Source organism: Phoxinus phoxinus, assembly GCF_949152265.1.
Source record: "Phoxinus phoxinus genome assembly, chromosome: 6".
Taxonomy (NCBI): Eukaryota; Metazoa; Chordata; class Actinopteri; order Cypriniformes; family Leuciscidae; genus Phoxinus; species Phoxinus phoxinus.
In genome coordinates, this window is record NC_136881.1 from 36,184,678 (window position 1) to 36,428,203 (window position 243,526).

At 38.0% G+C, this 243,526-nt stretch overlaps 7 protein-coding genes and 2 long non-coding RNA genes across 30 annotated transcripts; 6 read left to right on the forward strand and 3 right to left on the reverse strand.

Moving 5' to 3' along the window:
• Positions 1 to 7,582: 7,582 nt before the first annotated feature.
• On the forward strand, positions 7,583 to 11,603 carry LOC307000536 (HMG domain-containing protein 3-like; the record flags this gene model as incomplete). Its single annotated transcript, XM_079616178.1, has 14 exons — positions 7,583 to 7,619; positions 7,698 to 7,802; positions 7,927 to 8,117; positions 8,206 to 8,347; positions 8,497 to 8,930; positions 9,529 to 9,588; positions 9,669 to 9,788; positions 9,868 to 9,915; positions 10,007 to 10,084; positions 10,175 to 10,252; positions 10,400 to 10,497; positions 10,776 to 10,836; positions 11,056 to 11,100; positions 11,529 to 11,603. The coding sequence occupies 14 exons, from the start codon at positions 7,583 to 7,585 to the stop codon at positions 11,601 to 11,603; spliced, it is 1,572 nt and encodes a 523-aa protein (XP_079472304.1).
• Positions 11,604 to 11,857: 254 nt separating this feature from the next.
• Positions 11,858 to 12,559, forward strand: LOC307000730. Its single transcript, XR_013798076.1, has 3 exons — positions 11,858 to 12,034; positions 12,137 to 12,225; positions 12,307 to 12,559. It is a non-coding gene; the product is annotated as an uncharacterized lncRNA (long non-coding RNA).
• A 24,575-nt stretch (positions 12,560 to 37,134) lies between these two features.
• Positions 37,135 to 68,830, forward strand: LOC307000537 (putative E3 ubiquitin-protein ligase HERC2). The gene is made up of 48 exons (XM_079616179.1): positions 37,135 to 37,456; positions 37,700 to 37,814; positions 37,899 to 37,975; positions 38,074 to 38,295; positions 38,433 to 38,524; positions 38,622 to 38,752; positions 38,882 to 39,009; positions 39,114 to 39,184; positions 39,272 to 39,381; positions 39,572 to 39,631; positions 39,709 to 39,829; positions 39,916 to 40,105; positions 40,191 to 40,354; positions 40,446 to 40,520; positions 42,003 to 42,089; positions 42,171 to 42,254; positions 42,333 to 42,437; positions 42,570 to 42,710; positions 42,977 to 43,143; positions 43,292 to 43,355; positions 44,996 to 45,066; positions 45,242 to 45,425; positions 45,526 to 45,628; positions 45,818 to 46,025; positions 48,347 to 48,582; positions 48,833 to 48,947; positions 49,032 to 49,108; positions 49,229 to 49,450; positions 49,574 to 49,665; positions 49,759 to 49,889; positions 50,026 to 50,153; positions 50,259 to 50,329; positions 50,402 to 50,511; positions 50,717 to 50,776; positions 50,854 to 50,974; positions 51,058 to 51,247; positions 51,333 to 51,496; positions 51,597 to 51,671; positions 52,181 to 52,276; positions 52,364 to 52,447; positions 52,538 to 52,639; positions 52,771 to 52,911; positions 66,336 to 66,502; positions 66,660 to 66,720; positions 67,328 to 67,398; positions 67,554 to 67,737; positions 67,834 to 67,936; positions 68,120 to 68,830. The coding sequence occupies exons 1-48, from the start codon at positions 37,264 to 37,266 to the stop codon at positions 68,329 to 68,331; spliced, it is 5,976 nt and encodes a 1,991-aa protein (XP_079472305.1). The 5' UTR covers positions 37,135 to 37,263; the 3' UTR covers positions 68,332 to 68,830.
• Positions 68,831 to 69,376: 546 nt separating this feature from the next.
• On the forward strand, positions 69,377 to 95,177 carry herc3 (HECT and RLD domain containing E3 ubiquitin protein ligase 3). Its single transcript, XM_079616995.1, has 25 exons — positions 69,377 to 69,516; positions 70,954 to 71,279; positions 73,465 to 73,624; positions 76,220 to 76,296; positions 76,386 to 76,607; positions 77,935 to 78,026; positions 78,321 to 78,451; positions 79,653 to 79,807; positions 79,994 to 80,067; positions 80,482 to 80,606; positions 81,733 to 81,792; positions 83,283 to 83,394; positions 84,267 to 84,456; positions 84,555 to 84,718; positions 84,915 to 85,028; positions 85,458 to 85,481; positions 85,563 to 85,652; positions 86,245 to 86,415; positions 86,544 to 86,687; positions 88,763 to 88,929; positions 91,477 to 91,540; positions 91,958 to 92,040; positions 93,016 to 93,199; positions 93,281 to 93,383; positions 93,622 to 95,177. Exons 2-25 carry the CDS (start codon positions 71,054 to 71,056, stop codon positions 93,828 to 93,830), a joined length of 3,141 nt encoding a protein of 1,046 aa, XP_079473121.1. The 5' UTR covers positions 69,377 to 69,516; positions 70,954 to 71,053; the 3' UTR covers positions 93,831 to 95,177.
• Positions 95,178 to 95,231: 54 nt separating this feature from the next.
• Positions 95,232 to 152,408, reverse strand: fam13a (family with sequence similarity 13 member A; the record flags this gene model as incomplete). 9 transcript variants are annotated; one of them, XM_079616988.1, is made up of 28 exons in its annotated part: positions 95,232 to 96,519; positions 96,643 to 96,744; positions 97,542 to 97,735; positions 98,191 to 98,274; positions 100,288 to 100,383; positions 100,480 to 100,563; positions 100,659 to 100,864; positions 101,763 to 101,844; positions 102,066 to 102,207; positions 102,292 to 102,508; positions 103,922 to 103,987; positions 107,582 to 107,684; positions 111,779 to 111,818; positions 112,279 to 112,352; positions 114,945 to 115,101; positions 116,479 to 116,634; positions 116,806 to 116,847; positions 119,812 to 119,853; positions 124,139 to 124,362; positions 125,707 to 125,799; positions 128,423 to 128,515; positions 130,620 to 130,706; positions 131,785 to 131,932; positions 135,337 to 135,514; positions 138,784 to 138,993; positions 147,833 to 148,031; positions 151,000 to 151,049; positions 152,267 to 152,408. In XM_079616988.1, 27 exons carry the CDS (start codon positions 151,024 to 151,026, stop codon positions 96,396 to 96,398), a joined length of 3,270 nt encoding a protein of 1,089 aa, XP_079473114.1. In that variant the 3' UTR covers positions 95,232 to 96,395. The 9 variants fall into 9 exon arrangements, with proteins under 9 accessions (XP_079473114.1, XP_079473113.1, XP_079473120.1 ...); XM_079616987.1 differs by lacking the exon at positions 152,267 to 152,408 and having other exon boundaries at positions 151,000 to 151,309; XM_079616994.1 differs by lacking the exons at positions 103,922 to 103,987; positions 152,267 to 152,408 and having other exon boundaries at positions 151,000 to 151,309.
• On the forward strand, positions 146,927 to 151,141 carry LOC307000960. The gene is made up of 4 exons (XR_013798142.1): positions 146,927 to 147,002; positions 147,846 to 148,183; positions 150,812 to 150,906; positions 151,004 to 151,141. It is a non-coding gene; the product is annotated as an uncharacterized lncRNA (long non-coding RNA).
• A 1,048-nt stretch (positions 152,409 to 153,456) lies between the features above and the next one.
• On the reverse strand, positions 153,457 to 175,692 carry LOC307000991 (ovochymase; the record flags this gene model as incomplete). 2 transcript variants are annotated; one of them, XM_079617054.1, is made up of 20 exons in its annotated part: positions 153,457 to 154,290; positions 154,393 to 154,617; positions 154,889 to 155,029; positions 155,156 to 155,374; positions 155,474 to 155,657; positions 156,409 to 156,572; positions 158,197 to 158,474; positions 158,852 to 158,949; positions 159,335 to 159,444; positions 160,168 to 160,353; positions 160,556 to 160,792; positions 163,779 to 163,919; positions 167,169 to 167,390; positions 168,112 to 168,318; positions 168,425 to 168,551; positions 171,340 to 171,437; positions 171,763 to 171,903; positions 172,384 to 172,477; positions 174,501 to 174,637; positions 175,566 to 175,692. In XM_079617054.1, 20 exons carry the CDS (start codon positions 175,690 to 175,692, stop codon positions 154,154 to 154,156), a joined length of 3,273 nt encoding a protein of 1,090 aa, XP_079473180.1. In that variant the 3' UTR covers positions 153,457 to 154,153. The 2 variants fall into 2 exon arrangements, with proteins under 2 accessions (XP_079473180.1, XP_079473181.1); XM_079617055.1 differs by lacking the exons at positions 163,779 to 163,919; positions 175,566 to 175,692 and having other exon boundaries at positions 153,906 to 154,290; positions 174,501 to 174,701.
• Positions 174,446 to 232,664, forward strand: otx2a (orthodenticle homeobox 2a). Of its 12 annotated transcripts, none has more exons than XM_079617069.1 (8): positions 174,531 to 174,722; positions 193,589 to 193,659; positions 205,826 to 205,935; positions 223,242 to 223,471; positions 227,938 to 227,978; positions 229,653 to 229,770; positions 229,971 to 230,122; positions 231,561 to 232,664. In XM_079617069.1, exons 6-8 carry the CDS (start codon positions 229,674 to 229,676, stop codon positions 232,281 to 232,283), a joined length of 972 nt encoding a protein of 323 aa, XP_079473195.1. In that variant the 5' UTR covers positions 174,531 to 174,722; positions 193,589 to 193,659; positions 205,826 to 205,935; positions 223,242 to 223,471; positions 227,938 to 227,978; positions 229,653 to 229,673; the 3' UTR covers positions 232,284 to 232,664. The 12 variants fall into 12 exon arrangements, with proteins under 12 accessions (XP_079473191.1, XP_079473188.1, XP_079473196.1 ...); XM_079617067.1 differs by lacking the exons at positions 174,531 to 174,722; positions 223,242 to 223,471 and adding exons at positions 193,217 to 193,328; positions 213,961 to 214,056 and having other exon boundaries at positions 231,561 to 232,660; XM_079617062.1 differs by lacking the exons at positions 223,242 to 223,471; positions 227,938 to 227,978 and adding an exon at positions 213,961 to 214,056 and having other exon boundaries at positions 174,492 to 174,722; positions 231,561 to 232,660.
• Positions 186,420 to 193,718, reverse strand: gprin3b (GPRIN family member 3b). Of its 2 annotated transcripts, none has more exons than XM_079617058.1 (2): positions 193,591 to 193,718; positions 186,420 to 188,608 (listed from the first exon to the last, which is right to left on the reverse strand). In XM_079617058.1, the coding sequence occupies exon 2, from the start codon at positions 188,513 to 188,515 to the stop codon at positions 186,524 to 186,526; it is 1,992 nt and encodes a 663-aa protein (XP_079473184.1). In that variant the 5' UTR covers positions 188,516 to 188,608; positions 193,591 to 193,718; the 3' UTR covers positions 186,420 to 186,523. The 2 variants fall into 2 exon arrangements, with proteins under 2 accessions (XP_079473184.1, XP_079473183.1); XM_079617057.1 differs by lacking the exon at positions 193,591 to 193,718 and adding an exon at positions 191,207 to 191,323.
• Positions 232,665 to 243,526: the final 10,862 nt, after the last annotated feature.

Consider the following 243,526-nt stretch of genomic DNA (forward strand, 5'->3'; position numbering starts at 1 on the left):
AGCCGTCGAGATCCGTTCCCCCTGTATTTTTTTACACAAAGAGGATCTTCTAATATCTATCAAAGTGCTGCTAAATCTTAGGCCCCCATAGCCTAGTGGTCAATTCACTGATATATAGAGCTGGTGATTTGTAGGTGACACAAGTTCAAATTCCGGCTCGTGGCCTTTTTTTAATCCCATATTTTCCTATCATAATAAAAGTGAAAAACTCCTAAATATATTTCTTTAGACTGGTCCCAGGTAAGTTCCATCCTCACACAAAATAAAATAAGCATTTTTAGGCTACTACATCAACACCTCTCATAATGGGAGTGGGGGAATGGATTCCGACATATGTTTTTTTTTACAGGGGGAACAGAATCCGACAGCAAAAAAACAGCCGTCGAGATCCGTTCCCCCTGTATTTTTTTACACAAGGAGGATCTTCTAATATCTATCAAAGTGCTGTCATTTCATAGGCCCCCATAGCCTAGTGGTCAATTCACTGACATATAGAGCTGGTGATTTTTAGGTGAAACAAGTTCAAGTCCTGGCTCGTGGACTTTTTTTTAATCCCATATTTTCCTATCATAATAAAAGTAAAAAGTTCCTAAATATATTTCTATAGACTGGTGCCAGGTAAGCTCCATACCCACACAAAATAAAATATGTATTTTTAAACGCCACTACATCAAAACCTTTCATAATGGGAGTGGGGGAACGGATTCCGACAGATTTTGTTTTTTTACAGGGGGAACAGAATCCGACGGCAAAATAACAGCCGTCGAGATCCGTTCCCCCTGTATTTTTTACACAAGGAGGATCTTCTAATATCTATCAAAGTGCTGTAAATCCTTAGGCCCCCATAGCCAAGTGGTCAATTCACTGACATACAGAACTGGTGATTTGTAGTTGAAACAAGTTCAAATCCTGGCTCGTGGACTTTTTTTTAATCCCATATTTTCCTATCATAATAAAAGTAAAAAATTCCTAAATATATTTCTATAGACTGGTGCCAGGTAAGCTCCATACCCACACAAAATAAAATATGTATTTTTAAACTCCACTACATCAAAACCTTTCATAATGGGAGTGGGGGAACGGATTCCGACAGATGTTTTTTTTACAGGGGGAACAGAATCCGACGGCAAAATAACAGCCGTCGAGATCCGTTCCCCCTGTATTTTTTACACAAGGAGGATCTTCCAATATCTATCAAAGTGCTGCTAAATATTAGGCCCCCATAGCCTAGTGGTCAATTCACTGACATATAGAGCTGGTGATTTGTATGTGACACAAGTTCAAGTCCTGGCTGGTGGACTTTTTTTAATCCCATATTTTCCTATCATAATAAAAGTAAAAAACTCCTAAATATATTTCTTTAGACTGGTCCCAGGTAAGCTCCATCCCCACACAAAATAAAATAAGCATTTTTTAGGCCACTACATTAACACCTCTCATAATGGCAGTGGGGGAACGGATTCCGACAGATCTTTTTTTTTTACAGGAGGAACAGAATCCGACGGCAAAAAAACAGCCGTCGAGATCCGTTCCCCCTGTATTTTTTTTACACAAGGAGGATCTTCTAATATCTATCAAAGTGCTGCAAATTCATAGGCCCCCATTGCCTAGTGGTCAATTCACTGACATATAGAGCTGGTGATTTTTAGGTGAAACAAGTTCAAGTCCTGGCTCGTGGACTTTTTTTTAATCCCATATTTTCCTATCATAATAAAAGTAAAAAATTCCTAAATATATTTCTATAGACTGGTGCCAGGTAAGCTCCATACCCACACAAAATAAAATATGTATTTTTAAACGCCACTACATCAAAACCTTTCATAATGGGAGTGGGGGAACGGATTCCGACAGATCTTTTTTTTACAGGGGGAACAGAATCCGACGGCAAAAAAACAGCCGTCGAGATCCGTTCCCCCTGTATTTTATTACACAAAGAGGATCTTCTAATATCTATCAAAGTGCTGCTAAGTCTTAGGCCCCCATAGCCTAGTGGTCAATTCACTGACATACAGAACTGGTGATTTGTAGGTGAAACAAGTTCAAGTCCTGGCTCGTGAACTTTTTTTAATCCCATATTTTCCTATCATAATAAAAGTAAAAAACTCCTAAATATATTTTTATAGACTGGTCCCAGGTAAGCTCCATCCCCACACAAAATAAAATAAGCATTTTTTAGGCCACTACATTAACACCTCTCATAATGGCAGTGGGGGAACGGATTCCGACATATGTTTTTTTTACAGGGGGAACAGAATCCGACGGCAAAAAGCAGCCGTCGAGATCCGTTCCCCCTGTATTTTTTTACACTAGGAGGATCTTCTAATATCTATCAAAGTGCTGCTAATTCTTAGGCCCCTATAGCCTAGTGGTCAATTCACTGACATATAGAGCTGGTGATTTGTATGTGACACAATTTCAAGTCCTGGCTCGTGGACTTTTTTTAATCCCATATTTTCCTATCATAATAAAAGTAAAAAACTCCTAAATATATTTCTATAGACTGGTGCCAGGTAAGCTCCATACCCACACAAAATAAAATATGTATTTTTAAACGTCACTACATCAAAACCTCTCATAATGGGAGTGGGGGAACGGATTCCGACAGATGTTTTTTTTACAGGGGGAACAGAATTCGACGGCAAAAAAACAGCCGTCAAGATCCGTTCCCCCTGTATTTTTTACACAAGGAGGATCTTCCAATATCTATCAAAGTGTTGCTAATTTTTAGGCCCCCATAGCCTAGTGGTCAATTCACTGACATATAGTGCTGGTGATTTGTAGGTGACACAGGTTCAAGTCCTGGCTCGTGGAGTTTTTTTAATCCCATATTTTCCTATCATAATAAAAGTAAAAAACTCCTAAATATATTTTTATAGACTGTTCCCAGGTATGCTCCATCCCCACACAAAATAAAATAAGCATTTTTTAGGCCACTACATTAACACCTCTCATAATGGGAGTGGGGGAACGGATTCCGACAGATCTTTTTTTTTACAGGGGGAACAGAATCCGACGGCAAAAAAACAGCCGTCAAGATCCGTTCCCCCTGTATTTTTTTACACAAGGAGGATCTTCTAATATCTATCAAAGTGCTGCAAATTCATAGGCCCCCATAGCCTAGTGGTCAATTCACTGACATATAGAGCTGGTAATTTTTAGGTGAAACAAGTTCAAGTCCTGGCTCGTGGACTTTTTTTAATCCCATATTTTCCTATCATAATAAAAGTAAAAAACTCCTAAATATATTTTTATAGACTGGTGCCAGGTAAGCTCCATACCCACACAAAATAAAATATGTATTTTTAAACGCCACTACATCAAAACCTTTCATAATGGGAGTGGGGGAACGGATTCCGACAGATTTTTTTTTACAGGGGGAACAGAATCCGACGGCAAAAAAACAGCCGTCGAGATCCGTTCAACCTGTATTTTATTACACAAAGAGGATCTTCTAATATCTATCAAAGTGCTGCTAAATCTTAGGCCCCCATAGCCTAGTGGTCAATTCACTGACATATAAAGCTGGTGATTTGTATGTGACACAAGTTCAAGTCCTTGCTCGTGGACTTTTTTTAATCCCATATTTTCCTATCATAATAAAAGTAAAAAACTCCTAAATATATTTCTTTAGACTGGTCCCAGGTAAGCTCCATCCCCACACAAAATAAAATAAGCATTTTTTAGGCCACTACATTAACACCTCTCATAATGGCAGTGGGGGAACGGATTCCGACAGATCTTTTTTTTTACAGGGGGATCAGAATCCGACGGCAAAAAAACAGCCGTCGAGATCCGTTCCCCCTGTATTTTTTTACACAAAGAGGATCTTCTAATATCTATCAAAGTGCTGCTAAATCTTAGGCCCCCATAGCCTAGTGGTCAATTCACTGATATATAGAGCTGGTGATTTGTAGGTGACACAAGTTCAAGTTCTGGCTCGTGGCCTTTTTTTAATCCCATATTTTCCTATCATAATAAAAGTGAAAAACTCCTAAATATATTTCTTTAGACTGGTCCCAGGTAAGTTCCATCCTCACACAAAATAAAATAAGCATTTTTAGGCTACTACATCAACACCTCTCATAATGGGAGTGGGGGAATGGATTCCGACATATGTTTTTTTTTACAGGGGGAACAGAATCCGACGGCAAAAAAACAGCCGTCGAGATCCGTTCCCCCTGCATTTTTTACACAAGGAGGATCTTCTAATATCTATCAAAGTGCTGCTAATTCTGAGTAGTATGAAGCTGCAGACTCGGAGCCTGCTGCATCTACAGTCCTGCACCCAGAGTCCCGCATTCTCAGTCCCCTCGTTTTTCGAGACAGCGCCACCTATAAAATAGGATCGGATAAACACATGGATAAACCACTGATCTATATAATGACATGTCATCATGGGATAAACACGTGAAGAACCGAAACGTGAGTATCGTCAATTTTATTCAATGATTTCTTTTTTAATCAAACTACTTTATAGCTCATCGATACACCAACATATGAACAGTCTATTTAATATTTGTAATGGTAGTTTTTAACAAAATTTGAGCCGTTAATGTATGTTTTTTCGCCTTTTTCCCCCGAAAATATTTTGATAGCTAACGTTAGCCTTTAACCATGGACTTTTTGTAGACAAGCCATTGTAAAAAATTTGATTAAAATTAGTTGAGATTAAAGTAGACCAATTAAATACATTATTTGTGTTAATATCAAAGAATGTCATCATTAATTATTTAATCAGATTTACCTTTTTTTAATTATCGGAACTTTTCTCCTAAAACTATTGAATTAATTAATGCCGGAGTAATTATTTTACTTTATATAATTTATGTAGACTACTTAAATTAGTTCTTATAAAACGTAAGTATTAAAATGGATCAATATTAATTTTACTGTGATATGAAGTTGTTGCCAGCCATTTACAACTCATAGGCTACAGTTGCCTAATAATCAAATTTGCTATGCCTTGTATTAACCAGTCTATGGTATTAACATGTGAGCTAGAATGTGTCATTTGGCCTTTTTTGAGGGTTCCTTGTTTTAATTTGTATTGACTGAAATTTGACTGTATGGGCTCTATGGGGGGGTCTTAAATTTTGAATTTGAGTTTGAGTTTTTTGAAGATGGATATAACAATTCAAACAGGGAATTCACTTCCAGAAATACTGAAATGTATTAAATGCTGCAGTGATTTTCACTGCCCATTCTGTGCCCCTAAATATTTCAATCCAACAAAGTTGTCCAAAGTTCAGAATCATGTTAAGGGACACTTCAACAGAGCAGTGCAACATGAAGGTAACATTAGCAAACATCTTGTTTTTTGCTTTTTGAAAGATCATAAGACTGAGTGTGACAGTGCAATTGTATGCTGTTGTATTCCAGGTTACACCATACATCGATGCGGTCACCCCTGCCGAACCCAGCAACACTACCATTGCTTGTATTGCCAGTCCACAATTTTAAGGAAGCCAGATTTTATCACACATTTAGGATCCTGCAAATACAAGCATGTTAAGAGAGCAAGTGCCACTGATGCCTGTAACAGCACACCCACTGCTGTGGCAACTGGTGTTGCACAAGCTACTGCCATTGCTGCGCCATCCACCACAGCCATCGCTGCCATGTCTGTGCCATCTATCATTGTGCCACCAACTGTTATGCCGCCCTTTGCTGCCATCTCTGTGCCGCCCAGCACTGTGGCTCCCATCTCTGTGCCTCCCACTGCTACCCCATCCACCACAGCCATCGCTGCCACCTCTGTGCCATCTATCATTGTGCCACCAACTGTTATGCCGCCCTTTGCTGCCATCTCTGTGCCGCCCAGCACTGTGGCTCCCATCTCTGTGCCTCCCACTAATGTCCCATCCACCACAGCCATCGCTGCCACCTCTGTGCCATCTATCATTGTGCCACCAACTGTTATGCCGCCCTTTGCTGCCATCTCTGTGCCGCCCAGCACTGTGGCTCCCATCTCTGTGCCTCCCACTGCTGCCCCATCTACCACAGCCATCGCTGCCACCTCTGTGCCAACCACCTCTGCCATTGTCAGGCCAGTCACAAAAACTGGCATCCGTGTGGGTCCAAAAGTATTTCAGAAATGCCCCAAATGTAATTTGACATTTTACAAAAAAAAATTAAAAAGGCACATTGAACGAAGACACACAACAAAAATGATGGACATTTCATCCTCATCCCATCTCAAAAGTGAATGCATAGATCCCCAGAATGGACTGTATGCAGTCCACAAAAGTATTCATGGGGCTTCTACTCCACTCCACGTTCAAATTAAAATATGGGGGGAACAACATCATGTTTCTTGTGAATTTAGTGAGTGCCAAGCTAATATGGAGTTGGCATGGAGAAGTGGACTACAGTCATACCAGTGTGTACACCTCCGGTCAGTTTCATACTGCAAAACCTTTTTAACCTCGCCCTCACTCAGAGAAGATAGTCTTAAAGAAATGGTGAAAAGCAAGTGGTTTGGGAAGGACAAAATTAAACTGTGTGTTGATCGTCAAACCCTAGCCAAAGAAAATAATGCACCACTTTCAGTTCTGTCAAAGATTGGAGCCCCTCCATCTAAAAAATTTATATCGGTTCATGAGCCAACTATTTCATATTACAGCAGACTAGGCAGAGTCATGGTCTCTTATGATACAAAAAAAAATGCATGGCACTGTCCTTGTGCAAAAAACACAGAGATCATGCATGCATAAATACATTGCAAAATGGCACCTATTCCAAACCAATGCAGAACTCTTTCGGAAGGTCCGGAGCACTGAAAGGAGCGGTGAGGAGTTTCAGGTGACAGCAATGGAGGAAATTGATGGAACTCATGAGGGTGAAAACACCTACCCACCAAAGGATGCTCCAGCAATACAAGGCATGGTACAATACATCTTAATGAACAAAAAGATACCTTCTACTATTCCCAACCATTTGAGACTTTCTTCAGTGGATAAGGAATTTCCACGACACCTAATTCCTGAGGAGACATTGTGCTACCACTGTCCAAACCGCATGGTCCTCAGTGACCCGATCTGCATTACTCAAAAGGCTAAAATTCTTACAACCACAGGAATTGTCCAAGGTGGATTATTATTTATTTTTATGGTTGTGATTTTGTACTTCTGATAATGTTGTTTTGAACTGAGCCACTCTTTTTTTTACACCTTTTGTGTCTGCAGATATTTCTACATACTACAAATACTGTCCTCAGTGTGGAGCACTGTACCGGTACCAAGAGTGGAGTGAAGGTCTACATAATTTCAATGACCATGTCCTTCTTGATCTACCTCTCTGCCTCACTATTAGAAACCTGTTGCAGGTGATGCGTATATTTTTTCTTTATTCTTTAAAGTTGTTTTTATTATTTTAATGAATAGCAGTAATTAAGAGTGCCGTTTCTATATCGTAGGTCCACACTGCAGTCAGCAGAATAGTTGAGTATTTGGAGTTAACTACAGGTGTCCAGTTCCCCTCAGCCGATACAGTTTTGCATGGTTATCTTCATTTTGAAGCTCTAACAGACCATGAATATTAGTATTCTTGTGTGACCTGTGGTGACCATCCGCCTGTGGTCATAATGGACCTGCACAAGAAGGCATCTTTTCATCTGTCAGGTAAAAAAAAACCTTTTAGTTTATGGATTGCACAAAGGTAGACCATGGTTTATTAACATTTTTCTTCATTTCCTTTAGTGAGTGACCTTGCACAACCTCCAGAAGATTTTAATGGAGATGTGGATTCAGAACAGTTTTGGAAGGCACTGACAGAGGAAAGAATTGCCCGTGGATTTGTTTCAAGTAAGAAAGCAAATCCACCAGCAATTATTAAATGTTACACCTATGTAGATTTGTATTTAGTAAGATAAGACAAAAGGTAAAATGCTGATTTCTACGATATACTGACATGTTTTGTTTACCAAAGGTCAAAAAAACAATCCATTCAGTGTTCCTCCAAGTTTTCACTTTTGGGCACCCTGGATAGGGAGAAATACACGGCGCTCAGACTGTGTTCTTAACACAGAATTTGACAAGATCCGTCCAGCAAAAGCAGCAGAGGTCTCTGAGATAACTGTGTCAGAGGATCGTCTGAGAGATGAGCTCTGCAAACAGAAGGTAAAATCTCTATTCAATGTTGTCATCATTTTATGTTGTTGTCCTATCAAGGGTTAAGGGATTCACTGACACACATTTTCTTTAATAGGTGCAGGTGATTAGAAATTTATGCAGAGAGTGTGGTTTGGATGCCACTGGATCTCGAACTGACCTCCTTTTAAGACTTTCGCAAGAAATGAAGTCACGAGAGGCATATGACAAAGTTTTTGAGAAAATTTGGGCTGCCTCAGGTAAACCTCAATATTGCAAATGAGAACAGTAATAGCAGTAACTCTAAAATATACAATGTGACATTGATAACATGATTAGGTCTTGCATGAGTATACAAAGCATTACAGTTTCTAAAAATCTGCTTTTCTTTTGTGTATTTGCATTTTAGGTGGTTGGGCTGTGATTATGTGTCCGTGTGGCATTGTCTACAGTTTGAAATGCAACATCCGAGCAGAGAGCCCGCGTGATTTTGCGGACATGCTTCTTTCATGGAAGCATATGCCGAACATTGTCATCTACGACTTTGCACGTGGACTCTCAACCCACACTAACCTAAGACAACCACAAACAATACCCTTCACACCATTTGAAGGGAGGTTAATGGACCCAACAGCAGAAAACATTGCGAAAGCCAAAGCTGGAAACGTAAAGGTGTCACTACCCTGGCTGACATGCAAAAAGGAAAATCCTGACCCTGATGGCCACCCTATAACTGGTTCAGCAGAACATTATGTTCTGTATGACCGGTTCCATGAGGACAACACAAAGGACGCTCGAGATTCACTGCGGAAGCTTCGCCTGGTCCCGCAACTGGCTGGAAAAGTTAACAGCCAAGTCGTGGAACAGTTATTTGCAAAACTAAAAAAAAACAACTACTTCCTAAACATGGCTTTGCCGTCGACTCATGTGTTTCTCATGCGAAACATAATTCACCATTACAATATTCGCAAAAATGAAGAACGACTTAAGCACATGAAAAAGGAGTTTCAGAAAACATTCTAATGAATGTCCACAGCCAGGCTGTTTTGGGTAATTTTTCACTGTACTTGTGCACTTTTGTTATGAATGTAACACTTTATTACTCATTGGACTGATCTGTTCATTTATGTTTTTGTAGAACATATAACATCTGAGGAATCCATGGATGTGTCAGTAGGTAAGTACATTGTTGTGTCCAGTCCCCTTCCTCAGGTGGAGCTACACAAAGTTTATGATTTCTAAGCTTGATTGTTTTTTTTTTACCTTACTTTCAGTAGCAGTGCCAGACACCATTTTAAAACCCTCAGAAACACCAGCAACCATTGCCATCCCTGCAGTGAGTGAGACTGCATCACCAGCCATTACAGCAACCATTGCCATCCCTGCAGTGAGTGAGACAGCATCACCAGAAGCCGCTGCTTTGGGACCAACAAACCTGTAGGAATACTTTTCACCAGTAAAGCCATGGGAAAGGGACTGGCATCCAGTGCAAGAAAAACTGGTAAAATTATTGTTGAAATTTAATGTGCATGCATTTGCAGTCGAGCACTATTGTTTGACTATTTAACATTTTTTTTATAGCTTGATTACGTGCTGGATGTCAAACGGCCTGGAGCTGAAATTATTGTCAAGGAGGGGAAATTGTGTCTCATTAGAGAGGAGTTTTGGAGCTTGGGTTTGCTGAGGGATATGGATTCCCACGTAAGCAGTCTGCATTTGGAAAGCTATATTTGTATTTAAACATTCACTAATGAGTGACTAATTTATTTTTTTATTGCAGATTGGAAACGCCTGCATGCAGCTTATTATTGAAATGGCTCGGAATATTGTATGTATATAAAATATTACAATGTAAACTGTCAAAGAGTATACATGTGTCTGAATCAACCTACATTTTTGCTTGCTTTCTTTTTCCATAGGGCAAAGATATATGCATAGAGAACTTTTATGTTGTTCCTACTTGGAAGGAAACCACAAACATTGTTACAGCATTACCAGTGAGTGTATATAGTGAGTGGGAGGTAAAAACTATAAAAAGGCAATAATTCTTATTTCAAAAATTTCATAATTTCTGAAATCAATTTTAGGAGGATGCAGATATGAAAGACTTGATAGTCTTTCCAGCATGGACAAAAGCTAATGGCCCTGACCACTACATTGTCTGTGTAAGGAATTATTTCTTACTAGATATTGAATGTCTCATAGATATGTTGATTACAGCGTAATTGTTGTGTTTCTAAAACTAAACTTATCATCAATGCTTCTTCCAAGAACTTTAAAATGAAATCTTGTTACACCTTAACACATTATAGATTATGAGGCCACTTCGAAGGGAGATAGTCTTTTTAGACTCTCAGTATGCAGAGCACGAATCCGGCTTTGGAGATGAGGAATACAGAGCAATTTTTAGGTCCAGCTATGAATTTAGACATGCAGTTTCAGGCTCTAATTTTGGCTATGTTCCTTTAGCCATTTCTAGCTTTTGTTCTACTATACAATTAGCTTTGTTCAAAGTTTAAAGGCCATGTTCTATTGCCTTCACTCAAATTTTTGGCTATGTTCTCCTAGCCATTTCTTGCATGTTTTGGCTACGTTCATTTAGCCTTTTTTGCATGGTGTGTCTGTTCTCAGGTTACAAATGAGCTGTCATTTAAATTTGATCAATCATATTCATGTTTTTTTCTACAGACAAATTGCCAACCAAATTGATCCAGGGATCTGGACAGAAATGACTGGAAAGGATTTTTCGGTGATAATTCTACTGCTCAGATTATTATTTTGCATCCGTACCTTTTATCTATTATTAATTTCTAAACTCACTTTTTCTCATTTTCTCAATCATAGGCTTTGCCACGTCAGACAAGAGGGAATGACTGTGGTGTTTTTGTGCTGATGGTAGGGTCTTTAATGTGTTTATAAGTAAGGTCTAGTGAACAGTGTTAAAAACAGCTTGTCTCCTGTATTTCAGTACACCCTCTCAATGGTCTGTGACATCGAGTTCGATTTCCAAGAGGTAAGTTACAAAAAGGAAATTTATGTTTATTTTATTTACTTTAAGTTTATTTGGTAAAACAGTATGACCTTTAACTGGGCATTTCTTTCAGGTTGACATGCCCATGATTAGAAAATGGTGGTGCCTTATGCTAATGGAACGATTTCAAATTGACGGGTATGTCAAAAAGTATTGTACATTTTGGTAAAACATTATTCAGAGTTACATTTGTCATATTACTTTTGAATATTTTTTCAATACATTTTATTTAGCATGAGTAACTAAACACCCTTAATAACTCTCTTAAGCAACAATTTCTTTTCTTTTCTTTTTTTTATTATTCCTATAATTTTTTATTTATTATTGTTTGCAAGCTATGGGCACAGGTTTGCCTTCTGGACAGACGAGGCAAAATGCTTATTGGAGGCAAAAACTCAACCTCTGTATAGGCTAAAAAGAAGCAGAAGCACCACACAAGATGTCCCACAGCACGTCCAAGCAGTCCAAGATCGGACAAGAACTGAAGAAGCACTGGTGGACTGCATTGTGTCTTCAAAGGGGACAGAGCAGCATTTAGTGAATGAAATGGTCATTTTTCACCATTTAAATATTAGCATTCCTAAATGACTCACCCAGGGCTGTGATCATTGTCAACTTCAACATTGTCAATTGATTGTCCAATATGCTCTTTAGCTATATTTTTAATGGTTATGCCAATTATTCATTGATGGCTTGTGTATATATAAAACAACACTTTTTGTTTGCCCCGCAGGATGTTCTCAATGGGAAACCATCAAAGTGGTTCCCCCTAAAGCCACGTGTGCCAGTTTACATGGACAGTGAGCAGCAGTGTGCCGTTCTTTTTGAACACCTCAAAGCTCTGCTACACAATTGTAAAACTCAACTGAACTTCACAAATGAAGTGGAGTTCATTTGTAGTTTTCTTTTTCCTGAGGTAGGCCCACACATGTGTCAATTGGATTGTTTCTATTATTGCCATATATGAAATGTTTTATACATTAATTAATTCATTTTATTTATTTATTTATATGGACAGGCCATCATTCATGGCCTATGTGAGCTGCAGGCATTATCCTGGCAGGAGGCTGAGGAGGTGTTCCTTCGTGGCCCTACTTATCACCCTGGGTATGCTTGTAATTTGCATTCGCAAATTTTTTTTTATTATTACACAATATTTTTGACAATGGCATTCATCTTTTATTTTAGTGAAGTTGAGGAATTTGACCGGGTGATTGCAAAAAGAATGCGAAAAGAAGCAACATTTGCCTACCAGAAAGTAATTATTTTACCTTATGCATTTACATTACATTTTACATTTATTCATTTAGCAGACGCTTTTATCCAAAGCGACTTATAAATGAGGAGGTTTTTTGAATGCAATTGAAGACAAAAATAAAGTCACTAACACAATTCTTTCTTCCTTTTTTCTTTGCTTTGTCCTGTTTACAGCAAGATGACAGTGATTAAGGTGATCTTTAAAGCTGCAGTCCGTCGTTTTTCCTCTTTGTCGCCATCTCTGTTAGAAATCTGCAATTGCAGTTATTCGCGGAATTATTAACTGTGCGTGGGTGGTAAATCGGCATGAAACAGCGCGGATGAACACAATGTATTGAGGAGAACATGTCGCTGCCGCGTCGCTGTGGATACTGTACTGTCATCAGCAATGTCAGAGTATACTTTTTGAAAGTGTCAACATTAGAATTTTCATCTGAAAATGTCATCTGAACAAGTAAGTAACATTCACTTTTGTTCTGACCAAATTCGGGGGGTGGGGGGAAGCATTGCAGTAGCTATATCATGCTGATTAAATCTAACGATTGCTTATATCACGTCAAAACGTGACAAATATATTTTTTCTGTAGCCACTCTGAAGTCCGAAGTCTTTAGGTTTTACAACTGGTGAATCTCCAGTTGTCACTGGTGATTGTCGCTTTAAACTTTCGGGATCCGCCATACCAAGTGCTAAGCTAAATCTCCACCTCCATCATCCACACACGCTAGCCGGGGCTCCTTCTCTATGTGTACAGAAGTGACGTAATGACGCAAAGACATGCTCGAAATTCCCGCGGAAATCCACCAGTACCACTGGAATTAAAATCATTATTACAAGCTTACCGTTTTGAATCGAGGTAAGGCAAGCAGATCGTTTTGAACACTGGCTGGTTACGTTTTTTTTTCAAAAATGTCTTTTTTTATATTTTTAAACCCAAAAAAGTGCCGGACTGCAGCTTTAAATAAAGTACAGATTGTTTATTGGTGTTTTGTCTATTATTTGAGTTTTGCTTCACATTCAAAATATAAAAAAACAGGTTTTGTAATGTTAGCATGGTATAATGTTAATTAGACCATTATATGTTGAACTAAAAGAAAAAATGGAATTTGAAACATTGTACAAAAACAAACTAAAACATTGTAGCAATATAATATCACATAATATTTTTCAGATGATAGTTCAATCTGTATTTGTGTCCGTTACATCAGTAATTTCCTTTCAATTACACCCACGCTCAAAAAATAAATACTGGGTAATTAGTTAGTTTGAGAACACAATGATTATTATTTTTTTTTGGTACATGCATTAAGCAGGGAACGAAAATATTTATTTGGATAACTTTAAATAAAAAGAGACTTTTTGGAATGCGTAATCTTGCATTCCAATGTTTTCAATGGCATTTGGATAAGGGTGTTATACGATCTTCCGAACAGCAGGTGGCGCTGTCTCGAAAAACGAGGGGACTGAGAATGCGGGACTCTGGGTGCGGGACTGTAGATGCAGCAGGCTCCGAGTCTGCAGCTTGATAATGTTGCTAATTCTTAGGCCCCCATAGCCAAGTGGTCAATTCACTGACATATAGAGGTGGTGATTTGTAGGTGACACAAGTTCAAGTCCTGGCTCGTGGACTTTTTTTAATCCCATATTTTCCTATCATAATAAAAGTAAAAAACTCCTAAATATATTTTTATAGACTGGTCCCAGGTAAGCTCCATCCCCACACAAAATAAAATAAGCATTTTTTAGGCATCAACACCTCTCATAATGGCAGTGGGGGAACGGATTCCGACATATGTTTTTTTTACAGGGGGAACAGAATCCGACGGCAAAAAAACAGCCGTCGAGATCCGTTCCCCCTGTATTTTTTTACACTAGGAGGATCTTCTAATATATATCAAAGTGTTGGTAATTCTTAGGCCCCCATAGCCTAGTGGTCAATTCACTGACATATAGAGGTGGTGATTTGTAGGTGACACAAGTTCAAGTCCTGGCTCGTGGACTTTTTTTAATCCCATATTTTCCTATCATAATAAAAGTGAAAAACTCCTAAATATATTTCTTTAGACTGGTCCCAGGTAAGTTCCATCCTCACACAAAATAAAATAAGCATTTTTAGGCTACTACATCAACACCTCTCATAATGGCAGTGGGGGAATGGATTCCGACATATGTTTTTTTTTACAGGGGGAACAGAATCCGACGGCAAAATAACAGCCGTTGAGATCCGTTCCCCCTGTATTTTTTACACAAGGAGGATCTTCTAATATCTATCAAAGTGCTGTAAATTCTTAGGCCCCCATAGCCAAGTGGTCAATTCACTGACATACAGAACTGGTGATTTGTAGGTGACACAAGTTCAAGTCCTGGCTCGTGGACTTTTTTTAATCCCATATTTTCCTATCATAATAAAAGTAAAAAACTCCTAAATATATTTCTATAGACTGGTGCCAGGTAAGCTCCATACCCACACAAAATAAAATATGTATTTTTAAACGCCACTACATCAAAACCTTTCATAATGGGAGTGGGGGAACGGATTCCGACAGATTTTTTTTTACAGGGGGAACAGAATCCGACGGCAAAATAACAGCCGTTGAGATCCGTTCCCCCTGTATTTTTTTACACAAAGAGGATCTTCTAATATCTATCAAAGTGCTGCTAAATCTTAGGCCCCCATAGCCTAGTGGTCAATTCACTGATATATAGAGCTGGTGATTTGTAGGTGACACAAGTTCAAGTTCTGGCTCGTGGCCTTTTTTTAATCCCATATTTTCCTATCATAATAAAAGTGAAAAACTCCTAAATATATTTCTTTAGACTGGTCCCAGGTAAGTTCCATCCTCACACAAAATAAAATAAGCATTTTTAGGCTACTACATCAACACCTCTCATAATGGGAGTGGGGGAATGGATTCCGACATATGTTTTTTTTTACAGGGGGAACAGAATCCGACGGCAAAAAAACAGCCGTCGAGATCCGTTCCCCCTGTATTTTTTTACACAAGGAGGATCTTCTAATATCTATCAAAGTGCTGCGAATTCATATGCCCCCATAGCCTAGTGGTCAATTCACTGACATATAGAGCTGATAATTTTTAGGTGAAACAAGTTCAAGTCCTGGCTCGTGGACTTTTTTTAATCCCATATTTTCCTATCATAATAAAAGTAAAAGTAACCAGGTAAGCTCCATACCCACACAAAATAAAATATGTATTTTTAAACGCCACTACATCAAAACCTTTCATAATGGGAGTGGGGGAACGGATTCCGACAGATTTTTTTTTACAGGGGGAACAGAATCCGACGGCAAAAAAACAGCCGTCGAGATCCGTTCCCCCTGTATTTTATTACACAAAGAGGATCTTCTAATATCTATCAAAGTGCTGCTAAATCTTAGGCCCCCATAGCCTAGTGGTCAATTCACTGACATATAGAGCTGGTGATTTGTAGGTGACACAAGTTCAAGTTCCGGCTCGTGGCCTTTTTTTAATCCCATATTTTCCTATCATAATAAAAGTGAAAAACTCCTAAATATATTTCTTTAGACTGGTCCCAGGTAAGTTCCATCCTCACACAAAATAAAATAAGCATTTTTAGGCTACTATATCAACACCTCTCATAATGGGAGTGGGGGAATGGATTCCGACATATGTTTTTTTTTACAGGGGGAACAGAATCCGACGGCAAAAAAACAGCCGTCGAGATCCGTTCCCCCTGTATTTTTTACACAAGGAGGATCTTCCAATATCTATCAAAGTGTTGCTAATTCTTAGGCCCCCATAGCCTAGTGGTCAATTCACTGACATGTAGAGCTGGTGATTAGTAGGTGACACAAGTTCAAGTCCTGGCTCGTGGCCTTTTTTTAATCCCATATTTTCCTATCATAATAAAAGTAAAAAACTCCTAAATATATTTTTATAGACTGGTCCCAGGTAAGCTCCATCCCCACACAAAATAAAATAAGCATTTTTTAGGCATCAACACCTCTCATAATGGCAGTGGGGGAACGGATTCCGACAGATGTTTTTTTTTACAGGGGGAACAGAATCCGACGGCAAAAAAACAGCTGTCGAGATCCGTTCCCCCTGTATTTTTTACACTAGGAGGATCTTCTAATATCTATCAAAGTATTGCTAATCCTTAGGCACCCATAGCCTAGTGGTCAATTCACTGACATATAGAGCTGGTGATTTGTAGGTGACACAAGTTCAAGTCCTAGCTCGTGGCCTTTTTTTAATCCCATATTTTCCTATCATAATAAAAGTGAAAAACTCCTAAATATATTTATTTAGACTGGTCCCAGGTAAGCTCCATCCTCACACAAAATAAAATAAGCATTTTTAGGCTACTACATCAACACCTCTCATAATGGGAGTGGGGGAATGGATTCCGACATATGTTTTTTTTTACAGGGGGAACAGAATCCGACGGCAAAAAAACAGCCGTCGAGATCCGTTCCCCCTGTATTTTTTTACACAAGGAGGATCTTTTAATATCTATCAAAGTGCCGCGAATTCATAGGCCCCCATAGCCTAGTGGTCAATTCACTGACATATAGAGCTGGTAATTTTTAGGTGAAACAAGTTCAAGTCCTGGCTCGTGGACTTTTTTTAATCCCATATTTTCCTATCATAATAAAAGTAAAAAACTCCTAAATATATTTCTATAGACTGGTGCCAGGTAAGCTCCATACCCACACAAAATAAAATATGTATTTTTAAACGCCACTACATCAAAACCTTTCATAATGGGAGTGGGGGAACGGATTCCGACAGATTTTTTTTTTACAGGGGGAACAGAATCCGACGGCAAAAAAACAGCCGTAGAGATCCGTTCCCCCTGTATTTTTTTTACACAAAGAGGATCTTCTAATATCTATCAAAGTGCTGCTAAATCTTAGGCCCCCATAGCCTAGTGGTCAATTCACTGATATATAGAGCTGGTGATTTGTAGGTGACACAAGTTCAAGTTCCGGCTCGTGGCCATTTTTAATCCCATATTTTCCTATCATAATAAAAGTGAAAAACTCCTAAATATATTTCTATAGACTGGTGCCAGGTAAGCTCCATACCCACACAAAATAAAATATGTATTTTTAAACGCCACTACATCAAAACCTTTCATAATGGGAGTGGGGGAACGGATTCCGACAGATCTTTTTTTTACAGGGGGAACAGAATCCGACGGCAAAAAAACAGCCGTAGAGATCCGTTCCCCCTGTATTTTTTTTACACAAAGAGGATCTTCTAATATCTATCAAAGTGCTGCTAAATCTTAGGCCCCCATAGCCTAGTGGTCAATTCACTGATATATAGAGCTGGTGATTTGTATGTGACACAAGTTCAAGTTCCGGCTCGTGGCCTTTTTTTAATCCCATATTTTCCTATCATAATAAAAGTGAAAAACTCCTAAATATATTTATTTAGACTGGTCCCAGGTAAGTTCCATCCTCACACAAAATAAAATAAGCATTTTTAGGCTACTACATCAACACCTCTCATAATGGGAGTGGGGGAATGGATTCCGACATATGTTTTTTTTACAGGGGGAACAGAATCCGACGGCAAAAAAACAGCCATCGAGATCCGTTCCCCCTGTATTTTTTTACACAAGGAGGATCTTCTAATATCTGTCAAAGTGCTGCGAATTCATAGGCCCCCATAGCCTAGTGGTCAATTCACTGACATATAGAGCTGGTAATTTTTAGGTGAAACAAGTTCAAATCCTGGCTCGTGGACTTTTTTTAATCCCATATTTTCCTATCATAATAAAAGTAAAAAACTCCTAAATATATTTCTATAGACTGGTGCCAGGTAAGCTCCATACCCACACAAAATAAAATATGTATTTTTAAACGCCACTACATCAAAACCTTTCATAATGGGAGTGGGGGAACGGATTCCGACAGATTTTTTTTTACAGGGGGAACAGAATCCGACGGCAAAAAAACAGCCGTCGAGATCCGTTCCCCCTGTATTTTATTACACAAAGAGGATCTTCTAATATCTATCAAAGTGCTGCTAAATCTTAGGCCCCCATAGCCTAGTGGTCAATTCACTGACATATAGAGCTGGTGATTTGTAGGTGACAAGTTCAAGTTCCGGCTCGTGGCCTTTTTTTAATCCCATATTTTCCTATCATAATAAAAGTGAAAAACTCCTAAATATATTTCTTTAGACTGGTCCCAGGTAAGTTCCATCCTCACACAAAATAAAATAAGCATTTTTAGGCTACTACATCAACACCTCTCATAATGGGAGTGGGGGAATGGATTCCGACATATGTTTTTTTTTACAGGGGGAACAGAATCCGACGGCAAAAAAACAGCCGTCGAGATCCGTTCCCCCTGTATTTTTTTACACATAGAGGATCTTCTAATATCTATCAAAGTGCTGTGAATTCATAGGCCCCCATAGCCTAGTGGTCAATTCACTGACATATAGAGCTGGTAATTTTTAGGTGAAACAAGTTCAAGTCCTGGCTCGTGGACTTTTTTTAATCCCATATTTTCCTATCATAATAAAAGTAAAAAACTCCTAAATATATTTCTATAGTCTGGTGCCAGGTAAGCTCCATACCCACACAAAATAAAATATGTATTTTTAAACGCCACTACATCAAAACCTTTCATAATGGGAGTGGGGGAACGGATTCCGACAGATTTTTTTTTACAGGGGGAACAGAATCCGACGGCAAAAAAACAGCCGTCGAGATCCGTTCCCCCTGTATTTTATTACACAAAGAGGATCTTCTAATATCTATCAAAGTGCTGCTAAATGTTAGGCCCCCATAGCCTAGTGGTCAATTCACTGACATATAGAGCTGGTGATTTGTATGTGACACAAGTTCACGTCCTGGCTCGTGGACTTTTTTTAATCCCATATTTTCCTATCATAATAAAAGTAAAAAACTCCTAAATATATTTCTTTAGACTGGTCCAAGGTAAGCTCCATCCCCACACAAAATAAAATAAGCATTTTTTAGGCCACTACATTAACACCTCTCATAATGGCAGTGGGGGAACGGATTCCGACAGATCTTTTTTTTTACAGGGGGAACAGAATCCGACGGCAAAAAAACAGCCGTCGAGATCCGTTCCCCCTGTATTTTTTTACACAAGGAGGATCTTCTAATATCTATCAAAGTGCTGCCATTTCATAGGCCCCCATAGCCTAGTGGTCAATTCACTGACATATAGAGCTGGTGATTTTTAGGTGAAACAAGTTCAAGTCCTGGCTCGTGGACTTTTTTTTAATCCCATATTTTCCTATCATAATAAAAGTAAAAAATTCCTAAATATATTTCTATAGACTGGTGCCAGGTAAGCTCCATACCCACACAAAATAAAATTTGTATTTTTAAACGCCACTACATCAAAACCTTTCATAATGGGAGTGGGGGAACGGATTCCGACAGATTTTTTTTTACAGGGGGAACAGAATCCGACGGCAAAAAAACAGCCGTCGAGAGCCGTTCCCCCTGTAATAAACAGCAAAAACTCCATAAAAATGATCCCTTAAACTGATGCATTTATTTAAACAGCTTTCCTGTAGCTCAAACAGTAGAGCATTGGTACTTGGAATGCTAAGGTCATAGGTTCGATTCCCAGGGAAAGCGGAAACTGATAAGAATACAAAATGTGTACAATGAAATTCAATCTACGTCACTCTGGATTAAAAATCTGCCAAATTCTGAAATGTAAACGATGACAGTTAACCACAAAACACTATCAACCTTTATTCAAGCCACTACATCAACACCTCTAATAATGGGAACGGATTCCGTTTTTTTGCCGTCAGATTCTTTTCGCCCTGTATTTCTTAAACAATGAGGATCTTCTAATATCTATCAAAGTGCTGTAAATTTTTAGGCTCCCACAGCCTAGTGGTCAGTGCACTGACTTCAAGAGCGGATGATTTTTAGGTGACACAAGTTCAAGTCCTGGCTCGTGGACTTTTTTTAATCCAATATTTTCCTATCATAATAAAAGGCAAAAACTCCTAAATATATTTTTATAGACTGGTCCCAGGTAAGCTCCATCCCCACACAAAATAAAATAAGCATATTTTAGGCCGCTACATTAACACCTCTCATAATGGCAGTGGGGGAACGGATTCCGATAGATGTTTTTTTTACAGGGGGAACAGAATCCGACGGCAAAAAGCAGCCGTCGAGATCCGTTCCCCCTGTATTTTTTACACAAGGAGGATCTTCCAAAATCTATCAAAGTGCTGCTAATTCTTAGGCCCCCATAGCCTAGTGGTCAATTCACTGACATGTAGAGCTGGTGATTAGTAGGTGACACAAGTTCAAGTCCTGGCTCGTGGCCTTTTTTTAATCCCATATTTTCCTATCATAATAAAAGTGAAAAACTCCTAAATATATTTCTTTAGACTGGTCCCAGGTAAGTTCCATCCTCACACAAAATAAAATAAGCATTTTTAGGCTACTACATCAACACCTCTCATAATGGGAGTGGGGGAATGGATTCCGACATATGTTTTTTTTTACAGGGGGAACAGAATCCGACGGCAAAAAAACAGCCGTCGAGATCCGTTCCCCCTGTATTTTTTTACACAAGGAGGATCTTCTAATATCTGTCAAAGTGCTGCAAATTCATAGGCCCCCATAGCCTAGTGGTCAATTCACTGACATATAGAGCTGGTGATTTTTAGGTGAAACAAGTTCAAGTCCTGGCTTGTGAACTTTTTTTAATCCCATATTTTCCTATCATAATAAAAGTAAAAAACTCCTAAATATATTTTTATAGACTGGTCCCAGGTAAGCTCCATCCCCACACAAAATAAAATAAGCATTTTTTAGGCATCAACACCTCTCATAATGGCAGTGGGGGAACGGATTCCGACGGCAAAAAAACAGCTGTCGAGATCCGTTCCCCCTGTATTTTTTACACTAGGAGGATCTTCTAATATCTATCAAAGTATTGCTAATCCTTAGGCACCCATAGCCTAGTGGTCAATTCACTCACATATAGAGCTGGTGATTTGTAGGTGACACAAGTTCAAGTCCTAGCTCGTGGCCTTTTTTTAAACCCATATTTTCCTATCATAATAAAAGTGAAAAACTCCTAAATATATTTATTTAGACTGGTCCCAGGTAAGTTCCATCCTCACACAAAATAAAATAAGCATTTTTAGGCTACTACATCAACACCTCTCATAATGGGAGTGGAGGAATGGATTCCGACATATGTTTTTTTTTACAGGGGGAACAGAATCCGACGGCAAAAAAACAGCCGTCGAGATCCGTTCCCCCTGTATTTTTTTACACAAGGAGGATCTTCTAATATCTATCAAAGTGCTGCAAATTCATAGGCCCTCATAGCCTAGTGGTCAATTCACTGACATATAGAGCTGGTAATTTTTAGGTGAAACAAGTTCAAGTCCTGGCTCGTGGACTTTTTTTAATCCCATATTTTCCTATCATAATAAAAGTAAAAAACTCCTAAATATATTTCTATAGACTGGTGCCAGGTAAGCTCCATACCCACACAAAATAAAATATGTATTTTTAAACGCCACTACATCAAAACCTTTCATAATGGGAGTGGGGGAACGGATTCCGACAGATCTTTTTTTTACAGGGGGAACAGAATCCGACGGCAAAAAAACAGCCGTCGAGATCCGTTCCCCCTGTATTTTTTTACACAAAGAGGATCTTCTAATATCTATCAAAGTGCTGCTAAGTCTTAGGCCCCCATAGCCTAGTGGTCAATTCACTGACATATAGAGCTGGTGATTTGTATGTGACACAAGTTCAAGTCCTAGCTCGTGGACTTTTTTTAATCCCATATTTTCCTATCATAATAAAAGTAAAAAACTCCTAAATATATTTCTTTAGACTGGTCCCAGGTAAGCTCCATCCCCACACAAAATAAAATAAGCATTTTTTAGGCCACTACATTAACACCTCTCATAATGGCAGTGGGGGAACGGATTCCGACAGATCTTTTTTTTTACAGGGGGAACAGAATCCGACGGCAAAAAAACAGCCGTCGAGATCCGTTCCCCCTGTATTTTTTTACACAAGGAGGATCTTCTAATATCTATCAAAGTGCTGCCATTTCATAGGCACCCATAGCCTAGTGGTCAATTCACTGACATATAGAGCTGGTGATTTTTAGGTGAAACAACTTCAAGTCCTGGCTCGTGGACTTTTTTTTAATCCCATATTTTCCTATCATAATAAAAGTAAAAAATTCCTAAATATATTTCTATAGACTGGTGCCAGGTAAGCTCCATACCCACACAAAATAAAAGATGTATTTTTAAACGCCACTACATCAAAACCTTTCCTAATGGGAGTGGGGGAACGGATTCCGACAGATTTTTTTTTACAGGGGGAACAGAATCCGACGGCAAAAAAACAGCCGTCGAGATCCGTTCCCCCTGTATAAAACAGCAAAAACTACATAAAAATGATCCCTTAAACTGATGCATTTATTTAAACAGCTTTCCTGTAGCTCAAACAGTAGAGCATTGGTACTTGCAATGCTAAGGTCATAGGTTCGATTCCCAGGGAAAGCAGAAACTGATAAGAATACAAAATGTGTACAATGAAATTCAATCTACGTCACTCTGGATTAAAAATCTGCCAAATGCTGAAATGTAAACGATGACAGTTAACCTCAAACCACAAACAAAACACTATCAACCTTTATTCAAGCCACTACATCAACACCTCTAATAATGGGAACGGATTCCGTTTTTTTGCCGTCAGATTCTTTTCGCCCTGTATTTCTTAAACAATGAGGATCTTCTAATATCTATCAAAGTGCTGTAAATTTTTAGGCTCCCACAGCCTAGTGGTCAGTGCACTGACTTCAAGAGCGGATGATTTTTAGGTGACACAAGTTCAAGTCCCGGCTTGTGGACTTTTTTTGATCCCATATTTTCCTATCACAATAAAAGGCAAAAACTCTAAAATATATTTATTTAGACTGGTGCCAGGTAAGCTCCATCCTCACACAAAATAAAATAAGCATTTTTTAGGCCACTACATTAACACCTCTCATAATGGCAGTGGGGGAACGTATTCCGACAGATTTTTTTTTTTTACAGGGGGAACAGAATCCGACGGCAAAAAAACAGCTGTCGAGATCCGTTCCCCCTGTAATTTTTTACACAAGGAGGATCTTCTAATATCTATCAAAGTATTGCTAATGCTTAGGCCCCCATAGCCAAGTGGTCAATTCACTGACATATAGAGCTGGTGATTTGTAGGTGACACAAGTTCAAGTCCTGGCTCGTGAACTTTTTTTAATCCCATATTTTCCTATCATAATAAAAGTAAAAAACTCCTAAATATATTTTTATAGACTGGTCCCAGGTAAGCTCCATCCCCACACAAAATAAAATAAGCATTTTTTAGGCCACTACATTAACACCTCTCATAATGGCAGTGGGGGAACGGAATCCGACAGATCTTTTTTTTTACAGGGGGAACAGAATCCGACGGCAAAAAACAGCCGTCGAGATCCGTTCCCCCTGTATTTTTTTAATCAAGGAGGATCTTCTAATATCTATCAAAGTGCTGCCATTTCATAGGCCCCCATAGCCTAGTGGTCAATTCACTGACATATAGAGCTGGTGATTTTTAGGTGAAACAAGTTCAAGTCCTGGCTCGTGGACTTTTTTTTTATCCCATATTTTCCTATCATAATAAAAGTAAAAAATTCCTAAATATATTTCTATAGACTGGTGCCAGGTAAGCTCCATACCCACACAAAATAAAATATGTATTTTTAAACGCCACTACATCAAAACCTTTCATAATGGGAGTGGGGGAACGGATTCCGACAGAGTTTTTTTTATAGGGGGAACAGAATCCGACGGCAAAAAAACAGCCGTCGAGATCCGTTCCCCCTGTATTTTTTTACACAAAGAGGATCTTCTAATATCTATCAAAGTGCTGCTAAATCTTAGGCCCCCATAGCCTAGTGGTCAATTCACTGATATATAGAGCTGGTGATTTGTATGTGACACAAGTTCAAGTTCCGGCTCGTGGCCTTTTTTTAATCCCATATTTTCCTATCATAATAAAAGTGAAAAACTCCTAAATATATTTATTTAGACTGGTCCCAGGTAAGTTCCATCCTCACACAAAATAAAATAAGCATTTTTAGGCTACTACATCAACACCTCTCATAATGGGAGTGGGGGAATGGATTCCGACATATGTTTTTTTTACAGGGGGAACAGAATCCGACGGCAAAAAAACAGCCATCGAGATCCGTTCCCCCTGTATTTTTTTACACAAGGAGGATCTTCTAATATCTGTCAAAGTGCTGCGAATTCATAGGCCCCCATAGCCTAGTGGTCAATTCACTGACATATAGAGCTGGTAATTTTTAGGTGAAACAAGTTCAAATCCTGGCTCGTGGACTTTTTTTAATCCCATATTTTCCTATCATAATAAAAGTAAAAAACTCCTAAATATATTTCTATAGACTGGTGCCAGGTAAGCTCCATACCCACACAAAATAAAATATGTATTTTTAAACGCCACTACATCAAAACCTTTCATAATGGGAGTGGGGGAACGGATTCCGACAGATTTTTTTTTACAGGGGGAACAGAATCCGACGGCAAAAAAACAGCCGTCGAGATCCGTTCCCCCTGTATTTTATTACACAAAGAGGATCTTCTAATATCTATCAAAGTGCTGCTAAATCTTAGGCCCCCATAGCCTAGTGGTCAATTCACTGACATATAGAGCTGGTGATTTGTAGGTGACAAGTTCAAGTTCCGGCTCGTGGCCTTTTTTTAATCCCATATTTTCCTATCATAATAAAAGTGAAAAACTCCTAAATATATTTCTTTAGACTGGTCCCAGGTAAGTTCCATCCTCACACAAAATAAAATAAGCATTTTTAGGCTACTACATCAACACCTCTCATAATGGGAGTGGGGGAATGGATTCCGACATATGTTTTTTTTTACAGGGGGAACAGAATCCGACGGCAAAAAAACAGCCGTCGAGATCCGTTCCCCCTGTATTTTTTTACACATAGAGGATCTTCTAATATCTATCAAAGTGCTGTGAATTCATAGGCCCCCATAGCCTAGTGGTCAATTCACTGACATATAGAGCTGGTAATTTTTAGGTGAAACAAGTTCAAGTCCTGGCTCGTGGACTTTTTTTAATCCCATATTTTCCTATCATAATAAAAGTAAAAAACTCCTAAATATATTTCTATAGTCTGGTGCCAGGTAAGCTCCATACCCACACAAAATAAAATATGTATTTTTAAACGCCACTACATCAAAACCTTTCATAATGGGAGTGGGGGAACGGATTCCGACAGATTTTTTTTTACAGGGGGAACAGAATCCGACGGCAAAAAAACAGCCGTCGAGATCCGTTCCCCCTGTATTTTATTACACAAAGAGGATCTTCTAATATCTATCAAAGTGCTGCTAAATGTTAGGCCCCCATAGCCTAGTGGTCAATTCACTGACATATAGAGCTGGTGATTTGTATGTGACACAAGTTCACGTCCTGGCTCGTGGACTTTTTTTAATCCCATATTTTCCTATCATAATAAAAGTAAAAAACTCCTAAATATATTTCTTTAGACTGGTCCAAGGTAAGCTCCATCCCCACACAAAATAAAATAAGCATTTTTTAGGCCACTACATTAACACCTCTCATAATGGCAGTGGGGGAACGGATTCCGACAGATCTTTTTTTTTACAGGGGGAACAGAATCCGACGGCAAAAAAACAGCCGTCGAGATCCGTTCCCCCTGTATTTTTTTACACAAGGAGGATCTTCTAATATCTATCAAAGTGCTGCCATTTCATAGGCCCCCATAGCCTAGTGGTCAATTCACTGACATATAGAGCTGGTGATTTTTAGGTGAAACAAGTTCAAGTCCTGGCTCGTGGACTTTTTTTTAATCCCATATTTTCCTATCATAATAAAAGTAAAAAATTCCTAAATATATTTCTATAGACTGGTGCCAGGTAAGCTCCATACCCACACAAAATAAAATTTGTATTTTTAAACGCCACTACATCAAAACCTTTCATAATGGGAGTGGGGGAACGGATTCCGACAGATTTTTTTTTACAGGGGGAACAGAATCCGACGGCAAAAAAACAGCCGTCGAGAGCCGTTCCCCCTGTAATAAACAGCAAAAACTCCATAAAAATGATCCCTTAAACTGATGCATTTATTTAAACAGCTTTCCTGTAGCTCAAACAGTAGAGCATTGGTACTTGGAATGCTAAGGTCATAGGTTCGATTCCCAGGGAAAGCGGAAACTGATAAGAATACAAAATGTGTACAATGAAATTCAATCTACGTCACTCTGGATTAAAAATCTGCCAAATTCTGAAATGTAAACGATGACAGTTAACCACAAAACACTATCAACCTTTATTCAAGCCACTACATCAACACCTCTAATAATGGGAACGGATTCCGTTTTTTTGCCGTCAGATTCTTTTCGCCCTGTATTTCTTAAACAATGAGGATCTTCTAATATCTATCAAAGTGCTGTAAATTTTTAGGCTCCCACAGCCTAGTGGTCAGTGCACTGACTTCAAGAGCGGATGATTTTTAGGTGACACAAGTTCAAGTCCTGGCTCGTGGACTTTTTTTAATCCAATATTTTCCTATCATAATAAAAGGCAAAAACTCCTAAATATATTTTTATAGACTGGTCCCAGGTAAGCTCCATCCCCACACAAAATAAAATAAGCATATTTTAGGCCGCTACATTAACACCTCTCATAATGGCAGTGGGGGAACGGATTCCGATAGATGTTTTTTTTACAGGGGGAACAGAATCCGACGGCAAAAAGCAGCCGTCGAGATCCGTTCCCCCTGTATTTTTTACACAAGGAGGATCTTCCAAAATCTATCAAAGTGCTGCTAATTCTTAGGCCCCCATAGCCTAGTGGTCAATTCACTGACATGTAGAGCTGGTGATTAGTAGGTGACACAAGTTCAAGTCCTGGCTCGTGGCCTTTTTTTAATCCCATATTTTCCTATCATAATAAAAGTGAAAAACTCCTAAATATATTTCTTTAGACTGGTCCCAGGTAAGTTCCATCCTCACACAAAATAAAATAAGCATTTTTAGGCTACTACATCAACACCTCTCATAATGGGAGTGGGGGAATGGATTCCGACATATGTTTTTTTTTACAGGGGGAACAGAATCCGACGGCAAAAAAACAGCCGTCGAGATCCGTTCCCCCTGTATTTTTTTACACAAGGAGGATCTTCTAATATCTGTCAAAGTGCTGCAAATTCATAGGCCCCCATAGCCTAGTGGTCAATTCACTGACATATAGAGCTGGTGATTTTTAGGTGAAACAAGTTCAAGTCCTGGCTTGTGAACTTTTTTTAATCCCATATTTTCCTATCATAATAAAAGTAAAAAACTCCTAAATATATTTTTATAGACTGGTCCCAGGTAAGCTCCATCCCCACACAAAATAAAATAAGCATTTTTTAGGCATCAACACCTCTCATAATGGCAGTGGGGGAACGGATTCCGACGGCAAAAAAACAGCTGTCGAGATCCGTTCCCCCTGTATTTTTTACACTAGGAGGATCTTCTAATATCTATCAAAGTATTGCTAATCCTTAGGCACCCATAGCCTAGTGGTCAATTCACTCACATATAGAGCTGGTGATTTGTAGGTGACACAAGTTCAAGTCCTAGCTCGTGGCCTTTTTTTAAACCCATATTTTCCTATCATAATAAAAGTGAAAAACTCCTAAATATATTTATTTAGACTGGTCCCAGGTAAGTTCCATCCTCACACAAAATAAAATAAGCATTTTTAGGCTACTACATCAACACCTCTCATAATGGGAGTGGAGGAATGGATTCCGACATATGTTTTTTTTTACAGGGGGAACAGAATCCGACGGCAAAAAAACAGCCGTCGAGATCCGTTCCCCCTGTATTTTTTTACACAAGGAGGATCTTCTAATATCTATCAAAGTGCTGCAAATTCATAGGCCCTCATAGCCTAGTGGTCAATTCACTGACATATAGAGCTGGTAATTTTTAGGTGAAACAAGTTCAAGTCCTGGCTCGTGGACTTTTTTTAATCCCATATTTTCCTATCATAATAAAAGTAAAAAACTCCTAAATATATTTCTATAGACTGGTGCCAGGTAAGCTCCATACCCACACAAAATAAAATATGTATTTTTAAACGCCACTACATCAAAACCTTTCATAATGGGAGTGGGGGAACGGATTCCGACAGATCTTTTTTTTACAGGGGGAACAGAATCCGACGGCAAAAAAACAGCCGTCGAGATCCGTTCCCCCTGTATTTTTTTACACAAAGAGGATCTTCTAATATCTATCAAAGTGCTGCTAAGTCTTAGGCCCCCATAGCCTAGTGGTCAATTCACTGACATATAGAGCTGGTGATTTGTATGTGACACAAGTTCAAGTCCTAGCTCGTGGACTTTTTTTAATCCCATATTTTCCTATCATAATAAAAGTAAAAAACTCCTAAATATATTTCTTTAGACTGGTCCCAGGTAAGCTCCATCCCCACACAAAATAAAATAAGCATTTTTTAGGCCACTACATTAACACCTCTCATAATGGCAGTGGGGGAACGGATTCCGACAGATCTTTTTTTTTACAGGGGGAACAGAATCCGACGGCAAAAAAACAGCCGTCGAGATCCGTTCCCCCTGTATTTTTTTACACAAGGAGGATCTTCTAATATCTATCAAAGTGCTGCCATTTCATAGGCACCCATAGCCTAGTGGTCAATTCACTGACATATAGAGCTGGTGATTTTTAGGTGAAACAACTTCAAGTCCTGGCTCGTGGACTTTTTTTTAATCCCATATTTTCCTATCATAATAAAAGTAAAAAATTCCTAAATATATTTCTATAGACTGGTGCCAGGTAAGCTCCATACCCACACAAAATAAAAGATGTATTTTTAAACGCCACTACATCAAAACCTTTCCTAATGGGAGTGGGGGAACGGATTCCGACAGATTTTTTTTTACAGGGGGAACAGAATCCGACGGCAAAAAAACAGCCGTCGAGATCCGTTCCCCCTGTATAAAACAGCAAAAACTACATAAAAATGATCCCTTAAACTGATGCATTTATTTAAACAGCTTTCCTGTAGCTCAAACAGTAGAGCATTGGTACTTGCAATGCTAAGGTCATAGGTTCGATTCCCAGGGAAAGCAGAAACTGATAAGAATACAAAATGTGTACAATGAAATTCAATCTACGTCACTCTGGATTAAAAATCTGCCAAATGCTGAAATGTAAACGATGACAGTTAACCTCAAACCACAAACAAAACACTATCAACCTTTATTCAAGCCACTACATCAACACCTCTAATAATGGGAACGGATTCCGTTTTTTTGCCGTCAGATTCTTTTCGCCCTGTATTTCTTAAACAATGAGGATCTTCTAATATCTATCAAAGTGCTGTAAATTTTTAGGCTCCCACAGCCTAGTGGTCAGTGCACTGACTTCAAGAGCGGATGATTTTTAGGTGACACAAGTTCAAGTCCCGGCTTGTGGACTTTTTTTGATCCCATATTTTCCTATCACAATAAAAGGCAAAAACTCTAAAATATATTTATTTAGACTGGTGCCAGGTAAGCTCCATCCTCACACAAAATAAAATAAGCATTTTTTAGGCCACTACATTAACACCTCTCATAATGGCAGTGGGGGAACGTATTCCGACAGATTTTTTTTTTTTACAGGGGGAACAGAATCCGACGGCAAAAAAACAGCTGTCGAGATCCGTTCCCCCTGTAATTTTTTACACAAGGAGGATCTTCTAATATCTATCAAAGTATTGCTAATGCTTAGGCCCCCATAGCCAAGTGGTCAATTCACTGACATATAGAGCTGGTGATTTGTAGGTGACACAAGTTCAAGTCCTGGCTCGTGAACTTTTTTTAATCCCATATTTTCCTATCATAATAAAAGTAAAAAACTCCTAAATATATTTTTATAGACTGGTCCCAGGTAAGCTCCATCCCCACACAAAATAAAATAAGCATTTTTTAGGCCACTACATTAACACCTCTCATAATGGCAGTGGGGGAACGGAATCCGACAGATCTTTTTTTTTACAGGGGGAACAGAATCCGACGGCAAAAAACAGCCGTCGAGATCCGTTCCCCCTGTATTTTTTTAATCAAGGAGGATCTTCTAATATCTATCAAAGTGCTGCCATTTCATAGGCCCCCATAGCCTAGTGGTCAATTCACTGACATATAGAGCTGGTGATTTTTAGGTGAAACAAGTTCAAGTCCTGGCTCGTGGACTTTTTTTTTATCCCATATTTTCCTATCATAATAAAAGTAAAAAATTCCTAAATATATTTCTATAGACTGGTGCCAGGTAAGCTCCATACCCACACAAAATAAAATATGTATTTTTAAACGCCACTACATCAAAACCTTTCATAATGGGAGTGGGGGAACGGATTCCGACAGAGTTTTTTTTATAGGGGGAACAGAATCCGACGGCAAAAAAACAGCCGTCGAGATCCGTTCCCCCTGTATTTTTTTACACAAAGAGGATCTTCTAATATCTATCAAAGTGCTGCTAAATCTTAGGCCCCCATAGCCTAGTGGTCAATTCACTGATATATAGAGCTGGTGATTTGTAGGTGACACAAGTTCAAGTCCCGGCTCGTGGCCTTTTTTTAATCCCATATTTTCCTATCATAATAAAAGTGAAAAACTCCTAAATATATTTCTTTAGACTGGTCCCAGGTAAGTTCCATCCTCACACAAAATAAAATAAGCATTTTTAGGCTACTACATCAACACCTCTCATAATGGGAGTGGGGGAATGGATTCCGACATATGTTTTTTTTTACAGGGGGAACAGAATCCGACGGCAAAAAAACAGCCGTCGAGATCCGTTCCCCCTGTATTTTTTTACACAAGGAGGATCTTCTAATATCTGTCAAAGTGCTGCGAATTCATAGGCCCCCATAGCCTAGTGGTCAATTCACTGACATATAGAGCTGGTAATTTTTAGGTGAAACAAGTTCAAATCCTGGCTCGTGGACTTTTTTTAATCCCATATTTTCCTATCATAATAAAAGTAAAAAACTCCTAAATATATTTTTATAGACTGGTGCCAGGTAAGCTCCATACCCACACAAAATAAAATATGTATTTTTAAACGCCACTACATCAAAACCTTTCATAATGGGAGTGGGGGAACGGATTCCGACAGATTTTTTTTTACAGGGGAACAGAATCCGACGGCAAAAAAACAGCCGTCGAGATCCGTTCCCCCTGTATTTTTTTACACAAAGAGGATCTTCTAATATCTATCAAAGTGCTGCTAAATCTTAGGCCCCCATAGCCTAGTGGTCAATTCACTGATATATAGAGCTGGTGATTTGTAGGTGACACAAGTTCAAGTCCTGGCTCGTGGACTTTTTTGAATCCCATATTTTCCTATCATAATAAAAGTAAAAAACTCCTAAATATATTTCTATAGACTGGTGCCAGGTAAGCTCCATCCCCACACAAAATAAAATAAGCATTTTTTAGGCCACTACATCAACACCTCTCATAATGGCAGTGGGGGAACGGAATCCGACGGCAAAAAAACAGCCGTCTCATAATGGGAGTGGGGGAACGGATTCTGACAGATGTTTTTTTTACAGGGGGAACAGAATCCGACGGCAAAAAGCAGCCGTCGAGATCCGTTCCCCCTGTATTTTTTTACACTAGGAGGATCTTCTAATATCTATCAAAGTGCTGCTAATTCTAAGGCCCCCATAGCCTAGTGGTCAATTCACTGACATATAGAACTGGTGATTTTTAGGTGAAACAAGTTCAAGTCCCGGATCGTGGCCTTTTTTTAATCCCATATTTTCCTATCATAATAAAAGTAAAAAACTCCTAAATATATCTCTATAGACTGGTGCCAGGTAAGCTCCATACCCACACAAAATAAAATATGTATTTTTAAACTCCACTACATCAAAACCTTTCATAATGGGAGTGGGGGAACGGATTCCGACAGATGTTTTTTTTACAGGGGGAACAGAATCCGACGGCAAAAAAACAGCCGTCAAGATCCGTTCCCCCTGTATTTTTTACACGAGGAGGATCTTCTAATATCTATCAAAGTGTTGAAAATGATAAGGCTTCCACAGACTAGTGGTCAATGCACTGACTTTAAAAGCTGATGAATTTTAGGTGAAACAAGTTCAAGTCCCGGTTTGCTGACTTTTTCTGATTCCATATTTTCCTATCACAATAAAAGGCACAAACTCTAAATTATATTTATTTTACACTGGTGCCAGGTAAGCCCCATCCCCACACAAAAAATATATAATCAGCATTTTTTAAGCCACTACACCAACACCTCTCATAGTTGGAGTGGGGGAACGGATTCCGACAGCTGTACTTTGCTGTCGGATTCTGTTCCCCCTGTATTTCATACACAATGAGGTTCTAATATTTATTAAACTGTTGCTGATGTATTGACCCCTATAGCCTAGTTGTCAGTGCACTGGTGTTAAGAAATTTAGGGCTTTGGGTGACCCGAGTTCAAGTCCCAGTTTGTGATTTTTCTTGATCCTGTACTCTGCTATCATAATAAACAGCAAAAACTCCATAAAATGACCCCTTAAACTGATGCACTTATTTAAACAGCTTTCCTGTAGCTCAAACAGTAGAGCATTGGTACTTGCAATGCTAAGGTCATAGGTTCGATTCCCAGGGAAAGCAGAAACTGATAAGAATACAAAATGTGTACAATGAAATTCAATCTACGTCACTCTGGATTAAAAATCTGCCAAATGCTGAAATGTAAACGATGACAGTTAACCTCAAACCACAAACAAAACACTATCAACCTTTATTCAAGCCACTACATCAACACCTCTAATAATGGGAACGGATTCCGACATATGTTTTTTTGCCATCGGATTCTTTTCCCCCTGTATTTCTTACACAATGAGGATCTTCTAATATCTATCAAAGTTCTGTGAATTTTTAGGCTCCCACAGCCTAGTGGTCAGTGGTCAGTCTACAAACGAATACATACCGTTACGCCTATACTTACCAGTACCTGACCAACTCTCCACTGGTTCTTCTTCACACCAGATATTTATGTTTCTTCTATATGAATTATTTACATTTCTGTTTGGCTCCTCATCTGTCTCCCGCCTGGGAGGCTCAAAATTGTATGGCTGTGGGCCATCGTATAGGTGTGAGGGGGATTTTGCATCTCCTCAGACTCAAAACTCTCCATACTTGAATAGAACTTTGTTGGCACGTCTCCCTCATATGACGTCACAGCTCAGCTGCGTTTTAAAAATATGATCTTGACAGAAATGGCTATAAAGCTTATTGTAGGGCAGTTACAGTAATAATTTTAATGATAATTACATTTTCACTCAGACATCAAAACCTTATTTAATAAATCAAAAAAAAAATTTAACCTGGCATACACATTTAACTGCCATCAGTTTAAAGAATATATTTTGCCTTTTAACCATGATAGGAAAGTATGAAAAAAAAAAAAAAAAAAAAAAACGATGACCCGGGACCTGTCGTCAAAATCCCAAATGTATGGAAAAAAAAAAAACTTGAACTCTGGTCATCAAAGTCCCAAAAGTGTTAAATGTCAGTGCTTAGACCACTAGGCTATAGGGGACAACTAGAAAACAAAAGTTTTTGATTATTTGAACCTCACTGCTAAGAAAAATGAGAGGGGGGGAACAGAATCCGACGGCAAAAAACCAGCTGCCGGAACCAGGGGTCGGCAACTGGCGGCCCGCGGGCCAAAACTGGCCCGCCAGCAATATTTTCTGGCCCGCCGGATTATTTTGGAAGTCCGTTTTTTTTTTTTTTTTACTATAACGGTTTACAAATAGGCCCCGTGAATCAGTGATGCGCGGGATGATCCAAAATGAGTGACGAGTGCTGCGGTCATCCGCGGTTACGAGTCATCCAAAAATATTTTTAATGATATTCGGGTCGCGGTCGGTCGGGTCGTTTGAAATAAAGATGCCAATTAAACCATTGTAATTTATATAGTACTAGACATAATGTTCTATGAAATACATAGGTCTACACTTTATTGGCTGAATGCGCGAGGATGACGCACGAGCTCAGTCTGCAGATGAAAGTGGGAAATCCTTATTTACCTGAATGTTGAGCGCGTTATTAACTTTTGAATAAGAGCTGACGCGGGACAAAATGCCCGATTTCCCAAAACGTTGAACTGAGCAATGCCATTGTGCCATTTTAATAGGCTACTTTTAAACGCATATAGCTCAGTAATGCGAGTTTTATGTATTTTCTGAGAGGGGGCGGGGGGGATTTTTGTTGGGAAAATTCGGAGGAGAGACGCACACTTCGATTAGACTGGATAAACATGCAGCATCTTAATTGTTAAGAAAATGAAACGAAATAAATGAATAAATCAAGCCTTTATTACAAAACACAGCATTCAGAAAAATGCGCACCCCTAGTTCCTACGTCTATGGCCCAATATGCGGGCCAGGAAGCGGGTCGGGTACAATATTTTCTTTCTTTTGTTTGCGGTCCGAGTTGCGGGCGGGTTGAAAACGTCGGTTGGGTGCGGGTTAAATACATTGACCCGCGCATCACTGCCGTGTATCATTCGTTCAATCGTTTTTTTCCCCCCAAATTAAAATAAAAAATAAAAAAATGAAAAACGACTTGTTTTTGAGATTTGAGATTCTGAAAACGAGATCTAAATTTTTAAAGCAGGTGAACACTTTTAAGCTTCTACTTTTAAGTATTTTAAGCGGTTGCTGAATTGAACCTTGTGGGAGTGAGACGGAAAAAAACAGTCCCGCGCAGACCTCTTGTGTACCGAATAAATAATAATTTAAAAAAAGGAATAAAGTTCAAAAGTTGTACAGTCCATTGGTAATACAATGCTAAATCAGATATATGTACAATAACATGTCCAACAATCGATTTAAATAGTACATGGGGTTTAATTTATCGTTAATAAGATGTATCCGCTGCTTTTTCTCGTGTGTTTAAATGGTCCAGTGTTAGAACATTCGTCAAGTGTGTAAAAGGTTCTGGGTTCTAATCTGCATTTTTATAGTTTTTTTTTTTTTTTTTCTTCAAAACCGATTATGCTCATCAGTGGTTGTATATAAGTAGTAGGGACACGTTTGTGTGCATTATATTTTGTGATTTCACCGTAACGAATAGGCTTATTCCATAGCCTATAGCTGGCCCGCCATCTACTGGATAAAAAAAATATTGGCCCGCGGCCAAGTTACGCCACCAGAGAATATAACTGCGCTGACAGTGGACACCCCTGCCTTATGGATCTTAAAACTTTAAAAGGCTGCGTTAAAAAAACATTGCACTTTACTTTTGTTAAAATATCCCTGTATAAAACTGAGATCCATTTGATAAAATTCCCTCCAAAACCAAATTGTTTTAAAACTCCCAATAAAAACCCCTGTTCCACTCTGTCAAAAGCCTTCTCAAAATCCATGCTTATTATGTATGCGCTCTTTCCTTTTTCTTTTATGTATCCCACTATATCTCTAATGCTGCTTGTGATGTCTGCTATGTCCCTCCCCTTTACTCCGTAAGCCTGGTTAGTTTCTATTATGTTTGGCAGTAAGTTTGAAAGTAAGCTATATAGGCCTACTTGGAAGTAACCCAGCGCCAATTAAGCAAAACAAAACAAATGGGCCGCCGATGTACGAGTTTTATGGGCCGTTAAGACAAAAAATAAAAATAAAAGTATGAGATGTATAGGCCCAAAAAGCACGTAGTTCACCGGGAATCTCCCGGTAGTCCCGATGGCCAGTAAGCCTAAATGCCTGTGCACAATACTAAGTACATTTATTTCGTTTGACACCTTAATGGCTGAGATGAGAAGACTTATCTCTATACTGGGCTTTTTTAAAATCTTGTTGCTTTCTCTGTTTTCGTCCCTGTGCACCAGAGGGTTTAGACCGCTTCATTTTCGATCAACGCGCCAGCAGCTGAGCACTAGCCTGACGTAACGTAACGCAACTCCCCCCGTTTGGAAATGATCGACAATAATCATCAATTCAATCTAATAATCAGGTTGACAAGTAAACGTGTGACAGAGGGGCGCCTTGGGATGATCATGTTTCATAAACATGTTTTTGTTTCGCTTGTCATTCTAATTCTGTGATTTCTCGATTAATGGTAGGTAAAGTGCGACACTAGAGCGCGCCCGCGCCCCCAACACATTTGTCGCCCTAGGCAACCACGTTTGTGTGCATTTAGTTTTTGTGATTTTGAGATTTCTCCGAAACGAATAGAGTCTCTCCGCAACGGACTGAAGCGCGCGTCCGTGTGCACGAGCCACCCATATGTCTCCGCGCCACTGATATCAGCGGCAACGAGCACTTTGATCACTTGATTTAAAAAACAACACATTTTAGCGCTAGATTGCCTCTTATTTAAAAAGCGAACGAATTGAATGCTCTGTTAGAGTTAACTGGAGATGTTTTATTAATGTGTAGGTCTGGTAGCTGCCCGTGCCGCGGCGCGAGATGTTTCAAAAGTGGTGGGGATCACAATCGACCCTGGCAAAAAGTGTTGGGAACATGCCCCACCCGCAAATTACGCTTATGTGTGTGGAGGAATTTCACCTAGATTTTGCTTTCGTTTTCCAATCATCATCAATGAATTCGTCTCTGGCTCAAACGCGGAAGAATAACAACACACGTTACTTTCGTTTCGTGGGAACTCGCTAAATAGTCAAGAACTTGCTTAACAGTCCAGCAGTTTCACTTTCGTTTTCGATTTATATAGAGCAAGTTCTTCTGTCCACGGATGCATACGACGATGCAGGAGTCTGAAGGTTTCATCCATCAGCTGTGAACATGTTGTGCTACTGGGGAGCGCAGGTCAGAGAGGGCTTCGGTCTCGTACTGGCTAAAGTCAAACATGGCGATTATGGAATACGATCCGTGTGTCCGAAATCAGCAGTTCAGGACATGTCAGCTGGAGGGAGTTTTGTTGGATTTATCCAGGATGGGAAGGTCTCGGTCCTGAGATTGCGCGATGGAAAACGAAGTATGATAGCCTATGACAACTTTTCATTCATAAAGTTGTAATTATTATAATACTTAACAGATAAAAGTCTTGAATCTTTTATTTTCATACACTATTTGATAGTAGCCTACATGAGTTAGGGCTACTTTGCTATACCTATAATAGTATTTGTGACTTGGTAATTATAATTAATTAATATTATCAGTGTTTATGCTTACTGTCTGAACAGAAGTTAAACTGATAAAATATTTTGATTTACTCCAGAGCAACCAAAGCTGAAGAAGGACAAAATCAGATTGATTGTCTGTGGAGGAGCTGGTACGGTTCTTCTTGCTTATGGAGGAAGAGTTCTCATTATGGACCAATCTAATGTGTGCAGGTATGTTTATGTAGGCATAACAGTCTAAATTACCATGAATTATAATACCATATGTCTGACAGACAGATTGTCTTTTCTCTGAAGTCCTCTTAAAGGTCTGGAAAGCAGGCAGGTGATTCAGATCGCGTGTGGAGACCAGCATTCAATGGCACTAACCAAGGGTATTCACAACCATTTAATTTAATCTTTTGACTATATATGATTGACATGAATTGATTGGCATTTGAGTAGTTATGCAGAGCTGTTGTTGGTCTTTCAGATGGTCAGCTGTTCGTATGGGGTGATAACACTCACGGTCAGCTGGGTTTGAAGATAGGACAGCCCGACTCTCTGTCAGTTCAACATGTGAAGAGTCTGTGTGGGATCCCACTGGCTCAGATCAGCGCTGGAGGAGACCACAGCTTTGTGTTGTCTCTCTCTGGAGTCGTGTTCGGATGGGGAAAGAACTCGGCAGGACAGCTGGGCCTCGGAGACACTACAGGTCTGAATATTTCATCATCTACAAACTAAATCAGTCATATAAAAGCACATATAAATACACTACATTTGTGGAATACTGTGTCAATTTTAGTAAAGCATTGGAAGTGATGATTTTACTGGGGTTTTTTTCCACCACAGACAGACATGTCCCAACGGTTGTAAATAGTCTGAACCGAAAGAAAACTGTGTCCATCTCATGTGGAGGGGAACACACTGCCACTCTATCAAAGGTATTATTTTGTAATATGTATCTATATTATAATACCATATTTAGTAAATTAGTATAGAACAAGCTTGACAGAAAATGTAGTAAATAGTTTGTTTCAGGGCGGCACAGTGTTCACATTTGGATCAGGAGGTTTTGGCCAGCTTGGGCACAACTCATTTACAGACGAACATCATCCGCGGGTCGTTGCTGAACTTTGGGGATCTAAAGTGTCACAGGTCACATGTGGGAGGTGAACTAGACTTTTCACAAGCAATCCGTGTTTTAATGCAGTAGTGCATATTTCTTTCTAATTCCTCACATGGTTAACATGTCTAATGTTTGAGATCAGCTCAGTAATTTAATTATTTCTTGAATAAAGACGTCACACACTCGTATCAGTCGAATCATCAAATCTGATCTATTCATTTGGATGTGGGATGCAAGGGCAGCTGGGAAATGGAGAAATGATCAAGCAGTCTGTGCCTTTCCCTGTGGATCTCTCAACTGGTAATTAAATCATATTTTAGCAATAGGCTATTTCCTTAGGAATACTTTTGTTCTCATGATGTTGCTCAGAACTCTAAATTAAACTATATGTTTGTTGCACACAGTATGTGATCATGCACATATGATTAAAAAACTGATTGCTGGGGAGAATCATTCCTTTGCCTTGTTTTTCAAGGTACAGTAAGAGTTTTCATTCACTAATTGTTTAACAATTAAATGATTGCTCCACTGTGATTACTTGTGTTTTTTATGTTTATCATAGAAACTTGGGAATGAGTCTAAACCAAATCCAAGCAGAGGGATTTTGACAGTAGATGACAGAATGATTGACCGATGGGTGTCTGGAAGTGATTTATGGAAAGTAATAAAGATGTGAGTGTTTAACATTGCTTCCATTGATATACTAATGCTAAAGCCTCCTGAGTTTTTGTAAACTACAGTAGGTCCATGAAATAGTCTTTCTTTACATGTTATATAATATGTGCCAACAAGGTGATGCATTTTAGACAGGACTTAATATCAATAGACTATAAAATATAAAGTATAGTTGTGTTGTTTACAGGGACATAAACAAAGTGTTCTCCTCGGCTGCCTCTCTGAATGGAAGTTTCCTCAAAACAAGGTAAATATCCTAATCAGAATTAGGTAGTGTTAAGTTGCTTGTTTTTGTGCCTAAAATGACTTCGATTTTAATGTAAGTGTCTGTCTTTGTAGTTGTGATGAACATTATCAGACTTCTGAGGAGCATTGTGGGTTGGATTTTGATCTGGTTAAAGCATCCTTTGCAAAGTTATCAAACAATGAAAGGTTGATCTCAGAGGTAATGGTGAAATCAACATTTACAAAAATAAAAATCATTACATTTCAAACAATAAGATGCAGTTGATGGGTTTTTTTGTACCTCAGGTAGTGAAGGTAGTTCAACAGAGACTGCTGCCGTCTCTGAGTTCAAATCCAGCTGGCGTGGAAGCTCTGAGACTTTACCTTCTCCTCCCTGAGCTCATCAGAGGACTCCAGGGACAACAAAGAACTGAACTCACTAAAGCACTGGCCTCCAAAATCCTTGATCTGAATCCTGCTGCTAGCAAGGTGTTAGGTATAGCTGGAGGACATTTACATCCTTTGTGTTGTTGTCCTTGTTCTATTTGTATATTTATGTTATATGTATGTTGTATTCTCAGAGATGTACTGGTCCAAACTCCCTGATGAATGGCTCAAAAACGTGGTGTACTTATTTAGAAAAGAGTCTGCTATGTTAATTGGCAGGATTGCTGTTGACAAGTTGGACTCTGACATAGCGACACACCTGACGAAATTTGTGCGGATCCTTGAGATGGTCTATCAGGTGCCTTTTTTATACATTAGAGAAAAAAAGTAAACATTTAACCATATTATTTTGATAATGTAGTTTCAATGACAGTGTTTCTGTTGGAAAGGTCTGCCGCAGTGCCCACAGAGACATCACAAAGAGTGATTTCATCATTCATGAGGTCAATGGTCTCCTAGATGTGGTGAGAACCAAAACATTTTGAAATTCTACTGGTCAACCTACATGGGCCTTTCAATGGCTGATGATGTTACTGTATTATAGAGTACTGTACTATATCTACTGCAGGGGTGTCCAATCCCGCTCCTGGAGGGCCAATGTCCTGCAGAGTTTAACTCCAACTTGCTAGCTCCCAACATTCCAGAAGATTCTAGTAATCCTGAAGCGTTTGACAATATTGGTTAAGTTAGGTTTTATTGGGGTTGGAACTAAACTCTGAAGGGCAGTGGTCCTCCAGGAGCAGGAATGGACATGCCTGATCTACTCTCTATATATATATTTTATAACGGCAACAGTAAATATTACAGCAATCACTGGGTCTCATTCACTAATAATTGCGTGGATTATTTCGTATTTGATGCTGAACTGAATACCAGGATCGGTCGTGTCTCAACAACCTCTCTCAAAGTAAGTGAGCCTACATACCGGCGGCAGGAGCACAAGCTTTTCATTTCCGTTGCCTACGACAGATCCTTGGCCTGTCATGGCAGGATCAGGTCCCAAACACCACCGTGCTGAAGCTCACAAACAGCAGTGACATGTACTAAATGAGCAGCCGCATGCACAAGATTAGTCATTTGTATAAAACATGCCCAAATCATCTCCGTATAAGGTTCCTTTAAGGTACAACCTTTCCTTTTCAGCCTTTCTCCACTCTCGTCAAACATATGCCGCTCTCTGCAGACCTGCTCTCACCAGATCCTCGAGCAATGCCTAGTATGTCATTCTCAAAACCAGTTCAAACACAATAAAAAGTTTAAAACCTTTTATACAGACCCAGATTACAGACCTCTCATTAGTCAGCTGTACATACGTGTAAATCTACATTATTCAGAGAAACCTCGCAGCTGAAGCTATAACGCAGCTTTTCTTACTCTTCCACTGTATATGATGAAAATATTTCAGATGAAATAAAATTGTATTATTTATTAATTTTATTATATAATTTTATGTAAAATTATATAATATAATTATAGTCATGTTAAGATTAAGTATATCCTCTTGACACGATTATAAGGCCGTGGTTTCAGTTTTTCCTAAATGTTTCCGTAAATTTACAATACATTTTAGTCCGAAAGTTTTTGGTGAATCAAGATTTGTTCATGAAAACGTTCGTTTGCCGATTTCACGCACAAATTTGTGCGTACATGCTTAGTGAATGAGACCAACTGTATTTATACAAAAATGACTCGATTTCAATTTCTCAATATGCTGTATATTTGAAAACAAAACAAAAAACATTATCAATTGAAAAGACTGTTGTTAGATTTTAGAAGTGACAAAAGAGGCACTAGTACTCCTGTTATCCATAGTTATCCGCTGATAATTATAATGAATATATAATATTAATAATATAATTAATTCATTATTTATTAATATAATTAATAAGATCTGTATTGGTAATAACATATTGATCAACCATTAATTAATTCCCACTTAACATCTGCAAACCATCATTGAAGATCTGAATAACATGTCGTTTAACTTGACTGGACAAATCCAGGCATTGGTGGCACAGCAAAACTACTATAATGTGAGTACCAAAGACTGTTGCACATGGTATGTATGCACATTTCAGATCATGTAAGAAATGTTCCTATTTCATTTGTTACAGACAATCTTAAAAAATCTTATATCACTGCCATGCATCTTTAACCTGGAGGCCAAATGTAGCTATATGAAGAACAGAGTATGGCAGGTAATTTTGCCTTGATCTGAAAAAAAAAATGAGTTTAATTAATTGAATTATTTTTAATCACAGAATGAAATACTTTAGTTGCAGGGTTGTTTTCCGCTGACTCTGAGACGCACAGCTCTGCTAGAAGATTGTTTCTGTCAGCTGATGGCCAACCAGCAACATCTCAGAGGACTTTGGCTGGCGGTAAGAAAAAAGAACGATATGAAGGTTTGATTCAGTAACATAGGTTACAACAGGGTATTTTTTGTGTGCAGTTTTTATTATACTAACTGTTACGAGCTGCAGTATGAATACATTATTTTTGTTATCTAACAGGTGTTTTACACAGAGGATATGAGAAAAACAGATGTGAACAAGAGAGACTTTTTTCTCAACGTGTTTAAAGAGCTTTGTGCGCCGGAGTCTCAGATGCTCATGGACAATGACAACAAAACTTTGAGCTGGTTCCCAACAAAGGTAAGGCTTTTCATTAGGTCATGCTAAAGATGTAAATAGTGGCAACAAAGTTTAGTTAAAGGAACCGTATGTAAGAAATGTATTTCAATTAATCATAATATGGCCCTGATATGTCAGTGGACATTAAGAAATCATGTTCATTTCAAATACTTATATCACTGACAACAGTAGTCCGGCCAGGATATTGTCATTTAAAAGTGAAGTTGCAGCCCTCAACTGATGTTGATATGTCTCTTTGGCCTTAACCACTTATTACCCCACACCAGCTCCGCGTGGAGAAGGAGAAGTACTTCCTGTTTGGGATTCTGTGTGGCTTGGCCTTCAACAACAACTCTGTAGTGAATCTGCCTTTTCCTTTAGCTTTGTTCAAGAAGCTTCTCAATGTCAAACCATCTCTAGAAGACTTGAGAGAGTTCAGTCCGGTTCTTGGCAAGTGAGTGTTTTTACAATCAATGTTATTGCGATTCTCTTGGTATATTTTTGTATAATGACTGCTAAAATGTATGTCCATGTTTTATGTATGTGCTGCCATCTATCATTGAGTAACATTGTTTAATAAATCTGAAACATGATGTTCTCAGGAGTTTGCGGTACATCCTGGATTACAGCGATGATGATGTTAAGGAAATGGACACGTACTTCACGGTTAGTTTGTGTTATCATGTGCAGTAATGTCGTTTTTAAAGTCCCCCTGTAGTCAATAGAGAGCCTAAGTCCCGCCCCTCCGCTTCCGGCTCATGGGACCTTATTTCGGAAAAAATATGTATGGAAGTCAATGGCGAGAGATAACTTATCTTTTTATTCCGTCTGAACTGTCCCCTGAACTACACATATGATGTTTGTCAATTTAAAAGGTAAATATGAAAGTCAAGAAAGTCGCAGTTTGTCATAAAACAGAAGAGTAACGTTTAGTTGTATGTGAAAATCGCTCGATGAACTACATCTCTCGTCTCACACTATGTAGCCTACGTCACAAGATCCGTTGCTCGTATGTGTGTATTCTGGCTCAAAACACGAGTCAGGCATGACGGCGTAACGTTACGATTATAATGTAAGACTATAGAAAAAATGACAGACGTTAGCTTCAGTAAAGTTAGCTTCATTCATTGAGAGAAAAGGTATGACGTCGCATGTGCGCCTTCTGGGTTTGTAGTCTTTGTAATTACGTATTTTCACAGTCTTACAGCTCAACAGTTTTACATCAAACTGCGACTTTCTTGACTTTAAAATGTATCTTTTAAATTGACAAACATCATATGTGTAAATCAGGGCACAATTCAAACGAGATCAAAATATTTGTTGTCTCTCGCCATTGACTACCATACAATATTTTTCCGAAATAAGGTCCCATGGTGGTCGACCGGAAGGGGAGGGACTTAGGCTCTCTATTATTGGATCCCTTAAAACTCATCTATCACCAAAATGACACATTTAAAAGTTGTATTCTTGAAAAATGTTTCTTCATGCCTTCAGATAGCTTGAATGTAACTACACCCTTGCCTCATTTAGTATATGCTGTTCTATGAATATGCAAATTAGCCCTGCCTCCACTCACTCACAGCAGCTCAGAGATCCACTCATTGACGATCACACGTTGACCTGATTGGTTACAAGGTAGTTTGTGACGACTGCGTTTTTTAAGACTGTCTTTGGTTCACTGCAATTTTAAGGAGAAAATACTCAGCAATGGTGTTGACTGATAAATTTGCACATGGTTTGTCTTAAGGCATATAAAAAACACCACATAGACATAAACAACATTTAAAGCTTGATTTTCACCACAGGGGGACTTTAAAGACATTGGGTCTCATTCACTAATAATTGCATGGATTATTCAAATTTATATGCATAGGACGTGTGAATGCACTTAAATTTGTTCTTAATCTCATTCTAATATGAATAAATTTGGAGTATTCTAAATGAGTGACCACGTGTCTGAGGTTAAAAATTTGCATAAAATATGCCCAAACCATCTCCATATAAGGACCTTCCTCATCCTAAAGTCTAATGATTTCTAAAGACGTGCTCTCGCTCTGCAATATGATCCCAAAAAAACAGTTCAAACGCAAGACACACCTTTTAAACAGACAGCTGCATCTGTGTTTTTATACAGCTTTAGCTATTACTCACCAATTTCTTACTGAAAAAAAATCTGAAATTTTGAATTTACTTCAAAAATGAAAATGTTCTTATGCAGATATCACAGACAAATGTATCTGCACACAAGGTTAGTAAATGAGACCCATTATTAAAATATATATTTTTAATTTTTCTACATACGTAAGATCGAATGGGATGGAACAGAAGTAGAACTGGATCCAGCTGAGCCAGGAAAAAAAGTCACAAATTATAACAGGTCAGGTTTTTTCAAATGATTTTATAAAGAAATCGAATTATATTGAGATACAATGTTCTAGTGAGTGACAGTTATATGGGTATTCTTTTTGCTTATTTCTAATCTTGGCGGTAAGATAATATTTAATAATCTTAGTAGCCTAATATGTACTTTTAAAAATTTATTTCTGCAACAGAACAGAATTTGTGGACAAGTATGTGGATTATACCCTGAATAAATCAGTAGAGGAAGTGTTTGAAGAATTCAAGAGAGGCTTCTTCAATGCGTGTGACCGATTCTTGGTGGAAATGTTTGAGCCAGAGGAGCTGAGAGGAGTTCTGGTGGGCAATGAGGAATATGACTGGGACATCCTCAAAAAGGTCCACGTTAACACATATGTCAAACAGAAATGCCGTAACTACTATGCTCTTGATATTGTGAACCAGTAAATACTGACTACATATATATTTTGATCATTAGAACACAACATATGAAGGATCATTTTATGCTGAGCATCCAACCATCCTCTCATTCTGGGAGGTGTTTGATGAACTGACACCAAATGAGAAGAAGGGCTTTCTATGTAAGTTCACTTGTGTTTATACTGAATGGTGGTGTGATTGGCTAGTAATTAGTGAAAATGACATTTGTCGAAATGAGATCTAATTTAAGAAAACAAACGTAATTATTTTTTGCATCTACTCTGGCTGCTCCTATGCTTTGCCAGAACAGAATGCTTTCAAATAAATCTCTCCTGTTTTCCTCTCTGAAGTGTTCATAACAGGGTTTGAGAAAGTGCCCATTCTGGGTATGAGTGCGGTGAAGATGAGAGTGAGACCCCTGTTCAACTTTACTCAGGATCATCTACCAGAAGCTCTTACCTGCCATGCTCTGTTAAATCTTCCTGTTTATCAGAACAAGGAAACACTCAGGGCTAAAGTCATTGAAGCCATCAACCACAAGAGGGGGTTCTGGGAAGAGTGAGATCATCCGTGGACACAAGTCACAGATCTAATAACTTGATACTTGATCAAAGCATTAGCAATGTCTGAACACTGGTGGACCAAACCATTTTTAGGGGGGTATTTAATTAAAGTATTTAACGGGATATAAGGGAATACAGAAAAATAAGAAGAACTATAAAATAACTACAATGTATTGTAATCAACTTGAACTATTTGCCAAAAAAAATATTTTTCTTTTAATATATGCACACATTCACTCTTAATTATATGCCTAATATGTGGATAATAGCTGTGTTAATGTTTCTTGTCTCGTCACATTCAGTTATGAATTACATGAAACACATAAATATGTAAATGGGGGAGACATGAGATGGTGGAATTGCTGGGCTTGTAGCCCATGTTCAAAAAAACAGTTCCTGTGTGTGTGCGTGTGTGTGTGTGTGTGTGTGTGTGTGTGTGTGTGTGTGTGTGTGTGTGTGTGTGTGTGTGTGTGTGCGCGCGTGCGTGCGCGGTTTATAACAAAGTTTACATTTATGGCCGCAAAGATGTTTACAGTCCTTTGACACTAGATTGGAGAGGTTTCTTTTCCAAATGTTATGTAACGTGTTGCATTTATGAACTTAATTCAAATAAACATGTCTTAATAATAAAATGTTTGTTTGTTTGTTTATTTATTTTTACAAACCAATATTATAGCAATGAAATATTTACATCAACACAGATTTTTTTCTTCCCGGGTCAAGCTTAAATAATAACAAAGGACCAAGCTAAATGTTGGACTCATTTAAAAAATAGTTTAGTAAACTAAAAAGTCTATAAAAATCTTTAAAAATAATATCTAAGACTGGGGCAAAAGGTTTAAGAGAATATGTTGTAAAAAACAATGAAAGTTAAACTAACAGAAGTACTAACCAAATAATAAATAAATACCCTGCAAATATCTAATAATATTGTAGTATATTATGTATATCTTACATATTTTACATCTTATTTGTTGTTTTTCTATTTTGTATACATTGACTGAAGGCAGCACTTAAATCAAGTCAATCTTCTACACTGCATGTTTGTTAATAAACTATAAAAAATGTACACATCATGAACACATGTACAAAATGACAAAACTGTACTCAGTGTCGCCTTCTATTGACTGCAGCTAAATTAAAGCTGGTTGACAGGAGTCCCGTGATCACCAGTGACTCCATAATCTGAGTCGTAACTAACTTGTTTTTGTCGGAACCAATAAATTGAAACTGAAACGATTAATCAAACTGCTGCTAATGAATAGGCCTCCACAGCCTAGTGATCAGTGCACTGACATTGAGAGCTGATGATTTTTAGGTGACATAAGTCCCGACTCGTGGACTTTTTTTGATCCCATATTTTCCTATCATAATAAAAGGCAAAAACTCTGTGTTTTTGAAAAAATACTGTGACCTCTACCGAGGACGAGTTCATTTGCATGGGCTCATACAATGCCGGTATTTTATAAAATCAGCTACTATGAAATAATATAAATATACAAAACTAAGGGTCTAAACATACACAAATCTTTCATATTCAACATTAAAAGCCTTTTTAAATTCAATAATTTATTGTTTTTTAAGGCAAATTGCAACATTTATGTAGGATATGTTTTGTCCCTTATTTCAAGAAGCAGTGAGCTATCCAGTGGTAGAATTTTGCCAAGCAATTCAAAGATTCTGAGTTCTAATATAGTTTTTTCCCCTCATCAAAGCCGATTATGTTTATCAGTGGTTGTATATCAAGCAGGGACACGTCACTGCATTTAGTTTTGTGATTTCACCGGAACGAATAGAGTCTCTCCGCAACGGATTGAAGCGCGTGTCCGTGCAGTGCGCGAGCCACCAGAGAACACTGTCTCCGCGCCACTGATAGCCAGCGGCAACGAGCACTTTGATCACTTGTTGTTTAAAAAAAAAAAAAAAAAAAAAAAAATTGCGCTAGAATGATCTGTTAGAGTTAACTGGGGATGTTTGATTTATTTGTAGGTCTGGTACATCCGTGCCGCGAGATGTTTCAAAAGTGCTGGGGTCTGGGGACACAATCGACCATGGCAAAAGGTGCTGGGAACATGCCCCACCCGCAAATTACGCCTATGGGTGCTGATTTTGTATTCATTTTCCGATCATGATCAATTCTCTGACTCAAACGCGGAAGAATAACAAACATTACTTTCGTTTCGTGGGAACTAGCTATAATAGTCGAGAACTTGCTTAACAGTCCAGCAGTTTCACTCTCGTTTTCGATTTAGCCTATTTAACGAGAGCGAGTTCTTCTGTTCTTCTGGATGCAGAAGACGCTGCAGGAGTCTGAAGGTTTCATCCATCAGCTGTGAACATGTTGTGCTACTGGGGAGCGCAGGTCAGAGAGGGCTTCGGTCTCGTACAGCCTGACAAAGTCAAACATGGCGATTGTGGACTACGATCCGTGTGTCCGAAATCACCGGTTCAGGACATGTCAGCTGGAGGGAGTTTTGTTGGATTTATCCGGGATGGGCAAGTCTCGGTCCTGAGATTGCGCGGTGAAAACTGTGATCACGATGGAAAACTAAGTATACTAAATTACACCTTTTTCATCCATAAAGTTGACATAATTATATAGGCTTACCAGATAAAAGTCTTGAATCTTTTATTTTCATATAGCCTATTTATATTTGATAGTAGCCTATAGCCTACAGTTAGGCCTACTTGTATACTATTTAGACTTAGTAATGGAATTAATTATAATTATTTAATTATTCTGTTTTTATGCTTACTGTCTGAACAGAAGTTGAACTAATAAAAATATTTTATTTACTCCAGAGCAACTACAGCTGAAGAAGGACAAAATCAGATCGATTGTTTGTGGAGGAGCTGGTGCGGTTCTTCTTGCTGATGGAGGAAGAGTTATCATTATGGACAAATCTATTGTGTGCAGGTATGTTTATGTAGGCATAACAGTATAAATGACCATGAATTATAATAACATATGTCTGACAGACAGATTGTCTTTTCTCTGCAGTCCTCTTAAAGGTCTGGAAAGCAGTCAGGTGATTCAGATCGCGTGTGGAGACCAGCATTCAATGGCACTAACCAAGGGTATTCACAACCATTTCATCTAACAGCTGATGTTTTGTTTTAATCTTTTGACTATTTATGATTGACATGAATTGATTGGCATTTGAGTGTAGTTATGCAGAGCTGTTGTTGGTCTTTCAGATGGTCAGCTGTTCGTATGGGGTGATAACACTCACGGTCAGCTGGGTTTGAAGATAGGACAGACTGGCTCTCTGTCAGTTCAACACGTGAAGAGTTTGTGTGGGATCCCACTGGCTCAGATCAGCGCTGGAGGAGACCACAGCTTTGTGTTGTCTCTCTCTGGAGTCGTGTTCGGATGGGGAAAGAACTCGGCAGGACAGCTGGGCCTCGGAGACACCACAGGTCTGAATATTTCATCATGTAACTAAATCAGTCATATTATTAAAGCACATATAAATGCACTACATTTGTGCAATACTGTGTCAAAAATTAAAGAATGATGAATTTACTATTTTTCAACCACAGACAGACACGTCCCAACGGTTGTAAATAGTCTGAACCGAAAGAAAATTGTGTCCATCTCATGTGGAGGGGAACACACTGCCACTCTATCAAAGGTAGTATTTTGTAATATGTAACTATATATCATAATACCATATATAGCATACAAAAAACTGGACAGAAAATGTAGTGAATAGTTTATGTTTCAGGGCGGTACAGTGTTCACATTTGGATCAGGAGGTTTTGGTCAGCTTGGGCACAACTCATTTACAGACGAACATCATCCGCGGGTCGTTGCTGAACTTTGGGGATCTAAAGTGTCACAGGTCACATGTGGGAGGTGAACTAGACTTTTCACAAGCAATCAGTGTTTTAATGCGGTAGTGCAGATTTCTTTCTAATTCCTCACATGGTTAACATGTCTAATGTTTGAGATCAGCTCAATGATTAGCCATTTAATTATTTCTTGAATAAAGACGTCACACACTCGTATCAGTCGAATCATCAAATCTGATCTATTCATTTGGATGTGGGATGCAAGGGCAGCTGGGAAATGGAGAAATGATCAAGCAGTCTGTGCCTTTACCTGTGGATCTCTCAACTGGTAATTAAATAATCTTTTAGCAATAGGCTATTTCCTTAGGAATACTTTTGTTCTCATGTTGTTGCTAAACTAAGCTAACTGACCCTAAATTTTTGTTGCACACAGAATGTGATCATGCATATATGACTGAAAAACTGATTGCTGGGGAGAATCATTCCTTTGCCTTGTTTTTCAAGGTACAGTACACACATTTTTTAACAAATTATTGCTTCACTGTGGTTACTTATGCTTTTTTATGTATATTGTAGAAACTTGAAAATGAGTCTAAACCAAATCCAAGCAGAGGGATTTTGACATTAGATGACAGAATGATTGACCGATGGGTGTCGGGAAGTGATTCATGGAAAGTGATAAAGAAGTGAGTGTTAAACTCAGTTTTAACAACAGTGATTCCATTGAGATGCTAATGCTTAAGGCACCTGAGTTACAGTATGTCCATGAAATAGTCTTTCTTAACATCTTTCTTAACATAATTAAATCAAGAAATATGTGCCAACGAGGTGATGAATTTTAGACAGGAATTAATATCAATAGACTATAAAGTATAGTTGTGTTGTTTACAGGGACATAAACAAAGTGTTCTCCTCGGCTGCCTCTCTGAATGGAAGTTTCCTCAAAACAAGGTAAATATCCTAATCAGAATTAGGTAGTGTTAAGTTGCTTGTTTTTGTGCCTAAAATGACTTCGATTTTAATTGAAGTGTCTGTCTTTGTAGTTGTGATGAACATTATCAGACTTCTGAGGAGCATTGTGGGTTGGATTTTGATCTGGTTAAAGCATCCTTTGCAAAGTTATCAAACAATGAAAGGTTGATCTCAGAGGTAATGGTGAAATCAACATTTACAAAAATGTTTATTACATTTTAAACAATGAGATGCAGTTGATGGGTTTTTTCATACATCAGGTAGTGAAGGTAGTTCAACAGAGACTGCTGCCGTCTCTGAATTCAAATCCAGCTGGCGTGGAAGCTCTGAGACTTTACCTTCTCCTCCCTGAGCTCATCAGAGGACTCCAGGGACAACAAAGAACTGAACTCACTAAAGCACTGGCCTCCAAAATCCTTGATCTGAATCCTGCTTCTTGCAAGGTGTTAGGTAAAGCTGGAGGACCAAATTAACCTTTGTGTTGTTGTCCTTGTTCTATTTGTATATTTATGTTATATGTATGTTGTATTCTCAGAGATGTACTGGTCCAAACTCCCTGATGATATGCTCAAAAACTTAGTGGACTTATTTCAAAAAGAGTCTGCTATGTTAATTGGCTTGATTTCTGTTGTCAAATTGGACTGGGACATAGCAACACACCTGCCGAAGTTTGTGCGGATCCTTCAGATGGTCTATCAGGTGCTTTTATTAAACATTAGATCAAAATTGGATAAAAAGTAAACATTTAACCATATTATTGTGATTCAGTAGTTTCAATAACAGTGTTTCTGCTGGAAAGGTCTGCCGCAGTGCCCACAGAGACATCACAAAGAGTGATTTCATCGTTCATGAGGTCAATGGTCTCCTAGATGTGGTGAGAACCAAAACATTTAGAAAATCTACTAGTCAACCTATATGGGCCTTTCAATGGCCGATGATGTTAATGTATCATCTACTGCAGGGGTGTCCAGTCCCACTCATGCAGAGTTTAGCTCCAACTTGTCCCAACATTCCTGTCTAGAAGGTTCTAGTCACCCTGAAGACCTTGAACACCGTGTTTAATTGGGATTGGAGCTAAACTCTGAAGGACAGTGGGCCTGCAAGAGGATTGAAAACCTCTGATTTATTGTATATCTTTTTAATATATAGGTAACAGTACATATGGCAGCAATCACTGTATTTATCATACAAAAATGACTAAAATCACTCAATTTATATTTGAAAGATCAATTGACAGGATTGTTGTTAGATTTTAGAAGTGACACAAGAGGGCACTAATACTCCTGATATCCATTTCTGTATTGGTAATGATATATTGATCAAACATTAGTTACCACTATAGAAAAAAAAAACCAGATAATTTTGTTTTCCCCAAATCTACAGCTGCAAACCATCAATGAAGATGTGAATAACATGTGGCAGTGGTTTAACTTGACTGGACAAATCCAAGCATTAGTGGCACAGCAAAACTACTATAATGTGAGCTCCAAAGTCTTTTGGTCATATCTGATATGTATGCACATTTCAGATCAAGTAAGCATGATGTTCCTATTTCTTTTGTTACAGACAATCTTAAAAAATCTTATATCACTTCCATGCATCTTTAACATGGAGGCCAAATGTAGCTATATGAAGAACAGAGCATGGAAGGTAATTTTGTCTTGACCTAAACAAAAATCCTGGGAATTACTTCTGTGTCCATGTTCTTTTTAATCACAGAATGAAATGCTTTGATTGCAGGGTTGTCTTCAGCTGACTCTGAGACGCACAGCTCTGCTGGAGGATTCTTTCTCTCAGCTGAGAACAACCAGCAAGCAACATCTCAGAGGATATTGGATGGCGGTAAGGAAAACAAAAACGATATGTTTTGATTCAGTAACATAGGTTACAACAGGGTATTTTTTGTGTGCAGTTTTTATTATACTAACTGTTACGAGCTGCAGTATGAATACATTATATTGGTTATCTAACAGGTGTTTTACACAGAGGATATGAGAAAAACAGATGTGAACAAGAGAGACTTCTTTCTCAACGTGTTTAAAGAGCTTTGTGCGCCGGAGTCTCAGATGCTCATGGACAATGACAACAAAACTTTGAGCTGGTTCCCAACAAAGGTAAGGCTTTTCATTAGGTCATGCTAAAGATGTAAATAGTGGCAACAAAGTTTAGTTAAAGGAGAACTCCGGTCAATTTTAACATTGAGCTCAATTTTTTGTAAATTTGGAGTGCTGTCAATACAGAGAACAACAACAAAAATCGGTGTTGCCTACACCGTGTTATCCTACTTTTTAAATTTGCACCCTATTGACTTGAATGGGGCAAATTTTAAACCTGCTTTTATTAGGGCCCAAGCCTTGAAAAGGCGAAGGCCCTATTGTTTTCCTTCGGATTATTATTATTATTATTATTATTATTATTATTATTATTAGGGCCCGAGCACCGATGGTGCGAGGACACTATTGGAATTGCTCTGTTTATTATTATTATTATTATTATTATTATTATTATTATTATTATTATTTTCCGCATTTGATCGCATTTTTGAGGGCCTAAACATGCACGAAAACTCACGAAAATTTGCACACGCGTCAGAACTGGCGAAAATTGACATCTGATATGCGTTTCAGAATTGGGCGGGGTAAAATGGCTCGATAGCGCCACCTATAAAGGTTCAACGGAGTGCGCCTCCCGCTACGTTTCACGTATGTGTACGAAATTCGGTACATACATGTAATGACCCAATACCTACAAAAAAGTCTCTTGGAGCATAGCCTTAAACACAACAGGAAGTCAGCCATTTTTAACTTCCTCTCTGATTTTTGTGCAGTTTTTGCCATTTTCAGGCCTCGTACTTTAACGAACTCCTCCTACAGTTTTAATCTGATCATCTTCAAATTTGGTGAGTGTAATCTTAAGGCCTTTGCGACGTTAAATTGCGAAGATCTAGAGTTTTCGTCGAAGGGCGTGTCCTCGGCGGCCTGACAAATTTTGATGTTTCGCCATGAAACAGGAAGTTGCTGTAACTCAGGCAAACAATGTCCAATCTGCCCCAAACTTCACACGTTTGATAAGAGTTCTGTCCTGAACACATGACCATGCTCAAATTCAGTTACAGTCATAGCGCCACATGCTGGCAACAGGAAGTGACATGTTTAACACTGTTTTGGACTCCTAATAACATATAAAAAATTGCCAGCAAGTGCTTAACATGTTAACAACATACTAGAAACATGCTAAAACATGCTAGCAAACATTAGCTAAGTGCTAAAGCATGCTATTACTGCAATTAAATAGGAATTTGCTGTAACTCAGGCATTGAATGTCCAATCTGCCCCAAACTTCACACGTTTGATAAGCGTTCTGTCCTGAACACATGACCATGCTCAAATTCAGTTACAGTCATAGCGCCACCTGCTGGCAACAGGAAGTGACATGTTTAACACTGTTTTGGACTCCTAATAACATACAAAAAAGTGCCAGCAAGTGTTAAACATGTTAACAACATACTAGAAACATGCTAAAACATGCTAGCAAACATTAGCTAGGTGCTAAATCATGCTATTAATGCAATTAAATAGGAATTTGCTGTAACTGGCATTGGATGTTTAATCGGCCCCAAACTTCACACGGTTGAATATTCTCATGTTTAACACATTTACATGAGAATATTCAGTTATAGTAATAGCGCCACCTACTGGCAACAGCAATTGACATGTTTAACACTGTGATGCTGTATTAGCAACATATTAAATATGCCATTGAGTTATAAACATGTTAGAAACCTGTTAAAACATGCTAGCAATTCTTAGCTAAGTGCTAAAGCATGCTAATGCAATGAAAGAGGAAGTTGTTGTTACTCAAGAAGGCAATGTCCAATCTGACCCAAACTTCACACGTTTGATAAGAGTCCTGCCCTGAAAACATCTACATGACACTTTTCAGTTATAGTAATAGCGCCCCACCTACTGGCAACAGGAAGTGACATGTTTAACACTGCGATGCATTACTAGCAACATATTAAATATGCCATTGAGTTATATACATGTTAGAAACATGTTAAAACATGCTAGCAATTCTTAGCTAAGTGCTAAAGCACGCTAATGCAATGAAACGGGAAGTTGTTGTTACTGAAGAAGGCAATGTCAAATCTGCCCCAAACTTCACACGTTTGATAAGAGTCCTGCCCTGAACACATCTACATGACAATTTTAAGTTAAAGTAATAGCGCCACCTACTGTCGACAGGAAGTGACACGTTTTAAACTGTGATGCATTGCTAGCGACATATTTAATGTGCCATTGAGTTCTAAACATGCTAGAAACATGCTAAAACATGCTAGCAACACTTATCTGAGTGATAACGCATGCTATTATCCCCATAATAAAGGACATTTTTGTAACTGACTTTGACATACTCCTATATTTACCTACTTAAATGCACAATGCCCACCGTGCTCTGTCTTCCTAAATCCACCGGGTGGCGGTGGCACGGGTGCGAGGGCCCTTTCATCGCTGCTTGCAGCTTTAATTAGGGCCCAAGCCTTGAAAAGGCGAAGGCCCTATTGTTTTCCTCCGGATTATTATTATTATTATTATTATTATTATTATTATTATTATTATTATTTTTCTTACGACTATTCGGGCACTTTTGGGTCTCTTAACGTGCTCAAAAACTCTTGAAACTTTGCACAAATGTCAGAACCCGCGGCCATTAGAGCCGGACTGAAGCTGGTACCCGGGCGTGGCAGGGGGGCTCGACAGCGCCCCCTGGAACGCGGTCCGAAAACTTGGTCCATAAATCAAACACGCTTGCGTGTAATAATATGAAACTCGGTACACTTATAGATCTCATCGGTTCATATATCCTTCGTGCTCTGACTTTTTACCCCAGCCCAACAGGAAGTCGGCTATTTGGCGTAGTTTAAAAAACACATGCAATGGAATTTAAAATACTCCTCCCAGAAAATTCAACCAATCACCACGAAACTCGGTGTGCATGAAGTCAAGACATGGAGGATGAAAAATTGCCAGGGGATTTTTGATATCTCGAACGGTTTGGCCGTGGCGAGGAAACGAATTTATGGCGAATATTGGAAACAGGAAGTGTGTTATAACATCCTCATACATTAATTGATCTTGATGAAACTTCAGCAGTGTATTCGCTGTAAGAGGCCGATCACATGGATGTGACTATTGTGAGTCAAAGTTATAGCGCCACCAACTGGCAGCAGGAAGTGTGTCACTTTCAAAATGCTTTAAAATCACCCTCTTATTTTTACCCGATTTGCTTCAAACTTTATGTGTATAATGTAAACACACGGCAGATGTAGACCTGTGAAAGGATTATTGATATCTTAAATACTGTTGCCATGGCAACGCAGCAAACTTTAATATTCTTTTTTAAAGTTTTTGAGACTCTTAGCATGCTTGAAATTGCATGAAACTCGACAGACACTTTACATTTAATGCCTAGTACACTTGTGCAAAGTTTCAGAAACGGGCGTGGTAAGGGGCTCAGTAGCGCCACCTTTAGTCAAAAATGGGGTATTAGTTTTACCTACAGTAACAAAAATCGGTATTTATATTTATCTCCCCGAGCCGGACAACTTTCTAATTTACAGTCATTAGCTCCGACCAACAGGAAGTCAGATATTTTGGTTTGAATGTGATTTGATGGGAATTTTGCCAGTCTCTCTCAGTGTCTGTGTGTGTGAGAGAGGAGGGGGGGCTTTATTTTAACCCTTTCTCTGCTGTGTGGGACTTCTCGGGCACTTTTGGGGCCCTTAACGTGCTCGAAAACTCTTGAAACTTTGCACACAGGTCAGAACCTGCGGCCATCAGGGCTGGGCTGAAGCTGGTACCCGGGCGTGGCAGGGGAGCTCAACAGCGCCCCCTTGAACGTGGTCCGAAAAACTTGGTCCATATATCAAACACGTTTGCATGTAATAATATGAAACTCGGTACACATATAGATTTAATCGGGCCGAACAACTTTCGTGCTCTAAGTTTTACGCCAGTCCAACAGGAAGTCGGCTATTATGGGCTGTATGAAAATGCATGCCCCTGGAATTTGATATACTCGTCCAAGAAATATTATCCTATCGCCACCAAACTCGGTCAGCATGAAGTCAAGACATTGAGGACGCTAAATTGCGGACGGATTTTTGATATCTCGAACGGTTTGGCCGTGGCGAGGAAACGAAGTTATGGCGAGAAAAGAAAAACACAATGTGTTATAACGTCTTCATACATTTATTGATCTTGATGAAACTTCAGCAGTGTGTTTGTTGTAAGAGGGCGATCACATGGATGTGACTATTGTGAGTAAAAGTTATAGCGCCACCAACTGGCAGCAGGAAGTGTGTTACTTTCAAGATACTTTTGACTAAAGTGGGTGGGTTATTTTTACCTACAGTCACAAAACTCGGTCTGTATATTGTGCTTATCGATCCGGACAACTTTCTCATTTACAGTCATTAGCTCCGACCAACAGGAAGTCAGATATTTTGGTTTGAATGTGGTTTTGTCTCTCTCTGACAGAGTTCCCCCTGCCATTCTCTGTGTGTGTGTGTGTGTGTGTGTGTGTGTGTGTGTGTGTGGGGAGGGAGGGAGGGAGGGAGGGCACACACACAGACAGCCCCCCCCTTTTCTGTGTGTGTTTGGAGGGGAGCAGAAAGACTCACACTGATGCAAGCTCTAAAGCAGACTTCTTCTCGACAGTCAAAGCGGGGTTACGTTATTGCCCGTCGTGCACAGGAACCCGAAAGGCAACGGGGTGGCGGCTTTTTATTTATATATATATATATATATATATATATATATATATATATATATATATATATATATATATATATATATATATAATAAATATAGCTGCAAGCAGCGATGGAGGGCCCAAGCCGGTGGCAGCGCCAGCCCGGTGCCTTTAGTGTAACTAAAGGCACCAGGGTGGCGGTGCCACCGGCTTGGGCCCGTAATCGCTGCTTGCAGCTATATTTATTTATATATATATATTTATTAGGGCCCGAGCACCGATGGTGCGAGGACACTATTGGAATTGCTCTGTTTATTAGGGCCCGAGCACCGATGGTGCGAGGACACTATTGGAATTGCTCTGTTTATTATTATTAGGGCCCGAGCACCGATGGTGTGAGGACCCTCTTGGAATTGCTCTGTTTATTATTATTATTATTATTATTATTCTTCTTCTTCTTCTCCGCATTTAATCGCATTTTTGAGGGCCTAAACATGCACGAAAACTCACGAAAATTTGCACACGCGTCAGAACTGGCGAAAATTGACATCTGATATGCGTTTCAGAATTGGGCGGGGTAAAATGGCTCGATAGCGCCACCTATAAAGGTTCAACGGAGTGCGCCTCCCGCTACGTTTCACGTACGTGTACGAAATTCGGTACATACATGTAATGACCCAATACCTACAAAAAAGTCTCTTGGAGCATAGCCTTAAACACAACAGGAAGTCAGCCATTTTGAACTTCCTCTCTGATTTTTGTGCAGTTTTTGCCATTTTCAGGCCTCGTACTTTAACGAACTCCTCCTACAGTTTTAATCTGATCATCTTCAAATTTGGTGAGTGTAATCTTAAGGCCTTTGCGACATTAAATTGCGAAGATCTAGAGTTTTCGTCGAAGGGCGTGTCCTCGGCGGCCTGACAAATTTTGATGTTTCGCCATGAAACAGGAAGTTGCTGTAACTCAGGCAAACAATGTCCAATCTGCCCCAAACTTCACACGTTTGATAAGCGTTCTGGTCTGAACACATTTACATGAGAATATTCAGTTATAGTAATAGCGCCACCTATTGGCAACAGGAAGTGACATGTTTAACACTGTCATGCTGTACTAGCAACATATTAAATAAACCATTGAGTTATAAACATGTTAGAAACATGTTAAAACATGCTAGCAATTCTTAGCTAAGTGCTAAAGCATGCTAATGCAATGAAACAGGAAGTTGTTGTTACTCAAGTAGGCAATGTCCAATCTGCCCCAAACTTCACAGGTTTGATAAGAGTTCTGTCCTGAACACATTTACATGAGAATAATCAGTTAGAGTAATAGCGCCACCTGCTGGCAACAGGAAGTGACATGTTTAACACCATTTTGGACTCCTAATAACATAAAAAATTGCCAGCAAGTGCTAAACATGTTAACAACATACAGGAAACATGCTAAAACATGCTAACAAACATTAGCTGAGTGCTAAAGCATGCTATTACTGCAATTAAATAGGAATTTGCTGTAACTCAGGCATTGAATGTTCAATTTGCCCCAATTTCACACGTTTGATAAGAGTTCTGGTCTGAACACATTTACATGAGAGTATTCAGTTATAGTAATAGCGCCACCTACTGGCAACAGGAAGTGACATGTTCAACACTGTGATGTTGTACTAGCAACATATTAAATAAACCATTGAGTTATAAACATGTTAGAAACCTGTTAAAACATGCTAGCAATTCTTAGCTAAGTGCTAAAGCATGCTAATGCAATGAAACAGGAAGTTGTTGTTACTCAAGAAGGCAATGTCCAATCTGCCCCAAACTTCACACGTTTGATAAGAGTCCTGCCCTGAACACATTTACATGACACTTTTCAGTTATAGTAATAGCGCCACCTACTGGCAACAGGAAGTGACATGTTCAACACTGTGATGTTGTACTAGCAACATATTAAATAAACCATTGAGTTATAAACATGTTAGAAACATGTTAAAACATGCTAGCAATTCTTAGCTAAGTGCTAAAGCATGCTAATGCAATGAAACAGGAAGTTGTTGTTACTCAAGAAGGCAATGTCCAATCGGCCCCAAACTTCACACGTTTGATAAGAGTCCTGCCCTGAACACATCTACATGACACTTTTCAGTTATAGTAATAGCGCCACCTACTGGCAACAGGAAGTGACATGGTTAACACTGTGATGCAGTACTAGCAACATATTAAATATGCCATTGAGCAATAAACATGTTAGAAACATGTTAAAACATGCTAGCAATTCTTAGCTAAGTGCTAAAGCATGCTAATGCAATGAAAGAGGAAGTTGTTGTTACTCAAGAAGGCAATGTCCAATCTGCCCCAAACTTCACACGTTTGATAAGAGTCCTGCCCTGAACACATCTACATGACACTTTTCAGTTATAGTAATAGCGCCACCTACTGGCAACAGGTAGTGACATGTTTAACACTGCGATGCATTACTAGCAACATATTAAATATGCCATTGAGTTATATACATGTTAGAAACATGTTAAAACATGCTAGCAATTCTTAGCTAAGTGCTAAAGCACGCTAATGCAATGAAACGGGAAGTTGTTGTTACTGAAGAAGGCAATGTCAAATCTGCCCCAAACTTCACACGTTTGATAAGAGTCCTGCCCTGAACACATCTACATGACAATTTTAAGTTAAAGTAATTGCGCCACCTACTGTCGACAGGAAGTGACACGTTTTAAACTGTGATGCATTGCTAGCGACATATTTAATATGCCATTGAGTTCTAAACATGCTAGAAACATGCTAAAACATGCTAGCAACACTTATTTGAGTGATAACGCATGCTATTATCCCCATAATAAAGGACATTTTTGTAACTGACTTTGACATACTCCTATATTTACCTACTTAAATGCACAATGCCCACCGTGCTCTGTCTTCCTAAATCCACCGGGTGGCGGTTGGCACGGGTGCGAGGGCCCTTTCATCGCTGCTTGCAGCTTTAATTATTATTATTATTATTATTATTATTTTTCTTACGACTATTCGGGCACTTTTGGGTCTCTTAACGTGCTCAAAAACTCTTGAAACTTTGCACAAATGTCAGAACCCGCGGCCATTAGAGCCGGACTGAAGCTGGTACCCGGGCGTGCCAGGGGAGCTCGACAGCGCCCCCTGGAACGCGGTCCGAAAACTTGGTCCATAAATCAAACACGCTTGCGTGTAATAATATGAAACTCGGTACACTTATAGATCTCATCGGTTCATATATCCTTCGTGCTCTGACTTTTTACCCCAGCCCAACAGGAAGTCGGCTATTTGGCGTAGTTTAAAAAACACATGCAATGGAATTTAAAATACTCCTCCTAGAAAATTCAACCAATCACCACGAAACTCGGTGTGCATGAAGTCAAGACATGGAGGATGAAAAATTGCCAGGGGATTTTTGATATCTCGAACGGTTTGGCCGTGGCGAGGAAACGAATTTATGGCGAATATTGGAAACAGGAAGTGTGTTATAACATCCTCATACATTAATTGATCTGGATGAAACTTCAGCAGTGTGTTCGTTGTAAGAGGCCGATCACATGGATGTGACTATTGTGAGTCAAAGTTATAGCGCCACCAACTGGCAGCAGGAAGTGTGTCACTTTCAAAATGCTTTAAAATCACCCTCTTATTTTTACCCGATTTGCTTTAAACTTTATGTGTATAATGTAAACACACGGCAGATGTAGACCTGTGAAAGGATTATTGATATCTTAAATACTGTTGCCATGGCAACGCAGCAAACTTTAATATTCTTTTTTAAAGTTTTTGAGACTCTTAGCATGCTTGAAATTGCATGAAACTCGACAGACACTTTACATTTATTGCCTAGTACACTTGTGCAAAGTTTCAGAAACGGGCGTGGTAAGGGGCTCAGTAGCGCCACCTTTAGTCCAAAATGGGGTATTAGTTTTACCTACAGTAACAAAAATCGGTATTTATATTTATATCCCCGAGCCGGACAACTTTCTAATTTACAGTCATTAGCTCCGACCAACAGGAAGTCAGATATTTTGGTGTGAATGTGATTTGATGGGAATTTTGCCAGTCTCTCTCAGTGTCTGTGTGTGTGAGAGAGGAGGGGGGGCTTTATTTTAACCCTTTCTCCGCTGTGTGGGACTTCTCGGGCACTTTTGGGGCCCTTAACGTGCTCGAAAACTCTTGAAACTTTGCACACAGGTCAGAACCTGCGGCCATCAGGGCCGGGCTGAAGCTGGTACCCGGGCGTGGCAGGGGGGCTCAACAGCGCCCCCTTTAACAGGGTCCGAAAACTTGGTCCATATATCAAACTGAATTTTGCATGAATTAGTATGAAACTCGGTACACATATAGATCTCATCGGGCCGAACAACTTTCGTGCTCTAAGTTTTACGCCAGCCCAACAGGAAGTCGGCTATTATGGGTTGTATGAAAACGCACGCCCCTGGAATTTTATATACTCCTCCAAGAAATTTAATTTGATCTTCACCAAACTCGGTCAGCATGAAGTCAAGACATTGAGGACGCTAAATTGCGGACGGATTTTTGATATCTCGAATGGTTTGGCCGTGGCGAGGAAACGAAGTTATGGCGAGAAAAGAAAAACACAATGTGTTATAACGTCTTCATACATTTATTGATCTTGATGAAACTTCAGCAGTGTGTTTGTTGTAAGAGGGCGATCACATGGATGTGACTATTGTGAGTCAAAGTTATAGCGCCACCAACTGGCAGCAGGAAGTGTGTTACTTTCAAGATACTTTTGACTAAAGTGGGGGGGTTATTTTTACCTACAGTCACAAAACTCGGTCTGTATATTGTGCTTATCGATCCGGACAACTTTCTCTTTTACAGTCATAAGCTCCGACCAACAGGAAGTCAGATATTTTGGTTTGAATGTGGTTTTGTCTCTCTCTGACAGAGTTCCCCCTGCCATTCTCTCTCTGTGTGTGTGTGTGTGTGTGTGTGTGGGGGGGGGGGGGGGGAGGGAGGGAGGGCACACACACAGACAGCCCCCCCCCCCCTTTTCTGTGTGTGTTTGGAGGGGAGCAGAAAGACTCACACTGATACAAGCTCTAAAGCAGACTTCTTCTCGACAGTCAAAGCGGGGTTACGTTATTGCCCGTCGTGCACAGGAACCTGAAAGGCAACGGGGGTGGCGGCTTTATATATATATATATATATATATATATATATATATATATATATATATATATATATATATATATATATATATATATATATAAATATAGCTGCAAGCAGCGATGGAGGGCCCAAGCCGGTGGCAGCGCCAGCCCGGTGCCTTTAGTGTAACTAAAGGCACCAGGGTGGCGGTGCCACCGGCTTGGGCCCGTAATCGCTGCTTGCAGCTATATTTATATATATATATATATATATATATATATATATATATATTTTCTCTTATCATCCTTGATGTGTCATACAAGTGCCCAGCCATGTTGAGTGATTCCTTCAGAGTGAACACGGTGAATCTGACTGCAGTAGATGTGAAAGATATTCATAAAAATGATGTTAATTCAACAAGCGCACAGACCTGTATTTAGTTCCTGTTTTCGGTCGAAGTCCAAAGTAGTCGATTGTCGAGTTCACGCGTGTGATCATAGGTAACTAAACCTATGCGGGTGAACTCGACAATCGACTACTTTGGACTTCGACCGAAAACAGGAACTAAATACAGGTCTGTGCGCTTGTTGAAATAACATAATTTTTATTAATATCTTTCACATCTACTGCAGTCAGATTCACTCGTGTTCACTCTGAAGGAATCACTCAACATGGCTGGGCACTTGTAATGACACATCAGGATGATAAGAGAAATAAAAGCAGGTTTAAAATTTGCCCCATTCAAGTCAATAGGGTGCAAATTTGAAAAATAGGATAACACGGTGTAGGCAACACCGATTTTTGTCGTTGTTCTCTGTATTGACAGCACTCCAAATTAACAAAAAATTGAGCTCAATCTTAAAATTGACCGGAGTTCTCCTTTAAAGGCTATGTTGCAGGTAAAGTACCCAGTGAGCCAATGTATAGAAAAATAATGTAGGAACTATATTTAAATATGAACATATACTTATAAAACGCTATTTAGGCTTCTGGAGTCGTTTTTGTGAGAAAATTTTACTTCCGCGTTTGAAAACCGCCAAACCGGAAGTGACGTAGCATGAGGCAGAGCGGTCAAAGTAAACAATAGGAAAGCAATGGATCGCAATGACAGATCGGACGCTGAGGAAATTCTAGCCTAAATGTTTACTCGTATGATGGACCTCAGCCATATAATTATGTGCCTAATATGAAGCCAAGAGAGTAGACATGTCAGGATTAGACTGAACAACGGTCAGAGGAGACGCATTGAGCTGTGGTGTGAGGAGAACAGGGCAGGAGTCGGGTCTCGATGAGAGAACAGTGTTACTAGCTTATAGATTTATTCACGTTAGCCGACGATATGTATAACACTATGCTCAGATCACAATATTGTACAGATTATTATCATGTATCAGGCAAAAGTAAAGCTATTATTTAGACCCTTACCTGCGTGTGTTGTGTATGTCAGCCATTAGGAGACAGTTTCCAGAGGAAGAGGGACTTTATAAAGGTTTTGAATGGCCCCATTTGGTGACAATGAATACAAAAATAATCACACTCACAACTGTCTTACTGTATAAAAACTTTATATTTAGAAACAGCCAACACAAACATTAAAATTCGGAGTACAGATTGGAAATGAACTTAATATATTATATTTAGGCTATAATAAGTGTCGGCTGCAGACTAATAACAAACACATAAATGCATTACATTACAAGTTTATGTAGGATATGTTAATTAAATTATAAGGCACATTAAGACAGGTAGGCTACATGTAGCCTATGCATTTTGTAAAACAGAAGTAGCCTACAATAAATGATCTCTGACGGATCCGTGACCGTCATGTTTCCCGCCCGCGGCCGAAACACAATCTGACGGCGGACCGGGCGACCCGATGAAGGAGCCGGGACAGTGTGCACATATCGCCGTCATCATATAACTCCATGTCGCCGAGATTAAATAAACACAAGATTTTGACGCGTATCCGAGAGTGGAGCGGAGTGTGAGCGCGCACTGCATGGCACGGACGCGCGCGCGAACACTAATCAACAGTGAAACAATTTAAAATACTCTATCATTTCTGGTCATACAGAAAATAATAATAGCCTACATTATTCGCAAATACTTTTATTTGTGTAAATTCGCAATAACAAGAAAGCGTTGTGCTTTTGTCAAATAAAATAAAACAATCAGGCGCGCTTTCATGATCTCCGTGAACTGGAGCGCGAGAACTGAAACTAAATATGTAGGCTAAAGCTTGAAATGTCCACTTCAAAACGAACAAATTCGAATCGAAAGCTAATACATTCTGATTATGTAATCCGTATGAAAGGTGCATTTCTCTCTAAAAGCGCACCCGCTTAACAGCGGAGATGGAGATATGTTTTTAACCGACACTGATTTAGAAAACAATAGTTTATTAATAAACAATTCAAATGCCTCGTTATTTTTTCAGACACATTTATTATCATTAGTCTATAAATCACCTTTCTATAGGCTGTGGTTCCAGAGACATATGGCTCTTCTCATTCAGCACTGCGGGAATAATATCATTTCCAGGTTCTAATTTTGTCTCATAAAAATAAATCAACAACAACAAAATCCATATTAATTTGTGAATATTTTAAATGTTTAATTAAGGGGCAACAAGTAGCCTAATAAACAAAAATTCGTCAATATTAATTTTTTTGCGCAGCATTTGGTGTAGCCTAGCCTACAGTTCAAATTAAAATTTTGCCTTTTAAAAATACAACAACCGTTTTTGTTTTGTAATTACGGGTTAAAAATATTTTTGTTCTCTCTGTTTTGTAATTTAGTAAACTTTATAGATTTCAACCATATTATTCCTTCTTGAGTCTTTTTAACAAGAATTTAGATTAATGTATGAATTGAATAGTGATTGTGTGACCTATGATGAGGGAACAACCAGTGATACCCTTGGTAGTAGGCTACCATCAAATGATAGCCGATCAGGATACACATACAGTGGTAGGCAGTGGCCCACGTCGTGGTTCACCAGAATTTATAGTTTACCCACCTCTTTTTTTTACCACTACACCTCTGACCACGACGATGATTAATTGAAATACAATAACCACCGAAAACACACTGAATCACGACCGCTCCAACTGAATACCAACCTACTCTGCACTGAGCGAACGCACAACGCAGAGCCCGGCGGCAAACGACTACCTCATGTGACGCAATATGACGCGATGGTGAAAAAAAACGGTTTTTCAACACGGTCAAGGAAACGGTCACGTTTTCTACTAAATTTGTGCCCTTATGTCTTGCAAAACGATTTTAAATCCTGCATTTACTTTTCATATGGTATTTTCATACAAGGTTATATATTAATTTTGAAGAAAAAAAAAACCTGCAAGATGGCCTTTAAGTCAGGTTAAATACCTAAAGCCGGGTCTCAATCCTTGTTTTTTTTTTAAAGTTGAATTTATTTTAACTTGAGCACAGTGTTTTAAAATGCTGTCATGTGCTAGACTCTACAAAAGACATGAGCACAAGGGTCAAACATGTACATCTAGATTGTTTACATAGAAAACAATGGAAAGCAGCGCTAAGATACCTAATGTCTCTTTTGTGTTTTCTCATTTATTTACATGTTTTATTATTGTTCTCTTTGGCTTTAACCACTTATTACCCCACACCAGCTCCGCGTGGAGAAGGAGAAGTACTTCCTGTTTGGGATTCTGTGTGGCTTGGCCTTCAACAACAACTCTGTAGTGAATCTGCCTTTTCCTTTAGCTTTGTTCAAGAAGCTTCTCAATGTCAAACCATCTCTAGAAGACTTGAGAGAGTTCAGTCCGGTTCTTGGCAAGTGAGTGTTTTTACAATCAATGTTATTGTGATTCTCTTGGTTCTCTTGGTATATTTTTGTATAATGACTGCTAAAATGTATGTCCATGTTTTATGTATGTTCTGCCACCTATCATTGAGTAACATTGTTTAATAAATCTGAAACATGATGTTCTCAGGAGTTTGCGGTACATCCTGGACTACAGCGATGACGTGAAGGAAATGGGCCCATTATTCACGGTTAGTTTGTTTGATTCTTGAGTTATCATCATGTGCTGTAATTAAAGACATCAGGTCTCATTTACTAATCATTGTGTGGATTATTAAAATGTATACCCAGAGGAGAACTTCTCATGAAAAATGTTCACCTAATTCACACCACATGTGAGTTTATGCATATTTTGCATAACCATCTCATTTAAGGACTTTCTGCACTCCAAAGGATAATGATTTATTAAGATGTGCTCTCGCTCTGCAAAACAAAACAGAAACCTCAAAAAACACAATAAAACACCTTTTATACACACCCAGATTACAGACCTCTCATTAAACAGCTGTACATAAACATATCTGCATTTTTATGCAGAGGAACCTCGCAGTTCGAATTATAGCTCGCCAATTTCTTTCTCTTTTGGAAATATATTTAGGAGGAATTATCTATGAAATTTCCTTTTAACATGTTTATAATAACAATATAACAATTTTTTGTGTACGCATGGTTGAATTTATTTTCTATACTTTGAAAATGAAAATGTTTGTATGCAGATTTTGCACAAAAAAATGGTCTGCACACAAGACCCATTATTACTTGAAAAATAATACGTTTTTTTTTATCTTTCTACATAAGATCACATGGGATGGAGCAGAAGTCGAACTGGATCCAGCTGAGCCAGGAAAAGTTGTCACAAATTATAACAGGTAAGGGTTATAGTTTTATAAAGAAATAAAATTTTACTGAGATACCCTGTCACTAGAACATCGTATTATTTTTGCTTAACCTTAATCTTGGACATAGGATAATTTTCGATAATCTTTGCAAGATGCATTTTTAAAATATATAATTTCTGCAACAGAACAGAATTTGTGGACAAGTATGTGGATTATATCCTGAATAAATCAGTAAAGGAAGTGTTTGAAGAATTCAAGAGAGGCTTCTTCAATGCGTGTGACCGACACTTGGTGGAAATGTTTGAGCCAGAGGAGCTGAGAGGAGTTTTGGTGGGCAATGAGGAATATGACTGGGACATCCTCAAAAAGGTCCACGTTAACACATATGTCAAACAAAAGTCAAAACTACAATGCTCGACATTGTGAGCAAGTAAATACTGACTAAATATATATTTTGATCATTAGAACACAACATATGAAGGATCATTTTATGCTGAGCATCCAACCATCCTCTCATTCTGGGAGGTGTTTGATGAACTGACACCAAATGAGAAGAAGGGCTTTCTATGTAAGTTCACTTGTGTTTATCCTGAATGGTGCTGTGATTAATATTAGTGAAAATAACATTTGTCGAAATGAGATCTAATTTAAGAAATCAAACATAATTTTTTTGGCATCTACTCTGGCTGCTCCTATGCTTTGCCAGAACAGAATGCTTTCAAATAAATCTCTCCTGTTTTCCTCTCTGAAGTGTTCATAACAGGGTTTGAGAAAGTGCCCATTCTGGGTATGAGTGCGGTGAAGATGAGAGTGAGACCCCTGTTCAACTTTACTCAGGATCATCTACCAGAAGCCCTTACCTGCCATACTCTGTTAGATCTTCCTGTTTATCAGAACAAGGAAACACTCAGGGCTAAAGTCATTGAAGCCATCAACCACAAGAGGGGGTTCTGGGAAGAGTGAGATCGTCCGTGGACACAAGTCACAGATCTAATAACTTGATCCTTGAACAAAGCATTAGCAATGTCTGAACACTGGTGGACCAAACCATTTTTAGGGGGGTATTTAATTAAAGTATTTAAAGGGATATATGGGAATAAAGAAAAATAAGAAGAACTCTAAAATTACACACAAAATGTTTTAATCAATTTGATTTGTGTGTGTGTGTGTGTGTGTGTGTGTGTGTGTGTAGCTTGTGTGTGTGTGTGTGTGTGTGTGTGTGTGTGTGTGTGTGTGTGTGTGTGTGTGTGTGTGTGTGTGTGTGTGTGTGTGTGTGTGTGTGTGTGTGTGTGTGTGTGTGTGTTATAACAAAGTTTACATTTATATCCACAAACAGATCACGATTTCTGTTGGCAAGACATTTCTGTTTACAGTACTTTGACACCAGATTGGTTTATTTTCCAAATGCTATGTAATGTGTTGTATTTATGAACTTAATTAAAATAAACATGTCTTAATAATAAAATGTTTGTTTACATTTTTACAAACCAAGATTATAGCAATTAAATATTTTAATTTTTCCAACACAGATTTTTTTTTTCTTGCCTGGTCAGGCTTAAATAATAAAAAGGACCAAGCTAAATGTTGGACTCTATATATTTTAAAAAAAGTATAATAAACATTATTTGAAAAATGTTATGAAAAATCCAGTCATCATCCAATATGACAGTTTAAGAGAATATGTTGTAAAAAATAAATGAATGAAAAAATGTAAGTAAAACTAACAGAAGCATTTCCACAAAATAGTAAATAAATACCCTGCAAAAATCTAATAATAAATATATTGTAGTATATTATTTTATGTAGCTATATCAGTGGAATATATAGTCTAATTTCCATCTTATTTGTTGTTTTTCTATTTCGTATACATTGACTGAAAATAAAGTTAATCTTCTATAATGCATGTTTGTTGTTAAACTATATTTAAAAAAAATACACATCAGGAACACATGCTCAAAATGACAAAACTGTACTCAGTGTCGCCCTCTATTGACTCCAGCGCAATTACAGCTGGTTGACAGGAGTCACGTGATCATCAGTGACTCCGTAATCTGAGTCGTAACTTCCTTGTTTTTGTCGGAACCATTAAACTGAAACCATTTCAGTAATATACGTCAAATAAACAGGAGACGAAATGCATTTTACCAGGTAACACTATCTGCTACCTAAAAACATGTTTGTTTTTTACTTGTGTCACATAGAGAATTGCATTTGCGTGATAGAAAATGAGAGTTTGATGAGTGGCAGTGCGCTGCGATGTTAGTTTGTTCTGACATTATCCTGAATATTAGTATTTAGGTAACGTTACTGTATTTAATGCATAGACAGTCTGGTCGGATGTTTAAGCATTAATGTCTGCAGTAAATTAACTACAGCTTGTGTTGATTTGACGTTACATGAAACTGAAATATGTCAGGATTGTTCTTATAGGCCGAACTCGTATTGGACAGACTGGACTCACATATGGAAGATTCAGCAGTGTTTCTAAACCTAGTAACTTAGTGAGCGAGCTACCTACCTAGAGAGCAGTTCTAGACACTTTGGATTAAAACGTTCGAAATGCACTGTTGACGCCCATAAATCGCACCAGTAATACGCAAAAAGTCGAACGTTCGGAACGCCCAATAAATTAATAACATATTTCGGAACGCGTCTAGATGCCCTAACATTTAGATTCTAAGGTGCGGGATTTGTTAATGATGCTCAAAAAATTGTTTCGATTGTTCAAAACACGCCTATATGATTCCCCGGACATTAGATTCGAATGTTCGGAACCCTATAATGCTCCAAAAATGTATTCGAATGTTCAGAACGTACCTTTTCCATAAATGCATTTTAAACGTGCAGCTTGGATTATGACAGTGATGTTCTAGAATTCGTTTCAAACTTCCAGAACGTGCCAGTAATGCACATAAAATCGAACGTTCAGACATATCTTTTCAAATTGAATGTAAGATCAAATTTAATTTGATATTTCGAGACGGGGTTATGATGCCCCATTAAGATTTGAACGTTCGAAATTTGTTGATGATACTCAAAATTTCAATTTGAATGTTCAGAACATGCCCATGATTCAGCAGAAATTACGTTCAGTCTGACTCGGAGCCTATTTATAATGTTTTCAATTAGAATTTTTCTTTAATTTGAACGAAAATGGAACATGACAGATTTTGATTCAAACTTTTGGAACGTGCCAAGTGCAATAAAATAATTTTGGCATTCATTATTGATTTTATATCTCTAGTATTTTTTATATACATCTCTCCCAGTATGTACTTTATGCGTGTAGGTGGAGTTTAGTCAAATAACAACGGTCCCCTATTTATGTCTATAAATGCCCACTTTACATTCCAGATAGTGAAAAAAGTAAAATTGTGATGATTCGGTAGACATTGGATTTGTAAATCTATGGTTTTATTTAACTACACCAGGTTGTTTATTATCTGCATTCTAGTCTGAAGTATCTGGCCGTCCCCACTAGCTGTCATTTACAGGAATAGGGTGTGACCTCTTCCCTTCCCTTCTACTGAGTTCTCACCTATTTGCTTCCCAGTCTCTAATGCCAGACTTTTTCTTCTGTTCCAGATCCGTCATTTACAGGCGGAGGCGGCAAGGCGGTACAGCCTAGGAGGAGCTCTCCCTTATTCCGGATCCTTCCATCTGTCTCTCTCTTTATGTGTGAATCATGATGCTGTGCTGGGGAAGCAGTGTCTCGGGTCAGCTGGGCATCGGCGCGTCAGAGGCTTCTTTCTTTGAGCCGAAGAGCTGTTGCATGTTTGATGGGAGGGGTCTTAAAGAAGTGGCATGCGGCAGCCAACACTCGCTCTTCCTGTTGCATGATGGGAGCGTATACACCTGCGGCTCCAACAGCAGCGGTCAGCTGGGCCATGACAAGCGAGGATGCAGGCCAGGTAACTGACATAAACGGAATTTGAACACGCATTACAGCGTGGATCATGAAAGTGATGAATTTGAATCAAACTTTCAGAACGCGCCAGTATTGCGTAAAGATGCCGAATGTTCAGAATGCTCACGTCTCTCCAAAAGATTTATATTACATAACATGCCTATGATGCCCAAACAATTCGTTCGGAATTTGTTGATGATGCTCAAAAAGTAGATTTGAATATTCGTACCATGCCTACTGTTTCGCAGAAATTAGATTCAGACATTTATAACCTATTTATAATGCTTTGAAATGTAATTCTAATGTTCAGAAGGTACATTTTCCATGAATTAATTTTGAACATATGGCATGGAACATGGCGGTGATGCTCCAGAATTCCATTCAAACTTTTAAAAAGTTGCATGTTCGGAATACATATACAGTATGTTTTCACAAATTCAATATGATATTTCAGGACGCATTTATTATGCCCCAACAATTCATACATTCAATTTGAACATACATACAGTATGGAGCATGGCACCGGCGCTCCAGATGTGCGTATGATACCCCAACAATTAGATTTGAGCGTTCAGAATTTGATGATGATGCTCAAAAATTAGATTTGAATATTGTAAGATTTAAAACCTATTTATTATGCTTCAAAACAATAAAAAATAATATGATATTTCGGGACGTGCTTATGCCCCAACAATTAGATATGAACATTCAGATTTTGTTGATGATTCACAATTTTTTTCACAGAACACGCCTGCAATTATGTAAGCTTTCTCTTCATGCAGTGCCATAATAATTGATGTAATAAAGGTTTTACGGTCTTTGCACATCTTTGCCTTTTTTAATGAATCTACCAGTAGCACTTTGCGTTTAAATATCATTAATTTCTCATGTTCCTGCTGTTCCAGTTCTATGTCCCGTGTCTTTTAATGTGACAATGCCATGTAACCACGTCATATTTTGGGCACACACCTAAAATCGAAATTGACATTATTCTCAGAAATGAGGCATTATCCTAATGATGTGGCCTGGAGACTGGAGAGTAAAACACTGCTTGCTTGATCATGCTATGATTATGATTATTGTGTTACAGTGTATTAACAGTCAATGATGACAGCAGATCTTGTTATAAATCAGAAAATAACCAAACAATATTCTGTTTTTTAAGGTGACATTTGTTCTTTATTACTTTATTTTTGCTAATATTTACTGTGTAAAGCATAACATTCTTAATAGATTTTGAGCAATTATAATTTTTTTTGCCCCCTCCATCAGAACTGCAGCTTCAATGAAAAATGTTGTCCTACATTCTGTTTTGGAGAATGAAAGTGTTTTGGTTTAGCAGGCGTTCAGTTTCATCTTACCACATTCACATGCCAAAGGGGATTTTTTGGTTTTGGTTTTCGGTTTCCTTTAAGCCAGTGCTGTATTATTCATCTTGATGAGATGATGAAAGATTACATGTGATGTTGTTTTGATGCCACACAAACCAACATGTGATTGGTCACTTACAGTAGGTGCCTTCTTCTGGTTTCACTCTGAATATACAACACTACTGTTCAAAAGTTTGGGATCAGTAATTTAAAAAAAAATGTTTTTTTGCTCACCAAGGCTGCATTTATCAAAAATACAGTAAAAACAGTAATATTTGGATTTTTACGATTTAAAATTTCTGTTAGAATATATATTAAAATGTAATTTATTCCTGTGATCAAAGCTGAATTTTCAGCATCATTACTCCAGTCTTCAGTGTCACATGATCCTTCAGAAATCATTCTAATGCTGATTTGCTGCTCAAGAAACATTTACATTTATTATCAATGTTGAAAACAGTTGCTGCTTAATATTTTTGTGGAAACCCTTCATTTCAGGATTCTTTAATAAATAGAAAGTTCTAAAGAACAGAATTTATTTGAAATGGAAAACTTTTGTTACATTATAAATGTCACTTTTGGTCAATTTAATGCGTCCTTGCTGAATAATATATTTTTTTGGTACAGGGAAATCTACTTCTACTACTTTTAATCTGTCAAAAACAATATAGCCATCACAAACTAATGCTGCACAAAACAAATCTAGCAGAACCCGCCGCAAATCCGCAGACGGGATATGAATGATGTCTACGCAAGCATGAAGGCCGGAGTGTGTGATATTTCCATCTAATGCGTTTGTATGTGTGTGTGTTCCCATAGAGCTGGTTGGAGCTCTGGATGCTCAGAAGATATCCGGCGTGTCGTGTGGTCAGTCGCACTCTCTGGCGGTGAATGAGCAGGGGCAGGTGTTTGCCTGGGGGGCCGGAGAAGGAGGGCAGCTCGGTCTGGGTACGGCTGAAGAGGCGGTCCGTGTGCCCAGGTAAAACATCACTTTTTAATGCAGTTTTCCGAAAAATAAATTAAAAAGTTTCATAAAATGATAAATGCCAGATTAAAACACCTAATACAAAGTCCACTGTGAGTGTGAAGCGCGTGCGTTATGTCGAAATATAATTGAAATTTTCATTAATATGGTGTTCTGCAAATTAAAGGGACACTCCACATAAAAATGAAAATTCTCTCATCATTTACTCTCAGCCATCCCTGATGCATATGACTTTCATTTCTTCATTTAAACACAAACAAAGATTTTTATCTCTGTTATCCATATTGTATATACACAGAGGATGGCATGAGGGTGAGTGAATGACAAAAGAATTCAAAAGTTTGTGTGATACCATCCCTTTAATGCACATCTTGTTTTTGTCGGCGATGCATGAGAACCTTCAAAACGTGAAATGCATTGTTTCCTGTTATTTGATTCCAGTGTAAATGCATTTTAAACCACATTAACAATTACATCCTTTTTTGTGGTAGATATGCTTTTTCATATTTGACTTCCTTGCATTGTAAAGGCTGCTTTAGATTGGGTAATCTAATGAGGATTTAATTGGCTCCTAACCTCGTGAGGGGGTCTCTGCATGGGACCTTCCTCACCGCAGGGGTGTAGGCTTAATGATAGTTATAACGTGCTCTTACTGAAAGCTCTTCTGTTTTATTGTGGATTGGATGTTTGCTCTAGTATTGCTGAATAAACCACAACAGATGAAACGGCATTTCCTGACATTCATCACTTGTCATCTCAGTTGTTGGAATAACTTCACAAGTACAATACAACCAGAGCGAGTTAATAATTGAGGGTTATTTATTTGGTTTTGCATCTTGTGATGTGATGAAGACCACTGGGATTTGACTGTGGGATTCCTGGCCAGTCAGTAAATCAGGAATTTCTTTATTAAATATTTGGATGCTTTGATAATGCTTTCAGCTGCCAATAATAGTGCAGTACTCTCAGGACAATTTAACCATACGTAGCCCTTTGCTGCATAACATTCACTGGACACCCTGCTTGGACCTTTGTCCCTTTTCCATAATTCTGTATGTCTGTCTGTCCTAATAATATGCCTTTTTGAAATTTATGACAACAAAAGTGACTGAGAAATTGTAACTATCTTATTTGCACAGATGTGTAACCCTTACAACACATATAATAATACAAAATTATTGTTATATTTGAAAAATATAGATATAAATACTTTATAATTAATCAAAATAATTGAGAGTGATTGTTTTTGTTTTTATGGGGAAAAAAACATTGAGATTTTCTTCTCTTTTATGATTTAATATTCTATTGATTTAAATAATGAATGCATCAAATTACTACTACAATACTACTATTTCCCTCCACAATCCGTGTAGAAAGTATGAAAAAAAGAAAAAAATTGGTAATGCCCAAAGTAGCCTACCTCTAGAATATTAATATTTATTTATATCAATTTTGCACAGATGTGTAACTCGCTCAAAATACATATTTTTGATTATTATACAAAAATTATATAATATCACTGGGAATGATTGTGTTTAGAAGTTTTATTTGAATTTGAGTTGTAATTTAATAATTAATAATCAAAGTGTTAAATCCATTCCATAGAATTTTACAGATTTTTCCCCACAATTGGTGCAGAAACTGAAAAATAAAGAAATGACATTCCACGTGAAACTAGTCATCAATTACATGACATGTTGAATGGTTATTACTTCTCCATCATCCTCATTATAGTTAAAGCTGCAGTCCGTCGTTTTTCCTCTTTGTCGCCATCTCTGTTCGAAACCTGCAATTGCAGTTATTCGCGGAATTATTAACTGTGCGTGGGTAGTAAATCGGCATGAAACAGCGCGGATGAACACAATGTATTGAGGCTGCCGCGTCGCTGTGGATACTGTACTGTCGTCAGCAATCTCAGAGTATACTTTTTGAAAGTGTCAACATTAGAATTTTCATCGGAAAATGTCATCTGAACAAGTAAGTAGCATTCACTTTTGTTCTGACCAAATTCGGGGGGTGGGGGGAAGCATTGCAGTAGGGTACCATGCTGATCAAATCTAACGATTGCTTATATCACGTCAAAACGTGAAAAATATATTTTTTCTGTAGCCAATCTGAAGTCCGAAGTCTTTGGGTTTTACAACTGGTGAATCTCCAGTTGTCACTGGTGATTGTCGCTTTAAACTTTCGGGATCCGCCATACCAAGTGCTAAAGCTAAATCTCCTACATCATCCACACACGCTAGCCGGGACTCCTTCTCTATGTGTACAGAAGTGACGTAATGACGCAAAGACATGCTCGAAATTCCCGCGGAAATCCACCAGTACCACTGGAATTAAAATCATTATTACAAGCTTACCGTTTTGAATCGAGGTAAGGCAAGCAGATCGTTTTGAACACTGGCTGGTTACGTTTTTTTTCAAAAATGTCTTTTTTGATATTTTTAAACACAAAAAAGTGCCGGACTGCAGCTTTAATAATGTGTTAGTATAGTGAATTTGATCGATGTACAGTAGTCCAGAACTTGACTTCTTAAATAAGTTTCTGTATATTTTCTTTATTCCTCCTTTTTATTATTATTTATTTAGGTTGATTAAAAAGTTGTGCGAGCATCGAATCTCACAAGTGATGTGTGGCAACCAACACTGTATAGCACTTTCAAAAGGTAAGAGCAGAGGAATTCCATTGTTGAGTCAGTGGTTGTACTTCTGCTGTGTCCGTAAAAGAAGATTCCCGCTGTCCTTCTCTTCTCAGATGGTCAGTTGTTCGTATGGGGAGAGAACTCCAGTGGGCAGCTGGGTTTAGGGAAGGGAGAGCCGAGCACTCTGTCTCCTCAACCGCTCAAATCTCTGTGTGGGATCCCACTGGCTCACATCAGCGCTGGAGGAGACCACAGCTTTGCCCTGTCCCTCTCTGGAGCTGTGTTCGGGTGGGGGAAGAACGGCGCTGGACAACTAGGCCTCAATGATGAGCAAGGTAACACACTCACTCACTCACTCACTCACACACACACACACAAACGTCTGTTGGTTTGAAACTGACGATTCTTGAAACTTTTCAGCAAGGCACCAAACCGTAGGTTGCTCCAGGATTTGTTTGTTATTGAATATGATATATGATTAAAGAGGACCTATTATGCTTTTTTACTTTCTTCGGTGTGTAATGTTGCCGTTTGAGCATGAAAAAGGTCTGCAAAGTTACAAAGCATAAAGTCACTCCAAAGGGAGTTATTCTCTATATCAGTGCACACTGTTTCTGAACTCCCTGAAACGCCTCCATTGTAGTCTTGAGTTTTCTTCCGGGAACAAACACGATACAATATTCCTCATTTAAATAATTCCCGCCCAAGGCACACGCAAAATAGGGGTGAGGCCTGGTTGAGTTGTGTTAGTAGTGTGTTGAAACTCGCTGGAATGCTAAGGGGCTTGACATTTCCAAAACACGCTCAAAGTGGTTGACAAATTTCAACATACTGGTCCAGCCAACCAATTGACCCTTCGCAGGGAGTTTGATTGACAGGTGATCTGACCAATCATAATCCGCCATCCGCCGAATCCGCCATTTTTGTCCGACAAAGCAGTCAGGAGAGTTAGTAGATTAACATGGAGAATTTGAACTTGAAAAGCGGAGTGTACTGACGCCTTTCTGCGGTTAAAACAACATTCCTTCTTATGTTCATTCATGTTTATTTGATGCTATAAATGAACTAGAAGGAAGAGATGATCAGTTCACGAGAAGCTTTTACTGAGTCTCTGCAGCGATCTGTCAGACACATTAAAGAGCCACAAAACTGTATTTATTGTAACGGTATTTATTGTTTAAATTTCTGAAAAAAATGACCAAATTTGAAAGTTGAGACTTTGTTTCATATCAATAGTAAGCTGGTCTGTCCTGTCTGTCAGCGCGCGTTGTCAGTGTCCTCTCTGCTCCGCGTGATAACATGGTGTGGTGTGAGAGCGGCGTAGCTTGTCGGACATAGCAACAGTAACTAAAGGGGGCGGGTCTTTGCGAACGGTCAATTGAGAGCACCATTGTACCAAAGAGCACATTGCTCTTATCAGAATGAGGAGCTTCATAGAGACAGAAACTAAACAGAGTGTTACTGACAGACTGGGAAGAGAGGAGCTGCAACCATGTCAAATATCTGAAAAATAATTTTTTTAACAATCAATCATGATGAACATATATTCTAGTAAACCCTAAAAACAAAACCAAGACTTTGTAGAAGGACATAATAGGTCCTCTTCAAAAGACTGGCATAATGTTGCCTAATATAATAATATTTCTGTCTGATATGTCATAGACCGGTCTGTTCCCTGCCACATCAAGTTCCTGCGGTCACAGAAGGTGGTGTACATCAGCTGTGGAGATGAACACACCGCTGCCTTGACAAAGGTATTGACCATACAGACAAATTATAGCAGTATGCTGAAAAACACATTCTCCAATCATTTTTAAAATATATATTAAAAAAATATTTAAACATTTTTATTTAAAATAATTAAAAGTTTGAAGAAAGAGACAAATTGCTACAGTTATTTGACCAATCCATGAATCTAATCTTTAATCTTTTTTTAGTCAATGTTGATAAGAATTTCTGTTGAACTAGCTTTCTATGGAAAGTTGCTCGATATCATTTTTCATTTTCAATCTTGAGCATTGAAGCATTGCTGTCTGTGCCGTGTTCAGGAAGGGGGTCTGTTCACATTTGGAAACGGTTCAAGAGGACAGCTGGGCCACGATTCCACCAACAACGAGCCTCTTCCACGCAGAGTTCTGGAGCTCATGGGCACCGAGGTGTCTCAGATCGCTTGTGGGCGGTAAGTAATATGTACATTTCTGTGTCCTTCTGTTTCAGAGTGATGTGCTGGTTTTCTTTAAAAGTGTTCGCTTTCGTTTGTGTCATGTCCAAAAATATACTGACACTGTATGTGTAATGCACATCATTTCTGTTATATTTTTAAGTAGCTACTGTTTATTAATTACAGGGTCTTTCGAAAGTTTGGGGTCATCAAGATTTGTTTTTAAAGAAAATACTTTTATTAAGCAAGGATGCATTAAATTGACCAAAAGTGACAGTCCGTGCATTTATAATGTTATAAATTCTAAGTTCTTTTAAACTTTCTGTTCATCAAAGAATCCTAAAAAACAATATATCACGTTTTCCACAAAAATATTAAGCAGCAAAACTGTTTTTTATCATTGATAATGAAAAGAAATGTATTTTGAGCATCAAATCATCATATTAGAATGATTTCTGAAGATCATGTGACACTGAAGACTACACTAATGATGCTGAAAATTCAGCTTTGCATCACAGGAATAAATTACATTTTAAAATATATCCAAATAGAAAACAGGTATTTTAAATTGTTATAATATAAAAAAAAAAAAAAAAAAAAAAAATTGTATGTTTTTACTTTATTTTTTGATCAAATAAATGCAGCCTTGAGCATAGGAAACCATTGCAAAATCTTACAGACCCCAAAGTTTTAAACAGTAGTACATTTAAAAAAAAAAAGCACAGTTTAAAAATAAATGAATATACATTCATTTGTATTATATCATATATGTATACCATGCTGAAGTTATACACATATACACAATATATCAATATAAAAATTATTCTCACAAGGAGTTGCTTACCCTTGATGTGATATTCTAATTGCCACTGGTATAAAGGAATGTTTATACACATTTCTAAGATATTTTGGGAGCTTATCCAGGTGGAGGCCAGAGTGGGTGTGTGGAGTCAGATACAACCCTTGTGTATTGCCAGCAAATACAGTTTATCAAGCTGTGTTTGCTGGCGTCCTGTTATTTCTCCTGTCGTTCTCACTATCTTCTGCAACTTATTTTTATTCCTCACTCCTAAGTCACCATACCAGGGTGTAATATTAAACATTAAAATACTCTCAACTTGACTTTTGTTTACCACCATGCATGCAGTCATCAGGTAAGAATGAGATGGGATATTTCACAGCATACCTCTGTGTGTGTGTGTGTGTGTGTGTTTCACAGGCACCACACCCTGGCATTCGTGCCCTCCACAGGCCTGATTTACGCTTTCGGCTGCAACACTCAGGGCCAGCTGGGCACAGGTCTCAGAGGAAATGCTAAGAGCCCACTTCCTGTCAGGAACATCCAACCCCTGTGCTTTGGAAACGCATACACAAGTACGTACATATGATCACCATGCCATTGTGTCACATTCTGTATGGATGAAATAAATCCTCTAAACAAGTGATGATAAGCTAAATGTTCATTAACTGGATTGACAGGGATAGTCAGATATTAATAGGCGCCATTTTACAGGATCTGTAGTTTGGTTTGTGACCATTCGCTATGTTCTTTTTCTACAGAAGCCGAGCGCTACACCGTCAGTAAAATTCACAGTGGAGGTGATCACAGTTTCCTGTTGTTGTCTGCCAAGGAGGTAACGTTGCTGCTTTGAAACACCACAGCTGATATTGTACTGTTTTTTTGGATGCTTAACTTGACTAGAATATTCAATAAATCAGTGTATTCCTCAATATCTTCTCATAGTTTGTACCTACTCATACTGTAGGCTTTTATGTGATGTATTAGATGTTTATTTGATCAATCTTATCTGCAAGGTTGATTGGTCAGTACCTACTTTTATCCACATGGTGGCGCCGATACATCAATGTAATGGTTTTTCAGGATCAACAGAAAGACTGATGTTGCCTGCTTTGCCACCATGTGATTTTGTATTATTTTATTACTTTAGTTACTGTGTAGGACCATTTAGGAATTTGCCCAATTAACACAGAGTTATATCCTAGAAATACACGTTTCTAAGTTGTGTGTGTTGTGCGTTTGAGAACAGGGTTCATTTTTTCCTGAGGATTTCCGTATCATGAATGCCACCAAAAGCATCACTCTGATTAATTCTGAGAGTCTGGACAGCTGGAGGATGAAGCTGCATGACAACAGCGATTCAAGCATCACCAAGTGAGTGTGTGACTTCATCCAGGTTGGTTACAGTTATGATGGAGGTCTTACAGAAATGTTCTACTTTTGTAAGACAGAATTAGTTGCATTTTAAAGTATTTAATTTTCATAACACTGTATGACACATACCACCATTCAGTCAGTTAGATTGTTTTAATGTTTTTGATCAATGTCTCTTTTGCTCACCAAGGCTGCATTTATTTGATCAAAAATACAGTTAAAAAAAACATAATATTGTGAAATATTAGTACAATTTGTAAAATGGTTATTTTATTCCTGTGATGCCAAGCTGAATTTACAGCATCATTACTTGAGTCTTTAGTGTCACATGATCCTTCAGAAATCATTGTAATATTCTGATTTGCTGCTTAGTATTTTTGTGGAAACTGATTTTTGTTTTTCAGGATTCTTTGATATATATAAAAATCTTTTGTAACATTATAAATGGTTTACTGTCACTTTTGATCAATTTCATGCATCCTTGCAGAAAAGTGTCAATTTCTTTAAAAAAACAATAATAAAACAGACTTTTTAACAGTTTTGATCAGGAGGTAATGTAAGTCAAGTCACCTTTATTTATATAGCGCTTTTTACAATACAGATTGTATCAAAGCAGCTTCACAGTGATAACATGAAAATAATACAAAAAAAACAATTTCATCATCGTCCACCTTTAAGGCAGATCTATAATATTGTTGAATATTAAATGTCCCCAACTAAGCAAGCCAGAAGGCAAGGCAACAGCGGCAAGGAACCAAAACTCCATCAGGTGACAGAATGGAGAAAAAAACCTTGGGAGAACCCAGGCTCAGTCGGGGGCCAGTTCTCCTCTGGCCAATGAGTGAACAGTGTATGATTATGATTCAGGAGCATTACAGGTCAGAAGTTCAAAATGAATCAGAGTATTTGTCCAGTTCCGGTTGTAATAATGTAATAAAACAGGGTATGCCGATTTTTTGGGATTATATTGGTTACCCCCCCCCCCCAGCCATTCAAGCATTACGTCAGCAGAAAATAAATAATTTCAGAGGTGATTGAAGATATTAAATTGAAAAAAAAAGGTCACCTTTTTTTACACTGTAAATGATTTCGATGCTGATTTCAAACCTCTTCCCTCCCCTTCTAGTGACATCATTCTCCTGATGTCCTCGACTGCATGTTGGAATGCCAGCTTTTTGGACCAAAGGTGAGCAGTTAAAATGTTCCTCCCTTTCATTCCCAATCTAATTAACTGTAAATGCCATGTCAATAAGCATATTATGCGCACGGGGTGACACCATGGAGAGTGGAGCGCTTGTGTTTTTTCCATAGGTGACTTCTGCTTAATGTCAGGAGGCACATTCTTCACAGTCACCCGCAGGGCTCCCGGTTACAGCCCTGTCTTTAAAAGAGCAGTCCCTCTTTCAGAGAAAACAGGCCTCGATGGTTATCTTTTTCTGACAAGAGACTCTAGAAACCTCATTCTGCCGGATGCAGTCCTTGATGTTCATAATCTGCACTGCATTTCAAGAGATTATCTGGTTACATAAGGAACAACTGGTGTCGCTGGCGTTCAGACGGGGGTATTATGGGTTGTGAGGTCAAGTCTTCATTTTATAATGCGGTTTTGGATATTTGATTAAAACTCTGCTGTGCACATGTCCCAACTCGGGGTAGGCGGGCATTTGGAGCGACACATTGTGCCATGGACTCCATTGCACACAATAAACTCTAGATCAAGAGCTGAAGAGTTGAGGTTTCTGTAGAAATTTGCACTGCTGACTGGCCAGCTTTATTTCTACAAATTGAATTAGATCGATTTAATTGAATCAAAAATATCCACCTGAATCGTAATGAATCAGATTGACCAAATCTAATTGAATCGTAGTGAAAAAAAATCAGATTACTCAAACTTAATATGATTGGTCAAATGCAGTTGAATTTAATTGGTTTTAAATGAGTCCGATTTAATTCTAATGAATCAGATTGGTTAAAATGCAATTGAATTGAATTAGAATGAATCAGATTATTCAGATCTAGGTGAATCTAATTTAAATGAGTCCGACGGATTAAATTTAACTGAATTGAATTAGAATTAATCAGAATAAACCAGTTGAATTGAATTTAAATAACTCAGATTGACCAAATACATTATCTTATTCAAATTAATTAATCAGATTATTCCGATCTAGTTGAATCTGATTTAAATGAGTCAGATTGATTCAATTTAACTGAACTGTATGGTTAAACACATCTTGCCATCTCATTCAAACGGGACTGGTATTAAAAACCTTTCTTGGTGTGTGAACAGTCGTTTATCATAAATCAATCTTACCCTGGCATGCTTAAAATACACTGGTGTGTAGTGCAGGGATCAGCATCAGGCTGTATTTACACCCAGCATGTGATCCTGCTTTCATCCCACCAGAGCGACAGACGCAGATAAAGAGCAATGGAGAGGAAAGGCCTTAAATCTCCTCACCTCAGATCCATCTTTTGCTCATCGGTTGACCCACCCTTGCTTGGATATACTAAATCTCAATGTTATATGTTTTCAAATAGTTTGAACTAATATAGCAATGCAGACCATTTTTTTTTATAATCTTAAATTAGTCAATTAGATTTGTACAGTATTAGATTTCATGTCTTGTTGCAAACCAACATTTGGAAACTAATTTTCACCTGCTGTTTCCACAGTGAGGACGGACATTTCAAGACAAACCCCAAAGTCCCGGGCATCGACTTCAATGCTGTTCGGCTGCTTTTTGAAATGCTGATGAAACCAGCCTTCGCGAGACTTTTGGAGCAGGTGTGTGTGCTTTGTGTCGTCACCATTGTCTCATCTTTTATTTAGGTCGTAAATACACTGCGTACTTGGAAGGCAATACTCTGCTGCGCACATTATCAAGTTTCTAAAACATTTCAAGCCTTGTTTGTGTTTTAACTGGGTGAAATTTGGTATACTTTCCAGGAATCTTCTGATTATACATTACTGTTCAAATGTTTGCAGTTGGTAGCATTTATTTTAATACTCACCAAGGCTGCATTTATTTGATTAAAAATACAGTAAAAACAGAACTATTATGAAATATTTATTATTATTTTATTACAGGTGAAACTCGAAAAATTAGAATATGGTGCAAAAGTTAATTTATTTCAGTAATTCAACTTAAAAGGTGAAACTAATATAATATATAGACTCATTACATGCAAAGTGAGATATGTCAAGCCTTTATTTGTTATAATTTGATGATTATGGCTGACTTAAAATTATAACAAATAAAGGCTTGAAATATTGAATTACTGAAATAAATGAACTTTTGCACGATATTAAGATTTTTCGAGTTTCACCTGTATTATGTAATTTTATTAAAATGTAATTTATTCCTGTTTCAAAGCTGAATTTTCAGCATCATTACTATCTTCAGTTCCACATGATCCTTCAGAAATCATTCTAATATGATGATTTGATGCTCAAAAAACAAAGTTTTCAAAGTTTATCAGTTGAAAACAGTTGTGCTGCTTAATATTTTTGTGTAAACCTTTTTTTTCATGATTCTTTAATGTTCCAAAGAACATCATTTATTTGAAATAGAAATATTTTGTAAATGTCTTTACTGTCTCTTTTGATCAATATATATGTATTTGAACTATAAACCTCTCTCAAATGTGTTCTTCTAGGCCACGAAGAGCTTCGAGAGCCTCCTGATCCCCCAGCTGCCCTGCTCTCCTCCTGACGTGGAAGCCATGCGGATCTACCTGATCCTGTCTGAATGTCCCGCTCTCCAGGACTCCAAAAACTACATCTCTCTCACCATCCCTCTAGCCATGGCCATCCTCAGATTGGACGCCAACCCTAGCAAAGTGCTCGGTATGACGTCACCAACATGTTTCACTGCCTAGAAACAACGTTGATCAAAGTCCAAGATCAAAAAGGCTTTTGAAATGAATCTGTACGCTGTTTCTCAGATAACTGGTGGTCTCTGATGGATTGCGAGGTTTTCTCCAGACTAGTGGAGATGTACAAAAGCATCGTTGTGTTTCTGTTGACTGGCGGGAAGGCGCTCCTGGTGCCTGTGTTCATGGAGAGCTACACCAGTGCCGCCCTTCGACTCCTGGAGAAACTACACAAGGTACGACCCAAAATCCACACGACAGATCTCGCTTTTAATGAGTAAATGATAAACTACTTATTAATAAGCTATTCGATTGAATATTCCCCAGCTGAATTGCTGTTTTTCATGTTTTTTCAGACATACTTGCATAATTTAGCTTGCGTTGTTGAATGATAAACTACTGTTAGTGATGGATCCAAGTATTTTGCTGCAGGTCAATCTGAAAGCCCATCATGTGGAATACAACAACTTCTACATCCCTGATATCACCACCCTGGTGGACATCCAGGAAGACTACCTCAAATGGTTTCTGCGCAAAGCTGATATTGTGCGTATATTTCTGCGCATAGGCCTATTGCAGATTAACATTTATGAATTTATACATTTATATATTTGCATGTAAATTTATGTTCCATCCAAAGTTGCAAATTGTGTTCCCACCATAGTTTATAAACGTCTACTTATTGAACAAAACAATTATCCACCTGAATTGAGCGCTTACGTTTATTAGTCACATTTTTTAAATTTATTTGCATCTTGGCATGTCCATCCAGTGTTTTTTTTATGCGATAACCCAAAATTTGCATATAAATAGGTGGATGGAAGAATATAGCAAAAGTTAATGGGAACATGAATGTACACTATGTACACAAAATGTTATAGTTTCACATAGACACCTCAAATCTTGATCATCCCAAGCTGAAAAATAAAAAGTACCTCAGAATTTAACATATGTTCTTGTTTTGTCTTGTTGTAGAAAATGCGATACCCTCCAGTGCAGGTTTGTTGATTTAATAACTCAATATCAGTTTTTAGACAGTTGTGATGGTCTCAGCTTGATCACCTGAGTCTTATTTCCCAGGGTTCTGTCACGTTATGTGCCTATCCGTTCATATTGAACGCGCAAGCCAAGACAACCGTGCTGCAAACAGATGCTGAGCTGCAAATGCAGGTAAAAGAAATAACACAACTCAACACTCAACTTTTAGGATTGTTGTTGTACTGCTCAAGTTTTTGACTTGCACTACTGTTCAAAAGTTTGGGGTCGGTAAGATTTTTCAATGCTTTGAAAGAAGTCTCTTCTGCTCACTGCATTTATTTAATCAAAAATACAGTAAAAATATATTGTGAAAGTTCAATTTAAAATAACTGTTTTGTATTTTGCTATAGTTTAAATGTCAAGAAACATTTTAATTATTAGTAGTATAATTTGAAAACGGTTGATTCTTTGATGAATAAAAAGTTTACAAATAGTATTTTATTCCTATTATTTTTTCATATATTTATAAGCATTATACATTTTATCTTCAAAAATGTTAATGTTTTGACAAACAAAGCTTAAAGCTTACACATGACATCAGTTCATGTTACAGTTACAGCCTGACAAAAACATGAGTTGCCATTGGTTTCAGAGCAGATACAGAGGATGTGCTCTGCATGAATATTACTATTACCATCTCATAAAAATACACAGGGTTTATGAATCTGACTCTTATTATTATTCAGTCTCTTTGACTTCTTTTGCCTGCTTCATTACTGTACAGATGGCTGTAAGCGGCGCTAACTTGCACAACGTCTTCATGCTGTTGACTATGGAACCTTTGCTGGCAAGGAACCCTTTCCTGGTGCTTCACGTACGCAGGAACCACTTAGTCAGTGACGCTCTCCGGGAGCTCACAGTCTACAATGACGTAGACTTGAAGAAGCCGCTCAAGGTTTGTCTTTGTCATCCCATTGCACAATGCACATCGTTTTGTTTTTTTGTCTGGTCCACATTGTAGCACATTTTGACCAAGAGCCGCCTACTTAGACATAAGTTTGACTAACATATTAATCATTGCAGGTCATATTTGATGGAGAGGAAGCTGTAGATGCTGGAGGAGTCACCAAGGAGTTCTTCCTGCTCCTGCTGAAAGAGCTGATGGATCCGATCTACGGCATGTTCACCCAGTATTCAGACTCCAATCTGCTGTGGTTCTCTGATAAAGTGAGTTCAGCCTTAGTTATTACCACAGATTTCAACATTAAACTAAGATAATGAAAAGGGTTGCGTATTTTATTTTGGAGTTATTGTGATAAAATGCCCCAGATATAATTTGAATTCAAAACAGAATTTAATTGCATATGCAGGGTACTGCAAAAATCTTAATATCAGTTGAAATGTTTGAGGCTGAAGGACGAACCGCTTATGCCCTTCATAGAGTGCAACATTCAGGATTGGGAAGTTAAAAACTCCATAAATTTTCTCCATAAGGAAATTTGTTTTGATTTTACTGAAGCAATCTGTCAGATTAATTTAAAATAATAGTTTAACAGCTGAATTTGTGGTGAAAAACTGCATTACCCACGATGCAGTGCAGAAGATTCCACCAATCAAAAAGCGCTCTGCAGGGAACACCCAGTCCTATAAAGCACCGTGAATGACGTAACTGTCTAAATATGTTACAAAACACTTAAAATATATAGTTTCTATACAGAAAATCAAGTCTGTAAGAATAACAACTAGTGGTTAAAATAGGTACTGCAGTCCAATTCAAAATATCGGAGATCGTCGCTTTTCTCGCGCCTTTCCTCTCAGACTCGAGGGCGCTCACACAGGTTGCCAGTTTAGGGACACGTAGTCTCAGCCTCAGACGTCACGCCAACGTTGGCATAGACTCTTTAAGAGATGTCCAGGAGTTTTGTTTGAGGCACTTAGTGGAGACTTGTTGCACGCCGGTCTGTTGTTGTGGGGACATTTCCACGCCCCGAAACGTGACGCTGAACGAAACGAACTGTAATTGGTTGTTTGACATGTCGGTCAAACGGCCTTATGGGCGTGCCTTGGCCAAAGAAAGCTGCTATGAATTCCAGACCTTCAGCCGTCAGTCTGAAGGTCTGGCTCTGCGAGAGACTAAGGGACACGTAACAGGAACGAGTGCAATGGACTATGAAAATTGGCATTGTGCAGTATAAGACCAACAAAAAAAAAAACATTCCAGCCTGGAAACGCACATTTCAAAGTAAAATAACTGGCTGTAGAAGTGTTTTTCAAGGAAACAACTATGTGAACTTAGCATGTTTCCTCAATATATGCATACATATTATGGTATTTTTATGCTTTAGTAGAGTGAAAAAGTTACATACATACAGCACCTTTAAATTGTTATATTTCTTCATCGTTTTTGATTGTCATTCGCATTGCTTCATTGGATTGTAGTTCTTTCCCTCACTTTAAGGAATAGTTCACTTAAAAATGAAAATTCTGTCATCATTTACTCACCCTCAAGTTGTTCCAAACCTGTATGAATTTCTTTCTTCTGCTGAACACAAAAGAAGATATTTTGAAGAATGTCAGTAACCAAACAGTTGATGACTTCCATAGTATTTTTTTTCCTACTATGGAAGTCAATGGGGTCCATTAAATGTCTGGTTACTGACGTTCTGTAAAATATCTTCATTTGTGTTCAGCAGAAGAAAGACATTTTTGGGTGAACTATTCCTGTACCTTTGATGTGAAGCAAAAAAGTATTTGAAAACCATAAAAAAGACAGTTTGTAATGTTGTGATTCACCTCATAGCTGGTTGGTTTGGTTTAGGGCTTCTAATGCTTTGGCAAAGACTTTTTTTTAAAATATATGTGGAAAAAATAATGGAAAAATACTTTCAACGCCGCTGAAAAAAAGAGCGTGCACTAATGCTCTCTATACAGTAGGTGTTTCTCAAAGTGCTGCTCGATTGAGAACATCAACAGATAATCTTTTCTTTTTTTTAAATCTGGGACAGCTCAGCTGTTTTCATGCAAACATGATGATCCTGCTGGATTTCTCTATGGCATGATGACTTCAAGGGCACTTCAGCTGTGTACAAAACAAGACTTAGATGAGGAGTGCACGTGATTGTACAGAGTTTAATGAGTTTAACTTCCTTTCACTGCTGGCGAGATCTTATTTTGTTGACAAACATTCTTGGATAATTAGAGGGTTGTAAAGGAAAGATGGCTTTTAGATAAAGGAGGCTTGGTGGCATTGGTATGCAGAAGTATTTTTATGTATCACTCATGTGTGTGCGTTTGCATTGCAGTGTTTTGTGGAGCACAATTGGTTCCACTTGATTGGGATCATTTGCGGTTTGGCCATCTATAACTCTACTGTGGTGGATCTGCACTTTCCCCTGGTGCTCTACAAGAAGCTTCTGGATGTTTCGCCCACTCTGGATGACCTGAAAGAGCTTTCGCCTACAGAGGGAAGGTATAAAACATGATGCTTTTTTTGTCTTTGTCTTTAAAGTCGGCATGAAATAGAAGATGTGATATTCTTTTCTTCCCTATTGTGACACATATCCAAGTTAAACGGCTTCTTGAATTTGAAAAGATGTAGGCCGGGACTTGATTGTATTAATCGGGAATAAATTGGATGGTGGTGGATTGCTATTTGTTGATCTCATGACAGGTTGTCCCTCCCTCGCGCCAGCCAATAAACCCGTCATCAGACTAGAGATGTCGACACATGAATTAAAAAAATTAAAAATGATGTGCACAGATAAATCTTTGATCGTCAATATAATAAAACTCCAAAAAAGTCCATTTTTATTTCAGGGGTGATTTTTAGGGATTGTTTGTTCAAAAATGACATAAACGTAGTCCATAAAGACCATAGTTAAAGCCATAATTCACAGAAAGCCTTCTAATTCACTGTAGCCCTCTATATGAGGCAGGGGATTCTTTAAAATAGATACTCCAGAGGTGCCGGATCCAGTTTGTTCAAATTACGCCTGTATGTATCTAAACTTGTACCACTTAGCTCTTGTAGGCAACATGTTGTTGTTTTTCCACTAAAAGTCATCACTCGCTGATCAAATCAGTTCGGCCTCCCACAGAACACTGTATCACTGCCCTCGTTAGACCAAATCAATGGAGTTCCTGTGACCCCCGAGGCTTTACTGAGAAATCGAAGTCCTAAACGGACTGCACAGACCAGTGAAGAGGAACTGTTTTGTCTTGTTTTTTGCCCTACACTGTGTCCTTTGCCACTTGGTTACATAAACAGGTTGTTTTTTTATGTAACATTAATTAAAAGCCACCCAAAAAGCTTTTTGAACAGCTCAAGTTTGTGAGTCACCATCAGACCACTAAATGGTTGCAGAAGGAGAGACCAGCCGGCTCAGAGTTGATGGCCGGTTCAAGCCTGTAATCGCGTTTGTGGTTTGCGTCTTCAAGGCTGTTCCCCACATTTCATGAGTCATCTCACCTTATGAAAACAGCCATCAGCAGACCTTGACCTGGCAATTACAACTCCATGGCAGATGATTTTGTTGTGTGCTAATGCATTTAAAAGGATCTAGGATTAATTGGCTTTCTCTCAGTTAGATGTGTTTGACACTCCTGCCAAACTGTTGGATTTATCCGCGGACGGTTTTAATCTGATCAGCCGCTAAGGAACAAGATTTACAGCAACATGAAATTGAAGAGAATACTCAACTTATTTGATTCAAAATTGCAAGTATGCAAATATAGGCTGTTGTTATAGTTTTAAATTTTGAATTTAGGATTTATTTCTATTTTATTTTGAGTTTGTTTTCTATTTAATGTATTTGTGTTGTTTTCCACTTGATGTTACAAATTTATTTGCCGTTTGATTTAAAGTTAATTTGTTAACTGATTGCTGCATTAAAGTTCTCCTATTATGCTTTTTCGTATATGACCTTTCGTATAGTGTGTAATGCAGCTGTTTGTGAATGTAAAAGGTCTGCAAAGTTTTAAAGATCAAAGTGTAGGATAAATGGATTTATTGTCTCCCAAAAGAAATAACCGAATCTGAACTGCCTGAAACGAGTCGTCACTAATTCCAGGCTGTAACACGCGCTGTAGAGCAGAGTAGACCAATCACAACAGACCGGGTCATCTGACCAGTCAGAGCAGAGTAGACCAATCACAACAGACTGGGTCATCTGACGAATCAGAGCAGAGTAGACCAATCACAACAGACCGGGTCATCTGACCAATCAGAGCAGAGTAGACCAATCACAACAGACCGGGTCATCTGACCAATCAGAGCAGAGTAGACCAATCACAACAGACTGGGTCATCTGACGAATCAGAGCAGAGTAGACCAATCACAACAGACCGGGTCATCTGACCAATCAGAGCAGAGTAGACCAATCACAACAGACCGGGTCATCTGACGAATCAGAGCAGAGTAGACCAATCACAACAGACTGGGTCATCTGACCAATCAGAGCAGAGTAGACCAATCACAACAGACCGGGTCATCTGACCAATCAGAGCAGAGTAGACCAATCACAAGAGACTGGTGGAAACAAACCTCAGAACTCAAGAGGGTAATAAAGTTTCAATTTAAAGTTTAAACCTTTAAATGTTACTATCTATAAACGTAAAGTGTGTGTATTCATGTAGCTAGCTATAAACACGTGCTAGTCCTTGTTTAGAGACCTCAGTTGAATCTGTTTTCTGATTTCGACTGGTCGGCTATTATGTAAAAAGCAAACATCATGATTTATAAGTGGTTCATAATGTCATAGACAGAAGAGTGTCATTTGTTAAAAGTAGGAGATGATGTGCGGTCCCTGTCCCTGCTCGGGTAAGCCAGGGGTTTGCTCTTATACCCTGCAGCTGGTGAGCTCTTAGCTGCGATTACAGGAGAGAAACACAAAGGCCTGTCGATGACTCTAGAGATAAAACGAGACATTGATAATATGAAAGTTCGGCTCACGCATCTCTCATAATGACAAACGGATATTTTCAGTACATGTTTTGTCGTGTGTTCATGTGTCTGCAGGAGTCTTCAGCAGCTGCTGGACTATGAGGGGGATGTGGAGGAGACCTTCTGTTTGAACTTTGCTGTAAGTTACTGGACACCAAATGAAACGTGACCCCTCAAATGAGGCCACATCAAGTCTGATTAAATGAATGTGACTGATAACTGATTCATATTACAGAGCCATTTACAATTCACTGTTTTGGTAAATCAACAAATTCAGTTGAACCTTTCTTTGATATCACACACATGCTCGAATGTGTCGCTTTTACATGTGGGAGATGAAGAGAGTTTGCTCACTGGCCATATGTCCCATCAACATTTCCTGTCGGATGATAAACGATATTCAGCAGATGTTTTTGTGATTTATGATTTAGAATTAGGGATGGACGTTAGTAGAGATAGATCTCAGTATGTTTCAAGCTTTTGACAATATTAGGTCTGATATTGACTTTCAACTTTTCAGTAAATTAATATATAAATGTAACAACTGTGTCCACAGATTACAAGAGAGTATTATGGGATCACAGAGGTCAAGGAGCTGGTACAGGGCGGGAAGAACGTCGCTGTGGACAAGACCAACAGGTGCGATTGTTAGGAATATAGAGTCTGTGGTGTGTCTCTTTAAATGAAGGTCTGAAAGAGGTCATGTTGTTCCTGCCTGTGCTCCATCTTTCAGTGTCTGTCAGATAAAGAGAGAGAGGGTGTGTGTGTGTGTGTGTAGGTGTGTTGTCAGCGGGGACAAAATTGCACAGTTTCAGAAGCTGCAGGAACAGATGGGACTGCATCAACACAAATCCAATCCAAACCAAAAAAAAAAAAAAACATGTAAATGCACACACATTTGTGATGTATGAAGAATTGTTGCCACGATCAAGTGTGTGAGATTGTAAAAATAGAAAAAGGGTTTAAGAAAATGGCGAAAGTGTTTGTTTGGATCATGCGTCCTGCTGTCTGACGGTGAGATTAGGCAGAGGGCCAATCATCTTGAGCTCAGATCAAGGCCCGTTCCCCCCCCCACACACACACACACACACAAGCTCAGATCACAATCTTCAGCAAACCTGACGCTGCTATATGACCTGAAGAAAGATATTACAGGCCTTCAGCCCAGCTCAGATTATCAATCTAAATTCCCTCGGCCTGGTACGTGAGTGCATGTAAATATGTGTATTGGATTACATTCGGCAGATATGCTTTATTTAATTTTTTTCCTCTGATTAGATTCTCATTAGTTAGTACAAAATTTAAAATTAATATAAGCATTATCATTAAATAACAAGCATCATCTTTAGTAAAAAAAAATACTGTAATATCATAAAGACAATACAACAAATGATGCAACTACATTTAAATAATATTAATTATTTTTTAATTTTTGAACGAGTGAGGGTTTTTCTACAGTACAGTAATAATCAGAATTAAAAAATTTGCTTAATATTCTTGAAAAGTTGATGCAATGAAAATTTAAGTAAAATAAAATACAAAATGCTAGATGCAATGTTAATTACAAAAATGATATTAATAAAATTGTATTTTTTTTGTATGTTCCTCTCTCAGGAAGGAGTTTGTTCAGGCGTATCTGCAGTATGTATTCAGCGACGCCGTACAGGAGCTGTATTCGGCTTTCTCCAGCGGGTTCCTGAAGGTCTGTGGTGGCGAGATCCTCTCTCTCTTCCAGCCCTCTGAGCTCATGGCCATGGTGGTGGGCAACAACAACTACAACTGGGAGGAGATGGAGAAGGTGGGACACGACTGTTTTAAGACGCACTACAAATTCAACATTCATATTAAATGTTCATATTAAACTCGTGTTTTCTCCCAGAATGCCTCCTACAAGGGCGAGTTCTCTGCATCTCACCCAACGGTTCAGATGTTTTGGGAGGTGTTTCATGAGTTCCCCTTGGAGAAAAAAAAGCAGTTCTTATGTAAGTGAGATACCGCTGCATAACGGTTTGTGCTATTGAACTTATAATATAAAACCGCCTGAAATGTACACCAGAAATATATATTGTATCTCCATAAACTGCAGAGGCGAGATTTTGCTGAACACTTCTTGGTTTGAAAGTATATCCTGTGTGGGCGTCCCTTCACTCATGCACAATGGATCTTCTTTGTGCTGAAGTGAGCGCAGACCAAATAAGTGTTGTTTCTGTCCTCCAACAGTGTTCTTGACCGGCAGTGACCGCATCCCCATCCACGGCATGGCCAGTCTACGCATCGTCCTCCAGTCCACTGCTACGGAAGAGCACTACCTTCCTGTGGCTCACACCTGCTATAACATGCTGGACATGCCCTGCTACCAGACCAAAGAGACCCTGCGGCACCGGCTCACGCAAGCCGTGGAGCAGTACGAGGGCTTCAGTCTGGTCTGAGCGGGAACTACAGAGGTGGCTTTCTGTACGCTGACACTGCACTTTAAACCTGTGGAGAGAAGGAAACGAACGCTGCTCTCACATTTATTTAACCACAGAAGAGCACATCCTGAATCTCATACGAGTAAATCGATTATTGTCCTATTTTTACAGACTTGCTTATTTGGTTCGCTTCTCCAGATGTGCACAAGTTTCGTTTGTCTTCTAAAATTTCTATTTTTTAAATGACAAAAGTAAATTATAAGATTGGGATCGAGTAGTTGGCTGAATAAATTAAAGACTTGACTTTCTTTATATATTTTTTAAGTATAATTGTTTTCGAATCCGATAGTTTGCTCGTGTCCAGACCATGTTATTTAGCCATTTTGACTTGAAGGAAGTAAACAAATTTGCATCAAATTCACTAGTTTAAGCGTATGAAATGCCCACCAACAGCTCTCTATAGAACAGAGCTCAGGTCAGAAAGAGCCACCACAACCCTGTAGATTGGGGGCTCGTCCGGGTTCAACATGGTAGACAGTTACAGGCCCAATACATTAAAAGGTTTTAACTCGATTAACCCGTTTTGTTTCTTCAGCCTTTCAGCCCATGCTCAAACCGGACGTTAAGCATTTACGCACCTCCTGAATCCATTCTAACGGTTTTCCTTTTATGTACAGTAGCAAGTCATTAGCATAAAAACGTCTCTTATTAATAATAGGCATGCATGAGCATGCCATGCCCAGCTGCTTTTCAGAAATATTTTAATTAACATTGGGGAGGGGGGGACAGATTTCTCTTAGAACGATATGGGGGTTCATTGAGGATGTGATCCAGCAATAACTACTGGGTGATGTATGACGTGTACTAGTTATGGGATTTTAATTGTTTAAATCCAGCAAATGTGAATATTCTAACAGCCGTGTTCTTCCGGTGAGTCCATTGCCGCTTTCAATTTAATCCCTCCTGATGATTCACAGGAAGGTCATATGCTGTAAAACTTTGTTTTCTACTCACATTTTCTTTCTGATTTCGTCGGGTTGCTATTAAAAATGGATCTGAGCGATTTACCCATGGTTCCTCTGTGGTTTTCTGAGATGGGGAACACGGTGATGTGTTTGCTGTGGCCTGTGATGTTTCGCATCTTGCTGCTTGAGATGTGTTTGTTTGAACATGATGGAAGGTCATAGAAAGAAGTGTCTCTATCCAACGTATTCCTTTCTGTCGATGTATGCAAACAAGGGCTTCTTAGTGGCTACTGATGCATTATTTTAGTAAAGTATATTTACTTTTATAGCTTTCAAATGGAATATATTGTTTTATCTATTTTTTTCCAGAACAATAAAATGATTTCACCTCTGATTATCAAGCATTTTCTTGTATTTTAATTAATGACACCGAAAGCAACACCCAACACCAGTATAGTCAGAAAAAATATTTTGGTTTTATATCATATGTACAAAATACAAAGACAATCATGTACTAAAATGTACACACAGTATTCATCTTTATCCATCATTCTTGTCACGTTCAGTAAAAACAAAATTCACGCTACAATTTTCCAATCTGGAGAATAAGAGAAAGGGGGTGACGTTTGTATCTGCGTTCACCAGGCGCAAACGCTCAGTGACGCCCCACAGGTTCACTTTCTATTGCTGGCTAACAATAGAGATGTGTTTGAGGGGATTTGATCCACCCACACCACTGTTAAACAGTGAGTTTCATGTGATGAGCAGTTCGACACTTCAGACTATTTAGTATAAAAATATACACAACAAATGAACAATGAAAGCTGGTTTATAGTACCTTGGTTTGTGCGTTTCTACACCATTACAGCGAGAGATTATTTTTTCCTTTTTTGTAAAGAAAATTGAGTCAATTCTAGCTTAGTCAATGGTCTTAAAGATTACAGCTTTAAAGTTGGAGGGGAGGGAAATTAGATTAACGATGAACAATGCAAATTATGCATTTCCTCAGAAGCATTAATATTCAAAATAAAGCCATTTGCATGAATTATGGCACCAGTAAATAACTAAAAAATATATATACAGAGAGCCTTCCTTCCATTAATTGGTTACTTTCTTCAATTCATCAAATACTAAAAGTTCCTATAATGATAAACTCTCCTCATCTCTATATACATAAGACAATTTAAGACGCAATATCTCAATGTTCTTCAAAGCTTGTGCCTGATTGTGAAAACATAGTTGTTTCTATATTATAGCGATATTAATATAGAAAGAAAAAAAAACTATCTAAATACCAATACGAACACAAAATATAACAGAAACATTCTTCTGGGCTTCAAAGGGAATCGGGATCAGAGATTCACAAGTATGTGATTATGTTCTGAATCCACGGTCTCATGGCAAAATGATCAGAAGTCAAAAGCAGAACACGAGTCCTTTTCGCTGTACAGTGGAGCAAACGGCACTGGACATCTGCTATTGGTGAACCAGGCATGTCTCTGTGTCCTTCAAAGCCAAATGTGCCTGTGAAACCTGTCTTTGTACCCACTGTATTGCTTTGGATAGCAGTGGCTGGTCCTTGCTTGGCTAGTAGAGTAAGTCTTGAGTAAGCGGAGCACTAAATGAACTTGGACGAGTCTCTTTTACTGATGAGCACTTCCAACAGCCTTAGCTTGGCTTTAATATGCTTGTATTCATTATATTCCCCTGCCAAGGGTGAGCGATCTTCCTTTTGCACGTTTCTATGGGAAAAGCACAAGTAGAGCATTCAATCACTCTGTAGAGACAATTCCACCGTATGAATGTTTACAATTCTAAGAGCAAACATGTTACCTTTGTATTTGTATTGTGAAAGTTTTCTTTACCTGCCATTCTGTTTGAAGAACTCATCCTCAAATTCACGGAGGTTTTGGCGGATTCTTTTCTTTTCCTCACGGGCTTCCTGGAGTTGCTCCACAAGTTCCTGCCTGTGTGTTTGGTTAAGAGGGAGTGGAAAGTTTTAACATTCTTTCGACCCACTGCAGCGACAATTCAATAATGAATGTTTCAATAGTTGGTAAATATTACCAAACAATTCGCTTTTTTAAATGTACAAATCACTTTTAGCCATTTGTATATATTTGGCTTTGGAGCTCCATAAAATAAATGATGAATACAAGAAATGTAAAAGGTCTGTAAGGGCACTTACACACTAGAGTTTACGTCAGAAAACACGCAAATTCATTGACGTCAATGCATAGCAAGGATGTAGAGGAAAATCACTAGGCTTGCGCTACATCGCACAACCAGTAGTTGGCGACATTTTAACTACGATGCATTGACCAATGACAACAATTCCAGTTGTGATTTTGGAAATCTGCCTTATTTTATTTATTATACCTTTAGTTTACCAGGGCTGCATTTTCCAAAAGCATCATAAGTGTAAGTAGGCTGTAAAAACCATTGTCACCAATGGTCTCCACGATATACTTGGGTTTATGCAGTCCAGGGCTGTGTTTCCCAAAAGCATCATAAGCCTAAGGCCTAAGCCTATATTGTAGAACCATTGTCACCAATGGTCTCTACGATCAATTTAGCTCACACTGCTTTTGAGAAAAGCAGCCCTGGTTAGTCCCTTTCTTGTGAGAGAGAGAGACCTGGCCATTTAAGGTCTGGTACGACTCTTTCCACATCTTCAAAATGGATCCCAGAACACTCTGTCCAAGCATTATCTTGTGTGTCAGCGCCCTAAGATATACGTTTCTACTCTAAACCTAATACTCACGTGGTAGCAGCATGCAAATTGGACAATCTCATATCCATGGTGTGCTTGGAGGGTGATAGTTCATCAACAGGTGAGATGAAACCGTCTGTGTCCTCATCCAGCTGGTCGAGAAGTCCCAGCATGCTCAGCTCCGGCTTAACTGTGACGGTGAACTGTGTCCTGGTGTCGTCGTCATCCGAGCCATCCTCCTCCTCCTGGAAAAGAGCAGGTGGCGCTGGTGAGTTATCTCCGAGGGTTTACACTACCATGACTGAGCAGCATCAAGCCTAACATTGATTTGGAAGGCGAATCTCAATTGGAATCATTTAGCAATCATTGTGCATCAAGCCTCTGTTGTGACGAGTGTTAGTACAAATGAAAAGCATCAGTGCTTTAACAGTGCAGTAAATTATTTTCATTTCAGTCGGAGTATTTAGTGCACTGCCTTACATTTGAGTCACCAATTCAAGTTTTCACATCCCTGGTGCCAAAAACCCAACAGGGATGTGAGCAAACGGCTTTGGAATCAGCAGGAGTCGAATCTCACAGCACTCCCAAGTATGTGCCCATGCAAGTTACTGATTCATGATTAGGTTAATGAGGAAACTAGTGGGGGGAAGGAGGTGGGTCAGCCGAATCACTGGTTGATTGAGCAGTCACAGCTCTTCACCTTTGTGTCGCTGAAGAACAGGGCTGGTACACCCTCGATAATGGGCTGCAGCAGGGGGCCTCTGCGCTTGCTGGAAGGCGAGCCCTGTGGTGGGTGTTAATAGTGACATTACAACCCGGTACACTACCTTCACAAAAGCCCACTTCAGGGCAGGTCTCACTCCACTAATGGACCACAAGATTCACATTAAATAAACCTTGAAATCAGAAGGTGGCACTTCAAGTAATTGTTTTAGGGCATATGAAGCATATTCACCAAATTGGGAACCCACGGTTTAACTGATGCTAATAGAAAATGTAACTAGAGAACCATATCATTGACTAAAACAATGGAGAAGCTAAAGCTAAAAGACAATTCAAATGTACACATAAGTTTAAACATGTATAATCGGGCTTTAGAGTATTATATAATGGTAACATCCATTTTGTGTTACATAAGCCAGATTTTTTCAGAACATACCAATATAATATGTGCATGCCCTTAGGATGTTTTGTTGTATTTCACATGCATATCATTCTGTATTAAGGGGGGAAAACACTTCCTGTGGTGTGGGAATATGCCCAGTATGTATGTAAGAGAATTGGGAATTATAAGGAATACTGTTGCAAATATCCAGCAACAGGATATGACCTCAGTGAGCTACTCTTGAGCTCTTGCTAAAGACGGGCTTATAGGTGCTAAAAAGCCCCGGCACTGCCATTGCATCAATACAAAATCTAAATGCTTATATTGTGCTACTGCTAATGCTATTTTCTCTACTAATACCATTGAGATTTATCCATACGGTTTAGTTCATGACTAAAGCAGAAATAGCAGCTAGCTAGCCTTTAATACAACCATAGTAGCTTATGCATATCTGCTAGCGTGGCTCAGATAAGTATTAGCTTTATTCCCAAACCTAGCCTTGCTGCCAACTGCCTACGTGGTCAGCAACCAAACTCTATTGACCCTCACAAGTGGCCGATTTGGAACAGTTTACATAGGCAGCAACTTTGCACAGCTCAAATATGGCGCCCAATGTGGGGCACTCGGCCATTACTGTATTGTAATGGTTACAATACAGTATAAAAAATTAAATAAAAATCACCAATTTATTTTTATTACTATGTTTTACAACTGGATTAAATTTCTCTTGCTTAGTTAGCCATCTTGCTTCATGGCATCTGAGGCCCTGTTTACACCTGGTATTAAGATGCATTTTGGTTGATCGGATCACAAGTAGACGATGGAGACACATTCCCGTTTTCACCAGGTGTTTTCCTTCTCTTTTGTCCACCTTCAACCACTTCTGTCCTGATTTCTTCATGGGGAGGGTCTATGGGTGGGTAAATGTATGTGTTTTTTCAGATCTTTCGATCTAAAGGACAAAATAAGCTTGGGCTGTTTACATAAAAACGCTCCCGGAGACAACGGTAAAACACACAGAGAGCAGTAGCTTTTGTTTTTGCTCTGACAGTCGCAAGACCAGCCAAACCCTGTGATTGGGCGTTAGAAATCAGAAATGAAGAGAGAACATTGTGCTTGATATGTTTTCCATCTTCGAACTACGAAACTTTGGTCTCCAGCCGTCAGTCTAAATCCCATCTGGCAAGCGCGCTCCTCATAAGGTTTCCACATTAGGCCAGTAGGTGGAGAGTAGGCGGTCTTTTGTGGCTGTTTGAACACATTCGACCACATGAGCGTCTACACTACGAAAGTAGTCCAGTCGAATGTGTTTTCAACTGCCTCTGGAAGTGGTTGAAGAAAGTGAACAAGCTTGAAACATTTTTGACCCCGTTTACACCTGTATTTAGCGCCTTCCACTTGTGATCCGATCGACCAAAACGCATCTTAATACCAGGTGTAAACAAGGCCTGTGAAGGAGAAAGTAAATTTGGCCTTAGTGAGGTATCTTAGGAGGCAGAATGAAGTTGCAACAGCCAGGATTGTAGCTAGACTCTGAAGGATAGTGGCCCTCCAGGAGCAGGATTGGACACTCTTGCTGTGAATGAACTCCCAAGATGAGAGATTGCTCCAGTGAATGGAGAAACAAGAGTTGGGACAGAAGCATGCAATGGTGAGGGGAAAAGTGAAAAATGGTGGAAAAACAGAACTTACAATGACTGGAATGGCGGAAGCTCTACAGAGGATTTGTTTGACGAGTCGGTACCGGTCGTATAGTGGCTTCATGACCTGCCTCTCATTCTTGGTGATCTAGAATGAGTGACAAAAACACAGACATTAAAATCAACCTCAGCCTATGTAGATCATTTCTTCAAATGTTCTGAAGGTTAAGAACTGCACACTCACTGGTCTCCCATGGATGTTCTCATAATATAGAAGAGCTTTCTGAAGGGCCACTTTTTCTCCTCCAATCTGTTCACGGGTCATGTCCTAATGAAGAACAGAGAATGATATTTTAAAGTTACAAGCATTCTTTATAATAATAAAAGGGCAAAAGCGGAAAAATAACCCCTTAAAAGCCGCACCTTAACGTCTTCAGGTCGGCCAGCCTCATTGCGTTTCTCCTCCAGTTTGTTCATGACTGCATCCAGTGTGCTTTCCACAGGGGGTTTGGGGGCTTTGGTCTCAGGAGCTTTCTTCTCCAGCTGAGACCCAAAGCTCCTGGGAAGCGTGTTGCTACGCTGGCGGGGGATGGGCGTCAAATCCTCTTCTGACTTTAGCAACTTGTGATCTGTGATGTAGAGCCAGAACATGGAGCCACTTGTTTATAAGAACTTTGCAAGCCATGAGCAGAGCAGAGCAGAGCAGATTAGATCAGATGTTGTTTTCCTGGCAGGCCCAACCCACAAAGGTTAGTGAGAAATTACACCCGAAACATTTTGCTTGAACAAAACATCATGAAGGTTGGATTATAATGGCTTACATTTGAGCTGCACGATTCTGGATAAATTGAGAATCACGTTTTTTTTTTTTTTTTTTAAACACCACGATTCTGAACAGACAACTAAACAAAATAACATGTCATTTACTAGAGGTTCTAACAAAATGTTAATTGCTGCAGTTTATTAAAAAAAAAAATCTGAATAATTATTCTTTATTTTAATCGGTTTGAATGAATAATTCAATGACTCACTCGTAAATACTTCCCTTGTTTCATTGCTGGATGAATCCGCGCTTTTTGAACGAATCTCTTGACTGAATGATTCAATGCCAAATACATTTTTTAACAGTCACTTGTCGTCACCTGGTGGCGTAATGATGTAATCGATATAATCGTTATTTGTAGCACCATGTTACGTAAAAAAAAAGATCTGATCTATTTTGATCGCTACCATAGACATTGTTTATATCCGAACTATACACTTTTATCCCGGTACTTCTGTGATAGAATATTTGTAACACAGAAATAATGATACTGTGTGGTTGAAAATACTCTCTGGGTCAGCAGCAACATCCATGCAGATTTGAATGTTTCGCCGTGATTTTGTCAAAGGTTTAACAGACATGTTTAATAGGCAAATTGTTGCAATTAGGAATAAAATTGATTTGGTGTTTAATCGAGATTGCAATCTTTTAACGATTAATCATGCAGCTCAAGCTTACATGATACAAACCACTTTCATTCATACCTTTTAAGTCTTTGCGCATCTTGGCCAGTTCATTCATCCAGCGCAGAACCTCTGGGTTGGCAGCTTTGTCGCCGTGTGAAGGCTGTAGAGAAAACACTAAACTTAAAATTTGTAGCAAATAGAGCTAAGTACATTTTGCACCGGTTATTTTCATCATGAAAATAGTACATTGCCAATGTTTTCCAGAATAGACTGCTTCAATGATCAGAATGGGATCGATTTATCAGTGTAGACATCGTAGGGTTTTTAGTTGTCGCAACTTTTAAAAGGGACTCATCCAATCAGATATAATGTTTCGCTCACCCTGTATTTGCGCTCATCCTCGAACTTCTCCTCAAACCTCCGGATCTTCTTCTTGAGTACGTGGATCCGCTTTGAAAGCTGAGCAGAGGTCAACTCTTCCCGGTCGTCGTCGCAGGAGCCTAACGACGAACTTCTTCGCCTACTAAATGGAGAACAGCATTCCTTTCAACCCTCCGAAAAACATAGGATTTCCTCTTTCAGACCATACAAGGGTTTGTTGTTTTACCTGACAAAGGAGTGGGCATTAGGTGGCGATGGAGGAACCTCTGTGTCGTCCAGATACTGCCGACCGTCTCCATAAGCGTAGAACCGCGGCGAGACCATTGGGTCGCTGTCCTCCTCCAGGAGCTGGCGAATCGGCTTGCCACCGGCATGGGGAGATAGACGAGCTTCTTCGCGGTCCATACTCTCCCTTTGCCACGACGAGTAGGCTGGCACTGGTTCTGTCAACACACAAGCGTTAAAATTGAGGGAAATGACAAAGCAGCGTGCCTAGATTTTACAAGTCACTTAGTAAATAGCAAGCCAAACAGGGAACAAGTGGTAGATTTTGTCTTTGTTGATATACAGTCAGGGCCAAACAAAAGTTTGAGTACATATTACATTTTAACTAGGCTGATATTCTATTGACCTTGTTGCTATTTCGGGCATCCTTAGGACAATATTGTTATAGTCAAACCCACTAGAATGTGAGATATTCAGCTCAGCAGTTGTTTTTATCTTTGAGAAAGACAAGTACACTATCACCTTTGTTAAATACACAATACACGTGTGCTTTTTCATTGCAGACTATTAAATGTAACCGTGACAAAGTGTTCTGAAGATTATCATGCACTACAGATTATCAATCAAACATTGTGAGCACATGCTGTGATATCCGAATGTTTTGTTTATTTACTATGCAGATGCCGGGATCATAAAGTAAGGTCAGTAGAGCAATTTAATGATGTAGCAAGAAGAATGTGGCGATAAGCGCTGACTGCAATGTGACCTGTGGAACTGGCATGCATGATGGATCATACTTGATCTTATCTGCTGTTATAAAGTTGCTATCATATTTACAGTGTTAAAGTGAAGGTAAAACCCCTTGCACAAGGCAACGTTCATTAGGAAAAACAATAACACAATGTGTTTTGTGTCCACGTTTGGGACTGTAACTTTTTTTTAATAGATGTACCTACTAAACTCTAAAAAGAACACTAAAGTACACATCAATCATTTATGGGACTATTAAAGTGGGTTTTACATGTGTTTTGGGTAATTGCTTAGGTGTTGCTATGTGGTTTTAAGAGAGTTCAGAGTGTTTTTCGGCACAAAGCTATCGTTATCAATGTTTAACATTCACAATATTAGCAGTAATAGGGGTGTCTTAGCAGGGATGCTATTGCATCATTTCAATGCATACACACACACACTCATACACACAAACAGCTCAACATGCTTTTCAAAATGCTGTGCAACCAATCTGGTACAGCTTAAATTCCTACAGGTTCTTTGCACTTTTTTGTGTCATGTGCTTACAAGTCATGCTTGAGGAGCTAATGGGTCAGGTGGATCTCTCCCTCATGGCAGCGCATTTGGAGCCATTTTGTTGAGCCGGCATAATACATCCAAGCATGTGCTACAAGATGGCCTTTCACTGAAAGGCTCACAAAGTCTCAGTAGGCTATTGCGAACATAAATAAAGCCACGTATTATTGTGCCTGTCCTCAAAGGCTGCGGTATGTTAGATGCTAGGTAGCTACATGCCAGTTTGGGCTGTTTTATGGGATTTCCATGCAGCTTTTAAAGGTCATTGGTGAGAGATGGGGCTCAGGGATATCAAGTTGTTAACAAAAGCAGATCTCAGCCCTTACCCTCATTGCTACTTGATTTTAAAAGGCTTTTGAAATCAAGGAAAGAAGCACTAAAGAAATGAGAATCTGAAAGACAAAAGGAAAGAAAGGGTAACCAATGACGCAACTGTTATAACGACCCAAGGAAATGATGGCAGAAAAGCAGGCAGATTGTGAACATCACAGCTGACAAACATTTGGGCAAACCGCTGCCTCTTGGCACTGCAGTGGGTCACCGCAATGTGTTTTGGCACCGGCTGCAGTGGGACAAAGGTCTGGCAGCTCAATGTTACATACAGTCCTGAACACTCACTTGACCACTCCCATGAGCCGGAGCAACAGCTTGTTTTTAGTGCCACTGTATATTTACAGTCACGTGAACTCGATTACAGCAACCATATGCTTCCAAAGATGTGAACAAAACACTTTTAGCTTGTATAATCATTTACCCTTTTCATCTGCAGTTTTGTTCCGCTTAGCATAATTGCTACAATTTATCGAATATTGCCATGTATGCACAACAAAATGCACAAAGCATTACATTTGTTTTGTTACATTTGAACTTTTTCATCATGTTATCAGTGCTCAAGTTCATCATAACAAACTAGGTAAAAAGCACTATGAACTATTTAAAATAGTAGTTCATAATCAATTTTGTTAAAAAAAAAATCATGTTATCCGTGGCATAAATAACTAAATTGCTACGATTTGTTATGCATAAATAGGTAATAATGCACAACCGGACATTGACTACCCAAAAAACTTGAATTTTACAATAAATCTTGTCCCAAAAAAGTTGTTCTGCTCAGCACAACAAACATGATTGCAAGGATTTGTAGAATATAACTAGGTAAAGTACACACAACTATTCAAATTATTAATTTGTATAGCTCTTTTCAATAATAAATATTCTGAAATCTTGTGTTTTTTTCTAAATTTAGTTGCTCCATTCAGCATAAACGGCTAGGATTTGCAGAAAAAAACTAGGAAATATGCACACCAAAAATAGTGAGTTTATTTATAATAAATATTTGTTTATTTACAATAAAATTGTCCCCAAAACTAATCTTTTTCATTATGTTTTCTGCGATTTTATTGGTCAAATTAATTGCACGGATCTGTGTATAAGATGTCAAATGCCAAATTACATTTCTGAATGGCTTTAAAATTATTTAATTTAATTCCAAATTCGACTTATTTACTAGTAATACCGCTTTTCACAACACATACCAAAAAACAGAAAACCTTTGAAAACATTTCTCTCCAAACAAAAGACAGCATATGGAGGAAATATCTCACGTTGCACTCCCAGGAATGTCTCTACCTTGCAAAACCACAGGGCAAATTTTTTTTTTTTTTTTTTGGACCGTCCTAGTCTAACAGTCAACCGAGATGTGTCATTATGTAAGCAGTCATCACTAGAGGGTGCCACAGAACAAGTACATTATACAGTATAGAGATCCTGCCAAGGCTGTGACCACAATATTAAGCACTACATTAAAGTAATGGTAACTGTGAATCAACATGGCAAACCTGTCAGCAGGGCAGCTCCATATATGTGCACTAACTTCACTGCCTAGGGCGCATCTGTGCCAGGCCTCGAACGGAGAAATATAGAAATCGTACACTGCAACATTTCCAAGGTCAATGCGAAAAGGGGTGTGTTTGCGCATGTTTGTACAAGTCTACAACTGGCACGTGCTGCACGAACAGGAGAGGAAACAGGAAGGGAGACTGTTGTGAATAGCCATGACAAGTTTAAAAGGCTGAGACGTGACGTGCACATAGCAACAGCTCTCAGACTCCAGGCTTTAAACCTCCTCCTGTTTCACTTCTCAGTTGCTATGACTATACGGCCCTCCACTTGTAGAGCCGAACGTCTGCTTGTTGCTAGGCTCGCCCTCCTACACCCCAAACAAATTTAAACACCGAAGATGACAAATGCGGTTCATCGTCGTAAACTTGACTAAAACGCAGCAGCTGTGAAAATGCACCAATCCACCGTAGCTGATTAAACTCATTTTAGTGTGATGCATCTGATCAGTGAAGTTCATTTTGATTTCATAGACTTCTTGTATAAAACATGGCCTTATACAAAGTAAAATATTATTGTGAAAAAAAAAAAAAAAGAAAAAAAAAAAAAGTGCAATAATCTATCTATCTATCTATCTATCTATCTATCTATCTATCTATCTATCTATCTATCTATCTATCTATCTATCTATCTATCTAAGATTTGATAAATAAAAAGTGCTATGATCATATATAAATCTATACATTAAATTAAAAACACACAAACATACATTAAATATACATACAGTGCTATGCATAAGTTTAGACACCCATGCTAAAGTTGCCTAAAAAGAGGAATAAAAAATCATCTTTTGGAAATTTATCTTAATGCCAGTTATTTCATGGATCCAGGATACTCTGCATCCTGATAAAGTTCCCTTGGCCTTTGGAATTAAAATATCCCCACATCATCACACACCCTTCACCATACCTAGAGATTGGCATGGTTTTATTTCAGTTAGCTTAAAAGCTGGTTTAATTTGCATTGAGATATGATCTTATGGAAAGTACCCCATGCCAATCTCTAGGTGTGGTGAAGGTTATGTGATGATGTGGGGCTATTTTAATTCCAAAGGCCAAGGGAACTTTATCAGGATGCATAGTATCCTGGATCCATGAAATAACTGGCCTTTAAAAATAAAAATCTGTCGGCCTCTATGGGAATTTAACATAGGGGTGTCCAAACTTATGCACCCTGTATTTTAAGGAAGAACATTTATTTTTTTACGATACATTATTCATTCACAAAGAAAATTGGTGTCCTTAAAGGTTGGAGTTTTCCTCATTTTTTAAATTAAGGCATTAAGATAAATTTCCAAAAGATGATTTTTTATTCCTCTTTTTAGGCAACTTTAGCATGGGTGTCTAAACTTATGCATAGCACTGTATTATATATATATTTAATATATAGCATGTATATAGTCTATAATCTATAATTTATCTAATCTATAAATTAATCTATACATTACAATTATATGTAAAAAATTTTAACCAAATGAATATTTCATTTTATCTCAAATAATATGATGAATAAACAAGAAAGTGCTATAATCCATTTTCATTAATACCGGTACGCATTAAAATTGAATAAAAAATTTAATACAAATATTATCTTGACAAATATGATATATAAACAAAGCAGCACAAATATGCAATCATCAGCCTTTCGACTGTTTACAAACAGAGAATTATGGCCAAAGAGGAAGTGTGGGGAGAGAAAAAAAACATGTAACTGCAAGAACCGCAGCTGAATCCAGTGCAAACTCAAATCCCAGAAGGCATCCGAGTCAAAATTGTCAAGGGACATCGCAGGGCTTTGAAGTAGCTGTGGCTACAACCTCAGTATTTGCAACAACAATGCACAAAAAAGCATAGCTAGCACGCTCTTGCAATGCAAAATAAGCCTCTCTAGACCGAACGCATCACAGTATGCATGAGGAGGAAAACAGATTGCAGACTACTTGTAATCTTCTTCCTCTATTAAGTGACTTAATAATACCCACTGCATGAGGACGCAATGTGGGCAAGGCAGACTTGCAGCTGCCGCCCATGTGCAGAGAGAGAGACAGCAACAAAGTGAGAGACGCATAAAAATAAAAAAACACTGACCTGCCCAGTTGCTGTCGTCTGTCAGAGTAGAAAGGTCCAGTCGAGGGACATCATCGCACGGCTCTGTGCCACTAAGAGCCTCCTGGATCTTCATGGCAGGCGTCTAGCAGAGAAAAGAGCGAAGGATAAACACCAACTACAGCAGAGTGGGGGTAGTGCGCTTCTTAAGTTGAGCAATACCCTGCCTGCGCCTGCCCTCGTCTACTTACAGGCTGGGAGGAGGCAGGGGGCGGCACTGCAGGACAAACCCCTGCCTGCTGATTGGCTGTCTGCCCTGCTCAAACCCCACCCATGTTCCTTGCAGGGTAGGTGTGGCTAATTTTATGTTCTTTTCTATCTCTCTACCCCCCCCCCCCCCCCCCCTTTCTCTCGGAGCAGCTGTGTGTCCCATAGAGAGAGAGAGAGAGAGAGAGAGAGAGAGAGAGAGAGAGAGAGAGAGAGAGAGAGAGAGAGAGAAGGGGGGGGGGGAGGGGGGGTCACGCCGAGCACGCAAAGCACGCAGGCAGAAATGCTTTCCCAATCTTTTCACTTTATCATTGCCGGGACTCTTCCCCCCTTTTCGGCGATGATCAAATCACGCAGGAGGGGTCGTGAAGGGTGCAGACAAATCATGCAGCTCACACAAACACACACTTCCGCCACTGGGGCGTGGGATGGGGTCTATTTTTGGAGCAAAGGGGGACTTTTCCCTCACTGCACTGTATTAAGGATTTTTCAAAGTTGCTAATAAAACATAGATTATTATTGGAAATTCCATTTCAGATTTTCTACTTTAAAATTTCCCATTTAATTCAGTGTCTTAATTGCCATTTTGTTCAATTTACTAACAACTTCTGAGTGAAAATTGGTTCTACACCCAAAAAAAATTTATTGCCCTGCATTACCGACAGCATGACAAACAGTCCTGTTTTCTGTTATTACGGCACACAGGGCTTACTCATGCTAATGAGAAATCAACTGGATTTGAAACGCACTTGTGCCATTGCAGACGTGCTATTTTTGTCGATGTGATTTTCATTACGTGCCCATAATGGTCCTTAATTGCAACACTCCTGATTATGCGTCAATCCCAACTTGGAATGAGGACTTTGTGCTGTTTAAAGTTTTGCACATGACTCTGTAAAATGCCACTGTCAACATGCCAAGAGATGTGATGTTTATTACCACCAGAGGAGATAAGGAACAGAATGGGAAACGGACTGTCCAGACATCCTGAATGTGAAAACTCCGGCACTTCAATGCAAGGAGACAAAAAGTAAACACTTAACCTGAAATGTGCCTTGTTGCACAAAAACAACACTCATCAAAACTGACAATAAAATAAACACCAGTTGTGCAGGCCAACTGCTCATTTATAACAAGAGTGTGTTAACAGTATGAACGTAAACCTGATGCATACACAACATCTACATGCTTTTGCTTAAACCATGACGAAAACGACTTTAAGACCCGAGCGGTGGAAGTCAGTTGACTTAGATCAACAGGCTTTCGACAGATTTGGAGCCTTCACATGATGTTTGTCCCAGAAAAATCTCTCCAATCAAGGGCAATCAACAGTAAACAATTCACCTGATAATCTTGTCATCACCTGTTCACGTCGTGATTAAAGAGGGGACATCTGTAATGAGATTATATGGCTGATGAGATTGAAATATTTATATCCATAACAACTCCAATCTACACATCTCATCATATCCAGAGATGCCAAAACACTAGTAATCTGGTGTAGAAATTTAAACGGTGGCCTAAAAGCTCTGAAGCAAAGATGTTGTTGAAAAGTTACGGGGAAATTAAGCGTTTAAAATAAGAGGTGAATAAAGTTTTTAAAAAGTCCATGCATTATGAACATATTTGAAAATGCCCTGCATAAAATTTTTTTTAAAAAGTAGTACGGAGATCTTTTGTTCATAATGCATGCATTTCAAACAGTGTAATCCTTAACTGAACTTACTGAAGATGAAAAAGTGAAAGGTGTATACTCAGTAATGTTTGTTTATGTTGGTTCTCAGATGCTCATGCCACTACAGAAATGCTATATTCACAGTCAGTCCAGAATAATTCATTCCACAAGAGTCCAATAACGACTACAGAGAGTTACCGAGATTAAGTAAGGAGTATTCGGCTGGTCATGTGATCTCAAAATGACAGACCCCATAGGGCAAAACTCTTGATGGGTCAGTCTTCATCTGGCATGACTTCTAAAAATACTATTAATATCTTTACTGATTAAAACTTTTAATAAGGACAAAAGTACAGAGTGCACATTAAAAGCAGTCATTAAATGTGAAACTAAGATAAAATTATGAATTTACCATAAATAAATGATTAATTACTGAATTGACTTGCTCAATGTAGAAACCAAACAGTCAGAGTTAGCTTTAATCACTGGTTAACTGATAAAGCTGCAGTAAAGCTCTGCGTACGAGTAAAGGATTGTGCCTTTCAACACGTTCAAAGAAAAAGGTCTCTAATCAGCTGCCAGAATCAACGACATGGGAAACTCTTATACCACAATGCATTGCGTACGTGTCACAGCTGTACAGCATGATCTAACTGTTAGAGCGCATGAAGGAGCAAGATCTCACACATCACATGCAGCGACACTGATTCAACATGAATGTGACATCACAATGACAGCGAATCATTTTTGGGCTTAAAAAACAATATTCCTTGTTAAAAAAATAAAGTAGTCTTTCATTTTAAAAGGGAACATTACAGACATCTTTGAAGGACAAAGAGAAAGGAAACTGAATTGCTCGATTTCTATATTTAGTCTTATTATATAGTCTTATTTAGACTAGACTGTTTTACAGACTGAACCGTCGATACAGAAATATTTCAACACAGGATGTTTGTGACTATATCAACTCTTTCATTGACCCTCAAAGTATTTGAACGCTTGAATCACTCTTAAAAATTTATGAATGTCACTGCATCAGTTAAATAAACAAACCGGGTGACGTTCATTTGAAAGAATAATAGCACAAGCACTACTTTAGATTTCAAGGAGTTTGTTAGTTTTAATACACTTAAAAATAAAGGTTCTGAAAAGGAACGCCAGAGACGAACCAGTCCGGGTTCCTAAAAGAACCTTTCAGTGAACAGTTGTTGAAAGAACCATTTTTGTCTTAGTTTGAAAAATTTGAATCATCTCAAGGGTAACACTTTACAATAAGATTCATTAATTAACATTAGCTAACTACATTAATTAGCTTGAACTAATAATGAACTGCACGTCTACAGCATTTATTAATCTTGATTAATGTTAATTTCAACATGTACTAATACATTATTAAAATCGTGTTAACATTAGTTAATGCACTGTGAACTAACATGAACAAACAATAAATTACTGTATTTTTATTAACTAACGTTAGCAAAGTAAAGTACAGTACAAAGTACAGTAACAAATGCATTGCTCATGGTTAGTTCATGATAGTTAATACATTAACTAATGAACCTTATTGTAAAGTGTCTCAATAACCTTTTTCCAGTATAAAGAACCTTTTGTGGTATGGAAACTTAAGATTGCATGGATGTTAAAGGTTCATCATAGGTGCCAAAATTTTTTTTTATTTTTAAGAGTGTTCAAATACTATGGGGCACTTGGAGGACAACCAACGACGTGCAACATAATTGCCACAGCTTTAACCGATTGGTCTGAACATGCAAAAGCCGAGGGTTTTGGTCAATTGGCACATTGACATTAAACGGTGCCAGAGCCCAGATGGCATGACAGCAGGGTAAAGATAGGTGGTGGTTCAACAAATCCAAGATGTTCTCACAGTAACACCAACAGATACTATTGTTTTCGATGAATTCAGATGCTTTACTAATCCATTTCTCCAAAGATCTGATAATGTATATCAATGTTGACATTTACCAAACAGTCTTAACACCACCGTAACAGACGATCTAAAGACATTGTGAAACCCTAAAGATTTAGTACAGCCGTCTATTTGGTGTCCTTTCTGCAGGCGTCTTCTCACCTGAGAATAATACACTCACTCAAGTATGTTGTTCATCTACATTTTTCTTTTTAAAAAACGAGGCTGTGATTACATGAACTTGTCACAAAAAAAAGAAAAGAAAAGTGAACTGTGTAGGGTGCTCAAATGTTTCAAAAAAAAAAAGAGAAAAAAAAAGGATATACAAAGAAGAAAAGAAAAATAGATAATGGCAGGAAATAACACTCACCCGAATAAAGTTGAAACCATGTTCCTTTTGATGGTTCCCCCTAAAAAATATATTTCATTAGTGATATTGTAACAGCATTGCTATTTGCTAAAATGATAAATGAACTGCTCAATCTGTAAAGAGCAGACTGACATGATCAGGGATATTGTTCTAAGAAAATGTATTGTTTCACATGCTGGGATCCAGTGTGCAGAGTTGTAGGTGCTACACACGGTCAGAAAAACCGCACAAGATTTTACTCGTATTGTTAAATCAGAGCGTTTAGAAATCCATCATTTATGACCAGTAAATAAGCAACATTGCACTGTAAATGTGGGCTACATTGTAAAGTTTTCAGGTTTCTGATCTCAGAAACCCAAGGGGCTCAGTTATCCAAGATTAGTTTCAATAGATGGGGTTTTGGGAACAGAAGATTTCTCGTGGTGTGACCCATTTAAATGAATTCTACTGCCCAGCACACATAGAACTGCACATAATGCATTAAGAGGTGTTTAAATTACCTGATATCAGCTGATGCCATGTTATCCGTAGCATTTCTATCGTACGCCCCAGGTGGCTCTTGGCATTCCATTGGCTAGATTTAAAAGAAAACCAACACATGTATCTTAATATGTTAAGAGTAAGACAACAAAGAAAACCTAAACCAACATTAAATAAACAACAAAATAAATAAATAATGTGACAGTAAGGTGTGCTAAAAGTGTGCTAATATCCGATGCTATTACCTAGGGTGCATATACAAGTTTTTGCAGCAAATTCAGGGTTATTATTATCATGTTTAACAGTTATAAAAGTGATATGCACTGGACAGTATCCACCTAGTGTAACTTCAAACATATAAAGTAAAATGATATAATAATAGTATATAACTTCTGTGTACAACAAACATGAACTTTGTAATTTCTGTAATAAGTCCTTCATATTTAACGCATTTGGTTTAATTCTAGGTTTACTATAAGTTACAACTTGATTTTTATGTGGTGTCAGACTTTTGTCTACATTACAAACCGAACATCTAATTATATTGGTTATCTGCCAATAAAATGCCCATATTGGTCAACCACAAGTTGACCAAGAGATGTTTTTGTATAACCAAGACATTACTAAATCATCTTTAATGGTGTCTAATGCACGTCACTGTGGTGTACCGACAAATGCTTTGAACACTGTGGTCTGATCTGCTGAGGTAAATACAAAATACAAATCACACGCCTAGCATAAACATGAGTCAGTGTCTTCGTCAAAACACTATTAAGACAAAAGCGAGCCCTGCAATTTACCTCTGATTTTCCACAGAGATACATTGTGTGTTGTCTGTCTCGCATGAACGAGGACAAGAAGGATTTTAAGATAATTGGCTGTTCCTGTCACTGTTTCGTACCACACTACACTTTAATGTGTAGTGGGTTTTCTTTTTGGGACGTCATTGAGAAATGGATAGTTCACTTAAAATAAAAATACATATCATTTCAGGGATCCAGAGAGCAACCTTTTTTCCTTCCAGTGCGACTAAATTTTGCTAGAGGTCGCGTCCACCACGTTGCCCAACTGATAAGAGCTGCCATTTCTGTTGCTTCAAAGGAAACGGCTCTCCGTTTATCAGCTCAGAGCAATGATAGACAGCACAACACGAGCTCAGAACAGGTTTACTCACAAGCAGACCTCGAGCACGAGACACCGTTATTACAGAGTGCTGGGAGATCCAGTGAGAAAGCATTTGAATTCACAGAGGGCACAGAATTCTCTGTTATAAACCAGATCAAACAGCGCTGACGTGGAAACCAGGAGAAACATTGTACCATGAACAAACAAGTTATAGAAGGCTTTTCAGTCCACAAATCACCAATATTCAATCCTGACTGTAACCACGGTATTGCGGCATGTTTTTTACATTATTCATCTCAGTACAACCTTTTTAGAGTAAAATTCAAGCACTTTTCAAGAGGTTTCAAGAGCTTCACACTTTTTCAAGCACTTCCAACCTCTAAATATTATCCAATTTTAATGTTATTTTTAATGTGATGATTTGTAAAACTAAAAGTTTAAAGGTATAGGAAAACCCTTTGTGGCAAACAAGCACTTTTATTTTTTTTAAATATATAAAATTACCACTATAAACAGTAGATGATGGCACTTATTGGCTTATTAGCCATTCCCATTCCATAATACAGGTGAAACTCGAAAAATTAGAATAACGTGCAAAAGTTCATTTATTTCAGTAATTCAACTTAAAAGGTGAAACTAATATATTATATAGACTCATTACATGCAAAGTGAGATATTTTAAGCCTTTATTTGTTATAATTTGGATGATTATGGCTTACAGCTTATGAAAACCTTTTAACAATATTCTAATTTTGAATTTGGGGTTTTCATAAGCTGTAAGCCATGATCATCAAAATTATAACAAATAAAGGCTTGAAATATCTCACTTTGCATTTAATGAGTCTATATAATATATTAGTTTCACCTTTTAAGTTGAATTACTGAAATAAATGAAACTTTTGCATTATATTCAAATTTTTCGAGTTTCACCTGTATATGGAAAAAGTAGGAAGTGACAAGTTATCATAAAAAACTAAAAAAAATTGTGACTGAATTACACAGAAAGCAAGTAAAGAGTGCTTTTATAATCACTGAAGCTGCCAGTCTGTTCAGGATAATACTATAGAAAAACAATAGTACATTTACTAAAAGTAGATTTTGTTTTCCCCTATACAAATTTTGTTTTTTGCAAGTTAAGTTAATTTTATTATTATCGGCACCCATTGACTTCCATAGTAGGAAAAAAAATACTAATGAAGCCAATGGCTACGGTCAACTGTCTGGTTACCAACATTCTTCAAAGCATCGTGTTCATACAGGTTTGGAACAGCTGATGACAACATTTTTAGGTGAACTATCCCTTTAAGTGGTTGCACAGCTGTTGCCAATTGGTTTCTTTTTCTTAACATAAAAAATAAAAACTATTTCATTGTCCGTCAAGTGAAAAAGTCTTATTGCATGAACACTGTGGGACAAGTTACACTCCTCAATGGAATACTTTTGGATAGTGGTTTGTTGAAATCACTAACCCTAAGTAAGAGCAATTGTAATAGTGATGCTTGCCTTGCTTGCAGAAAGACACAGAGAAGGCCATGGAGATGAGACTAAAAATCAGACTTACAGTGGGGGCGTCCTGGTTGGCAGAGAGCTCAGTCAGTGTGGGACTGTGTTTGGGCTTCCTGTTTCTCTGAGCCTCGTGTGGCAGCAGCAGACGCCTGTCACACTCCTCTGTGACCCTCACACCCGGAGACGGGATGTTCTCTTTATCACCCTCGACCCTGAGAAAAACACCGCTCACTTTCAGACACCACAGAATTATGAGAGATGAGACTAGGACTTCCTGTGCTTGTCCTTTAATCAAGGGATCAAATCCTAAGACCACAGCAGAAATGAACCCGTGGCTGTGATACCTCAACTACTTAAAGCAGACGTGACGGTTTATTTACATCTATGCAACAGCACAACTGTTGAGCTACTAATCTAATGTTTTCAGTGTCTCTGTATATAGTTTGCTTAGAGTTCGTGTCAACAGGATTAGTTTGATCGCTCTGAGATCCAGGCATCAACAACCCAAGCTGGAATGGAAATCAGATTCATAAAAATTAGCATCTAACATGTTTGTGCTTGAATCTAATCTTAACTAAACACTTTTGTAAAGTTAAAATTAGCTATAGGCCGACTGGTTTGCTGATAATCTTAAAATAGCCAAGCATCTACTATCATCTGATATTCATATTCAGTGTCGGCTGCAGAAAGCTGAACATCCTTGTTAATGGATAAAGCACATTTAAAAATGTTTTAATTATTTTAAAAATATTTTTAGTTTTAATATTAAAATATTTGGAATCAAATTAAGTGTTAAATGTAACTGTATATAGCGTAGCGGATGCCAAAAGTCTGAGAGTATTTGGTATCAAATTTCTGAATTTGGCATTATTTCCAGGTTTCCAACATAAATAAATAAATAAAATATAAAAGACTGCATTTATTTAATCAAAAATACAGTGAAAATTATCAAAGCTGAATTGTCAGCACCATTATGTCACATGATCCTTCAGAAACCATTCCAATAGGCTGATTTATTATTAATTATCAATGTTGAAAACAGTTGTGCTGCTTAATAATTTTGTTTATTTTGTTTATTGTTGATTATTTGATGAATAGAAAGTTCAAAAGAACAGCATTTGAAACAGAAATACTTTGTAACTTTATAAATGTATTTTCCGTCATTTTCTATGAATGTAATGCATCCTTGCTGAATATAAATACTTTCTTTAAAAAAATAAAAAGTCTTACTGACCGCAAACTTTTGAACGGTAGTATAATATATTCTCTAATATATATAACTCAATGCGTTTCTCTGTTAATCAGGTTTATTCAGTTGTGAATTTATATCAGAGATATAACCTAGATCGCAATCATACCAAACAACTTGTTAATTGTTGTGGAGTGGCTGTAAAGATTGAAATCCGAGATGTGAATTGCAGCGAAACTACCAAGGTAAGTTGCCAAACATCTTGAGCAACTAAGAACCATGTAACGTTGTGACTGGATAACTGTCTACAAACTCACTACACAGGCCAGCTACCGTGCCGTTTGGCCGCAGCCACACCAGAGTCAATAAAAGCTGTATTTCAGGAGTAACCTGCTCCTACCTGAAGTTCTGCTCGTGTTCTCGTAGATGTCTCCTCCTCTCTCGGGCCGTTGAAAAGTAGGCAGTCGCATCCAAGCCCTCTGAACTCTGACCTGTGTGCATGCGTGTGTTGAAGAGGTGCTGCTCGACCGCTGAGCGAATAGTCTTCTCCAGAAAACTGGGCAGAGAGAGAGAGAGAGAGAGAGAGAGAGAGAGAGGGATGTTAATGGTCAAACGATGATTGCTTTAATTACATGAACAATGGAACTCTTCCGTCTATCTAGAAGACGGACTAATCATTGATTCATATAATTGAATTGTCATATTTTGGCATTGCATAATCACTTACTTTGTTAAGTCAGGTCTGCAGTGTCCAGGGGAGATTTGTGAGCTAAAGAAAAGAACATATTAAAGAAGGGACAAAATACTGAATTATTAAGCTTTAATAAATGTCAATGGGGCCCAAACAACATTGGACCCATTGACTTGAAAAATATATATTTTTCCAAATATTTTAATATAATTTGTATTCCACAGAAGGAAAGTCATACATTTTTGGAACGACTTGATGGTGAGTAAAAACGTTTTTGATGTTGTGGGTGGTTTAAAGGGTGTTACTATGGGGTTGTTAAGGTGTTCTGAGTAGTTTTAGGGCATTGCTAGGGTGTTCTGGGTGGTGTGCTGCTTAATATTTTCTGTGCACATCATGCTACACATTTTTTTCAGGATTTTTTTAGAAAAACTATAACATTTATTTAAAAAAAATAAAAAAAATTGCAACAATGTAAAAATCTTTACTTTCACTTTTTATCATTTTAATGGATCCTTGCCAAATAAAAGTAATTTATTTGTTTTGTTTTAATTCTTACTGATCCAAACTTTTGAACGGTAATATACATTTACATAGTTAACTCAATTATTTTCCCTGTTAATCAGGTTTAAACAGTTGTAAACCGATATCAGAGATACAACCTACAGTATCACACACAATCATAACAAAATATTTAAATTCTAATTTGTCATTTTTATCCTATTGTTTACAATATATTTTTTGTTAGGTCAGTGTCATTGTGGGTTTTTGTTCTTCTGCTGTTGTAGTCTGTAAGAACCTTTGAAATAACTGAAGTCATTTGGCGAGGTGATAAGGAACTGTAATGTTGTCAAGGCCTGGAACTACTTAAGCCGTGCGTTTCCCAGAAAATAATTGCACACCTCAGAACGTTCATCAACCAATCAGATTGAAGCATTCAACAGCCCCGTAGTATAAGCATTGAATAGAACACTGCATTGTACGCATTGTTTTGAAGCCAGGAAATCTCCTACTGGACTACTAAACTCATCCGACCACAATAATAAAAAAAACAAAAAGGATTTATCACAACAACAAAAAACTAATCTAAATGGTTTTACATTGGATAGATAGTTCCATGGTAAAAATAGCAGCATTATCTTTTGGATCCGGAAATACTCCAGACACAACAGTTGTGTCTTTACCAGCAGTGCTCTCATGGTCAGACCCAGTTAACAGCTGACTACTCGCTATTTAAACACCATGCGTGAGTAAACTATTTTCTCAGTATTGAGCAGTATCAATGACCATTAGATGCAAACGTAGATGCTATTAAAGACTGGCAAGAACATGGCAGTGAGAACAGATAAGCGATGAGACCGAGGACTAAAGATGATTTGATGAGGTCTGTCGGTCTTGCATAACACAGCGGTCATAGGGTGCACTCCAAGGGCGAGGACTGAGTCGAAGCTGGCACGAAAACTAGTCTGATACCCTAGTCATTTCTTCCATACAGTCATCTCCCAAATCTAGTTAACAGCTGTGGGCAAAACAGGAGGGAACCAAACTAGCAATGCTAACCGAAAACAGGTGCAAAATTCAAGACGAGCAAGTTACCTGAAAAACCAACAAATAAAAACATGGCATTTTACATTTTAAAGGGATAGTTGTTCACCCCAAAATTTAAAAACGGCAGTAACAGTTGCGGCAGTAACGGCAGTTTCTGGTCACCATTGACTTGCATAGTAATTTTTCTCCAAACTATGGAAGTCAATGGGGAAGTCAACTGTCTCATCATCCATATTCTTCAAAATATCTTATTTTATGTTCAGCAGAAGAAGAAAATTAATACAGGTTTGGAACAACTTTAGGGTAAATAAATGCTGACATCATTTTTGGGTGAACTATCCCTTTAAGGATCATAATGCAAGTATTATGTCATCAATCTAATCTTAATGTTGGAGGGTAAATATGGAAAGTTCCTTTTACCATTTAGATTTTTAAAATTAGATTTTTAAAAGTTCTTATTGTATTTTTGCTCAAATAAATGCAGTCTTGCTGAGCAGCTTTCAAAAACATAAAAATGAATATTGCCAATCAACATAATTTTTATATCTCTCTCTCAATAGATATAACTTTTCCAGTAGAAACCCCAATAACTATAAAACAACAAAGCTAATAAGACATTTATTTGGCAGGCTAAAATGAGTTATTCAATGACTGACATATTAACAAACACACCTCAACCATGTACACACCCAAACAAGAGGTTAAAGGTTACAGAAAACACACTAGTATATTATATTTACTTGCTTGCATTCCTTAATGACATTAGCAAAGTGGTTGGCTGAAACCTCAACACTGTGTAAAAAAAACAACCCAAGATCTATTAAGATCTCTCCTTTTGTGTCAAAGTCGTAAGCGTTGGTAATGATATGAGGATAAGCACACAATAAAGGGAATTTTCATTATTGCGTGAACTATTCCTCGAGGCTCTCTGCTCATGTTCACAGCACTAGTGCCAGAGAGAGTATGAGCGTCTGCAGCGCGAGGGCTGGGTTGGGTAAACTATGTGATGGGAAATGTGTGAAGGGTCAGTTGCTATGGTACGAGAGGGCACCTGAGCTGATGCAATGAGTCAACACATGAAGGAACTGAGAAAACAAACCACAGGAGAGGTTTGTTTTGACTTGTTCGCTCCCAGATTCATCCCGCTCAGACCGTACTCAACCGGAAACCATTAGCAGCTGTCCCTGACATGACGCTAAGAGGATTTCAGTTGTTTCATTTGTTCATGTTCTGTTATGTAAAAGATTTGTGACATTTACTTTACTGCCACAATTCACCTAGCAGCTGACGCTTAATGTACAAAATGAACACAAAGTTGTTGTGTCAAATCTGAGGGCGTAAATTGAGACATTGTTCCCTGGTTTGCTCAATAAAACAACTCATATGTAGATCATTTCCATTTTGAAAGATTATAAAAAGGTCATTCACACCAACAAAATAACATTGCAGGGAGAACAGAAGGAAAGAAAGAGTGAGAGAAACTGTGACTGGTCCTACCTAATATAAAAAGGAGATATTGGTCTTTCATCTTCTTGGAAGCTGGAATGGAGAAGAAACCGGTCAGAATCACTGAACAGCACAATCTACACATATCTGGTATTTGCCAGAGTAAACAAAACCGTTTTTTTGGAGCACATGGTCTGAGTGTCTAAGGGTGCCTATTGTCTAGTGAACAATGAACACGTAGTGCCGCAGTTCAGGGCTTTTGTTTGACTTGTCTCCAGTAATTACTACAGCTGGAAAGAACCGTATCCACTCCACATGCTGGAGTCCGGCCAGCAAAACATGATGAGCTCAGGAGTGGATGTTCCACAGATTCAGATTTGTTGGGAAACAATATTGTTATGGAGAACAAAAAACTATCCACATCTCCAAGAAACCAGTGGTACTGCATTAGAATCAATAAACAATGGCTAATATAGTCATGAAATAATAGATGAATGGTCCATAAAAATAAAAAAAATAAAACAACGCTTTGCTTTTTGAGAGGAATATCTGTGGAAATGGCTTAAAAACAGTAAAATAAAATGGAGCAGAGTAATACACAAACAAAAATACATTAAACATCATTTTTGTAAAACATATTTATCAGATTTTGACAAAACATTGATAAACAATCATTAGATACATGAAAATTTTAATTTGAACCAGTATTTTTCACTTTTTGTATAAAAATATTTACACATCCTTGAGACTAAAAATATAATAATATATTATAAAAAGTTAAATAAAATAAGACATTGAGGATCGAAATTGATAAATAAATAAATATATAAAAACACGGCGGTGATTTCAGCGGCGGTGTGTAACGCAGTCACCCCTACAGGTTGAATTTCATATATAGTATATACATTTTTCAATTGTAGTCTTTTAAAAAGCTATCTGAAATAATAAACTAGGTGCAATGTAGTGTTCAAATGTAAAAAATATAGATTTTCCGATGCATATTGATACTGAAATATCTGAAACGCTGTTAATACTAATTTTCCACAGAATAAATACAATACCAACTGCTCTTTCTCTCTCTCTAATCTCTCCGACAGCGAGTGACACACAAACCCGCCTCCACTCACTCACTCCTTTCATTTGGAGGATATAAAATGTTGCTTTATTGTTTGTTGTTTTAAGCACAAATAAGTGAGGAAAAACTTTTCTTTAAAAACGTCTCATCTTATTCAGTTTTGTTTCTCAAGTAAATAATCTTATGTTTCTTGGATGTTTAGATATTTCATTGTAATTTAAAGGGGGACTATTATGCAAATGAACGTTTGTGCATAAATATGCACCTGACACTTTTAAGGCCCCAGTGTGGCGAGCAGGCCGAGGTCGAGGGACGTGAGAGAACGGCGCGAGACCGGTGACGTGATTAATGATGTACGACACCTGTGAGGCGCACCGGTCTCGTATCGCTCACGGAGGAGCAGAAGCATAAAGGAGGAGCGACGACTGTGAAGATCGAGAGAAGCCAGGCCTGGATTTTATTCGATGTGTTGTTTCTGTTTTATGTGGCCAGCAGTCGTTCGCGAGGGGCTGCTGGCTTTGTTGAATGTTGAATGTTCTCCGGTTCCCGCCTCAACAAAGGCAACAAAAAACAAAGTGGTAAATTGCGGGGGGTTTTTGCGGAAAAAAAGAGCGTCACTTTATAAAATTGAGGTTAAACCACTGGATCGACATGAGGGTGAGTAGTTGATGACAGAATTGTCACTTGGGTAAACTAACCATTTAAAGATACACACAAAACAGTGTGTTTTTGCTTCCACCCAAAAAGGGGCATTTTTGGGCATGGTATAATCAATGATCTGGGTGATATTTTGAGCTGAAACGTCAGACACATTCTGGGGAGACCTGAGACTTATATTACATCTGGTAAAAAATGCATAATCAAATAATCCATAATATTCATAAACAAACATGAAAGGGGCATGGGATTTGAATAACTTGACAATGATGTACATATTCAAATTGTGTAGAGATCTGTGCAACTTTTTGTGGGCCCAAATTCTTGTTATAATCCATATAATTACTACGTTTGGATTGTGTTAAAAAAAAAAACAGTACTAGAAATGTTGGGATCATTGAAAGGTCCATTCATTGAGCGAGTTGGCATGCACTGTTCATGAGTACGTGCGACATTACCATGAATGCTGTTCTAAGTGTGTGTGTGTGTGTGTCAAAGGAGAAGTAAATAATCGGAGAGTTGGCCACACTAAATCACAACCATCCAATACAAAGGATTTAGGTCCCGTTTACACAGGATTTTTTTTTTTTATAAAACCAAGCCAATTTGGCTCCAAACAGCTCATGAATCACATGATTACCAAACAAAGTTCTGCAAAAAAGTGTGCATTTGTGTGTTTATCGGGGTGCTTCCCTTTTGTTGTAAAATGTGAAATGACCCTTGCCATCTCACCGTAAAGCCTTCTAAGAATTAGGGTACCGCACGTACCTGAAAAGACATTTCGCAAGATTTCTTGGAGAATTTGAATAAAAGGGAAATATTTTTCCACTTCACTGGAGCTCTTAAGGGGTGTTACACAGTCTGACAAGGGTATTAAAATAATGACTGTCGTCATGAATTACAAAACGGAAATCCTGCTAAGCCACCACCTCCCTGAGTGAACAACAAGGCCCTTTTACTGAGCTTTTGTTCTGTGAGAAATTATAAAAAATTACTTGACTACATCAAGGACAATGTTAATGATCATTACTGACCACAGTTAAATCAATGCATCCATCTACAGATTCCTTATTGCACAAGAACCACAATAACTTTTTACTAAATGCATTCTTGAGTTGTATATGCTGATAATTCTCCAGCAGTCACAAAAGTATGCTGTTGTCTAATATTTGGCACAAAGGCGAGATTGCGGGATTGCTGTTCCCTTCAAAGACCCACAGGAAGATGCAAGGTCCGCATATACGTACTGAAAGTGACAGCAAGCTGACAAGACAGCTGGATCAACTGAAAAACTGTACTGCTTTCTGAATTCAAGGGTTAATTATTGGAAGGCTGACTTGTTGGATGAAATATTACAATTAAAGTTTTCTATAAACGATTAAAATCTCATCATTGTTTCATGCTACAATTTACATCCAGTAGCTGCTGCCAAAATTGGACAATTTGCATTCACATAAAGTCAAGTTAAAGTCAGCATGAAACAGAAGTTAATATACCGGTAGTCTTTTCTTCCCTATTTTGACGTTTATCCAAGCGAAACGGCTTCATTAATAAGAACAAATGTACTAGGGCGGGACTTGATTTTGTCCATGGGGAATTGATTGGATGGTTGTGGTTTGCTATTGGTGGATCTCATGTGAGTGACAGGTGGCCCCGCCCTCATGCCAGTGCACACGTCACTGCAAGAGGGGAAGTTGTTTTGATTAAAGATTACGAGGGAATGTGAATTTAAAAAAAAATAATGATGTGCACGGATAAATCATTTTAAATAAACAGAATTTTTTAGAATTGTCAATTTTGATTTTATTTTGATTTTATTATTTGAATGTTGTTCCTAAATGGTAGAATTGAACCAGGTGTTGGGCTTGATAACATCAACAACATAAATATTATGAAGACCATAACACCAATTTAATATTAGTTAGCCTGTCTGAGAAGACATTCACCCCAGACAGTGTTACATAAGTGTGTCAGGTACAGAAACTCTCAAATCAATTGTACTTATTGACATACCCATGTACTTAGGTGTTTGTAAACAAAAATCTATTTTTGGAAAGGACAAGGGTGAAAGGGAAAGGGGGTAAGGTAATAAAATAATATATTTCACATTATTGTCTGGTTTAAAGAATGAAACACAAAGCAGGTAATTAACCTGCATACAGTGGTATAAGTTTAACTTCGTGATCATATTATGCATGGTTATGTTTTCATTAGTATGTACTGGTTTGCTGCACACATTAAATTGATCAAAAGTGAAACTGTTACAAAATATACAGCATTTAAAGATTTTTTTTTTTTTTTCAGACAAAAATCTTTGGGGGAAAATGTATCAAGGTTTCCACCAAAAAATAAGCAGCACAACTGTTTTCAACATTGATAATAATCAGAAATGTTTCTTGAGCAGCAAATAAGCCTATTAGAATGATTTCTGGAGGATCATGTGACACTGAAGACTGGAATTTCAGCTTTGAATCACAGGAATAAACAACATTTTATAATACATATATAAAAATAGAAACACACAATTACTCTTTTTACTGTATTTTTTTTAAAATCAAATTAGCCTTTGTGAGCATAAGAGACTTCTTTCAAAAATAGGAAAAAAAAAAAATTGTACTGACACCACACTTTTGAAAGTAAACTGACCTGTTGAAGGTCTCCGTGGATGTGACGGATCTTACGGTCTGAGGGGTCAGATTCATGCCGTCAACGCTGAAACTTATGCTCCGGTCTGGACTGCGCAGAGGAAACTGATCTCGAGTCCCCAAGCTTTTGTCTGGACGATGGGACAAAAGCCTGGACTCGGGATCACCAGAGGGGGCCGGTTGAGGAAAAGATCTAGGCGTTTCCTCCGTCTTTATCTTCTTCACCTGAAGGATACAAATCAAAAGAAAGATAAAGATAGAGGAACAGAGGCTGAAGCTGTGGTTTTGTTCGATTACTGAAGAAAAACACCCTTTGAATGACAAAGATAGTAATAGCAAGCACAATAACAAGTAAAGGGTATTTATAAATAAGCTTAGCTCACTTGTCTTACCTTGCTAAACGATAAAGGCTGTACACGGCGAAAACCGGTTGAATAAGTGTAAGAGGTGAAAAAACGGACCCGCACAAGAGCCATGTCAAATTCAGATCGATTCATTGTCACTTAATGATGCTGAGCAGCTAATTGACCTTCAAAAGAATAATACCCATGTATTACTGGTAAACAGACCTTAAACTACACTAGACCACTTGTATTAGCAGGACCGCAGAAAACAATGGCACCATCATCCTGGGAACGCAGCTGCAAAACTGTGTTTGGCCAGAAGAGATGACCAGATTTTTGAATAACAAACCAATCTGTCACAGCGAAGCAGAAGAGATGACCAAATTTAGCTTGGAAAGCAAATGAGATCGTGCAACAAATTCACGTAACACAAAGACTACAATGGGATTAGATTGATCTTCAACCCACTTAGTCCCGAAGGCACAGGCGGTCAGTAGGTAATGGCTTTGACTATGGTAAAGAGGACACTATCGATCGAGCCCACGTGGGACCCATTTAAAGCACAGTAACTGAGTGAGATCTGGACATCGATATGCTAATGTGTTGATGATGCAAACAGCGCCGGGAAATCATTGTTTTATTGAATTCTGCATTAAACGACTGACGGGTCGAAGGGTCGAAGCACTGAGGTCACACAAAGGCATTGAGTTGTGGTGTGATCTTTTAAGATGGTAGACGTAAATGAAAAGGTCAGCCAATTACACTGCCGTTCACAACTTCGCATGGACATTAACTGCTGTGTGTGTGTGTGTGTGTGTGTGTGTGTGTGTGTGTGTGTGTGTGTGTGTGTGTGTGTGTGTGTGTGTCTCCTTCAGACACCTGATTTGCTGCTAAAAAAAACATTTCTTGTTATCTATATTTAGGATTCTTTGAGCAGTAAAAAGTTCAACTGAACAGCATTTATTTGAAATATAAACCTGATGTAATAAATTTAAATTTCTTTAAAAAAATAAAATTATATATATATATATATATGTATGTATGTTTTGTTGTAAAGTGCGATCATTTTCTTTAAAAACTGACCTTTTGTGTTACACAGAAGACAGAAAGTCTTACAGTTTTTGAACGGAATAATGATTTTCATTATTTTCAGGGAACTATTTCTTTAAGGTACATAAAAATAAATGTTTCTCTGCTCTTTGCAGAATATTGCAGTGATTCTTACCTTCTTTTTTCTTGGCGTAGGCATAGGGTTGTCGGGACTTGACTCACTTTCTCTTGACGGGCCTGTATTGTCAGCTGAAGTGCATGGGGTGACCTAACGAAAAGACCCAGTGATCAGTCACCGATCTTTAATTTATAGTTTTCATAAACAATAAATTATATTAAACTGTATAAAGTCTTTCCAATAACAAACTGACTAGTTACATTTCAACTTATAGACTTATGACTTATGACAGGTGATGATAATCAATCACCTTGACTGAACAGTAAACAAAACACTCAAACAAATTATGCAAACATAAATATAGATGGTAGCTACAACAGAGGGCTGTCAAATTAAAACTCTAATTTCCATTATTCATCGAATTTAAACTAAAAATCCATATCTGAATGCAAAAACGGTGCATTTGAATTTTAGGTGTGCGTCAGGCAGCCTTATCAGTGGCGCAAGAGAAGCGGCGGTGATATAAGAGTCGTTGTTGTGTCTGAATGGTTTTGTTAGCGTATCCATTTGAACCCACTTGATGCGACGCTGCTGCATTGTTCATTCAAAACACTGCAGAAATAGAGAAGCTCAATGCGGAGAAGATCTCGGGTTACGTCAAAAGCACAACCAAGCCGTTCACACAGAAAGCATTTTTGCGCTGCTTTTCCGTTGTTTTCTACGTAAACAAATCTTTGACCGTTGAACTCACGTCTCATACAAGAGAGCCGCATGTTTAGAAAGCCATGTTAAGTTAAAAGAAGTTAAACTTTAAAAAAACATGTGTTGAGACAGTGGGTTTTATTTTTTTTCATTCAACTGCATCTCATGTTTTTAAACGTTTAAAAAAATGTTTTAAAATACATTAGGATTTTTGTTCATCATTGTTTATGCAATTTATGAAAAAATATTCGATTTGTAAACGTTAGTTTAAAAGATATTAGAGCTGTGAAACGATTAAACGCGATTAATCGCATCCAAAATAAAAGTTTTGTGTTTACATAATATATAAGTGTGTACTGTGTATAATTATTTTTTATATATAAATACACACATATGCATGTATATATTTGAGAAATATTAGTAATATTAAGTAAAAAACTCAAATGTAGTTTCAGCCATTTTGACAGCACTACATTACCTGTGAACTCAAATATGCTGTACATTTAGATTAGATACCCAAGGCCATCCCAATACAAAGTTCAAGTAAAGGACAAATAAAGTCTCTGTAACCTTTGACCCTTGTTTAGTGAAATTGAATGACAAACAAACCATTTCCTTCATGTTTCTGTGACTATGTGTCAGCTTCTGATCAGAACAACAGAAAAATCTAATCATAAACCGTAATGACAAGTACAATGAAATTCTCCAAAACAAGGAAATGTTCACGTTTTGAGAGATAAGTTCTACTCAAACAAAGTCATAATGCTATTAAATAAGTCATTACAAAAGAGAAATATGCATCTCCTTCATCCACTTAGCACTTGGTAAACAAACTCGTTAAACTATCACTTGAAAATAATCAGTCAGGAAATATCCGGTGTATAAAGTTCTGTTTGTTTATGCTGGTTTTCCCAAAACAAAATGAGGTAATCCGAGCAAGCCAGTCCGTCTAGTGCTACGTGTTAAGCTGAATGATTTCATTGACCCCTTATGTAAATGGAAACGTCTCCGCTGTAGGAAGTGGTCTTATTTTTCATGAAAGTCACATCATGTATTTTTTTCCATCAGCAATTCTGAGTCTGTTTACAACATCATTTTGCCGATTACACGGTTCTCCCACAGGCCTTATCTGGTCAAACTCGGTTTGATCAGCACCACATGTCTATGTAAACAGAGGACTTTCAATAGCTTTGGATTTCAAAGATAACACAAAAACACAGCATAAGCCGGAACGTGTTAAGACCTTCCTCGACTGAGATATTTCAGGAAGGTGGAAGATGGCGAAATACTTCAGATTGACGAACGCAAAGACTCTTCCTGCCAGAAACTTTGATCATAAATACATCAAGGGCAAAGAAAAGCCACTTAAGTAAATACAACAAGCACTTAATTCTTCTGTGGAAGTAATTGTATATTATTTTATTGATGTGTAACTTGTGAATGGAGGTTGTAATTTACTACAGGTCTAGAAGCAGGAAGTGATAAGGTTTATATATTCTATGAAGTAGATTAACAATCAGATTTTGTGTAAAAATTTTAAATGAATAGCTAGCAAACTCAAATGAATCACACTCGCTATATAAATAAACACAAGTGTATATTTGAAGTCTCTAAAACAGATATTGATACCTAAAAAAATAATAATAATTGTGCTAGGCAACGATTAATCGCATCCAAAATAAAAGTTTGTGTTTACATAATATGTGTGTGTACTGTGTATAATTATTTTTTATATATAAATACACACACATACATATATATATATATATATATTTAAGAAATATTTGCATGTATATACCGTATATATATTTATACATAATTGATATTATATATAAACATTTTATAAATAAATAACGATTTTTTCTTAAATATATACATGCATGTGTGTGTATTTATATATACAAAATAATTATACACAGTTCACACACACATATTGTGTAAACAGTAACACAGACTTTTATTATGGGTGCGATACATTTTTGCCCAGCACTAAAAATAAATAAATAAATAAAAATATAATAATAAAAAATATATATATATAAAATGTATATCTAATGTTGGTGACTCTTACCTTCTTTTTTCTTGGTGTCGCAATAGGGTTGTCTGAACTTGATTCCTTTTCTCTTGAAGAATCTGTTATTTCAACTGGAGTGCATTGAGTGACCTGACAAAAAGACCAACATGATCTCAACAGAGCAGGGGTGTCTAATCCTGCTCCTGGAGGGCCACTGTCCTGCTCCAACCCCAATTAAACACACCTGAACCAGCTTATCAAGGTCTGACCAGAAGCTTCCAGCCAGGTGTGTGGAGGTTGGAGCTAAACTGCCCGACAGTTGCCCTCCAAGAGATATAATCTATTACATCTAAAGGGCTTTTCACACTTGAAAAAGTTAACCCTGGGTCATCTTGCTTCACGTTTCACACTGCTCATAGTTTACCCGGGGTTAACAAATAATCCTGGGTATTCATAAACTGACGTTTCACACTGTACATTACTAAACCCTGGGTTAACGTTCTCATGTGTTGTCTCAGTATCATTGATTGGATGGATGCAGCACGCAACCTTTTTACATAAAAGCTCTAGCACTGCGCATCCTCGTATTGCCGACTGTATTATCGAGTTAATCATTTCGGGCTATAAAGGTAAGAATGAAATGGTCTCTTGATCACTCAAATTGCCGTGTTTTCGGTCAGCATTTGAAAAATTTCACAGTGTGAAAAGCCATCTGTAAAACTATAAAATACGAGGTGGTTTAAGAACTACGTTATCGCTCAAAAGTTTGGGGTCAGTTAGATTCTTTTTTATTTTGAAAGAAATTAATACTTTTATTCTGCAAGGATGCATTAAATTGATCAAAAATACATTTATAATGTAACAAAAAAAATATATTTCAAATAAATGCTGGGGTTTTTTTTTTTTTTTTTACTTTCTATTCAAATAAAAAAAATGTATCTCAGTTTCCACAAAAATATTAAGCAGCACAACTGTTTTCAAAATAGATAATAAGAAATGTTTAATGAGCATCAAATCAGAATATTAGAAAGATTTCTGAAGGATCATGTGAAAGACTGGAGTGAAAATTCAGTTGATCGCAGGGATAAATTACATTTTAAAATATGATATAACATTTATTTATTTGTTTTTATTTAATTTGTAATAATAATTCACAAATTACACTTTTTACTGTATTGATCAAATAAATGCAGCCTTGGTGAGCTAAAGAGATTTTTAAATGATAGTGTACTTTGAAAAGCCAGAGGGCAAGCAGTACCACCTCAATATAAGCTTTTTCAATATACAGAAACAATATTATTGTTTTCAAAACATCATGCCAGTCATTTAAGAGGGTCACGGTTCCCACTGCTTCATAGAGAGAACACACACAAACATGAGATCCAGCCCGTCTCCAGCAGACACACAAACACTACACCGTGCGTTTCTGAGCACGTACGCATGGCCGCAGTCATACGCAACTGACATAATTCAATTGAGAGGGAAATTAAATTCACAGAAAACAGAACTCTCATTCTGTGTACATATTGTGAAAACCTAGCATGGGGAGGGGGGGCTCAATTACAAGATGCCTGTTTGTGCAGTTTTATCAAGAGAGCAAGTACACATCTGACTAAATGACTATTTATTTATTGATTTAGTGTTTAAGATGTGAACTTGGCACGAGCTACTGTAGATCTATTCCTCATATTTCATTCAATGTTGTTCCTCAGGGCATAAGCAAACATCCTGTAGTCCACAAAAACACCTTTTGTGTTATACTCAGGGGTGTAACTTTAATACCAATCGGAAAGACAAATACATGTAACGTCGGGCCTTTAACGGGAATAGAGGTCACAAGAATTCGATCCAAAGTCAACATGATATGAATATCAAGAGTTTTAGTGTCCCGGACGAGCCCCCAGTTTTAAGTCCCATCCCCTTCTATGGTAATCATATTGATGTGCTGTTAGAAAAGTAACCCAAATGACTGCATTACTGGGCTTAAAAAAATAGCCTTTGACTGACTTAAGATCTGCATCATTTGGATTAGACTGAAAGCTGAGTCTTGTGATTGTACCTTTCACCTCAGGGTGAGTAGTGTTATTGGATTGCTGGTGTTTCTGAGTTGCTACGTCACTGGAATTTAACAGGGTTTGACACTATAAGTGCATATGACTATGGAAACATACCCACACTGACTCAGTGTACCGTAGCAGGTTGCATATACAGGCATACACTCTCTGCGAATACACACACGTGCTATCAGCCGTACCTTCATCTTCTTGACACGTGGAGTGTGTGCCTTCGGAGCAGGATTGTAAGGTGGCATCTCTGTGTTTTCGGTGGTTGTGTTGGCCTCCTGGGAACAAAACAATACACAGGGATTCACACGAGTCCACATGTACCCACTGACCACAGCAATGAAGCATCAGTGCACATGACTGCTCTGCACTTCAGAAGATATTGCTTTCATGTGACAATTGAAACTGAAGTGCAAATGCAGAAAAGCAAATATTGTTGATGGTGGCATAAGAGAGATAAGAGAGAGTGCACTGATGACGCCTTGAAGTTTTGCCGAGTCGGTGCAGCCGGCAACAAAGCAAGGTCAGGGAGACACACGTGCTATGCATGTGACAACCAGGATACAGCGGGAGAGAGTGGCATGTTTAGGGGTGTGCGAGTCTGTCTGCACTACTGAAGGCATCTGACATATTGAGCCATGTCTTGACAAAATTCAGATGTTAGTTTATCAACTACCTAAATGAAGAGGGGAGAATGGGATGGGGAAATGTTGCAAGCCAAATTCAAAGTTGTATCGCTTACATGAGTATTTTTGACTTAATGTTTAGAAACTGTGTTGTTATTCTTAACTAAAACTAAAAATACAAAGAAAAATTTTCAATTAAATCAATTAAGTGTTAACAGAAATAAAATAGAATTAAAATTATTATCAGTTATTTACGAAGGCAACATTTATAACTTTCTAATGTAAGTACTACAATTACTTATAAAATGACAAATAAAATTATACAGTCAAACGAAAAACAATAAATAGGACTAAAACACAACAAAAGGCAACATTTCTAACTTTCATTTGAAGTTTAAGTACTACAAGTAATAAACTGATATTAATTATACAGACAAAAAATTAAAAGGACTAAAATTGAAATTAAAAAGGAAAATATTTTAAAAAAATTTATTCGAAATATTAATAAATATTAAGACAGTATATTTATGATACGACAATAACACTGATTTCGACCCCAATTTTAATTGTTTGAATTTACTAATATTACATGCATTAGAAAGTATTCTGTTCCCTTGTACTGCACATTTAATATTATTACTCTTAAAAAAAACTTCTAACACATATTAGACAACCAAAGGCAAATGAAGTGTCAGTTTACTGGGAGTTAATGCGTTATGTCAACACTCACTTTGACCATGAGGATGTTTAAAGGTCCCTTTTCAATCGGTCTTCTCTCCACCACAGACTCAAAGATGACGCTGTACTTCTGGATCAGCTTGGCCATAATGCTATTACAGATATGCTGTTCCCGTATACCATCAAAACCAGGTGACACACTGCAGAATAAAAAGCACATACACAAACATGCTGTGAAAACTACAGTGTATGTGGGAATAAATGCTGCCAAATTAAATGATAAAACCAGGAACAACATAATCCCTTTTTCCCTAGTCAGAAATAAATCATAAATAATGAATATAGCACAGTCAAACAAACAATGTAAATTATATATATATGAAGACTTAAGATGCAAAAGTGCCGTCTGAAAATTTCTTCTAGAATGATAATTTTTATCAAGCTTGTATGTTTATGTTCAGTTATTTTACTTTAATGCCAATGAAAATGACCTATTAATTGTCATTAAAGTGAAATTACTGAACCTAAATATACGAGCTTGATAAAAATGCTAATTTTAGAAGAAATTTGCAGATGCCACTTAGAGGGTTTTGCATTTGAAGTCTTCATATATACATATATGAGTATTATAAAGCATATCAATCATTTTAAAAATATATATTAAAATCAAGCAAAAAATGCAATAAATAAAATCTGATTATATATTGATGATTATATATTCATATAAAAAAAAGTGTCCTCATGGGATCTGGGTTACATTTCAGAGTCAAATTCAATGTATTGTTATTTAGGTAAAAGGTGAAGAAGAAAAAAAGTTAAGAGTAGATACAAATAAATAATATTATCCCCCTCAGTGTGTGGAGTCATGATAAATCAAGTAAATGCTGCTCCTGTATGGGGTCGCCGAGTGCTCGACTGACAGCTGTATTTGTGGTTTAATTATTCCTGACAAAAAGAACATGTCGTACAAGGGTACAAGCAGGAGAGGTATGTGGCTAAAACAGGCAACAGTTTTGTCACTTCCACCTCACTGAACCATGGTTACACACATCACATATCCACAAACGCTGAGGTGTCAGACACACATGCTGTGGTGACAGGGATTCCCTGAAACTCAGTGGCTGATATATTATTAGGGGTTGCGCTCATATTGCATCAGCTGGGAACTTGGGGTTAGTCACTGTATACTGTAACAGGTACCATACCATATAAAATCATATTTAGCCAATTTATCAATTATTTCATTTAATTTCTTTAAAATCACATTACTTTATGTCCAGCTTACTTAAAAAAACTACATTGAAAATATTGAACCATGTTTGCTTAAAACTGAATATGTAGTTAGTTGCATAGGCCTACATCTGTATGCTTTGTGTTGTAGGGGCAGATGGTATCTCAAATAATCTTGGGCTGTTATCTGTCAGAGCAATTCACTTGTGAATAATCAGCCTAAATGTTTCTGTGGCTGAAAATAACAACCAAAGAATTTATGACCATAGAAAGTATGTAAGTGCTATTTGTGTTAGCGCTGACGTTGAATAAAGAATTCCACATGGACTTTGGCCCCCTCTGTTGGAGTCGTAAGCCAGGATATAGCTAGACATATAATTTGCATAAAACATGCTTTATTACGGATACAATGATACTTACATCAAGATTTTAGGTTAAAATGTATAGGAATGTTCCCATCACATTAGGAAAAAAATAATCATGGTTTGGTAAATCACAATTTTGGCATAAAACGTTTTAATTATGTGAAAGTCATGTAAGACAAGTCATAATTATGACATAAATTAATTTCTTGTCATAATTTCAACTTATTGTCATAAGAAAAAAATCATGCTTTGGTAAATCATAATTATGTTGCAAAAATGGGCTCCTATATTTCTCTCTATACACTATTTCTTTATACACACACGCATACATTTATACAATATATATATATTTACACCCCACTTTCAATTATTTTACTTCAATGAAAGGTTAGATTTTTGCAAATTTTTTGAATGAAAGATCAAAAGGATAAACAGTGCAGATTAATTTTTTTACAGCCATTTTTTATCATATTTACCAGGGGTGCCATTCATTCTGACAACAACTGTATATATATAAGTTTTTCATATATTTTTAGATTGTAATACTTTCACATTGAATCTCCAAAATAATGCAGAAACAACATAAAGACTGATATTTAAACTATTTGTTTAATGGCATTGTTTTACTAAGCACTATGAATGAAGGCCTTTCTCGGTAATCCTGATGTCTCTATTACATTTTATTGGTGTTAATATTATAATTTTTTTCTCAATTTTAGCCATTAATTATAGCCATTCAACATCACAGTATAATTGAAAGCTATCATTTTGAACATTGTTTAATAGGCTTAAACAATATAACGACTTTTAATTTAAGTGAACTTAAAACAATCATCACATAAACCGGTCAGGGCTTTACACTAAGAGTTGTTTTTTCTACTGGCCCAGTCAGACCGGTTTAGATTTTTCCCTGCCCTGCTAAAATGCACAAAAAAAGTTGTTTTCGTTGTTTTTGACCCATGTAACCATGTAATCAAAAAAATTCAGGTAGGACCAACGGGTAAATATAGAAATATTGAATAATTTCTTGAATCATTTCTGTAAATCTTGAATTATTTCTGTATCTGTGCAGTCTTCACTGCATAAATTATAAATTGAATATAGATTAATCCTTATTAAAGTAACAAAAGTTATTTAGTCAAGAGCAGTGAGTGATGTCTTTTTCTTTTGTTCTTTGATTATCCTTAATGACAGCGGGTTTATTAGGCTGCTGTCACTTTAAGACCTGACGAACATGGCGCGGATCTGACACACGTCCTATTTTCTCACAACTCTTTACATTCATTTAAGACTTACAAGGTCTTATTTCATGCTTACGAGGATACTCGCCAATAACGGGCATTTCAACATAATTGTGTGTGTTTTTGTCCATTCTCGCACGAATGATATCTCAATCTGGCACTGGCGCACTGTCAGAAGTATCTTTCTTTGCGCGTTTTGGGTGTTTGTTCACAGAGAGCCGCTTGACAGACAGCATGTCAGTTCTTTTTTGTGTCTAATCGTGCTTGAATAGTTTAATAGCACTTGAATGAATGTTAGTGTCATCATATAATGAAACATTAGCCAAAGGATGCCAGGAAAAAACGGATGCTGTGCTAAATTGCATTAAATATTTTAATTGCATGCGTTAACACGTTCATTTTGACAGCCCTAATATAAATATGTGAACAAAATCATTCATCACAGCAGAGCATTTTAACTATGCACTGGTATGTGGGGTTGGTCAAGGTTTGTGTGAAGTGTAAGTGCTGATCACTCCACAATACAGCCAATGAGACGCAAGACTGAGAACATGACACCCATGTTACATAACATGCAGCTTTTGACATTGGGCAGTCGAGACATGATTCACATAGCTTGCGGATACATGCACAAAGAGCTAAAATTATTCTGATTATTTCATGGAAAAGCATTTACAGCTTTCAGAAATGAACCTGTGCTACAAAAATAAATGAAGTGAAAAATATTTCATTGGTTTGCTTGTGTTGAACTGTGTGACCGTGACTTACTGGAAGACGTTGGGCCCAAACACTGTGGCCAGGTTGGTCGCAGTCATGCGGTTATGAGCGTGTTCCTCTTCCACCTGGGACAGGAAGTGACATAGGTAATGCAGGAGACTGTAGTGGATATCTGGCAGCTGATGTAGGAGCTCACACAGGTCCTTACAGAAGTCATCCTCATCAGATTCTGACAGAACAACAGAAATAAAATGGAAATATAATATAACAGAAACAGAAAGGGTTTCATATTTTAAAAAGTAAGATATTCATATAATTCAGATAAAAGAGATGTGTCCAGTAAAGCTAAAATCTGAATCTTCTGTTCTGAGCAAATATTGTAAATAATAATATTGCAAATGTTATACATGTCAGGCTTGCGCACAATTCAGAATTGAATTGAGAATGACTCCTGAATTCCAATTAAATTCTTGAATTTGAATTGAGGGCAAAAACAGGATCTAGAACTACAATTCGAATTTGAATTAAAGGAAGCAGAATTGCAATAAAAATTAAAAGAAATTAATATACATATATTAAGTGAATGATATTAGTTTGAACTTTGTGTTATTTGATTACTTTGAAATGAAAATAACATTGGAACAAAAGTAATTAAGCAACATCGAGGGGGTCATTTATTTCAAGAATTTGATCAATATCTATATTTTAGAACAAAATGTATGCAGGGTTGAGGAGTGACTAGTTACGTGTAATGAAAGTAATCCAAATAAAGTAATCCAAACCACATTTATAATGGGTAACTTATAACGGTAAGGAATTACATTTCCAAAGTAACCTTCCTAACACTGAATGTATGTGAGATTCAACACATTTAATTCCCCTTCCTGTCATTCAAATTCAAATTCAACTTCCTGTGGGGCGGAGTCAATAAAATTCCAATTCCAATTCATGAATTGAATTGGAGGCCAATTCTGAATTTTGCACAAGCCTGATACATGTTCTATTGTAGCTGATTTTCAAATAGAAACAGAGCTCCGGAATAGTGGTCGGGAAAAAGCTGGAAAACAGGAAGTGGTGACAAGTATTATTTATGGTGCTTTTATGTGGAAGTGAAAAGGCTGACTCAAAACTGCTCTGTAAGAAGTAGGGGAAGAGTGACAGGAAGAGAAAGGACCACGTCATGCTAAAGTCAGCCTAAGGAGACAGTTGGACAAAATTGCTGAAGTGTGTCTGCTTCATAACCACTAAAGAGAACCTCACTATGAGCATGAATGTGTCCGAAATCACCCCCTATACGCTTAAATAGGGCACTATTTGAGGGAACAGCTATTTGTAGTGGTGTCTGTCCGAAACCATAGTGGACGTTATCGTGTGCACTCATTCAATCCCACAATGCACCGCAATAACAAGTGTGAAGATGGTGCCAGCAGCTGAATCATCCATCCATCCATCTATCTTCCAAACCACTGGTCCAATGTGGGTACAGCGTAATATCATACAGGTATAAATAATTCCTTTTTACTTGATTATTAAAGTGTTTAATTAAAGTTTATACATGCTAGTTTCCATGACAGAGTTCAAAATGAATCCTTTAATTTTTCATTTACTAGAGCTGCCAGTTTGCCAAGTTTCGAATAATTATTAAACGTTAAGCAGAAACTATGCAAAAGCAGCAGCCCTTCCGGCACTCGGTGTCCGAATCCACTCACTCGTTTTCATTCACTCCTTCAATTGAACTATATTAGTGGAGTAATGTAGGGAATAGTGAATATGGGGGTGATTTAGGCAATTCTTTTAGCAATAATTTTAGCAATACATTTAGCAATAATTTTTAGCAATAATTTAACATTTAATTTGCATGAATATCTAAATATATGAAAATATATAAAATTTTAGTTTTGGGGGGGGTAAAATATAAACATATTGAAAAAATATATATATTTTAATAAATGAATATTAATAACAAATTATTATTTTTTTATGTTCTCGGTTTGAAATCAAATCCAAGATTTCATGTGTGTAACTCTACTGTCTCTGCGTGAATGCATAACATTTCCAAAACAAATATGTCTTTATTAATCCTTGTTTTCTGGCACCCAAAATGCACCATCTGCGCAGGATATATAGCGTCTCGCACATGCCACAAAAAGAGGGAGATTGGGACAACAACAGAGAGGGAGAGAGAAAAAGTCTGTCAAAAAAAACAGTTCACATAATTCCTTCAGGAGTTTTATTTTTGCCATCTTTAATATGAAACTGAGGCGTTTGCAGTATCAGTGCACTGCTGATCTCTGACACAAGACCACATTAATTAAGCAAAGTCTCCTCTCTGTATGTCGCAGAGATGATACAGATTTTTTTTTCCTGGTTTTAATGGATCCACTGGATGTGAGCCAGTAAAACAATGCTGTTTATTAAAGCTTTGTCTAATCTTTTACACCAGTCAGAAGCCAAAATCCCTCCTAGAGCTCTTCAAACAGTGTGAAAAGACATAAAGCAAGATTTAGAGCACTTAGTCTTATACAGTTTAGATTAAACTTCCACTACAGAAGAAAACCTCCGATCGCTCTGCTCAGTCACGGGCCTGAAGATGACTCATGTGCTTAAGATAGAAGCATAACCTTCACCCAAATCATCTCAGTTGATAAACAGCTAACAGTAATGACTGGCACTGAACCGCTGACCTACTTTGCTATCATGAATTAAATACATTTTATATATGTAAATAATATTGTATAATATATAAACATATCAAAATAGTATACATGGGATGAGGATGTACAATGGTGAGTATTTAATTATTTCCTAATGTGTGGGGTTTAATATTGTGCATTTAAAAAATATGAAATGGGAGGGTAAATTATATTTGAATCCTTTTGCATTCATCCACTAAAGTAATGCGTTCTCCCAAGAAACTTTGCTTTCGTTCCCTGATGTATAGCTTATCCTCACACCTCATGTTATTTACAACTAGTGCTGTCAAAACGATTAATTGCGATTAATCACATCTATCTAACATAAAAGTTTGTAGCTATATAATGTGTGTGTTTGTGTGTGTATATATATATACACACACACACATATAATATATATACACACACATAATATATATACACAGTGTATATATTTACAAGCTTTTATGTTAGATGCGATTAATCGCAATTAATCGGTTTAATGGCACTATTTCCAACGTTTTGAGATAGAACGCAAAGTTCTGCGAGCGAAACCAAAATCATTAAAATATAATTTTCCTCCTATATTTATTTAAATAATAGATTATTGAATTAGCTACGCCGTTTCAGTTTTTCCAACCTTCAAAATTTCACGTTTAATTCAACGTCTTACTTGCCATTTCCTTGTAATTGTTTGCCAGCAATTTTTGAGTGAAAGTTGTTTCCACACCGTTTTGTTTCTACAACCTACAATATTTTGGTAACCAGCACAGATGTCTAAGCACTATACCACACCACCCATGAATGAAGAGTACAGGTGACTCACCCTGGTGCAGCTGAATGAGAGGATTGTGGATGGAGGGATGGATGAGACCCTCAGGTAGATCCCTCAAAAACTGCTTCAGTAAACTGGCGACAGCAAAAGCGTCTGCTTCCCGATCAAGATCCACCTCTTCTCCACCATCGAACCTCTGCCGCAGGTTATCCACTGTCCGAACGCTGCCGTTCACTCTGAACAGACCCTCCTGACGAAGACCTGACAGATTGTGGCATCAGAAGAGAAACATTTTAGAGTTTCAACAAAGTAATAAACAAAAGTATGCCACTCTTAGCTCAAATGCAGAGCTAATATTGAAAAATATGGGAAGATATTTCAACGTAATAAAATATACTTTAAAATCAAGTTCAAGTAAAACACTTGTTCAAATGTTCAAAACACAGGTTAACATGTAGTCACCCTTATATACTGTCTATGGTAGTCACACAGTAACACGCTGCCATGTTTTCTCAAAGGCCCAGTGCAGTGATTGGTTGATCTGAAAGGGCACAGCACTACCCAGTGGAGAACAAGCACAACTGCAGCATCTAGGCTTCAGATTTATAACCAGTTTCATTTTGTTTATATGACACAAATATAAAACTAACGAATTATAATATTTTAGTAATGAAAATGTATTTGGGTAATGGATAAAATTCTAATTCAAACAATGGAGTGTTAATAAGAAGTGAGAAAATATTCAGATGCATTGGTCTGGCACTAGTTAATGTTGCCCACTCAGTTACCCATTTGATTTTAATTGAATAACATGATCAATTTGTATAATACAGATTTATATAGTAATTGTTTGAACAGTGTTATTAAATATAATAGTATTGTTCTCTATTTCAACCTTGCAGTTTTGTCATGTTTTTGATGTCATAAATCATACTTGCATTTGCATCATACATATGCATTTATGTTTGTAACTTTAAAAATGTGCTTGTTAACTTTTGTTTTCAAATAAATAATACAAAATGCACTCTGAAATATCACGAAAATATTATTTATAATGATAAATGTTATTAGTTTTCCAAAAAGTGATTATATAATATGGTAAAAAAATTAGATGTTTTTACTTTGAATTTACTGTACATGTCATTCCTTTTTCATTTGGGTTGACCTCGATCTGGTACACAATTACCTAATTGTCACAGCTTGGTCTTGTTGGCTAAAGGATTGGAGCTGTTCACTAAAGCAGTAAAAGCTGTGACTGTGTTCTTCTTAAACAACATGTAGTAGCTACTGGCAGGAAGAAAAATAGACTCCTTTCCCGTTCACATTCACTGCAGCCAACATGGTCAAAAGTGCACTAATTATACCCACAGACAGTATTGAGAAGGGGGAAAAAAGAAGATAATTAAATGTTTTCTAAAAGGTAGCCTACACTAACCTTTGGCCCTCTAGCGGTTAAAGAAAACAAAACCGCATATATTTAGCAGTGTCTGTGCTTCGGCTCTGCGTGACTGTGCGGATAAAAATGACCCTTCACAATAATAATAACGCTTTACAATGAAGTCTGTTAGAGCTACATATGCCAATTTATCTGTTCAATAAAATAGCCTACCTCACTCACCCGTTAAGTACCTAATAATAACGTCTTCATCTCCGTGCCGCTTTTACAACATTTCAAATCCATCAGTTCTCGCCATCTCCGAAAAGCCAAGCCAATGTTGAATCTGGTTTATTACAAGTTCGGTGAATTTGATTTTTGCCAGCAGACTCTCCTCTGTTTGGCTTCTTTTTTTTTTAGGCTGATTCCCCGGAGGTTCTAGATTTTGCTGCTCTATCTCAAACTTTCTAGCTAGTTGTGAGAACTTACTAACTAACTAACTAACTAACTACTCATGTCAAAGAAGCCGGAGCAATTTTTCTCTTTTTACGGTTCTCTTACGTAGAGTTCTCTCGTACTGCGTCGAAGAACGCTACGGGAAAGATATTTCTTTGTCGAGATTGAAGCCAAAAATTAATCCTTAATTTTGTAATATTGTAAAACGCTTTTCTGAAGCATACAACCTAGGCGGAGCAATACAGCTCACCCATTGGCTGCTCTGCCAGAAAAGCACAGCCTATGCGAGGCCAGGACGCTGACCAATGAGGACGCTTCGCGCCCTTCTGCGTCACCTCCCGCCCAAACAGGCGTGGCCTAGGCCTATAAATACGAGCATAGCTGTCTAACACGCCGATTTTCTTAAATTCACGAAGCTGCACGCATCGTTGGATTGGATTCGAGCCACCACAGCCGTTTGGATACAAGCACCTCAGCAGGACGCGCCTCTTACCTGAAGCCGCTGGTCATCGCCGCCTTCAGCCGCCGTTCCCTGCTGCGCTTCTCCGGCGTGGAATATCCTTTACATTATGTGTGTGTGTTTTGTGTGTGTGTTCGCCGTCGCGTCACACAGTTTTTCCACACTAAAAGAGCCGAGCGTCTTTTTCAAGATGTCTCGCACCTCCTGTGGCTCGTGTAGAGCCCCGCTCAGCGACGGGGACCACGTGCTTGTGTTTCCTGCCTGTGAGTATCACGCAGCTTCAGCTCTCGTCGATGGCGGCTGCCATCACTGTGATTTGATGCCTACGGTGACTCTGCGGACTCGCCTGGCGTTCATTTACTGAAGCTGCACCCTTTTCCGCCCGCTGTAGTGCCGCGCCGTGAAAAGCGCCGTGCTCAGCGGAGCCCGGAACCTCCCTTCACCACGAGATGCTCGCCGCTGCTGCCGCTAGCTTCTCCGCCCGCTTCGCTCGACTCTCTGACCGACGGACAAGGGCCGCTGTGTGCCGCCGCGTCCGTCATGGATGAGGAAGATGAAGCCGTGTCTGTGAAGGACGACTGCTGTTCTCTCCTCGCTTCGGGTAGCGAGGGATGGGCGAGCTCCGAGGATCTCCCCTCCCCCGCCGCTCGTGAGCGTCGACGGAGAAAGACCAGCATCGATGCGCTTACCGGCTGGATGGCTGCTTTTCTGCAGAGGAACGTACGTTACCGTCCTCACGACCCACGCCTTTTTCTTCCTGAATTCACGAGGAAATCGCGGAGTCCCGGAAAGCCCCGTTTTCAGCCAGGATGCGCATTTCTGCTTCGAGGAAAGCTACAGTGTTAAAATCCCGCCGCGGCCGGATTTCACTAAAATGTCTCGCTCGCACAGTCCCAACATTCGCGACCGTGCCAGTGTATTTTGCAGTCACCAAATCGGCATCAATGCCCGTTTGCCTGCACACAGACGCCGTTTTCACGACGCCCCAGGTAAATCTGAAAATGTATTTACTGGTGTCCCGGCCACGGCCGATGGTGTAATGTGTGTATCCGTAATGCCCACGACCTAGTGCCCATTCGTACACACAAGCACAGCCCTACACAATACAGGGCTTGCACACATAAAATCGACCCGTGTCGGTTGTGCTTCACATGTAAGTTAGTGAACGTGCCCGCTTTTCAGTGCCCACAATCACTACACACTGCATGTCCCGTGGTTTCTGTAAAAACGAAACGAATGCACGGTCAGTCGGTTCTGATAGACAGTACTCTCTGTGCTACACGGTGTCCCGGCCACAGCCGATGATGTAATGTGTGTATCCGTAATGCCCACGACCTAGTGCCCATTCGTACACACAAGCACAGCCCTACACATACAGGGTTTGCACACATAAATCGACTCATTTCGATTGTGCATTATATGTAGTGAGCGTGCCCGTTTTCAAGCGCCCACAATCACTACAAACTACATGTCACACGGTTTCTATGAAACGAAACCAATGCACGGTCAGTCAGTTCTAATAGACAGTACTTCCCAGTGCTATAAATGTACCCGCGTTCACGCACCCACATTTATTCTCAAACATGCCGAGCCGTACGGGGCTCGCACCGCGCGCTCTCTCTTTCACCTGAGAGAGCTGAGAGCGCGCGCGGGCTGCCCGCTCGATTAAGCGCGCCCCCGCATCACGCTGCAATGGCGCCCATGTTACAGCACACGACTGCTCTCGTGTCGCCGCCATTTCGCGACCAGAGCCCGGTTTTTCAACCCGTGCAAGCACAGCCCTGAACAACGCAGGGTCTGCACACATAAAATCGGCTCATGCCGATTGTGTTTTACATGTAGTGAGCGTGACCCACTGCCAAGTGCCCACAACCACTACACACTGCACGTTCCGCGGTTTTCTGTAAAAACGAAACTAACGAACGGTCAGTCAGTACACAAAAACAGTGTTCCCGGTGTTATAAATGTGCCCGCCACCAAGCGCCCACGTTTATTCACAAACATCACGAGCCCTACGGGACTCGTCCCGCGCGCTCTCTCTCGACATAGAGAGCTGAGCGCGCGCGGGATGCATACTGTGTTAAACATGCCCCCCGCCTCACACGCCACGGCGTCCATGTCACAGCACACGGTTGCTCTCGTGTCGCCGCCATTTCGCGACCAGGGCCCAGATTACATTCAACCCCTAGTCACACGTGCAGATGCATGGGAATGACTTCCCGGGGTCTCAGAATGGGTGCTAGAGACTATAAAAAGAGGCTATTCGCTACAGTTTCATCGACGCCCTCCCCGTTTCACGGAGAAAGTCGAAACTACGGTGAAAACAGAAGTAGCACATCTACTTCGAGCCGAAATAGCGAAGCTATTGAGCAAAGGGGCCATAGAGCCTTTATCTCAAGCTCAGAGCGAAGGGGGTCTGTACAGCAGATATTTTCTGGAACCGAAAAAGACGGGGGTCTCAGACCCATTTTAGATCTCAGGCATCTGAACAAAGCGCTGACAAAGCGAAAGTTCAGAATGCTCACGACCAGAGCTTTCCTCGCGCAGATTCGCCGAGGAGACTGGTTTATGGCAATAGATCTGAAAGACGCGTATTTTCATACAAATTGCGTCACGTCACAGGCGATTTTTGAGATTCGCCTTCGGGGGCCAGGCATATCAGTACACAGTCCTGCCATTCGGCCTGTCTCTAGCACCTCGTACATTTACAGTGTGCATGGACGCGGCGCTGGCACCTCTGAGACTCCGCGGCATTCGAATTCTGAATTATTTGGACGATTGGCTGATTCTAGCTCAATCACCTTCAGAACGCATCCGCCACAAGACCCTAATTCTCGATCACCTCGAGTGCTTAGGTCTGAGAGTCAATTGGGAGAAAAGTTCACTGTTTCCCAGTCAAAGGATCTCCTTTTTAGGACTGGATCTGAACTCACTGTCTATGACAGCACAGCTGTCATCACAGCGCAGGCAAAATACCCTGCAAATGGCGAAATCCTTCCTCAGCGGCCACATAGTGCCACTCAGGAGATTTCAGAAAATGCTGGGCCTCATGGCCTCAGCCTCAACAGTGCTGCAGTTGGGCCTGCTGCGCATGCGCCCACTACAGTTCTGGTTGAGAGCGCGCGTACCGCGCCGAGCATGGTTACACGGTCGTTATCGCCTCAAGGTCACTCAGGAATGCATTTCAGCCCTGACACCATGGAGAGCGTCAGACTGGTACCGGTCAGGTGTAAGCCTGGGGACTTCCTCGAGCCTGAAGGTGGTGTCCACGGACGCGTCCACCTCAGGCTGGGGAGCACTGCTCGACGGCAGTCCGCTCTTTGGCCAGTGGTCAGAGCGAGCCGAACTACCGCACATAAACTGCCTGGAAATGATGGCAGTGGACTTTGCGCTGAGGCGCTTCTGTCCCCGGATAAAAGGACACCACGTCCTGGTCCGCTCGGACAACATGTCGGTAGTAGCCTACATAAACCGCCAGGGTGGCGTGAGATCCCGGAACCTATTCAGGTTAGCGGAACGCATACTGGTGTGGGCCCAGCACAACCTGCGCTCGTTAAGAGCAATGCACGTGCCAGGCCACTTGAACGTAGGCCCGGACAGACTCTCACGGAACAACGTTCCTACGGGAGAGTGGTCCCTACACACACAGACAGTGCGTCTGCTGTGGAAAACGTTCGGCAGAGCGGAAATAGACCTGTTTGCAAACCAGGAAAACGCTCATTGCCCAGAATTCTTTTCGAAGAGCGCGAACGCGCTGGCCAGAGTCTGGCCCCGCCGCCCGCTCTATGCTTTTCCTCCTGTCTCACTCCTGCCTCAAGTGCTGGAGCGTATCAAGGAGAGCGGATGCTCAGTACTGCTAGTTGCTCCATTCTGGACGAATCAGACCTGGTTCCCAGCTTTGATGCGACTGAAAAGTACTGCCCCGTGGCCGATTCCAGTGAGGAGAGACCTCCTCTCACAGGCCAAGGGCTCGATTCTGCATCCTCACCCCGAGCTTTGGTCCCTACACGTATGGGCCATAATCGGGTACCCGCTAACCTCCCAAGAGGAGTGTTAGACACGATCGAACAAGCTAGGGCTCCGTCTACTAGACGGCTCTACGCTTCCAAATGGTCGGTGTTCTCTGGATGGTGTTCAGATCAAGGTCTGTCACCACTTCAGTGTGGAGAACCGGAGATTCTCTCCTTCTTGCAAGAGCTATTGGATAAGGGAAGAACCCCATCCACGCTCAAAGTCTATGTGGCTGCCATATCAGCGTTCGTTAATCCAACGCTTGGCCGTTCACTAGGCAGGAACGACCTGGTGGTCCGCTTCCTGAGAGGCGCCAGGAGGTTAAACCCTCCAAGGCCTCCTTCAGTCCCCGTTTGGGACCTTTCTACAGTGTTGAACGCTATGAAAGGGGCCCCTTTCGAGCCTATTCACTCAGTTGACATGAAACACCTGTCTCTCAAGACCGTGTTTCTTTTGGCTCTCGCTTCAGTGAAGCGTGTGGGAGACTTGCAAGCGCTCTCAGTGAGAGCTTCTTGTATGGAGTTCGGGCCAAACGACTCTATAGTCGTATTGAAACCGAAGCATGGGTACGTGCCTAAGTCCCTCAACACACCGTTCAGGGCTCAGGTCATCTCCCTGTCGGCCATGCCGGCCTCAGAGGACGGAAATAGCTCCCTTTGCCCGGTCAGGGCATTAAGAGCTTACGTGTCCCGCTCCGCTGTTTTTCGACAGACGGAGCAGCTCTTTGTTTCGTTCAGCGGGCACTCCAAGGGACGAGCCGCAACGAAACAGAGTCTATCTCGATGGGTAGTGGACGCCATTGCGCTAGCCTACGCATCTAGAGGCTTGGAATGCCCTTTGGGCATCAGAGCACATTCCACGAGAGGCATGGCCTCTTCATGGGCTTGGTATAGCGGAATCTCGTTACATGATATCTGTATGGCGGCAGGCTGGGCCTCCCCGTCTACATTTATTAGGTTCTATAACCTAGAGGTTCCTGCGTTGCAGGCTAAACTGCTCTCGGTCTAGAAGACTATGTATAAGTGTTCCTGCCCCGCGCTGCGGCCCAGGTCACTTCAATGGTAATATGTACAAGTGCTCCTGCCCCGCGCTGCGGCCCAGGTCACTTCAATGCCTAATATGTATAAGTGTTCCTGCCCCGCGCTGCGGCCCAGGTCACTTCAATGTTTAAGCATCACTCACTGACAATGTGTCCCATGAGCATGCTATTACCCTTCATATATATCTATATTTACATATATATGCTATTATGCCTTAAGAGGCACTACTATAAGGGATGATGCTATTTTAGCCGCTCTCCCTATACTTCTTGGGGTAGGCGCTTGTATACCAGGGCGCGCGCGCCCTTAGGTGTCTGTGTCGATCCAAGAACACGCACGGCGGTTTGCATAGGGTTCCCGTAGCGTTCTTCGACGCAGTACGAGAGAACTCTACGTAAGAGAACGTACTCGGTTACTAACGTAACCTCGGTTCTCTCTAGGAGAGGGAACGAGTACTGCGTCTCATGCCGTGCGTGTCCACGCTGCGTCGCTTCATTGACGAAAATCGGCGTGTTAGACAGCTATGCTCGTATTTATAGGCCTAGGCCACGCCTGTTTGGGCGGGAGGTGACGCAGAAGGGCGCGAAGCGTCCTCATTGGTCAGCGTCCTGGCCTCGCATAGGCTGTGCTTTTCTGGCAGAGCAGCCAATGGGTGAGCTGTATTGCTCCGCCTAGGTTGTATGCTTCAGAAAAGCGTTTTACAATATTACAAAATTAAGGATTAATTTTTGGCTTCAATCTCGACAAAGAAATATCTTTCCCGTAGCGTTCTTCGACGCAGTACTCGTTCCCTCTCCTAGAGAGAACCGAGGTTACGTTAGTAACCGAGTACGATTTGAGGAGACATGCAAGGGCGAGTGACGTAGGGCTATACGCAATTTGCCGCGAAAACCATCCGTCAGGACTCAGGTCTAAAATGTGAATAAAGGTAAGACAAAAACACATTGTAGAAGAAGGATTGATTATGTATTTACTCGTTATTTTGTTAATTTTGTGCAAGAAAAAGTAATATAGTGTACCTTACTACCTTTAAAAGGTCTCACACTTTGAACTTTAGGCTATCTCAATCATTTTAAATAACATTTTCCTAATTAAAGAAACGTAAACATTTTCTATGACCTCAAAACAATTGAGATATCATGACTATGTCAAATATTTATACCTTTAAAAATGCATGCCACCACAGTATAAGGCAATTGATATTATAAAACAAAAACAAAAGTCTTGAAAAAGACCCTTTGTTGGCCTAAAATGTAGACATCTAAATTAACCTTTGATCATGTAATATGAATTGATGATTAAAAATATATATTTTATGTTAACAACCCATTTTATGTAGCAAGAGAAAAATATAAAAGGTCTAATATAAAATAAAACATGCTGTTTTTTTTACTTGTGTCTTAAAAACTGTGTAATTTTTTAATATATAATACAATTTAATATAATATATAATGAAATGTTTGGAATCCTTCCCATTAAATTTAAGAGGGCAAAATAAAGTATTCTGATATTGTATAGAACCCGTTGCACCTCTGAAAACAATTATAAATGTATATATAATCAATTATAAATTGCCAAGTAACGCTGAGGCCTATATCAGACACCTGATTATTTCTTTATATGAATGCAGGCTAGATTATGACATGTTATCCATTATAATTGCTCACCAAAGAAAAACTCAGGTTACTTTTAATTCTTTATCATTGTTCCCAGATCAGATTTCTCTACACCAACACCGTAGAAAACCATGACACTTACCATGCTTTTCCAGATACTCCACCATACACCGGACCACCACAGGAACTCCGTCCTTGACAAGTCCCAGATCGCTCAACTTCACCAGGGACACGCCGAAGATCTTCTGTCCCCCAGCGCCGGTGGCCGGAGAGGGTTTGAGCATGGGCAACTGCACCATCCTCTTTACATCCTCCTTAATCTGAACCGCTGCCTTGTTGTGCTTTGAAAAGCAGAAGAGAGAGGAGCAGTCAACCACATCCACCGTTCTGACTGTCTGCATCATTAAGACCCCTATAGTCCATATATCAGCCTTTACTTTCCCACTGCCAGTGTAGGTGGATCTGTCACTGGCAGGAAACAGGAGGGAGGGAGGTTAGTGTGTGTGTGTCTACGTCAGCAGGGGTTGCCATGCACCTGTTACCAGGTGAGAGGAAACACACAGCTGACAATATATCAAACTCAGCTGTGGCCAGAGAACAGGGGTGGTTATGGTCTAGAGGAGGAACACTTTGAACGTTATGCATTCAGGAAGTTAGTATTAGGTACAATAATAAACCTGCGTGTGTATATATCTATATATATATATATATATATATATATATATATATATATATATAGTATGTACATAGATAAATTACTTATTTATCTTACATCTTTTAATTTATATATATTCTAAATATTTATATTTTAACTTATTTATATAATAAATAAATAAATTATATATATATATATGGAGAGAGAGAAATGTAAATGTATTTATATTATACATATTTATATTAAAATGTTATATATTTATATATATATATATATAGAGAGAGAGAGAGAGAGAGAGAATTTTAACTTATTTTTATTATCGATAAATTATATATATTTACATTTAAAATATACACAGATATATTATTTATAGCAAATCACATTAATCAAAATTCTATAAATAAATAAATATAAATAAGTTATATATCATTTTAATTTATTTATATTATGATATTATATGTATATATATATATGTATATATATAGAGAGAGAGAGAGAGAGAGAGAGAGAGTTGTTGTTTATTTCAACAATTTATTTATACTATATCATATATTTATCTATATAATTTATATTTATGTATTTATATTATATTAAATATTATATATTTAAATTATGTGTGTGTGCGCGTGTTTAATATATAATTAATATCTATAGTATATATTAATAAACTTAATAATTTTAAAGACATTAAAAAAAAATGATGGTTCCCACAACATCTATTGACAAGTGATATGGTGGCTAATAGCAAGTTATTGCAGAAATGATTGTTACCATTGTAAATTCTTCAAGGGTTGCTTATATTGCTGTGAAAGTCACTCTTAAGCCTAAAACAGGAGACCAGCTAGATCATCTTAAGACGATATTTTTCAGCAGGGCTATATGTAAATATAATCTTTCTGCAGCAACTTTTGAAATGCAATTATGAAATATCCAGTTGCATCATGGAAGTGAGTTTACAGACACTGACTTAACAAAAAGCTTTTTTTCATCAAAGACCTTAAAGTAACATTAATCAAAATCCATTCTTTGTGTCACAAACATACAGATACAATGCATCCTTCTTGATGAATAAAAGAGCAACAGAATGTATTGTAGTCAGAGGTTATTAGCAGTCCTTCAATGAAGGAGAAGGTTGCTGCTCATTCTGTGCGCTTCAGCCTATCGTGAGCATCTTAATTGGGTGTTCTGTAATGTCCTTTTTCAGCAAAGCGTGACCCAGGCTCTATTGTGAACACACGTGTTTATCTTATGCTCAAATGCATAATCAGCTCAAAATACCAATTATTTCTGTTTCAATAGTAGAAGGACCATAAACAGTATAAGTGCATGTATCTTTCAGGAGCAAAATCAGAGGGGACTATATTACACACACATGGTATATAGTATAAAACAGCAAAATAGTAATATAGTAAAATATACAGTACAGTATAAAAATCATTGTGTCTATGGAAAGTCGCCATAGACTTTCCTATATACACAAAAAAATATATACATACATATATATATATATATACATATATATATATTGATCAGTACATATTTAATCTAGTTCGAATGGAAGCCCTATATCTCAGTATGATTCCTAAAGTCCCTGAATTTGGCGTTAAGAACATAAGCTCGTCTGAGCTACTCATGAGAGACCTACGGGAACAGATGTCCATGAAGTCACCCCTAACCCTCACAACACTTCATACTGTATGTGAAAGGGCCGAACATGTGTTAGCATACAGTCATGCTATTCACAGTCAATGAGAGAAATAAAGAAGTCTGTGCCGCAAGTTTCCATTACGGGTTTAGACAATGTCCTTATTACTTAATGACGCCCCCCTGCTTTGACTCTTAGGGGAGGCCAATGGATCTTCAAACCCTCCCCCACAGTCTGATAAATACACCTCAGTAAAGCCCCTTATATCACATGAGTTACTTCAACATAACATGTCTAACTGAATAGTTAAGCTCAAAAACTAAACTGGTTCAATATCACAAACTCTGTTAGGTGAGAAGCGAGTCTCAGCATGTTCATTCATATCTCACACGCATGCGTGCACATGCTGTGTGTGGTCCTGAGAGCAACTGGCTGTAGCAATGAACGCTAACAACAGCTGCAGAACATCCCTGCTATTATAAGGTAGAAACTAACATAATAGTTTACAACAGTGCCAGAACAAATGTGCAAAACTGTTCCTACAGAAGTTCAACAGCTTGCTAACAGGGCAGTGCCTTTAAAAGGACTACTTTGTGCCTTATCTACATATGAGTACTTTTTAGAGTATGTACCCTTATAGTCACAACTGTGGACCTTTTTAGGTGTAAACAAGGTATCCGTGCCCAGTTCCCAGTAACAAGCTGTTGTGCCCCTAAAGGTACACATTTTTGGACGTTGTTCTCAATGCATACTGCACCAAAGTAATGTTGATTTATATATAAAGTTTCACTGAAGTTGACAGAAGATGTTTTCATTTCCAGGAGACATTGCGAGCAGATGGAAAGAAATGACCTCAGTCTAGCGGCTTTCACCCAGTTTAAGTCCAGGATCACAGCCAGCACTCATTCACATTGATGTATGCAGAAACTCCTCAATGTGTAAACACAAACACACTCTTTCAAATTGGCTGCCTTATATGGAGTTGACCAGCATGTTTTTTTGTACTCACACAGATGGTTATTGCTCCAGCCCCCATCTCCCTCTTCTTCCAGGAAGAGCCTGTGGTGGTGAAACAGTATTAATTCCCCAAAATCCTTCTGCTTTCTTACAGTGGCCACCTTTAACATCCCATAATAAAGTCCACGGCTCATAATGTGTTGTTTAGTCCATCTTTGGACGGACTAAATGTATCGGAAAACTTCAGAGGCTAGGCAGAGGAGTCAGCCTCCCTTTCCTAAAAGCTCAGTGGAGTTTAGTGACTCCTCTCCACACCAGATGAAATCTGAGCCCTGCGCTCCAATTGGCTGGTGTTGTGTGTCACATGACCAGTTGGCCCAAACCTTTGAAAGTCTCTCCACATGGGGCAAATAAAGGGAAGCCGAATCAATGACCAATTCACAACTTTTCTGTGTTGGTATGAGGGGTCTTTGTTGTACACCTTTTAAAGAATAACTTAATTTAACTTAAACTTGTCTTTCTTTGCATGTGTTTATGTTTTTATATTTTAGAATTTTGTCATTTATTTAAGTGAGAAATTCAATGGGCAAGATTTGTATGCACAGGGTTTTGGGCTGAATAAAAAAAAAAGGGTTTGTGTGCAACATGTACAAAGAGTGCTAGTCTTCAAAAGCTTTACTAATGGATGTGTGGGAATTATTAAGATGGCAAAACATGTTAAATGTTTATTTTTTTGGATAAATTAAAACAAATCTAATATTTGTGCTTCTTCACGCCAAAGGTCACCACCCTTTGTCTATAGATTCCAGTTTAGAACCTTATTTATTCTCTCAACCAACTTCATGAGGTGCATTCTGGCATGTTTTTAAACTATTCACATATGCTGGACACTTGGCTGCTTTTCCTTCTCTAACCGGTTTAATTCTCATCCATTTAAAAAAAATTATTTTACTAAAATGCTAATTTCAATAATTTAGGCATATTATCCCAAAGCATATGATCAAATTATTTATTTTTTAAACAATTTACCCTGGTTAAATTATTTGCTCCATGGTTTATTATTTGCTGTTTTGTGAAGGAGAATAAAAGAAACAGTGCAAATCAGTTCAAATGTCCTTCAATTCTAAATGTAAAACATTAAAATGTAGCCTAGGTTTCATGATGGCAGAGGATTTTGAAATACACCTTATAGCCATAAAATATATTTAATAAATTAATTCAATAGGATTTAGCAGGTTACATAGAACACGGTAAATGACATTTTTTTAAAGAATAAATCTTGACACAAGAGCTACAGGTGAGTTTACTTTTTTCCTTACCTACAATATGGCTGTGCCTGGAATCACAGCTACTCTTGTGCTTATTTTGAATAAGTAACTACTTCGCGACTGCAAAAAAAAGTTAGATAATTTGTACGTTCTACATTCGCCATGTTGTCAACTTGTCATTATCACGTGACCTACCAGCGTCAGTTGCGTCGCTTCACTCGCATTCACAAATCCTCTCCCGTGGCCTCATGGGATTGTAAAGAGTAGCATGCACATTTCAGAATCTCGCCGGAAGCAGTATGTCTTTTTGTGTACTCTTTTTAGAGTACAGTGAATTCTGACAAAACAGTCATTTCCAGCCGTTATTGAGAATTGAACCTGTAACTTTCATGTTACAAGTCTGACTCTCTAACCATTAGGCCACGACTGTCCCGTTGGTAAAAGGAGAGAGAGTGAAATCATGAGCAGGAACCACTTGTCTGGCTAAGGAACCACTAGAAGGAAGTACAATATCAGAATTTAAAATGACATTTCCAGTTAAGCATTAGCACACCTGAAGGGCATTACAAAGTTTGTTCATACAATAGCTTTTCATGCATGTGCAAGCGTCATTCCCTGCAATTTGATTCCAGGAGGTCCATTGACATAAAATAATATACATTACTACACTCGAAAAATATTTAGGCCTAAATTTAAGATTTATGTAATTTAATTGCATACAAAAGTCCATCCATTTGAATTATACTATAACATAAACCAACTAATAAACTTATATGTGATGCTTATTTTTCTACATTAATCAAACAGGTAAGATTTCTGTAATACCACTAATAAACTGAATGTGTTTTAAATACTCAATAACCAGGATTATCATCAATAAATCCACATTTTTACAATCCCATACATTTTAATGTAACTAAATATACTAAATTAACTAAATATGCTAACTTTTAACCATGGTCATACTTTTTAACAGATTTATGCCGATTCTCAGAAATCTGAACACCGGTAAATGCATTTTGAAAATATGATTATTTAAATAATAAACTATACCATGATTTATTTATTTTTTTTGAGTGCAGAAATCTTGTCCGTTTTATTTATGTGTGACTGACAAATTATGCATCACATTAAGTTTAATTGTTTTTGTTAAAACTAATACAAATGAATGGAAATATTATATTCAAGTCAAATATATAAGTGAAATAAATACACATGATTAATAGTTATTAGTCCAAATACTGCTTGAAATTTCAGAAGGGTTTTCTTCAAGGTCAAAGGGCACAGTATAACCCAGCATTTGCATCTTAATCACCTTCATAACAAATGCATCATTAATATTCCCTGATGCTCACTAATCACTGAACAGCAACTAGAACAAATGACAACAGATGCTCAACTAAATCCATCAACTCAGATGAACAGGTCATTGTTCATCTGACCTCTCTCATTCCCCTGTTATGTAACCCTGGCAGACTCGGGTTTGGGTCTGATCTTGGGTAACCGTTTTGGCCAATCGCATCAGGGCGATGTCATTGGTGAGGTCTTCATAGAGTGCAACAGTCGGGTTCCTGAAGTAAAAATGATTGGCTAGCCAACATTATCTAACCACCCTCTTGAACGCACTAAGGCTCATCATAATGGAAGATTTTAATAAACACTGACACAAACTAAAACAGTTACACAGAATATAATATGGTAAATATTTAATTCATGACTTGTCAATAGAAAAGATAGCCTAGGGTATGATTTTACCCAAACCTACAGCATATCTGACAAAAATGGCAACTGCAAATCCACATTTTGGTGCCTGGACTCCTTTCTTGCTTCTCTTTTCTGTAGCGTTCGGTAGTCTGTAAAGAAATAGCTCAGATTTCTTGTTGAATATTTTCGTACAGTCAGTCACACAAAAGCTCTTTCCCACTTTAGATGTGTTTTTTAGAAAAAAACTGCAGGATTGGTGGTCCAGTGTCCTTGGAAACCCTTTTTCTGGTTAGCATCATTACTGAGGAAGCGGATGGTGGCCTTGTCCCCATTGACAGTTAAAGATGGTGGGATAGAGCCACAAAATTTGCCTGAACGAAAAAAAAACATGATGCAATATGACGGTGGGAAAATGATGCTGATTATAAAATCAACAAAATATTTATTAACTATGCTATGGTATATAATCAAACCTTGTGATGACCCATCAGCATCAAAGACCTCCACATAATCCACACACTGCCCCAACAAACTAACAGCCTGCAGTTCAAAGTGAGTGAAGACAATATGGATTCCAGTGGCCGAGGGGATGTGGACAGTCCAGGTGCACACCGCTTGGCTTGGGTACTCATTGGGCCAGTTGGGTGATTGGAGCTCCCCCTTTTGACTGGTGAAGAACCCACCGCAACCAACAGCAGCTGGACATGTACAGAAAAGAGGTGGTCCAGTTTTGAAATGAGAAGAAGTGATGTTATTTTGAATATATTATTTTACATGGGTGTTCTGAGTGGTTGTTATACAGTTGCTATGGTGTTAGTGGTTTGCTCAAATTAAATTTGATCAACGATAATACTGACGCTTGTCTTAGCAAACACCACTGATCATAACCCAAACTTTAACATAAAATGTATTCAATGGAATGACAATATTCTTTCAGAGGGTAAAGAAGTGTTTTGTTTTTTCACTCACTCTCTATGTCAGTAGGATCCACTGCTTTCCATGCGGCACTGAACCCTGAGTCCACAATTTTGTCATTGGAGGAGAAACTGATAGTCAGTGTGTCACCAGCCGTGACTAGATCTCTCGGAGGAGATGGGCTGCAGTGGGTACCTGGGGGAAAAAAAGGTAGGATACACAGTATATTACAGTATATCTCATCCACATTCCCTAAACACTGCAGCGGCCCACCTAAGAGCACACTGGTATATTTGGATATGCCACATGGGATATGGCTACCTAGAGTGCCGATGCTATCACTGAGAGTGACTTTGTCATTGAGGCAAAGTGTGGTCTCCTCCAGGGAGAAGCTGCTAAAGTGAAGGTAGACGTTTTTCCCTGTGGGCACACGGATATTCCATCGGCAGGACGCTCTGTTACTGTAACTATATGGATGATCCATTGATGCCAGCATGCCTTCTGTGCCAACCAGATCCTTCAGTCCGCCACAACCAGAATCTTAAGAAAAAGAGAATGCTTTTTAAAATCCACTCTAAAATCTTCAACTGATTCCAAAAGAATCAAGATTCTCCCGACCAGCGATGCTAACGTACGTACCGATGAGGTCATAGATGTCTTTGCGAATGATGTTCTCAATCCAGGGCAGGTAGGCAGAGGAACGAGTGAAGACGCTGGGCTTCTTATCAAAGACACAGCCGATTGGACCAAAACTAGTGATGCCATGCACCTCCCAAGGGGCCGAGGGGCTGTCTTGACATACCAGGGGTCCACCCGAGTCACCCTATTACATTAAATGAATGTTATAAGTGTAAAGGAGGCAAGCTAGTGTGTGGAAACCTCACTCCCCTGGCCTTAAGAGGCACGCTAGCGACTGACTTGTTTGCGCACTCGCCTCCCATGTGGGAGACAGCGGTTCGAATCAGGTAGGATTGGTTCAATTTGGTGCCGTGACCCCGATTGGAGTGAGGTTTGGGGGGTAAGTGTAATGGAGGAAAGCTGGTAAGAGCTGTGCGTGTAAACCTTACGCCATGGCCTCAAGAGGCATACTAGCGACTGACGCTAGAGAGTTTTTAGCATCCTTGTTAGCATGCCCGCCTCCCATCCGGAAACAGCAGTTCGCATCAAGTAGGATTGGTTAAATTTGGTGCGGTGACCCAGATAGGAGTGAGGTTTAGGGAGGCGAGTGTAACAGAGGTAAGCTAGTAAGAGCGGTGCGTGTAAACCTTACGCCATGGCCTCAAGAGGCACACTAACAACTGACGCTAGAGACTGCATCCTCTCATGCTCTCAATCCCAGTCGCAGTGGGTCAACCGGTTGCATAAGCAACAAACATTTTTGTAGATTGTTTTTGGTTGGTTTGTTGTTTGTTCTGCTCTTTCATTTGGTAGCATAATTACAAATAAGAGTATATTTGGAGTGTTTAGTATATATTGGATATGTAAGACAATCTGCACAAATTAGAGTTGGAAATGGCCAGTGAATAAAAATACAACAGATGTTAACTGTACTTCATCTCAGAAACGTTCCATACCTGGCATACAGACTTGAGCTCATCAGGTAAAGTGTAGCCGCAGCAGATCATGGAGGTCTTGACCTGGAACCACCAGTAGTCCATGCGTTTACAGGTGTCGTACGGCACTACCGGCAGGGCCACCTGGTTCAATGCCTCAGCGACTTTAGGAGCAGTGGAGTTACCTGTGGGCAAGATGGCATTATGTATTAGTAGTTATTTTACCTATTGTCTCATACTGCAGAGGTAACTGGTCACTGGAAGATAAATAAGGATTCTAATCTAACCTAATATGATTGTGCATTCTAGGATGCATTATCAAAACTGCACAGCAGAGGGAGCAATCACCCCAGAGTCTATGGGGACTATCGGGAGTCGGGACTGTCAGATATGTGGGCCAGTGAGTATATATTGGATACGTAGGATCTGTATATTTTTAGTGCCTGTTTTTATACATCAGGGCAAATATGTTTATAAATCAAATTCAGATGGGGATGTTGGAAAAGTATCCAATCGCTTGAACGTAAAAACACCTTGAGACAGATCACTCTATAATATTAGCTTCTTGTAGCAGACAGAAAAATAAGACCCCACCAAAAATCCATCACTGACAAAACATCTACTATAATATAATAAAATGAAACCAGTTGTCCTAGGCACCATTTCTATTTTTCATTGAATTTTTTTAAGTTAATCTAATATTTATATTTAATTTGATTTCAGCCAGTGTTGTTATTGTTAACTACGACTAAAACTGTTAAAATATTCTTTAATCGAAATGAAACTGACATAAAATGAAATCAATTAAATAAAAAAAAAGAATAGAAATGACATAAAAAGCACATAAGAGAAATTACTAAAACTTTACAATTAAAATAAAAACAGAAAATATAAAATAAAAGTGTATTCAAAATATTAATAATTTCTTTTTAATCTATAGTTTTAGCTTTATTTAATAATGACGATGATTTTGCATGCAAGAATAGTATTATTATTTAAATGTGCATTTTAAATACAATAAGATTGTATTTATTTTATTTATTTATTATAATGACTTTGAAACACACAGTCACTTTTAATGACTAAGATTTTTCCCCCTAAATAATGTTAAATAAAGTGAAGACATCAACCAGCTGCTGAGCTGCTGAAACTAAAAACATTTTACCTCCTGACGTGAACTCCCCACAAACAGGAAGTCCTCCCCAAAAAGCACGTTTTTTGATTGACTAACAAGTGCTGCCAAGTAGGATACATTTTATGTGCTGTAAATAAAACCACTTACAGCAGCTTTAAAGGGAAGGTTCGGAGTAATTTTTTTAACCTTGCACCATGACCTCGAGCCAAACACAACCCCCCCCCCCCCAAGAAGCTTTTTTTATCTCGGTCGAACATTATTAAAGTTAGAGCTTATTTAGAGATATCAGCCGAATGGCTTAGTGCAGGCGCTAATGGATCCAAGGTTGTATCCCGTAAATTACCAGAATGGTACCAAACTTCTACAGTAGTACAAATAGTTTCTGTACTCATAAAACGAGGCATTGTAAAGTTTGTAAGTACATCAGGAGTTTATTTAAATAACACTTGCCTGACGGCTCATGCTACTGCTAACCCGGAAGTCGAGGTCACTTCCGTGATTTGGGAAAAGCCCGTTGCCTCGAGGTCATGGTGCAAAGGACCCTAGGTTGAAATTACTCTGAACCATCCCATTAAATGAGCAAAACCACCATAAAACGTTATAATTCATTGGAATTACTATAATTCACTGGACAACACAGAACAATGTCATGCGGTTAAACTGAGTAAGCTAACCGGTTTCATCTCCCCAGCCGGTGGCGTAGCATCTTTTGGCCCCGGGCAGGACCTCCTCAACTGAAGGCAGACAGGCGAAATGAATATAGTCGGTGGGTGTGACCTCTCCATCCAGTCGCACCAGGGCGATATCAAACTCCACAGTTGGCACAGTTGGGTACTGGAAGCCCTCGTGGCGATAGATGCCTAGCACTTTAAAGCACTGCTCGGTTGGCTCAGAGAAGGTCAGGTTGTGTTTCCCTAAACACATTTTCCAGCGCTGCAGCTCATCGGCATACCTGATAAAAATCGACACACACACACACACACACACACGTACATCGAATCAGTTATCCCTTTAAGCATCAAATCGTCATTTCAGGATGCTTTCTGAAGGATCATGTGACACTGAAGACTGGAGTAATGATGCTTAATTCTGCTTTGTCATCACATGAATGAATTACATTTTAATATATATACAAATAAAAAAACAGTTATTTAATTTTTTTTTATAATATTTCACAATATTACTGTTTTTATGTATTTTTGATCAAATAAATGCAGCCTCGGTGAGCAGAAGAGTCTCTTTAAAAGATAGATAGATGATGGATAGATAAATAGATACATAGATATGTTAGATATATAAATATCAGAGAAGGGAAATCTTTTTTGTAACCTGATGAAGCAGTGAGCAGCTGTCAGGACCCAGTTCTTATGGATGAGCGTTCCGCCACATGTATGACCCAACTTAGGTGGCTCCGAGTCACGCCAAACCTTCAATAAACATGCATGAGAATAAAAATGATATTTGAACTTTTTTATATATATATACAAACAGTGCAGGATGTGTTATGCAGTATGTTTAATACTTAGGGTTAGAGTTTTTTTTTCAAATCCCTTTTCCTTAGTAAGACCAATATTAATATTGATGCTTCCTTTTGCAAACAAAACAAACAATCATGATTATTACAGCAACAAGCTGAACTAATAACTGACCACAAGCACACTAACCCTGGTAATATCTTATTTCATTCCACATATCATTAGCTTTGAATAAACACAACTTTATCTTTAATAAGACAAATCGACAAACATTAACTTTCCTGTCATATAAGACATGTGAAATCGGATGTGAGATTGGACGAAGGCTTAACCGTACCTGCATGGACACTTGCCATGGCCAGGAGTGAGGATTGGCAGGTTCTCCGTTGACTATGCGAGTGTTGACAGCGGGAGGGACCGCGGGCTTCCCACAGCTCTCAGGCCAGTCTGTGCATTCAGATGAAGGCTTTATCTGAGGAGATTTCTATCATGCTGAATGATTTCAGCTGTCAATTACCTTCGCTCTAAGTTACCCAGAAAAATAGACCAGAGTTTTCAAAGGATTTTTTTGGTAGTGCACAGGAATATTTTGAAAATGTGAGTGGTGCTTGTAAAAATTTGACGATGTTTCCAGGGAAACCAGACAGTTGATGGACCCCATTGACTTCCAAAGTAGGGGAAAAAAATACTATGGGAGTCAATGGGGCCGATCAATGTCTGGTTACCGACATTCTTCAAAATATCTTCTTTTGTGTTCAGCAGAAGGAAGAAACTCATACAGGTTTGGAACAGCTTGAGGGCGAGTAAATTATGACAGAATTTACATTTTTAAGTGAACTACTCCTTTAACGGGATAGGGGGCGATTTTGGACACAACCTGAAATTTCCCTCCAAAGAAATTGTCACTTCTAGCAAGTCATGTGATTTAAGGCATATGCTCACGATTTTAAAGGGCAAGTACTGTAGCACCAATGTAACAAGGTGAACTGGAGTTGGGACATAAAATAAATGGTTTTACACGTAAAAAACCCCATTTATAACTATATATTGTGTTTTATGTCAAAGAGAATACGTTTTCTTTAGTTCATTCGGGGGGGGGGGGGGGGGGTTGGGGATTATGATTACTTGCCAATAAATCTCATTCTGATTCTGAAATGATTTTACTCATACCTATCGTGATGTCGTCCCATGGGTTGGGTGGCACCGGAGGTTCGGTAGGGGTTGGTAAGGTAGAATCGGTAGTCCAGTGAGCGCGGAAACCTTTTCCCTCAATGAAAAAGTCGGCATGGAAGCGTATCACAAGTTCATTTGTTGTGCTTTCGATGACAGCGGGCGTTTTGGAGCCACAGAAGGGGCCTGTAGGGAAAGTCAATTAATTTGAATGTATTGCCTTCTATAGCCCTTAAAAGCATGCAAGTCCTACCCTTTTAGTGGACGGTAAATTATAAACATATGCCTGGTTTGACTGAATGGAGGTTATAAATATGTCACAGTTTTAACTGATTTAAAGGGTCTCATAAACAGGCGTCCTTGCAAAGCATTCCTTGTCCTTGCTCACCGTATTTTTTTGCTCCAGGTCGTGTTCCGTCGTAGACAACCACGTTGTCATTGCACTGGCCGAAAAGGATGTCAGCCTCTTCCATGTCAAAATCAGTGAACGTCAATTTGATGGTCTTCCCCTTTGGATGGCGTATGGTCCATAGACACATGCTGTTAGCCGGATAGTTCATGGGCCAGTTTTGAGATTTGATGATGCCTGTCTCCTCCTGTGAGAAACCGCCACATCCCTGGATATCTGCAGGACATCACAAGTGCGGGTTGGTGCCTTCGGACAGACTCACGGCTATAAAATGTGACAGTTAAAGGTAGAATTGTTCCAACCAAGCAAAATGTCACGAAATTGTGTCTTGTTATAGCAGAAGTCAGCTTGTACAAGGAATCTCAAGATTTAGCCCCAGGTCCATGTCACCACGGTCCAAAATTAACTTTTTGCCAGGCCTGCCAGTGGCAGGTGAATTGAGAAACTTTTGTTATTATTTAACTTTTAACAAACATATATTTTGACTCAATGACAATGGGATCATTTAGCTGTTTTTCCTCAGTACAGGGCTGCATTTTTTTAAACGCTTTGTAAACCTTATTAAGGTGAGGCCACATTAGTACAATTTTGCCATTAAAACTGGTGAAGTACCACTTGCACAGAAGTCGCTTTCACACCAATCAGATTTCGTTAATCAATCCGACCCTGATGCGATATCTGCATGCGGAAATGTTTTGCCCTTGCGCAAAATACCCGATCATGCAGATTCTATTGAAATGACTGGATTTCACTCATGAAATTGATCAGAACAATGGAAAATGTGACCGCAGATTAAGTATAGCCTATTGTAGAGACATTTTTGACATCTTTGACATTTCTTAATACCACATAAATATAAATGATGTTTTATTAACAAGGTTTGGGAGGAGCACGTTCAGATAATTAACACAGATAACACAATTTACACAAAATTAACACAAGTGGAGAGCACTCAGCAATCAATGGTAAGAGGTATATATACACTCAGCAGTCTCACCTCATTCCATTGACAGTTTTTGCAGCATCCCTCCACCACCCCTTCTCCACGCTTCTAGTCCTAAACACTTACATACGGGGGGAGTACTCTGGGTTCGGGCCGAACTCCGAGCTCGGAGCCCTCCCTCCGGACAGCACGCCAAATAGGCATTAAACTTTACCCCTTCAAATTATATGTAAGTGTGAACTCGTGAACTACTAGCCGAGTACATTACCAGACACATACCTCCCCCCCTTCCGTTATATAAGTTTAAACATTTTTATAAAAAAAAAAAAAATAATAATTTTTGCTTTTGTCCCTGCAGCTATCACTTCATACATACACATACACTATCGACACTCATGCATAACATTTCTAAACCTTTTTCCCCTTAAACACCCTTTTTTTTCTTTTTCTTTTTTCAGGAGAATTTCCTCAGCATCATTCTATTCAATTAATAATTATACGTTCTTGTGTTTGCCAATTGTGTTGTCCCCTTTTTGTTTGTCTGTCACCTTGTCGTGTCTTATACGTGTTACACTTTGTACGTGGTGCTATAATCCCCCCTACCCTTATGTACCCAGGGACTCACAAAACTGGGTGAATGGTTACGCACTGTATATAAATCTATTGTCTGTATTATAACATATTGTGTATACATTTTGCTGTATTAAAAATAAAGTTGTCCTCCAAAGAGACATCGTGTTATGCTTTTTTACATTTTCAACTTTCTTTAGTTGCTGTATGACAGGGAAAAGGTCTGCAAAGTTACAAAACACAAATTCAGTCCAAAGGCAGTTTTCTTCCGGGAACGAACACGTCACAATATTCCCCATTTAAAGGAACACGACGACTTTTTGGGACTTATTCACGGTATCCCCCAGAGTTAGATAAGTCCATACATACCCTTCTCATCTCCGTGCGTGCCGTAACTCTGTCTGACGCACCCACCGCTAGCCTAGCTTAGCACAAAGACTGGAGGTAAACGGCTCCAGCTAGCATACTGCTCCCAATAAGTGACAAAATAACGCCAACATTTTCCTATTTACATGTTGTGATTTGTATAGTCACATCGTGTACAAATAACAAGGTCACATGAGACACAGCCATCTTATAACCGTATACATACTGGGAACTATATTCTCAGAAGCGAAGCACTGCTACTTGGGCGGCACGCAGGTAGATGAAAAGGGTATGTATGGACTTATCTAACTCTGGGGGATATGCGGAAATATAGCGTGACATTTCCCAAACACGCTCGAAGTGGTTGACCAATCAGAGCACATTGTGCTTTTCAGAATGAGAAGCTTCATAGAGTCAGGAACTAAACAGAGCGTTACTGACAGACTGGGAAGAGAGGAGCTGCAACAATGTGTAATGTGTGAAAAATAATGTGTTTGTATGAAAACCTATTCTAGTAGAGCCCAAAAACAAAATCAAGACTTTCATAAAAGATTCCTTTAACAGCATTTTTGTATTTTAGAAAAATTATATTAAAAATGCAAAAAATAGATGTACAGTATAAAATGTATAAGTATATATAATAATATATAAAATGTATACTGTATATAATACCTTTTTGTTCTGTACATTTCTGGTTCGCCGCACAGGCAGAGGGAAACTACAGGCAGAATTTACTGTGAGTCTAAGTAGAATATGTCAGAGAGACGAGCTTTAACTGTGAACACTTGCCATGCATGTTAATGCAGGCGTCAATCAGCATGACTACAGATAGTTTCCTCTCCTTTTTTAGGGGTGTAGCATCTGGTGAAGGGGGACATGTTTTTCATAAATCCAGGAATGTGTATATGTACTGTGAAATATAGCTCTTTCAATTGCCAATGTGTCAGCCAGAGTATTTATTTGAGCGATTCGGCACTATTCCAGTTTGGAGGTGTGTAACAGATCTCTAAAATGAGATTTCCAAAATATAATTAGATTTCTAAAATCTTATTAAATTATTGCTAAAATTGGAAGATTAAATGAATTTGACTGTGTCTGCCACACTCTTTTCCCATGGTTATTCTTCTGCATTGTTATTCTACCCTCATTACCTGGATTTCAAAATCTCCATGGGACACACACACACATACAAAATCTCACAAGACACACAGGGTTGCTGATGGCTGTTAACGCTCGCAGCTGCATCAGCAGGATTCATCCGAGGTGTGTGTGTGCGTAGGTGTGAGTAGATAGATGTCTTTATGAGTTTGTAAGGGGTTTTACCAGAAAGGTCCTCTGGATACACAGCTTCCCATGTGGCAGAGAAGCCACGGTCGGCTAGCCGAGCATCTGACTGGAAACTCAGCGACATGTTGTTACTGACACTGATTAGAACTGGGGGAAGAACAAACCCGCAGTGTGTGCCTGAGAGAGAGAGAGAGAGAGAGAAAGTTTCTGCATCACTATGCATCTTATTGCCCAAAGTTAGAATATTGAAATTACTGGTTTTTCATCAATTGCATTTACAGGTAAAATTCGAAAAATGTTAATATCGTCCAAAAGTTCATTTATTTCAGTAATTCAACTTAAAAGGTGAAACTAATATATTATATAGACTCATTACATGCAAAGTGAGATATTTCAAGCCTTTATTTGTTATAGTTTGATGATTATGGCTTACAGCTTATGAAAAATTAGAATATTGTGAAAAGGTTTTCATAGCTGTAAGTCCGCTTACTGTGTTAGTCAAAGTTTCTTGTATCAACAAGACATCAACAGTTGTCATTTCGTTTCACAAGACGACTAACCCCCTCCTGGCACTTAGAAATAAACAGGCTATTTTTGGGTACTGTACCTTTATAATAATAATAATAATAATATTGTTTAAATAACAGCTCATTCCTGACTGTACTATTCAGATTACCATTTGTCTTGAATTGACTTTTCAGACCACAACTGTATGAATCGTCGGTTTTTAACGTGTTTTCCATTTAAATTTTCCTTAAACCTTAAAACAGAATACACAACAAGAAATACAAGTTTCTGTGACTGTACATACATACTTAAGGTAAGTTGTGTTCAGTTTATGATTGGTACATAGAAAATAATGGTAGCTATACTTTTTTTACTCAACGATGGCCCTGCGAAAGCTTTGTTGTTAATGTAGATTTGATTCGTCAGTAATAAACAATGGCAACTTTTTGTGTTTACAAGTTGTTATGCATTTTAAAAAAAACTCACTTCAACTTTAATAGTACAAAAAGGCCTTTAGGAAGTCATCATCTCCATTTCATTTGAAAATAATGATTATTTCATTCAAAGTTAATGATTATTTCATTTGTTGAATGGCATCTAATTATGTCAGAGAAATGAACTCACGCCATGTGTGCTAATCAGTATTCCTGCAATACAAGTCAAATTCATTAAGAATTTCATATACTGTGTATCTCAGGTTAACATGGTTTGTTTTGCATTTCCATTCAAACTGTTTGTACTACTCCTATCTTCAGGGTAATACAGACTGTCAGCAGAACTAACACTCACACACCGATTCGTCTTGACACCCAGGATAAAGAAGTGATGTGAAGAACACACACATACAGGATACACACTTGCAACAGGCAAGTAAGGACACAATGTCAAGACAAATGAGCCATGCAGTCCATGACTGCTGGTGGACCAAAACTGAACTTGTTTTTATTCATTTAATGGTTTTCAAAGCCCTTGTGTTCAGATGTTTGATAGCTGACCTAAAACAATTAGCAATTATTTCTGCTTTTCATTTTTGTTCTTTTATTGAATGAATTTTTTTATTATATATATATGCAATGGTCACTCTTTTCCATGCATTTACAAAAAAAAAAAAAAAAGAGTAATTGGAACTTAACTTTCCATCTGTTTTTTTTTCTTTGGAATATAGTTTTATGAACCATATTATATATATATATATATATATATATATATATATATATATATATATATATATATATATATATGGCAAAAAACAGCCTTTCTTACTTAGTATTTTGTCTTGTTTCCAGTCCAAATATAAAAAAAATATTAAATCAAGATGCATTTTACTAGATACGTAAAATGGCATAAAATATTACATTGTGTTTTCTAAAAAAATAATAATAATTAAGTGAGTTTTCTTAAAACAAGCTAATTTATCTGCCAAAGGTGTAAAAAAAATTATCTTAAAAATATTAATACTTTTTTTTACGCCATTGGCAGATAATTTTGCTTGTTTTAAGACAAAAAACATTAAATTGTAATTGGACAAGAGACGAAAGAAAGTAAGTCAGACAGGTTTGGACAGAAATTAAGTGACATTTTAGTTCCTCTACACTTTCACTGCTCTGCAAATAGCCTGTAAAACACTTGTCCTTTTTTCTGTCTTTTCTTGTAGTTCAAACATCCCAAACTTTCGGTCTTTTCCCTCACACTTTCTCTTCCATTCTTTCTCAACCTGCAGCAGGACTTATTGACGGTATCAGGCGTGCAGTCCTTGAAAAGCTGCTGCAGATAAGCGTATCAGCTGCTCACAGCTCTGTTTGATGTTCAGTAATAAGGAGCCGTAATTTATAGTGCACTCGCCTGCTGGCTCATGCCTCGCTGAGACTGATGATAATCAGTTTTTACAGTCCCTTTGTGCAAGGGATAAGAGAGAGCGATGAGAACGCCAGCTACTCTTGCGCCAGCAGTGCCATTTAGTGTTAGATATGGGACCCAAAACAGAGTCGAAGGTCATCTCTGATAGGCCACGTTTTGGCACAGTGTTGGCTTGACACATTTTATCCAATTAAATTACTGGAGGATGTGTCACATGAATAGAACATGTCTGTTCACATATTTAAGAGGACCTATTATGCCCTATTACATAGTCTTGATTTTGGTTTTGGGCTCTAGAATAGGTTTTCAAGCTTAAATGTTCAAAAACATAATTTTTCATACATTTAGCATTGTTGCAGCTCCTCTCTTCCCAGTCTGTCAGTAACGGTTTAGTTCCTGTCTCTATGAAGGCCCTCCTTCTGAAAAGCACAATGTGCTCTGATTGGTCGACTGGACCAGTGTGTTGTAATTGGTCAACCACTTTGAGCATGTTTTCACACTATTAAATAACTCAACCAGTCCTCACCCCTTTATTTTGCGTATGCCTTGGGTGGGAATCATCTAAATGAAGAATACTGTGACTTGTTTGTTCCCGAAAGAAAATTCAAGACTACAATGGAGGGACTTCAGGGAGTTCAGAAACAGTGCGCACTGATATAGGGAATAACTCCTTTTGGAGTGACATTGTGCTTTGTAACTTTACAGATCTTTTTCATCCTCAAACAGCAAGTATACACTAAAGAAAGTTGAAAATATAAAAAATATATTAAAAAGCATAATAGGTCCTCTTTAAGCCCAGATTTAATAATGCATATTCGGGCAATTGGAAAACTAGAAGATTTTTGGTTTTAAACAAAACATTTGTTTAGAGCGCACTATAGATTACAGACTATATGTTTATGTTTTCTGTCAGAAATGCCTTTGCAAAACTCGCCGCCATGATGCTTGGGTCTTGTGGGTGGTTTCCGGGGTGTTGCTAAGGTGTTCCAGAGTTTGCAAGCATAATTTATTAAACATAAATCTATAGTATCCTATCTATGTTTTTTTAGAGTCGTGTCTTACCAAGTGACTGCTGACTATCGATGACGGTGAGTTTATCATTGCCGCATTGGCCCGCTTCACCCACGGTGGCCAGATCAGTGATGTGCAGTTTGACAAGAAAGCCCTCGTCCACTGTGACGTCCCAAGAGCAGCTCAAGTTTGCAGGATAAGCCTGAGGATAGTTCTTGGAGTTTATCTGACCTTTACGTCCGAACAGCTTCCCAGGGGACCCACAGCCAGAGTCTGAACAGAGAGCGAGTGTTATTGTCTGAACAATTTCTCAAAAGAAATTCATCAGGACCTGCAATCTTTAAATATCATCTGGCTTCATGTAGGGTAGAAAGCATGCCATGCTTGATGATGGCACTGCAAAATGTGCTTGTTATCTCTTTATGTCTTTAAATGCCTAAACTGTTTTTCCTAGAGAGAAATTAAATGAAATGGAGAGCAAACTGAGGCTTTTGCTTCTTAGATCATCAACAATGTCTCAAACTGTGCTCAGATTTGCCAATATATCTTATATCTATGTAAGTCTTCAATCTAAAGTCAGAGATTTTAATGATTTTGAAGAACTTAATATTAGTAATTCATTATATATATATAAAATATAAAATTCTAAAATGATAAACGTACCAAAAATACAAATATTTATATAAATATCTATAAAATATAATTTCAGCCGTTTAACGTATTTTTAGAAAAATATTGTAGTTGCTTAAATGCAATGCGAAATAATAATGAATACAATTTAATTAAAGCAAGAAAAATCTAGACAATTGCATATAAAAAACATTTTTTTTAATTTTGTGTGATGTAAGATGCTTCTTTAGGTGTGGAAAAGCATTTTTATTCCTGTCATTTGAAAGTAAAGTCATTAGACTGCAGGAGGTTCAGTGATCATCAGCCCTGTAAGTGATGATGCATTGATGTAGTTTCTTTGACAATACCGTGACTTTACTTATACCTTCTGGGGCAGGTGTGGTGGTTGTTGGTCCAATGGCTGTGGTTTTGGTGGTGGTTGTTGGTGTGGTTGTAATCGGTGGGGCACTTGCTACGGTGTAGGTTGCACTGAAGCCTTTGGCAGTCCCGCTCGAATCAGACTTGAAACGAACCACCATACTACTGCCATTAGACAACACCGGAGCCGGGACCTTGTTTCCACAGAAACGACCTACAGTAATTGAGATTTATGTTTTTTGGCAGATAAAAACGAGAGCACAGATGTTCACCATGGAGCAAAGGCAAGCTTTTTGGATTTAGTAAATGTCAGTTCTCACCCAGTTGAGCGGCACCATGTGAAGCGTCATCATAGACATCCACAAAGTCACCACATGATTCTGGGACAAGGTCAAAAGCTGTGAATGTTAGCCGGACCTTTTCCCAATCAGGCACGCGTATCGTCCACTGGGCAAGATAATGAAAAAAATTAGTTGATTTAACATTAATCCTAACGTTAGAATAAATAGTGCATTTAAACTGCTTCTCGCATTTTGTTTTTGCATATGCAGACTTTAGCAAATGCACAATACATAGACTGATCCAAATGCAATTTGGGTATCCTGACAGGGCTGGTGATTGAAATTGTGCTTTCTCATGCATCTTGAGTTAGTTTCAAGTCAAGGCTTGAAGGCTGGCGGTAGATTAGCTAATGTGGGTAAATATCCTGCCAGATGGAGCCGCACTGTGAGGAAGCTTCCAGCAATCTGACTTCCACAATCAAAGCCCCTCATGTCAAAACCAATCTTCAAATACTCCTCACAAACTCCACAATTTCCTCTGTATGTGCAGTCTGATTGTCACTGGATTCATTATTCATAAAATTTTGTCCAAAAAAACATGATGGAACTATATTTTTCAGAAGTTGTGAAAAAATGTGTTTGCAAAAACCTCCGTCGTGTTGTGGATAGATGCAAGTAGGCTATATTGCTATTGAGTTGCTAAGTGTTTTTGAATGGTTGCTAGGTTATTGGCCGGTGATTGATTGGCCGTTTAACAACCTCAAAGTAAAAAAAAAAATCTGGATGCATTATGTTTAAGAAAAAAAATATATATTCTTGAGATTAACTGAAGTAGTCCAAAGAGAAATCATTACATATCAACTGGGAATGTGAATTTATGCGTGTGAAAATTTCGTAATTTCAATAGGAATTCACACGATCGAGAATATCGCTTGAGTACGAAAAATTTCCCCAGAGAGATTTTGCATCGGGCTACTTGATTTTGGTCACTTGAATTCACTGTGTTGACCAAAAGACAGCTGCTTGGTTTGAAAGTGACTTTTGTTTAAGCTGTTCATAGATTTCTACACTATTGACAATAGACAAAAGATAAGAGTAATAACTAATGTCCCCACTCCTTAATGGGATAGTTCACCCATAAATGAAAATTCTGTCATCATCTACTCACCCTCATATCGTTCCAAACCCGTAGGACTTTCGTTCATCTTCGGAACACAAATGAAGATCTGTTTTCTGTCCATCCATTGACAGTTGACGCAACTATCATTTTGACGCTTCAAAAAGTTAATAAAGATATTCGTAAAACAGTTTAGTTTTCTTTCTCTGAAAGAGACACGATCCATTTAAATGATGAACAGATCTAATTTAGGCTTTTATTCACATTTAAACATTGATCAGCGAACATAAACAGAAGCTCAACCAAACCTGCTTGGCAAGCGAGAACAAACCTCATTGGTTCTTGCTGAAGCTCAAACGTGATGCGTAACACGAGAATGAACCTCATTGGTTCTTACAGAAGCTCAAACATGATGCATAACATGAGAATGAACCTCATTGGTTCTTGCAGAAGCTCAAACATGATGCGTAACACGAGAATGAACCTCATTGGTTCTTGCTGAAGCTCAAACATGATGCATAACATGAGAATGAACCTCATTGGTTCTTGCAGAAGCTCAAACATGATGCGTAACACGAGAATGAACCTCATTGGTTCTTACAGAAGCTCAAACATGATGCATAACATGAGAATGAACCTCATTGGTTCTTGCAGAAGCTCAAACATGATGCGTAACACGAGAATGAACCTCATTGGTTCTTGCAGAAGCTCAAACATGATGCGTAACACGAGAATGAACCTCATTGGTTCTTACAGAAGCTCAAACATGATGCATAACATGAGAATGAACCTCATTGGTTCTTGCAGAAGCTCAAACATGATGCGTAACATGAGAATGAACCTCATTGGTTCTTGCAGAAGCTCAAACATGATGCGTAACACGAGAACAAACCTCATTGGTTCTTGCTGAAGCTCAAACGTGATGCGTAACACGAGAACAAACCTCATTGGTTCTTGCTGAAGCTCAAACGTGCTGCGTAACACAAGAATGAACCTCATTGGTTCTTGCTGAAGCTCAAACGTGATGCGTAACACGAGAATGAACCTCATTGGTTCTTGCAGAAACTCAAACATGATGCGTAACACGAGAACAAACCTCATTGGTTCTTGCTGAAGCTCAAACGTGATGCGTAACACGAGAATGAACCTCATTGGTTCTTGCTGAAGCTCAAACGTGATGCGTAACACGAGAATGAACCTCATTGGTTCTTGCTGAAGCTCAAACGTGATGCGTAACACGAGAATGAACCTCATTGGTTCTTGCAGAAGCTCAAACATGATGCATAACATGAGAATGAACCTCATTGGTTCTTGCAGAAGCTCAAACGTGATGCGTAACACGAGAATGAACCTCATTGGTTCTCGCACGTCAAGCGAACATGCTTGCCACAACTGATGTGTGAGTTGATGAATCTTATATGTAAATAAAAGCCTAAATTCAATCCGTTCATCATATAAAGCGATATAGTCTCTTTAGAAAATTTTGACTAAATCACTCAATTCTGGATTAGTTTTAAGATCTCTTTATTAACTTTCAATGAGGTATCAATGTGGTAGTTACATAGCTGTCTATAAAGGGACAGAAAGGAAGGGTTCTTTCATAAAAAACATCATTTGTGTTTCAAAAATGAACGAAAGTCTGACAGGTTTGGAACAACATGAGGGTGAGGTTTTAATTTTTTGGTGAACTATTCCTTTAAGGCAGCAGATATTGAACAGCAATTAGAATAGCGGGTGGAAAAGGACAAAGATACAGACTCCAGAGAACAAACAGGAAAAAGACAGTTTGTGATAAATCAAGAGCAGGTGTAGAGGTCATATCGATCATTGGAAGCACCTGGTAGAGCGCGCCATTCTCATAGTTTTGTGCAGGAAAGCCAGGGGTCAACAGCTCCCCACGGTCACCTTGAAGAACACCACCAGCCCCAACTATTTCTAGAAGCATGGGAACGAGAGAGATTTAGCTGCATAGAGAGACACCAAAAGGGTATTCTGACAGCACCCCCTCCCCTCCCCTCCCAAAAAACCCCAGTTACGCGCACACACACACACACACACACATTAACGCGCTGCGTCTCTTTCTAGGTCAGCTGCAGCGAGACACTTATAACAGCCTCTCAGTTTCTGGCAGAGTAAGATACAGTCACTAAATAATGATATGAAATGTGCAGCAGACGGGCATTTTTAAATCTCTAATGTTCTTCCCATCGTGTTATACTGTTATGTAATTAAGTCATTATGTATCTCTCATTGTCATTACCTGATGCCGTCTCTGGGGCCACAGCGCGGTACAGGGCTTTGAATCCCTTCTCTGTGTGTCTGTCGTTGGTGTCAAAGTACACAAAAATGCTGTTCCCTAAGGCAACTATTGGTTTAGGCGTTGAATAGCCACAGTACTTGCCTGCGTGGAAAAGAAATCGTAGAGTTTTTATTGAACACAGCCTTCGACATTAACAAAACAAGATTTTGTCTTACATTTTCTCATCATTTTGCTAAAACTAGTCTAGATTATATAGTTATCTGGATTTATATTCCATCTTTGGGTTGTGATTGACCCACCGGTTGAGAACCGCCAAACTAGAATACCCAGGAAAATACGCTTTTGCTTTAGGAGTGGCCAGTTTTTGTCTCGGTGTGTGTCCTCTCATTCAAACTGAAAATTTGGCAGGACATGCTCAGCATATGCAATAACTCAACAGTCAAAAAATGGTGACCGGTAACATTCAGTCAATCTGTAAGAAGTTAATTGCCTCATGCCCTCTGGAATAAATGCAGGCAGATCTCTTCTGCGCTCATGGCGATTAACTTGCAGTGAATTGTTTTTTTTACTCTCTGCAGGGAAGAGAAAAATGGTTTTAACCAACCTCAGCAGAAGACTCACCAATGGTGCCGAGTTCATCCTTGAGAGTGACGAAGTCGGCCTCACATGTATTGGAGTCTTCTATAGAGAAGTCTTCAAACCACAGATGGATCACCTGGAAGAAGTAAACAAACCATGACAACTCATTTCCCATGAATAGGGTACACATTTATGTCCCGTTACACTGAAAATAATTTGGTGTAGAAACAACTCAGTAATTGCTACTTTAAAAGTTAAGGTTCCAAATGGGTGTTTTTATGTCATTGAATAACAATATTTGGTTACCCAAAGAACCTTTCAGTGTTAAAAGAACAAATTTTTTTTTCTTCTTAGTATAGGAAACATTTTAAAAATCACTATATAAAAAAAAAACTTTTGTGGAATGGAAAGATTCCATGGATGGTAAAAGTTCTTGGAACCAAATAAAGAAACTTTACTTTTAAGAGTGTTGAAAATTTCACAAACAACTAGCCTACAAAGAAACAGGAAGTGACACACTGAATTAACCCCTTAAAGTCCGCGTGAACCGGAAGTTGCAAACGACTTTTCTCAAGTGTTGTGACGCATTTCCGAGTGAAACGGAATATTTAACAGAGGGCGGGGTTTTACTTCAGCACTCCTCCTCTCCATCTCTCGCCCACAGCAGAGTAACGGGTTGAGGGGAGTGGTTAAGCGATTAACCAACCCAAGCCGTCAAGCCTATGTCATCAGAAAAAGAACCATTCCAGACCCGGAAGTAACTTTTCAGACTTTGATTAAAGATAACCACGGCAAACAATTTTTTTCTGTGTATTAACTTGCACGGATTAATTGTTCACCACAAGACCAGTAATATCCGCTAACAAAGTAAATAGGGTCAATTTTGATTTCATGCTGACTTTAAGCGGCACCCCCTTTTTTTAAATAGACATGCAAATGCACATTCCGAACTTAAATGGTTGTAATTCAAGAATGCTTTGGAATATAGATGTAAGATTGGTCTTGTTTTAAAGAAGACATTTGGCAGATTTTTGTAGAAGTGAAATAAATTAAGGAAGTTAAACAGAAAAAAAGTTTTAGAAGTTTGAGTTTATGAAAATGTTCAATGTTAAAAAATGTATTACCGGTATTCATATTTTATATAAAATATATGTTTTCAAAACCCGGAGGACTCTAAAAATGCAAAAAATCGAAGCCAAAATCTGAACAAGTTGTGTTTAAAATTTTAGGTTGATATCTCGAAAAATAAGCTTTCAGTGAGATTTAGTTTGGGCGCAGTACCAAACTTTTTCACTAGTTGACATTACTGCCCATATAAGGGCGCCTCCATTTCCATATGTTGTTTGAGTGATCTGAACCATTATTTTTTACAATTTTCATACAATTTATAAAGTAGACACCCTATTCAGAAGTATAGGATGGTTTGTCAAAAGTTTGGCAGATTTTTTAATGAATTCAACCTCTAAGAAACACAAAAAGATCACGTATGTGCATTATAGCTCGCTGCCACATCACAAATGGTGAATTTATTTATTTTTTTCTTTATATTTAAAACCTTTTCAGACCTTTTTTTCTCAAATAATTGAATGGATGCTATCTTTTGAACTCTTGGCATGAAAACAAACTGAGGTTTCTACCATTTCTTTCATGATTTTTCATGTTCATCACTATTTCAAAATAAAGGTCTAAACATGCCTTAGGATTATGACAATATTATTGTTGCAAATTGATAAATTACGGCTCCTCTGTAATTTATTTTGAAAACCAAATATGTAAACTAGAGAGTGTAAGCTTTCAAATACAGTTTGTCAAGATTAGTTTAGGTTTAATATATTACTGTTTTAAATAACGTTATAATGTAACTGTGGGCCCTCTGCCTATGCCAATATAAGGGGTTAAACATGACATTTTGAAGTTGAAAAACAGAATATAGTATTTCCTCGTAAAACATGCTCAAATAAATATATAAAAACACCAATTTGCACATTCACTGTCACTAAAAAAAAAAGAAGAAAAAAGTTTGAGTCCCTATTTCAAGCCCTATAAATGTGCAAAGTGCTTTCAGAAACCAAAGCATGTAGGTCATCTTACAGTAAAGCCCCACAGTGTGCTAATGAGAAGCTAACGGCTAATGAGCTGAGCTAAGTGTCACCCGGTACCTTATTGGCTTCTACCGTGATGTGCCAACTGCAGCTCATGCCATTGTCGTAACTGCTGGGGTAATTCCCACTGGAAAATTCCCCTGAGGAAGCCGTCAGCTCCTGCAGACTCCCACATCCCGTATCGATCTCATCCTCTGCGGACAGAGACAGAGCGAGGAATAGAATTTGACATCGCCTGTGTAAACAGATTGATTGCATTTCCTCAGCAGCACCCCGCAGGTGAAGCTATTTCATGGATTCAGCCTCGTGGAACATAATCCAGTTTTAGTCTGGTAACTAAATTTGAACAGAAAGAATAATGTGTGTGTATGAAATACAAACGAAATACCTATAGGCCTATATTGCTCTGCATTCATCATGCAAAAATTACCTTATGGGTAATGGTTAGCCTATGTGAAACATAAGCATTGTAAGTTTAAAGTGAAACTGTTGCAACAAATTAGATATAGCCTACTTTAGGAATAACTTGAATCGCATGAAACTTTTACATTAATGTGCACCAGTCCTTCTGTAGAAAGTTACAGGAAGCTTCTGAGATCTATTTTTGAGAGTATTAGTTTCACTTCATAATTTACATGTGCCGCTTTCACATGCTTTCTAAATAGGATGATGCTGCATTGTATAGCACAGATTTTACAATAGTGTTGTTCCAGTGAGTCTGATTCGACCAAACGTAAGCCTAGTAGTTGCGCTGAGAAGTAATTTAAAGTTGTTATCAATAACTTGAATCATTCAAAAGTAATTGGATAGTTTGAGTTTATCAGAAGAGTGCAAGGAAATCATTTGGGTTAGAATTTCATTAAAAGTGTTAACATAAATAAGCTGTTTTCATGAATTTGAAATAGCAGAGATTCGTCACAGTGACTAGTTGTAGGCTATATCATCTTTGTTGCTTTGATCAAGTCTATTGATTTGATAGTATGCCCTTATAATCATAAATAAATGTACCATTTATATTGTTGTATTTTATATTACCACTGAGATAATTAAAATGTACATCTACATTTATATCTGAGGGGAAGTCTCAGAACTAAAGAAAGCTTTGAAGTAACAGTAACCCACCTCTTGGACTTGAGTTGTTCTTCTCAATGACAAAGACCACAACTAGTCCAATAGTGACTGCAGTCAGGGCTACGAATAGGAAGATCAGGCTCTTCTCTAGTGTTGTCAGACCTTTCTTGGACTTCATTTGTGCCGATGTTCCTCAGCGTTATCCAATCTAGAAACAGTGTGATGGTCTTCAGCCGAAGCTGACTTACTAACGTTCTCCCCACAGATGGTCTAATATTTATAATGTTGTGTTGACCTTTGTTGAGCTGTACTTTACTCTCGGATGGGTTGGCTGTGCGACACCACAAAAGCTATTTCTGCGAGTGTGACAGATCAGGTTGTAAATTTAGGAAATCATACTGGTTTTATCTAAGAAGGCTTATCGTTTAAGTGCAAGCAATGATTGTAGTCTCAAATGATTAACTAAATAAGAAGTATCTTGGTTGTAGACCACTAGTGGACATCTTGTTTATTAATACTGCAGTGATTGTGAAGTTTAAATGAGTAATATATGAAATATATAATTAAAGGGGCTATTCAGAACACTTGTTATTAGCGATACCGGTGGCCATTAAGCGAACTGCAGCCAGCAACATTTTCACTCTCGTGCACACGTAACATACAAGAGACTGAACGTGATTCAAGATCCCGATATTCTCACGATAAAGTTCTTTTTCGTTCTTTGCTTAGAAGTAAAAATAAGGTGGAAATACTTTTGTAGTGATATACTATTAACGAACATACTGGCTGAGAGCTACGTTTATATGTAGGCCTAAATATGTGCTGTGCGCTTTCCCCTCAATACCAATAAACATACAATGGCAGCATTGAGAAAACAGTTAAGAAAGCATCTGATCATAGCGATGTGGATATGTTTTCAACAGCTCTGCAATTCAGATGAGGTAATTAAAATTACACTGTTATGATAGTTTGATTATAAAGTAGCCTATATTTGAGATTAGATTATGTCTGACTAGTGACACTAGTTTGAATTAGTATAATTTGCATGACACATTGACATTAGAGTACAGAATGGCTCTTTTAGTGTTATCCTGAACATTTTATAAGCATTTATTTCATGTGTCATAGAACGGAAGAGAGGCTTTCGGGAGCATACACGTCACATCCATTTGATTTTCCCTGCAAAATGTCCTGAGTCCTTCACATAAAAATCAGTGTACAGGCTTTCATAGAATCTAGGAAGTCTTGGAAGGTCTAGTTTCGTAACAAGCTGTTCACACATTAGCAATAAAAACCAATTAATTCGTGAAAATTCTTGCATATAACCTTTATTGCATCAACATCTTTACTCTGTGCTTTTTACTCATTTAATGGGGAAAGACATTGCGGTTCACTGTTGTTTTGGACGCCGTTGTCTGTCATTGCCAGAAAACACATTTTTATTTTTGGCTAAAATCCCTTTAAGACTTTCCTGCATGTCTGGACACAATACTTCTTAGTTCATACAAATACCTGGATCTATTGTGTCTAAAAATAAACACCCTAAGGGCAGGCAATTGACTGAATACTTTGTATTTGGGAAGAAAAAATCAACAGTGAGGAGAAAGACCGGCTTGCTGTGCCACACATACTGTCAAGGCCTGTTTGCTCCGGCATTGAGCGGGGAGAATGAAAGAGGATCTTTTTAAAGAGCTGCTTTCATTGAAGTGGCCCATATATGCTCAGTCGCTCCACCAGAGGTTTGTTCTGAAAGAGCCTTTGGAAGGCAGTGTCACTATCTGGCTTGCTCTTTAAAGAGTGTCATTGAGGCTCTTCCTGGTATTCTGGAGAGAAAGTAAGTTTGCATAGAGTTCTGCACCGAGTGGCACTTCATTATCTCATAAAGATAATGAGGAACTGTGTGTTGCTCACTTGGAATTACCAGGAATGACCTCCTATCAATAGGATTACAATGTCACTTTAATGTCATAGGAGAGGTTTTATCTCTCAAGAACAATTTTTGATGGATACTGTTATGCATTTTGAGTTTTATTCATGTAAATAAGGTTATCATTTTAAATGCATCAATACCACTCTTAGAAAAGAAAAAGGTTCTATATAGAATCCTAAGGTTCTTGACTCAGTTTTAAAGAACCTCTTATGCCAAAAAGGTTCTATATAAGGAGAAAGGTCTTAAATGATTGCATGATACTAGTTTTAATAGTAATAAATAATGTTTACAAGCTGCTTAATTCATAAAATGTTATTAAAGGGGTGTTATAATGCCCTTTCACAAGATGTAAAATAAGTCTCTGATGTTACCAGAGTGTGTGTGTGAAGTTTTAGCTCAAAACACCCCACAGATATTTTTATATAGCATGTTAAAATTGTCACTTTTTGAGGCCGAGCAAAAACGCACCGTTTTTGTGTCTGTCCCTTTAAATGCAAATGAGCTGCTGCTCCCGGCACAGGGGGCGGAGCTTCAACAGCTCATGTGCTGTTACCTCACACACACATCCACTGAAAATTTCAACAACTTTTAGCCTTTTATGTTCAAACTGGGTTCAGACAATGATGGAGAGACTCAAGAAGAAGAGACAACATGTAGAAGCAACAGGACATTTCTGAACGGTTAGTTGATGAATTTATGTAGCTGATGTGTAGTTATCCTCTAGTCATAGATTAGCATATTCTGTCTTGATAATCTATCAATCGTGTTCAGGGGGCGGGGTTTATGTAAATTCTAGGGTTGGTGATGTCACTAACCCGGGAGGAATGTTTTGTAGTCCCTGCTAGCCGTTTGTTGTAGTCCTTAAAAAGCGATTTCTTTGAAAGAAAATATCTCCCTTTGCTTTGAACTTTGAGCACTGTAAATTTGCAGATGTTGTTTATGCTCAAACAGCAATATTACACACTAACTAAAGTTAGAAAAGTCAAATAATCAACCAAAAATATATATATATATATTAAAGGGTATGTTTACACGACAACGATGTACTAAAAGCAGAAAAGTGTTTCCTTTGCTGTTTTTTGCGTACAATATTGTCAAAAGGATTCCCGTTCACACGAATCCGCAAAAATGATTAAAAACGCTGTATTTGCTGCCAGGCTGGTATATGGCAATGTCACTTTGTAAAGAAAAACTACGTACCTATAGTTTGAACACGTAATACAAGTTTTTTTGTTTTAAAACGCATCTTTTTCTCTCCGGTTCGGCCTTCTGTACACATTGAGACAGTGTTTTTGTCCTGTGAAAACTGAGCTTTTTGAAAGTGCTTTCCCAAGTATAAATTTGAAAACGCCATTTCGCATTGTATTGTGGACTGTGAAAACGGAGGCATTTGAAAGTGATGACGCATGTTTAGTCATGTGATGCATATTGTACCGATAGATATTCTTGTTTATAACGGTATTGTGCCTGTTATGTGCTGTTCACTTGCTAAAATATTTTACTTTGTACACTCTTCATATCGCAGTTCTGCAAAGATGCAGTTCTGCATTTGCTGTCCTGCAGCAAAGCATGAGTGCAGTTGCGTTTTAGACAAAACATATAATGGTGAGTGAGAGCGACATAGACGCATCAGTGAATGGTGAGATATTTTGCTAAACAAAATCCTGCCAGAACAATAGCATGAGAACTTTATGTCTGTCTGTTTAATATATATCATCTTTTTGACGTTTCGGTGTGGAGATTCAGGAGAAACTGTTGGAAAATGCTTGAAAACGCTAGTGTGGACAGAAAGCGTTTTGAAACGGAAACACTGTCTTTAAATGTATCTGGATTAATGTAGACGTAGCCTAAGTTTCTATAACCTTTTCCTCTATTGAGAGAGAGAGGCTGTTTTTTTTGTCCATATACAGACAATCAAGGCACATAGGGGACAAAAGTAAACGTAAACAGAAGGACTTGTACAGAAGGATCTGTAATGCAATATTATATCAATATCACCTGCCATAGAGTCATGTGTGGGGTATAGAGTCAGTTACTGACACCTTATTTGGACTGTCACGGTCAGCTGTGAGCCGACGCTGTGAGTGAGGAGCGCCATATTGTCAGGATTTAATTAAGACGAGGAGGAGAGTGAAGGGCAGGCGGCGTCTCAGTGTGAGATCAGGTGCACGTAGAGGATGATGGTCTGTCACCCTGCAGCTATTTGCAGATTTTTCTTCTTTTTTTTTTTACATTTAATAAGAGCCAATGAAGAGACTGAATATTCTCAAAGCACCGCTCACAAATTGTGGATAATATATAGGAAGTGACAGTGCTGTCACCACATAACCAGAATGCCCATGTATCTTGTATAAAGAGTGCAACGTCTCTATCCAGCCTTCAATATTTTAATAATATTTTCAATGCAGCTTATTTTGACATTTGTTGATTAGAAATAATAAGCAGAATCATTGGATGTTAAGAATTATTTAAGAATTGCATAAAGTTCAGTGACATTGAAAGTCAAATCTACGGATTAATTTTTTTAGGATCCATTTTGAAATCATCCATGCACTCATTTTTTTTAAGTCTCAGACTTTTTAACCCCACAATAATTAGGTAAAATTAAAATAAAAAAATGTATTTTATATATTTATTTGTACAATTCATAAGGCATTGTAAATAATAATGCTTACAGAATGCTCAATACAGTTTTTAATGAAAATCAGCTCAAAGGGATTCAGACATTTACGTAGTTAGCTATTTTCCATGTTAGATTAATTCGATAATTTAAATAGTTTATCTAATAGATGTCAGTTCAAAAAACACGGTAGCCGATTTGTGTCTCTTAATGCTTTTTAGGGGACTTAAAGGTGTAACGTGCCATATACAAAAAAAAAAAAAATGTGAGGGAGGTACAGTATAGGAGAAGGACAGAGAGAGTAAATCGAGGTGTGTGTGTGTGTGTTGGACAAACATATGTAGGGCAAATATTCCACAGGGAGCGGCGCCATGAGAGGAAGCGCTGGAGCTCTTCCAATTATTTAATGCAGCAGCAGCAAGTAAACAAAAGGGAGCTGTGATGGAGACGACAGCTGATGCAAAACTGATCAGACATCCTCGGAGAAGCTCTGATGTAATCTCCTGATGCTTCTGGCCCCATAGAGAGCTTCATACAGTGATGCAGGGGAATAGACTACCAAATGTACTGTACAAATGCATGAGAACTTGCTGGGTTTGCAAGTTACGAGAACTGCAGAATTCCCTGCAGTAAATAATGAAGCATTGCGTTTGGTTGCATTCAGTATGTCCTAAAACTGTGGTGTTTTTTAACATGTAGCTCTGAAAATAAAGGCTTTTTAAAGACTACAGTCTATGCGAGAGTACCTGGATGTGGAATTGTGTTCCTTTTATGAGGAAGGATTCACTTATAATCGTTTGACCTGAAACTATGTTGATGCGGACTCTTAAAACTACACTATTTATTGGTTCCATGAAGAATCTTTAACATCCATGGAATCTTTCCATTGCACAGAAGGTTCTTTACATTTTTTTAAAAGTTCTTTACACTAAGAAAAATAATAATATTTTAATTATGAACAGTTCACTGAAAGGTTCTTTGGGGAAACAAAAAATGGTTCTTCTATCAAAAATTAAAAACTTTATTTTTAAGAGTTTATGACCAAAATTAATGATTTCATACACATATTTTTGGTATGTATATCAAAGAAATATAATCAGTCACTCATTCACAAGACAAATGATTATTTAAAAAAAAATCACAGTAACACTTTAGTTTAGGGTCCAATTCTCACTGTTAACTTATTAGCATGCATATGGATATTGGCTGTTTATTAGTACTTATAAAGCACATATTAATGCCTTATTCTGCATGACCATATTCTACATCCCTTAACCCTACCCCATACCAGACAACAACTACCGTACTATTAATAACAGTAAATAGGAGTTTATTGAGGCAGAAGTCAAAGTTAATAGTGAGAATTGGACCCTAATCTAAAGTGTGACCAAAAATAAGACTTTAGTGACAACATAGAGTAAATCACAAATCTAACTGCTGTTTTACCTCTTAATAAGAGCACTTAACCATTACTATTTCTCATACTTAGGGTTATATTATAAAACTTCAGGGCATAACTCATATTTGTACAGTTGTACCTCAGATGATGTGGCTTTTACTTTTCTAAGTGATCAGACTTAAGATTTTCACCTGGAAGATGATAAAACAGGTGAAAAACACACCATAGACCGACATTGATGGAAAGACCCAAGTCATATCTAGAGACGAGAATATCACAGAGATCTGGGTGTCATCTGTTTTGACTTGGGCCAGTAAGCAACCATAACAACCATGGAGCAAAAATGCGCTAATAACCACACAGAACTCCTGTAGGGCGATAGCGAGATCAAATCTGAGATCCACAGGGAATCTATTAGCAGTCTTAATGATATGAATAATAGAGAAGGATTGCTTTTAAAATGTGCATTTCTTTATATTTATCTGTGGGTTATAGGGCCTCCAGTGCCTGTGCACAGCCCCGTTCTGAGATCAAGCTAAGCATTTTGAAGCTTAAATTATCATAATTCGGTTTGATAAAGATCTGTTTTTCATCATGCAGCATTTGCAAATAACATTCACATGAGATCTACAGATGTAAAAGAAATGTAAACCCCCAAAATAATCCATGATGCATATTTAAATGTCCCATCATTATTTCATTAACGTGAGTGATATCATTTAAAGGTTTTAGGTATAATATGCTAAATGTGATGGCATAAGACACTGCTATGAAATGCTTGCCAAACCATTTTAATATAAAATCATAAACAGGCTCTGTTTACACCAAGTATGATAATAAGCATTGTGAAGCTCTTTTCTTTTTTTCTAAATAAAAAAAAATATATTCACAATAAATCAAGTTACAAATAAAATGATGCATCAACAAAAACATATTTACCAAACACATCTAGGCTACTAAAGTTTAAAAATATATTCAACTAAACAAAGTAGGTAAAAAGGGTTATGCATATGTAAATATTTTATGTAAATATGCATACATCTGCTGCTCGTCAGTACAGTGCATAATCTTGGGTAGTTAGAAGACTGCCATTCTGAACTAATACGCATGCAGATTACTAAATATTATCATTACTGTTATTATATTAATTATAATTATTGCCATAGCACTCTAAACATCGTTACAGCTTTACTATCACCATAAATAATCTTTATCTAAAAATATTTTCTGTTCTCCACATAACACTCAAATAACCATTAGTTTCTATATTTAACAAACTCTTCAGAAAACAAACGAGAAATCTCCCAACGCGCTCGTCTCATGGAAGATCACATTGACCTCTCAATAGTCATGTTTCCACTGTCAGGTCAAAAGCGAGTGTGCTAGTGCGTGCCAGGACCAGTCGCTTTTCCACTGTCACTTCCGGGGCTGAATCGGGCCTTCCTCTGGGTCAACGGCCAGTGGTTTTCGGCCCGCCGAATACCTTGGTCCAAAGCGGGCCAACTGGGGCTTGAGCCATGAACAAACGTGGAGTTTATCTGAGTCAGGAGAGGGACAACACTGCTCATTTCTTATATTATTATATCAGGCTACTTTAACATTTAAGACATTAAAAAAATTCACTTTCATACACAGCGAGTGTTTAAAATAACTTCCTTGCGATCCGATCGGGATTCTAATCATCGTATGAGGAAAAAAATGTAATATGCGATGCTAAAGGCTACGTATGCTAACCGTTGCAATAATAAATACACATATTCTATGGAAAATACCAGAGACTGCTTGCAGACCGTAGACAAATCATATATGATTATAATCGTGAATTTATTCGGTTTAATGTTTTATCCGTCTCTTCCCTGTGCCTTTGTTGATACCTTCACATGCTATTGGAATTATCGTAAAGTTTCCTATTTAAAATATAAAATTTAACATGAACACCCTCTCAATCATGTGATTACGAGCTCTCAAGATGAGCTCGTAATCACTACCCTGGAAATCCAATCCGTTCTCGCGAGAGCACAAGTGGAATTTGCTCAGTAAGTTACTCTGGTGACGACAGCGCTGCGATGTCGAAGTCATTAGTAAACATTGCAAGATGGCTATGGATGAACATCAGTTGTTTGAACCGGCTTTGGGCGCTACAATGAAAGATTTAGACTTGGCTTTTTCTCTAAAAGAGGAACAGAAGACGGCGCTCGAATCGTTCCTTTCCATCGCTCAGAATACGTCACCCCGTGTATTGTTGTGATTGGTCGTAGTGTTAGCCAATTGCGTGCAGTGAGATTTTCAAATGCATGCTTGGTGCCGCCCCTCGAGCTGGCCAATTTTCATTAGTTGACACCAGACCATTAATCTTTCAGATTTAGGTCTGGATTTCCAGGCTACGTAATCACGACTTCAGAAGGTTGGAAATTTCCGATAGCACGTGAAGGCAGCATAAACGTACTCTGGTGAACTCGTATAACTAATAATTCCTGTTTTCTTCTCGTGTTGCTCTGGCTGAAAGGATAACAGACGGGAGAGATCGCTCACACCTCCTCAGATCGCATAATTTCGTGGAAAATGTATAGAAATGCTTAGTCTTTGCTTCTAAAGAAATGTGACATAAACAGGATATTTTATCAATATTTGTCTTAAATTCGTAAGCCTTTGGACTTAAAAAGCCTTAGTAGAGTTGTTTTGTGCATTCCTGTGATCGCAAATAAATGGAAGCAGGTACAACTACATTAGTATGTGTTCTCTTTGTTTGTGAAATGGTAAATACCAGCTTGATTGAGCATGATTGATGTGCACTCCTGACACAAATTAATAAATTACTGTCACTGTAATATTTTTTTATTGTAAAACATTGGTAAAATATTGACGCTGGAATCTTAAGTCTTTAAGTAAAGACCAAACGTTCGCTTCTGTCATGCTCATTTTGCGATTTAGCTAGTTGTCAGTCAGCTCAGCTGGTGAAACGGTGGGGTTGTGTGGCGTTGTTCTATGCAGGTGTGTTAAGGGCTAGTTTTAGGGTAGTGCTGCAGGGCTACAGGCAAGGCCGCCTTAATGCACGGGCTTACCTGGGCTGAAGCCCAGGGGCCTCGCAAGTTTAGGGGCCTCCGATGGTCGGTGTTTTTTTTTTTTTTTTTTTTTTTTCTCTTTTTTTTTTCTTTTTTTTTCTCGTGTTCAAGGCTCTAAAGCTATTATCTGAATGTCTATAGTTGCTTACAATGTTAGTCAGACTGACAGCTCCCCCGTGACAGGTGAAGTGACAGCTCACCACCAGGGGTGGTCTCCCTTCCTGCGCTGCTGGGTGTGTCCGTGTCATTAATTTAGTCGGAAGTTTGAGAGCGGTGATCAGAAAAGAAAAAATTAGTCGGAAGTTTGAGAGCGGTGCCCAGAAAAGAAAACTCCTTATTAAGGAGTTGCGCGAAAAATGTCTGCTAAAGAGCATCCCAAAGCTCACCGGATTTTTTAAACCAGCTTCTAGTGCTAGTGAAGATGCATCCAGCACCGGAGAAACATCGCTTCACACACCGGAGGGAGCGGAGGAGGTGCAGGCCGCGCCCGCCGCGCAGGTGGACGAGGAACAGCAGGGGACTGCCAGCAGCATCAATAGAGGGGAGGAGGAGCGGGGTGCGGGTGAGTCTCAGAGAGAGGACCAGGCCGCAAACCAGTCAGATGATATAACAGTGACCCGGGCCGCTGGGGAAATAATATTGACCCACAAGTGCGGGCTTATTGGGCGAAAATGGGACCGAAGGTCTGTCAAAATAAAAATGCAGACGTGTCAGCATCGGAACGCAAATATAAACAGCAGAGAAGATTTTTCTCAAAAATGCATTTCAAACGCAAACTCAGTAATGGAGAGTTTGTGCCCAGAGAATGGCTCTGTTATTCACCATCAGTAGGTAGTGTGTTTTGTTTTGCATGCAAACTATTTGGCCAGAACACGGAGAAATCAGCATTTGTGAGTGGGGGTTATTTTGACTGGAAACATGCAAATGATCGTTATCAGTTATCAGTTATTAATGTTTGTGCAGACACTTCTAAAAGTACGAAAACACTTCTTTTAGAAGTACGAAAGCACTTCTAAAAAGGTAAGAAAGTACAGCTTGTGCTGTTGTGCAGGTTTTAAATTGTTGTGGTTGTGCATTGTTTTAAGAGAAATTAACATTTATACTGCAAACCTTCTATAAATGTTGCTCAGTTTTTATCTTCTTGATACCTGGCCAAAAGTGGTTTGGCCGTGTTGGTGTTGCTATCCACGGTGCTGAAATGAGTGTGTTTGTGTCTGTGCAGGTGCATGTCCAACGCATTCTCATCCTTGGGCGTCATATACTGTCTACATCCAACGCACATGGCACCCTTTAGCGTCAATATGACACGCACAGAGCTTTGTTCGGTTATGGTTGGGTTTAGGTCTGGGGTAGGGTTAGGGTTAGACCGCTAGGAGGCGCCTTCTGGCCCATATATATTGACGCTAAAGGGTGCCATGTGCGTTGGATGTAGACGATATGTCAAAAGCGTCAGTATATGACCAAAAGGCCCGCTGAGGTCAGAGAAGAGGCTCCTACATTTATCTGTTGCTGTTATTATCAGTTATATCAGTTCAGACAGGTTGAGTATGTTTGTGCAGACAGGTGATGGTTGGTGATGATGTTTTTCATAATAGTGTTTAAAATCACACATTTTGGTTTTCGTCAATGTAAGTTGCTTTGTTGATAAATAAAGTGTCTTGTGTTTATGCTCAAGAGGGCTCAGTGATATTTTAATAACAATATTATGGTGTTTTCTGGCTCAAAGAAGGAAAACTCACTGTTGTTGCCAGGTCTTGAAAGAAACTAATGCATTTTATGATGTAGATTACACCATTTTAAAACGAGACTAAATTGAGTGGATGGCGGGGGGATTTGGGGGGCCTACAAAACCTCTCAGCCCCAGGGCCTCCCATTAGGTTAAGGCGGCCTTGGCTACAGGTGATCAAGGTCCGAGGCTATTGGCCCCACCTGGCACGTTGTTAGCCCTGGCTCGCACTGGCCCGACAGTGGAAAAGTGGCTTAAAAGTGGCACATCTTTCATTCTAGCACTGACGGCCGTGCACAACAGTTGGGTCGGCGGACATTTTGGAACATGGACCTCAAGTTGATGTTAACCTGCCTCCTCTTGTTCTTCTTGCCGGGAGGCGAAGACAAGGATTTTCTGATAACCGTCTGGGTGATGATCTTCTCATGCTCTTTGATTTTGCACTGCAGGTGACTTTGAATGGCAAATCCCAGCGACTCTGGATCCACTGACGCTCCGTATACCTCCCATGTCATCCCTTGCTCGTCCCACACGACGTCATTTACACTCTTGGATTGCTTGGCCTTCTCTACCTCTTGGCCATCTTTCTTACGCTCCAGCTTGGATGCTCCCTTCTGTTTCTTCTCTACCTTTTTACTTTGTGGTGTGGAGCTTGATGTTGGAGGAGTGGTCATTGCTATGTTCTTTGGAGGTTTTGCAGAACTTGCCTCCTTGGATTTCGATGCAGGAGGCTTGGCCGGTTTTACCGGCAGATCCTGGCAGACCTGAGCAGATGTTGTCTTGGGTTCCTGCACACATGCCACATTATTTGGACCAGATGCTGAGACCGCAGGTGAACCTTGGCGCTGAAGGTGACAGGTAGTGTCGTTTGACTGTTTGCTTTTGCTGCAGGTCTCGATATTGATCTGATAAACGGGTTGAAGCGGCGAAAATCCTATTTGGCTGTTGTGTTGAGGCTCTTTAGGCTTGGCCCCAAGCTTGGACTCTTCCTGAAGGTCAGCATCTACATGCACCATCACTGTGTCTGACTGGGTAGGCTTCCCAGGGAGGATCGTACTGGATGCAATGACAGATGTGACCTCTGAGGGGGTCTTCACCCCAACAACCACTGCTATACTGTCAGTCTCCTCAGGTAGTAGGCCAACTGATCTCCGATGGGGTTGTAGAGACAGAAGACTTGGGCTAGTGGCTGTAGATTGACTGCAGACCGTAGCAACCGCCTGCACCTCCACATCATGCCGTTGCGTCCCGGGTTGGTCGCCAAACTCTACTGCTGAAGTCATGGTAGATGCCTCACGAAAGAGTTTACAGTGGACCTGCTTCTGCTCTTCAGGAGCAGCTCCCTGCGTTTGGACCTCCTCATCAATCACTTCCGTGTGGACCGAGTGACTGGCACTGCTAGATGAAGACCCCAATGGGCATCCAGAAGAAGTCTCCTGAGAGGTTCCTGGTGGTTTAAAATCCTTTTTCATGCAGTCATTGCTACATTTGTCCTCTTTAACAGGCATATGATGGATCTCGTGTGGTTGTGGGGTCTCAGATCTTGTCCCAGGTACTGGTCCAGATGTTTCAGCCGCTGAGTGATTGGTTTTAGGAGCATTGGTGGTGGATACCCGTTCAAACTGTGTACTGCTGATGCTTATGCTGGTGGTGCAACTCACATCTTTTGATCCAGATACAAGTGACATGTCCTTAATTGTGTTGTTGGTACTGGGAGCCCGAGTCTGGCTTGGCGTTTGATTATGCAGTGTCTCTTTGATTGCACTAGTTTCTTGAACTACTGAAGCTTTGCTCTGTGCTTTGGGCTCATGTTGTTCTTTTGCAAGTGCCTTTGTTGTGCTATTGCCATTTTCCTCCTTGTCGACATTATATGTAGTTGTCGATGATGGGCTGGATGTCGAAAGGACAGTTTTCGAATTTGAGTTCATATCACAATCAGTTTTTCTACCTTCAGCGCTGTTGGCACACTGACCCGAGGTCTTTATGTTTGCGTTAATGTTTTGAGGTCGCCTTTTATCTTCACTGCCATGGGATGGCATGTTTTTGTCTTCAAGGACAGTCCCTCCAAGAAGTGTGGTGTGGGAATCTTTGATGGAGGAATTGAGATGCATAGTATCCTGATCTGAGCAATCCTGATTTAAGTTTAACTTTGGCTCAATGTCCCAGTTAGCATTTAACTCTTTATTTCCCAGCACATCTATACTGGCGAGCTGAGGCATCATCTGGACAGTGACAGTCCTTTTGGGGTTTGGTACATTTTCCATGTTGAATCCCTTTTATGTGATGAAAATCCAAAGTCAAAATATTCCAGTTTCGTTCCCCTTTGAAAGCCTGATATTGTCCCCTTCAAGGCTTCCCTAGAGCAGAGAGATAAAAAAAAATGTTAGAAACACAAGAGGAGACATACCAACTGCTGTCTTATGATCATTATGAATGAACTGTGTGAGAATCTGCCTGAACATTTATCTGCAAACCATATACAGTTATAAGGGAACACAATAAAAATAGTAAAGCATTTCAAGGATGCGGTGTAAATGTTTGAGGTCATTTATAACTGTACAGAACAGCTCGATAGCAAGTTCCAATAAAATAAAACAAAAGTACAACTAATCCATCATAAGCCATTACTCGTAGCAGTGTCATCCTTTACTTGTTCTGTAAAGCATTATATCAATAAAGAAAACAGTTTTAGCAACACAGGCTAATCACACACACACACACACACACACTATAAACACACAAAACTATAAAACGCATTGTTTCATATATTTATTATTATTAAATATTGAGAAGGACAGATTTAGTATCTACTGCCAAATTAATTCAACATTTCATATATTGGGAATATTCAAACAATCCCAGAGGTTTTCACTGGTATGTGATGCTCCATTCATCCTATTCATTAGCAAATTATTTAGATAACTCAACAACACATTTTCTCAATATCACTCTTAAAAATAAAGGTTCTTCATTATCGATGGTTCCGTGAAGAACCTTTTACATCCATGGAATCTTTCCATTCCACAAAAGGTTCTTTATAGTGGAAAAGGTTCTTCAGATTATTCAAATGTTCTTCACACTAATTTTAATAAAAAAAGAATGTCTTTTAAGATCTGTTCACTGAAAGGTTCTTTGAGGAACCAAAAGTTATTCTGTGGCATCACTGGGAAAAAAAATAACTTTTGTAACCATTATTTTTAAGACTGTATATGATAATGATGATTAGCATTATATTTTATTTACAATTTTACAATTGTAAAATGTACTATTTTATTAGTAAAAATAAAGTCCGAAATTCATTCCACCACATTTTGTATCATTCTCTATTCTGAAGAGCAATTATTCTGTGTTTGACCTTAGAAACTCAAATAGCCCCGAGGAGCCTCAAAAATGGAAATCTGACAGTCAGACACAAACCACAGCTGATCAGCCTCAACAACACTGAACAATGATAGTTTCGCCAAAGAATCCTACAAACGCGTACACGGTTTTATAGTATTCTGAGCATGCAGAAGTTTCATTAAGTATCATGTATCCATAAAACAACAGCTACTTTTTACTATACTAGATCAAGAATGCTTTGTTTACCAATAAGGTGACAGATATTAATCAGCTGATGCATATAGCATGCATAACAATTCTAAAATGAATCAACATCTTAAGTTTTATGTACTTATCGGGTATTACATTAACCATTGGACTAATGACGATGACAAACCCGTCAGTTTACCACAACTATGCATATATGAACAAAAGTTATTTCTGCTGCAGAAAGCACTTTTGGTGAAGTTTGTATATGGTGTATAATCAGTGCAAAGTACATTTTCTATTGATGACAAATATTAGAGGAAGTCTGTGACACACACACACACGCACATAATAAAAAAGTAAAATAAGGAAACACTGAGCCAGATTCACTGGCCACTGCGGAAACATTCACTCTAATCGTCTGACAAAAGCATGAAAGTCAATTACACCAAGTCTCGAATCGTGACCTGTCATTGATGAGAGGCGCTCGGAGGACGGTCGCATCTGCAGGAGGATGGGGGTGGGGAACACACTGTTAAACATTATTAAGTTCTGGCGTCAGTGTCACATATATTAAATGTTCATCTCTACATCCTGCAGATATCCCACTGGAACACACATACGGGCGGAGAAATGCCTCTTTCTCGGGAGCTGGTTAACACTCTACACAAATGACCCTAAAAATAATCAATTTTAATAGGACAAAGTCTCGCAAATTGATTGGGGCTGTAAATAAGACGACGGACTGCAATGCATGCAATCATTTACAAAGAGACACTCACGTTTCATTTGCAAATACTGGCAAACTCATCTTTAAATTGGGTTATGTGCACGCACACACACACACACACACATTTTTCATTGACTTCTGCTGTTTTTATAGTGAGCAAATGATATTCAGTTTCTCACCCTTAAATTTGATCCAATCCCCTATCACTAAATATTTTGCATTCTACCATTTTATGTACAATTTAAAATCATTAGCCACAGTGAAGCTGATTTCAGATTTTTCTATCCTTGAGGGTGCATTTGGTCCCCCACAATATAAGCCAAACTTGACCTACACACACACACACACAGTAGGACAAACAGCCAGACAAAATCTAAATAGCACCATGCATTATGATAAATGAATTAAACCCAGATTAACTGGCTATATCTCTTAAATCTGAGAATTTGCTAGTTATACTTACCATTATCTTAAGCAAACCATATGAAGAATATTAGAAAAAGCTTTGCATTAGAAAATATTTTGTTGATATTTAATGATTTCCCCCCCAAAAAAATGCTGAACCCACCCATTCAAATACAAATCCTTGCCTTGACTCGTATCGAAATCCCATAACTTGACCTTGTTGGCATATTCATCACTGTGATGTATCCCTGTAGGAGCTGCAGATAAGAACACACGCGCATAAAAATCCTACCTGGTACTACGTCTGCGTTTGTATCACATCATTTTCCGTTTGATTAGTGCGCAATTGACGCGCTGCTCGTGCACTAGTTAGTGCACTCGACGGATTATCAATGAAAGAATGTTAGGCGCGTGTCAGTGAGATAAAACCACGCCTTCCAAGCGCATCCGAACCGCAAGTTCACTCAGCCTGTGGCGGGTGGCAGGAGGAAGCGTGCTGTTCTCTCCATCACCGCTAGATGACGCTGTTGTACCTTAAAAAAACTCAACTGCTCAAGTTAAATATAAAACATATGAGGACGTCTCAGAAGGAAATCCATTCAGGTCCTTCCATAAAATGTCTTAATACATTGAATGGGGAAATTGGAAATTATATTGGGTTATTTTATTTGCACAAAATCAGTGAACATTAAAAAAAAAATGTTTTAATGGTTTGGGATTTAAATTAATTTGAAATCATCTAAGATTTTATTAGGAAAGTTTCAATGTGTTTCTTAATTTTTTACCCCCTTTCTCTAATCAAACAATTTTAATCAAAATATGTCTGGGAATAGTGTTGAGCACAAACATGATTCTGAAATTAACTTTGAGCTGGCGTCCTCGGGTAAACTAATTTCCAATCTTTCACTTACTGTGGCAATATCTACCTTTAATTTTCATGTCATTGTGCAAATAATCATGTTATAATTAATAACGTGTCTACGCTTGACGATCACATATTTGTTATAAATACTTTTTTTAAAGTATGGTAGGCAATTTCAGAGAGTCTATAGCAAGCTGGCTTAGAAAGCATGAGATCCCACCCTCCTTTACAAAGCAACGCCTCCTTCAAAACACATGAACGCAAACAGCAGAGTTTGCAAAGCAGCATGAGACACGGCGTCTAATGTCTCAAAGTACATAACATTATAATAATAATGAGCTTTACAGAGCTCTGACTTGTATCACCTGACTGCTGCAGATTAATTCCGGCGTTGATAGTGTTGACAATGACATTGAAACGCTTAAACCCGAGTCTGAGGACGTGAACATCTCTGGGTAGAACGTCACGGGTTGCCATCTCGTAAAACGGTTAAGACACGGCATGAACGCAGCATAAGCTAGTTGTTTTGGTTCAGGAGGAACTGTAAAAGGTTGCTGTTTGTTTGCAGCGCTCCGTGACTGTATGTCTATATCTTGGCATAGCCTTGCGTAACGTGCTGATGCGGAGCTATGGAAATACTGAATCTGGCAGCCTAGGGGATTGGGATGGCCAGTCGTCGGATCCCTTGAGGAGGAAAGGTGGCCCTTGGCTCCAGCGATTAGGCAAGGCGAGCTCCCCAAGAGTCTTACCCCTTGTGACATCATCGGGGGTATTCAGTGAGGAGTCCTGGGTTCTGTGAGCTTCTGAATTTCAGCTTTGAAAAATGATCAATTGCTCCTCATGGTTCCGCGATCCCGTTTAAAATGTAACGGTGATCGGGCACTCTCTGTTGCAGCTTCTATAGGCTCTGGAATGACCTTCCTCTGTCTGTAAAATCTCCTCCCTCGTTGGGTGTGTTTCAGAGTGCGCTTAAAACGTATTTGTTTTTTTGTTTGCATTGGTTTTATGTTTTTGTTTTTTATTTTCTCTTTTATATGTTTTCTGTAGCACTTTGGTTCCACTTGTGGTGTTGAAAGTGCTCTAAATAAAGTTGAGTTGAGCTACACGGGTCCCCATAAACTTTAAAAAGGCATGACTCTGACTGCAACCAAAGCACCGTGGTTGAATCGCTCCAGTCTGATCTCTGATCGACCTTCAAGGTCAGGCTGACAGGCAGGTATGAGGACATCTTATCATTGCATTTGGACCGAACCAAAAAAATGTTTTGGTCCTGAGACTTCAAAAGATATGTACATATTTTAATATTTAGACCAGTTCTATTATTGATTGCTATCAGTATGTGAAGAGAGTTTCAACCAGAACCAGAAAAAAATTTGCCTATAGGCCTAATGTTAACTTGAAATGACAACACAAGCACACATCCCGCTTTCAAAATCGACTCATCCACTCATGAGGTTCACCAGCAGACGACACTGTCATCAAATTTCGGACTAGTGGTCGTGTTTCCGATTTAAAACTTTGTGGCCTTTTTCCTCACCTTTGTAGCTATAAGGTAAAAAAAAAAACTCTTTAACAAATCATAAACATTTACTGCGATTATCATCTATATTCCCATGTCTGAAAATTTCCTCAGTAGTAGCCTATAGGCTATTTGGATTTCATCAACTTTATGAACGGGCCTAGCCTTTAGTTCTGAAGTAAATCTTCTTTATAGGCTAAATAAGACATCGGCGTGTGTTGAAATCACCCACTGAAACATTTAATTGTTAGTAGTTGGTTAATTAATAAAATAAGCATTTTTTTCCCCCTCAGACCTGTGAAGAGCTGCTGGGACGACGCCATCTTTCTCAAGACTTGCTGCTGTCCGCTGTTTGTACTGAGAGGTATGAATAATAACTCTCTACAAAATCGGTCTTCTATTAGCATATTAATTAGAAACAACTTCATCCTGAGTTTGTTGATTAAAAACGATGGCATAACCGTGTCATCAACAAACGTCATGTTACATGTTCACCGCTAGGTGTCACTGTTATCAGCGTTGTGACTTGGTCCAGTCAGTCATTTGTAACCAGTGTCAACTATTTCCCAAAATCTGTTTAGCGTAGTTTAGTGAATATTGTGTGAAAATTTAGTTAATAGAAATAGCATAAATTGTTATACATCCGCTACACACACACAGACACACACACACACACACACACACACACACACACACACACACACACACACACACTTGCACAATAATTAATCTAAATGCAATCAAAAACAATAATTTTAATGTAAATTAGCATTACTTCATCATTACTTTATTATAAATAAAACTAATTTGTATAGAATATTTGTATAGCAACATTTGTATAGAACAACATTATATTTAGAGTTATTTTTCATCAATTTAATGCATACATTTAAATGAATAAATATGTGAAAAACAAATACATTTTTCCATATTTTTTATGATAAACACTTCTTGTGCTTGTTATGTCCACTATGCAGTGTAGTGATGTGTAGTGATGTGAAGAATATGTTAGAAAACCTGATACAGAATGAACACAACAGTTTATTTATCATATTTGAGCTTTTGAAATGACTCTGGGACTCAGTTTTTTTCTCATTCTCTGAGGATATGTTACACTTTCTTCTCTAAAGTGGAGAAGGTCTCCACCCTCCACACATGTCCCACAAAGACAGCATCTGTTACTCTTTGAACCTTCCTCCCAGACTGGACCTGCTGTTGCCATGGAGACACCCCCACCCCACATCCTCCTCTTAATCCTCCCTGACTTCATTCAAACTAAGGTCATCCCAACATTGGATGAAAGACTGAAAATTATGACATAGTCTCTATTGTCGTAGTAGACTGTGATATGCCATCTATCTATCTATCTATCTATCTATCTATCTATCTATCTATCTATCTATCTATCTATCTATCTATCTATCTGTCTGTCTGTCTGTCCGTCCGTCCGCCTATCTATCTATCTATCTATCTATCTATCTATCTATCTATCTATCTATCTATCTATCTATCTATCTATCTATCTATCTGTCTGTCTGTCTGTCTGTCTGTCTATCCATCCATCCATCCATCTATCTATTTATCTATCCATCTATCTATCTATTTGTCTGTCTGTCTGTCTGTCTGTCTGTCTGTCTATCCATCCACCTATCTATCAATTTATCTATTTATCTATCCATCTATCTATTTATCTATCCATCCATCTATCTATTTATCTATCCATCTATCTATTTATCTATCCATCTATCTATTTATCTATCCATCTATCTATTTATCTATCCATCTATCTATCTATTAATACTGTTTGTCCATCTATTTATCTATCAATCCATCTATCTATTCTATCCATCCATCCATCCATCCGTCCATCTGTCCGCCTATCTATCAATCTATCTATCTATCTATCTATCTATCTATCTATCTATCTATCTATCTATCTATCTATCTATCTATCTATTTATCTATCTATCTATCTATCTATCTATCCATCCATCCATCCGTCTGTCTGTCGATTAGAGGTTTATCCTTCCACTCTTTCAGTCATTGGTCTCTTTATTTGACATCAAGGACAATTAAGAGAATGTCACATCTCATGTTCGTCTCGGGAGGCACTTTCACTCAGAGGTCACACTGTCTCAAGGACAAGCATGCAACAACACCAGCTCATTCCATAATCCATAAATATTTAAGGAGTATTTACATATGACAAGACCTTCATGAAATCCGCTTGTGTAGAACTCTGCAGAAAGTGGCAAGATTTCCAAAAGATTTCTGCATGAAAATCTACAGATTCCTTAGTTTATTTTATTACTAATTCACTGTAGTGCCTTTTAGTGGCACCACTGCAGTAGCCTACTCTCAGCTCCAATCATCACCATTTTTTACTTAATTTACCCCTAAAAAACAGCACAGAAAATGCCCATAAGGTCAGCAATTTCCACCTGGGTCTGCATATGACTTAGTTGAGAATCACAAAGCAGACATGACACATGACATGGATCCCGCCGCATGATTGTGCTCATGCATCAGGTGTGTGTGAACCGTCTTAAGGAGTTAAGTGCTTTAAGACCTCGCAATTCCCTCACAGTCAGGTATTAGACACGTTGACAAAGCCGTGTGTAATCTGTCATAGCACAGGGATTACAGTACGGCCGCGGTAGCGCGGTTGAGGTCGGACAAAATGGCGGAATAAAGGGAAACAAATTGTAGAGTAATCTCCTGAGAGAAGACGCTCGGGCCAAGGGGGTTCCCTCGGAAAACTCCATTTTGTCTCTCTTTCCGCCCTCGGGGACTTCTCGCAATCCCATAATCCCCCTTGTTTGATGTTTGAGAGCTGATGGCGATGCTGAGGACGGCCCAGAAAGGGTCTTTGTGTGTGCCGTGTGGCTGCAGAACTATCAAGGGTTTGAATGACATGGCAAGAGGGGAGAGAGACGGGTAACTTTAGCTTAATCTAGGCTTAGCGCTGCTACACACACACTCGCTCACAGGTGTGTGTGGCCCTCTGGCTTTGTGGGGATGGTCGGACCCAAACCTCTCTCTGTATCTCACCCCAAGGATCAATACAGCTCTTGAGGCCAAGGATCTGCGAGAGAGAGGCCCAGGGCCTGGGATTAACTCGGGCTCCACCCCTCCGGTCCAGAGCTAGTTTAGATTTCATTTCTGCTCACGACTTTAACCGTTAACACTTTTTAATAAGAAGCATTCATCTGCTGCTCAACGCGGAGCAGAACCTGGGTAGGGTTGCACCAGTTGTTCAGAAGGTTTAATTGCGACGTAACATTCGCATTAGGAGTTTAGTGGGCCGCTAACATTTGCACGTTTTTCGGGAAAGCTAGACTTGTCTAGTAAGTCATAAACTCTCTGTGCACAAATGCACCCTCCTGTAGTGTTAAAAAATTGTCTTGCGGGTCATACAGATCTGCATAGGTTTCAATGCAATTTTGCCAAAAATCAACCCAATGAAAATCACTGATGATTCATGTAAAACAGAACATTGTAGCGAATAAGGTTTATTGGAGCTTGTCAGAAACTTAAAAAATATAAATATGTGAGAAATGTAACAAGTCCTGTCTATTTCTATTGTGTTCGAGGTCAATTTGACCCACATATTTTATGTTCAAAATTAGCGACATAGACACAAAACTTTGTCATCATTACTTACTTGTCATAACTATTTGCACACTGTGTAAATAGTATCTTACATTATTTGTACTTAGTGTAAAATTACATTTATCTTAATTGACCGTTCGCAAAGACCGGCCCCCCTTAGTTACTGTCGCTATGTCCGACAAGCTACGCCGCTCTCACACACACACACCATGTTCTCACGCAGTGAAAAACACATCGCAGAGCAGAGAGGACACTGACAACACGCTGACAGATAGGACAGACCAGGTTACTTTTCGTTTACTTTAATATTAAACATATTAAATTAAGTCTCACCTTTCAAATTTGGTCATTTTTAAAAAGAAATGTAAACTATAAATACCGTTTTGTGCCTCTTTAGTGTGTCTGACAGATCGCTGTAGAGCATCAGTTAAAGCTGCTCGTGAACCGATCATCTCTTCCTTCTAGTTCATTTATAGCATCAAATAAACATGAATGAACATAAGTAGTGTTGTTTTAACCGCGGAAAGGCGTCAGTATACTGCGTTTTTCAAGTTAAAATCCTCCAATGTTAATCTACTAACTCTCCTGACTGCTTTGTCGGACAAAATGGCGGATGGCGAAGTATGATTGGTCAGATCACCTGTCAATCAAGCTCCCTGCGAAGGGTCAATTGTAATTGTATTCATGTATGTTTACACAATGTAAAAGCCACTGCCTTTTTATGGCTGGTCCTCAAACCCTTGTGAGGGTAAAATGGGTTTCTCACTCTTCTTTTCAGTGCGGCAACAGTCTAGTAATTGAGATCCAAAAACACATCCTTTGACAGATTTGTTTGACTGTGATCCTCAACTGGATAAAGAAACCGTGAATTTTCTTTGTATGATTCAGAAGTCTTCAGTTTCGAGTAAACTTTGAGTCTTACATTTCACACAAGTTCTTGTGTATTTCATATTCAGAAACATTTTAAATAACATGTCAAATCATGATATATGTGATACCAAACCAACAGACTTTATATTAAAAAGACGATTAGCTGAAGAGTCAACTGAAGGATGACTCTACCTTTCTTATAGCGCCATATTTAGGGAGTTTACAAGATGAACTAAAAACTGAAAAAGAAAAAAAAAATCCTTTGCGTTTTTCGTGTACAGACGACGACGCCCTCTACACATGGATCCACGAAAACGACTAAAAACGCTGTATTATTCATGCCAGGCCGGTAGATGTCTGTCACGTTGTAAAGAAACACTATGACTATAGACTGAACACGTAATACACATGCATGACGTCACCGTTCTCACAAATTTGTGTCTTCGTAGTGTACACAGAGACAATAACGATATTTTTCGCAATAACTTGCACTTTGAAACCCGTTTTCAAAAGTTTTCATTTTCAGTCGCCCGAAACGCTGATGTAGAGTAAATGAACGGCCAAAATGTAGAAAAAGTTTTCTGTTTTTAGTTGAAAACGGCGTGGTTTAAACGGCCGCTAAGTGTTGTGCACCGAAGCAACTTTCTGCAGAGCACTAAACACTAGAAGCGCAGCTAACACTTGCAGTCTAAGCTGTTTATATTCATCAGAGAGGGACGGAGACGAGAGGAAAGTGGATTTTGAGCAGTGGCGGCCTCAATAACAGGAATGGATTTATGGATGTAATGTGATTGGTGGGAATAAAGGCCATCAGCCCACTGAACCACAGACACTCCGATGATGAGCTTCATCGGCATGTAAGCATACACTTCACATGTGCCAGGAGACGGACATTTTATTATTCTAGAGGTTACAATTAATACTTACATTTAATAGTAAACATTGCTCACTTTAAGTATGTTTACTAATTCTTGGAAAGGCAGATTTGTGCTTTTATTTTCAACATTAAAATACTGTTTTCCTTTCCTAGCCGCAAGTGGTCCATTCTGAGGTTGGGTCCCCCAAAATAATAGTTGTTAGGTAATTTTTAGTCCTACAGAGGAATAGATGGACATAAACTAAACTTTGGACACGTGTCAACTTCTATTTCTATTGTTTTTTCTTCATCTTATCTATTAAAAGCTACACTGAAAGAACAATAACAATTGCAGGTTAAAAATGAAAAATCAGAACAGAATCTTTCTTATTAACCCGGTACATTGGGCTTTTTTTTTTTTAGAGTGTAACAAAAAAAAGTGTGGCATGTTTAACTTGAAAAGTGTGCTTGCTTGTTCTTTTAATGTCCAATATTATATATTTTGGGACCAATAGGGGGCAGAAGCAGTCAGCTAATGCTAATGATGCCATTTCACTCCTGAACACCAAAACTGTCATTCATATAATTGTGAGACTGATGTGCATTAGCATAGATTAGTTGATTCATTTTTAATTTTAAGATATTTAGCCCTATACATATTATGGGCAACGTGTGCGTGTGTGTGTGTGTGTGTGTGTGTGTCTGTGTCTGTGTGTGTGTGTGTGTGTGTGTGTGTGTGTGTGTGTGTGTGTGTGTGTGTGTTGGGCAATAGTTTGAGAACGGGCTGAAAAATAGAGAGACTAATTGAGCAAATCTCTCCCGGTCATATGCTGCATGTTTCAGTTGACCCTTGACCTCTCATTAGGAGGCAAATTCTCGGCCTCCATCCGTACCTTACATTTTTCTGCTAGGTTTTTGCGAATTCATGTATTCCGCTCCTCTCTCGGCCCTCGCTGCTCTTGGGTGGCCCTCGTAATCCTCAAAGTCTTTAGGGGACCACAAGCCATGTCAAAACTCAATGCCAAATCTTACAACACTTACCAAGAAATTAAAGGGCTCTTGTTAGTGTGTTGGCGGTTAAAATCCCCCGCTGACCGCCGCTGTGGTAGACTGGGTTACCTCACCTATTTTTCCCAGCTTTATTCCTTAAGGATGCAACAGGCCTAGTCAGAATAGATGCCTTATTTAAAACGCAAATGAAAGGTTTGACTATATTAGTATTTTCTTGTTTTATTTTTGAGTATTAAATCCCGTTAAACATCATATGTCTATTCTATTATTAATGTGCAAATTAAAATATATGACGCATTGATGTGCATTTTGGCAATTGAGAAGAGTGAGTGTAGTTGGCCTAGTAAACTATACAGCATTCCACTCCAAGCAAAAGTGAACTCAAAGCCGACTGGTCAGCAGAAGCGACAAGTACAGGAAGCAAGTAAGCCAAGGCCAGTTCTGTTCATTTTGCGCCCTCTCATCCGTCATCTCTCTCTCTCTCTCAGGGTAAGTGACCCCGGGTCCTCCAGTGTCTGCACTCAGAGGGGGATTAGAGATTAGTGCCGTCGCCAGCATTCCACACATACCTGATTTCTGACTTCTACCTCACACCGAAAACCTCATGACTTCAACCAAAGAAGAAATCCTCAGCTGCTCTCACACCGTCACAACACTGATAACAACATCATTCTCTGGCCAGTAAACTTCTCTAATGAACCAGTCATTAACAGAATGACTATCCATCTATCTATCTATCTATCTATCTATCTGTCTATCTATCTATCTATTATCTATCGATCTATATCTATCTATCATCTGTCTGTGTCTCTATCTATCTATTTATTATCTATCTATCTATTATCTGTCTGTGTCTATCTATCTATCTATCATCTGTCTATCTATCTATCTATCATCTGTCTGTCTATCTATCTATCTATCATCTGTCTGTCTATCTATCTATCTATCATCTGTCTGTGTCTATCTATCTATCTATCATCTGTCTGTCTATCTATCTATCTATCATCTGTCTGTCTATCTATCTATCTATCATCTGTCTGTCTATATCTATCTATCTATCTATCTATCATCTGTCTGTCTATCTATCTATCTATCTATCATCTGTCTGTCTATCTATCTATCATCTGTCTGTCTATCTATCTATCTATCTATCTATTATCTGTCTGTGTCTATCTATCTATCATCTGTCTGTCTATCTATCTATCTATCTATCATCTGTCTGTCTATCTATCTATCTATCATCTGTCTGTGTCTATCTATCTATCTATCTATCATCTGTCTGTCTATCTATCTATCTATTATCTGTCTGTCTATCTATCTATCATCTGTCTGTGTCTATCTATCTATCTATCATCTGTCTGTCTATCTATCTATCTATCTATCATCTGTCTGTCTATCTATCTATCTATCATCTGTCTATCTATCTATCTATCTATCATCTGTCTGTCTATCTATCTATCTATCTATTATCTGTCTGTGTCTATCTATCTATCTATCTATCTATCTATCATCTGTCTGTGTCTATCTATCTATCTATCTATCTATCTATCTATTATCTGTCTGTGTCTATCTATCTATCTATCTATCATCTGTCTGTCTATCTATCTATCTATCTATCTATCTATCTATCTATCTATCTATCTATTATCTGTCTGTCTATCTATCTATCTATCTATCTATCTATCTATCTATCTATCTATCTATCTATCTATCTATCTATTATCTGTCTATGTCTATCTATCTATCTATCATCTGTCTGTCTATCTATCTATCTATCATCTGTCTGTCTATCTATCTATCTATCATCTGTCTGTGTCTATCTATCTATCTATCATCTGTCTGTCTATCTATCTATCATCTGTCTGTCTATCTATCTATCTATCATCTGTCTGTCTATCTATCTATCATCTGTCTGTGTCTATCTATCTATCTATCTATCATCTGTCTGTGTCTATCTATCATCTGTCTATCTATCTATCTATCTATCATCTGTCTGTGTCTATCTATCTATCTATCTATTATCTGTCTGTGTCTATCTATCTATCTATCTATCTATCTATCTCTATCTATCTATCTATCTATCTATCATCTGTCTATCTATATATCTATTATCTATCTATCTATCATCTGTCTGTGTCTATCTATCTATCTATCTATCTATCTATCTATTATCTATCTATCATCTGTCTGTGTCTATCTATATATCTATCTATCTATTATCTGTCTGTGTCTATCTATCTATCTATCTATCTATCATCTGTCTGTGTCTATCTATCTATCTATTATCTGTCTGTCTATCTATCATCTGTCTGTGTCTATCTATATATATATATATCTATTATCTGTCTATCTATCTATCATTCTATCTATCTATTATCTGTCTGTGTCTATCTATCTATCTATCTATCTATCTATCTATCATCTGTCTGTGTCTATCCATCTATCATCTGTCTGTCTATCTATCTATCTATCTATCTATCTATCTATCATCTGTCTGTGTCTATCTATCTATCTATCATCTGTCTATCTATATATCTATTATCTATCTATCTATCATCTGTCTGTGTCTATCTATCTATCTATCTATCTATTATCTGTCTGTCTATCTATCATCTGTCTGTGTCTATCTATATATATATATATCTATTATCTGTCTATCTATCTATCATTCTATCTATCTATTATCTGTCTGTGTCTATCTATCTATCTATCTATCTATCTATCTATCTATCTATCATCTGTCTGTGTCTATCCATCTATCATCTGTCTGTCTATCTATCTATCTATCTATCTATCTATCATCTGTCTGTGTCTATCCATCTATCATCTGTCTATCTATCTATCTATCTATCTATCTATCTCTATCATCTATCTATCTTTCTATCTCTATCATATATCCATCTGTCTGTGTCTATTTATCTATCTATCTATCCATCCATCCATCTATCTATCATCTATCCCTCTGTCTGTCTGTCCATCCATCCGTGTCCGTCCGTCTATCCGTCCGTTCCTTACATAAGTAATAATTTATTTATTAAGTTCATATACAGGCCCTGATTAAGTTATTACTTATTTTATTAAAGACTATAACACATTACAACATATACCATGATGTTTAAGCACATTTCAGAATATGTATTTAATTGCAGTACAAAATTTGAAACATTAAATGTGCTAAATTGTGATAAAAAGAACGCCACATTGCAAAAAATAAGTTTAGCAACAAAACTAAAAAATCTTACATTGTTTCTTTTTTAGAATTGTGAGTGAAATATGACCCAGACATGTTCTTGACAGCTTTCCTGAGATATGTGTGACATATGTAGCATATCATGTAACAACCAGGTGTCATCTACAGTTTAAACATCTTGTTTACATTACATTTATTTTTATGCTATTTTGCTCTGACACACTCATTTGTTAGTCGCTTTAGATAAACAATATCTGCAAAATGAATGGATGTAAACATCTTGTTAACACTGAAATAACATTTTAAAGACTATTGAAAGGTGAAGAGAAAAAAACACTAGAGGTGTAATTTTATTTGAATTTGAGTTTAGGAAGGAAATGAGTGTGATCTCTCATTACATTTTCTAACTTAATTCATGCATCGAGCAGTTTTATTCTGAAAACATGAACAGTGTGTCCTCGCTTCTGAGTCCCAGTTCATTAACAGTCATATCTGTCAATTAAATGACTATCAATGGCCCAGTTTCTAAGTCCGACCCCTCTGTCTCTCTCTTTGTCCTGAGGGTAGGGCAGTGTATGGCCAGTTTCATTAGCCGAGTCTCACCAGTTCTCTCCCATTTGCAATTCTCCCCATTGTTTCCCTAAACAATGGCAGCAAACAAAGCATTAAAATGGAAATGACTGTAATGTAGCTAATTAGTTATCTGTGTTGGGACTGTTAGCGGGGAGAGGGGGGTGGATAATTGGAGCTCTCTGTCTGTCTCTAAGAGAATTAACTACATTTCAGGACACAAATTCCTACTTGAGTGTTGTGGTGACTTGCCTAATTTCTGTGTAACAATTTTTTTCCATATTCCTCTGGCCTTTGCTTAAATTTTTCATTTTTTAATATACACTCTAAAAAATGCTGGGTTGTTTCAACCCAATTTTGGGTCAAATATGGACAAACCCAGCCGTGGGTTAAATTTTTACATTACATTTTTAACCCAACGTTTGGGGTTTGTCCATATTTGACCCAAAATTGGGTTGAAACAACCCAGCATTTTTTAGAGTGTATACAGACACATTTTCAGACACATTTTTAATTTACATTCTGCACATTTTTCTAGACATTTTAACTGATTATTTTCAGAGGAGTAACATTTTCAAGAAAAATCTCTAACAGTCAAGATGTAATTATCTGAAGGTGAAAATCGTAGTAATGCTATAATCATGTTTGACAAATAAACTTTTCTGTCGGACAGATTTTACATTAAGACTTGAGACTCTTCTGCTGTAACATTATTTTCAACATTTAAACATTAATCAGTTTTTTTTTAAAATTGTACAGTTTTTTTTCTCCAGCTACAAACCTAGCTTTCATCGTGCATTTGAATAACACAATGTTCAATCTAAACCTATGACGCGTCCTCCCAGTTTTTGTTAATTTGTTTTGGCCCGCAGACAAATGTTTAGTCTTTTTCTTCGCTTGCCCATGTCATTTTCATTTGTTTATCGTCCTCTTTCACAGGTGCGAATCCACAAGTCTTGTTATCACGTGTTAACCGGCTGATTGTTGATTGGTGATTGTTAACAGCTTGGCTTTAAAAGACACATTTTAATGACCTCATCAAGAGCGCTGACTAACCCTGATTAAGTGCTTTTTTTGTCATTATTGTCCCATTAATGGCAAGAAGACACTTCTTCAGGACTGGCCGGAGACGTCAGTGCGTGTCACATCACCGTGAGGGTTTGTGATGCTTTCATTGGTGTCTGTGTAAAAAAAATAATTGAGAAGTTAAGAAGAAAAAAACAGCCACTTCTGATTGAGGTTTTTTAATAATTTGTTTTAATTATTCTTTTTTTAATAATAATCTATTATTAATTATAGTAACACTACATTCTTCAGCCGATTTTAATTTATCTGATCACAAAAAATTGAAATGCTAAAATTCTCATCCAGCCTCAATTGTTAAAAAAATTATCGGTTATCGCAAGAAATATAAATTCAGCATAATTTTATTCTTGCATATTGTTTTATTCGGCTCATAATGTAAAGTAAACTCTGTAATCATTGCCGCTAAATATTTTGCTAGACAAGTTATTGTGGAATAATTCACGACACTTAATTTTAAGGTGACGTAGTTACATGTTACTACATACTATTGTACACTCTAAAAAATGCTGAGTGTTCAATTTTGGGTCAAATATGGGCAAACCCAGCCATTGGGTTAATTTTTTTAATTGCATTTTTGATCCAACGTTTGGGTTTGTCAATATTTGTCCCAAAATTGGGTTAAAACAACCCAGCATTTTTTAGAGTGTAATAACAGTAAATTATGCATAAGTAACTAACACCTAAACCTAACCGTAACTCTATAGTAAGTACATGTAGTTTTTTAATTAACATTACATCTGCACTTATTTTAGTAAGTACAAGGTAACTACGTCCCCTTAAAATAAAGTGTAACCCAATCATTTTATATAGACACACATAGAACGAAATATTAATACACAAATGCTCAATGCCAATCAACAATCATTTAGTGAAAATATGGAAACTGTTATATAATAACCCAGAAACAATAACCATGCACTTGATTTATGCTGGAAACATACAAAGCCTTGAGAAATGAATATTGTGCAATATAAAATGATTTTCTTGGGGAAATAGTTGATGTGTTTCTCTATCATTTTTAGTATCTGTGTCTCAAAAAGTAAAATGTAATAGCTTTTTCACATTTGATGAACCCTCAGGAAAGAGTCAGAACCTGTTCACTGAGGTGAGGTGGATATGATTAATCTTTTAATGATTGTAAACGTAATTCTCTGTCCTGTCTCGTCTTCACGTTGTTGATTCTTCTGGGGTTTGGATATGTCAGTGTTAGCAGAAGTAGGTGTGGTGATTGCGTCCCAACAGGACTCTTTTATAAAGCTGGTAATTACTCAACTGACTGATGTTTATACTGAGACATAGGTGCTAATTAACCCTGTTCATTAATGACATTAACAGGCGACAGGCATCTGGACGAAGGGGATTTTTCCCCCCATGGATTTCCCTACTGGAATGACCCAGGAGCCACATATATTCCCAGACATGGCCTGAAAGGAACGTCGATGAAGGTAACTTGTGTATCTGTCAATGCAGTGATTTGTTACCAAATTTGTCTTCCAAAAATGGAAAACATGTTAACTGTGAAAATAAAATAAAACCGTACAATTGAATGTTAGTTAAAAAAATGCGCTCGTTTACCCTCATGTCGGTCCAAACCTGTATGACTTATTTTTCTGTGGAACACAAAAGAGGATTTTTATTTTATTTTTATTTTAAGAAATGTTTTTGTCAATGCACAGGCATTTTTCAAAATATACTGGTTTAAAATGACATGAAGGTGAGTAAATGATGACACAATTTAATTTTTTTATAAACTGTCCTTTTAAGATTGAAAATTCAATCCAATCAATCGTGGTTTAGTTATTGACTACTAATAATAAAAATCATTTGACATTTTTATGTTTTTTAAATGTATGTCATTGACTACGTTTGCATGTGCACCAATACTGTGATTATTTCTAAAAATTAGAGTAAGGATTTAATCGTAGTAAGATGTTTCCATGACACGGGCAAACCTCTTCACTGCCGTTATCATTTTCGGATTATTCGCTAAGAAAAATTATTTTTACCGCCATTATTTACAGACCTATGGAAGCTCTTTTCCGCCACAGAATAAGACATTTTAAAAAATAATTGTGAGTTTTTATCTTACAATTGCAGGTTTACATCTCGCAATTCTGACTTTATTTCTCAGAATTGTGAGATATAAAGTCACAATTGCGTGATATAAAGTCAGAATTGCGTGTTATAAAGTCAGAATATTTAGATATAAAGTCAGAATATTTAGATATAAAGTCAGAATTGTGAGATATAAAGTCACAATTGCGTGATATAAAGTCAGAATTGTGAGATATAAAGTCACAATTGCGTGATATAAAGTCAGAATTGTGAGATATAAAGTCACAATTGCGTGATATAAAGTCAGAATATTTAGATATAAAGTCAGAATTGTGAGATATAAAGTCACAATTGCGTGATATAAAGTCAGAATTGCGTGTTATAAAGTCAGAATATTTAGATATAAAGTCAGAATTGCGAGATATAAAGTCACAATTGCGTGTTATAAAGTCAGAATTGCGAGATATAAAGTCAGAATATTTAGATATAAAGTCAGAATTGTGTGATATAAAGTCAGAATTGGGAGATATAAAGTCACAATTATGTGTTATAAAGTCAGAATTCTGACTTTTTTTCTCGCAATTCTGAATTTATAACACATAATTGTGACTTTATATCTCCCAATTCTGACATCTTTTGCGCAAATTTGCAATTGCGAGTTATAAAGTCAAATTCTAAGAAAAAAAAATTACTTTTTTTTTACCTCAGAATAGTAGGCCTATCTCACAATTCTGACTTTATATCTCCCAATTGCGTATTATAAAGTCAGAATTGCGAGATATAAACATGCAATTCTGAGAAAAAAAGTCAGACTTTATATCATGCAATTCTGAGATAAAAAGAGATTTCCGAGATGTAAACTCGCAACTGTCCGAATTGTGAGATAAAAAGATAAAAAACAAGCATCCATACAGACCTCAACATACGTGATGAACTCACATACAGTAGCTGTGTTACTGGCCACTGTGTTAATCCACTTTTCTTTTTCTTTTTTCTGTAACGCATCTAAAAATGTCTTAGTTTCGATGTTTTCGACCATCAGTAAATTGCATTATATTTATGTCACTAAACATTATCAGCATGAATTAATTTTTTTCATCACACCAAAACTGTGATGCCTTCACCGTTAGTTCATCTGTGCATGACGTCACAACTTTGGTCAGAGTGGAATAGATGCGATTAAAGTGTTTTCATGCCTATTTATCGCGATTAATATCGGCTGTGTGCCACATTTATCACTGTGATCAATATAGTTACTGATTATGAGTTTAATCGCATCAATGTAATCAAAGTATTACATGAGATAAAGTGTAACCGCAACATTGCCTAAATCTCATGATAGTCATACGACTGCGCATTTAGTCAGTGTTTGATCTTAACAAACTTTTTGTTGCGCTGCCATTTGATGTCCACTGGGTCCTAAAGCAAAACCGTTCCAAATAAATGTGTGAGAAACGTTCACTTGGATGTTCGGGAATAAGTCAGCTGGTCTTTGTACATAAATATTGTTGACTTTGGAAAAGCTTCCACAACACTTTTTTTTAATCTGACACTAAAAGCTCTGCTACTTATTATGTGAGTCTTTTCTGAACGCCGAGCGGCCTGCGATGTAAATGATGTCACATTGTTAGTCCGTCTGGTGTTAAGCCCCTCTACGTGAGCGGGACGGCCAAACACCGCCTTGGCTTTGACACAAACAACTCTGCGTCCTGCCTTAAGTATATTATCAGGCCGGTTCTTTGGGGAGCACACGGCCAAAAGAAGCTTACCATTCATTAATGTTACTCTGCCAAGCTTTACACTGGACTTCAGCTTGTAATCAGCGCTGTGGTCTTTTTGACCTGGCCCATGCAAGAATGCCGTTCTTAAACAACTCAAATGGGATAACTGCTATAATCTTTCAAGAGCTAGACATGCTAAGAGTTTCAAGTCCAAATCCTCCGACGGAACGGAAAGGAGGAGCGTGCTGGGAAAGGGATACTCGTGGGGAATCTGCGCTGTGGTCCCTCGCAGGCCTCTGCACATCTAGTTTAGTCTTAGTTTAGTCTGCGCTTCAGTTTGGATGGGTGTGGGGGGGAGTAGCGTAGAAAAGATCTGGTCTTAACTATGAAACTCTAGAGGAACAGGAAGAAAAATGTTTTAAGCTGGAAATATGGAAAAGAGAGTTCTCATATTTCTTTAGATTTGAAGATGGAAAAGAGAGACGGCTGCTTGGGATCCTTTAATGATTCGTGTTTTGAATTATTTGGGTTTCATCCGATTCATTTGAAGGCCCGGCGGTTACACCTTGTTTTTTTATAGTAAAATATCTAGTTAAATGTGGTTGATTATTGTGTTTTCTAATAAGTTAGGATTTTTCTTTTTATTAAATTTTTTTATTAATAATTTTATTCACCAAGAGTTCATTAAATTAATCAAAAGTGACAGTAAAGACTTATACGTTGTTACAAAAAAAAATCTGTTTCAAATAAATGATGTTCTTTTGAACTTTCTATTCATCAAAGAATCCTGAAAAAAAATGTATCGCGTTTTCCACAAAAATATGAAACAGCAAAAGTGTTTTCAACATTGATAATAATAAGAAATGTTTCATGAGCATCAAATCAGATCATATTAGAATGATTTCTGAAGGATCATGTGACACTGAAAATTCAGCTTTGATTCACAGGAATACATTTTATATTCATATTTTATATTTATATTCATATTTTTATATTTATATTAAAATAAATAAACATTTTAAAATATATTCAAATCAAAAACAGTTCTTTTAAATTGTAATAACTCCTCACGATATGAATTTGTTTTAACAAATAAATGCAACCTTGATGAGCAGAATTTCAAAAAATCGATCAACCCCAGACAACGGTAGTTTATGTATTTGAAAATATTGACCCCCTTAAATAGTCAGTTAGCAACTTTGTGTTAGAAGCTTTGTGAGTATCTAACCAAGTTTTTAAAAACGGTCGCTTGACTACATTTTAACCAGGAAGAAAAAAGAGAAAAGATGAAAGATGAAAAAGAGACAACAAACTATGTAGAGCTGGAAATCATAAGGAATTTAAAGATTTTGATTACAATTATGATTCCATTCAACAATTCCATGAATGATTCTTTTAGAACAGAACCAACTGTCCTACCTATATATATATATATATATATATAAAGCATATTTTAATGTTTTTTAATAAAAGTAACAACAAATGTTAATATTTAACTGAACATTGTCAAATGTACAATCAGTCAGTAGTTGTCGATGTAATTCTAACGAGCTTTATCTGCAGTGAAGTCGAGAACCATGTTGACAGATTCAGTGAGTCATTACTAGTCTGATTCAAACCGACAGTTTTTGAGTCTTTCTAAACAATTCGCTTTACGTTAGCAGAACCAATCATCATAAAAATCACTTATTCGCAGTATTTATTAGAATATTGAGCCTAACACTTCAATTCCCGAGCCTAATAATCTCCTAATAAACCCAATAAACTCCTTAAACCTAACAAACTGATTACTTTACATCACACTTCTTCAATGTTACTTCAGAGCATCTGCATCATAATCATTGTTATCACATTTTAAGCTAATTCCTGGCATCACATGCCCAAACATTGTCTAAAAAAAAAAGAACAAGAGGGGGAGTCTGGGTAAATGGGGGGTGTTGGGAGAAAAGATGGGGGGATGGAGGTAAAGAGAGAGGGAGAGAGAGAGGGATGGAGAGGATTAGGCATCAGGATCCCTTGGGCATTGTCTGGAAATCTGGAGATAAAGAAGGAAGGGGCAGGTGGTCAGAGCGCAGGGGGAGGGAGGTGTGTTTCGGGGTGCTGATCTGAAAGGCTGGGGGCAAACATGCATTCATTAGAGGAGTGTATGTTCTTACTCAGCACAGTCGCCGTCCAGCTCAAGAGACACATGTGACCCGACTCTCCGGATGCTCACTTGCTCAGATTTGCCGTTCGCCTTTGACTGATCCGTCAGATGCGTTGAGAGGAGATGAATGGCACTATAACACATTAAAGAAGCCTGATTAAAAAAATATGTATATTTGTTACACGCCTCGATTGAATACTAGATTCTGATTGGTCGGTCGTGGCATATTTAAGTATAGTGACCATACACTGTGTACTTGTGCTAGTTTCATGCCTTTTATTGAACTTACACACTTTATTTCACTTTCTTGAAAGTAATTTCAGTTCAAATCAGTATTTTATATCAGTTTATTTAACTAGCCATGTATCATGTAGAGTCGTTATTGCTAAATAAACCCCTTCATTTATGTATTATGATTCTGATTGCGTTGCGTTTTAGTGATCTTGCACAGTGAGTATCACATTACTGTTTATCCTCTTATTCTTACGATTAAAAGTATCGTGGTGCTAAGATATCATTTTTTTAACATGTTATTGTGGTAAAGCCGTTTTGTTTTGATCCTTTGCCGCAGTAAAGTCACGTTTAGATTTTATGTAAATCATCTCATTTATTTTTACAATCAGATTAGTAGCATATTTATCTTGCGTAAATTCGCTTTGTAATAACACTAGAAATATTGTAATTAGTCTAATGTTTTAGTCTAATGACTGTGGTTAAAGTTGTATATAAACAAAGATTATTAAGAAAATACTACTTCAGTCTTTCTATTTAAAAATGTTGTTACTTGCTGTTTCTTTGTAGTTATTTGTGAAATTATCTAGAGAGAAAAATGTAAATCTTACACCAAATTTTTTGTGTATTCTTTAAAGTGCCATACCAGATAAAAGTAAGAAAAGAGAAAAGTAACCGCGCTGAATTTTTCAGTAGCATTGGAAAATCAGATTCATTGCAGTGAATCTTTTTGAATCTTGCAGAAATGATTCATTTAAACCAATCATTTAAAATTGATTTACTGATTTGAATCACTATACAAAAGTCTCTGCGTTTACAGTTGATTATTATTTTTGACTAATAAATTTGAATATTTTTAGTTTGCATAAATAGGCTACTGCTCCGATTGTAAACGTAATGATTTATGTTGATTTATATATATATATAGACTCCCTAAATAGCTACAGTGTTGCTATCTGCTTTGTCTACTTTGTTTGTAGCTTGATAATGAATTGCTTGTAGTTTAACAAACTAGCTAACCGGTTCAAAGTAGCTTCCCTGACACTGTTTTTCCCACAATACCGTTTTCTCCCTTTTATAAGTGTTGTTTTTTTTCTCTCTTCCTCATTCCCCAGTTCCCTCCTTCTCCCTCCCACCTCAGTATCAGATAAACAAACACTCAGGATATCCTGAAGAAACTGAAGTCTTAGCCAAAGGCTCTGTCCTAAATGGAGCGTCATTAACTCCACACAGCTCTCCATGTTAGATATGCAGCTAATTAGAGGTCCATTCACATGTGAACCGGCGCAGACGCTCTTACCTGCACCCTGATAAAGACAGACTTCAAACTTCAGCGCTCTTGTTTTCTTTAGTGCCTGTTGTGTTTGTTTTGTGTTTTGAGGGATGTCCACCGAGATGGGTTTGCTGATTGACATGTGAATGTCCTGATGGGACTGGGAAAATGCTGTTGGTTGGGGGGGGGGTAAGGATTTTATTGTACTTTTTAAATGTATTGGACTTGAAACGTACATGAATCTGAATGATTTGTAGTCCCAGAGAGATGTTCTCATCCCACCACAAGCTGATTTTCCACATGGGTCTCTGGAGATTCCCTACACCCCTGAGTCAAATTTAGTTAATGGTGTTAGCTCAAGATGCCTTAGTATGAGATTAATTCATTAAGTTAAGTGTGTGTGTGTGTGTGTGTGTGTGTGTGTGTGTGTGTGTGTGTGTGTGTGTGTGTGTGTGTGTGTGTGTGTGTGTGTGTGTGTGTGTGTGTGTGTGTGTGTGTGTGTGTGTGTGTGTGTGTGTGTGTGTGTGTGTGTAATGTGACACTGCACTGATTTGTTTCCCTCACTAATTGGTGAGGTGGAGTCTGAATCTCACACACACACACACACACACACACACACTCACACACATACACACACACTTACACTTAACTTAACAGAAAACCCTAACAGAAAACTGTAACTGTATTTATTTTACCATTTTTATGTTAAAATAATATATACATTTGAATATATAAAAATGAATATAAAAACTAATTTTGGGGGATTTTGTCAGGTTTAGCCCAAAAATATGGTTAAGTATGTACACACACACATACATACGCAGACTATGTAAATGTAAATGTAGAATTATATGTATTTCATGAATTCAATTAATTCTGTTAATTCCATTAATGATTAATTTAGTACTTTAGAAAAGAGCCCTGTGTATATATGTATAAATTCGTTCCCTTGTTTTACTAAATCGTGCGCACAATATAATAATGTGTTGCCTTGATTTACTAAATTGTGAAATGAAAGCGAGGGAACGAATTACTGCAACATGGCCATGATTTCATAAATCGAGTGAATTCTTATATGGTGCACACGATTTAGTAAAACGAGGGAACAAATTATATTATGCGGACGATTCACTTAAAACAAGGGAACAAATTAGTAAATCGTGCGCACGATTCAGTGAAACGAGGGGAAATAATTATTGCGTTGTGGCCACGATTTACTATTTTTTCCTGCATGTCATGCGCGTGGCTCCGTACTTCAGTCCTACGAATAGCATTTAATATAAATGTAAACTATAATGCATTTTAATTTAATTATAACATGCAATTAAGCGTCCAAAAACATTACATTCAGTTCGCACTTTTTAAAGTATGCAATGTCCATAATATTACTTTTAAACTGTGCTAAAGTGTACTTGATTCTAGGATACACTATCTGAGTATTTTAGTGGTGCTATCTGCATTGGCAGAAGAACACGGCCAACTAAAGGCCATTGAAATGTGCAGCATTATTCAGTGTGTTGACGTCATTTCCACTGAAACAGGAAGAGGGGGGGCGGGACATATCGATCAGCCCCTCCCCCTTTTTTAAATAGCCAATAGCCTTTCGTTTATCACAGCTCGGCCAGAACTGTTGAGCTTGGCAAAGCCGCATTTGACAGCCACAGTCTAACTATTAGACTAGACTCTCTTAATATGAAACTGTTACTAAAGCAAAACCGTGAACAGTCATGCTGAGGATGTGTGTCTCCTCCATCGCTTTAAAATACAGCATTCTGTGCAGAATTCAAACGGGTCCGATGCGTTTTGTGGTCTCCACCAACTCAATCACATGATCCGCTCTGTGCTATCGTGTCTCTGGACCGAAGCTGCGGCGGCGTGACACTAGCGTGAATCCAGACTTCATTCGCCCCGATGGAAAGCATATTACACTGTGAACCGTTCCCTATCCCCTATGTAGTGCACTGTGTGCCATTCACCATGTAGAAAGTAGTAAATGTGTGAACAAATGACCGATTTTACCTGCAGCTTCAGCATCTGTTTATAGGGGGCGGGACGCTTCAGATTCTTGAGAGCATTTGATTGGACAGAAAATCTGATGAGAAGCTGAAGTGCAGACTGATGTCATCAAAAGTGAGAGACTGTAAGTTTTGAATGTTTATATCTTTTAAATGTGATTTTTGTCATTGTTTTGGAGCACACTAGTCATTTTAAACGTTTTCATACTAAAAGACAAAAACCTTCAATTTTGATTTCATGGGGACTTTAAGAAACCTTAACGGAACTGAATGCCATAGAAATCTTTGGTTCCAGAACCGGTTCTCGATTCCCAATGCTAACAAACACACACACATACACCAAACACCTCCCCCTACAACTAATCAGTCCGGTGCAACACACATTGTTGCTGTATGTAAATGCAGACACACTAGGAGAGAGGGGGGGGGGGATGCAGAGAGGATTTTTTTTGAGGATAATGTGGGGGTAAAGGACAGGGGCCCGCACCCCTACACAACGGAGGGATTACCTCTCTCTCGCTCTCTCTCTCTCTCTCTTTCTGTCCTTCATCTCCTCTGGGTGGCCTCATGCTTCCCATCAGGAATGGAGACAGAGAGAGAGAGCGTGGAGGGGGTGCCAGTAAAAAAGAGAGAGAGAAAAAAAAACTGTTAAACGCACGGACATTCACACAGCAAGGCAGATCGTTGAGAAGCGAGTGAGCTTAATTCCATCAAAGAGAGAGAAAAGCGAGTGATTAATTTATTCTCTCCCTCCTCCCTCGCTTCTCGGCTGCTTTTGACTGCTCTCAATGTTGGCCGGTCCAGTGACATCTGGTGCCGGTCAGGGTTTGTCTTTTTAGCGGGCGAGAAAAGGCAACGTCTGCGGAGAAGCGGCGATCCTTTTATTGTTGTTTGTATAAAATTTTCTCTCTCTAGAGATTAAGAACATGTGAAAAAGAAGCTTTGGGTAATTAGATGTGAAATGTTGCTCTTTTTGGAGTCAGCGCGTGAGCACGGTAACGAAAGGCCAATTAGAGGAACGTTAGTGAGTTTTATCAGGATTTTTTGGTGGTTTTATAAATCCTTATGTTGTTCCAAACCATATGACTTCTTTCTTCCATAGAATACAAATAGGCTTGTTACGCAGATTGCCCAGGCCAATCTTTTCAATGAAGTGGGACGGGGGCTATCGAACCTCCAAAATTTCAAATAAGGACCCCAAATGTATTACAAAAGTAGACTATGTGACTCGTGCATTATATTATTAGTCCTCTTAAGTCATATAATAACTTTGTGTGAGAAACAGATGGAAATTTCATGGAAAGTCATGCTCAGTCCCTGTTTGCTTTCCTTATAGAGCTTTCATTATATAAATATATATATATGTTGTCCATTTTGATTTATTTTAATTTTAGTTAAAGATGAGACATTTTGCCTTGGTAACTAGCTGAAAAATATATATTTTTTAATTTCAGATAGTGTTTATTTTATTTTAAGTAATGAAGTGTTTTTTTTTAGATATGGTTAAAGTTTTAGTTAAATATAATAACCCAGAATTTGTATAATATCATATTATATACTGTTCATTGTCCCTGTTAAATAAACTTAAATTAATAAAAAACATTATTATATTATATTACATTATATACTTTCCATTGTTCCAGTTAAATAAACTTAAATTATTAAAAAATATTATATTATATTACTGTATACTGTCCCTTGCCCCTGTTAAATAAACTTAAATTAATAAAGAATTATATTAAATTATATTATAATACTGTTTATATACTGTCCATTGTCCCTGTTAAATAAACTTAAATACATTAAAAATATATTATATTATATTATATTATATTATATTATATTATATTATATTATATTACATTATATTATATTATATTACATTACATTATATACTGTCCATTGTCCCAGTTAAATAAACTTAAATTAATTAAAAAATATGATATTATATTACTGTATACTGTCCATTGTCCCTGTTAAATAAACTTAAATTAATAAAGAATTTATATTATATTATAATACTGTATATATACTGTCCATTGTCCCTGTTAAATAAACTTAAATGAATAAAGAATTTATATTATATTATAATACTGTATATATACTGTCCATTGTCCCTGTTAAATAAACTTAAATTAATAAAGAATTTATATTATATTATAATACTGTATATATACTGTCCATTGTCCCTGTTAAATAAACTTAAATGAATAAAGAATTATATTATATTGATATCAAAACAATTGCCATTTATTGCGCAGTATATGCATCCACGAAAAATGACTTTGACACCAGTTAACATAATTGAAAAAGAGGCTCTAGCGTTGCAATGAAATTCACACATTTTTAAGTGTGACTAAAGTGTCCAAAATATTTTTGGGGCCACTGTACGATATGCATATACATACATGATACAATAGTACAGAAGTCAACCCGTCACAGTCAGCTATATAGCGTGATGCTGGTACGCCCAGATATGAACCACATCATTTTTACCTCAACGGTCTCCATCTTAGATTAATAAAAGAGCGTTTCTTTCGCCCCCCCCCCCCCCACCTCAGAAATGACATACTTCACATGAAAGGCAGTGACATTACACACTCACACACAGATCCACAAGTGTGTTTTCTAAGCTTTCCCTCTGAAAGAAAGCCAGATTGGACCCCCTCTGAAACATCAAGCTCTGAGGGAAGCGAGGAGGACGGAGATGAGAGCTTTCTGTCGTCCCGGTGTCTCCGAGAGCTCTGACACAGACAGCGAGAGCTGCGGGACGCCCCACGTATCACACACTGAACAGGAGGACACCTTTTAGCTTTTGTCATGAGATTATGAGGATCTGTTATGCCGCTCTGTTCGGTCCATAACCTACTGAGAGAGAGAGAGAGAGAGAGAGAGAGAGAGCTCAGGTTGAGTTTGTCATTGTCTGCCTCACAGAGGCTTGAAGTGCTGGTTTATTAAAGCCTTCATTTGTTGTCATGTTGTAATAGTTCTGCTGAGTCTATCTGTCTGTTCGTCTATCTACCCTTCGTTCCATCCATTCGTTCCATTCGTTCCATCGTTCCATCCAGCCATCCATGATCTATCCATCATTCTGTCTATGGTTTGTTCTTTCCATCCATTCTATCCATCGTTCTGTCTATTGTCCATTCGTTCCATCCATCCATCCATACATATGGTTCTATGGTTCGTTCTTTCGTTCCATCCATCCATCTTTCTGTCTATTGTCCGTTCGTTCGTTCCATCCATCTATCCATCATTCTGTCTATTGTCCGTTCATTCGTTCCATCCATCCATATGGTTCGTTCGTTCTTTCCATCCATCCATCTTTCTGTCTATTGTCCGTTAATTCGTTCGTTCCATCCATCTATCCATCGTTCTGTCTATTGTCCGTTCGTTCCATCCATCCATCCATCTATCCATCGTTCTTTCTATTGTCCATTTGTTTGTTCGTTCCATCCATCCATCGTTCTGTCTATGGTTCGTTCTTTCCATCCATCCATCTTTCTGTCTATTGTCCGTTCGTTCGTTCCATCCATTGTTCTGTTTATTGTCCATTAGTTCGTTCCATCCATCCATCTATTGTTCTGCCTATGGTTTATTAGTTTCATCCATCCATAAATCCATCCATCGTTTTGTCTACGGTTCGTTTGTTCCATCATCTATCCATCTATCGTTCTGTCTATGGTTCATTCGTTCCATCCATCAATTTTTTTGTCTATGGTTCATTCGTCCGTCCGTCCGTCCATCCATCCATCCTTCTTTCTATGGTTCATTAATTTCATCCATCCAACTTTCCATCATTCTTTCAATCCATCCATCCATCCATCATTTATCCATCATTAATTCCATCCATTTATTCTTCCATTACTATTATTAATATTATTACTATTGACTGTCAGATATACGTATATAATATAGACAGCCAGTTTTATATATCAAATTAAAAACTAATAATTACAATGTACCTCATGGTTTCTGACCAGAGTTTGAAAAGCAGAGTGAGAATGTCATAATGAAGAGTTCCTCCTCTCCACTCATTTGTCATCAAGCGCAGCTCTTAAGTGAGTGTGCTTGAGCACTCCTCCTCTAATTAAATCAAGATCTATAATCCTCCCTCAACGACCAGCGTTATGCTGACTCGCACTCCTTCCCATTCCTGCAAAAACATGAACCCTCAACAAATACCGCTATTGAATTTTAGTCCTCAAAGATCAACAAAACTAAAAATATGTTTTTATGGCTGTGTACATACAAATACAAGTAACCAGAAAAAAAAACAGTGTGAATAAAATTGTGTGCACTGGGATCAAGCCGGGTCCCTTCATGGAAGCAGGAAGAGGAAATATCATTTTAGAGGGCAGACGCACGCTTTTTAGACGTGGATGGGGCAGGCTGAGGCCCTGACGAAACTCCGATAGACAAATTGGATTACAGAGCGAAGGATTAAATAAAAAAGAGGGGATGACAAACAAGACAAGCCGGCTGTGATCACAGGCTTTAATATATTTCTTTCCCTTCTTCCTTTTCATCTTCCCCACTGACCCACCCTCTCTCTCCCTCTTTTTTTTTTACGAAGGGAAAACTCGGGCTTAGTCTGGACTTATTAAAGCTGGGATTAATTTGTAATGCTCCCTTTACCCTGAGGGTGAGCAGCAGATTTGTTATCTAAAGCAAACAGGGTGAAGCGCAATAAAATAGATGCACAAAAGACTGTGAAGCACTGAAGTTTTAGAGGGAGCTTTTTTAAGGAGCTTTCGAGAGCTTTGCAGATTAAGTGAAAGTCGTATGCATGTAATATCTGCCCTTCACAAAAGGAGGACAGCCATCGAGACATGTTGCAAAAATGAACCGAAAAGGTTCTGCATGTTTGCGATTGTTGTTCCCGTTAATACAGGTTTAACAGTTGACGCCTGCCAGGAAAATATGCACCTAGTCAAATCATTTTCTCTATGAATATTCATTTATGACGTGGCAGGACTGTCCTATTATCTGGCTGCATGTAGGTGAGTGTGAAGTCATTTTGCATGTGGATAAGTGTGAGAACATGCATTAATGTGTTATGAAAGTGTTAGAAGTGTCGATGTGTGTCCGGTAGTCACATATAAAACAAGTCACACATTTTACACAATAAGTCAAATTCTGAGCCAACTTATTGATATTGAATATTGAATGGCTCAATATTGAGCCAACTAATATAGCAAACTAGTTTTATATTTTTATTAGCGTAAATGTACATTTTGAAAGCCAGGCTCCTTTGATTATTTGAGATTCAATTATTTTATTTGAGTTTATTCTAGTGAGTTTATATATTTATATATATATTTAGTGCTGTCAAATCGATTAATCTCATCTAAAATAACAGTTTGTTAATAGATAATATGTTTGTATATATGCATGTGTATATATAGGTAAATTGTGTATAATTAATATATATATATATATATTATACAAAATTGACCTATATATATACATGCATATATATATATATGTATATTTAGTGCTGTCAAATCGATTAATCTCATCTAACATTAAAGTTTGTTAATATGTGTGTATATATGTATGTGTGTGTGTGTGTATATGCATTTTGTATAAGTAATATATATATATATATATATTAATTATACAAAATTGACCTATATATATATATATATATACATACATGCATATGTAGATATATAGATATAATTAGTGCTGTCAAATCGATTAATCTCATCTAACATAAAAGTGTGTTAATATATGATATGTGTGTATATGTATGTGTGCGTATATATACTATGCATGTTTATATATATATATATATATATATATATATATATATATAGGTCAATATAATATATATATATAAATAATAAAAAATACATAAAAGCTATATAAATTATTTTATTTATATAAATTGTATATATAGCCTATATATATATATATTATTTTTTTTACAGAATTATTACACAATGTTGTAAAAAACAACAACAACATGATTATCAGCTGATGTTTTTTAATGATGCATGATTTGTCTGAATATAGATATGTCACCTGGTTTTGCCTGCTAACACTTTGCAGTTGGTTTATCAGTGGTTCCCGACGGATAATTGCCTTGGGACACTAAAGGATTTTTAAAAATGCTGAGAACAAAACACTGATTACATAAACGAGAGTCTTTGTTATCTGTATTTGTCATATGCTTCAGTGACAATAACCGGCTTAGCCCAGGCAGAACACACTGGCCACTGATTATGAACAGCAGTCGCGGGGCAGGAATGGCCTGTAGAAAAGCATTATTCCAGTGGGTTCGTCCATATGTCGCTCAGCCTTTTTAAATACTCCATTTCCATCTGATCGATTCTGACGTTTGTATGGCAACCTGCCAGCGCCGCACCGGTTGCCTTGGTGAATCCACTGAGCTCAAGATAAAGATTCAGATCCATAATCAATAGATTGCAATTAGTTTGATGACCGGACGGCTTAACTTTTTCAATTCACTTTAATGCTGTGTTTTTTTTAACATGGTAATTAGGAGATTGGCTCTCATAATCTGTGGGTGTGATATCAAGTAATGAGATTATGAAATAGAGATTAAGTGCTTTGATACGAGGAGGAAGTGACTGCTGTTTGCTCACGTTTATGAACACGGTTACAAAGTGACCTGTTGGACAACTGCAAATGTGAACAATTATTAAATATCACTGAATCAATCTGACTACAGTAAGATGCATCCACCAAAAACATTTTTTATGGTCATGTGAGGTAGAAACGGCCTCTTCAATTATTTTTATTATAAACAAATTTTTTTTTTTTACAAATTATGATTTTTAAGAGTTTTCCTTATGTCTGCAATTTCCATATGTTATTGGCACCATAGATATTTATAGAAATTACACATATTTCATAGGCAAGGATGCATTGGTGTTCCACAATTACATTCTACAACTTGTATGAAACTTTTATGGAATAATTCATTCAAATGTGCTTAGCTACTGTTTTTTCATACAATCTTTAGAATGTTAAGATCTAGCCCACTTTGGACATAGAACGTTCAGCTTGTAAAATGGAACTGATAAAGATGAGGTCATCATGTCATGTTAGATTCTGATTGGTCTTCTTTTTTGCATATAACTTAAATGTGAACATATTTAAGGTAATAACTTGACTAATTAATAGCTTAACTAATTGATTAACAAAATAATTCATAAATGGACTAATTAATAACTTAACTAATTATTTGCAAAAGCAACTTTGCTCATTTTCATTTAGTTTAATTTATGTGATACAATAACTTAGTAAAACAAAAATAAGTATATATATATATATATATATTTGCATAATATATATTTATATTTAACGTTTATGTTAGATGCAAATAACTGTGATTAATTGACTGATATATATATTTATATATATATATATATATATATAGAGAGAGAGAGAGAGAGAGAGAGAGAGAGAGAGAGAGAGAGAGAGAGAGAGAGAGAGAGAGAGAGAGAGAGAGAGAGAGAGAGATACTATACACATATATTTATATATACAGGTGAAACTCGAAAAATTTGAATATGGTGCAAAATTTAATTTATTTCAGTAATTCAGCTTAAAATGTTAAACTAATATATTATATAGAATCATTACATGCAAAGTGAGATATTTCAAGCCTTTATTTGTTATAATTTTGATGATTATGGCTTACAGCTTATGAAAACCTTTTCACAATATTCTAATTTTGAATTTGGGGTTTTCATAAACTGTAAGCCATAATCATCAAAATTATAACAAATAAAGGCTTGAAATATCTCACTTTGCATGTAATGAGTCTATATAATATATTAGTTTCACCTTTTAAGTTGAATTACTGAAATAAATGAACTTTTGCACCATATTCTCATTTTTCGAGTATCACCTGTATTTGTAAAACTGTAAAGAGGAAAATGCAAACATTTAAACATTCAAAATGTTTAAAATACTATATTTAAATCTGCCTTTACACCGCAAAGATGCAGGTGTCACGTTGCATTAATTCTCATACTTAGCCAATAGAAAACAAGATGCCTGTTCAGTGTCATGACAACCTGTTAAAACTGTGTTAAAACTTTAACACTTTTCTTTCTTTTTTTCTGCTTTGGAAGCACAAATCGAATTGCTTTCTGCAATTTACACGACTGGATCAATATCACGACAGCCAAGATGGCATTTTCCTCTCACTGGAAACTAGTTTTTGAGACTGTCTATCAATAGAGCCACTTTTGAGTTTCCCCTCTCCTCTCCGTTGGGTCCTGCAGGCAGGTCTTAATCCCTCTCTTTTTTGTTTTCTCTCTCGTTTCGGTGGGGCGGGTCATGAGGATCTGAACCTGCACATTCTTGAGGGGCTGTGTGAGCTTCACATGGTAACCAGTGAACCGCATTGTTAGACGGAGAGAAGGATTATGGCAGCCATGCAAGTTATAACGCGAGTCTTCGCAAGCCTAGAAAGACAGACCTGAAGGAAACGAAACACACTCCTCCATCTGTTGGCAGCTAAATCTGGTGCACTTCCTGTTGAGATGAACCACTTGTGTTTGTTAGCAAGTGTTGAGAAGTAGTTGAAATGCTGAGATGGGATATGACAGATGGAGTGACAGAAATGAACTTGAAAAGGAATAGGTCTGGCAAAAATGTAATTTCTGTCATTTACTCACATGTTGATCCAACCCCATTGGCTGTTTATTTTACACAATAAGTATTTTAAAGTAATAGTTACTCAAATAACTCAAATAAGAACTGAGTAATATTAATTACATGTATTTACTATAGAGTTAGTTACTGCATAATTTACTGCTGTTATATAGTAAGTACATATGTGTAACTAGTCACCTTAAAAAGTGTTTCTCAATGAAGTCATACAGTTTGTTTGAGAGACAGACTGAAATTTGAGTCATTATTCATTGAATAGCAACTGAAATTTCAGTCTTTCACATGCAAATAATTTCAAGATTTTCATTTTTGGAGGTTAAATAGCAGCTAAGATGCTTTTAACCCTTAAACGCATAACTCGGGTCTTTAGTGACCCGTGGCGTCATTCACTACCCTCCTCCTCATTCATTTTTTAAAAGTTAGATATCAACCTTCATAGTGTTCCTCGATCAATTCATTATAAACAATAGGCTATAACAAGAAAAAAATTATGCAATTATAAAAAAAATGCCTGTTTTCAATTTCCCATTTGTTTTTTTGTATAAATTGTATGGGTCGCTAACGGCCGAGGTGTGTAACAGTGTAAGTATATCTTTTCTGCACAAAAATAATTGAATCTTTGATCACTGACGTGCAGTTTACCATTATTTCACAGGGTGGCAATGTCTGATACACATGAATCATCAGCAGAACTTGAAAATGGCTCAGAGATTTACTGCTGAGCAAGTACTGAACACAATCAAATATTACTGTCACTGTCTGTGATCAAAATATTGATTTTGAAGACGTTGAAAATGATAGTTTTGAGATGCTGAATGTACTGGGAAATGAGCTCTGAAGAAGACGGTGATGATGATGGTACTGATCCCTTCCCAGCTCCAAAAGGTAATCAAATGTTCTTTATTTTATTCTTCTGTAATTGTTACTCTAATATCAGGAGAGATTTATATTATCATGACAGGTAGAGATCCATCCGTGTTAGATATAGATCCATGTGTGCGCGCGCGTGCGTGTGTGTGTGAGTGTGTGTGTGTGTGTGTGTGTGTGTGTGTGTGTGTGTGTGTGTGTGTGTGTGTGTGTGTGTGTGTGTGTGTGTGTGTTAAGCCGTGTATCTGGTTTCTCCACCTGAGTCTTGTTTCTCTCCTTCTATCTCTCATCACTCCTCCCTTCTGTTTACCCTCCTAATGAGGGGGGCGGGACCCCTGTGCTGTGATTGACAGCTCCACACTCCCCTGCTCTTCCCTCCTCTCCATTATCTTCATGTCCACACTCACAATGAGTGTTTGGCTTTTACCCTCCATCATTAAGTGACGTCACCAGGGAAATTATCGTTAAAACTAAGACCATTAAAAAAACGTTGACTGAAATAATGTAATATATATATTAAAAGTGAACTTATTTAATTTCAGCTAATTGCCAAGGCAGCATTTCTCATTTTCAGTAGCAGGCTAAAAGTGTGTGTGTGTGTGTGTGTGTGTGTGTGTGTGTGTGTGTGTGTGTGTGTGTGTGTGTGTGTGTGTGTGTGTGTGTGTGTGTGTGTGTGTGTGTGTGTGTGTGTGTGTGTGTGTGTGTGTGTGTGTGTGTGTGTGTGTGTGTGTGTGTGTGTGTGTGTGTGTGTGTGTGTGTGTGTGTGTGTGTGTGTGTAAAATATATATTTTAGAAAAACTGAATAAATATATATATAAAAACTGTAATATATATATATATATATATATATATATATATAGGCTATATAGTATCTCAGTGATACTAAAATAACACTGGACGTCAGGTCTCCAATGTAATGAAATATTTTTGCTTAGAAATTCATCACATGACACAGCTCAGCTTACTCGGTTTAATTACATAATGTTATGTAATTAATAACATTCATTATGTTAATTGCATTACATTGGACTGAATTCTAAATAAGTATTATCTGAATATGATCATATATCAACGGTTCCAACGGTCATGGAAAAACATGGAAAAGAAAAATAAAGTTTTTAAAAGTCATGTAATTTCTTTTCTTTCTTTCTTTTTAAATCACTGTAACTTTTTTTTATATTTTTTATCTTGAACAGCTGGGAAAGTCATGGTATATAGGCAGGGAAAAACTCAAAAACACTCTTACAAATAAAACCTTTCAGTGAACAGATGTTAAAAGAACCTTTTTTCTCTTCAGTGTGAAGAACATTTTAATAATCTGAAGAACTTTTTACACTCTATAGAACCTTTTGTGGAATGGAAAGATTCCGTGGATGTTGACGCTTAATTCCTCATAGAATCAGAGATGCCAATAAAGAACCGTGTGTGTAATGTTTGTAATGTTACACAACCTAAAATTAGTCCTCTTAATAATGTATTGAGGTTAAGTGTTGAGGGACTCAGATTGATCTGGGTCTCGACGTTATCTGGATTTAAAATGCAAACTCTGAACTGAGATCAGCTGCCGGCTGCCGGCGAGAGCTTGTGTTTTCTGGCAGCTATGAGTTGAATTTTCTCCTTGGATGAGTTCGAGCTCTACAATCACTGCTGTCATTTATCGTCAGCACATTTCTTCATTCGATGGCGTGCTTGTGTGCTCTTATATGTGCACATTTCTCTTTAAGTAACTTTTGACTGTTTTTAACCAACTATATGGTGTGGCCAAGGCATTATGACACCATTGAGCTGGTATCTAAATGCAGCTGTTGAATTCATCTTATTTTTGGATAACTATAGGCCCATATCTGATATCAATCAAAGCATTTTTTTAAGTTTAGGCTTATCTCTCCAAGCTATTGGATTTAGTTTTGGATCAGTATTTTATAAAAATGCAAACAAATATCTGAGGGATGTTTGAACTGAAGTTTCATGAAATTTTAAAAAAGAAGAACACTGTAAAAAATTATGCTTTTATGTTGTTTAAGCTCATTAAAATACGTTTTGTTTACAAGATTATACAAGTTACAAGATTCAACTATTTTTTTAAGTCAGTTGAATGTATTTTAAGTTGAAATTACTTAAACATACAAGTTGATTGTATTTTAAAGCAGCAACTTTTTTTTTACAGTGAATGTTTTGTTTCTCGTGAAAAAAAGAAAACAAACAAATAGGGCCTAAATTCATAAATATCAATATTTAAAATCTAAAATGATGTTGTAAGAAATTATGTAGACATCTTAAGGTTTATCTTACATTAGTTACATCTAAAATCATAAAAGTATGGCAATTCAAAGTAAAAGTTCAACGACAACAAAAAATTCAGAAGTAGCCTAGGCCCAAACGTTTTATTTTATTTTCGATGAATAGCCTATTGTCGACAGAGCTTCAACTTCCGATTTATTTAAAATAAAACGTATACCTTTAGGCTATAAATATAAATGGATTAAGCCGAGAAAAAAAGTCTAGAACTTTTGGAAATCTCACATCATACTTTTATGATTTAAAGCTGGTCCTGTGAAGTCTATAGGCTATGCTGATCCATGAACTCCGCAATCCAGGTGTAGCCTAAAACTTTCCCGCTTCTTCTTCCTCTTTTCCCCGAAGTCTCGGTGAGTGACAGATCAACGCGTCCTGCGCTCGCGCTTTCTGACAACTCTGGGATTTACAGGGGATTTTATGCACCATCGTTTTAATAAGCGCCGACAATTTACAAGAGACTCGACAATCCGCCTGGTAAAGAGACCAATCACACACACACACACACACACACACACACACACTCGCTTCAGGCCGGCTGATCCCACGGCTTTACGGGTTTATACTGCTCAGGAAACTCTACTGCATTTTGGGATTACACAAATACCCCTGGACAATAGGTTAGTGCCAGCAGAAGCAGATATCTTGATTTTACGGGATCGATCCTCTTTAACAGCTTTTGATGCACTCAAAATTGTTTAGGAAGTTTTGTTGTAACGTGTCTCATCGTTGTGGGTGCGACAGTAATGCCAGATCTGAGCAATCGTTTTTAGAACTGTAAATATATAGGCCTATATAATGCCCTTTTGATCATTTTTAATGATCAGTTTATTTAACTTATTCACATATTCGTAACTTTATATGAAGAACTGATTATTAGCCTAATTAAAATATTTGTTTTTAGTTTAAGTTAATAGGCCGTTTTGCTATAGAATAATTTAGCACACTAAAATTTAAAAGTAGCCATAGGCCTAGGCCTACTAACATAGCCTAGGCCTAGCCTACTACTTTTATTAAAAACATGAGTGTTTTACTTTTATTCTTAGTTATTTATATATTTCGCTGTTACTTTGAGTCGACATCAAGAAGTTTGTTAGGCTTCCGACTAAAACGTCAGAATTATTTTGTTTTATGTTGTGTTTTTTTCAACTAAAATAGGCTAGCCTACATGTTGCGCCACACTGACTTTGATTTGTCAGACAAATAATTTTTCAAAAAGAATAGTTTCACTGGTTATGTTTCTTAATAACAGGCCCACATGATCATATAAAACTAGGCCTACTTATCAAGGTTTTTTTTGCATGTCAGCATTTTAATGTCGGGTTTTCTTCGCACGGTTAGCCTAACTTGGCCCAAAAATTTTTTTTCATTTGGCTATTTAGTTCTGAAACTAAATTCACTCATTTTGCATGCATTTTAGTCTATATGCTAAATATTTTTTTAAATGTAATAGCCTAAATAAATCCAGATTTAAATAAATAGGCCTAGGCTATTTGGGCCGAAGGAATGCGCATGTCTAAAACTGTTTGTCACCATCTCATTTAAAATTATGAGCAATTAAAACATGCTTGTAATAATTATTTTAGGTTTATACAAGCTAACTTTTATTTAATGCAAATGTGAGGATGAAATTGTTTTATGTTGATAGGCCTAATTGGTGCTCAGAAAAGATTTCGTCACTAAAAACTACGCATTTTCCTCAACCAAACGGTAAATCGATTTACGAATTGCTCTCTTATCATTCGTATTTCATTTCCCGCAGTGTTACGCTTGAATTAAAAGTGTATTCAAATAGTTTACTCTCGGGACTCGCTCATTCACACGGCAGGTTAATATGTCGTCACATCGAAAGGAGGAGTTAATGAGCACTTCTTCGTTCTGATTGGCTAGAGCAGTCGTCTGTAAGGACGAGCGAGACTTCTGATTGGCTGTGGTGGGCGGGTCCGCAGGTGTCTTTTGCTCATAGACGGACAGGCCATCAAGAAGGTGATCAATCTCAATTCGTCAGCATTTGCTATCACCTTCATATTACGCGTGGATACAGCGAGCCACATCTGACTCAGTGCAAACGGACTTCGTGAATATATTGGGAACTTTTGAAGTTTGCGGCTAATTCGTTTTCTTACAACCAGCTGGAGTTCAGATTTCTCTTTTTTTTTAAAGTGTTTCTTGGTTTTGTGGATTTTCAGTGGATCTCAAAGAAAAGAGCACAGAAGACCAAGAATAAAAGGTACAGTACATGTTTTAAATATATTTTAGCCTAAGTATCTAAATGCAAAGGATGATTGTATTGTTATTGTAGCCTATTACTATTCCTTAAATAACAACATAATTTTGTCACAAAAGTTTCAGTCATTCCGACCAGATTTTTTACGTTTTTAAAGGTGATTTAGAAGTGCAATAAATAATAATATAGTAATAATAATAATAGTCCGCAATTAATCTTTATTTTTTATTTTTTTTAGTGGGTTCATTAAATTGCGTTTAGCAATTGTAAGTAGCCTAGTATAGGCCTACATTTGATTTGAATGATGTTTTAAGAAAAATAATTTGACCAAATACAAATAAATCATTCTGCCTATAGGCCTAAATAGATAGGCTAAATATATTTTCCTAGCTAGGCTACTGTTTATTTTGGAACATATTGGCGCAGTTGCAGTCTTAATGAACAAACTTTGAGTATTCAGTGTGCACGGAGAATATGAGAATCCGTGTCGTTTATTTAGTTGATAAGGTTTCTTCTGCAAATGGAGTCCCCTCTGGGTCTAATCTAAATGGCTATGGAGAATAATTTGCACACTCGGTGGTCATTTACATATAGTTAAAGCTCGATTGTGGAATCTTTAGGCCCATGTTATCTGTCCTCAGCGTGGGATTAATGGGGCCATTCATAGGCATGAGCGACCCAGAAAAAGCGCAACATGTCATTTACAGAACTTTTGTCTTAATACATTTGTACGATTGCCTCATAACAATTGCAGCGAAACACATTTTGGTCCTCCCAAATAATTCCAAATGCGCATAAGTCTCGAGTTTATCCCGAGCGGAAAACTCCTCCGCGCGCCAGTGCTGCTGTTTCTCGCGAGTGCAGAAGAGTTTAGAAAAACAATTCAGTGTGTTCGTTTCTAAGAAGTAAAATTGGTTAAAAATAGGTTAATCAATTTTCTTTTTTATAAGTTAGGCTATTCAAGATTCAACTATTTTTTTAAGTCAGTTTAAAATTTAAGTTGAAATGACTTAAAACCCCAAAATTGTAGGCTAGCTACTTAAAAATGTAAAACAACTTTTTTTTCTTTTTTTTACCGTGTGTGTATGTATAAATAGCCTATATATATAAATATAGTGAGTTTAGTCATTCCATAGACTTGAGCTAAATGATTAAATTATTAATGCAAATAATGAATTTTTTTATATAGCCTATAAATCAAATTTACATAGCGTTTAAATGTATCTGTTTCCAGCTGTTAGATTAAAACGACCATTAAGTAAATTCATAATTGTACCGCCAACAAAAGGAAAGATCAAACGCTTCGCGGCGTTGCGTCCATCAGGAGCGCTTAACAGGGCATGACATGCAAATGGCCAATTAGTGTGTGTGAAGCCCTTGATTAGTCGAGTGTGAAAAAAGAGATCATTAAAGCCAAGACATTAGTCATATTCAGACTGATGATCACTCTCGTGACATGCGTTTGATGCGTTTCACATGTTTTTTTTACAATGGGGCTGTATATCCAAATGCTGTTTATTTATGCTGCACTGTGGGATAGGATGCATGTATGATAAAAATAATATTCAGCCAATTTGCTGCACTTTGTCAGTCCTCTTGTTAAAAACAACACATTTAAAAAAAAAAAAATTGCATTATTGTTTTATTAATTTTTTAAATAATTGTTTCATTCTGCAGCTGTCTTTCTGGAGCTCAACTATGATGTCATACCTCAAGCAGAACCCGTATGCCATGAACGGGCTGGGCCTCAGCGGGGCAACCATGGACCTCCTTCATCCCTCTGTTGGATATCCGAGTAAGCATCCCTGAAAGATAAACTTTTAAAGAGTAGAATATTTATTCAAATAAGCAACATATAATAACTTCTCAGAACTGCAATGCAACGCGTGGCAATGATTCAATAACACTTTGGGCAAATGACCGTGACTTTAAAGTACATCTGTGTGTAACTCTTCAGACTTGATTTAGTAACTTTAAATGTCTTCCTTATTGCAGCAAATCCTCGTAAACAGAGAAGAGAGAGAACCACGTTCACTCGCACTCAGCTGGACATACTGGAGAACCTGTTCGCTAAGACGCGCTACCCTGACATTTTCATGCGCGAGGAGGTGGCCCTGAAAATCAATTTGCCTGAGTCAAGAGTGCAGGTGTGTGTTGTTGTTCTAATTTCCTAATGCGGATATATTTCAAGTCAAGTCACATTTATTGATATAGTGCTGCATACAATACAGATTGTTTCAAGGTAGCTATTAAACGGGAAAATAAGTGTTAGAATTGTAAACTTCATGTTGATTCAATTCAATAACTGCGTCAGTATTGCAAAGTTCATCAATTATAAAACAAGTTAAAGCAGCTCTACGGAAGACAATCGAATGTTATTCGGCTCAGCTTATTTCAATGTTGTTTCATTTCAGTGTCAGTGAAGCAATGTTCATCGATTGTGAAATTAGTTCAATTATAGTTCAATAATATTGTCAATGTTTCAAAGTCAGTGTCATTAGCTCAACTCAGTTCAGTTTTTGTTCTCATCCAATAGCCCTTTTTCAGCACAGTTTAGTTCAATGTTGGTTCACTTCAGTTCAGAAACAGTATCAATGCTGCAAAGTTTATCAGTTATGAAACTAGTTCAATCCAGCTGTAAAGCAGCTCTACCAAAGACAATAGTGCTTTTATTCAGCTCAGTTTAGTTCAATGCTGATTCAGATCCGAAAATGTCAGTGTTGCACAGATCATACTTTTTTTTTTTTTATTCAGTTTATTAACTGTGTTGATGTTGCAAAGTTAGTGTCATTATTCGGGTCGATTCAGTTCGAAATACGTTTAATCTAACAGTGTCTTTATTCAGCTCGGTTTAGTTTAATGTTGTTTCAGTTCAGTTCATCATGAAAAAAATTATGAAAAATTCAATCCAGCTATAAAACAGCTCTACAGAAAGCAATAGTGTCGTTATTCACCTCAATTCAGTTCAATATTGATTCAATTAAGTTCAATAACAGTGTCAATGTTGCAGTTCATCAAATATAAAACAAGTTTATTCTGCTATAAAATAGTGTCGTTATTTAACTCACTTCAGTTCAATATTGATTCAATTAAGTTCAATAACAGTGTCAATGTTACAAAGTTAGTGTGATTATTATACAGCTCAATTCGGTTAAAATTTTGTAATCATCCTAAAGTGTCGATATTCAGCTGTTTAGTTCAATTATAGTGTCAATGTTGCAGTTCATGAATTATAAAACGAGTTTAATTCTGCTATAATATAGTGTCATTATTCAGCTCAGTTTAGTTCAATTATAGTGTCAAAGTTCTTCAATTATTAAACAAGTTCAATTCATCTATAAAGCAGCTTGCAGAAGACAACACAATAGTGTCGTTATTCAACTCAAAGCCAGTTCAATGTATATTCAGTTCAACTCATTAAGTGTCCATGTTGCAAAGTTAGTTCAAATTTTCAAAAATTTTGATCTAATCGGAGAGTGTCAGTGCAGTTATTCTCGTGTAATTTTAAGTCATTGACAATATTTGCAAATTTCCAATCCATCCATAAGCTTATTAATCATTATCCCGTGACGTGTTTGTTGCCAGGTTTGGTTTAAGAACAGAAGGGCGAAGTGTCGGCAGCAGCAGCAGAGCAGCGGCAATTCAAAGATCCGTCCGGCGAAAAAGAAACCCTCTCCGTCCCGCGAGAGCCCGGGGTCAGAGAGCAGCGGTCACTTCACTCCTCCCGCCGTCTCCTCGTCGTCCTCGTCTTCGTCCTCGGGCTCCAACCCCTCCGGTCTTCTGATCAACAGCTCGTCCTCAGGAACAACACCTGTCTCGTCCATCTGGAGTCCCGCTCCGGTCTCGCCTCTCCCCGCTCCCCCCTCGCTACCCGACATCTCCCCCCCGGCCAGCGCGTCCTGCATGCAGAGGGCCATCTCGGGCGCCGGGGGCTCCACAGGAGTGCCGTCGTACCCCATGCCCTACAACCAGGCTCCCAGCTACGCCCAGGGCTACCCGACCTCGAACGCCGCCTCTTATTTTGGAGGCATGGACTGCGGATCCTACTTGGCGCCCATGCCAGGTCACGCCCACCATCACCCGCACGCCCATCACACACAGCTGAGCAGCGCCCCGCATCACCACATCGGGCAGAGCCACCCTCACCAGGGGTACGGCGGCACCGGGCTGCCTTTCAGCTCCTCAGACTGTCTGGATTACAAAGAGCAGGCTGCCGTGGCATCCTCATGGAAACTGAACTTCAGTTCTGCGGCGGCCGACTGCTTGGACTACAAAGACCAGGCCGCCTGGCGCTTTCAGGTTTTGTAAGGGCTCCCGGTGTGGTTTCCTGACGTTCACTCGTTTGTTTTCGTCCCTTCCTCAACGTCGGACACCACTGGGAAGAAGTTGAGACTTTTGTGCCAACTTTTTCCAGCCGCAGGAACACGGGTTACCAAAGTTTCTTGTGCATTTTTAAATCGAGACGGGTTCTTCTTCGTCACCCTCAACGGACAGAGTAAGAAGCGAGGGCACTCCCGGCATGACGCACTGAATGAATGAGACACGTGGTGTTTGAAACAATGAAGGCAATAATAATTTTTATATATGATTTTCTTTCCAGAGGGAAAGGTGACTTGCAGCCTCATGTGAGATGTTCAAAACTAATTTGCATTCATGTTCATTTAATAAATATAAGCTTAAAACTGAGACAAATTGTTTTTCATGTCCTTATTTGCTTAGGCTTCATTGGCTTTGTGCATAAAGTACCAGGGAACAGAAATGGTGGTCTTATTTTCTTTGTATAATTTCTTTGCTAAAAATTCTCTCAATAATTAATATTTCAAAACAGACAAAAAAAGTTGTCAGTAAAGAATGGTATGTCACATACAGGATGACTAAGGTCCTCAATAAAGGGTATAATTATTTCATTTTTTAAAGCTATAATCCAAAAGAGATTATGAATTACAATGTTTTTTTTATGAATCAAAATATTAATTCCACCAAATACTAAAGTTCATAAACATAACTCTAGGTGACATTGTAGATATATAATTAAAATGATGGTCTGTCTATCCGTCATAAATATATGTGTGTTGCTTCAGAAGTGGTTTATCAAGTTATCAAGTTTCTTTTTAATTTTGTAATTACGCAATAAGCCACTCAAGGCCATGTGTACAACGTGACGGGCCTAAAAGTCTTTTTTATCATGTTGAAATCACTGTAAATGTATGGCTTCAAATAGTTAGTTGCTTTTCAAAATGGTGGTGGCAGCATTGTGGTAAAAACACCAATTCTTCCACCAAAGTAATATGATTCATTATTAGCTAACTGTATGTTGTTGTAGGAACTTTTACAGCAATTTCAAAGTGGAACTGTTTCTGTTTTATAAAGCTAAAATTGTCTAAATTGAGAATATCTTCACAGTTTAATAACTGAGTAAACTACTCGTAATTTGATTTGCTTAGTCCTGGCTGGAATAAAAGGGTGGCTTAGATTCAATCCAAGAGATATAAACAATAATTAAGTCATATCAACACATTGATGAACACGTATTGGTATTCTGACCGGCAATCAGTGGTTTGCAACGATGTGCAGATTTATTTATCCAACAGAAAAACAACAAATCACGATTTTAATTATCAGCTAGCTCAAGACTGTCTGCGATGCAGCTGGGTAAATAGGGCTAGATAAACGGGACGGCAGTGTTTGCTTGTTTGGTCAGTGGGATCCTGCTGTGCTGTAGCTGCATGGCATCTTACTGAGGCGCAAACATCATGGGATTTGGTAAATCTGCATCAAACAAGCTCAACTAATCTCTGAGCATGTTTGAGGAATGCTGTTGTCTAGTTAAAACTGGGCCGAAGTAATCCAAACACCTGTTCTCGGCACATAACACTGCCTTCCCGTACATTTATCCTGGTATTTAGACACTTCATAATTGCGTGACATAAAACTGTAAAGGGTGACTTTACTTTAGGACCCAGAATTTGCATTGCAAATCAAGTGGTGATCTAAAAAATTTATACAATGAACTTCCTAAGGAAACAATATGCAGTTAATATGACATAGATGACATGCAACATTTTCTGAGGGAGATTACCAGACAGAAATAAAAAACATGCACTTTAACAATGTGATAGTCAAGTACAAAGAGTGCCGTCGTTGGTGGAGTGCTGTAACACTTATGGAAACGTTTAAATGTACAGTATATGTAACTTTTTGTTAAAAATTAACACAATTTAAATAACAAGTAAATGCATCATCACTAAAACGTGTTTTTGTCTTATCCCGAAAAACTATGGCAAGCATATTATATCCTCCTGGGACCCAGGAATAGACTTTAGTCCACTGCACTAGTGGACGTTATATTTTAGTGAATTTCTCTGACACCATACATGTCAGTTTTAGTCTGGATGTCCTGTAAAGAGCACATTCAGGGATTTTCAGAGATGCCACATGTTTGGAGGTTTCACCATGAAAACAACTTCTCATTGGTCTTTAAAAATGACTGACATTCATTTATTGATAAAATGTAGCACTCTAATGGACATATGATAATAAATTGTAATTATCATTTAAATGATCATTCAGACTACTTTTCAAATTGTATTTCCTAAACCAACATCTTAGGAAAACGTTATGAGGTTTCAAATCTCAGGGCATTAGTGGACACCAGGGCTAAAATCATGTTTATCAGACATTTTGGGAGACACAACAAGTGAATATGGGAAATCAATTATACATCATATATATTAAATATTAGATATTATTATTAAAATGTTGCCAGTTATTACTCCCATTATTACACTTCTTCTTTCATCACATGTTGCCCCAAGAACACATTAATATGCAAATTAGATAGAGTGTATAGATACATTGTATTGAATGGTAATATAATTTTTTTGCTATTTTACCCACATTTTGCATCAAGTAAAATGGTGTATCAATTCATTCCGTTAAATATTTCATAACATAGTTGAGAATCATCTTTATAGAAATTTTGATTTAAAAAATCCTGAAACCCAAAAATTGATTGGTGAATGAATAAAAAAATACCATTGGTATTGCCTATACATGTAATTTAATTTTTTAAACAACTGAGTTCTGGTGTCCACTTACAAAGGACATAGCAGAACATAAAATATAATTTTTTAATATTATTATTATTATTTTAACCATTTGTTTCTTATGCTCTAAACAATGTGATTCTGGGTGTCAGGAGGATACGTGTTTATATTTTTGGACCTGACGGGATGGTTTTCGCGGGAAATTGCGTAGGCTACATGAGTCAGTTGCCAGTGCACGTCTCGTCATATGCATAAGAGAAAATTGCTCGGCTACTTTGACACGTATGTGGGAGAGGTTAGTTTTCAACGAACGAGCGAGAAAGGTTGACATGGAGCAGGTAGGCTACATAGAGAAGGTACGTTTACACGACAACGATATGCTTAAAATGGAGAAGTTTTTTGCTTTGATTTTTCCCGCGTACAGACGTGTAGCCTAGTCATTTGTCAATACGATCCCCATGCACAAGTATCCGCGAAAACGACTAAAAACGCTGCTGCCAGGCCATTAGATGGCGATGGGTCAGGGGATCTCTGGATAATCCGTAATTCGTTTGTAATTATAAAACGAAAATACCGTTTTTCTGTTTTTTGTTTCAAAACGAAAAACAAAATAACCGTTTTTGGTGTCAGAATCAAAAAAACGAAAAACCAATTAAACGGTCCGTTTTTCGTTTTTGGCGTTCATTTTATCGTTATTCCTTTTTGAACAAAGAATGAACGAAAAACGGAAGTCACGTGGTCTATTCCTTTTTTGGAAGCGAAAGTAGGCTAACCCTTTCAAAATAAAAGTAACTATAGTTAGCGAGGTGATTGTAGACTAAAATTGAACTATTAAAACGTTTTTTAGGACAACTAAAGTAGCACTGGGTGTGAAAAAAAAAACACTTTAGTTAACTGAAATAAAAATTAAAACTAATAAAATAATAACTCTGGCTGTTAGGGAGAATTAAACATTTGTAAGACCATTTTGCCACATGCACAACCAACACCACACTTTATATAAAAAAGATTGGTGAACATTATTTATTATCTATGTAAAACACTACAAGGGGAATGTGTTGCTCTCAGGAGGAGGCTGTATTGGCACCTGGCTCTGGCTAAATCTACATCTGTCCACTGCAGAGGCTATAACCACAACCTGGAGGAGGAACTAGTATAAATGTATAAAAGTATAATATAACATTAACATTATAACATTTACAGTAGGTTTTAGTCTTCACTCACCCACTATGCTTGTAAATCATTTAAGGGCATATATGCAAGCGAAAGAGTTGCAATGCAGAGCCCTGCTTCACTGTACCGTTGTACATTATGATGTACATTTGTATTTAAAGACATAAGTTGACATCATCCAATTCCACAAAAGTAGTGCCACAATTCAAAGATGTGGCTTACCATAAACCATGATGTAAATATTTGAAAGTGACAACAAGGCCCTTTTATGGTGCCGGAGGAAGGAGTGGTGTGCTGCTTTGTCCTGCCAGTCCAGCATTTATTTGAAGAGAGAGTGATGGTAGGTGACTGCATGGGGCCAGTCTTGCTACTAACATCAGTCCTTAAACTCTGCACACAGTGCTCAGGTATTGTTCCTCCAGGTATTGGGGAAACTCTGGGAGGCCCTGACACGAGTACCAGGGAGAAAAACTAAATGATTTAACTTCACTTTTATTTTACTTTACACAAGTACCAAGAGTACAGAGCACTGCCTTTCCCTGATGGTTCATCAAACAGAATTAAACCCAAAAAAGCACTAAAAGATCTGAAAGTCCCAGAGCTAGAGATAATTTTTGACTGAGTTAGGCTAGGTTTCACACACAAGTAGGTCTACATAACTAATGAGAACTACAAGCTGCATCAAAAAATATTTCATCTACTTTACTAACATAATAAGTATATTACACTGGAGAAAAATGCAAAGGAAAATAAAAAGTATACAACTTTATAGATTTGTTTTGGAAGAGTTTTGTTTTTTGACACAGAAAGGGTTAACAGTATGGTGGATGCTGAGAGTTTTTAGCAGCTTTAGTGCCATAGAAAGAGGAGCTGGAAGGCAGGTGAATTTCTGCACACCCTTCAAACTCAATGATTAGCTTCTGTTGGTAGCAGTGTTTGCCTTCTCTTTGATAAAAACACAAGTCAAAAGGTCAAACCCTTGTTGCCTGTTGTCGCCACAGAAAGAGTCATGCACAGAAGGGGGACCTGCTGGTTGAGCTTCCACATAGCAAGAAGGGCTATAAATATGTTACAAAACTAAAATGTGAATTAAATAATAGAAACTTATAAATAAATAAATAGGCTACCTGCTATCCTAAGCTACATATAAAATGAGTTCACTTGTCTTAATCTGAAGTTACAGGTCACCAATGGTCTTACAAATGTTTAATTCTCCCTAACAGCCAGTTATTATTTTATTAGTTTTCATTTTTATTTCAGTTAACTAAAGTGTTTTTTTTCACACCCAGTGATAATTTAGTTGTCCTAAAAAACGTTATAATAGTTCAATTTTAGTCTACAATCACCTCGCTAACTATAGTTACTTTTATTTTGAAAGGGTTAGCCTACTTTCGCTTCCAAAAAAGGAATAGACCACGTGACTTCCGTTTTTCGTTCATTCTTTGTTCAAAAAGGAATAACGATAAAATGAACGCCAAAAACGAAAAACGGACCGTTTCTAATTGGTTTTTCGTTTTTTGATTCTGACACCAAAAACCGTTATTTGGTTTTTCGTTTTGAAACAGAAAAACGAATTACGAATTATCCACCACGTGACCTCCGTTTTTGGTTTATAAACGAAAAACGAATTGACTGAAGTTCAAAGACTCTCTTCATTCTTTGTTCAAAAAGGAATAACGATAAAATGATCGCCAAAAACGGAAAACGGCCCGTTTTTAATTGGTTTTTCGTTTTTTGATTCTGACACCAAAAACGGTTATTTGGTTTTTCGTTTTGAAACAAAAAACAGAAAAACGGTATTTTCGTTTTATAATTACAAACGAATTACGGATTATCCAGAGATCCCCTGACCGCGATGAAACACCATAGTTTTAATTTTATTTTATTGCTAAGAACATACATAATCAATGCCAGGGGTAAACAAATAATACGCATGTGCATGACGTCATCATTTTCAGAGATTTGCCTTTTTGTTGTTGACACCGAGATGTTTTCAAAAACTTGCACTTTGAAACTCGTTTTCAAAAGTTTGCGTTTTCAGGAACCCAAAACGTATAAAAAGTTTTATGAAAACGGTATAATTTAAACAGCCCCCTATCAAACATCTGGGGAATCAGCTTTTTTAAGAAAAAACACAGAACAGAGGAGGGTCTACTGGCAGAAAGAACAAAACCAGATTCAACATTGGCTTGGCTTTTCGGAGATGGTGAGAACTGGTGGATTTGAAATGATGTAAAAGCGATCCAGAGATTGTGTCTTTATTACTCAACTGGTGAATAAGGTATTTTATTGAACATACATTAGCATACAGTATGTAGCTCTCTAACAGAAGTCACTGTTAAAGAATGAACTATTTTGAAGGTATATTCATCTGCACAGTCACAAAAGAGGCAGATAAAAACAGTAATATTGTGAAATATTATTAGAATTTAAAATAACTGTTTTATATTAATACTATATCAATCTGCCCAAACTTTTCATCCATTTGTGACTGAATGTAAAAAAAAAGATTTTAAATTAAATTGATGAATAGACCGTTGTCTTCGACACAATGTGCTGTTATAGTTAATGTTTTTAATTGAAGTGAGGTGACATGAAGACCAAGTATGGCAACCCATACTTGTAATTTGTCCTCTGCATCCAAGTTAGTGCACACACTCACATTAGGAGCAGTGAGTCGGTAACACACTGCAAACCGTGAGCCCAGGGAGCGATTGGGGTTAGATGCCATGCTCAAGGTCATCTCAGTCATTTCCTGCCGGTACTGAGAATCGAACCCGCAACCTTCAGGTTACAAGACTGACTCTCTGAGTGTTCTAATGAATATGTTCTGATTGGCTAGCACATGCTATACAGCCCATCAAGAATTTGCATATCAACTGTGGTCCACCAATAAATTCCTAATGAAAATCCGTGCAAGAACCAATGGTGTGCATCTCCGTCATCCTGATTTGAATATTAAATGAGATTGTGTGGTTAGCTACAATCTATTATTACATTGTACATTTAGCATTGGTATTTATATATTATAATATCTGAATATATAGAGTAATACAAGATAAAGGACAATTCTGTGAATAAAATAAGTCAAATCTTTGTTATTACCATGCCTATTTGTGGCATCAGAACTCCATGATGACCTGATACAACGTGAAGTACACTTATAAGTTCACTTCACTTCTATTTATACCCATCGAGTGTTCTAAGGAATATGTGCAAGAACCAATGGTGTGCATCTCTGTTATACTGATTTGAATATTAAATGAGATTGTGTGGTTAGCTGCAATCTATTATCACATTGTACATTTAGCATTGGTATTTTCCATGCCAAGCGACTTTCGTTTTTTTCTTTCTTTTTTTCTTTTATAGTCCTTTTCTGTCTTTTTTCTATTGTCTGACTAAAGTCCTTGATCATGGCGTGACCCTGTCTAAAAATAGCATTAAAAAGGCATGTATGGTATCAGCTCTACTATCTTCTTTTCTCTCTCTCTCTCTCTCTCTCTCTCTCTCTCTCTCTCTCTCTCTCTCTCTCTCTCTCTCTCTCTCTCTCTCTCTCTCTCTCTCTTTGAATAATTCAGATAAAGGAAAGAAAGGACTCAATTAAGTTGGCCTAAAACCTGTGCTCACTGCTCCCACCATGCAAGCATTAATGATTTGCAATTTTGCATATGTAGATGTGTGTTTATCTGTGCTAGCCGGGGAAAGAGAAAAGAAGACTATTAACAATCTGAAAGCTACCAATTTAAGCTCTATACCATCAGCGTCCTAAAATGACATACCGTTCCTTTCCTCACTGTGGTCGATCGCTGCATTCTGTGGTCGAATGTTTTGTGTAATAACACTAAACGGTATATTTAACCGTCATCCCAGGTAACAGATTTTCTAGCTGGTTCACAGAAGAAAGAGTCGGAACAACTTGAGGGTGAATAAATTATGACGGGGTCACATCTTAGCCAAAACGCACTAAAGATCGTTTCCCTCGACCTCTCCAATCTGTTTGTGTGTTTTCTGAGCACACATCATGCGTCAATGTTCCGACTTTGAAACTATATCCAGCACACCACAACCCTGCCCAGAGTGTGTTTACAGCTGAGCTTGTTGTGTGTTTGCTTTGTGTTGCGTGTCTGAGCAAGTGCGTAAAGGGATCTCCAGCAGCCCTTGGGTACTGTCAGACTTTGAGTGACAGCAGAGAGCTGCAGGATTAGGGCTGGCCGAGCATAAACAAACCCCGAGGTTTCATCTGCCAGGACCACTCGCACACGCTTTATGACTATTTATGGTCCTGAATGAGACTCGGACAATATTTGAGCAGTTTGAACTTCTAAGGTTCTGATGGTTCAGGAATCAAAGAGGCTCAGATGCGGCGAGCATTACGAATGTTGTTGGTGGTCATGCTACATGAAACTCACTCTTAGTTCGTTTTTGAGAGAAGTACTCTGACTATTTTAATTAGTTTTATATCTGTCTGCTACTGATATAACACAATAGTGTATTGAACCTGATCTGCTGCTGTCCAGATGTTAATCATTACATGTTAGCTGGTATGTTCCATTTTATTATTTTGCAAACATATATATATATATAGCATAGATCTTAACTTAAATGGTTGTGTAAATCATGAATGCTTAAGAATACAGACCTAATCTTGGGCATTTTTTGTAGACATTCAACTGATAATTGCAAAAGTGATTGCAAAAATGGAAAGTGTAAAAACGTTATAAAAGTAAAAAATTGCTGTAAATATAATATATTATGTATATATATATTGCTAACCGAGTTGTGTTCCAAATTTGAAGTTGATATCACAAAAAATAGGCTAAGCCCGCTATATGTGATTGGGGAAAAAAGGCAAAAAAAAAGCATGCCAACTGTCCCTCTATACCTGGACACTAACAGTTAACCGGCTATATTCATTCTTATTAATACTTAAAATTAATATACTTTATTAATTCTTTCATATAATCATTTCTGTTGTTTTTCTTTTTTGAGGAATAATGCAGTCGTCCTGTAAGTATTATATATAGTGGCGATAAACATGCGCGTACACTGACCTGGTCAGTTTATCCTCAATGGCTAAACGAAACGGGTGGAAACCCCTGTGGGTGTAACGGTGAAACGTTAGCGTCCCTCCTCTCCTCTGTGTCTTCACCTCTCCTCTCTCATTCCCTGCTTTTGTCCTCTTTAAAGTGGTCGGTGGGGTGTTCATAATTTGTTCCTCTCCCTTCTTTTTCATCCTTCTTCACTCGCACTCTCTCATCTTCCTTAAGAGAGCGGGATGGGGTCTTTTAAGGGTGCCGCCCTCCCTGTTCTTCTCTCTCTTTCATGCTTTCTTTCTCTCCCTACCTCGTTTCTATCCTTTTTCATGCTTGGCGGCCCCAGTCCCACCCTTTCAATTTGGGAGCACCGCAGTGACTCTCTCAGAGCGGCTCAACTGGAACTGTTGCTATCTTTGGAATCTCCCTGTGTGTGTGTAAGAGATTACAGTGTAAGTACCCGGCTAACAAAAAAATGTTCTAAGAATGGTTTGGTAATGTTGCCGTTAAGTTCTCTAAACGTTCAAAAAGTCCAGTTTTTTAAACTTTTTTTCTTGGTTATGTGAACATTAAGGAAACTGTCACACTCTCACACCACATGGACTCTTGTTTTCAATCAGTACACTTCTTCCTTAGTTAGTTTGTTGTCATGGACAATCATTAGTTTCAGCTGTGCACCTATCAATCATCTCGTTAACCTCTCACTATTTAAGTTCAGTTCTGTTTGTGTGTCTTGGTCTGGTCTATTCGTAGTTGTGTTTGGAAACACCTCGTTGGATTTACCTGTTGGAATTAAACCTGTTATCTTCTTTATCATCTTCGTGTTATTCGTGTGTTTAGTCTCTCCCACACAACACGTGACAGAAACATTCCATTTTAGAATTCTGAAAACATGGCAGTGTTACATTTGAATGTTGTCTGAACATTCTAAAACAAGAAGTAATTAAAAATATATGTTACCATGTCCACTAAAGCGTTTCAGAAAAAAATGTATAAAAAAGTATATAGATCATTTTTGTGCTAATGTTTTGAGAACATGATTACAGGCTAGATAACTTTTGAGCGAATGTTCTATTAACGTTACTGGAAGAATGTTTGTTGATACCTTTGAGAGAATATTGCCAGAACGTTTGCTGAAGTTCTGAGAACGTTTCCTGTTAGCTGGATATTAGTCTCAGCCTCAGAGGTCACTCCCACGGACCGTTGGCTGAACGTCTAAAACATGTGACACACTTAATTGGAAAACAATTCAGGATTTTCCAAGCTGTCATCTGATTGGTTCAATTCTTCAGGATGTCCAGGATATGTGTGTGTGTCGTTCTTTAACGGTCCGCCTGGAAACAAAGCCGTCGTGACGCCAAACCCCCTCGTAGAAGAACGCCGTGTGTTTGCAAGTGGGACAATGAGCACTTATGCTCAACTTAATGCTAGATTTTCAAAGGTATGAAGTTAGCGGCTCCAGTAAACGTGCATAACATTCTTGAATGAATAATGTATTAGATGCACGCAGTTATTGTAGGGACATTGACTTTTTTATGGTCGTAAGTATTGTAAGGTAAAAAGGTTCTAGAGGGAAACTGGCTAACAGTTAGCATGAAGAATCAATGAATCTTGAGTCAATCAGGCTGCATTTAACGTCTCAGCACTTTTCTATGCCCTTCCCTCGCTAACTCCCCTCCGTCTCGTTCACTCGGATGTACGTCATTCCTTACATTGCACGAGTGCCCACTACTGGCAGAACCCTTGCAATGTTTAAATGAATCGCCTTGATCACTTAAATCTGCCAGAAGCCATGCTGTTGTTATTTCCGCATAACTCTTCTAAACTGCTTAATTGACTTACCTTACCGCTTTTTTCCCCTCCATCGTTTGAATCGTGTGAAAAGTGTGTTAAAAACACACTTCAAAATGGTGGCATGGTTCATAGTGCATAGGGGAGTTTGTGAGTGTACGACCTCGTCCAAAATCGCATACTCTCTTGAGTCTGTACTTATTTTGAATAAGTGATTATTACTTCACGACCACTAAAATAGTATGTCCTATAATGAATGAGTGCATGTAGTATGAATGTAATCTGGACGTACTACATTCACCATGATGTCATTATCATGTGACCTGCCTGTGTCAGTTACGTCGCTTCACTGTCCTTCATAAATCCTCTCCCGTGGCCTCATGGGACAGTAAAGTGTCCATCGTCGAATGCACACTTCAGAATCTCGCTGGAAGTAGTAGGTCATCCGGGTACTTTTTGCCTACTCTTTTATGAGTACTGTGAATTCTGACATACTTTTGTCACATTT

Excerpts from the sequence above, each read along its gene's own strand:
- LOC307000537 (XM_079616179.1), top strand. The coding sequence starts at position 37,264 with ATGTTGTGCTACTGGGGAGCGCAGGTCAGAGAGGGCTTCGGTCTCGTA. Across the intron at positions 38,525-38,621 it reads ACACTGCCACTCTATCAAAG|GGCGGCACAGTGTTCACATT; the intron begins GTATTATTTTGT and ends AGTTTGTTTCAG. Across the intron at positions 50,975-51,057 it reads ATGAAAGGTTGATCTCAGAG|GTAGTGAAGGTAGTTCAACA; the intron begins GTAATGGTGAAA and ends TTCATACATCAG.
- herc3 (XM_079616995.1), top strand. The coding sequence starts at position 71,054 with ATGATGCTGTGCTGGGGAAGCAGTGTCTCGGGTCAGCTGGGCATCGGC. Across the intron at positions 73,625-76,219 it reads GAGGCGGTCCGTGTGCCCAG|GTTGATTAAAAAGTTGTGCG; the intron begins GTAAAACATCAC and ends TTATTTATTTAG. Across the intron at positions 81,793-83,282 it reads GCCAGCTTTTTGGACCAAAG|TGAGGACGGACATTTCAAGA; the intron begins GTGAGCAGTTAA and ends CTGTTTCCACAG.
- gprin3b (XM_079617058.1), bottom strand. The coding sequence starts at position 188,515 with ATGGAAAATGTACCAAACCCCAAAAGGACTGTCACTGTCCAGATGATG.
- otx2a (XM_079617063.1), top strand. The coding sequence starts at position 194,516 with ATGGAGACACCCCCACCCCACATCCTCCTCTTAATCCTCCCTGACTTC. Across the intron at positions 194,571-205,825 it reads CCTCCCTGACTTCATTCAAA|GCGACAGGCATCTGGACGAA; the intron begins CTAAGGTCATCC and ends TGACATTAACAG. Across the intron at positions 205,936-229,652 it reads TGAAAGGAACGTCGATGAAG|CTGTCTTTCTGGAGCTCAAC; the intron begins GTAACTTGTGTA and ends TTCATTCTGCAG.